Genomic DNA, 243793 nt, shown 5'->3' on the forward strand with positions numbered 1-243793 from the left:
TGGCACTAGCCGATTCTGATATATTAACCGAATGCACAAAGAAAAAATATGCATGGATTTGTGAAGTCTTAGCAGTGGCATTAACGTGTTTACCGACTCAAATTGGACCACATATGTAAATAGAAGTCCAGGTTGTTGGTTATTCATAACTGTACTCGTGGGCGGAGTTTGGGGAGGGGCGGGGGAGGCAATGCCCCCAAAAACTGGACACCTTTATTAAATTATTTTCAGTATCTTTCGATTTAAAGCTTTCGTGACTGCAGGGATTCATCTTCTTAGTTCTTTCGGTAAAGTCACGTAGAAGGGAAGTAATAAAATAATAAAAATAAAACATAATAAAATAAAATAATTCTCACGACGTTTTGGCTACAACGCAAGCAGCCGTCTTCAGGTGAAGAATGAGACAATGCCAAGCTAGGAACTTATATATAAGCTGCGTTGGAGGTGGAGGAAAGAGCGCCTTAACAAAAGAATGTGCATATGAAGAGGAATTTAGCATATTCATGGAAAATGCGTAGGAGGTGGGCGGGGGGGTTTCAAAGTCATATTATGCCCATGCATTATGCAGGATCAACAGCACCAAGGGGGGGTGCAGGGATTAGCAGTAACAAAGGAAAGGAATGTTAATGATATGTAGCTGCAGTTACTCAACCACCACGTAGAAAACTAAAGTATAAACTACATAAAAAAACTAAAGTATAAATAGCATAGCACCATCAGTATACTTACTATACTCTACACTAAGCTGAGTTACTAACAGCAAGTAATACATTACAATTCTACGTCGTAAAAATTATATAATATGCTTCCATCTAAACTTTATTCTATTGCATCACACGAGCATATACCGTACTATATACTGCCAACATTAAATTATATACTGTATTGCTGTAAACCAACCTATATCTTATACATTTAATATAACACTATGTATTATTCTACCCACCCTAATGTGTGTCGAAATGGTTTATTACGTCCTTCCAATGATTGCTAAGCCAGAATCCATCTTCTCGGTTAAAATTGTCTCTGTGTTTGTATATGTGGATCGCCTCATGAACGAATCTCTCATGATAGCCAGATGGCTTGCAGAGAACCTCTGTCTTGGAGAAGTCAATATCATGTGAGCCCACTGAGTTGTAACAGTGATCTGCCACGGCTGAGGTGTTTGTCCTACCGTGTTTCAGGTCAGCTTTATGTTCACGGATGCGGTCCGAGACATGTCGTTTGGTTTCCCCAATGTAACTGCTACCACAGAGGCAACTTAGTTTGTAGACGCCAGGGTACTGTATGTCTGGAACCACATCTTTTACAGACGGTACCAGATCACGGATTTTATGTACTGTGTTGAATCGGACCTGGATCTTGTGTTTAATCAGGATTTTGGAGATCTTTTTTGTGACCCCAGCAATGTAGGGTAAGGTGATGGTCTTGAAAGGCTCCTCAACAGGATCCTTCTTGATGGTTGGAGTGATGGTTTTGCGGATTGTGTAGTCGGAGTAACCATTAACCTTAAGAGCTTGGCGTACGTGTTTGAGTTCACTGGCAATGTGTTCATGGTCGGAGATGCATTGGGCTCTATGATATAGAGTCTTGATGAGGGAATTCTTCTGGGATGGATGGTGGTGGGAATCCGGTTTTAGATAAGCATCCGTATGGGTGGCTTTCCTGTAGACAGAGTGGCTCATTGAACCATCAGGTCTCCTTTTGATTAGGACATCCAAAAAGGGTAGCTTGCCATCTTTTTCGACTTCCATGGTGAATCTGATGGCTGGGTGTATGGAGTTGATGTGGTCGAGAAATTGGTCTAGAGCAGCACGGCCATGTGGCCAGATGACAAAAGTGTCGTCTACGTACCTCTTCCATAAGGTCGGGCGTAGAGTGGCAGTCTGGATGGCGTCCGTCTCAAATTTCTCCATGAAGATGTTGGCTACAACCGGAGATAGGGGGGAGCCCATTGGGGTGCCCTCAGTTTGCTTGTAGAAAGTTTCATTCCAGGTGAAGTATGTATTGGTTAAGCAGTGTCTCACCAGGGGGGGTACCCCAGCATTCAGTCCATGATGAACCAAGTCTTCAATGATTGCGATGGTATCAGGTACAGGAACCTTGGTGAATAAGGAAACCACATCAAAACTGACAAGCAGGTCGTCTGGGGACAGGGCAATCCCCTTGATTGTCGATACCAGGTCAGTAGAGTTTAGTACCGCAGAGGTGGTTTTTCCAGTGAAAGGCCGTAGGATTTCAGACAAAAAACGAGCCAATTTATAGGTGGGGGAGTTGATAGTAGAGACAATGGGACGAAGAGGTGTATCTTCTTTATGTATCTTTGGCAAGCCGTATAATCTTGGTGGCCTGGCTGCAGAAGGTTTCAACGATAACTGTTTGGTCTGATCAAATAATGCGGTTGAATCAGAAATGATTTTGTTGGTTTTAGTGACGAGGCTGTTGGTGGGGTCTCTTTTTATTTTTGTATAGCTGCCATCGTTGAGTAGTTCTTGAATTTTGTTGTTGTATTCTATTTTGTCCATGATGACAGTGGCATTGCCTTTGTCGGCTGAGAGGATGACAATGTCTTCCCTCTTTTTTAATTGAGCTAATTCAAAACGCTCATCTTTGCTGATGTTGCTAGCTGGCATCTTAGCGTTTTTGAGGGTTGCAGAGATTTCAGATCTTGCTACGTCTGCAGCGATGTGACTCAAGCCCTTGAGAGCTACATCTACTCGAGCAATTATATCATTAACTGGTATGTGTCTAGGTGTGACTGCAAAGTTTAGTCCTTTAGCTAAAACGGATTTCAGACCTTCAGAAATAGTACTGTTACTGCGATTAATTACGACTTTGTTAACATCTAGCTTTTCAATGTGTGGGTCCGGTTTCTTGTTTGAGAGGCGGTTGAATTTGGAAATCAAGTTGTCCTTACATTTAGTCGACATAGCGGCAGCTGAAGAGGCAGTCATTTTTTCTACATGTTCCCAATCAGATGTGGACATTGTTGCACTCAAAGATAAGTGTGATTTGTAGAGTGTCTTGTCTAACTGATCTAGTTCGGTGCGCGTAAGTCTGATTTTCTCTGAGATGAGAGCTAAGCTCGTTCTAGACAGAATTCGTTTCGCATTAGAAGAAGTTACAGCAGCAGATGTTAGTGTAAATGCGTTTGGTATCACCTTAGAGTCGCGGCATCTCTTCAGAAAGGTGAGAGACTCAATTAGCTGAGCCTTCTTATCACGGAGCTTGTTGAAGGATCTCAAAGTTATGTGGAAACCCTCCCCGTAGAGGCGGTTAAATTTCGATTTAAAGCTTTCGTGACTGCAGGGATTCATCTTCTTAGTTCTTTCGGTAAAGTCACGTAGAAGGGAAGTAATAAAATAATAAAAATAAAACATAATAAAATAAAATAATTCTCACGACGTTTCGGCTACAACGCAAGCAGCCGTCTTCAGGTGAAGAATGAGACAATGCCAAGCTAGGAGCTTATATATAAGCTGCGTTGGAGGTGGAGGAAAGAGCGCCTTAACAAAAGAATGTGCATATGAAGAGGAATTTAGCATATTCATGGAAAATGCGTAGGAGGTGGGCGGGGGGGTTTCAAAGTCATATTATGCCCATGCATTATGCAGGATCAACAGCACCAAGGGGGGGTGCAGGGATTAGCAGTAACAAAGGAAAGGAATGTTAATGATATGTAGCTGCAGTTACTCAACCACCACGTAGAAAACTAAAGTATAAACTACATAAAAAAAAAACTAAAGTATAAATAGCATAGCACCATCAGTATACTTACTATACTCTACACTAAGCTGAGTTACTAAGAGCAAGTAATACATTACAATTCTACGTCGTAAAAATTATATAATATGCTTCCATCTAAACTTTATTCTATTGCATCACACGAGCATATACCGTACTATATACTGCCAACATTAAATTATATACTGTATTGCTGTAAACCAACCTATATCTTATACATTTAATATAACACTATGTATTATTCTACCCACCCTAATGTGTGTCGAAATGGTTTATTACGTCCTTCCAATGATTGCTAAGCCAGAATCCATCTTCTCGGTTAAAATTGTCTCTGTGTTTGTATATGTGGATCGCCTCATGAACGAATCTCTCATGATAGCCAGATGGCTTGCAGAGAACCTCTGTCTTGGAGAAGTCAATATCATGTGAGCCCACTGAGTTGTAACAGTGATCTGCCACGGCTGAGGTGTTTGTCCTACCGTGTTTCAGGTCAGCTTTATGTTCACGGATGCGGTCCGAGACATGTCGTTTGGTTTCCCCAATGTAACTGCTACCACAGAGGCAACTTAGTTTGTAGACGCCAGGGTACTGTATGTCTGGAACCACATCTTTTACAGACGGTACCAGATCACGGATTTTATGTACTGTGTTGAATCGGACCTGGATCTTGTGTTTAATCAGGATTTTGGAGATCTTTTTTGTGACCCCAGCAATGTAGGGTAAGGTGATGGTCTTGAAAGGCTCCTCAACAGGATCCTTCTTGATGGTTGGAGTGATGGCTTTGCGGATTGTGTAGTCGGAGTAACCATTAACCTTAAGAGCTTGGCGTACGTGTTTGAGTTCACTGGCAATGTGTTCATGGTCGGAGATGCATTGGGCTCTATGATATAGAGTCTTGATGAGGGAATTCTTCTGGGATGGATGGTGGTGGGAATCCGGTTTTAGATAAGCATCCGTATGGGTGGCTTTCCTGTAGACAGAGTGGCTCATTGAACCATCAGGTCTCCTTTTGATTAGGACATCCAAAAAGGGTAGCTTGCCATCTTTTTTCGACTTCCATGGTGAATCTGATGGCTGGGTGTATGGAGTTGATGTGGTCGAGAAATTGGTCTAGAGCAGCACGGCCATGTGGCCAGATGACAAAAGTGTCGTCTACGTACCTCTTCCATAAGGTCGGGCGTAGAGTTCCCTCATCAAGACTCTATATCATAGAGCCCAATGCATCTCCGACCATGAACACATTGCCAGTGAACTCAAACACGTACGCCAAGCTCTTAAGGTTAATGGTTACTCCGACTACACAATCCGCAAAGCCATCACTCCAACCATCAAGAAGGATCCTGTTGAGGAGCCTTTCAAGACCATCACCTTACCCTACATTGCTGGGGTCACAAAAAAGATCTCCAAAATCCTGATTAAACACAAGATCCAGGTCCGATTCAACACAGTACATAAAATCCGTGATCTGGTACCGTCTGTAAAAGATGTGGTTCCAGACATACAGTACCCTGGCGTCTACAAACTAAGTTGCCTCTGTGGTAGCAGTTACATTGGGGAAACCAAACGACATGTCTCGGACCGCATCCGTGAACATAAAGCTGACCTGAAACACGGTAGGACAAACACCTCAGCCGTGGCAGATCACTGTTACAACTCAGTGGGCTCACATGATATTGACTTCTCCAAGACAGAGGTTCTCTGCAAGCCATCTGGCTATCATGAGAGATTCGTTCATGAGGCGATCCACATATACAAACACAGAGACAATTTTAACCGAGAAGATGGATTCTGGCTTAGCAATCATTGGAAGGACGTAATAAACCATTTCGACACACATTAGGGTGGGTAGAATAATACATAGTGTTATATTAAATGTATAAGATATAGGTTGGTTTACAGCAATACAGTATATAATTTAATGTTGGCAGTATATAGTACGGTATATGCTCGTGTGATGCAATAGAATAAAGTTTAGATGGAAGCATATTATATAATTTTTACGACGTAGAATTGTAATGTATTACTTGCTGTTAGTAACTCAGCTTAGTGTAGAGTATAGTAAGTATACTGATGGTGCTATGCTATTTATACTTTAGTTTTTTTTATGTAGTTTATACTTTAGTTTTCTACGTGGTGGTTGAGTAACTGCAGCTACATATCATTAACATTCCTTTCCTTTGTTACTGCTAATCCCTGCACCCCCCCTTGGTGCTGTTGATCCTGCATAATGCATGGGCATAATATGACTTTGAAACCCCCCCGCCCACCTCCTACGCATTTTCCATGAATATGCTAAATTCCTCTTCATATGCACATTCTTTTGTTAAGGCGCTCTTTCCTCCACCTCCAACGCAGCTTATATATAAGCTCCTAGCTTGGCATTGTCTCATTCTTCACCTGAAGACGGCTGCTTGCGTTGTAGCCGAAACGTCGTGAGAATTATTTTATTTTATTATGTTTTATTTTTATTATTTTATTACTTCCCTTCTACGTGACTTTACCGAAAGAACTAAGAAGATTATTTTCAGTAGTTTACAATTAAGATTACAATAAATTATAGCCACCCGAGATTCCTAATGTGAGAGGCAAAGCGAACCCTTGCCTCCCCCAACCCCCAAACATAGAAGTCAAACTCCGCTGATGGCTCGCAGTCAGAAGGTCGTGAGTTACATCGTGGTCGGTGGTTGACTCGGCCGTCCTTCATCCCCTCCAGGGTCCATAAAATAAACACCGCTTTGCAGGGATAGTCAACATTGGTTTTCCTAAGGGGAGGCTTTCCCTCTCGAAGGAATGTGGAGTTTCCCCCCACTGATTCAGGGTGACCACCACCTCAATGTTCATGTGAGCAGGAACTCAATTTGCCGATATTTTGCCGTGCAAAGCAACGCATTGTATGGGTCACATTGGAAGGATGTTGAAGCCATGGCTCGGCATATGTGATGCAGTATTATACACTCTCTGACATTTATATTACCTGTGTAACCTTTCCGTTTTTGTCTAAAATGCCCCTTGGTGACCTTATTAATTTAGCATTCGTATTACCTTTCCCGACTGCGCTATTGGACAGGAACTACGTACTCTTATGCCTGGTGGTTAATTGAAGAGTCATTTAATGCAGATTGCATTGTCTTTTTTTCCTCTTAATTGCACGTCAGGAATATGATCACAAACATATTCACTTCTGGCACGAAGATTTTAGGACTCGTTGAATAAAATAAATCGACGTATATAATGTGCATAACTTGTTCCACATTGATAATTGTTTCTTTACCCTTCTATCTGGCAACAAAACTGACACCTTTTTACAAGGAGTCATGTTTGCATAGACCGCAATACCTGCAGTCATAATACAAACAAAAGACATAACTTTGATAATGTGCACCGTTCTTGAAGTTGATTGGTCCACACCCCAAACAGCTTTCCTTAGAGCCTAGTCTCACATGGGTTGGACCAGATGACGCCAAAAGGCGCACAACTCAAAGACAATGCACCATCAGAGTATGAGAGCTCGGGGCAAGCATCTACACTATGGGAACCTCATTTGCCAGTAAAAATATGCTAATTGTTTTTTTACCCTTCTATCTGGCAACAAAACTGACACCTTTTTACAAGGAGTCATGTTTGCATAGACCGCAATACATGCAGTCATAATACAAACAAAAGACATAACTCTGATAATGTGCACTGTCCTTGAAGTTGATTGGTCCACACCCCAAACAGCTTTCCTTAGAGCCTAGTCTCACATGGGTTGGACCAGATGACGCCAAAAGGCGCACAACTCAAAGACAATGCACCATCAGAGTATGAGAGCTCGGGGCAAGCATCAGTTTTGTTGCCAGATAGAAGGGTAAAAAACCAATTATCATATTTTTACTGGCAAATGAGGTTCCCATATTGTTCCACATTATTATGCGGAGCACAATTATGAAACCAGGGTAGCTCCGTCATCGTGTGCCCACCAGGCCGATAGCGTTCTGAAAAATGGTCTGCTAAAGCTTTCTCCGGTTTCACCCCGCGATGATCTTGTATACACAAGTGAACAAAGCTAATAGATCGCACCGGCTGGACAACGTCAAACACCAGCAGCGACCGGCAACTCTACGTAGGCAAGAGAGAACGTGAGCTGATCAATTCAGTTGCTGAAGAAGCGCCCAGCGTGAAGTGCTTAACGTCGGATACGTGCCGAACAACACGCGGCACAATCCAAAAGCACATTCGAAAGCTGTACAGCACAGCGGCGACAACCTCACACAGTGGCGTTATGATGATATGTTTATAATCGCCATGCTGCGAATGTTTTGGCGCTGGCGGATGTGTGTGATGCGAATGGCGTGGGTGGCCGCTGCCTTGTGGCCTCCCTCATCAGCTGAGTGCCCGGAGTAATAGCCTGTTGGATTGCATGTCCTACATCGCCGGGGGTCACTCATCTCAAACCACGGAGCGAGGCGGCCCACGCCGAGTGATGGGGACATCGGCAGAATGTTTGCGCATGCTCCAGAGTAACGCGACGGCCCCTTTTATCTCGGTGATAATAGCAGCCGCGTTCGTTCGTGCAGCTTAACAATTCCTATAGCTGCTACGGATGAACGGGACCAGATGGTTCCTGAAGGAGCGTGGTGGCCAAGTCCGTTTAGCTTGATCCCATTAATATGCTTTTGATGTGCACGTGTGAAAATGCCCCGAAATATTTCTCGTTTTCATAAAAAACAAGTGCGTTGATTTTCTCAAGAAACTGTTAGCACGTTCGCACTGATTGAAGCGAAAGAAGTTCCGTTGCTGATGTGTGAGTCGTCCCCGATAAATATTTTCACAGAGCAGATGTCCCATCTGCATGCTAAAGGGACTTATATCAAAATTGACAAACCAACACACACACAGGCGCAAGCTGCCATTTTTTTGCTGAGTTTCCAATTAAATGCCTTAAAGTCTCAAATCTGGACTGTTGCAAAACATGCATATCCTCATGAACAGTCGTACTGAGCAGTGGGATGTGTTAACACGTTACATATTTCGCTCTTGTCGCAGTCCACGTTGCTCGTAAGACACCCGGTAAACATTTTTATTTAGTAAGCAACGCAACCCAATACTCTATCCCCGTGTCTTATTAATGGCGCCACTCCTGGAAACGAGTCTGCATTTCTGGGAAACCGAACACTAATTTCCACGACACATTATGCTATGAGCAGAGGGACTTCAGATGCTTGGTGTCAAATGATTTGATAAAGGTGACTGCACCACTGCCAGTGTTCCCTTTCATTAGCACCGCGGAATGGAGCAGAGCCTGGCTGGCTTTGACAGCGGGTCACCAGTGGAACTGCAGCGCTGGAAAAAGACAGGCTTCGTGGCTCGGCAATTTGTGTCATACTTTTAATAGCAAGCTGAATGCATGTAAAAAAAACGCTGGTGCGTGTGATGGTGAAAAATGAGTTGGATTTGCGCCGCTAGATTGAGTTCTACAGACACTTAGCTAATGTCATGTTATAAAGCCAAGGTCAGTGTGGACTGAAGATGTGTCGATCTTTCAAGAAGATAGATGGACATTTCATATGAACCTTGTGTATGCACCACAATCATATGGGATGCAAAATAATAAACTTGCATTGATATTTTTCAGCCATTATTCCGCGAGTGATGGTATATTGTGATACTTTCGTTTAAAATGCATGTGAACAAAAAAAAACTCCCATTATTTATTTTAGTGCCACTTTTTATTCATTTGCGTATTTGTAAAATAATTAAGGCGGGGGATTGTCTACCGAGCTCATATCTTCCTTGTTTGAATGTTGACTCTGAGCTATGTTTGCGCACGCACGCACATGCCCAGCTACTTGTTAATCCACTGCTGGATGAAGGCCTGAATGCACCATGCAGGTCATGGGGATGATTTGACCACGCCGCTCAGTGTGAACCAGTGAAGGCAGGGTGCAAAGATGTTGGAGCAGAGCAGTACCGTACAACAATGTATTTTGCCGTGCAGTACAGCAATGGATGTTGCCTCACAGCCCTCTTCCGCACACTACGGAACCCTGCAGCTGCTGTCTGTAACCCTCTTATATGCGTGGTGGTCACCTGTTATATGCGTGGTGGTCACGTGTTGTGCGCGTGGTGGCAGAGGCGTAGCTAGGGGGGTGCAGGGGGGTACATGTGTCCCCGGGCGCCAAGGTAAAGGGGCGCCAAAATGAGGCTTACAACGTTACGTTATAACTTATTGCGGCGGGCGCGGCAGCCTGAAACTACTGCACAAATCTACACCTCAACCTAAAAGTTTATATATCCCGCCACACACAGCCTACATGTCATGTAATTACATTTTGGTACGCGCGCCTATTAAGAACTTACATGGAAGAACGTCCCAAACAACAGACAGGCGCAGTCTTTCAGCCTTAGTCACTGGCCTGTTTTTTGGTGGCGGAAACTACAATGGCCTGAAACACGCTGGAGTGCACGATCAGAAGCTGTTAAAGCTATCTATGAAGGACTGAATGAACTAGTAGGGCTGCTAGACAAATTATCGGAGGACGTAACTATGACGCCTGAAATCAGAAGTGATGCAGAACAGTTACAGGCATGCGTATAAAATTTTTACTTCATAGTTTTATTACATTTCTGGAATGTAATTCTTGGAAAAATTTATCGTGTTCAGAAGCGCTTACAGGATCCTACTATGAATTTCAAGGAAGCAGCAACTGATCTTGAATCTTTGGAGCGTGAATTTGCCAAGCTTCGTGATGATTTGAGCCAAGTTGCTGTCGAAAACGCCAAAACAAGATGCACAGCCTGGGGGATCGATGTGGACAGAAGAATTAGGCGACGTCGGAAGATGCCAGGAGAACTGGCAAGAGATGCAGGACTTTCAGCAGAAGAAGAAATTGTGTGCGTTATGAAGAGCATATTTTATCGACTTCAACAGGAGATGTCAACATGGTTTTTACGACTAAAAGACCTGAACACAAAATTTGGATTTCTGCTGGACGTCAAAACTCTTCTATCCGACACAATGTCGATGCAATTCGTCGAATTTGCACAGATTTTGGACATTTCTATGACACCGACATCAATGGCGACGAACTTTTCACAGAAATTGGAGATTGCAAAATGCTGCTCAGTAACCGGAATGAAGTTCTACCATAAACTCTTTTGGATCTTCTTGGTTTTATTGTGTTTTATGGAGACGACATATTTCCGAATTTGCGAATTTCACTGCAAATTTGATTAACAATAGCAGTTTCAATTGCAAGCTGTGAGCGGTCGTTCAGCAAATTGAAACTTATTTTGTCGTATTTGCGTGCTTCAATGGGACAAGATCGTCTCAGCGATCTTGCTCTTCTTAGCATTGAAAGAGAAACATTGGAAAAAACTGATGTTGATTAAGTGATTGACCAGTTTGCGACAGTGAAATCAAGAAAAATTTATATTTTGTAGACTATGTCAACCAGTCTACGACAGTGACTGAGTGAGCCATGTAATATGATTCCAAGAACACAGGATGAGATGTTACTATCCTTTGTGCAAGCACTTCCAAGAGTTCATGAACAGTTAGCCTGGTGAAATTTGGGGAGCGCATCGTCAGTAGTGTACCTTTGGTTCCTAGGGTGTTTCGGCCTTTCACACTATACACCCTCCCCAAAGGCGGCCAGCGACAGGGTGATCAATCCTACGCTTGCATCCCATTCCCAATTAGTCATAGGAGTTGCCTTGTTGTTGATAGCCAACATCCCATGGGACTATGCATGGCAGGGGCGTCCTCCTCCCTGAGTCAAGCATTGTTGACCGCATACCTCCTGGCCCTTTCACTTTGGGGCCCAGCTGGGGTCTTTCCTCTTCATCCAGAGCCACTGACTGCTGCCTTCTGCCGCCTCCGATACAGCTCTGATTGCCGAACGCTGGCTCTGGCCCTTAATTCCCAGGTCTCTAAGCAGTCTGGTTGTAGATGTTGCCACAACACCTCTGCAGCCCACCTCCACTGGTCGGACTTCTGTGTTCCAGCCATGATGCCGTGCTTCGGCAGCTAGATCGGCATAGCGCAGATGTTTTCGCTCATAAGCCTCATCTACTGAGTCCTCCCAGGGTACTGTGAGCTCAATGATGAAGACCTTCTTGAGCGAACGGGACCAGAGCACCATGTCAGGTCTTAGGGTGGTGGTTGCGATCTCCGGAGGAAACACAAGTTGCCGGCCAATGTCAGCTAGCATTTTCCAATCGCGGGCCAAGAGCAGCTGGTCTCGCTCTAATGGTGTAGAGCCGCTCTTCGGTGGTCGGTGGTTTAGCTCCTTCGTGGACAGAGGTCGTCCGTAAGTGGTGTGATGCTGCTTCTTTAAATACAATGTTTCATTAAAATTTAAATTGTTATTGCTTATTCGATGTAATAGGAAAATGTGATTAAACGGGGGGGGGGGGGGGCGCCAATTTTATAGTTCGTTCCCGGGTGCAAAATATCCTAGCTACGCCTCTGCGTGGTGGTCAAGTGTTATGCGCGGTGGTCACGTGTTATGCACGTGGTGGTCACGTGTTATGTTTGGTGATCACGTGTTATGAGTGGTGGTCACGTGTTATGCGCGTTGTGGTCACGTGTTATGCGCGTGGTGGTCACGTGTTATGCGCGTGGTGGTCACGTGTTATACGCGTGGTGGTCACGTGTTATGCGTGGTTGTTAACATAGGCGGAGTTTGACTTCTATATTTGGGCAGGGGGTGAGTTCGCTTTGTCCCTCACATGAGGAATCGCGTGTGCATATAATAAATGTATGACCTTAATTGTAAACTACTGAAAATAAATTTTAAAAGGTGTCCAGTTTGAGGGGGGCGTTGACACCCCCTGCCCCCCTTAAACTCCGCCCATGGTAGTCACCCATCCATGCACTGTCCAGGCTCGACCCTGGACCTCCTCCTTTGAGACAATTCCTTCTATGACGTACGTGCGTCTGTCTGTCTGTTGAACTTCTTTCGCACCGTACGTAGCCAACTGTGCCAGAACCCTTGCGGCAATATTGTTCGCGCACATGGACACATTTCATATTTGTGTTAACGTGGGAATTACCGCACGGGGGGCTTACAAATCCTGTGGTGATCGTGCACGGTGGAAACGTGGTATTTCCAATACATTCCCTGCAGCAAAAGCGTCAACGCTGTCGTCAACGTAATTATTAACTGTCAGGGCGAACACAAAACATTCGTTGGTGTTGTTGAGAATTTTTTGGGTTCCAAATTTTTCAACGAACTGAATTAAGAGGCGAAGAGCAAGTGGGTGATGAGAGAGCGGAGATGTCGGGGGGTGAGACACTCATGGCTGCACCAATCGTTAGAGAGAAAATGGGCAGTGGGCAGCAGCCGCAGTGTGGAAATTTTAAAAACTCCCGCTTTAGATCCACATTCCCTTGGTACAGCCTTTTGGCTGTTTGTGCGCGCGAGTGTGTGTGTGCAGGTTGTCACGAGCTGCTAACGTATTCAAAAATGTGGTTGAAAAAAAAATGCAATCTTAAGAGTGCACACAGCGGCAGGGCGCTTATGTGCTAGTTTTGACACGTCTGTCAAAAGTTTGTAACCCCTAATTTGCAAGTCTGCTCTTAGGAGATTCGACCTCATGCCCATGCACTGTGTTCCAAAGTCAAAACTGGAGCACTGCCATGGCTATTGATCGCCGTGGTGGTCGCTGGGAAGAGGAAGAAGGGGAAAAGAGGCGTGCCCTCGGGGGAAGAGGGGAGATGGGCGAGTGTGTGGCTGGAGTTGATTACATATTCTCCACTCATCCCCCATTCACCGCACGCCTCCCACACCAACATATTCACTCCATATTGTCGGAGAAATCGCACTTTTTTTTTGCTCCTATTGCGTGCACAGGATAAACGCCTGGAAACCATGTTTGTGTCCGTGTGACTTTACCGAAAGACCCAAAGAGTAGTAACGATATTGTTTGATAGCTTCCAGGACCATCAGTTGGTTTGCCTCGTTTGAGTATAACCTGCCTGTTATGCAACTACTGTGTTATGAATACAGTAGTTGAATAACGTTTCCAAATGAGAATCTGTCACAGAAAGTAAGAAATTCAAGTGTTATAATATGTTTGCGTGGCGAATGTAATTTATATTATTTCGTGCAGGAGAGAACTCATTTACACGTGGGAGTGTGTCAATAAATGAAGTACCACTTTTTGGGGAAGTTAACATTGGTTGTCCTTTGGATAGACTCGCTCCCACCATAGGAATGTGGAATTTTCATCACTGGCTCAGGACTGTAACAGGAGATGAACACTGCCCCAATTTTCATTTGCAAAATAAATCACTTAGAATTTATTTTACTTTGCACTGAAATAGTGCCTTATTAATTGACTTCCTATGAAACGATGTTAATAATTTTGATCTTCACACTAAGAAAAAGTGCAGTTGACTTCTAACTTTGCTCTTGTGAGGAATCTTACAACAACGTAATCTTCCTCACAAAGGAAATTGATGTCATGGGGCCAGTTATTGTAGCTATGTTACTGGGCATTCCACGACTGGCAAAAAAAACACCCCACAAGTACTGCACCGTATTATAATTGACAAACTATTCGTGCTGTATCTGCATTTACCTGCCGGTTTTTGTTCATTTAAATAATTCTCCATTTTCATTACAGAAACTAATTGTTTGTGTAACGCATCATCATCAGCATCATTACCATTGACAGTAAATGCGCGTACGCAACTACTGGCTTATTTCATGCAAATAGATACACACCAGACCAAATAAACCTAAAAGCCTTTGCAGAGAATAGAATCGAATGCAAATATGTCCGTAATGAGCAGATTGATGTAAATTGGCATTTTAAACTGGTTCATTTAATCCTGTAATGTGGGAATTGACAATTATGTGAGGCAAGGTTAAAGAAATGTCACGCTATTTCATTTGATCAAAGTAATGTATTTCTGGCCCAGATGTTGATATCAAATATTTTTACGAATTATCTAAAGGTTATTAGTGTAACTGTTGAATGTTGATACAATCGGCATATTCTTCAGCAGGTAACACTCATTTTTAAGCTGTTGTTTATTTTACCTTATTGCCCCAGAGGCATTTAGATGAATAACGCACGGTGCTTGAATTTCGAATTGTACATCTACTTGAATATTCTACATGTGCTGCTCGTTTATCCGGATAATAGCGCTAACGGTCATATCATCCCTAGCGGTAATATCATCGCTAGCGGTAATATCGTCGCTAGCGGTAATATCGTCGCTAATGGTCATATCATCCCTAGCGGTAATATCGTCGCTAGCGGTAATATCGTCGCTAGCGGTAATATCGTCGCTAGCGGTAATATCGTCGCTAGCGGTAGTATCGTCGCTAACGATAATATCGTCGCTAGTGGTAATATCATCGCAAGCAGTAATATCATCGCTAGCAGTAATATCTTCTTGGTTCTTTCGGTAAAGTCACGTAGAAGGGAAATAATAAAATAATAAAAATACAACGTAATAAAATGCAAAATTCTCACGACGTTTCGGCCACAGCACAAGCAGCCGTCCTCAGGTGAAGAAACAGAACTGTCGGAAAGACAGCATCCCAATGAACACCGCCAAACTTGGCAGCGTATATTTAAGCTGTGTGGGAGGAGGAGAGCACCTTGACAAAGGAGTTTACATATCAACAGCGGAATTAAGCATATTGATGGTAAATGCAGAAATGGGATTAGTCACTCCTTGGGGAATGTGTAAGTGGTAGGGGGGTCTCAAAGTCATGTTATGCTAGTGTATTATGTAGGATTAGCAGTGATAAAGGGAGGAAGTAGGATTAGTAGTAATAAAGGGAGGGAAATTTCAATCATAAGGAGCTGCAGCAGCCAAACCACCGCGTATCAACCTCGTGCATTATGTGGCATAATATAGCATAATATGACTTTGAGACCCCCCCCCACCTACACATCCCACAAGGAGTGACTAATCCCATATCTGCATTTTCCATCAATATGCTTAATTCCGCTGTTGATATGTAAACTCCTTTGTCAAGGTGCTCTCCTCCTCCGACACAGCTTACATATACGCTGCCAAGCTTGGCGATGTTCACTGGGACGCTGTCTTTCCGACAGCTCTGTTTCTTCACCTGAGGACGGCTGCTTGTGTTGTGGCTGAAACGTCGTGAGAATTTTTTATTTGATTATGTTTTATTTTTATTATTTTATTATTTCCCTTTTACGTGACTTTACCGAAAGAACCAAGAAGATGAATCCCTGCAGTCACGAAAGAAGCTTTAAATCTAAAGCAGTAATATCATCGATAGCGGTTGGATTTGCTGTCAAATCCAACCGCTATCGATGGTATTATTGCTTTAGATTTAAAGCTTTTGACAGCAAATTCAACCTCAATTTAATTAACATATCCGCTCTCTCTCTCGTAGAATTTGAACAAGTGGTTATATCATATTTCTGTAACAAGCGGAGGGGATGTCGTAGTTATAAGTTATTAGTAAAAATTAATGTTGGTTTCAGAACTATGCGTGTGGTTCAGGTACCACAAGGGGATTCGTCGTGTGCCTCCCGTGCAACATTTCTTGTGAAAACAAAATCATTCCACGTGTATATAAGTTAATTTGTTAGTCACCAGATACTTGTGAATGCTCACCGCATGTGAAGGTGAACATCATTTATCGGGGTGAATGTGTATTAATGAATTAATTTATGGATGAGTCAAATCAGCGCATTATAAGGGAGAGGGCATATTTGCTCAACGACTAAAAGTAATTATTGGTGGGACAATCGTGAAAACCACAGCAGAATACTTATGCTCAGGGCAATTATTAAATGCAGATTCCGAAAAAATGAATGGAATAAATATGACAATGAGAGCATGAAAGATTTTAAAGGAAAATACGTATTTACGGTATTTAGTTAATCCACTGTTGGGTGAAGGCTGCTCTACCACGGTGTTGGTCATGTGGGTAAATAGAGCATTCTCCAGCAAGCTGGTTGGTGCAGGTTTGTGAACCGCGGCTCGGATTTGAACTCGGTGCGCGCTCGGTCTGCAGAAACATGGACGCTGAGAAACAAAATAGCACAAAAGCTGAAAATATCTGCAAAGAAGCATGAAGATTTGCATTCTTGCAATTACAGAAAGAGAGACACACATCGTATTGACTGTTGGGAAAAGTCTATGAACGTAGGCAGGATACATCGACAATGCTCGAAAATGCTGACGACATGGCAGCCCAAGAGATAAACGCGCCCAAAGGGGACCGTGGTGACCACGGAGATGGAGCCACGGCCTCTGAGTTCGAGCGCACGAGTTGATATGAGGGATCGGGGTGCAGCCTGTGGAGATACTCGCCCAGCAGTGGACTAAACATGGCTAGTGAACATCATGATGAAAAGAGGGGGAATTAAGCTATTTGTTTTTACTTTGTAAATTACAAATTATGTCGCATGAATAACGCACGTATTCAGATAAGGATTTTAAATACAGCATACAACAAAGACTTAACAGACTGCTGGGGCAAGTGCAGTTAGCGAGCACCTATAAAGGCCGGAACGATACACGAGGGGGTGGGGTGGCGAGCACCACTCCCGACCGCCTTTGTCTACTCAGTTGCTATGTTTACACACTGATTTGCGGCTGAGTCGACCTAAGGGAGGCCCAGGACCGGTTCAGATAATCATCACTGGTGGTGGCCGTGAGCAGGAATCGAACCCGGGTGGCCGAGTTCATAGCTCAGCGCATTAACCGCTACAAAGACAAAGATCCCCCGTATAGCCTTAACAGACTGTAGGGGCAAGTGTTGTTAGCGAGCACCTATAAAAGGCTGGCACGGCACACGAGGGGGTGGGTGGCCAAGACCACGCCCGGCCGCCTTTGTCTCCCTAGTGGCGATGTTTACACATCGCACCAGGTATTCGTTTGAGGCTGAGTCGACCTAGGGGAGGCCCAGAACCGGTTCAGATAATCGTCACTGATGTTGGCCGTGAGCAGGAATCGAACCCGGGTCGCCAGGTTTGTAGCGCAGCGGACTAACCGCGACCCCACCGCTCCCACGTACAACACGCACCTGCACACACACAGACACACACGCATAGGACAGTGTTTTAAAGAAGTGCAGTGTGGTCACATTTGTAATTTAATACAGTTTTACATTTGCGAGTCATATTTATCATTTTGGTGCGTATTATTAATTATTCCTGCAAGGATTATTGATATAATATACTGCCGAGAGCAATATAAGGTCTACTAATGAGCTTTTGTGTAATACTGTACTCTTTTTTAATATCCAACAGTCTTACTATATGAGCAAAAAAGAAAAATTTAAGATCGTCACGCGATTTATTTCAGCAAGTAGATAAAAAATAGGATGAGAGGTTCTAAGATTTGTATGGTGGGTGAATAGCCGAGTGAGTAATTTCGGGAGTGAGCAGCAGCTATGATACCAATTGTTTTCTTTTCTTTGCGCAGGCTTGAAGACACTGATTACAATTGACGAAATGCTTCCCAGGGGAACACTTGTCCTCCTGAAGTACCACGTTGTTTTAGTTTCCGTCTGCGTGATTAATTCATGAATTTTCGTGAAAATAGTTTGCCCTACGTCACGGGTCAAAAGAACAAACGCGTTCACGGCAACACGTGACGTCGGGACAACATTCGTCCGTTGAAAGGCTTAAATCAGTTCGTTTGGAGAGGTTGATAATTCGCCAATTTAAATCCCACGGTAACGACATACGACTTGCATTTGTTTTAATTCCATAAAGTACGGTAATTACGTTGGGCGGCGTTGTGGAAAAGTTGCAATAATTACCCGTCCCTGACAACGGAGCGAATACACTCCGTTGTTCTGTTGTTGAGAAGTAAAAAACAACGCCGATGTGCCAGTCCTTTGAGTGGTTGCACCCTGCGACAAATTGTTATTACCGACACCTTAGGGCCAAATTCAAGTACGAGTTTGTTTTAATGCTTTAGTGAAAATTCCAACGCGAGCTAAACATTTTGCAAAAGCGATTCTACCGTGAAATTCATTACGGTCGTATTTGGCCCGATCTGTCACGTGGAATGGTGGAAGCTGCTTTCGACACAAAACCCCAAGATGCAGAGGGGAGCCGAGTGGAATCAGAGCCATGCATGCTGATGTCAGCAAGCTCCTTTCCTCCGACAGGACTCATCAGTATCATCGTTATATAATCATCACAAAATTCATCACAACCATCATCGTCAACGACATTGTTATCATCATGGACATCATCTCTGTATGCTGTCTTCATCGTCACCGTCAACTTGTCCATGTGTGTGCTGAAAAGTGTATAGCGTTTCTTGCTACTTTCTTGCTTCAAATATGTTTTTTTTTAGTTTTTCCCCACGTAAACATCTCCAGAATGAAATCGACCTGCGGAGGAAAGTTTTCGCATATTTGCGTGCTTGCCTTTCCATCAGTTTTTAGAAAACAAATAGCTCCACGAATCGGGGGCTCTATCATCAATAATCTCTAGGTTTCCTATTGCCCCTTTTTCCCAGCCATTTGAGGGTTTCCCACCTTCACCAGGCTTTCCCATCTTACGCTCTCCTCCCGAATGGGAGCGTGTCAACGGGATTTAAGCAATGCCCCCACTGTATTTCTCAGTTCATCACCGTAAATCCAATGTGTGGGATATCACATGCAAGATGGAAAGGCGCGTTAAAATGCTAGAATAACCTGAAATGTAAGCTGCTATCAAGTCGGCCACTTTATATCCGTTGCCGCTGTTTAAATAATATTTTCAATTCTGAAGCATTTTCTGGGAAGAGCATTTTTGAATGGTATGCAAGCTGTAAATCTGAATTAATTTGCACAATGATACCTTTTTTAAAATATATGTAACTTGAAAGTGCGGTAAGTTGAAGCAGAACTGTCTCTAGAAAAATGAAATGTGATAGTACTTGCGTTTCATCTGCCAGTCATCCACTGCATGTATGAATATCATTAGCATTTCCGCTGCGTCAGTCCTATTCATGGTGCCAATCACTGTCCGCATTTGCACCAAAAAATAGAGCCACGCTAGTTTAATGGATAAACTAAGAGCTACCGAATGCAAGATATGCCATAGTTATAATGAGGAATGTGGTAGATTAGTGTTTTTGGAAAGCTCATAAATAAAATATGTTTTCAGATTATCATAAAAAACATTGAAACCGCATGTAATTTTCTATTAACTTTTAGCGCAACCTGCATGATGACCACGTTGCATAGTGGTGTTCAAAAGGCAGGCACAGTTCGTACTGGGAAGCCGACTAGTCAGCCACAGTGAACGTGAAACAAATTCATTTAAGAACAACTGCTCCTGCCACGTGCGCTTTTGATGTGCAAACAAAGGACGCTCTTTCCTTTTGATTGCAGCACACCGACTGGGGTTCGTTACGCGCACCCAATCCCACCTACAGGGCAGAGGGAGCCCTGTGACTGGCGAAAGGCAAACCCCAATGAGTAACGCGGTTTTCCAGGGAATGTACACCACGTTCATCCGCTACTGCCACGTGGGTTTACACGGCTGTGCTGCGCAGCTCGCCGAACCTGTATATGTTAATATGTCGCCTGCTCAATGTATGGCGGTCATTGACACGCTCCGCATCTGTGCCTTGCCCGGAGCGCTTCATGGACCACTTCAGAAAAAAAAAAGATTTAACTTAAGTACCCAAAATGTATCATTCACTTGTCTCTCCGTATTTTATTGTTATGATGTGCAATGCACACACCGTAGGCATAGCGACAAGCATCGCTGGGGGTTACCGATTGCGGAGCCGAGCATGCCTGCAGAGCCTACCCATCACACTGCGCCATGTGGAATCGAGGGAGTAAGGAAACACCGCAGCAGAACCCCCTGGTGTTTGCAAACAATTATATATATATTCTTTAAAGCCGACAAGCGTGATCAATTAACGGTGGGATGAAAATGAGACACGGGTATTTTCACAAATTGACGAAGTTAATAAGTTCACGATGGAGAATCACATTTAATCATAATTAAAGCAGCATTAACAGAGCCTATTTTAAAACATCATTGTTATCCACCTGCAATGTGAAATTCACTGAAACCTTTACCTTGCCTTTCCAAAGGAGCTATTTAATTTTGGCACTTGTCAATTTTACTGCATCTGCCATTTTACTTTAGTGCGAGTATAATAACCATCCAGCTTAGTAATGCCAAATTGATTGCTCAGAGCACAGCTGTAATCCAGTACCATGCTATCCATTGCGATACATACGTTATTATCACTTCTATTAGTGCGTTATTGTAGTTTTATGTAGCTTGCCACGGGGAAAGAAATGCAAGCGTGTGAGCTATTTATTTAAATTTCATAGAATGAACAGGTTATGAAAATAATGTTCTTTAAAGACTGAGAATAATCAGTCTTCCATATGTCACAAAAATGATGTGAATAACATTAGTTCTTCACACATAGGATATCTGTAAACATTTGAGGGGAGAGGGGGGGGCGAATCCATCAAAATAATTATTTAACCATATATTTTTTACCAAAATGAAATAAAGGTGGGCACTGTAATTTAGTGGACATTTCAAATATAATTTGCGACTAATAATCGCTGTGCCCTACGCTGGCAAATACCGGACACCTCCAGATGAAAGAAGGTGGGCAATTATCTGGGTTTTAAAAATATGTTTTAAGCTCAGCTGCTTTTTCCAATGGCCCTAGCGAATGCAGCGTGCCTCATTTTAATACCCTCTCCATGAGTTACATTTTTTCCCCCCAGAAATATATCCACGCTGTAGATTTCCATGCTATAAAATCCTTGCAGTACTTTATTTAATTCATTTACTAAGCTGCTCATAAAATAAAAGGCTGGAGACACATGGGGGGGATTAACACAATGCATTCCACATGAAGCAATTTAAAAAAAAATTAAATGGCAAATGTTTTATGGTAAACAGACTGCTTCACATGCACTGCACCTGATGTAAATAATCAATACGATCTGCAAGCTACGCGTGGCCTTACTTCTTACTTCAACATTTACAAATGTATGTAAATGTGTGGCTCTCCTTCACTTTACGGTTTGAATGTTATGTTCGCCTTAATCTTCCATCTTGCCTACAAATTAGATTTTTTACATTATCCATCATGTACTCACCCTCTTGTTTTAACCGTCTTGGGAGCAAAATGGTAGCTCATATCAAAAAGGCTCACTAATTGAAAGTGCAGCCATTTACTTATCAACTTTAAATTGCAACTGACTAAACATAAATTCTGTGCTCCACAGCGCTAGGTGAATTAAGATTCTGCGCACAGTAAATGTACATTTGCATAACGTCATTCTTCGGAAGTCCTGGCAAAAACGTAAATGTCTTCATTTGCCCAGAGGTCCCATAACAATGGACCGAAGCGCTTTACAGTAATACGATTCAAATCATCAGGACACCCAAACAGAGCCAGAATACGGTGGATTTAAAGCTGTGCAGCAATTACGAAATGACTGTGCCGAGTGAAAGGTGATCAAAACATTTTGGTTTGACCCTGCTTTAAGGTAAAATGAAAAAGGCAAGGCTACTGCTGAGTCCGTTATCAGTGTGGGCCAGGAGAGGAGTGCATTAACTGCATCCAGCGGCCTCACGAGCAAGCGGGACGTGGCTGTGTCTTATTGGAAATCAGTAAGGAAATTGAATTTTAATATTCGTGTTGCGGCTCCCCAGGGGGAAAGTAAGCAGAGCGCTATGGCGTAGGCAGGAAAAAAAATGTGTAATGCATTATTCATGGGAAGTGTCTGCATCACTACACGGGACTGATTGAGGGCAAATCCACACCCCGCCAACGCTCAGCTGTCTGAAATATACATCGCCCAAAGTCCGTTACAGTTGTGAATGAGCTTTAGTTCCTTTCCTAGGAATACTGTGATCAGTGCCTGGCTCAGATAAGCTCTGGCTGCCACCTTACGAGGACTTCAAAAGTAATCTTATCTGCATGAATGCATGTTCTTTGGACAAATCTGTAAAATACTAAATAGCTATTTGATGCCCTGCGCCTCCAAAGGATGGTATCAATTTAGCACCAAAACATGCACTGGAGCTGTGACAATAGTGATGAATGAGCGTGTGGCTTCAAATGTGTGTTTGTGTTTACGTCCACAGTAGCCGCTGCTGCTGCCTAATTAGAATTTTGGTGGCATTTATGCAATGTAAATGTCTCAGGCTAACCCTGTATTATTAAATACTATCCAGTATCCACATATACACAACAGTATGATGCACATAATTGCGAATGTAGAATCATTGATTAATTAATCTTTGTTTGGTAAGGCTTCTCTCCATGTAGAGCAGATATTGTGTACATTTGGAATTTATCGTTTATGAACTGTTTGAGTATATATCCATTTGTAATTGTTTTAATTCATATAAATATATGCCATCAATTTGAAAGATTAAATAAATAAATATTCGTTTTCTCCCCTTTTAGAAGCCAGCGAAGAATACAATACACAACCAATGTGAAATGTTTTTTTTTTAGCAGTACATTTCTGATTTTCATTTTCTAAAGCATTCACTGCTAAATAGATATATTTTCTGAGCCTGTATTGTTGGACTATATGCTTCATATGTACTACAGTGATTAATGTTTCTTATATGAGGATGCCTCTCTTTGGCTGCCCAATGTGGGTGGAAGTTTTCAGAACCAGTATCGTTATTAACCAACTCGCCAACAATTACCCAAGCTCTGCAGGCCTCTATGTACAAAAGTCTTTTCAACACAATTAATGAATGCTTGTTATCTGCAAGGAAACCGGAGCACCCAGAGAGAGCCAGCGCATTCCATCTCATACAGATGGAACAGATGAAATTAGTCTGCACTTTGCCGTACCGCCTTCTGCTGGCAAGGCAGGGTATGGCGCCTCAATGCCCACGAACGGGAGATTTTCAACATTCACGGGATCCACCACCCCTCGCTGCCTCCCCAGTGCTGGGCTACAGGCACACGCCACCGCTCTCTGGGACAGTTGCCTTTTGTCAATGTTTTTTTTCCGTAAATTACTCTTCGTCACAGTTTCGCGACGAACCGCAGGAGGAACACATTTGCAAAACACAGCGGAATGTCAATACCTAGGACAGTTAATGAAGGCAGAATTAGATCAAATGTATTAAATAGCGACTAATTAAAACAGGTAGGAGCGATTTTTTTTCATGAAAAGCAACGTACAAATGTGCCTTAGGAATAACGTTTCGAATTAGTAAGTATGACCTGATGTGACATATGGATCAGGAACATGGACACTGACTGACAAAAAAATTGGAACAAACTAATACGTGGAACAACCAGATACGGAGAGGTGCACGCTTGGAATTACGCTGAGCGAGAGGCATGAAGAAAAACGCGGGTATTGGGTAAGAGCGCATGGGCTCGAGGCATCATTTGACTGATAAGTGAAATGAAAAGGCTTGGATAGGACGCCGTCTGCCAGCGGTCAAGAAAGACAGCCAAGTGGCAGCCAAGAGAAGAAAGGCACAGTAAAGTGTGGCTACCCCGGAGATGGAAGCAGTGAAATCGGCCTGCATGCACAGGCTAAATCGCAGGATCGCTGAAAGATGGCAACGGCCAGGAGAGGTCCCGAATCAACGGTGAATTGATTACGGCTGATTGAAACGATGAAAATGTTTATGGTGAGACCTTATTCCCACAATGGAGAGGCATGCGGACTGAAAGTCAAAAAATCAATGACTTTTATAGTAAACTCCATCGTGAAACATGCTCACAATTGGTCCTTCAACATAGACTTGAAGCACTCATCATTGTCAAAAATTCCACACTCATGAAAGACTCCAGTTTGATCATGCGGCTCACACCAGCACAACTCGAGGTTTAGAGTTGTGCTCGAAACCTCCGAGCTGTCATTAATCCCGAACTCTCGTTCTCTTCCCACGCATCTCAACTCTGCAAGACCCCACGCCTCAATCTGCCCAACGTATCCTACATCCATCGTCTCCTCACCCCAGCTGCCGCTGAGACCCTCAGCCGTGCCTTCACCTCATCCTGACTCGACTACTGCACCTCCCTCCTTTGTACCCCCCGCCCCCAACACCCAAATCCCCCATCTCCAGATGATCCACAAAGCCACTGCCAGACTCCTCAACTGCACCTGCAATTGAGACCACCTCGCCCAGACATCCCAACCCCTCCACTGGCTCCAACATGCGATCCCACACCAATTTCAAGATCGCACTCAACATTATTCAAGGTCCACTTGCCCCTGCCTACCTCTCCCCCATCGTCTCACTCTACCCCCCTCCGTGCACTCTCCAACCTCACCCCCTCTCATTTCACTCTAATCCCCTCCACACAGAAAACAAGGCTTTCTGTTGGAACCCTCGATCACCCTTCACTTCATGGGAGGTCACTCATTCTCCTCTGCTGCCACCACAGTCTTGACCTGCCTACCCTCAGCCATCCAGGCTGTCTACTCTGTGCCACTGTTCAAATTCAGGCTCAAGACTCTCCTTGGTTTTCCTCTGCCTCTGAGTGACTGCCTCTTTCTCCCTCTAAAATTAATACGCACACTGTTTCCGCTCGGCGTCTTGAGGTGAATTTCGACGCCATACAAAGCCACATTGTTCTGCATTGTGGCAGTGTTGCACACTGGGAACCAGGGGCGGTTTCTTCATTAGGGCGATTGGGCGACGCACCACCAATGTCATTCAACCACAGAGTCACACTAGCCGTCACTGTGCCTCTGGATATAGTCCAATCAGCGTCATGTCACGTTCTGTGGAGTACCGCCTCTTTTTGGGCGATTTCATTCCGGCTGAGAATCGCCCCGAGTGGCCCCATAGACTTACATTCAAAGATGTTTTTTTTCGAACGGGGGCGCTGCAATGCATTCTCTATGGCTTCCGGGAGGGCTCGCTCTAACGTGCTTACGTCATCATACGTGCTTACGTCATCATACGTAAGCACGTTTCATCTAACAATATAATTTGTCGCCACCTAGTGGAATCTTTAATAAAATAAACTTGAGTGGTTTGTTTTAATAGTGAGTATAGAAACAAACAAGATGTATTGTAAGAGTCACTTTATTTTTCATTAATATTAAATAAGTGAAGTTGCCTTTACATGCTTAAGCTGTTAATTTATCCATTGCATGGGTGGACCTTATCCTTATCAATCATCCAGACATTTGCCCCCCCTGAGAGATTTTGCAGGAGCCGCCACTGCTGGGAACTAAATATTTGAGTAGACCTACGCTCACCATATTGGCTCCCTGCAATGCCCGGGTGACTCTAGTCTCCCTTGCTAACACAAACATATAAAACAACAGCCTTTTGCCCGTCAAGGACGGGTGTATTGCAGTAAATGCTGAAACTTGCGAGCGAAAGGCAGACCGCGACGTGATATTCATTGCATCCATTCGTGTGCAATTTGGAAGGCCGTGGTGACACAGACTTATTTCATTTAAAGGTTATAATCCCTTGTTCATCATCACGTTCCTTTTTACTTTTATGTCTCAACAGCGTTACGGAGATCGCATGACGTGAGGGTTCTGCCTTTGTAGTGAGGGCTGTGAGTTGATGCTGAGGAGGGGGGAGGAGGCGCCTCGCCCCCCCATGTGGAGTGACGTCACCCGCTAATTAGTATTAATTGGGGGGGGGGTCCATTTGGAGGACGTCACCTGTTCATGAATATTAATGAGGGGGGCTGTTCGATAGGGAGTGACGGTCGCCTGCTCATGATTTTTTAATGAGGGGCGGGTCCAAGTGGAGGACGTAACCTGTTCATGATTATTAATGAGGGGGGGGCTCGTCGACGTAGAGTGACGTCATGTGCGTTACACACTGACATTCTTGGGTAAATATAGTAGTAAATATATTTAAAGCATTGTGTTGGCACAGCGTCATCATAACAATCCATTGTAAAGGATTGAGCATGCGAGCAAAATTAGTTGCCCCAAAAACTTAGCTGTGTGCACCAGCAACACAGCAGCCAGACTTATCATTATTATTATTACTACTGTACACTGTCGAGTAGGAAGCGGGGTTTTGGTTGCTAAATGAACACTGACAAAGCACAATGAGGCGTAAAATCGCAGCCTTGTCACGCACAACTCTCACACCTCTGCACGGGCGTTTAATGTTCTTGTCATTAGTGTTGCGCATTTTTACCCAGGAAAGCCTCACGAATTCTCAGGACTCTTTTTAAGGAGGCTCCTGCCAAGTTTTCGCAGCGGTGGGGGGAGACGGGTGGCGATGTTCCTGTTACTGCTGCTGCCGTGTGTGATCCCAATTGAGTCATTTGCAGATAAAAACAACAAAATCGGGCCTTGACCCCAGCACTCAATGGTCTACTCGTTTGAACGTCACTGTCGGGGGATGTTCAAGTGTTCAACATCTACTGTGAAGCGGACGGCACGTAGTATTTTACAGCGCGTCCACCCGCAGCAACATCACGATCACAATAACCAGAGTGGCCGTCAGGCTTCGAACCGTGGAACCTCTGTAACAAGCGGCGAAGGCACTGCCAATGGACCGCATCACCTCCACGACCACATTAACTGGGGTTACAATATGTTCTCATGCCATGTATAAAATCCCGTTTTTAATTGGAGGTTTTCTTGTCAACAGAATATATGTGTGCGTAGCCACATTGGTAATTAGCAGGAAGGAGGACGGGAAAGACATCATTTACATGGAGGCATATCTTACAGGTGTTTCAGGGCATGCCATTTTTCATCTAACCAGCTGCCCATTACACTATAAAGGCCTGCCTGCTGTGTGCCTTGGTAATGCTGGAATGAACATTGCACACCTCACACCTGGAACATCAAGACAGCTGTTGCCGTTAATGTTGTCATTCTATGCTGACACGTTATGGAAAAATATATCCGCAGTGGATGCTAAAAAATCACATGTTCACAGAGAGAAATGAAATATTCATAATGCAATTCTTTATAATGGCCATCAGCAACATCTGGAAGGCTGATGTTGTGCCAAGTAGGTACAGTTCATTTTTGCATTAGTTTGTTTTTAATGGCACAGAACCGAACTGCAAGTACGTTTGAGAATAATTCATTACATGAGATCTTTTCTCATTATATAAAAGTCAGTCTTGGTCAATAAATAATTACCACTACATTTAAGTGTGAAACTTGCACATACTGCATTACATATGTTTTCTTAAACCCAGGTATTACCTCGCAAATATACATTGCTGAAAAAATAAAATGTGTGTGTTCGGGTGTACATAGAAACCTGCAATTGCTTGCTAATGCTTCTGCTGGCAGAAAGGCCTTCACCAGGAAGAATGGTAGAGCCCTGCTCAAGGGGTATTTTGGTCCATTCTTCCACGCTGGCCAGACATCTTGGAAGAGGAGGAAATACCGACACTTCACCCCCACCACACATGGCCTGTCTATCGGCTGTGGCTCCCCCGTTTATACTGCTCGGTCTACTGAGGTTGAATGGTGGGGTGAGTTTAAAAAACGTGCTCCTTGTTGCAACTGTCGCTGTGGGGGATCCAACTGGCGACCTCTAGTTTGCAAGTCCCCTTGTACGCGGGTATTATATTTAGAATAAGCGCGTGGAGAAACATCCCACATTGATATTTGTGGTAGACAAAAACTGGCATTGTCCACAAAACACTGCTTAGAGTGGCTGGAGACGAAAATTTAATTTCTCACGTGGGTTGTTACTAAATGCCCTTCACTGCAAGTTCCCTTTTCCCTGGCATGCCGTCTAAGTCAATCTGACACTGGTGGCCGAAAGCAATATATAAAATCTACAAACTCAGGTCGCATGTTAATTTATCACCATCGCCATGATGCTGGCTTCGAGGTGAACAAAATATGAAGTGAGCTCTTGACTCACCCGATGAAATAATTTTGCATTCATATGAATAGACATATCTGGATAGTTCATTACAAAATATGTGGAATGTGCCCAGTGGAATGCTACGTAAATTATTTGATGAGAGTTACAGTAAGTCCGATTAAAATGCTGGGGGTGTTCCTTTTTAAAGGTGTGGGGTAAATAGATGGAGCAATATAAACAACGTTGAGACAAGTCTGCTGGCTTCAAATATGAGGGGCGTCTTTCATCAAATCGTAATTCAAGTCGGAGAGAAACTAAATCTTGAGTAATCGGTGACCTCTGTTGGACAATGCCTACGCTGGCGTTGGGAGAATCATCTGAAACAAACACCGCTGTCTGTCTTGCCCCAACTTTTTGACAGTTTGAATACTACGACGTGAATAGGAAGAAGTAAATATTGGGTCGGTGAGTAAAAACAAAATACTGTATAACCATTCAGGACCTGTTCCACCTGAGGGCATTGTTTCGGTTTTTTTGAACGGTGAGAATTTGATGGGAAAACAAAATCCTCTGAGGCCGCGCTGAGTGATGGCGTATGGAGCCCGTTGGATGTTGCTCTCTATTCGCGAGTAATTCAGTGAGAGGATACGGAGGAGGCGCAGGCTCCTCGACAAACACAGCGCACGCCGTGGTAACACTCCCACGTATTCAGTTTGCTTCATCATGGATAACAAACAGAATTTATATTCGCAGTCAGAAATTCGCCCGCGTGTGCTGTAGAAGGCTGTTTGCATTTATATTACCGTACGGTGTGATTTGACAGAGTGCCAGGCAAAACTCACCACTCAGTAATTTTTTTTTCAGAATCTCTTTGCGAGCGCATGCATTTTTCTCTCAGTTCCCCTTTTTCAGGGACTGTTAATTAATTCATTAAGTAATGGAATTACGTGCTTGTAATTGAAAATTGACTTCGTAATAAATACGCTGGAATGCATTCCCTTCCTAATTTTGTTGGCTGATGACACTATAAATACTAATTTCAGCGTATAATAGTCGAATAGGTTTCAAGGTTTTATTTGAAATGTAATATCACCCCCACTCAAGGGGAGTATCGAAATATTGTCCAATCGAATTCAATGATAAAATCGGGTAAAACACACGGAACGATACAAGACACTAAAGGGAAAGCAATGAATGCACTCGCTTATTCCAGTGCTGAAAATGTAAAACGTGCGTGTGTTCGTCGTGACGGCATGGAGCGCTGGCACAGTGGTTAGCGTGCCGTCCTATGCGCGTGGCGCCCTGGGTTAAACTCCTGGCCACGGCTAACAGCATTGGCGAGTGACATCTGAACCAGTTCTAGGGCTCTCCGTGGTGAGGTATGGCCAAATCACCCCCAAACCGACACAGCGTGGGGAGGCCCTCATCCAGCAAAGGGCTGTACATTTCCTTTTTAAATGCTTTTAAAGTAATATTTTGCAGGGAATATCAAATGTGTGCCCTAGTTTGGATCAAGGGGTCTATAGAAGTGACTTGTGAGATAATTATGTAATGCCATTTGGGGTTTTTGACACAGAGTGATGCACTGCTTATCCTGCTAAATGTGGACTGGATGAGAATTTATTTGTTTCCTGGCATGATGCTGACACAAGATTTGAGAAATAATTGGGAAAAGCCAACATCATACTTCATCATCAGCAGCAGCAGCCTTGGTCATTCCACTGCTGGATTGTAGAACCTATGCAGGTTATTGGCAAATGTCAAACTGTTTGGAAAAGAAAGTGGGCAAGGGCAGGACACGTGATGGCTACAAGGGATGGGTTCATCTGCGAAGACGCCTCCAAGGGGACATAGCAACAAAATCAGCTTTGGTGCAAGTATTAGAAACCCACACGAGCGAGAGAGGTGATGGAGGCTTGGGGAGACTTTTGTAAAAGTCATCGTCCATACTTCTCGTTTCGTCCCATATCTGAACTGGACGTACTGCAAACGCTAGTACCAATGAAGACATCGTCATCCAGGTGAGGGGACAAGTTACCTGCTTTTGCACCTTTGGCTGTGGCAGATGTCATCTATAAACCCCTGGCACACATTTTTCAACCTCTCGCTCACCAAAGGTACATTTCCACTGGAGTGGAAATTCGTTATCATCCATCCGGTATATATAATGACTCCAAAGAAGATCCTAATAATTAGAGACGATTCTCTTTTCCTTGACCAGTTACGAAAATATTTGTTTAAAAAAAACGTAAATCACAAATAAACTGCGACATAAAAAGTCACAATCTCCTCCACAGTAAACAGTCTTGTTTTCGAGAGGATTACTCCACCACAGCAGCAATGATGAATGTATTACATTTTCTCTTCAGTAACCTGGATGAAGGCCACTACTGCTGTGTTCTATTCCTTGACTTGTCAAAAGCCTTTGATACTGTTGACCATGACATTGTGCTCACAAGACTTTGTCTACTAACATTTTCAGACAGTGCAATAAAATGGTTTACGAGTTACCTCTCAGACCGTTCTCAAAAGGTACATAGTGAGAACATCTCGTCCACAAATATTAAAATAGCAAGGGGTGTTCCACAAGGTGTGGTCCGGGGTCAATTTATGTTCCCCTTATATTTAAATAATCTTGGACTAAACTTAAATCACTCAGAATTAAATATCTTTGCTGATGACACTGTAATGCTAGTATCGGCAAAATCTCCAAACGAAGTCAAACCGAATCTCCTACACCAGTTTGGCTTGATTCTAAATCAATTGTCAACACTACAATTGCTCCTAAATCTATAAAAAATTAACCCGTAAAAACAAAGTTTTTCACTATAAATCCTTTATATGCGTGGCGGCTAGAGTCCTCTCGTCCTCTGGCTTGAGATGGCTGCCACCTATGGGTCAGATGATTGCCTGCCACCATTAAGCAATTGGTAATTAAGTATAATTTATTTTTTCCTAAAAAGTGTAAAATTTTGGAATTCTTTTTTCCACGAAAATAAATCGTCACGCGCAACGAGTCTGTGTGCAAAATGTCAGCTCGATTGGATCACGGGAAGTGGGTTAAGAAACGACCAAAAGATTTGCACGGTCGTAAGCGCGCAAGCAAGTGAACTTAATATAAAGGATTTAAAAAATAACGAATATCGTGCTCTTTTTTTCAAATAAAAATCCTATTCCATTCCCTTCACCGATTACGGATATCATAAACAACACCATTACATACATATTTAAAAACCATTTCTTTGGAACACTTTTTTGTGTTTAGTTTGTTGTCCTTCCCCCATACCTCCGATGAGCACGCTTGGCTACGTACAGTGCGAAAGAAGTTCCACATACATGCAAACAAATGACGTGCTGAACATACTTGGATGTACTGATTTATTCAAACTTACATTCCAATCCCATATTGATCACATCTCAGAGAAAATACAATCATAAATAGTGCTTTTATAGAGAAAAAAGCATTGTTTTCCCATTCAATTGTACCTGCAAATTGTTGAAGCCATCATTTTACCACTTTTTGACTACTGTGGCACTTCTTATAGATCAGCTACTAATGAAACACTAAACAGACTAAACCCGATTTATCATTATGCTCTTAGATTTGCACTGTATATACCATACAGGACCCACTATTGTGACCTCTACTTAAAATCTAATCTCACATCACTTGATGGAAGAAGGAATCAACATTGAGTCCTATTCATCCATAAAATCCTTATTGGCAAATCTGCACTAAACTGAGCTAATCCATTAACCCCATTATGAAACCCAAGAAACATTAGACTAATTGCCTTTTAACTATCCCTTGAACAAGAATTGTAATCGGTGACAAAGCCTTTCCAACGTTTTGTAACAGCCTTGTTTCCTCTTCTTGGTTCTTTTGGTAAAGTCACGTAGAATGGAAATAATAAAATAATAAAATAAAACATCATAAAATAATTCTCACGACGTTTCGGCCACAACACAAGTAGCCGTCATTCAGACGCTGTCTCCCCGACAGACCTGGTCTTCACCTGAAGACGGCTACTTGCGTTGTGGCCGAAACGTCGTGAGAATTATTTTATTATGTTTTATTTTATTATTTTATTATTTCCATTCTACGTTACTTTACCGAAAGAACCAAGAAGATGAATCCCTGCAGTCACGAAAGCTTTAAATCGAAATTTAGCTTTGTTTCCTCTCTTAACGTCGTAAATTTTCCTTCAAAAAAGATCGTGAAGCAGAAGATTAGTGCCAGATACAACCACATTTGCCAATGTGATTTGTAACTTTAAACATTACCCGTGTGTGTTGTCTTGGTGTGCTCTGGGACTGTTTTTGTTGTTTTGCCACCTTGGCCAACAGACCGGCAGGAATTGATGTACTCACGCAGTTTGAACTTCCATACTTCATATATTTTTTCACGCATTCATTCTTATTCACTTGCTTTACCTTTCGTGTACTCTGCACTCATATCATGTTGTTGTGCTGTTTGTTGCTCTAACTTTCTGACCCCGCGCCCCTACTGGACATAAGTGAACAAGAGCTTCATAGCTCATCGGATTTCTCCAGGATAAATAAAGATTCTGATTTAATCCAGAAGTGTATTGACCAAGGTTGATGGTGATGATGATGGACTGTGTCAGAAAAATGTTAACTTAATCGCCTGGTATGCAGGAGTTCGTGGATTCGATTCCCTGATCCCTCTCTATTTGGAGTTTGCATGTTCTCCCTTTGGTTGTGTGGATTTTACTCTGAGTCCTCCGGTTTTTCCCTCCACATTTATAATCATGCGATTAGATAATTTGGTTGCTATACATTTCCACATGTTGAGCCACTTCATTGAGATATCATTTGTGGCCAGGTCGCTTCTGAAAAAGTGCTTTACTGAGTACAATATTTTGCCAGTAAGCATAACTTGGCTTGGCTCTCCAACACACCGGTGTGCTGTGCTTTTCTGTTTACGTGACAAGCCCCTTACTAATTGGCTGTGTCGGGTGGTGGCGGGTTTAACGACACATTTATATATCTACGTGATCTAACCCAAAAAAAACCTGTATTATGGATTATATTGGTCGCGAAAGCCTTCAGTGAGGGAAAAAGTATTTGATCTCCTGCTAATTTTGTACGTTTGCCCACTGACAAAGAAATTATCAGTCTATAATTTTCATGGTAGGTTTATTTGAACAGTGAGAGACAGAATAACAACAACAAAATCCAGAAAAACGCATGTAAAAAATGTTATAAATTGATTTGCATTTTAATGAGGGAAATAAGTGTTTGACCCCCTCTCAATCAGAAAGATTTCTGGCTCCCAGGTGTCTTTTATACAGGTAACGAGCTGAGATTAGGAGCACACTCTTAAAGGGAGTGCTCCTAATCTCAGCTTGTTACCTGTATAAAAGACACCTGTTCACAGAAGAAATCAATCAATCAGATTCCAAACTCTCCACCATGGCCAAGACCAAAGAGCTCTCCAAGAATATCAGGGACAAGATTGTAGACCTACACAAGGCTGGAATGGGTTACAAGACCATCGCCAAGCAGCTTGGTGAGAAGGTGACCACAGTTGGTGCGATTATTCGCAAATGTGAAGTACCGGTGAGGACGCTTGACACCGAGGTTGAGGCACACGTGTATTTATTTTACAAGTTGTCACGACAGGACAGCACTAGAGGGGGTATCGGCCCCCTCACCCGTATAACTGGGGATACACCACTAGCTATCCCTAACCTACCCCGAGTCCTCCACTAACGGGCTAGGGGAGGCTGTCTGGCCCGACACTGGTGAGTCGGGCTACGGTACCCGGAATCCCAGAGTGCTGACTCTGGTTCGCGGGACCACGCCGCCTGCGCGGCCCTGACAAGGGCGGCGTCTCAGGGGAGTCCAGGGCTCTAGCTACCCGGGTCTTCAGTCTTCCCTTCTTCGTTCTAATACTGAGCCCCGAGCTCTCTCTGTCATCCCCTTTTATATCCCCCCCAGGATCACAACCCCGGGCAGCCCTACCCCAGGCTGCCCGATGCGGACGTCGTTGCGGCACCCCCCCCCCCCCCCGTGTACTCCCGGAGCTCCGCCCACTGTGTTTGTTCGCCGTTTGATCCTATGTACAAACAGCCCCTCGATAACAGCCCTACATCACTCCCCCCTGCACAGCTCGCAGCCGTCCCGGCTGCAACAATTCCAATAAAGGTACCTTTACCCCTTGACCCTCGTGTGTGCCTCATTTTTTTTTTCAACAGAACGCAAATTGAACAACAACAATAACCATACCCCCGAAGGGAGAATAAACTGACGCTCCCCCCCCCCCCGAAAAAATACGAAATCCGTAAAAGCAAAGTATATACATTCGCCAGGAACCCCCAGCGCACACACAACACACACACAACACACACACAACACACACACAACACACACACAACACACACAGCCACAACAACAACGTGCCAGGAGCACCCCACCAACGCAGCGCCCAGTAACCATAACACGAGAAAATTTTTCAAAAAAACTAAACAAAATTTTTTTTTCGTCTTCCTGTGCATTACAAGAGTCTGCGCATTTTTGCGCGCGTCCTTGCCGCAGGCCCGTCACATGGGCCAACCCCAGATGGCGGACCATCCGATGGCAGCTGTCCCTTTCGAGGTGAGTCCGCGATTGAAGTGGCGAGACCCTCGGCATCCCCCGTGTGGGTTGATGGGCGCGAGCCCGTCATTCCTGATGTACCTGGGGGCGGAACAGCCGGCAAGACGTCAGGCGAGAGCAACAGAGACGGACCCTCCGAGTCGGTCGACCCCCCACATGTTTGGCCCTGCGTGTGTGGAGTGGGGCCTCGCATTGCAACGAAGGGTTTCAGTCTAGAGGGGTGAACGAACCACCGGCGCTCCCCCCACTTGATACGCACGCATTGAGGTCGCAAAACCTCGACCACCTCGACGGGGCCCCGCCACGGCCGCACCAGCTTCGAGGAGGTCGCGAGTGGTACCTGGGGACAGTGCAGCCATGCCCTGTCCCCTGGCTTCCACTGCAGCACGTGCGTGTGTGCCAGTCTGAGGCGCTCATTCGCCTTTTGACGCCTGTCGGAATTTAGCATGGCAGCATCCCGTGCCTCAGTCAGTTTTTCAAGGTTAAATTTAACGTGTTCGTCCAATTTAGTCTTACCCATCGGCGCGGGGATCTGCAGCTGTGCCCGAACAGGTGGGTCATGTTCGCGGCCATACATGAGAAAGAAGGGTGAAAATCCCGTCGCAGCATGGGGGGCCAATCTGTATGCTGCCAGGACCCCTTGAATTTGCAAGTCCCAATTGGTCTGTGACTCCGAAACCTGGTGCGACAACATAGACGTTATGGTGCGATGCAGACGCTCTACCATCCCGTCAGTTTGCGGGTGATAGGGAGAGGTACGAATTTTCTTCGTTCCCAGGAGATCACAGACCTGTTTGAGGAGTTTCCCAGAAAATGTTTTACCCTGGTCGGTCAGCAGCCGCTCCGGAGCACCTTTGTCCATGACGTAGCCTTGGACAAAGGCGTCCACGATGGCTGCTGCCGACTGATTGGCCAGGGGCCAGGCCATAGGCCAGCGCGTAAAGTACTCAACCCCTGTTAATAAATATCTATTGCCCCTAGGGGTGGCGGGAAATGGGCCCAGGATATCCAGCGCTACAAGTTCGTTCACCCTGGAGACTGTGATGGACTGCAACGGCGGGTTCGACTCCCGTGCTGGTGGTTTGCGCTGCGCACACCGAGGGCATGCTGCCAACAGATCCGTGACATCCCGCATCATGCCCGGCCAAAAAAAGTCAAGCTGGAGCAAGGCGAGGGTCTTTTGGGTACCCAGGTGGAGGAGGCGCTCATGAGCAGCCCACACCACCTTACCCCGTAACCCAGAAGGGACCACCGGTGACGGTGGGATTTCCCGTCCCAACGCATAAGCAACCCCGCGTGCATTTCCCATGCGTCGGCATCACCTGTCCCACGCCCCCTCTCCCCGGCGCGACGACGCAACGCGAGGAGGGAGGTATCCTCCATCTGGAGGCGCCCCCATTCGTTAACGGGCAACCCAAGCAGGGAATCTCTTCCCTGTTCCGCGATATCATCGGGGAGCAATGTTTCATCATCGGCGGCGGCCGCCAGGACTGGAACCGGCATGTCCTCTGGTGGCCTGCAACGCCCCGACCCCAGGAGGCATGCACATTCGGAGGCGGTTGGCATGCGCGACAGAGCGTCCGCGTTGGTGTGGCGAACGCCCTTACGGTAGGTGGTTTCGAAATCGAAATCCTGGAGGACCTCCAACCATCGGGACAATTGTCCCGATGGCTGTTGAACCTTCAGGGCGTACTGCAGTGCCGCATGATCTGTACGGACGGTGAAATGCTGACCGTACAGATATGGGCGATACTGTTGGATGAAATAGACAATTGCCAACAGTTCCCTACGGGTGACACAATATCTTTGCTCCACTGGAGACAACACCCGACTGCCATATGCAACCACCCGTTCCACGCCGTCAACCACCTGGGAAAGCACACCTCCAATACCCGTGTTGCTCGCGTCGGTGTCGAGCAAAAACGGCGTCGAAAAATCTGGGTAAATCAAGGGAGGAGCTTTCACCAGGGCGTCCCGAAGGGAGCAGAAAGCAGCTTCCTCATCCCGACCCCAGTGGAACCGAACCCCTTTAGATGTTAAAGCGTGTAGGGGTTTGGCAATCGTCGCAAAATTAGCGACGAAGCGTCGGTAATACGACGCGAAGCCAATAAAACTCCTCACCTCTCCCACCGAGGTGGGAGTCGGCCAGGAGCTGACACACTGCGTTTTGGCGGGATCGGTAGCAATACCTGAGCGCCCCACGATGTGCCCCAAATAACGCACCGACTCGCGTAACAAATGGCATTTTTGTGGCTTAAATTTCAAATTAGCAGCCCGCATCTTTTGGAAAACCGCCCGCAACCTCTGGAGATGTTCGTAAAAAGTTTTTCCAAAGACAATAACGTCATCCAAATAAATCAGGCACGACTCCCATTGTAATCCAGCCAAAACCAATTCCATCAACCGCTGGAAAGTTGCCGGCGCTGAGTGTAAGCCCATCGGCAACCGGTTGAATTGGAACAGGCCGTGCGGTGTACGGAAAGCAGTTTTAGGCTTTGAATCATCGTCCAGAGGAAGCTGCCAGAATCCCGAAAGTAAATCTAGTGTGGAGAAGAATCGCGCTCCCGCCAAGGCGTCCAGCGATTCGTCCATCCGTGGGAGCGGGTATGCGTCGGCAACCGAAATTTTATTAAGGCGCCGAAAATCCACGCAAAACCGCAACGAGCCATCCTGCTTTTTAACCAGGACAATCGGCGCTCCCCAAGGGCTGGTGGAGGGAGAAATGATGTCGGCGGCTAACATGTCATCGACAGCCGATTTGACATGGTCCTTTTCGGCGGGACTCAACCGAAACGGATTTTGGCGAATTGGCGCGCTGTCACCCGTGTCAATATGGTGACGCAGCAGGTGAGTACAACTCAAATCGTATTTATTCCGACTGAAAACGTCGGAAAATTCCCTCAGTAGCGATCTAAGCTGTTGGCGCTCTGAATTGGACAGGTCCGTCGATCCCGCACAAAGCGCGTCGAGCCACCCTTCATCGCCGTCCGAATGCGGGTGCGTCCGGGAAGCAGTGTCAACGTGGTTCGCGACAGGTTCCTCGCAGGGCACCGGCGTCGCGTGAGCGAGCACCGTCCCTTGAGGAACCACTACTGTCTGCGACCCCACATTGAGGACCGCGATGAAAGGGTCCCCGTCCCCTCTTACGACGGTCTGGGCCGGAATTAAATGAGGCCCATTAACCCCGGCCCTAGACGGTCCCAGCACAACACCCTGATCCCCAACGCCCTTAGCGAAAGGCCTACGAAGTTTCAGAGGCACTAACATTTGAGCTCCCGGCGGCACACGCACTGTTTTAACGACGAACGCCGGTACTGTTGCGAACGCCGTCCGAGCCGCAGCAGGGGAAGGCAGGAACGCCATGCGTCGCCCCGACGGAAGCTCAATGCATCCTTGGTCGATCAAAATTCGAATCGGCATTCTGCCTAAGAAGTCCGTCCCCAGCAGGCACGGAACCGCCAGCGAGGAGGAAACAAAAATCGGCCCCGACAAGGGCGGCGTCTCAGGGGAGTCCAGGGCTCTAGCTACCCAGGTCTTCAGTCTTCCCTTCTTCGTTCTAATACTGAGCCCCGAGCTCTCTCTGTCATCCCCTTTTATATCCCCCCCAGGATCACAACCCCGGGCAGCCCTACCCCCAGGCTGCCCGATGCGGACGTCGTTGCGGCACCCCCCCCCCCCCGTGTACTCCCGGAGCTCCGCCCACTGTGTTTGTTCGCCGTTTGATCCTATGTACAAACAGCCCCTCGATAACAGCCCTACAAATGGAAGAAACACAAAAGAACTGTCAATCTCCCTCGGCCTGGGGTTCCATGCAAGATCTCACCTCGTGGAGTTGCAATGATCATGAGAACGGTGAGGAATCAGCCCAGAACTACACGGGAGGATCTTGTCAATGTTCTCAAGGCAGCTGGGACCATAGTCACCAAGAAAACAGTTGGTAACACACTACGTCGTGAAGGACTGAAATCCTGCAGCGCCCGCAAGGTCCCCCTGCTCAAGAAATCACATATACATGCCCGTCTGAAGTTTGCCAATGAACATCTGAATGATTCAGAGGACAATTGGGTGAAAATGTTGTGGTCAGATGAGACCAACATGGAGCTCTTCGGCATCAATTCAACTCGCCGTGTTTGGAGGAGAAGGAATGCTGCCTATGACCCAAAGAACACCATCCCCACCGTCAAACATGGAGGTGGAAACATTAGGCTTTGGGGGTGTGTTTCTGCTAAGGGGACAGGACAACTTCACCGCATCAAAGGGACGATGGACGGGGCCATGTACCGTCAAATCTTGGGTGGAACCTCCATCCCTCAGCCAGGGCATTGAAAATTGGTCGTGGATGGGTATTCCAGCATGACAATGACCCAAAACACACGGTCAACCCAACAAAGGAGTGGCTCAAGAAGAAGCACATTAAGGTCCCTGGAGTGGCCTAGCCAGTCTTCAGACCTTAATCCCATAGAAAATCTGTGGAGGGAGCTGAAGGTTCGAGTTGCCAAACGTCAGCCTCGAAACCTTAATGACTTGGAGAGGATCTGCAAAGAGGAGTGGGACAAAATCCCTCCTGAGATGTGTGCAAACTTGGTGGCCAACTACAAGAAACGTTTGACCTCTGTGATTGCCAACAATGTTTTTTGCCACCAAGTACTAAGTCATGTTTTGCAGAGGGGTCAAATACGTATTTCCTTCATTAAAATGCAAATCAATTAATACAAATTTTGACATGCATTTTTCTGGATTTTTTTGTCGTAATTCTGTCTCTCACTGTTCAAATAAACCTACAATTAAAATTATAGACTGATAATTTCTTTGTCAGTGGGCAAACGTACAAAATCAGCAGGGGATCAAATGCGTTTTTCCCTCACTGTACGTGTTAAACTGTATAGCTCAGTGGGCCTTACTTGCTAAATTAAAAATAGTTTAATAGCATATAAATGATGATGATACTGGTCTTGTCCGAATGGTTACAGGACTGCACAGGGTTTCTGCAAGACAGACGAGTTTAGATACCACGTAGAAATGAATATGTGCCTGTAGAGCTCTTTGAATACCTATGTGTAATCACATGTTTTAAATTAATAATCCTAAGATGATAAACTTGATGAATGTGCGGTTGAGCGCTGTATTTACAGGATAGCTGCAAGGCAGTGGAAATTTAACCTCTTCTTAATTATGTTTGCAAAGAATGGCCATATCTGTGGTGTGACGTGATAAAACTCGAATCTGTTATGCTCCTTTGATCCCACGTTGCCGTGAAATCAGATTTTCTGCGGCTGTTTTCTTAATTAACCTCGGCAAATGACTGAAGTGACGAAATGATGTTTCAGCTTGACACTGTGGAAGCCCAAACGCCTGAGATTAATTAAGGTCACTTTCACAGTGCACGCGCAGATTACAATTGTAAAGGAATAAATAGTTAATGAAAATGCACCAATATGTGAATTCTATATTTTTTGACTGCACTAATAGCATGTCAAAAAATATTGCAGCGTAAGACTATGCTTAGGCAAATGCTATAAATTATAGAATTTTTTATGCAAAGTGCTGATGAATATACATTCCAATATTGGATTTAATTTAATATCAGATTAAGAGAATGTCATTCCTTATATGTTTCTTTTGTATACAATATATTCTTAGCTTTTTAGCAAACATTCTTCACCGCATGAACATAGCCTCTTGGTACATTGTGGTCTTTATATTAATATGAATTGCTCAGGGGGAAATGTTATCTAACATTTCTGAAATTCATTTATTAAATCAGGTGTATAGCATCCCAAAATGTGTTCTGTAATCATGTTATTGCTGGTAAAATAGAGAATTATTTTGCTGTACATTCACACCCTACCATGTGAGTGATTATTTCATTTGCAATTTACATGGATAGTCAAGATGAAGTGGTCGTTAAAAATATATAAACACTGCAATGTAATTGAACTTTTGTTAATAATACCCATTTGTGGAATGGGTAACTGACATTTCTATTGGCACGCTAAGGATTGCTGCGTGAAGAGTACGCAATTGTGGTCGTGACACGGGCATTTAATGAACTCATCTCGGAGGAAAGTCTTGAAATGTATATCTCTTCCTAAATACGGTGCATGTCTTTTACCCTTTTATTAAATCCAGCGAGCTGGGAGAAAAAGTCTGAGCATGCCCAGCTGGGCCAATTTCTGCGTCCAACAAATAAACCAATTTTTTGAATTTCTGAGATATAAAAGGATAGAGAGAGACAGAAAATAATCCCAGTGGTCTTTATAAAGTAACCACCCATCGTGAACTGGAGAACAAACCAGCTTTTGGTCTATTTTTCATCGTTAAAAGTAACGTGCTGTTTTTACTCATTTATGTTTTGACCTGGCCTTGAAAACAGGGGCCTGGTCCTGCCCCCTGCTGTGCACACACGGTATTAATATAAATCCCCCCGTCGGAATTGACGCGGTCCAAAGAATCGTTATTTGTTAATTTCTTCGGTTACTGGAAATCACCCACAAGCGACGCTTGAATGCAAATACGAAATTATGATGACGATGATTACTGTCCCAACACCGTAGCATGTGGCACGCACGTGTCCTGACCACAACAGGCAACGGCATTCTGCTACCATTCATTAAAAAAAATTGGCGTTTCCTCTTTGGAGGTTTTTCGCGGTTGTGCCGTATAACTCTCCAACGTGATTTCGGGTTTTACCGAGCTTCAGAAGCTCCCATGACACGTGGAGCGAAACCTCGGACAACAACGTGCGGTACAACCTCCTGGAAACACATCGGAGAGTGAAGACAATCTTTTTACGCACAATGGCAGAGTAGCGATGAGAAATGTAATTTTTTAATTGTAAAAATAACACAAAAACGGATGTCAATTATACAATGTTGTTAGGATTACCACAAATTTTAAAAAATATAGCAAATTATTGCATTTGTATTTCTCACTTTCAGCTCAAACATAATTGTGGAATTTTAAATGATATATTTTCCTTTTACATACAAATATTTTACTCTAAAAACCCTTAAATTAGATTTTAACTCCGAATATGTAGTTGTTTATTTAACGACCATAATAATCGGCGAGATGTTAACAACCTCGCCTGGTATGGAGGAGGTCGAGGGTTCGATCACGACCCTGACGCCTGCTGCTGCTGTATATTTGGAGTCTGCGTGGCTCTCTCCCCGTGGTCACGTGCATTTTTTTCCGGGTCCTCCACAAACATGGGTGTTAGAGTATTTTGGCCGCTATAAATTTGCACGTGATGAGCCAATTCGTTGAGCTATCATTTGTGGTCAGGTCGCTGCTTCTGAAAGAGTGCTCAGTAGGCCTTACCTGGTAAAATAAAAATATATAGTTTCGTTTAGTTTTAATGTACCTCCAATGAAGAGCATATCACTGTTAACATCACTTCGACCACCCATATCGCAATGCAGGTTGTTGCCTGTGAAGGATACACGACTGTTGCCTGTGAAGGATGCACGACTGTTGTCTGTGAAGGATGCACGACTGTTGCCTGTGAAGGATGCACGACTGTTGCCTGTGAAGGATGCACGACTATTGCCTGTGAAGGATGCACGGCTGTTGCCTGTGAAGGATGCAAGGCTGTTGCCTGTGAAGGATGCACGACAGTTGCCTGTGAAGGATGCACGACTGTTGTCTGTGAAGAATGCACGACTGTTGCCTGTGAAGGATGCACGACTGTTGTCTGTGAAGGATGCACGACTGTTGCCTGTGAAGGATGCAAGGCTGTTGCCTGTCAAGGATGCACGACTGTTGCCTGTGAAGGATGCACGACTGTTGCCTGTGAAGGATGCACGGCTGTTGTCTGTGAAGGATGCACGACTATTGCCTGTGAAGAAAGCACGGCTGTTGCCTGTGAAGGATGCACGACTGTTGCCTGTGAAGGATGCACGACTATTGCCTGTGAAGGATGCACGGCTGTTGCCTGTGAAGGATGCAAGGCTGTTGCCTGTGAAGGATGGACGGCTGTTGCCTGTGAAGGATGCACGACTGTTGTCTGTGAAGGATGCACGACTGTTGCCTGTGAAGGATGCACGACTATTGCCTGTGAAGGAAGCACGGCTGTTGCCTGTGAAGGATGCACGGCTGTTGCCTGTGAAGGATGCACGACTGTTGCCTGTGAAGGATGGACGGCTGTTGTCTGTGAAGGATGCACGACTATTGCCTGTGAAGGATGGACGGCTGTTGCCTGTGAAGGATGCACGGCTGTTGTCTGTGAAGGATGCACGACTGTTGCCTGTGAAGGATGGACGGCTGTTGTCTGTGAAGGATGCACGACTATTGCCTGTGAAGGATGGACGGCTGTTGCCTGTGAAGGATGCACGGCTGTTGTCTGTGAAGGATGCACGACTGTTGTCTGTGAAGGATGCACGACTGTTGTCTGTGAAGGATGCACGGCTGTTGCCTGTGAAGGATGCACGACTATTGCCTGTGAGGGATGCACGACTGTTGTCTGTGAAGGATGCACGACTGTTGCCTGTGAAGGATGCACGGCTGTTGTCTGTGAAGGATGCACGACTGTTGTCTGTGAAGGATGCACGACTGTTGTCTGTGAAGGATGCACGACTGTTGTCTGTGAAGGATGCACGGCTGTTGTCTGTGAAGGATGCACGACTGTTGTCTGTGAAGGATGCACGACTGTTGTCTGTGAAGGATGCACGGCTGTTGTCTGTGAAGGATGCATGGCTGTTGTCTGTGAAGGATGCACGACTGTTGTCTGTGAAGGATGCACGGCTGTTGCCTGTGAAGGATGCACGGCTGTTGTCTGTGAAGGATGCACGACTGTTGTCTGTGAAGGATGCACGGCTGTTGCCTGTGAAGGATGCACGGCTGTTGCCTGTGAATGATGCACGGCTGTTGCCTGTGAATGATGCACGACTGTTGCCTGTGAAGGATGCACGGCTGTTGCCTGTGAAGGATGCACGGCTGTTGTCTGTGAAGGATGCACGACTGTTGTCTGTGAAGGATGCACGGCTGTTGCCTGTGAAGGATGCACGGCTGTTGCCTGTGAAGGATGCACGACTATTGTCTGTGAAGGATGTACGGCTGTTGTCTGTGAAGGATGGACGGCTGTTGCCTGTGAAGGATGCACGACTGTTGTCTGTGAAGGATGCACGACTGTTGCCTGTGAAGGATGCATGGCTGTTGTATGTTGAAGGATACATGACTGTTGTCTGTGAAGGATGCACGGCTGTTGTCTGTGAAGGATGCACGACTGTTGCCTGTGAAGGATGCACGGTTGTTGCCTGTGAAGGATGCACGACTGTTGTCTGTGAAGGATGCACGGCTGTTGTCTGTGAAGGATGCACGGCTGTTGTGTGTGAAGGATGCACGGTTGTTGCCTGTGAAGGATGCACGACTGTTGTCTGTGAAGGATGCACGACTGTTGCCTGTGAAGGATGCACGACTGTTGTCTGTGAAGGATGCACGACTGTTGTCTGTGAAGGATGCACGACTGTTGTCTGTGAAGGATGCACGACTGTTGCCTGTGAAGGATGCATGACTGTTGTCTGTGAAGGATGCAATGCTGTTGTCTGTGAAGGATGCGCGGCTGTTGTATGTGAAGGATGCACGGCTGTTGCCTGTGAAGGATGCACGACTGTTGCCTGTGAAGGATGCACGACTGTTGTCTGTGAAGGATGCACGGCTGTTGTCTGTGAAGGATGCACGACTGTTGTCTGTGAAGGATGCACGACTGTTGTCTGTGAAGGATGCATGGCTGTTGTCTGTGAAGGATGCACGGCTGTTGTCTGTGAAGGATGCACGACTGTTGTCTGTGAAGGATGCACGGCTGTTGCCTGTGAAGGATGCACGGCTGTTGTCTGTGAAGGATGCACGACTGTTGTCTGTGAAGGATGCACGGCTGTTGCCTGTGAAGGATGCACGGCTGTTGTCTGTGAAGGATGCACGACTGTTGTCTGTGAAGAATGCACGGCTGTTGCCTGTGAAGGATGCACGGCTGTTGTCTGTGAAGGATGCACGACTGTTGTCTGTGAAGGATGCACGGCTGTTGCCTGTGAAGGATGCACGGCTGTTGCCTGTGAAGGATGTACGACTGTTGTCTGTGAAGGATGCACGACTGTTGTCTGTGAAGGATGCACGGCTGTTGCCTGTGAAGGATGCACGGCTGTTGCCTGTGAAGGATGCACGACTATTGTCTGTGAAGGATGCACGGCTGTTGTCTGTGAAGGATGGACGGCTGTTGCCTGTGAAGGATGCACGACTGTTGTCTGTGAAGGATGCACGACTGTTGTCTGTGAAGGATGCACGGCTGTTGCCTGTGAAGGATGCACGGCTGTTGTCTGTGAAGGATGCACGACTGTTGTCTGTGAAGGATGCACGGCTGTTGCCTGTGAAGGATGCACGGCTGTTGCCTGTGAAGGATGCACGACTGTTGCCTGTGAAGGATGCACGGCTGTTGCCTGTGAAGGATGCACGACTGTTGTCTGTGAAGGATGCACGACTGTTGTCTGTGAAGGATGCACGGCTGTTGCCTGTGAAGGATGCACGGCTGTTGCCTGTGAAGGATGCACGACTATTGTCTGTGAAGGATGCACGGCTGTTGTCTGTGAAGGATGGACGGCTGTTGCCTGTGAAGGATGCACGACTGTTGTCTGTGAAGGATGCACGACTGTTGTCTGTGAAGGATGCATGGCTGTTGCCTGTGAAGGATGCACGGCTGTTGCCTGTGAAGGATGCACGACTGTTGCCTGTGAAGGATGCACGGCTGTTGTCTGTTGAAGGATGCACGACTGTTGTCTGTGAAGGATGCACGGCTGTTGTCTGTGAAGGATGCACGACTGTTGCCTGTGAAGGATGCACGGTTGTTGCTTGTGAAGGATGCACGACTGTTGTCTGTGAAGGATGCACGGCTGTTGCCTGTGAAGGATGCACGGCTGTTGTCTGTGAAGGATGCACGGCTGTTGCCTGTGAAGGATGCACGGCTGTTGCCTGTGAAGGATGCACGGTTGTTGCCTGTGAAGGATGCACGGCTGTTGTCTGTGAAGGATGCACGGCTGTTGCCTGTGAAGGATGCACGGCTGTTGCCTGTGAAGGATGCACGGCTGTTGCCTGTGAAGGATGCACGACTATTGTCTGTGAAGGATGCACGGCTGTTGTCTGTGAAGGATGGACGGCTGTTGCCTGTGAAGGATGCACGACTGTTGCCTGTGAAGGATGCACGACTGTTGTCTGTGAAGGATGCACGACTTTGTCTGTGAAGATGCACGGCTGTTGCCTGTGAAGGATGCACGGCTGTTGCCTGTGAAGGATGCACGACTATTGTCTGTGAAGGATGCACGGCTGTTGTCTGTGAAGGATGGACGGCTGTTGCCTGTGAAGGATGCACGACTGTGTCTGTGAAGGATGCACGACTGTTGTCTGTGAAGGATGCACGGCTGTTGCCTGTGAAGGATGCACGGCTGTTGTCTGTGAAGGATGCACGACTGTTGTCTGTGAAGGATGCAACGGCTGTTGCCTGTGAATGGATGCACGGCTGTTTGTCCTGTGAAGGGATGCACGGACTGTTGCCTGTGAAGGATGCACGGGCTGTTGCCTGCTAGATGCACGACTAGTGTCGTGAAGGTGACACTGCATGTTGTCTGTGAAAGGATTGCACGGGCTGTTGCCTGTTGTCTGTGAAGGATGCACGACTGTTTCCTGTGAAGGATGCACGGCTGTTGCTGTGAAGGATGCACGGACTGTTGTCCTGTGAAGGATGCACGACTGTTGCTGTGAAGGATGCCCGGCTGTTGCTGTGAAGGATGCACGGCTGTTGCCGTGAAGGATGCACGACTGTTTGCCTGTGAAGGATGCACGACTGTTGTCCTGTGAAGGATGCACGGCTGTTGTCCTGTGAAGGATGCACGACTGTTGTCCTGTGAAGGATGCACGGCTGTTGCCTGTGAAGGATGCACGGCTGTTGTCTGTGAAGGATGCACGACTGTTGTCTGTGAAGGATGCACGGCTGTTGTCTGTGAAGGATGGCACGGCTGTTGCCTGTGAAGGATGCACGGACTGTTGTCTGTGAGGATGCCACGACTGTTGCCTGTGAAGGATGCACGGCTGTTGCCTGTGAAGGATGACACGTGCCCTGTTGTCTGTGAAGGATGCACGGCTGTTGCCTGTGAAGGATGCACGGCTGTTGCCTGTGAAGGATGCACGGCTTGTTGCCTGTGAAGGATGCACGGCTGTTGTCTGTGAAGGATGCACGGACTGTTGTCTGTGAAGGATGCACGACTGTTGTCTGTGAAGGATGCACGACTGTTGTCTGTGAAGGATGCACGACTGTTGCCTGTGAAGGATGCATGACTGTTGTCTGTGAAGGATGCAATGCTGTTGTCTGTGAAGGATGCGCGGCTGTTGTCTGTGAAGGATGCACGGCTGTTGCCTGTGAAGGATGCACGACTGTTGCCTGTGAAGGATGCACGACTGTTGTCTGTGAAGGATGCACGGCTGTTGTCTGTGAAGGATGCACGACTGTTGTCTGTGAAGGATGCACGACTGTTGTCTGTGAAGGATGCATGGCTGTTGTCTGTGAAGGATGCACGGCTGTTGTCTGTGAAGGATGCACGACTGTTGTCTGTGAAGGATGCACGGCTGTTGCCTGTGAAGGATGCACGGCTGTTGTCTGTGAAGGATGCACGACTGTTGTCTGTGAAGGATGCACGGCTGTTGCCTGTGAAGGATGCACGGCTGTTGCCTGTGAAGGATGCACGGCTGTTGCCTGTGAAGGATGCACGACTGTTGCCTGTGAAGGATGCACGACTGTTGTCTGTGAAGGATGCACGGCTGTTGTCTGTGAAGGATGCACGACTGTTGTCTGTGAAGGATGCACGGCTGTTGTCTGTGAAGGATGCACGGCTGTTGTCTGTGAAGGATGCACGACTGTTGTCTGTGAAGAATGCACGGCTGTTGCCTGTGAAGGATGCACGGCTGTTGTCTGTGAAGGATGCACGACTGTTGTCTGTGAAGGATGCACGGCTGTTGCCTGTGAAGGATGCACGGCTGTTGCCTGTGAAGGATGTACGACTGTTGTCTGTGAAGGATGCACGACTGTTGTCTGTGAAGGATGCACGGCTGTTGCCTGTGAAGGATGCACGGCTGTTGCCTGTGAAGGATGCACGACTATTGTCTGTGAAGGATGCACGGCTGTTGTCTGTGAAGGATGGACGGCTGTTGCCTGTGAAGGATGCACGACTGTTGTCTGTGAAGGATGCACGACTGTTGTCTGTGAAGGATGCACGGCTGTTGCCTGTGAAGGATGCACGGCTGTTGTCTGTGAAGGATGCACGACTGTTGTCTGTGAAGGATGCACGGCTGTTGCCTGTGAAGATGCACGGCTGTTGCCTGTGAAGGATGCACGACTGTTGCCTGTGAAGGATGCACGGCTGTTGCCTGTGAAGGATGCACGACTGTTGTCTGTGAAGGATGCACGACTGTTGTCTGTGAAGGATGCACGGCTGTTGCCTGTGAAGGATGCACGGCTGTTGCCTGTGAAGGATGCACGACTATTGTCTGTGAAGGATGCACGGCTGTTGTCTGTGAAGGATGGACGGCTGTTGCCTGTGAAGGATGCACGACTGTTGTCTGTGAAGGATGCACGACTGTTGTCTGTGAAGGATGCATGGCTGTTGCCTGTGAAGGATGCACGGCTGTTGCCTGTGAAGGATGCACGACTGTTGCCTGTGAAGGATGCACGGCTGTTGTCTGTTGAAGGATGCACGACTGTTGTCTGTGAAGGATGCACGGCTGTTGTCTGTGAAGGATGCACGACTGTTGCCTGTGAAGGATGCACGGTTGTTGCCTGTGAAGGATGCACGACTGTTGTCTGTGAAGGATGCACGGCTGTTGCCTGTGAAGGATGCACGGCTGTTGTCTGTGAAGGATGCACGGCTGTTGCCTGTGAAGGATGCACGGCTGTTGCCTGTGAAGGATGCACGGTTGTTGCCTGTGAAGGATGCACGGCTGTTGTCTGTGAAGGATGCACGGCTGTTGCCTGTGAAGGATGCACGGCTGTTGCCTGTGAAGGATGCACGGCTGTTGCCTGTGAAGGATGCACGACTATTGTCTGTGAAGGATGCACGGCTGTTGTCTGTGAAGGATGGACGGCTGTTGCCTGTGAAGGATGCACGACTGTTGCCTGTGAAGGATGCACGACTGTTGTCTGTGAAGGATGCACGACTGTTGTCTGTGAAGGATGCACGGCTGTTGCCTGTGAAGGATGCACGGCTGTTGCCTGTGAAGGATGCACGACTATTGTCTGTGAAGGATGCACGGCTGTTGTCTGTGAAGGATGGACGGCTGTTGCCTGTGAAGGATGCACGACTGTTGTCTGTGAAGGATGCACGACTGTTGTCTGTGAAGGATGCACGGCTGTTGCCTGTGAAGGATGCACGGCTGTTGTCTGTGAAGGATGCACGACTGTTGTCTGTGAAGGATGCACGGCTGTTGCCTGTGAAGGATGCACGGCTGTTGCCTGTGAAGGATGCACGACTGTTGCCTGTGAAGGATGCACGGCTGTTGCCTGTGAAGGATGCACGACTGTTGTCTGTGAAGGATGCACGACTGTTGTCTGTGAAGGATGCACGGCTGTTGCCTGTGAAGGATGCACGGCTGTTGCCTGTGAAGGATGCACGACTATTGTCTGTGAAGGATGCACGGCTGTTGTCTGTGAAGGATGGACGGCTGTTGCCTGTGAAGGATGCACGACTGTTGTCTGTGAAGGATGCACGACTGTTGTCTGTGAAGGATGCACGGCTGTTGCCTGTGAAGGATGCACGGCTGTTGCCTGTGAAGGATGCACGACTGTTGCCTGTGAAGGATGCACGGCTGTTGTCTGTTGAAGGATGCACGACTGTTGTCTGTGAAGGATGCACGGCTGTTGTCTGTGAAGGATGCACGACTGTTGCCTGTGAAGGATGCACGGTTGTTGCCTGTGAAGGATGCACGACTGTTGTCTGTGAAGGATGCACGGCTGTTGCCTGTGAAGGATGCACGGCTGTTGTCTGTGAAGGATGCACGGCTGTTGCCTGTGAAGGATGCACGGCTGTTGCCTGTGAAGGATGCACGGTTGTTGCCTGTGAAGGATGCACGGCTGTTGTCTGTGAAGGATGCACGGCTGTTGCCTGTGAAGGATGCACGGCTGTTGCCTGTGAAGGATGCACGGCTGTTGCCTGTGAAGGATGCACGACTGTTGTCTGTGAAGGATGCACGGCTGTTGTCTGTGAAGGATGCACGGCTGTTGTCTGTGAAGGATGCACGGCTGTTGCCTGTGAAGGATGCACGACTGTTGTCTGTGAAGGATGCACGGCTGTTGTCTGTGAAGGATGCACGGCTGTTGTCTGTGAAAGATGCACGGCTGTTGTCTGTGAAGGATGCACGGCTGTTGCCTGTGAAGGATGCACGGTTGTTGCCTGTGAAGGATGCATGACTGTTGTCTGTGAAGGATGCACGGCTGTTGTCTGTGAAGGATGCACGGCTGTTGCCTGTGAAGGATGCACGGCTGTTGCCTGTGAAGGATGCACGACTGTTGTCTGTGAAGGATGCACAACTGTTGCCTGTGAAGGATGCACGGCTGTTGCCTGTGAAGGATACACGACTGTTGCCTGTGAAGGATGCACGACTGTTGTCTGTGAAGGATGCACGGCTGTTGTCTGTGAAGGATGCACGGCTGTTGTCTGTGAAGGATGCACGGCTGTTGTCTGTGAAGAATGCACGACTGTTGTCTGTGAAGGATGCACGGCTGTTGCCTGTGAAGGATGCACGGTTGTTGTCTGTGAAGGATGCACGGCTATTGTCTGTGAAGGATGCACGCCTGTTGTCTGTGAAGGATGCACGGCTGTTGTCTGTGAAGGATGCACGGCTGTTGTCTGTGAAGGATGCACGACTGTTGTCTGTGAAGGATGCACGGCTGTTGCCTGTGAAGGATGCACGACTGTTGTCTGTGAAGGATGCACAGCTGTTGCCTGTGAAGGATGCACGGCTGTTGTCTGTGATGGATGCACGACTGTTGCCTGTGAAGGATGCACGGCTGTTGTCTGTGAAGGATGCACGACTGTTGTCTGTGAAGAATGCACGACTGTTGTCTGTGAAGGATGCACGGCTGTTGTCTGTGAAGGATGCACGGCTGTTGTCTGTGAAGGATGCACGGCTGTTGCCTGTGAAGGATGCACGACTGTTGCCTGTGAAGGATGCACGACTGTTGTCTGTGAAGGATGCACGGCTGTTGTCTGTGAAGGATGCACGACTGTTGTCTGTGAAGGATGCACGACTGTTGTCTGTGAAGGATGCACGGCTGTTGTCTGTGAACGATGCACGGCTGTTGTCTGTGAAGGATGCACGACTGTTGTCTGTGAAGGATGCACGACTGTTGTCTGTGAAGGATGCACGACTGTTGTCTGTGAAGAATGCACGACTGTTGTCTGTGAAGTATGCACGGCTGTTGTCTGTGAAGGATGCACGACTGTTGTCTGTGAAGGATGCACGGCTGTTGTCTGTGAAGGATGCACGGCTGTTGTCTGTGAAGGATGCACGACTGTTGTCTGTGAAGGATGCACGACTGTTGTCTGTGAAAGATACACGACTGTTGTCTGTGAAGGATGCACGGCTGTTGTCTGTGAAGGATGCACGACAGTTGTCTGTGAAGGATGCACGGCTGTTGTCTGTGAAGGATGCACGACTGTTGTCTGTGAAGGATGCACGACTGTTGTCTGTGAAGGATGCACGACTGTTGTCTGTGAAGGATGCACGACTGTTGTCTGTGAAGGATGCACGGCTGTTGTCTGTGAAGGATGCACGGCTGTTGTCTGTGAAGGATGCACGGCTGTTGCCTGTGAAGGATGCACGACTGTTGCCTGTGAAGGATGCACGGCTGTTGTCTGTGAAGGATGCACGGCTGTTGTCTGTGAAGGATGCACGGCTGTTGTCTGTGAAGTATGCACGGCTGTTGTCTGTGATGGTTGCACGACTGTTGTCTGTGAAGGATGCACGACTGTTGTTTGCGAAGGATGCACGACTGTTGCCTGTGAAGGATGTACGACTGTTGCCTGCGAAGGATGCACGACTGTTGTCTGTGAAGGATGCACGACTTTTGCCTGTGAAGGATGCACGACTGTTGTCTGTGAAGGATGCACGACTGTTGCCTGTGAAGGATGCACGACTGTTGTCTGTGAAGGATGCACGACTGTTGTCTGTGAAGGATGCACGACTGTTGTCTGTGAAGGATGCACGACTGTTGCCTGTGAAGGATGCATGACTGTTGTCTGTGAAGGATGCAATGCTGTTGCCTGTGAAGGATGCACGACTGTTGTCTGTGAAGGATGCACGACTGTTGCCTGTGAAGGATGCACGACTGTTGTCTGTGAAGGATGCACGACTGTTGTCTGTGAAGGATGCACGACTGTTGTCTGTGAAGGATGCACGACTGTTGTCTGTGAAGGATGCATGACTGATGTCTGTGAAGGATGCACGGCTGTTGTCTGTGAAGGATGCACGACTGTTGCCTGTGAAGGATGCACGGCTGTTGTCTGTGAAGGATGCACGACTGTTGCCTGTGAAGGATGCACGACTGTTGTCTGTGAAGGATGCATGGCTGTTGCCTGTGAAGGATGCACGGCTGTTGCCTGTGAAGGATACACGACTGTTGTCTGTGAAGGATGCACGACTGTTGCCTGTGAAGGATACACGACTGTTGTCTGTGAAGGATGCACGACTGTTGCCTGTGAAGGATGCACGGCTGTTGCCTGTGAAGGATGCACGACTGTTGTCTGTGAAGGATGCACGACTGTTGCCTGTGAAGGATACACGACTGTTGTCTGTGAAGGATGCACGGCTGTTGCCTGTGAAGGATGCACGACTGTTGTCTGTGAAGGATGCACGACTGTTGTCTGTGAAGAATGCACGACTGTTGTCTGTGAAGTATGCACGGCTGTTGTCTGTGAAGGATGCACGACTGTTGTCTGTGAAGGATGCACGGCTGTTGTCTGTGAAGGATGCACGGCTGTTGTCTGTGAAGGATGCACGACTGTTGTCTGTGAAGGATGCACGACTGTTGTCTGTGAAAGATACACGACTGTTGTCTGTGAAGGATGCACGGCTGTTGTCTGTGAAGGATGCACGACAGTTGTCTGTGAAGGATGCACGGCTGTTGTCTGTGAAGGATGCACGACTGTTGTCTGTGAAGGATGCACGGCTGTTGTCTGTGAAGGATGCACGGCTGTTACCTGTGAAGGATGCACGACTGTTGCCTGTGAAGGATGCACGGCTGTTGTCTGTGAAGGATGCACGGCTGTTGTCTGTGAAGGATGCACGGCTGTTGTCTGTGAAGGATGCACGGCTGTTGTCTGTGAAGTATGCACGGCTGTTGTCTGTGATGGTTGCACGACTGTTGTCTGTGAAGGATGCATGACTGTTGTTTGCGAAGGATGCACGACTGTTGCCTGTGAAGGATGTACGACTGTTGCCTGCGACGGATGCACGACTGTTGTCTGTGAAGGATGCACGACTTTTGCCTGTGAAGGATGCACGACTGTTGTCTGTGAAGGATGCACGACTGTTGCCTGTGAAGGATGCACGACTGTTGTCTGTGAAGGATGCACGACTGTTGTCTGTGAAGGATGCACGACTGTTGTCTGTGAAGGATGCACGACTGTTGCCTGTGAAGGATGCATGACTGTTGTCTGTGAAGGATGCAATGCTGTTGTCTGTGAAGGATGCGCGGCTGTTGTCTGTGAAGGATGCACGGCTGTTGCCTGTGAAGGATGCACGACTGTTGCCTGTGAAGGATGCACGACTGTTGTCTGTGAAGGATGCATGGCTGTTGTCTGTGAAGGATGCACGACTGTTGTCTGTGAAGGATGCAGGACTGTTGTCTGTGAAGGATGCACGGCTGTTGTCTGTGAAGGATGCACGACTGTTGTCTGTGAAGGATGCACGGCTGTTTTCTGTGAAGGATGCACGACTGTTGTCTGTGAAGGATGCACGGCTGTTGTCTGTGAAGGATGCACGGATGTTGTCTGTGAAGGATGCACGACTGTTGTCTGTGAAGGATGCACGACTGTTGTCTGTGAAGGATACATGACTGTTGTCTGTGAAGGATGCACGGCTGTTGTCTGTGAAGGATGCACGACAGTTGTCTGTGAAGGATGCACGGCTGTTGTCTGTGAAGGATGCACGACTGTTGTCTGTGAAGGATGCACGACTGTTGTCTGTGAAGGATGCACGACTGTTGTCTGTGAAGGATGCACGACTGTTGTCTGTGAAGGATGCATGGCTGTTGTCTGTGAAGGATGCACGACTGTTGCCTGTGAAGGATGCACGACTGTTGTCTGTGAAGGATGCACGACTGTTGTCTGTGAAGGATGCACGACTGTTGTCTGTGAAGGATGCACAACTGTTGTCTGTGAAGGATGCATGACTGATGTCTGTGAAGGATGCACGGCTGTTGTCTGTGAAGGATGCACGACTGTTGCCTGTGAAGGATGCACGGCTGTTGTCTGTGAAGGATGCACGACTGTTGCCTGTGAAGGATGCACGACTGTTGTCTGTGAAGGATGCACGGCTGTTGCCTGTGAAGGATGCACGGCTGTTGCCTGTGAAGGATACACGACTGTTGTCTGTGAAGGATGCACGACTGTTGCCTGTGAAGGATACACGACTGTTGTCTGTGAAGGATGCACGACTGTTGCCTGTGAAGGATGCACGGCTGTTGCCTGTGAAGGATGCACGACTGTTGTCTGTGAAGGATGCACGACTGTTGTCTGTGAAGGATGCACGGCTGTTGCCTGTGAAGGATGCACGACTGTTGTCTGTGAAGGATGCACGACTGTTGCCTGTGAAGGATACACGACTGTTGTCTGTGAAGGATGCACGACTGTTGTCTGTGAAGGATGCACGGCTGTTGTCTGTGAAGGATGCACGACTGTTGTCTGTGACGGATGCACGACTGTTGTCTGTGAAGGATGCACGACTGTTGCCTGTGAAGGATGCACGGCTGTTGTCTGTGAAGGATGCACGACTGTTGCCTGTGAAGGATGCACGACTGTTGTCTGTGAAGGATGCACGGCTGTTGCCTGTGAAGGATGCACGACTGTTGTCTGTGAAGGATGCACGACTGTTGCCTGTGAAGGATACACGACTGTTGTCTGTGAAGGATGCACGACTGTTGTCTGTGAAGGATGCACGACTGTTGTCTGTGAAGGATGCACGGCTGTTGTCTGTGAAGGATGCACGACTGTTGTCTGTGACGGATGCACGACTGTTGTCTGTGAAGGATGCACGACTGTTGCCTGTGAAGGATGCACGGCTGTTGTCTGTGAAGGATGCACGACTGTTGCCTGTGAAGGATGCACGACTGTTGTCTGTGAAGGATGTACGGCTGTTGCCTGTGAAGGATGCACGGCTGTTGTCTGTGAAGGATGCACGGCTGTTGTCTGTGAAGGATGCACGACTGTTGTCTGTGAAGGGTGCACGGCTGTTGCCTGTGAAGGATGCACGACTGTTGTCTCTGAAGGATGCACGACTGTTGTCTGTGAAGGATGCACGACTGTTGTCTGTGAAGGATGCACGGCTGTTGCCTGTGAAGGATGCACGACTGTTGCCTGTGAAGGATGCACGACTGTTGTCTGTGAAGGATGCACGATTGTTGTCTGTGAAGGATGCACGACTGTTGCATGTGAAGGATGCACGGCTGTTGTCTGTGAAGGATGCACGGCTGTTGCCTGTGAAGGATGCACGACTGTTGTCTGTGAAGGATGCACGGATGTTGTCTGTGAAGGATGCACGGCTGTTGCCTGTGAAGGATGCACGACTGTTGTCTGTGAAGGATGCACGACTGTTGTCTGTGAAGGATGCACGACTGTTGCCTGTGAAAGATGCTCGGCTGTTGTCTGTGAAGGATGCACGACTGTTGCCTGTGAAGGATGCACGGCTGTTGTCTGTGAAGGATGCACGGCTGTTGCCTGTGAAGGATGCACGACTGTTGTCTGTGAAGGATGCACGACTGTTGCCTGTGAAGGATGCACGGCTGTTGTCTGTGAAGGATGCACGGCTGTTGCCTGTGAAGGATGCATGACTGTTGTCTGTGAAGGATGCACGGATGTTGTCTGTGAAGGATGCACGGCTGTTGCCTGTGAAGGATGCACGACTGTTGTCTGTGAAGGATGCACGACTGTTGTCTGTGACGGATGCACGACTGTTGCCTGTGAAGGATGCACGGCTGTTGTCTGTGAAGGATGCACGACTGTTGCCTGTGAAGGATGCACGGCTGTTGTCTGTGAAGGATGCACGGCTGTTGCCTGTGAAGGATGCACAACTGTTGCCTGTGAAGGATGCACGGCTGTTGCCTGTGAAGGATGCACGACTGTTGTCTGTGAAGGATGCACGACTGTTGCCTGTGAAGGATGCACGACTGTTGTCTGTGAAGGATGCACGACTGTTGCCTGTGAAGGATGCACGACTGTTGTCTGTGAAGGATGCACAGCTGTTGCCTGTGAAGGATGCACGGCTGTTGTCTGTGAAGGATGCACGGCTGTTGCCTGTGAAGGATGCACGGCTGTTGCCTGTGAAGGATGCACGACTGTTGCCTGTGAAGGATGCACGACTGTTGTCTGTGAAGGATGCACGGCTGTTGCCTGTGAAGGATGCACGGCTGTTGTCTGTGAAGGATGCACGACTGTTGTCTGTGAAGGATGCACGGCTGTTGCCTGTGAAGGATGCACGACTGTTGTCTGTGAAGGATGCACGACTGTTGTCTGTGAAGGATGCACGACTGTTGTCTGTGAAGGATGCACGGCTGTTTCCTGTGAAGGATGCACGACTGTTGCCTGTGAAGGATGAACGACTGTTGCCTGTGAAGGATGCACCACTGTTGTCTGTAAAGGATGCACGACTGTTGTCTGTGAAGGATGCACGACTGTTGCCTGTGAAGGATGCACGGCTGTTGTCTGTGAAGGATGCACGGCTGTTGCCTGTGAAGGATGCACGACTGTTGTCTGTGAAGGATGCACGGATGTTGTCTGTGAAGGATGCACGGCTGTTGCCTGTGAAGGATGCACGACTGTTGTCTGTGAAGGATGCACGACTGTTGTCTGTCAAGGATGCACGACTGTTGCCTGTGAAGGATGCACGGCTGTTGTCTGTGAAGGATGCACGACTGTTGCCTGTGAAGGATGCACGGCTGTTGTCTGTGAAGGATGCACGGCTGTTGCCTGTGAAGGATGCACGACTGTTGTCTGTGAAGGATGCACAACTGTTGCCTGTGAAGGATGCACGGCTGTTGTCTGTGAAGGATGCACGTCTGTTGCCTGTGAAGGATGCACGACTGTTGTCTGTGAAGGATGCACGGATGTTGTCTGTGAAGGATGCACGGCTGTTGCCTGTGAAGGATGCACGACTGTTGTCTGTGAAGGATGCACGACTGTTGTCTGTGAAGGATGCACGACTGTTGCCTGTGAAGGATGCACGGCTGTTGTCTGTGAAGGATGCACGACTGTTGCCTGTGAAGGATGCACAGCTGTTGTCTGTGAAGGATGCACGGCTGTTGCCTGTGAAGGATGCACGACTGTTGCCTGTGAAGGATGCACGGTTGTTGCCTGGGAAGGATGCACGGCTGTTGCCTGTGAAGGATGCACGGCTGTTGCCTGTGAAGGATGCACGGTTGTTGCCTGGGAAGGATGCATGGCTGTTGTCTGTGAAGGATGCACGGCTGTTGCCTGTGAAGGATGCACGGCTGTTGCCTGTGAAGGATGCACGGTTGTTGCCTGGGAAGGATGCACGGCTGTTGCCTGTGAAGGATGCACGACTGTTGTCTGTGAAGGATGCACGACTGTTGTCTGTGAAGGATGCACGACTGTTGCCTGTGAAAGATGCTCGGCTGTTGTCTGTGAAGGATGCACGACTGTTGCCTGTGAACGATGCACGGCTGTTGTCTGTGAAGGATGCACGGCTGTTGCCTGTGAAGGATGCATGACTGTTGTCTGTGAAGGATGCACGACTGTTGCCTGTGAAGGATGCACGGCTGTTGTCTGTGAAGGATGCACGGCTGTTGCCTGTGAAGGATGCACGACTGTTGTCTGTGAAGGATGCACGGATGTTGTCTGTGAAGGATGCACGGCTGTTGCCTGTGAAGGATGCACGACTGTTGTCTGTGAAGGATGCACGACTGTTGTCTGTGACGGATGCACGACTGTTGCCTGTGAAGGATGCACGGCTGTTGTCTGTGAAGGATGCACGACTGTTGCCTGTGAAGGATGCACGGCTGTTGTCTGTGAAGGATGCACGGCTGTTGCCTGTGAAGGATGCACGACTGTTGCCTGTGAAGGATGCACGGCTGTTGCCTGTGAAGGATGCACGACTGTTGTCTGTGAAGGATGCACGACTGTTGCCTGTGAAGGATGCACGACTGTTGTCTGTGAAGGATGCACGACTGTTGCCTGCGAAGGATGCACGACTGTTGTCTGTGAAGGATGCACAGCTGTTGCCTGTGAAGGATGCACGGCTGTTGTCTGTGAAGGATGCACGGCTGTTGCCTGTGAAGGATGCACGGCTGTTGCCTGTGAAGGATGCACGACTGTTGCCTGTGAAGGATGCACGACTGTTGTCTGTGAAGGATGCACGGCTGTTGCCTGTGAAGGATGCACGGCTGTTGTCTGTGAAGGATGCACGACTGTTGTCTGTGAAGGATGCACGGCTGTTGCCTGTGAAGGATGCTCGGCTGTTGTCTGTGAAGGATGCACGACTGTTGTCTGTGAAGGATGCACGACTGTTGTCTGTGAAGGATGCACGGCTGTTGCCTGTGAAGGATGCACGACTGTTGCCTGTGAAGGATGCACGACTGTTGCCTGTGAAGGATGCACGACTGTTGTCTGTGAAGGATGCACGACTGTTGTCTGTGAAGGATGCACGACTGTTGCCTGTGAAGGATGCACGGCTGTTGTCTATGAAGGATGCACGGCTGTTGCCTGTGAAGGATGCACGACTGTTGTCTGTGAAGGATGCACGGATGTTGTCTGTGAAGGATGCACGGCTGTTGCCTGTGAAGGATGCACGACTGTTGTCTGTGAAGGATGCACGACTGTTGTCTGTCAAGGATGCACGACTGTTGCCTGTGAAGGATGCACGGCTGTTGTCTGTGAAGGATGCACGACTGTTGCCTGTGAAGGATGCACGGCTGTTGTCTGTAAAGGATGCACGGCTGTTGCCTGTGAAGGATGCACGACTGTTGTCTGTGAAGGATGCACAACTGTTGCCTGTGAAGGATGCACGGCTGTTGTCTGTGAAGGATGCACGGCTGTTGCCTGTGAAGGATGCACGACTGTTGTCTGTGAAGGATGCATGGATGTTGTCTGTGAAGGATGCACGGCTGTTGCCTGTGAAGGATGCACGACTGTTGTCTGTGAAGGATGCACGACTGTTGTCTGTGAAGGATGCACGACTGTTGCCTGTGAAGGATGCACGGCTGTTGTCTGTGAAGGATGCACGACTGTTGCCTGTGAAGGATGCACGGCTGTTGTCTGTGAAGGATGCACGGCTGTTGCCTTTGAAGGATGCACGACTGTTGCCTGTGAAGGATGCACGACTGTTGCCTGTGAAGGATGCACGACTGTTGTCTGTGAAGGATGCACGGCTGTTGCCTGTGAAGGATGCACGGCTGTTGTCTGTGAAGGATGCACGGCTGTTGCCTGTGAAGGATGCACGACTGTTGTCTGTGAAGGATGCACGGATGTTGCCTGTGAAGGATGCACGACTGTTGTCTGTGAAGGATGCACGACTGTTGCCTGTGAAGGATGCACGACTGTTGCCTGTGAAGGATGCACGACTGTTGTCTGTGAAGGATGCACGGCTGTTGCCTGTGAAGGATGCACGGCTGTTGTCTGTGAAGGATGCACGGCTGTTGCCTGTGAAGGATGCACGACTGTTGTCTGTGAAGGATGCACGGATGTTGTCTGTGAAGGATGCACGGCTGTTGCCTTTGAAGGATGCACGACTGTTGCCTGTGAAGGATGCACGACTGTTGCCTGTGAAGGATGCACGGATGTTGTCTGTGAAGGATGCACGGATGTTGTCTGTGAAGGATGCACGGCTGTTGCCTGTGAAGGATGCACGACTGTTGCCTGTGAAGGATGCACGGATGTTGTCTGTGAAGGATGCACGACTGTTGTCTGTGAAGGATGCACGGATGTTGTCTGTGAAGGATGCACGGCTGTTGCCTGTGAAGGATGCACGACTGTTGCCTGTGAAGGATGCACGACTGTTGTCTGTGAAGGATGCACGGCTGTTGCCTGTGAAGGATGCACGGCTGTTGTCTGTGAAGGATGCACGGCTGTTGCCTGTGAAGGATGCACGGCTGTTGCCTGTGAAGGATGCACGGTTGTTGCCTGGGAAGGATGCACGGCTGTTGCCTGTGAAGGATGCACGGCTGTTGCCTGTGAAGGATGCACGGTTGTTGCCTGGGAAGGATGCACGGCTGTTGTCTGTGAAGGATGCACGGCTGTTGCCTGTGAAGGATGCACGGCTGTTGCCTGTGAAGGATGCACGGTTGTTGCCTGGGAAGGATGCACGGCTGTTGTCTGTGAAGGATGCACGGCTGTTGCCTGTGAAGGATGCACGGCTGTTGCCTGTGAAGGATGCACGGTTGTTGCCTGGGAAGGATGCACGGCTGTTGCCTGTGAAGGATGCACGGCTGTTGCCTGTGAAGGATGCACGGTTGTTGCCTGGGAAGGATGCACGGCTGTTGTCTGTGAAGGATGCACGGCTGTTGCCTGTGAAGGATGCACGGCTGTTGCCTGTGAAGGATGCACGGTTGTTGCCTGGGAAGGATGCACGGCTGTTGCCTGTGAAGGATGCACGGCTGTTGCCTGTGAAGGATGCACGGTTGTTGCCTGGGAAGGATGCACGGCTGTTGTCTGTGAAGGATGCACGGCTGTTGCCTGTGAAGGATGCACGGCTGTTGCCTGTGAAGGATGTGCTCTCAGTGATTCCCAAATCCAGAACAATGGTGGTGACCTCATCAGTTAACATTGTTCTGGAGTGCAAAGATGCCCCTCATGGTATCATCATCAGCAGCAGCTGTAGACGTGAGCAATCTTCTGCTGGATGAAGTCCTGCCCGTATCTTCTCTATCTCTCACCGTCCCGCTATTCAACAATGTGCTCAGCAGCTGCAAACGATCCAATCTCAATGCAGTGCACACACTCCAATACCGAAGAGAAACCATGCATGTCCATGCCGTTTCTATATGTGTATGCATGCTATTGTGGCGTAATGGCTCGCACACTGGAGATAGCATCTCGAGTTCGCCGGTTTAATCTCCTGGCAGCTGAAACAATTAATGGATTTCTGAAATCCCGCTGCGTCTGTCCAGCCAGCAGTGTAAGTGGGTGCGCCACAATCTGTCAGCAGGTCGTGGGTGGCGAGGTGCAATCGTGGGCAGTCCCACGTCTCCAACGATGCCTGGCTAGCGGAGAAGAGTAGGCCAACATACCCTTCAGAGGGACACTCAAAGAGCTCCCTCAAGTGAAGGCCGTTCTGTCAACATCTTTAACATTTTTCATATATATGTATGAAATGTCCTTGCGACATACACACAGACACACCGCCACCTGTTCACATCTCATGGCTTTGCTGCAAAAGCACCATAATGTCAAGCTGTTGCCCCTGGTAACGGAGGCCGCAGCCGTGGCAACAGTAGTCAAATTAGCAGCAGTTGAACGTCTCGGGATGACGGTGGGGTAACGCTTGCACGACCTATGAAAGTGTGGCAGAACAGCATGGTAGTTGCGTAATATTCTCAATATGTTATTCACAACTGAACGCTGTTCAGATAATCGGATACCCTTGGCCTCACAAGATGTCTCACATAGCCATGGCAACCAGATGTGAGCAAGGGAATCAATGGAAGTATTCCATTGGTGAACGGATCTTCAAACACATTCAGTGTACTTAAACATATACATGATTGTTATTTAGCAGAAACTAAAGTAGTTCATGTAAAAAACAGCATAGTTGTACGTGTTAATGTTGTTAATCAATTAAAATTCAAATGTATAGATAAATACATTTTAAATGATAACGCTACAGTGTACAACTAATTCATTGCAAACAAAGTTTTTAAATCCTTTATATTAAGTTTGCTTGCTTGCTTGCGTGCTTGCGTGCTTGCTTGTTTGCGCGCTTACGACCGTGCACATCTTTCGGTCGTTTTTTTACCCACTTCTCGTGATCCAATCGAGCTGACATTTTCCACACAGACTCGTTGTGCGTGACAATTAATTTTCGTGAAATTTTTTTCCCAAAATTTTACACTTTTTAGGAACAAAAAATTATATGTAATTACCAATTGCTTAATGGTGCCAAGCAATCATCTGATCCATAGGTGGCAGCCATCTCAAGCCAGAGGACGAGAGGACTCTAGCCACCACGCATATAAAGGATTTATAATGAAAAAACTTTGTTTTTACGGGTTATTTTTTTAAAAATCCTTTATATTAAGTTCACTTGCTTGCTTGCTTGCGCGCTTACGACCATGCAAATATTTCGGTCGTTTTTTAACCCACTTCCCGTGATCCAATGGAGCTGACATTTTGCACACAGACTCGTAGTGCGTGACAATGTATTTTCGTGAAATTTTTTTTCAAAAATTTTACACTTTTTAGGCAAAAATAAATTATATTTAATTACCAATTGCTTAATGGTGGCAGGCAATCATCTGACCCATAGATGGCAGCCATCTCAAGCCAGAGGACGAGATGACTTTAGCCGCCACGCATATAAAGGATTTATAGTGAAAAACTTTGTTTTTAAATCCTTTATATTAAGTTCACTTGCTTGCTTGCTTGCGCGCTTACGACCGTGCAAATCTTTCGGTCGTTTTTTAACCCACTTCCCGTGATCCAATCGAGGTGACATTTTGCACACAGACTCGTTGTGCGTGACAATTTATTTTCGTGAAATTTTTTTTCCATAACTTTATACTTTTTAGGAAAAAAAACTTCTATTTAATTACCAATTGCTTAATGGTGGCAGGCAATCATCTGACCCATAGGTGGCAGCCATCTCAAGCCAGATGACGAGAGGACTCTAGCCGCCTACGCATATAAAGGATTTATAGTGAAAAACTTTGTTTTTACGGGTTAATTTTTTACAGTATACATACAAGTATTTATGTGCGTATGTGTATGGAGGGAGCTGTAGCGTCGTGGTATGAAAGAATAGGGTGACCTGAATTAAATTCCCGCTCACGGCCAATATTTGTGGCAAATATCTGAACTGGTCCCGGGCCTTCCCTAGGTTGACTCAGCCTTAAATGAGTACCTGGTGGAGTGTTCAAACATCAGCACTGGTGAGACAAAGTCAACCGGGTCTGCTTCTTGGCCAAGCCACCCCACGTGTGCTGTGGTGCCCTTTATAGGTGCTCACTAAATAGCACTTACCAGAATAAACTTTGAAAAGGTTATACGGAGCATCTTTGTCTTTGTTGTGTAAACATTGCTTTTTTTATGAAAGGATTGAGACAATTTCAGTTTACAATACTTCTAAAGAAACGATGACGTGAGCTTCAAATGTCCCCTCGCTGACATCGTTTCAGGGTTCATTGGTGAGAGAGACAAAAATCGTGGCAGGTGGGTCTAATTTAATGCTACACGTTTGATGCTGTTTTTTGTATCCAAAATGTCAGTCTATAAACAAAAGGAAGCGTGCAGTTGATTGGCCCCTATTCTCCACGTGTCTTCACGTGACCCTTACCCTCTCCCACGTACATATTTTGATCTTTTAAAATGCCACTGCTTTAAAGATGCCACTCACTCTCATGGATGGGGACAGGGAGTGCGTACGCCCTAATCAGAACCAATTTGGGGTGAGCTTTTTAGCGGACATGCAGCAAGCACCAGAGGAAAAGGGCAAACCTCGCCCTGATGTCGAAAGCTAGGAGTGGGCCCTCTCCTGCCTGTGCACTGCATTCATGATGAATAATCTGAACATTTCCAAATTGAGTTTGACACACATTAGAAGCAGTGGGAAGGTGCCATGACAGATATTTTTATGTAATCGGACATCTTTACTTGCACAGTTTTGCAGGGGAAATCATGCAAAACTTTCACTAAATATAATTTTGTTCATCGGCAGACGTATTACACGTTTTAAATATGAATGTACTTCCCTTTGTGAATCCACTGCTGAATGAAGGCCTCTGCCATGATGGTTTTGCATGCAGAACTGGTTCAGATATCTTTTGTCGCTGATGTTAGCCGTGTTTGGGAAGAAAACTCAGGTGAAACAGATTTGCATTGCAGTGTGAAACCACTGCACTGCTGTGGCACACATGACAATCCCCATGCGTGAATATTAATTTAAAATTTTAAGGCGATTTAAGGTATGAAATACTCGACCTCATAAGTTAACAGTATTTTTTTCCTGAAATAATCGTAGTCAATGTTTGCACTTTGCAGTTTGAATTCCTGGCAAGAAGTAAAACATATGTGTGTGTAGTGCTATGCCAGTTAATAGCTTGTGTTCTTAGGACATGACCAACCTGTTCGGGAGTACACTAAGTGATCTCAACACATTCGGCAATTTGGTAACTTTTTATACCACCAATTATTTCAAAAGATCGAAAAAATTGCGCAGCATAAAGATTCCAAGTACTGTGGGAAAGTGCATACACACGACTACATGACATATACAATTTGAAAGAAGCGTGTGTCGCACGCGCTTACACATGTTACTTATATAACATTCAAAGTGGTGTTGATGGCATCGTTATTTTTAATCCATCTGCACCTCATGCCCCGGCGTAATGCAATGAAATGTCCGGGACTGGTAGCGTCGCTGTGCGTTAGCTCGTCAATGACTGTACCTTATATAGATATATCCAATATGTGCACTCTCAACCGCAATAACCTGGCAGGAACCAACACAATCGCATACAAAAAATGAGTTTTGATAACTAGATTGGGTGTCTTAAAAGGAAATGGACATTTTATGGCAATTATTTCAAAAGTAGACATTTTCTATTAGGAGTTTCTCGACAAGTGATTTGCCGTGGCACGGCATGCACCACTCACGCCCCCCCACCCCCACCTACTTCACAGCGAGCCTCATGGCACACAGCAAATTGCGATTTTCCTGCCAATGTTGATGACATTTGCTCAGAATATAGACGCAGATAAATGTTTTTGGTTTAATATTGAGGCCACGGGTAGTCCGAAATACCGTATAAATTTGTGCTTTTTTAGCATACATATCAACGCGAAATATTGTAACGATAAATTTCGATTTCACATTTGGGACACATTTCGCTGACGTTAACGCGCGTCGCGTGCCCTCCGAGAGAACTGCTGAGAGATATTAATTTGATATATAAAGATGTTGAGCTTTGTAAATGTTATTCCTATGATTGAAAAATACTCACCGTGCAATGCATTGTTACACTTTTTAGTGAACAATACGTGCATGGTGATAAGTGCAAAGCGAGTTTTGCACGTTCAGATGTAGTCGTTGATTAACAAGATATTTTATTGCAATTGCTCTTTGGTGCATAGGCTTTTGAATGTATTTCCAGTGTGCAATATACAGCAGATTAATCCAAAGTTCGCTGGAGCACAGTGATATGTCCACACACTAGGGCATTTATGTATGGCTGCCAGGTGCCATTTGTTTGAGAACTGGTTGCTACAGCATCCCACACAATTTCAGTTGATATTGTCTTTGTCCAAATATTGCAAACATCTCCGATGTGCCTCCAGGTTGCACTAGGGGGTTTGTTCGGTGTGATGTCCGACGGTTTGCTGGGATGCTTCTTCAGCACATGGATCGATATACAATCCAGAAACACGGCAGAGAGCTATACGGCACGACTTACACACACCAGTGATGTGAATGTATAAAAAAACAGTGAACCGCACTGATTAGCAACAATGTTTGCATGTGTATCAAATATAAAATTTTAATATGCTATGCAATGAGCTTGTTGAGAATACACAACAGTATATGAGACTCGTCAAACAGAGAGCATATGGTGCACGGTTTAAAACTTTATGCCATTGATAATTGAAATGGAAAGTTTGTGGTCTGTTGACTAATCCAGGATGCTTGATTATCTTTTGATGTTTGCCTCTTGGTGGAGAACGCATTTGGACGTTAACTTGTGCTTATTTACTTCTCGACAGTCGCGTGGTTTAATCACTTGTGTGCTCTCGTGCATCTGTCTCTCATCCCATCTGAATAGGAAAGCCCCACATCCCCACGCAGTCTCAATGCTGTCTCAAACACAACATCGACATCTTGGGTTTCCATTATTTATGGCTTGCCGTGATCATTTCCCCCCCTCCCCACCGCCGCCACAATATGTGTCCATTTTATGTCCAGCACCCAGCCAGATGCATCCTGGAAGTAACTTCAGCCATTTCCTGCCAAAAATCACGTGAGCCGAAGTGGATTGGTCTCATACTGCATGCAGCACACACACGCGTGCGCGTTCTCTGTTGCTTGCTTACCAACTGACGCACCACCCTCTCTCTCTCTCTTTTTTCTCTCTCTCTCTTGCCTGTCTTCTGCTCTCCAATCATTCCCTCTCTCCCTCTCTCGCACCCACACTCTTTCTTCTCTATGGATTGCTTGCTGTGTTTGCCTTTCAGTGCAATCGCCCTGCCATTGCTGACAAGTTTTTGAGTGCTCATTGTGAAATTATCACCGGACGGGTAAGCTATGTTTGCTTGTGGGGCTCCCTCTGTGCATCGAAGCATTCCCGTGTTGATGTAGGTAGGCCTCACAGTGTTGACTTTGCAGAAGATTATGTTTTGAATGGGTACCCAAAAAACTGCATATGACAGTTGTATGGAAATCGTTGACATCCATTTGTGTAACTCGTGTGGATAGAGAGTGGCATGTCTTTGACGGGGTTATGGGTTTTACATCAAAGCGTGGATGCCTTGGGTACACGGAGCCACGATTCCATCTTCTCACCTGCTCTCCACGAGATAAAATAACACAATTACAAAACATTACAGTTATTTTAAGAGCGTGGAAGTGTAACAAAAAAATATGTTTGCACATGTCTCCTGATTGCTCATTCCATTTCAATCCGTTATGATCAGCTCTGATACAGCAGTGACGGAGACTCGAGAAAGTGTGGTTTATACTAAAACACCATAGAGTAAACTGTTGTAGTATGTGCACCTTCAATTGAGGAATATCAATACCACATGACCTCTCCTGAAGCCCTCTCGTGGCTAGCAGACCTCGACATTGGCATTTAGCTCTCGGACATATTGCCATACACACGAATAGCATAGTAAAAGAAAATCATGAAACTTTCCAGACTAAGTGCTCCGTATCCAATGCTGCTAACCGGATAACCATGAACATGTTATATTCTCGTGTAGCCATTTGTATATATTTACTTGTGTGGATGATTTTGAAAGCGTTTATTTACTGTGAAGAAAAGCAACCCTCCATATCAAACACTCACCGTCGTAATGACACCCCCAGTGCTTCTCTTATATCCCACAATGCTGGGTTTTCCCTATGCTGTTGTCGTGTTCATCACCACGCCGTAGCCGATTGTTCTTCACTGTCTTTTAGAGGGGGCCCCTTTCGCCGATAAGACATCATCAGGGCCGCCACACCGCCTTCACGGGGTGTTTTCACTCTTTGTGTATTGTCGGGGGCCGCACTAAAGGCTACCAGGGGCCGCCAGTGGCCCGCGGGCCTTGCAACGAAGAACAGCGCCATAGCCAGTCACATGATTATCACTGCGCTCACGTGTTTTTTTTTACTTATTAATCCAGGACAGCCAAACATAATCATTGAACTCTTTTTCAGGGGGGCATACTGTATTGGGTTTTTAAGATGTTTTCTGCCAATTCATGATGGGTGTTTATACAAGTGGGAGGAAACCGGAGCATCTGGACACCAAGTGTGTGAGGGGGCAACACTCAATCCACATACAGATGGAAACAGATGGAGATAAGTCCACTTGCTCTCCTGCCTTCTCCTGGCCAGTCAGAGTATGGCACCTCGACGTCCACAGGAAGGGTGTTTCACAACATTTGTGCGGTCATCCACCTACCCTCGCTGTCTCCACAGTGCTGGATTAAATGCCACATGCATAGCCACCTCCATTAATATGGTTGAAATGGTCTTATACATCTGTATTTGAGTACTGTGTTACAAAATATAACCTTGCTTTCAACCAAATAGCTTTTACATGTTTAGGCATTGAACCTTTCCCTAGTGTGATCATTTTACACGTTGATTTTATCGATTATTTCCTTTCTTTAAATCCTCTAATGCACTGCTCCCATCCACGTATTAATTATACATTACGGCAGAAACTGCTGGAGGTGAAAATCGCAAGTAGAACAGTCAAATAGATTTCCTGCTCCATTGAGCACTGCGCCAGTGCGTATTTTTCATTACAGCCCTGAGCCAGTAGTGGACATTCCACATTCCTATGTGGGGGGGGTAAATCTGTACATCGTAAAACTCAGTATTTCTTTCCCTGCAAAGTATTATTTTGTTGATCCCGACGGAGTGATGGGCTGAAAAGTAGAATGCCAGTGATATGATGTGAAAGATTATGCGAAATTTGTATTGTGTCTGTACTTATTGCAATAAACATTGCCAATTACCGTACGAACATAAAGGTTATTGAGGTAGCTGGCTAGAGTGCGCAAGAATTAGAGTGAATCAGAAAAGGCATTATCGACTGAAGGCACAACATTAAGGAAATGAAATCGCGGGGCTGTTAAGTGCGCTGCGTGGCTCAGTAGATTGCGGTAATTTGTGTAGTGTTGAGTGAAGCGGCTGGAGATGGATGCAGCTGCTGCTGTGGCTATGAGGCCACTCCGACTTGCAGACGGGTTCAGGAAAGGGCAAGGCTGCACGGCAAAGCTCGGAAAGTGTCAACAGCGCAGACACCGCCCACCCATATTTGTCGGTCCTCGGTTCATGAAGTGCAACCTCAGTGAAGAAGAAGAAATTAAAAAAAACATTTTCTGAAGTTAGTTTGTCACAGTGTTATCTTTGAGCAAGACTCCGGTGTTTCCTTCGATTAGGAGATGTAATTTCACTTTTTCTTCTCTATTGTGAGTCAAGTCAAAGTCAAAGTGAATTCCGAATCAAATTAGCATTGAGTGACTATTCCCGTTTACAGCCCATAGCCAGAGGTGGGAATTCCGCATTTCTATGGTGAGGGTGAGCCTCTCTACAGGACAACCACTGTTGACTTTCCCATAACGCTGTAACAATTGTATTGACCCCGGACTGATGATGGGGTGAGTAATCCACCAACCAGGGTTTGAACTTGAGATATTCTGATTGCAAGTCGCCCACTCTACCGCTGAGCCTCCCGGCCGGATGAATGTAATATTGACACACGACTACGGCGACCTACGTTTGAGTAAAGGTTCTGGTGTCTGCTTGAAAGGAAGAGATACTATTTTACGAATTCCCACGCGTCCTTTGCCCTCATTATTTGCGAGCAAGACGAAGAAGAACATCCAAACTGACGCGCGTGTCAGATTCGAGATTGTGATGCCTGCACCGGGAGATGCTACGAGGCAAACCGTCGCAAAGACGGACGGGCAGCCTCGTCGGCCCTGCGGTGGAGGGCCCAGCCCCCCCCACCCCACACGCCACTTGAGCACCGCGTTCGTCCACTGCGATTTCTCGCCAGTGGCTGGGCTGCCCTCGCTGTGCTCCTTACCGCGGGGCCTTGCGGCTGACGTAAACTGAACTTTAAACCAAACCCATTTTTTTATTTTACCAGGTTTAAGGCTCACTGAGCTTTATCGCTCTTTTTCAGAAGTGACCTGGATGTCACAAATGATAGCTCAACGAAGTGGATTATTGCGTGGAAATTTATAGAAGCCAAAAACTCGAAACCCATGTCGGTTCTAAATGTGGAGGGAAAAACCGGATGACCCGGAGAAAAAATCCATGCGACCACGGGGAGAGAGAGACACGCAAACTCCAAATATACATGCGTCAGAGTCGGGATCGAACCCACGATCCTCTGTGTAGCAGGCGAAGTAGTTAACATTTCCTAGCCACCGCAACGTTGCCGGGATTGCCAAGCAGCCGGCACATCTTCCACAGAGCTTCCTCCCCACCACGAGCAACATGTCCAGTCATGCAGGATTAGCATCCATGCAGACAGAAACATGAACTTCATCCATGACAGATCACCTACTCCTCCCAGTCTTTTTTTCTCCTCTTATAAGTGACTGTGTGCACAGCCACCCTGTGTTTGCAGGCGAGGAAGACAGAGATAATTTTGTTGAGCGTGAAGGTCAAATCACATTTTAGCAAACGTGGCAACATTTCCACCCGGTGCAGTTCTGGGAATTGGGCAAGCATAGGAATGGCCTTGTGGAATGTTAACAACATTATAGGCCTTGTATAATAAAAAAACATAGATATTTTACAGATCGTTGTCAATATATTGCTGTGTGAGGGCCTCGCTGTGCTGTGTTGGGCATGGGGGGAGGGTTGTTTGTCCATACTTCACCAACCTGGTCAATGCAAAACTGACCATGCAAGACCGTTCAGATCCCTCCCCACTGATAATAGCGGTGACCGACATTTGAACTCGGGCCACTGGGTTCATAGTACAGAGCGCGAACCACTGAACCACTCTTCCACCCCAATAAAGGCTTTAAGGATCATTAAAGTGAATTAATCAATGACCAATGCACTGGCTCATGACTACAGGAAGAGTCGTGGTGGCCATATTTCAGCAAATAATGCTCGGCACGCGTCCGAGTTGTGTTACGCGAACCCAGTTTTACAGAACAGAACACAATAAAACGCAAATAGAAATTCAAAACACGCTGACAGTGTTGAGGGTTGCATCAGTTCGGTTTGGAAATCAGCCCTGATAAATATAAATAAGTGTTGTCTATACAAATGAGTTTCACGAGGTTTCGTAGAAAAAACCCAAATCGAACTCTCAATGTCCTCCATTAAAATGCAAATCAGAACCTCGGAGTGATGCATATTGTGACCGGGACAGTAAATTGTAGTGTACACATAACTGAACCGTGAACGTTTTTTTTGTTATCAAGAATTTGAGTTTCATCTCGAGATTTATAACGCTGCCATTCCTTTGGCACGGCGCTAAATAACAGCGTGCAGTCGAAGGTGTGCTCCATCGGAGGAGACGTCATGGCTTTGTGATGCACATGTAAGATTGCAACATCGTAAAGGTCAACAAAGAAGGGAATTTAATCCGATTTAGTGTTCATCAGTGATTCCCCACACGGGATCCGTCATGGATATAGCGTGGTTGAATGCAGCACTGGTGGGGTCCTAAGTTCAAAAAAGTGTTTTTTGGGAACTCTGCTTCCAGACAAGATCGCTCTGCACTTATAACAAATTCAGGTCAGATTTACAGGAACACATTGCATCTTTCCTTCACTGAGGATGTGTTGCTATTCAGTATGAGCCACATGTTATGCATTTAGAGTAAGTTAACGGTACTTTCAACGTTACATTAGAATAGTAGGAATTATTGTAACGATTTGATACAGCTAATGGGTAATATTCTATAGTGCCAAAGTTGCATCATTTTAACGGTAACGCGCTTTGGATGTCTTTCTAAATCTCTTATGCAAACAGAAGCAGCGTAATTAATAAATTAATACTTTCCAAAAAGCGTAGCGTTAGCAAATGCCAATAGCCTTTTCCTGCAGAGGAAATGAATCTATTTCCTCCCATAGTTACAATGTAATCACCTGCCTCCACACGGTGGCTGGGGGAGCACCACATGGAATGCTTTCATTAGCTGACCTTAGCACACATTTTTTTTTGGATGAGCAATATTTTCCATTGCTGCCTGTTTAGAGTTAAACTCTTTGATAATCCGGAATCAAATACTGTACACACGAGACAAAACGTTCGATCGTAAATAAAAGTACAAGGTCTCCTCGAAGTATTGGGCTGGGGTGCCACGGTGGCGAGGTGTTACCTACTTCGCCTGGTATGCAGGATGGTCGTGGGATCGATCCTAGACCCTGACGCCTGCTGTGTATTTGGAGCCGGCGTGTTCTCCCCGTGGTCACGTGGATTTTTCTCTGGGTCCTCCAGTTTTTCACTCCACGTTTATAAATACGCGTTCAAGGGTATCTAGCTGCTATAATTTTACACGTGGTAATCCACTTCGTTGAGGTACGTTTTGTGGCCAGGTCTTTCTGAAAAATCGCGCTATAGCTCAGTGGGCCTTACCTGGTCAACTAAATAAATAGTCATTTGTAGCTGAGAGTGCCCTCGTCTTATTGAAACTCCGTCATTTTCACGAAGACAAAATTACACCGATGTTACAGCTTGTGATTTAACATTTTAATGTTCCGCTGTTCATATTATATTAAAACAAATGCAGTCGTAGGGTACGTTATGCAGTATCATTTGCGATAACTTACACGATAAGAGTTGTGCATTTATATACACTTACTGAAAAATTGATACAATCCTATAAAAGAGAGGGAGGATCCGAACAAAAAAACACCCCAGGGCAAGGGGGTGTCCACGCACGTGATCTCAAGGACACGCTGAACACTGCATCAGACCCACGAGCGCACACGTTGACACCACATCTGGCCACGACCGAGTGCGGAGTTGTCATGCAACACAATTCGATTTCCGCTGGGTGCCATCTCAAATTCTGCTAAAGATATTACAGGATTATAACACATGTGCAGATACAACCGCTGCGTGCAACAAGGGTGTATTTGCACGCGTTATTATAGTCAATTGTGCTTTTCGACCATGACAAACATACGAGATGTTCGTGGTACGTTATTTAGCAAAACAGTTATTTATGTAACAGGAGGAAACGTGGCGTAGTGGTTAGCACACTTGCACCCAGAACAAGGCGACCTGCGTTTGTATGCTTTGGGTCTTTCGGTAAAGTCACGTAGATAGGTTCAAAGAAAAAAAAACCCGATGTAAGCGAACTGGGAGCTGATGCTTTTTTGGGCGGAATTTAAAAGTGTGCGGCCAATGAAGAGGCTCGGTCGCGTGAAAAGAGCACACACACCCACGTGTCGTCCTTCCACTGACTCATCAGAAGATGTATTATTACTGGAGGAATCCGATGAGCGGTAAGGATATTTTTTCGCAGTTGTCTAGTAGGGGCGGGTAAGAACGTTACAACAACAAACGGTACAAAAACATGATCGGAGTGCGAAGTACAATAAAGGTAAACAAATCACCCAAACACATACAAATATCACGAAACCATCCCCATCCTACCAGGCAAAGCCCACTCAGGTATGAACTTATTTTGTAGAAGCGACCTGGCCACAAATGATAGCTCAACAAAATGGCCCATCATTTGGACATTTATGGCACCAAAATTATCTAAATAGTCTAATCGAATGTTTCTAAATGTGGAGGGGGAAAACCGGAGGACCCGGAGAAAAAAAAATCCATGCGACCACGGAGAGAACATGCACACTCAAAATATTCGGGATCGAACCCCCGACCTCCTGAATATCAGGCGAGGACGATAACCCTACCACCACCGCGACGCCCCTTAAACAAATAAAGTGTACAAGTTTAAATTGGCAGCGCCAATTGCTCGATGCACTCCGGTTGAAGGAGCGATATGCAAGTCGGGAATCCTTGCCTCGCCGCGTTCACAGTTAATTGTAAACTCGACATTGAGTCGTTGGAGTAACTCGCTGGCAAGTAAGCGCGCCGTGTGAGCAAACACTTTCTCGTACCGGGTGGCGATGTATGTGCGTATGTATGTGGAACTTCTATCGCACCGTACGTCGCCAGCTGTTCTAATCGGAGGTGCGGGGGGGTGCAGGGGGGTGCGGGGGGGGACAACAAACTAAACACAACAACAATCAATTGTCAATAAATGAGTTTTCAATTTCATATAGTGGTGGAGTGTATTGTGTAGTGCAGAGTGGTGTAGTTTAGTGTATAGTGGTGTAGTGTGTATAGTGGTGTAGTGTATAGTGTAGTTTAGATGGTAATGTATAGTGGTTTAGTATAGCGGTGTAGTGATTAGTGGTGTAGTGTATAGTGTAGTTTAGAGTGTAGTGTATAGTGGTTTAGTATAGTGGTGTAGTGTATAGTTTAGTGTATAGTGGTTTCGTATAGTGGTGTAGTGTATAGTGTAGTGTATAGTGGTGTAGTGATTAATGGTGTAGTGTATAGTGTAGTTTAGAGTGTAGTGTATAGTAGTTTAGTATAGTGGTGTAGTGTATATACCCAACCGGGCTTACTTGATGCGTCGTGCAAACGCCATGACATCATTGGAGCTTAACAAATAGTCGAAAGGCTCGCTCCGGATTCGAGGAGGCGTACACCCATGGCAACTGTGCCGATAATCAAGGATGTAAACCCCACTTCATTGAGACCCCCTCCTCGCCATGCCGAGGCACGGCGCGGTTTCTGTCCCACAGATGCGAGGCTGTTTGTGCAGTTATCTTGCCGCGGTAATGGGTAATGGGTAACAATGGGTTTCTATTTCGAGCAAAAGGTTTTCCACAAGTAAGGCTACAACATTAAATATTTACGTTGCGTTCCGCGGGTAGCACCAATTTTGGTCGGACAGCTTGCGCGAGGGCAAACCCTGGCCGTGATGAATTTGGACAGGGAGGCAAATAGCGAATGCGTTCAAATATGGAGAAATATGGCACTTTTTATTTACGTAGCATCACAAGATATTGACAGTCTTTCGCGTACGCGAGACGATGGCGGCTGAAAATAAACGGTGTCAACAAAGCAAAATGTGAGGACTAAGACTTGCGGGCTGTGACTGAGCACTCGGGCTTAGTGCTCGGCGAGCAGTCGCCGTGGAGTTTTGGCTGCGTGCGTCGTTACTTGAGAGAGAAATGTGTCAGATATCCAGAAGATGACTTTTGTTCTTTTATTATTCTTGAGAGTTATGTCGGTCAAGGCAGTGGCGGCTCCTGCAAAATCTCTCAGGGGGGGCAAATGTCTGGATGATTGATAAGGATAAGGTCCACCCATGCAATGGATAAATTAACAGCTTAAGCATGTAAAGGCAACTTCACTTCTTTAATATTAATGAAAAATAAAGTGACTCTTACAATACATCTTGTTTGTTTCTATACTCACTATTAAAACAAACCACTCAAGTTTATTTTATTAAAGATTCCACTAGATTTTGATTTAAAACTTTCGTGACTGCAGGGATTCATCTTCTTGGTTCTTTCGGTAAAGTCACGTAGAAGGGAAGTAATAAAATAATAAAAATAAAACATAATAAAATTATTCTCACGACGTTTCGGCCACAACGCAAGCAGCCGTCCTCAGGTGAAAACCAGGTCCGTCGAGGCGACAGAGTCTGAGTGAAACAGCACACGAGCTTGGAGCATATATATAAGCTGGGCGCCTTGACAAAGGAAGTTGCATATCAAGAGGAATTTAGCATATTTATGGGAAATGCAGGAATGTGATTAGTACTGCATATGCATGTGCATTATGCAGGATTAACAGCATCAAAGGGAGCTGCAGTTGCTGCTGCTGCTGCAGTTGCTGCTGCTGCTGCAGTTGCTACTGCTGCTGCAGCTGCTGCCTTATCCATTTTAATATAACACTATGTATTATTCTACCCACCCTAATGTGTATCACACTGCTATATATTTACTATACAATTACGACACCATACATTACTCTGCACACTGCACCATGCCAGTGAGTGGAACGTTGTGGCCGAAACGTCGTGAGAATAACTTGCGTTGTGGCCGAAACGTCGTGAGAATAATTTTATTATGTTTTATTTTTATTATTTTATTACTTCCCTTCTACGTGACTTTACCGAAAGAACCAAGAAGAAGATTCCACTATGTGGCGATAAATTATATTGTTGGATGAAACGTGCTTACGTATGATGACGTAAGCACGTATGATGACGTAAGCACGTTAGGGCTTGCCCTCCCGGAAGCCATAGAGAATGCATTGGAGCGCCCCCGTTCGAAAAAAAACATCTTTCAATGTAAGTCTATGGGGCCACTCGGGGCGATTCTCAGCCGTAGTGAAATCGCCCAAAAAGAGGCGGTACTCCACAGAACGTAACATGACGCTGATTGGACTATATCCAGAGGCTGACAGTGACGGCTAGCGTGACTCTGTGGTTCAATGACATTGGTGGTGCGTTGCCCAATCGCCCTATTGAAGAAACCGCCCCTGGGTCAAGGACTACAGTAGCTGGCGGTGCCCTACGCGAATCGAGAGACATCCTCTCGCGAGCAGAGCACCGGGTCCATCCTCAGTGGCTCTCGGTCCAGACCTGCTTCTCGCCAGCCTTGCTACAGAGCAGCACCACAGCCACTTGTCAGTGGCGGCTGAAATGCAGGGTGCTTCAAAAAAATGTTAACACTTCGTTTTGTAATGGAAATAAATAAGGGATAATACGCTGTAACGTGAAAACAAATGTGACGTTAACAGCTTCAAAAAGTCAAAGAGTCTCCCACTTGTTCGGCATCATTGTCAACGCGTGCCTGGAATCTTCTCCAGGTTGTGTCCAGAGCCCGGAGGCACATTTATTGTGGTGTTGTTGCACATTTTCAGAAGTGTGAACATTTTTTGAAGCACCCTGTATATTATATATGTCGTCGTCGTCACCAGCCCTTCTAATTCCACTGCTGAATGGCTCCCCCAAACCATTGCCGTCTCTCATGGTCCTTCAGTGCTCCTGCACACGAGCGGAATTCATCGCTCCATATACACGGTGAACGTCCCCCCAGACGTGTTCCCTCCTCCTTTGGCTGCCACTCCGTGCCTCAGTGTCGCCAATCGGGCGTCGTCTTTTCGAGTGACGCGCCCTGCATGTTTTCTCATCCAGCGTGTGAGAGGCACGATCCGAAATGCGCCACATTTTCGCAAATGCATCGTGGCACTTGAAGTTCTAATTAGGCAGCAGTGTGAAGCAGACTGGGAATTTTCTTCTCCCAAAAGGTGTCATCGAAGTACTTTATATTTTTAGGAAAGCAGATTGCGTACCCATTCAACCCTCCCAATAATGCCACGGTGCACATTATCTGAGTTCTTTGGGGAGTCCCAGATGGTGGCTACGATTGATGAACTTTGCACTTACTGGCAATCAGGTAATGCCTCTAGACAAACCAGCCACCTTAAAAAACATGCTAAAACCAATATTGAATTAGTGTATTCACTATTGATTAGCTTACCTTTGTAACACAAGCTCGAACGAGCAATGTAAATCATCTATGAGAATGTGTGTGTTTTGGCACAACTCTCTAACCATTGGTGATTTGTTAAATGTTTCCACACATCTGCAACTTAAATTTTGATTCTGATCTACTTCCCCTGAGTTGTCGGCATTAGTCACAATGTGATTGTATTGCTGCTCTCGCGTTTGGTGCATGCGGTGAATTATGCACGAGCGCAGAATCCTCCGTGGATTCCGTTAAGCTGCCGTAACTCTCATTGTCAGTTCCACATTTTGAACCTGTCACAAAGAGGGCACGTTTTTTTTGCCGTTGCCCACAGCCGAAATCGGTGGCAAGTGCCACAAAAAGGATAACATCAGCCTAGGATGCGACAATGGGAAGACCAACTGATTGCTGGGCTAATGGTTTCAAGATGAGATCGCATGTTACTGCGTTTGACGGCGGTGCACAGACATGAATAACAACATCTCCACACGTTCATCAATAGCGCCACGCGAGAGAGGATTGTGATATAATCGGAAATGTTTTGAGCAATTGCTCTTCTTTCCTTCTGAAGCAACACCAATTATATAAGTCGTCCTCCTTAGGGCAGCGTCATTGACAAAATGCGTTGAGTTCAAGACGAGATGTGGTAAACCTGCAGAAAAATCCGTGCCGCCTGCCACGAATGTTTTGTTGTTCACAAATGCTCATTAAATAGGCCATATATGAGCTGATGGGCGGCTCATTATCAGTACCCCTGTGCAAATCTCCTTACTGCAGCACACGACGTCGCACACCGCGGTGCCGCATTCGTGATGTTTGTCGCTCTCACCGCCGTCTGCGGGTTTCTATGGCAGCACGACTGTGGTGGGACGCAAGCGGCATACGTGGAACGATGCACCACGCGGAGGCATCTGAAATGCCACGTTCTCTCTCGTAAGAGAGAAACAATGAAACGAATCGTCGCAATGTGCCGTGCAAAGAAAAATTTGTGAAAACTAAAAGAGAAGTAACCTTGCCCACAATTAGGTTTTAGTTGAAAAACGTTTTAATAATCGCAACAATGACCGCACGGTCTGAAGTGGTAATGTTTCTTTCATAATCAACAAGTTCGCAGTGCAACCCGATTCTTGAAACCCTGGCCTTCATATTCAATTGTTCTGTATACATACCTGATAAAAAAAAAATATACATACGTTTGATCTGTTTAATATTTTGCGTTTTATAGAGCATCTAATTTATTTTTAAACCCAAATAATCAAATAATGAACGGCTCTGGCACAGGTGCGTTGTCTGATGTGGCTGCTGACGTGCAATATCCCATTTTGTGAACGTGGCTTGTTGGCTGTCAAAATCTGGCAAGACACTTTAGCTCCGTCACTTTGATGAGCTTTTTTGCGGCGTGATAATGATACTGCGAACTGAAATGTGGGAAGAGCATAGTATGTCTCTCACTGAGTGCAGGGTCTTTTTTTTTTATGCACAGTTGCAAGTTTCACCTACTGCTGTTCTATGTAGATCCATCATTCCTTGTTATTCCCATTTGGATGGAAATGATATTTCTTTCTGAAGACAGTGCGGTGATTTTGGCTGCCAAATATGCGCGACATTTACCCAAAAACGCACTTCGTCAAGAACAAAATCATAAATAACAGCCCTTACATCCACTGCTGTATGATGACATCCCCATGACCATACTTTACTATGGTCGTCAGTTAGGCTTTGTGAAATAGGGAAGTTCAGGACCGATTCAGATATCACTTTAGAATCACAATCTTTATTAATCCTGGAGAAATCTGATGAGCAATGAAGTCCTTTTTAAAAGATGTCCAGCAGGGGTGGGTAATCTATCACAGCCATGCCTAGATATTTAACCCGGGTTGCTAGGTTCACTACGCAGTGCGTTACTCTTGGCCCCATATGCAGTATGTTTAAGGATGCTGGTTTAGGTGTTAAGCGGTCAGAGAAGATCGCTCCATCACGGTCTCTCATGGGAGAGGAGCAAGCACACACTGTAGAGTAATAGACTTCAGTGCCATCAGCTTCATTCTTCCTCAGGCCGCCCACAAAGGCTTTGTAATATTGCCGATGCCACAGAGGGTCATCCAAAACACTGCTTCTCGAGTGTGTCTCCACCGACTAACATTGTCTCAAGGAAATAAGTAGAAAAATACCCCCTCCATCAAAGATGTGTCTTTCCGCATTTCAAATTTAAACTCACACTTGCCATCAGCTGCATAGTGCATAATTCCAGCAAAAATTGGTTTAATTCGTCTACTTTGGACCGGTTTTGAAATTCAGTGTCTCATCAGCAGAGTCAGGTGTGCTTAGACCAGCACTGGTGGATTGCCCAATGCTTATAAACAAGGACCCTCTCTGTTAGGTATGGGTCCTAGTTCGAAGCAAAACTGTACAATACAAAACACAACATAAATCCTACATGTGTCGGTCAGATCATGCCAGTTACATTTTTTTTGCAGCAGTATGTGTCATTTAAACTATGTTTAGCTCAGATGTAGTAGTGGGCATTGTTTGGGTGAGGTAGGCAGAAGGTTCTTTGTGACGAGGGGGATATGAGTGATGGAGAAAAAGATTTTCTTCATCAGGGGAGTGCACTGCTCTCTCGAAGGGATGGGATGGATGTGTAAATTCTTGGATCCCCCGTGGCTATCATGGGCCTGACTAAATCGTGTTGTCTGTTTAACTGAGGAGCATTTTCTGTAATTGTTATTAATATACTGTAGTTGTATTAGTGGAAATGGCTTAGTTTGAGCTTGCCACCTTTTAAAAATAGAAATAACCAGCTTAGGTAATTGCTGATTGAATCTGTGTGGAAATTATGACAATCAAACTAGGCATTCATTATGATGAAACTCTTGCACATTTTTTGTAGATTGTACATTTTACTTGTGTGAGGTTTGCAGTTACATTTAATTCTCAGGAATTAATCTTTAAAAAATAAAATGGCTTTGCAGCCTTCTTTGTCAACAATTGACTGGAACCAATTGCATATTTGAAGATGCTCTGCAAGACAGCTGGTATAAAAAAATAATTGGTCTCGGTGGTGTGAAGCTTTGTATTTCACTCTGTCTATTTTGCCAGCATACAAAAAATACTGCCATGCAAAGAATGCTTTTCGGATGAAGCATATGCTGCACACTGCTGTATTGTCTGGATGAAATTGCCTTCGATTGTAGCGAGTGTGTTTGTTCCACATTCACTTCAATGCAAATGAGATTTATAAAGTGGTATCCTGGAGTGAAAAGCACAGGTCTATTCATTTACAAGTTTATTCTTTTGGAGATGAATGATGAAAAGTGTTGCGCTGTAATGCAGTATTCTAGGTTATAAATAAATAATGTTCCAAGGTCGATTTATTTATCCTGTAGTGTGCTCATGCCTACAATTAGACTTCACAACCCTGATTTTCAAAAGAAAGCCATTTAAAAACATAATATTCACTCAAATTAATGTTTGATGTTCTTGGTTCTCTCGGTAAAGTGATGTTTTTTTATTTGTTCCCTTCGACGTAACTTCACCGAAGGAACCAAGAATATGAATCCCTGCAGTCACGAAAGCTTTAAATCTAAATTTAATGTTTGATGCTTATTATTATCGGCAGCCATAATCAATCCACTGCTGGATGCAGGCCTGCCAAAGCCACTACCGTCTCTTACGATCCCCTGAGTTGTCCTCTCGGACACGTTCCATTCCTTGGCTGCCACTCCAATATTATTCTTGACCAGCGGCCACCGTCCCATCGAGCCGTGACGCGCGCTGCCCAAGCACCACTTTTCTTCACAGCTTTGAATTATGTCATAAAACTGCGTACGCTCTCCAATGATATATTCCACGTGTTCCTTTACAACGCGGGGACCAATTTCACAAAGGACACATCCGTCCCCATTCAACCGTGCTTAATGAGTCGAGGGGTGGAGCAGTGACATGGTGGTCGTAATGCACGTCACTGTGAAGTCAAGCAACACGAGTTAGATTCCCTTCCGATGGCTAATGTCAGTAGTGAGCAATATCCGAACCAGATCCCGTACCACCGTTACCAAATCTGTGCTGACCAGTGTGGTGCAGTATGACCAAACAAACCGTATCTCTGACCAACACGTTGAGAGGAGGCTTTCGTCCATCAGTGGATGGACAAAAACTGTTAAGGGATGAATGATGGATAAACTGAGACCACGAAACATGCCATGTTTAAGAGCTCTCTGGAATTCAACCGATGTGATGAAGTCAAGTCATGTAAACTTTATTTTTTGCTTCAATACATCGTGAGTTTCTGGAACACATTTTCCACCTTTCTGGCACGAAACGCATGGCATAAACATAGACGATACTATACAGCGAGAGAGAAAAAAAAGTATGATCTTTATAGTTGTTTAGAATATTTTAGAATTTTTTTAAAATCAAGTTGAGGCTGTGAGTTCATTGTTGAATGCAATATATCTTCCTTACTTTGGGATAAAAAAAGATGTTGCATAAAAATACATGTAGAGAGAAGAGTTTATATATATAGAACTCACGAATCATATTAACAGGGCCAGTTCGACTGGAAAAATAATAGGAACACAAAATGGCTCAATAACGGTTGTGTACACTGGCAGTAAAACCTTGATGACATCACATGTTCAACATACGAACTCGTGCATACAACCTTAAATTGGAAACCACTCGGTAAATAACACTGGTCAACAAAAAAAATCTGGCCTGGACTTTTACAGCTGTTTTAGACTAATTTCAGGGTGCTGATTTCAAATCTGATCTCAGATTTTCTCTATCACATCTCATTTTTATGCTATCAGCATACCCCATTTTCATTGATTTTACCCGAAATTAACTATGTCACTTATGATTGCAAGTTGTTGCGAGTCAGTGACTGCTGTAGTGTTAAAATATGGTGCTGTATTTTTAGGATAGTGTGTTTATAATAGCATTTTATGTAGATATCCACATTTATTTAATATTTTTCTTCTGCAGGGCGTGATCTAACAATGGCTATGTGGGGGTCGCTAGTCCCCGAGATCCCTCCCTCGATAATGCTAACGGCCGGGCTAACGTCATCACTCGCCCCCCCGCGGCTAAGCGAACCGCTGCTGGGTTCCTCACCCATGGTGTGGGAGCCGTCGCTCGAGGATTCCCCTCCACCGCGGGTCCGCGTCGTAGGCATGGTTAGATACCGAGTAGTATTATGCCCCCTTTACACTACCACGATACCTCCCTTGCCTAATCGCGCACCTGCAACCCGCACGGAGCGAACGCACACGCACACACGCAGCTCCACACGCGACACCCACTCTCGCGCCGCTCTGCGCAGCGCTCCCACGAGGCGAGCAGCCGCAGTACACGCACCCCTGACTACTCGCGTTATGATCGCGCACCTGTATCGCACACGGGGTGGACGCACGCACACACACGCCGCTCCCCACGCGACACACTGCTCAACAAGATCACGCGAGACCACGCTTCGCTATTAATGATTTATTATCTGCTACCTGGTAATTAATGTTTAAATCAGTGAGTCGACGAGGCAGGCCTATCCTACTTCCCCTGGACCTATTCCCTATTTATCGGCTTACGATACCCTACTTCACCTCCTTACTCCCTGTTAGATGCCCACGGCGGTTCGTTGATCCCGTACTCGCAGCGTGCCTCGATGCGTCTCACGGACGTTCGGGTCGCTAGACTGGAGAGCGTCCTGTCGCCTGGCGCTGGAGAGAAGAGAGCGATTTCCCCTTTGCGCCCCCTATTTATCCTCCCTACCTCAAAGGGATGCGGCTCTGAACAATGGGCTAGCGACCCTCTGGCACACGCACGGCGGTTCCGGGCGCTTTTGATATGCTAATCAGTGTGCGGCATGCGCGGCGTAAATCCTAATTAATCCCTTACCCTCCCTAACAATGGGGCCTGCGCGCTCAAGCGCAACCATCCCAACCTTCCGTGACTATGCGCAAGAGCCCCTGCGGTCCTGCTACTCATGCTGTCCCGTCCTTCCCCTGCTTGCCTCGTCGACGCATGGGGGGGGAGGGGGTGTGGGGGATGCGCCTCAACCGCGGTGGCCGAATGCCCCACGCCGCGACCATACCATATTAAGGCTGGTCGCAGCGCCGCGGCGCAACGTAGCACGGGGGAGGTCGTCCAATTCCCTGATCGCCGGAAACCGTGAGAGTTAATCCCGATAAGGGTTTCTCGGATAAAAACCGGCCGATCAGGTGATCTCCCCTTCCAGCTCTATGGGTGGGGGAAAATGCGTGCGGGTGTCTTCATGTGAGGTGAGGTGAGGGGGACGCGGGGTTGGCTCCGTTGCTTGGTGGTGGCGAGGTCGGGGATTTGGGCGTCTGCCAAACGGCTTCGTGGCGGCGGCATCACATAGCCCCCCGAGGTGCCAGTCCCCGTCCCGGGTTGACTGGAGCACCTCGCTTGGGCCGCGCCCACGAGGAAACGTTGCGGGGTCCAGGGGATCCGTCCGGACCTGGTGGCTGGCCTCGGGGCGGGTGGTTCCGTCCTCTGTAGCTCCTGCGGCGGCCTCCTCCTCCACTCCAGCGGCTCTCCCCGTCCCCCGGCACCTGTGGGCTGGGGCACAAACTCAGCGAGGCCCCCCAACACGAGGGGTGCGGGTACTCCGGGATTTCGGGGCCTTCGGGTGACGGGGTTCTCTCTCGCCGGGGCCGCTTTCCATGGTTTTAGGCGGCGGACGTTGACCACCGTCTCTCGACCCCTCTCCCCGCCATAAATTAGTACCGTCCAGGGGGAGATCTGCCGCACCACGGTCCAGGGTCCCCGCCAGTAGGTCGTCAGTTTCCCCACCTGCCCGGCCCCGATGCGAGGGGTGTGTAGCCACACCTTAGCGCCTGTCAGGAATAAGGGGGGTTCCATGCGGGGTCGGGTGCCCTGTTCCTGCCGCCGATGCGCGGCTTCCCCTTGCGGGTATGCTCGGCCTCGGGCTTCTCGCAGGGTCTCCAACAGGTGTTCCACGGGGTGGCTTCCCTCCTCCGGCTGGGGGGAAGGGACGCCAAATAGCAGATCTGCGGGTAAACGAGACTCACGGCCGAACATCATTAAAAACGGGGTTTGTCCCGTCGACGTGTGTACGGTGGTGGCGTAGGCGAAAATGGCGTAGGGGAGGTGTTCGTCCCAATCCCGTTGATTTGCGGCCGCCATACGTTTGAGTTTTCCCGCTAGGGTCTGATTCATGCGATCTACCATACCGTTCGCTTGGGGGTGGTACGCTGTGGTTCGGTCCGAATTCTCGGCACAGTGCCTGGAAAAGCTCGGCCTCGAACTCGCTACCCTGGTCAGTGAAGACTCGTTCTGGGATCCCGTGCTTAAGTACGTAATGTTCCACGAATGCCCGGGCCACCACCAAGGCCGTTTTATCAGGGATGGCCACTGCTACGGGGTAGCGGGTGAAATACTCTACTGCGACTAGGATATACCGGTTGCCTCGATGGGATCGCGGGAATGGCCCCTGTAGATCGATCCCGACCAGCTGATTCGTGCGGCTGACGCGGAACGGCCTTAGGGGTACCTGGTATTGTGCCGGTTTCGGCCCGCACTGCTGACAGGCGCGGCAGCCCTGTACCCAGGCCGCCACGTCTTGTGCCAATTTGGGCCAGAGATACTGGCGACGCAGGGTCTCTCGAGTGCGTTGTTCCCCATCGTGGCCCCCGAGTGGGTGGTCATGCACCAGCCGTAGCAGCTGGGGTCGCACCTGGGCAGGAACACAGATGCACCCCGGCTGGCCGGCCTCGGTTAACTCCCGTACCACTCCGTTCTGCACACACAACCGGGCATACAAACCGCTCCAGGGTCCTGGTAGGGCGCTCTTTTCCTCCCGCAGTGCCGCCTCCACTGCCGCCAGATCGGGATCCCGCTGCTGGGTCTGTCTCAGCTGCTCGTCGTTCAGGCCCGGGAAGGTGCAGCCGACGTCCTCCTGGATCCGTCCGATCGGGTCCCGAGCCGCGGGTCCTGCACTTGCCGGGCGGTCGACGGGATCCTCGGTGCCACCTGTGAGGGTCTCTGTGGCAGCACACTGCACTCTCTCTCGCTGGGGGGGGGGTCAGTGGCCGCGGCCTCTCGGGGGTCCGTTGCCTGCCGGCAGCGTCCCCCCGTGAAACACGGGCAGGCCTCCTCCGCCCTTGTCTCGGCGTACACCGTGGGCCGCCTCGACAAGGCGTCCGCGTTTGCATGCGTCCGGCCAACCCGATACTCGATTTGCAGGTTGTACTCCTGCAACTGTGCCAACCACCGGGCCATCTGCCCCCGCGGCTCCTTGAATGTAAGAAGGAACTGCAGAGCATAATGGTCAGTGCGTACGCGACATTTCCTGCCGTACAAATACGGCCGGAACTGCTTACATGCGAAAATCACGGCGTACAACTCTTGGCGGGTCACGCAATAGTTCAGCTCAGCCCCACTCAAGGTCCGGCTGGCGTACGCGATGACTCGTTCCGTCCCATCCTGTACCTGTGACAACACCGCGCCCAGCCCGCTGCTGCAGGCGTCGGTGTCCAAAATAAAATCGGTGGTAAAATCGGGGAAAGTGAGGGTGGGGGCGTGGGTGAGGTGATCTTTGAGAGTGGTGAAGGCCGTCTGGCAGGCCCCCGTCCACTGATAGGGGTGCTTAGGGGAGGTGAGTTGGGTGAGAGGGCATGCAATCTCGCTGAATCCCTTTACAAATCGACGATAATAGGTGGCGAGCCCCAAAAATGATCTGATCTCCGTCAGATTCCTTGGCCGTGGCCACTCCACTACGGCGCGTACCTTCTCCGGATCGGTGCGCACGCCTGCCTCGCTGACGCGATGCCCGAGGTACCCCACCTCGCGTTGTGCGATGTAACACTTACGTGGCTTGAGCTTGAGATGAGCCGCTCGCAGTCGCTGGAACACCTCTCGAAGCCTGGACCAGTGCTCAGACAAAGATCTACTGAACACGATCACGTCATCCAAGTAAATCAGGCACTGTTCCCATTGCAAACCCCGCATCACCAACTCCATCAGCCGCTGGAACGTCGCGGGCGCGTTGGTGAGTCCCAACGGGAGTACTCGAAACTCGAATAGTCCCATCGGGGTGGTGAATGCGGTTTTCGGCCGATCCTCCTCCGCCATCTCCACCTGCCAGTACCCGGATGCGAGATCGAGGGTGGAAAAATATCGCGCTCCGGCGAGGCTGTCAAAAGTGTCGTCGATACGGGGTATGGGGAAGGCGTCGCCGAGTGTGACTGCGTTCAATTTACGGTAATCGACGCAGAACCGGGTTGATCCATCCTTTTTCGTTACTAGTACCACCGCGGCTGACCAGGGGCTCGCCGAGGGCTGAATTATGTTATCGCGAAGCATGTCCCTGACCGCCTCTTTGATCTGGGTGCGTTCGGGTGCGCCCACTCGGTACGCAGGGAGTTTGATGGGTCGGGCTGCACCGGTGTCAATTTGGTGCTTAACAAAGTCGGTCCGACCCACGTCCGAGTCGTGTTCACTGAACACGTCGGCATACTCCCGCAGTAACTCGCGCAGCTGATCGGCCTCTCCCTTAGGTAAATCCGCCCATGGCACATGTAACGCAGTCGAGCAGGGGGACGACCTCGGCTCGGGGAGTCGGGCCGACTCGTTAGGCCAGGTCCTGGTCACCCTCCGAACGACCGGGGTCCTCAGCCCAGAGTGCGAACACCGATTCGTCAGAGTGGCGTGTGTGCAGGGGGTGTACAGTGGCGATCGGGGTGCGCCGTCGCAGTATCGCTGGGGTATTGTGCGGGTTAACCATCCGCATAAACAATCGGTCCCCATCTGTGTTTACCAACGTGGCGGATCCCACGACCCCATACCGTTTTGCCAACTCACCTCCCCTGATGGTCGGAGCGCGGGGTCGGTGGGGGATGTTGCCACCGGCACCAGCATCTCGGTGAGCGGCCCGATGGTGACTGCCGTCGCCAGGATAGCGGCCACAGGTGCGAAGCGGGGGCGCGTTGGTTCTCGTCCCAGGAATGGAATCCGCTCGCCGCTGCTCTCCATGGTGGCGCATCGCTGGCGGGGTTGCACGTTGAGTCCCAGCTTTTCTAAGAGGTCGGTACCTGCAATACACTCGTGACACAACGCACTCGACACGTAGAACTCCTGGGTGCACACCTGGCTGCCTATGCGGACCTCTAGGGTGGTTCTCCCCAGCAGCCCCATTCCGGCTCCGCTCGCCGTGTGCAGCGCGCGGTCCGGGGCCTGCAGGTGACGCACGTCGACCCCGATCGTGCTGCAGTGCGCTGCGCTCACGAGCGAGGCCACCGCCCCCGTGTCCAGCAGGATTCGGGTGCGCACTCTGTTTACCTCCCCTTCCACCAGCGACGTGGCCCCCGTGATCCCCGCCACCAGCTCCCGAAGCCAGTCGCCAGGAGTCCCCCTTTCCAGTGGGCGTTGTTGCTGGAACCTGTGTGGAGATCACTCGCTCGCCATTATTCTCATCATCGTCTATTTGTATCGGGACCGCGTCGATTGCATCCCTAGTTGGTCCACTCTCTAGGGGGCGCTGGAGTTTAACCCCCGCGTCTGCCTAGCTCGGGTGATTTCAGGACAGTCCCTCACTAGATGCCCTCGGCGATCGCACATATAACATGCCCGGGGAGGGGGGGCAGTTCCGTAGCGGGTCCGCTGTCCGCTCCCTCTCCCTCCCCCAGTACGCAGTTGCCCCATATCGGACTCTAATTGGGACACCCTCCCGGCTAGCCCCCCTACTGTCGAGCATAGTTCTCCCATCTCAGACTGGAGGGCCTTCATATTTTTATTTGCTTCCTCGCGTGCTTGGGTTATCTTACCGTCCATTTGGTGTACCTGGCCAGCAATATCTCCCACGCCGGCCTGTAACCCGGCTACCCACCCCGGGGTGGTCTCGCTGGGTCTCTGGGGCTCCCTTGCCCGTCCCCTTACTGCGATGGACGAGCTCTTCCTCCTCGTCGGAGAGTAGGCTCGCTACGGCTCACTCTCGTCCCCTCCCTCGAGGCTGCGCGCGCTCACCCGAGAGTTTCTCGCATTTGCGCGCGCGCGCTTGACGAGGGTGTCAAAGGAGAGGCGTGCACCGTCGACATTTGGCTGCCACCATGGGGTGTGTGCCAAATATCGCTGGACCTTCCCGGCGGCGAGGCCCTCAATTATTTTTGCCTCGTACTCCGGGTACGCGAGCTGGGTCAACATGCGTACGTCCTCGGCGTAATCTCGTAAATCCTCGCCGGGTTGGCGGCGGCGTGCCTCTAATGCCGCCTGCGCCTCCTCCTCATCATACTTGCCGAAGCGCTCTTCGAGTTGGCACATTAGTTCCTCTCAATGAGTTTGAGCGCTTGCGGGCAAAGCTTCCACAAAGTCAGCTGCCCGTCCATCTAAATATAGTTCTAACTGCTGCAACGCCTCCTCATCTGACCACCCATTAACTTTTTTAGCCCCCCTGATGCTGCGGGCAAACGATTTCCATGATGGAATTCCTTTGCCCGTAAATGTGCATTTGATTTTAATCTGGGTTGGGGGGCCTCTTTCCCTTGGGGATGCGGGGGATCATCCCACTTCTGACACCAATATGTGGGGGTCGCTAGTCCCCGAGATCCCTCCCTCGATAATGCTTACGGCCGGGCTAACATCATCACTCGCCCCCCCGCTGCTAAGCGAACCGCTGCTGGGTTCCTCACCCATGGTGTGGGAGCCGTCGCTCGAGGATTCCCCTCCACCGCGGGTCCGCGTCGTAGGCATGGTTAGATACCGAGTAGTATTATGCCCCCTTTACATTACCACGATACCTCCCTTGCCTAATCGCGCACCTGCAACCCGCACGGAGCGAACGCACACGCACACACGCAGCTCCACACGCGACACCCACTCTCGCGCCGCTCTGCGCAGCGCTCCCACGAGGCGAGCAGCCGATGATGACTGAAAACTTTCGTGACTGCAGGAATTTATATTCTTTGGTTCTTTCGGTAAAGTCACGTAGATAGAAAAATAAAAGTACATTAAATAAAAACTACGACGTTTCAATCACAACACAAGCGATCGTCTTCAGGAGGAAAGAGGGGGGAGGTCACCGAAGGCAACCGTTTATAAAGGTTTCAAAAATTGCGGTCCTGTGGCAGGACGAGGTGGGCGGGGCATATGTTCCCTGGGGTCAGAGAGCACCAAGGTGATGCACGGAACATGCAGTGCCACAAAACGTCCTGGTGTCAGAACGAAGTGGGCGGGGCATATGTGCCCTGGGGTCAGGTAACAAGAAAACACAAATCAAGTCATGACCCAAAGTGGTTGATGACATATTTTCAATGATTGCTCAGTTTGTACCCATCCTCCCGGTTGAAATTGTGTGTATATATGGATGGCTTCATGAACGAATAATTGTTGATAGCTAGTGCACTTGCAAAGTACCATCGTCTTAGAGAAATCAATTTCGTGTGAGCCAGCCGCATTAAAATAATGATCAGCCACGGCAGAAGTATTGGTCCCACCGTGTTTCAAATCTGCCTTATGCTCACGAACACGGTCCGAGACATGTCGCTTAGTTTCCCCAATGTAACTGCTGCCGCAGATACAGCTAGCTTAGTTTGTAGACGCCGGGATATTGCATGTCATGGATCTTGTCCTTCACAGATGGGATCACATCACGATTTTTATCTGCTGTGTTAAATCGGACCTGAATCATGTGTTTGAATACTCAACAAACTTCCAGCAAGTGAACTCAGTTACTCAAGACATTCCTAGCATATGGATTCAGTTACCGAAACAAGCTTGTGTTGCGATCGAAACGTTGTGATATTGTTATTATTTTGATTCTTTTTTCTATCTATGTGGATTTACTGAAAGACACAAATAATTTGAACAAGCTCCCATTATATGAATTCAGTTACTTGAAGAAGCTTCCAGAATGTGCATTCAGTTACTGAAGAAACTCCCAGCACAGCACGTGAAGTGAAGGGTCGGACATCTTACCAAACACGCACCACAACCTTAAAACACATGGAAGAGTTGTACATTTTAAATTCATCTCGGGGGCCTTCGTAGTGCCAATATCATGATATTCAAGTGAGATTGAGATGGAAACTGGCTTTAATAATACCACGTTTGACAGCCACAATAAATAAGGGTTGTTTATTGCACCAAAAAAGGCAAAGCTCCCATGTATAGCCGAAACAGACTGTTGGGGCAAGTGCTTTTAGCGACCACCTATGAAGGCCGGCGCAGCACTCGAGGGGGTGGGTGTCCAGCACAACGCCCGGCCGCCTTTGTCTCCCCAGTGCTGATATTTTACACACCGCATTAGGTACTCGTTTGAGGCTGAGTTGACCTAGTAGAGGCCCAGGGACCGGTGTTCGGCCCCCACCACTCACACACAGACACCTTGGGACTTTGGCTGTAATAGTTTCGTTTCGCATCTACATGGATGAGAATTGTCGCAGCAACGCGTGCATGTTGGTGGGGCTGTGGTCAGCGCTGGGTGGAGTTAGGGTGGGATGGGGATGCATGCGAGGGGAGGTGGCGGCGGAGGAGGAGGGGGGTGTTGCCGCGGGTTCTCTCTCTGTTCCCACGTCCCATTGAAGACAACGCCGCTCCCCGTGCTGACACATGGACGACGCAGATGGGGAAGCGTTGCTTGGCCGTGCCAGCAGCGTGCTTTGTGAGACCATGGAGCGATGAGCGGCGCAGCCATCGATTTGCTTGCGAATAAAACGGCACGCGTGAGTAGTGAACAAACCTCGGGCTGCCCGGTAAATGTGGCGCTTCTAACGATGATGCTGATGCTGCTCCTCGATGTTAATGGTGGCGTGCGTGTGCGTGTGTGTACTGGGTGTTGGTACGGGAGCCGAAGGAAGTTGCGTAGGGGAATGGATGTTGGAGTGAGGAGGAGGAAGGAAGGAGGCCCAAAAGCGTCTTGATTATTTGCGCGATACAACGTTCAGCCTGTAACCCGCTGCCATCCCCGGTCTCCGCTGCCTCCTGTTTGCGTTGTTCTCATCCGAGCCGTGAATGTGGCGACAGGAGCAGGCGGGTGTGCCCGTACGTACCTGCTTTGCTAACCGCGCTGGGACACATCGTGGAATGTGTGCGCGTGTGTGTGTGCGTGCGTGTCGGCTCGTGTTAAAGCGCAGCTGCGGTAAAGTCATGCGCAGAGCGCATTCGAAGGGGCGACGCATTGCTCTCGTGTTCACGCGTGGCCTCGACCCCACACGCGTCCATCCATCCATCGGGGTGTCTTGCGGCTTTCTCATCTTCCACCGCATCCCGCACCCTGCCCGATGAGCACTGTTGGCTACTACGTACGGTGGGAAAGAAGTTGAACACGCTGGGGTACATGCATCAACGTCGCGACGTGCGCGTCGGCTCTCAACGAATACGTGAACAATCTCTCGGCTCGGTTTTATTATTCTATCGGGCAGGGAGGGAGGGGGAGGTGTAATGCATTGCCGCGGTGTTAATACTGTGTATGTGTGTGTTGAACTTCTTTCACACCGTACCACTGGGACCGGCGCGCTCGCTGCCAGCACAGCAGCAGTGCGAAACAACGTGCGCGCCACAAGCGCATGGGCAAGGTCCCCGTGTGGTGGGTTAAAGTGTGGGGAACCCACCAAGTCATCTTCTGTCTGGCCGGTGTGGAAGAGTAGGCCAAATACACGCTGAGAGAGGCACGAGCAAAACATTGTAGGGCTTCGCTTTTACTATTTATTGTATTTACGATTCCGTACTTGCATGAGGGCCAGGGAATTGCCATCGTTAATACAGAAGTGTATACTGTATTAGGCCTGTTCATCATCATATACGAACCATATTATAATACTCTTGTATAACAGATACGGGGAATGAATCGCACGATTAGCACTTCATGCCGTACATTTAAACGTTGCGGACAGGTGATGTACCTGTGCTGTGTTGCATGCAAAGCAATCCACTGCTGGATGAGGGCCTCCCCACGCAGTGCGGGTCGTGTGAGTTCTATTATTATCGGAACATACTTCACCACTTCATAACACATTCTCAGGGATTCGGCCATGACATTATCTGACCGCGTTCGTGTCGTTAAGACCCTCCACCACCACCACACCACGCGACACATGCAAAGGTGGCAATTTGCATGGCCCCATCAGGCAGCGGTGAATGATTCCCAAAACGAAATGTGGTCAGGTCGTTAAAGTGGCCTCGCCAAGTGAACCTCATGGCGGTGCCCCGGGGTCACCATAGTGCCCCGGCTCTCGCACAATGTCCGTAATGCAGTCATTCTTAGTCTGTTGATGGTCGTACGATGCGGCAATCGACTCATGTCGACGAGCTGTACACGATGCACTATTCAAAGTTAAATTTTTCGATAACGGATTTTGTTATGCTGATGTTTTTGCGTTTCGACAGTGCGGAGTGTGGCACCGATTTCGGATTGATTGGTACCCCAGTCGCGGAGTTTAAGTAACACCCCTGGAAAAAATTGTGTCCCAGAAATGAAATATTTAATTGCCTGGCCCATTTTGTTTTATTTGGTACCCCGAGGCGACCGCCATAAGGATCATATATCGATTGTGAATCCACGTTGACGGAGAAAAAGCAACGTTGTTGAGTTATATTTCGCAACGCCGTCCGCTGCCGACGGATTTGTCCCGCAGTAGCCTGCAACACGAGTTGTTATACTGATCGTCGCCCATCCAAGGACAGGTGATATACGAAGGTGAATGCAGATATATAGTTCATATAGCGTCGTATTCAATGTAGAAGCGCGCGTAATGTTTTGGCAGTGCACAGATAACGTAACGTGGCCCTATGGGATTTGTTTTAGGTGTGGAAATCGAGATGATGATGATGCCTGACTTGACGACAATAATAATTACGCCACCTAATAATGTTTCAGTTTTAATTCACAATAGTCCGTATGTTAATTCTGGATATTTATTTAATGAATGCAGCGTTCGCATTGAGGTCAAAAGTCAAACTGGAATTTAAGGCCTGGTGTCATCCTATGCACCATGCTGTCTGAGGGTATACAGTATCTTTATTTAGTTTTTGTTATTGTCCCTTTTATGGTACCGTGGTTAATGTCTTCGTGCTTTAAATTATATATTATCCACAACATGCAAAGCTTGTCACTTTGCTTTTACTGCGTGACGTGTTTGTGCTGCAGTGCAACAGCTGCGTGTATCAAGTAGGCAAGTTGTACCCAGCACAGCGTGGACTTCACGTTCATTATTTTTAAACACAGTTGTTGCTGTATATTCAAGTTCAATGAGTGTCTTTAATGTCCTCGATTATTAAATTTCTGCACGCTGATGCAAACCATTTATTTTTTAGCTGTTCTGAAATGGAATTTATACATTTTTATACATTTCACTATCATGAATATCCTGCCCCTTGGGAAAGCCTGTACTACACATTCAAGTGGGATATTACTGTAAGTATATGTTGTCAAAAAGGGGTTCTTAATGAAGCATCCAGAAGGGATGAGTTGATAGAGGGTGGCGTAGACAAAAGGAATGGATGAATCTTGAAAATGGGCAACTGATGACCCACCCAGTCTGTATTGAAAAACACTGTCGTTGTTCCACTCTGCCCTTACGAAGAAAATTATACCTTTCTACCTAAGGTAAGTTAGGCAAATAACTAGAATTATCTGGAGCCAACAATGACAGTCCTGGCTCTCAACCTGAAACTATGAGCAGCGGTGCAGATTATACACAGGTATGTTCAGCGACTGAAGTGACGGTGATACATTCATCACATTGGTTTTAAGACGGTGTGTCATCTGACACCTGGTAGAGCTATGCGGGATTTGGATGTCATTCTGTCCTTCATCTGAAGAGATTGGAAAGTCGAATGCATCTGTGCGACCTTGTGAGTATGGTGGGAAACATTCCCATTGTCGATTGGGAATGTCCATTGTTTAATATATTTACCAACATAACTTGCTTGGGTAATCCTTTTCATTCAGTGTGTGTGGAATCACCGAGCCACGCGGTAGCATCCTCGGTGGCCATGTGTAGTTATCGTAGACTTCCGCTGGACAGTCATCAACAATGTGCTACAGAATTGTTTGTGTAGACCCACAGCTGCAAGTGTGGGTTGTAATGAAGACCCCCACGGGGAGGTTGGCTGCACAGAGACCTTGCCCTGCCTGGATCCTGTTCAGCAAAGCCCACTCCCAGTGGTGTAATAGGATGACGCCAGGTGGAGAGACTAGGATCTGCGATAACGAACTGGGTTGGTGCTGATTTTACCCTCCATTCCATCCATCTGCAGGTGTCTGCCAATGTATGTACGTATGTTGAATTTTGCACCGTACGTAGCCAACCTTGCTAATTGGAGGTGCAGGGGGAAGGACAACGGACTAAATGCAAAAAGCAGTTTTAAAGAAATTACCTTTCAATTGAGATTTTACAGTCTATAGCTCCAGTGGCTTCCTGAAAAGCAGTCCTGGTGCGGCTATTTGGACCGCAGTGGGTGTTGTGATGATGAAAGATGTGCGCCAGGTGGATGTTGGAGATCTTGGTGGAGCGGCAAGCTTGATGTTGATCTCCGGTAGCTTGGTAGTTGTTGCAACGTCTCGTCGGATGTTAGGGGTAGCAATGTTGCTCAGGGCTGGAAGCTATGATAGAGGGGGGGTGGGGGTCGGTCAAAGAGTTCCCGAGATGATGCGCATCGACGAGCTCGGTGTGTGACGGCTGACTCCAGACTGGTGCGCAGAACTCTGTGGCTGAGTACGATATAGCGATAGGTGACGTCCGTAAAGCTGAGGCACCTGCACCCCGTCATTGAACCGACCAGCTTGTGAAGGAGGTTGTCACGTGTCTTGACCTATGCTGCTGTTTTCTTCCGATTTTCCCAAAAGCTCCGTGTCCAGTTGAGCATCACGCGCAAGTAGACGGTTTGTGCTTTGTGATAATTCAGAAAATTAGTCTGCTGTAGATGTCAGAATATAAGCCTGAGTCGACAACACAGTGTTTTGGTAAGGCTCTGATGTAATACAATTGATCTAACGCAATTGTATAGGTGTAACATATCTGGGTAGGTTCTGTGAAATTCCAGCTTTCACCATTTAAGATCTAATTAATAATTCACAGTCGTTTGCAAATCCACTGCCGGATGAAGGTGTTCTTCTTAGTGAAGGTCTCCCCATGCCATGTCGGTCATGGGGGTTGTTTGACCATACTTCACCACGTTGGTCAGTGCTGGTTAATGAGAAGGGGTTGGGGGCGAGAGCAGGACTGGTTTAGACCTCACTCCCCACTGATGTTAGCTGTGGCTAGGGAATCTAACTCGGGTCACCAGGTTCATCGCGCAGTGTGCTAACCACTGCACCGCTGCTTCTCATAAATTGTTAATAATGCAAATGTAACGTTTGCCACATTAAAAAAATATTGCAAATTATTTTGCATGCGTCTTACGAGGAGTATTTTAGCTACGTTTTAATGTGCCAAATACGTTACATACACGCAAAACAAATCTTAACAATGTGGACTTAAAAATAATAGCGCTGCTCCTTGCACGACATCCTTTGCTGGTGGTATTTTAAAATCTCAACCAACATGCAATCTCTAGCAGGGCATGTTTATGAATAGCAGATTTTATATGGCATTAAATCAATACACTTTTCGATGCCCGCAAGAACATGTTCACGTTCGCGGAGCATTGTTACGGTGGTCTTAAAAATCCAATCGATTCGCACGTACAGTACGCCCACACTGCATGCACGTACGCAGCTAATATGTATTCTATCATAGTAAGCTCGCGGTAATTGCAGTGTTGGTACTGAAATTATAGAATGAGAATAAAAGCTAGCATACAATTTGTAAACAAAAAGTAATTAATATGCCTCTTTAAAATAAGAATAATTTATCACGCCCGCTTGTGCCACACCATGACTGTTTTATATTATTTTCAATTGCATGAAAGTCTTCTTTTAAAATTAAGGTTTTACGAAAATATTTTACTCGAATGTTTAATGGGCGGTGGTGCGGACCAGTGTGGTTGCATCTACATTTCAATTCGACCTGCGGAATTGACACTTCCCCACGAAGGGCAAAACTCCAAAGCTCGTTTACCGACGAAATACAGCTTACAAATTAAACCAACAGAAATGCACCACCTCACTGATGCAGTAAAACTGTCCACACGTCTTCCTCGAGGCCATGTTTATCTTCGTTGACTAATGGAAACACACTAATGGAGACACAGATGGCCAAGGAGGTGGGATGGGTGGGACGGCAGGCGGGGGGGTGTGCGTTTGGGGTGCTGGGGGAGTCGTTGCTGAGGCGGGAGAGTGCGGTCCGCATGTTGTGCAGCTTTGTGCATAGAGGGCCCAATTGTTGTGGTGCGAGAACTGCAGAAAATGAGCTTTCCACATGGACATTCTGCCTTCCTGCACACTGTACAGCGCAAGCCTGCTCCTTGAAGTTCACGTGGCCCTGCATACTTGCACACCACAGCTCGAACCCCCAGCGCGCTTTCTGTCATTTCAACGTTTGGTCCGATTAAACAAAATACGCAAAATAATCTACAATGCCTGCCCTATCTAAGTGGTTGGAGTGGTGTCGCAGTGGTTCACACACTGCACCATGAGCCCGACAGGCCCAAGTTTGATGCCTGACCACGGCTAACATCAGTGGTGAAGCGATATTTGAACCGGTCCTGGGTCCCCACACCTTTCAACAACCCCCACACACAGACCAAAGTGGTGATAAAGTAGCACAGTGAAACAAACAACCATGACCTACATTGTATGGGGCAGCCCTCATCCAGCAATGGATGGACAAAGAGTTGGAAATTACGAGTATGTGCTTTACACGAAGTGCGTAGAACTGGTTCATTTCTTCGTGGTTGCTAAACGCCGCACGGGGGGGAGATTTTACTGGCCCATTTGTCTCGATGTGCTTTCCGCAGACGCTGGAAGGGCAGGTTCAGGGAGCCATGGGCACAACGGTAAGCCACGGTGGGGGCGCACCCACCTTCGGCAGCCTGCACACTGCCAACGCGAACGGGTCGGCCAACAGCACGCCCAGCCTGCACTCCATACCCACGTTGTACCACCACACCAGCCGCGCCAAGTCCGTCATCACCGAACAAGGTGGCGCCTGTCTTCATCACGTGAGTCCATTGGCGGCCCATAAGACGCGAAGCGTTGTGGTGGGGTTAGCATACGTTGTTTAGGGAAGGGGTGTCCTAAAATATGAACGCTGTACCCTTTGGGAGCCACTGCACATATGTGTGAGTGTGTATGTTGAACTTATTTTGCAGGCGTATGTAGCCAACCGTGCTAATCAGAGGTGTGGGGGAAGGACAACAAGCTAAACACAAAAAAACTATTCGAAAGAAATGCACGTTTTCACAATGGGAGGGGAGTGCACACACAATCTAGGAAACTGTGAGTTCGTTAGCGGAGCCGAATGAATTCACGATACGTATACTTATGAACACACTAAAGTAATTTGTTTCGTCTTAGAAGTGTTTATTAATCGTAACGTACATTTGGATCAAATAGAGAATGCAAGTGCTACTTAAATAATTACACGGGGAAAAAAAATAACACGTCCGCTGAGCTCTTGGTCCCATGAGGTAGTTGCGCGGTAAGGTTTTGTATTGTCAACCCTTGCAAAAAAATTCACAGCTCTATTCTGGGCACATTCCAATTTCACACCGTATCGACCGTGCGAGAGGGCACACACGACTATAACGTCACAACGACACAAACGCATGACATAAACGTAATAATTGGAACTTAGAAGGAGACTTTCCAAAAAAGCATGATGGTTCTTTACAAAATACATCACCAGTAATGAAAAAAAATGAATATATAGTTCAACTTTGACCATGCAATAGCTATAGAAACCCCCAAGGGTGAATATAGAAACAACAAACCAAACGAAAGAGATAACTCTGCAGAATCCAATATAACAATGGCCCAACTCCTAACAGAATCACCCAAAGGCTTCCATAGAAAGATGTGCATTGAGATTTGCGTGAATGTCACAAGGCAATAAAGCAAATACTAATCAGTGGGGAATGCCACAGTCAGAGCAGTGAATTAAAAAAATACCCTCTGGAGAGCGTCTTTAAATTTGGTCCAGAGAAGAAAGGCAGCCTTGTGAAGATTGCACGATGGTTGATACGGCTGTGGAGAACATAAATTCCCAAGAGCATCTTTTTTCCATATGCGTGTAATTTACTCAATGGAATATTATTAGACCGAACACGCGCGTTACATTATTTGGTACAGATGTAAATGCTCGATAGAGAAATCACCCGTTGTAAAGAGCAATCCCGCTTCTGAATGTTTAAATATTTGTATTAAATTACAACAGTGGAACACTATGTTCATTGAATTGTCAACATTTTGCAACATATATTATGTGATACTTATCACAATATTGCAATATTTACTATTATTATGTTGTAATGCGATGATCAGGTGTGGTATGTTTGTGCATGCTGGTGGGTGTTGTTTTATGCATTGCATCATTATGTCTATGGGCCACAGTCATTGGCCGTTTCCAAACAATATTCCCAATTTGTGGGCTTGGTTTTTTTGACATGTAATTTTATAACCCCTGGTCAGCCTACTGCTGGATGAAGGCATCCACACACTAGGGCTAAACAATTAATCGATTTCAAATCGAAATCGTAATTTGAAACACTGCGTTTAGCAAATTGCAAAGGCTGCGATTTTTTGCGATTTGAAAAGTCCTACTACTTTCTTATTGAATTTTTATTATTATTATAACGTGATTTATTGAACTTAATTGTTCGATGTTTGATTGTTCTATTTCAATTAAAGCGTTTTAATAAATGCATGCTGGAAGCAATTCATATCTTTGAAGTTCTCATCCTTGCATTAGAACATATAGAGCAGTTCATATTTTATGGTATCATGTGGTGATGCTTCATCACGTGTTTTAAATATATTACACAGTGAATATTGAACTGAAGCTTGACTTAAAAAAATTTAATCGGAAATCAAATCTCAATATCAGAAAAATCGCAGTTAGATATTTTCCCCAAATTGTTCAGCCCTACCACACACTGTTGGTCCTTGCGGTTGTTTGACTATACTTCACCGAGCTGGTCAGTGCAGATTGGCGAAGGGCCCAAGAATGGTTCAGATATCACTCATCATGTATCACTCATCATGTATTCACCTTGGCCTGGAATCGAACTCAAGTGGCGGCTTCATAGTGCAGTGCGCGAACCACTTTGCCCTGCTCAATTCCATATGAGGTTGTGTTATCCTTAATGTATTCAAGTTTACAGTACATTAATGGATTATTATGAAAACAATTAATATGTAATTTAAATTAATTATAGCCATCGATTATGGTGTTTGTTACTTTTTATTTCATGCATAATTATAACCCGAGTGTGTTTCCTCATAATCCCTCCATTTGGAGAAGTTTTTTTTTTATCATTTGCCAGCTTTTACTAATTTTTTCATACAGTTGCTGTGTTTTTTACGAATAATATGAACACTGGTCAAAGTGTTTTGAGAATAACGTTCATGATGGCAACCCAATGCTGGACTTTTGTTTTGAAAACCAGATCACAAGGTAATAATGATCATGTAAGAATTTCCGCAGATTTTCTGAATTAATCTACAAAGAAGAGAAATCAGGACAATGGTGTCACAAGACATTGTGTCCATGCAATATCTTTTCCTCAAAAGCCTTTCACTGCCCATGGTACATACCGCAGCACATTACGTGTCTTCGTATGGCTCTGAGCCGCATTATTACCACTATGAATACGCTCATTTTCGTTTTCATTAGATTCAACTGTCGAGAGGAATATCAGATACACGAGGACGTGATGAAGCCCGAGTACAGGATGGGGAGAATCAATGATTTGCTTCCTGAGCATTTCCTCATCCAGGTGACGTGCGTCTTTAGTTTCATGTGAATTATGTCTTGGTATCGTCTGCGCCCAGGACATGTGGCTGTGTGTCCGATTAATGTGCCTGTCACCTTCACACATGAAACGGTCTGCATTACATACGTACATATATTGAACCTTCTTTTGCACCATACTTAGCCAGCCGTGCTAATTGGAGGTGCAATGTACATCAATTGCACTGCGGTAGATTCTTGAGACCTGAGACGCGCACACACACGGCGCCCATGTTGGATGATTGTATACCCGAAATTAATTAATTCGACTGACATTTCTTTCAAGTCTTTCATATCACCATCCTGTTTTGAACTTCAGAGGTGTGGGTATCTTTCTCAGATCAACAAGCTCATAAAAAAATATTTTTAAAAACACAATTATTCTGTTTAAATTGTGCTTAAAGTCAGTTTGGAAAGCAAAATTATTATAATTTATTTATCCTCATTAATGCTGATTGTATGCAAGAGTTGTACCTGATAATTATATTATTTTTCTCACGTCGCATCAAATCATTAAAATCATTATTGATGCTCATGATGATATACGGATCGAATAGTGCGAGTGAAACTGAATGATTTCCGATTACATGCAAAAGATTTTCTAGGGCTAAGGTGTAAGGCTAATGGAGTTTATACAATTATGCAAATGTGACAATTTAGAAACAATACGAATTAAACGGTAAACATTTGACAGAAAATTAAATATTCTTGATTAAAAATTGTGAAAATGTCTAAAATTGCCATTGACATCAATCATAACACTTCTGCTAAATATAGTCTTCAAAACACAGGAAGAAAAGCTATGCATTATTAAGACATGTGACATTGACGTGTGCAACTATCCATCATGGGTGTTGTTCGTACATTTCCTGTTATGAGTGATGATGATTGTACAGCCCTTTATCAATCCACGGCTGGATTAAGGCCTATCTACACAGAATCGGTTAGTTGTTTTGACCATACTTCACCACGCTGGTCAGTGCGGGTTGGTAAAGAGGGTTAGAGGCCGAGAATCGCACTCAGCTTGCCAAATTCATAGCGCGGTGTCCTCACCACTACACCACTGCTCCATCCCTAATTGCATATGTATATGTAAGTGATACTAACATACATTCCCTAATTATGCAGATCACTTGTAAAATATAATTGTCTTGCTATATGTGTTACAATTCTGACGAGTTGGCAACTAACATTATATTTGAGCTATTTGTTCCTTTGAGCATTCAGAATCAGAATCAGAAACGGTTTTAATCGCCATGTAAGTTTGCACAAACAAGGAATTCACTATGGCGGGACGGTGCATACATTGAACAAGTAGGAATCTTAACTTATATAAAAGGTATACACTCTAACTATACTAACGTTACAAAGTATAAGTAATACCAAAGGGCTAAAATCTTTAAAATTATGAATAAGTAGACCTTATAAAATGCGAATGTAAAATGTTAATAAGCCGTATGAAACAATCTTAAAATACAAAAATACAAATAAGATTACACGTTGTAAGTATGGAAAGGTGTAATTATGTAGATAAAATGTTATAGTAAGTGTAACAGTCATTTTAAGTGTAAAAGTCATTTTAAGCCATTGGCCTTGTTGAGGAGGCCAACAGCAGATGGGAAAAAAACTGTTTTTATGACGTGAGGTTTTGGTCTTGATGGACCGCAGCCTTCTGCCGGAGGGGAGTAGCTGGAACAGAGAGTATCCAGGGTGCGAGGAATCGTCCGCAATCTTCCTCGCTCGCTTCAGGGTCCTCGAAGTGTGCAGGTCCTCAAGGGTTGGTAGATTACAGCCAATCACCTTCTCAGCAGTGCGGATGATACGCTGCAGTCTGCTCTTGTCCTTGGCAGTGGCAGCAGCGTACCAGACGGTGATGGAGGAGGTGAGGATGGACTGAATGATAGCTGTATAGAAGCACACCATCATTGTCTTTGGCAGATTAAATTTCTTCAGCTGCCGTAGGAAGTACATTCTCTGTTGAGCTCTCTTGATAAGGGAGCTGATGTTCAGTTCCCACTTGAGGTCCTGGGAAAGAATAGTGCCCAGGAAGCAGAAGGACTCAACATTGGTGACTGGGGAGTCGCACAGGGTGATGGGAGTGAGTGGGGCTGTATTCTTCCTGAAGTCCACAACCATCTCCACGGTCTTAAGAGCATTAAGCTCCAGGTTGTTCTGGCTACACCAGGTCACCAGGTTGTCAGCTTCCCTCCTATAGTCAGACTCATCCCCATCAGAGATTAGCCCAATGAGGGTGGTGTCGTCCGCAAACTTCAAGAGTTTGACGGACTGGTGACTGGAGGTGCAGCTGTTGGTGTACAGGGTGAATAGCAGAGGGGAAAGGACACAGCCCTGAGGAGATACGGTGCTGATTGACCTGGCGGCAGAAACTTGTGATCCCAGTTTGACACACTGCTTCCTGTCAGACAGGAAGTCTGTGATCCATCTGCAGGTGGAGTCTGGCACGTTCAGCAGGGAGAGCTTGTCCTGAAGCAGGCTAGGAATGATGGTGTTAAAAGCCGAGCTAAAGTCCGCAAACAGGATCCTGGCGTAGGATGCTGTGGAGTCCAGATGCTGTAGGGTGAAGTGGAGGGCCATGTTAACTGCGTCATCCACAGACCTGTTGGCTCTGTAGGCAAACTGAAGGGGGTCCAGTAGAGGGTCTGTGATGGCTTTGAGGTGTGCCAGGACCAGGCGCTCAAAAGACTTCATTACCACGGAGGTAAGGGCGATGGGTCTGTAATCATTTAATCCTGTTGGCCTTGGCTTTTTGGGCACTGGAATGATGATGGAGGACTTGAGACAGGCTGGTACATGACATGTCTCCATGGAGGTGGTAAAGATGTTGGTGAACACTGGAGACAGCTGGTCCGCGCAGTGCCTGAGGGTGGCTGGAGAGACAGAGTCCGGCCCAGCTGCTTTGTGTGGGTTCTGCCTCTTGAAAAGTTTTTTAACTTCTCCCTCCTGAATGGAGATAGTTGTCTCTGTAGATTGGACAACATCTGTAAAACGTTCATGAGCTGCACGTTTTGTCCACTCGTTACTAAGACAGTAACCACTTGCAACAACCTCCACTCTCATCCGGCACTTAACCATTTCAACGCCACTACAAGTCATGTTCTTATTACTGACGTACATCAATTCAATCAATTTGCTTATGCTGCAGTAGATCAATTGTTAACGTCGGTGCTTGTGTTTGTGTACACACACGTTGACGCTCGCGCTCTGCATCAAAACAATGCAGGGCAAGTTCTTCCTTGTGTGCGACCTGTACCGTGGAGCGGACGTGCTTAGCACCACGGGTCCTGTCGGTGCACCAAACTTCCGACAGACATCCGGAGACTTGCCCGTGTACGGCATGGGCCAGCCCAGCTTGGCCGGCTTCCAGCAAGTGCTGCGCACCCTGCAGGACAGGGGTCACCAGGTGTGGTGGGGGGGGGACAGGGCACCTGGGCGTGTGCATCGCTTGTTCGCTCTCTTGCCCTACCTTCACGGTGGCGAGATGTTAACTACCTCGCCTGGTATTCAGGAGGTCGTTGGTTCGATCCCGACCGTGACACCTGGTCGTGTGGATTTTTCTCCGGGGTCCTCTGGTTTTTCCCCTCCACATTTAGAATCAATGTGCATTTAAGACTATTTGGCTGCTATAAATTGCCACGTGATGATAAGCCGCTTCGTTGAACTATCATTTGTGATAGCCAGGTCACTTCTGAAATCGAGCTTTATAGCTCAGTGGACCTTACCTTGTAAAATTTTAATAGTTTATAGTTGTATGCATTTTGCTTTTGTTTTAATTAAAAAATTCCAGCTGGAAAATCCCTCATTTTCAAGGGTGTCCAGGGTGTCCAGTAACACATGCACAGCGAATGCGTAACTGACATGCAAACGTTTTACATTCTAAAATGTATGCAGTCTCCGTTTATATACCACATCAAATACATTTATTCAATGCCAAGGACAGGAACTAGATGGTCAGGACAGTGCGCATGAACATCGCACGGCCGGTTAACAAAGAACATCCTCTCGCTGTAACAGTTGCACACAGTCAGTGTAACACGTAGGCTTAGTATGAGTTGCACACAGTGTGCGAGTGAGTTTTACTCAAGAATTGAAATTAGTTGAGATTGATGGTACATTTCATTGTGTCTGGGAAATTGTTCTACGTAGAAACAGCGTTCATTGGCGTTACGCTGCGCCCGCTGTTGAATAACTGCGAGCCCTACAGCAGCTTACTTCTACCACTCCTGAGGTTGTGCTGTAAAGTTGCACTGTACGGCTTTCTGATGAATTTCCAGGTTGTGCCACATGTTGTTCTGCACGATGTCCGACGTTTCGCTCCGTGTGCTGGTACCACCCAAGGACACACAGAGAGAGCCCTATGCCAGCTCGTATAAAAAAAATCAATGCTGCGATATTATTTCAGGAAATGTCACGGAAATGTTGATAATTGTAAGTGTTTAGTTGAACATTTGTATACAATAAAACCATTAACCAAGCATCACAACTGTGTTCTCCTATAACGTGGTAGTTATGTTCCTGAAGAACACCGCGTTATGGAGAAATTGTGTTATAATAATAAACAATATATAATACAGGGTAAAACACAGTGCATTATAACACGTGAGATGCATACGCAGGCTGAACAAGGACTGAGGCGCGTGGGTAGTATCCAGCAGCATCCCAATGCCTTGTGTGATGCCATGCCAAGGCAGTCGTACAACCGCTTATTCTTACTCGCGCTGCGACGTAGTTCCGTTTACTCAATCGTGTTATATCCAATTCGCGTTATGAAAACACGTTATAGGAGAACAGACTGTAATAATGTTTTCCTTGTTCCCTTGCAGGAGGTCGTGTGCTTTAACCTTCGGGAGGAGCCAGTGGTGTTCCTAAGACAAGGAGAAGATTTTGTGCCGTACACTCCGCGCGATCCCGAAAATCTTCACGAAAACCTGCACGGGTTGGGAGTGGAGCATATGCAGGGTTCAGGACGCTTCTCGGAATCTCTGGAGGTGATCATACGGAGAGAGGTGAGGGCATCGCTATCTGGCTTCATCGGTTCCAGGTTTATGCTCACCGTAAGTGCCACATGTTGATTTTGATGAATAACGGCAAAAAGTGGGGCACTTTTATCAGCTGCTTAAGAACTCTTCGGTAAATGGTCCATTTAATTTCCACTTAACGCCACGCTTTATGGACTCTTCCCCTTGGCAGCTGGTAGATTTTGCACGCTTGAAGGATGGGACCTACTTCGTCTACGAGGATATCGAGCGTTTCGCGGACGAACCGCACGCGCAGTCGGTGCACAGCGAGGAGGAGGTGTGCGTCTCGGAGGAGGTGTACCGCCGGCCGGCGTTCTCCCCCTCCTACCCCCCATACAGGTGCCGCCACAAGCACACACGCCACCCTCCCACGTATCCACAGTGACGCCAATGTTGCCTTTGCTTCTTAACTCTTTCCGATGACGTACGGGTACATCATCAGTTTTTGTTCCGATGGAATCATTGGGACGGAACCGGAAGAAAAACGCAAATAAAACAATTTTATCAATATATTCTTTGGGTCTTTCGGTAAAGTCACGTAGATAGGTTCAAATTAATAAAAAGAAAATAAATAATTTGAACCTATCTACGTGCCTTTACCGAAAGACCCAAAGAATATGAATTCCTGCAGTCACGAAAGCTTTAAGTCAAGATTTATGTTATCACTACCGAGGCTCCCACAAGGGCATGCAGGAGGGCGTGTGGCAAAGTTTAGCGCTAGCTATCATAGAGTGTGGTCGTGTCGCTACGATTCTCTCCGGTGAGTAGAATGTTATGTCTCTCTAAATAAAATTACCGCGAACCACTTGCGCATTCCAAGATTCAGCGGTTAATGGGACCCACCCTGCCACTTGCAGGCGTCTCGGAATGGGACATGATGTAAAAGAATGGTGTCCCTGCCAATCAAAAATAACTATTATAAAAAAAATGAAATTCCATAACAGTCAATTGTCATTTCAATTGCTCTCATAAAAGAGACACGCGGATATATTTTGTATGGTTCGGGACTGTTGGTTTGTTTGCTTGTAATGTGTATAACATTATAACCATATTTATAATCAAATAAATATATAAGCAGTATGTTCATATACAGTGTCCTCCATTTATATATAACTGCACTGATTTCTAATGACTCTTACTCTCTTCTCAATATGTGAGCAGTGATGCCTATGTGGGACTGAGTTTATCAGGACAGTGATCAAATATATATAATCAGTATATTGAGATTAGCTGGAGACATAGAGAAGCTTTAAAATTAAATGTCGTTTTCTCTGTAATATATTCCTATTATGTAATTTGGTATATCTCCATGTATCACCTTGCATAATGCTTGACATGAGTTGATTTGAAGATTTTTAATTAATTTTGGGTTGGACCTAGGCCTGAACATGAAATGGCCCCAGGCTTGGACTGTGTGTGCAAGTGTGGTCTGTTGCTAGGTTTCCACTAAAGGTTTATTAAATCAAGGCTGCAGCCAGACTATTACTTTGAGGAGTGTTATGCTATTTCCAAAGTGTTCTTGTACATTTTCCGGAATGTTCATTTTAAGTTGCCCATGCCAATCATAGGCTAACACAATTGGACACGTGCACGCTTATCGCATGAATACCATCTGTATTGTCCGGTTCCAGATAACAGTTGAGAGCACTTTAACAAAATAAACATAATTCCCTGTCTCGTTGAATTTATCTGTCAAAGATTTCACTGCGATTAACTGTCGATCATAAAAAAAAATATTTCTTGATAAATCAATTGATCTTGCCTAATGCCACTGCAATGCATATAAACACTTTCACGATCAGTTTCCTTGCATATGTGTGGCTAAACCCTTTCACAGTTCAGTTTCGTGTTAAACTTGAAACATTTAAATTTACATCCTCAGGACTTTTATATTTTGGACCATTCTCCACTTTGCTTTTGCCTGCGGCTGAAGCGATGTCCCCTCGCGGCACTGGGAGCACTGCCAGTTGTCGGTCCTGCATGGCGCGTGCCGATGGCCCCGCTGTTCTTGCTCCAGACGACTCATGCTTGTCTGCTCTGCAATCTTAGGTACAAGAGGCTGCCACTACCGGCCGATGGGGCGCCAGACGAAACCCAGTTCGACGCGTTTGTCGCTGTGCTTCGGGTAAGTTTATCATACATCCCAACCTTTAAAGGACAATGTCCGTTATTAGAATATGTTTTTTTTATTTGCACGTCGTCGTGAGTTGTTCCTTGCCGTGTGTCCCTGTAATGTGCATTTGCCAAGTTTGCTGTCAAAATGCAATAATGTGTTTTTAGTGGGTTTTTTTCCATCAAAGTGACTCCCTCTTCAAATTAGCATTGATGCATTGCTCCTCTGCTGTTTACAGCTCTGAGAGAGTGGTGACGTTCCACATTCTCATGGTGGGGATGAATCTATTCATATGACAATCACTGTTGGCCTTTTTATAAAGTGGTACTCGTTTTATCAAACACGGAGGGATGATGGGCGGAACGAACCCGCCCACCACCAGTGGCGTTTTCACCAGACCAGAGTAGAGCTGAGGGATCTTGGGTATATTTGAAATGCAATTGAAATATTCTGAATTGTAACATGTAATGGGTAATTATGTTTATTTATCATGTTCATGACAAACAGTAATAGAAAAGTGTCGTTTATTGTACAGGAACGTGAAGCTATGTAGACAAGCCATTTTAATGTGAAGAGCAATTAAAATTGACTTTAGCCCATTAGCTGCGTGCATTGCCAAGCGTGTTATCATGTGCGTGCAGCGTGTGTATAATTTCGGCATGCAATTAAAACACAGGAGTGTGGCATCGAGTGGACTGGCCAGGATTTGCTAGAGTGCCCACAACAGGTGTCCTTTTTACAGTTAATTGAATGATCGATTTTTTTTTCTCTCTATTCTCTTTTTCTCCCCACCCACGCGTCCTTTCAAACCCGACGTGCAACACACGATGAGGGGCGGCGGAGAATGAGAATATAAAAAAAATATAGCTGGCCGATAATCCCACGTGCCGTCGAAGTGCTAATTAAACGTTTGGGGTTTGCCAGGAATGCACGCAGGATGGAAACGAAGGGCGACGCATTAGAGTCGGGTTGGCGGTGATTTTGCTTGACGACAACCTGAGCGTGCGATGTGTGTTCTCTGCGCGGTGCAGGAGAGCACAGCACTGATGGACCACGCCAGGCCGCTCCCAGCGCTGCTGTGTAACTGCCAAGTTGGGGTTGGGCGAACCAACCTGGCCATGATAATTGGCTCCCTGCTGCTCGCTCGATGCAGGCACCAGCCTCCCGTCGAGAAGCAAGTGCCTCGCTGCTGCTGCCGCCATCGCTGCCACCACACGAATGCGTGATATATAGGCATTTCGTTACAGCCACCTCCGGCCCGACGCGGCGAACATGGCCACGTTCCGTGCGATTTCTTGCCGCTGTGGTTTTTTCCAGTGCTGTAAACAAATATGTTTGACGTCGTTTGAGGTTCTGGAATGCCATCTGGCCTTCCCTTCTTTGTAAAACAAAGCATATATTGCGATGCTGCATTGGCAGCAGTGCACGAGCAGAAATAATAACTCCACCAAAGGAGGAAAGCTGACAAAATAGGTGGCATTTTGGCCAATGGCCATTATGTGTAGCATATAGATATTATTAAGTTCTATTTACGGAAGTGTTATTGAAGAAATCGTTATTGTTTTCCTTATTCTGTTTACTTTATTTAGCCTATAAACCACTAGCATGGTTGCCCGTCCAAGGATGGGTGTATATTGCAGTAAATCTGAAATATTCAATAGAAAAATTGTTCAGCTCGTGATTATTAATGAGGGGGGGGGGGTTGCCCCATGTGGAGTGACGTCACCCACTAATGGTTATTGGGGAGGGGTGTAGCATGTGGAGTGACGTCACCCCCTCATGGTTTTTGGGGAGGGGTGTGGCATGTGGAGTGACGTCACCTGCTCATGATTAGTAATAAGTGGGGTTCATGTGGAGTGACGTCATGCACGGGACACACACACAGCATTGTTTGGCTCATTAAATTAGTTTCTGCTTTGATTTCTTAATGAGCTTTACTTTCCATGAATAAAGGTCAAAATTAAAGCTAATTTGCATCAACAAATTTTCGTTTCCGCTCTACCTTCTTCATGCGGAGTGACGTCACCCGTTCATGATTATTAATGACGGGGAGTGGGGTCTATGAGGAGGACGTCACCTGTTCATGATTATTAATGAGGGGGGCTGGTCGACGTGGAGTGATGTCACTAGCGTTACACACAAACATTCTTGGCTCATTATATTAGTGATCTGTTTATATTTCAGCGCCCCCTTGTACGGCGCTTTCGAAATTGTTGCTATTATTCATATTTTAGTGTCCATATAATATTAAAAATAAAACAAATTTGTTTGATGCTTTTCCGTTGCCTGTCAGCTCAGGGAAGAGGCCGCAGAGTGTTGGAGGTGTTGGAACATTCAAAATAATACAAAACTTCATCAACATGATGCCAAACGGGCAGAAAATAGTAGAAGAGGTATGATAATTACACTCACGCCTCTAAGGTGCTGTGGCCAGACATCGATGCAATTGTATTTCTAATTTTCTATGAATCGTCAAAGGCACATGTTTCAACACCTGTGAATTCAGCTCGGGATGTTTTGGTTTTGCTGCCGTTGCATAGAAATGATCGGTTGAGTCGTGTAAATTGTTTTCAAAAACCTGCTGCGTCAATTTGTGTGCAGTGGGAAACATCGTTAAGTAACTCTTCAAAGCGCGAGGAGGATTTTTTTTGGTTAAAATTGCATTAATTTTTAAAAGTTTTGTTTATGTAATTGTTTTCTATTGTTCATTCATAATCACCACAGTCTTCCTGAGATAAATACTTGCTGCCAAACAGTTTATGCCCACGTGAGATGCGTTTTTTATTTGATCACTCAAACATTTTTAGTGCTCGTGGTGCCACTAATAGCTGTACTTTGAAGAAGAGCCCCTAATGAGGATAATAAATCAAATTAAATGTCACAGTTTTTGTTCCGTGTTTTGCGTTGTCCCATTTTCCCATAAGGTGGATGAAGCGATTCTGTGTTGCTCCGAGATGCACAACATCAAAGACTCGATCCAGCTGTACAAGGGCAAGCTGGAGGCCGTTCGTGAGGACTACCAGATACAGGTGCAAAGGGGCGTCGTTACTTACAATTATTTTTGTATTGTTCAAGAACTTAAAAACACAAAGCAGATATCTGAGCGGGAAAACACGGGTCACGATCGCGTAACGGTCCGGAGCGATATGCCCTCAAGTAGGGGACTGACTGGAAGCACTTGGGGGGGGGGGGGGGGGGGCTCACTGCCCTCCTCCTACCACCGTAGAGGCAACGATCGGGAGCAGCAGATTTGCAGGGGAGAGGGAAAACAGGGAAGTTGGGGGGGTGGTGGTGCGTTAGGTCCACGTTACTCGGCTGGAAATACCTCCGGAGCAATTATCCATGGAAACACGAATCGCCCATTGAACGTGCTGACAGCAGAGCGGACCGTCGCAATGAGGGTGGAATTAATGTGAAGAGTGTCATCCCATGCTCAGCTTGTCATCTCCCCCCCCTCCCCAACCATCCTTTCCGATTAATGGGACCGTGCAATCCTACGTGAGAGGAGACCCGTGTCGTGCTCGCTCAGGCCCTAACACCTGCAGTCAGCCCTTGACTCTGAACATGAAGCGAGCATTGATCTTTCAGGGTTAATTGGACACGCCTCAGAGGCTCTCCAGCCGCATTTCACACAAAGTGGCGGCACGTCCGGAGAGATGCGCTCTCGTGTTGCCTTCTGCTAAGTGTGGCCGCTAAAGGTGATTGAGGAGCGTTTGTTCAACTCTGACCACGGCTTGTGGTGTGAATCTGTGGACACGTGGTGGTCGGTGACCCCGCGTCTCAATTTTGTTCCTCCCAGGCAGCTGCGTGCTGTCTGTCTGTACATTTCCCTTGACGCGCGCGAGCGTGCGTGTGTTTATCGTGAAGCTTCCTCCAAGTATGCTGTTCAGATGGCGATAAATGCAATGCAGGTTCAAAAGGAGCTTAAAATAACTTGTTTACATGTTGCTGTTTCGTGACATTAACCAGAGGGTTAAATAATCTGAAGCGATGTCGGTCCCATTAAATCAGTCTATTTTCATTCACTCGCCCAGCGCAAACACTTTGCACAGTGCCCGTTTTCTGAGAAACGTATAGGGGGCATGTACGGGGCCATGCATAGACTGATACATAAAATGTTTATATTCATTTATTATTAATTAATTCATCAGGATGCATGACACAAAAAACTGTATGCATGAAATGCACACGAGGTTAAATGCGTGCCGCTATCTCTGATCAAGCAGCGGCCGGGGAGCCCATGGCTCCTGAAAACAGCAGCTGTGTTCACAGTGGGCATCACTGTTGAGCAGCGGGACTCGCTGGTCACCGGTTACTCGGTGGGAACTGTGAGGTGCTGCCGTATAGATTTTCACGTTTGGTGCTGCTACTCGACTCTCTCCGATGTGCGTGCGCATTTCGAGTTGCGCCGCGGATATGTTCGGCGTCGACATCCCGACGTTTCGCTGCGTGTGTCGAAATTCACTTGGGCTCCTGAAGAATTCTCCCCGGTCGCGTGGCAGCGAAACATCCGGGTTTCGTGCCAACGGCACACGCCGAAATCTGTCCTCGCAAGTGGGGAGCTATGCCGCGAGGGGGGCGTATTTATCCGCTGACGGGACGCGTGTCCCCCGGTTCCTCCCCTGCAGGGCAGCAGTGCCCGAGAGTACTTCCTGAAACGTGCCGTGCAGAGCCTGGAGTGCTACTTCTACCTCCTGGCGTTCAACGCCTACCTCCACCAGCAGGTTCCCACACGGCTGCCTGCTCATACGATAACGTGACATTGCGCGCGGCTTGTGTGGATAAGCGAAGATCGTTTTGCGAGTAGGATTTTGTAAAGTACGTGTCGTGACTTTTTGTAATTTATTTTCGGCGTATAATTGTCGTCATCGTAGGCCATGATCGATCCCTCGTAATCCCGTGATACGACAATCCTACTCGCCCCTGGACACAGAGGTGATCTCATTGTTCTCCCACTCTGGTGGCGTCCCTCAGCGTAGAGCTACCCTCATCCACAAGTGGATTGACTAAGGATGGTACACACACGCTATTCGTAATCTTCTCTGTTCATGAGTAACGATTGGGGCGCCACGGTGATGAGATATTAACTTATTTCGCCTGGTATACAGGAGGTCGTTGGTTTGATCCCGATCCTGACACCTGCTGTATATTTGGAGTTTGCACCGTCTCTCCGTGTCATCGCATGGATTTTTCCCTGGGTCCTCCTGTTTTTTCCATTCACATTTAAAAACACGCGTTTAGAGTATTTGGCCTCTATACATTTCCACATTGGACTATCATTTGTGGCCAGGTCTCTTCTCGAAAATAGCTATATAGCTCAATGGGCCTTACCCGGTAAAATAAAAAAAATACATTACATTTTTTTAATGATACTTCAAATAAGCTGGCCATTTGAGTCAATGCTACCCTTTTAGGCTCTCATTCTCAAAATAGTTTGATACCCGTCAATATATTTACGTAAACTAAATATGGTCCTTGTAAATATTTATATTGTCTAGTAAATGTTTTTATTAAGCACCGTATTTTAAGAAAACTGTGTACAGCAATAAAAACGAACAGCTGACAAGTTTATTCCACCAACTGATGTTTATCCAGACAGACAAGAGTCATACTTTGATGAAGCTACTTTTTCCCTCACATGGTCTCTCAATGTGGCTTTGAAACTCACTGACCTGATGGATTTGAAATTCATACATCATTATTTTAGGTACATTTCAATAAGGTAAGAGTATACATTCTAAATTTAAATGTTATTAAAGTTTATACTCTAAAAGTGTGCACAGCTTATGAATATTCTTTTCCTAGTTTTTCTTCCGTGCAATCATCACCAGCCATGATCTATCCACTGCTTTATCGGAAATAACTGAACAAAGCCAAAATGTTCAGTTTCTGTATCCAAGAATTTGACTGTGGTTTTGGGTGGCAGGATGGCAGCGCAATGGCAATGCTCGAGCCTCATAGAAAGGAGTCCCTGGGTTCTATTCCCGACTTGGGCACCTTTGTCTGGGGAGTTTAAATTTGCTCTCACCTTAAGAGGTTTTTTGAGTTAGATTGCGTGAATATAAATGCTTCGTTAAACCCGCCACCACCCGACACAGCCAATTAGTAAGGTTTGTCGCAAAAACAAAATATCCCAATTCGTTACTAGTTAAGCAAGCCGGTGTGTTGGAGAGTAAACCCACAACATTTACAATCCAAGTACGATGTTTCATCGGTAATTACAACCAGCCTCATCACGCAACAGCCAAAGTTGTGGATAAATCCTCCTGTTTCAGTCATAAAAAAAAACTTATGAATACTATTGGTCGTGAAAGCCTACATGTCATACTTCTCTCCCCCTGTTCTGCATGGGTTTCCTCGGGATTCCTCCAGTTTTCTCCTACAGCTAAACAATACATATGAAGAGGAGTCGGAGACTGGTTAAGCACTCCTTTATTCTTTAACCCACAGCCACACTCATTCCAAAACCAACCTCGAACACGCCTCTCACAGCCCCCTTTAAACCCTCATCTCTGCCCTCGTTCCCAATACACATCCTCGTCTCGCACGCCTGGTCCGGGTGACGTCAGTGCCCTTTAACCCTTGACCCCCGTCTAGTGTATTCCCGTGCGTGTGATTGGTGCGTGTTATACCGAGTGCAGAGATTTCATGTCTGCGTGTTGAGAGTGCGTGAGGGTGGCTCGCAGATCCCTTACACACACACTGTCACTGGCATTATTCAAACATTGCAGTGCTAGGAAATGTACCTGCAAATCTCTAAATTGGGATTAAGCACAGCAGCAACATCGCTTCCTCCAGCAAAACTTGGCAGGACCCTCCTGAAAATGATTTGAGACTTGGGGGAGGCTCTCCTGGGTAAACAACATAATAATAGCAATACATAACAACTGCGTAACGTAAGTATCTTTTTATTCCCACTATAATTATCTTAAATTAAGCGTGAGTAAAACCTTCTAAACATGTACAGTCACAGGATTCGTAATTTGATAACAGTTTATTTTTTTTTAATGTTGGCATTAGCAAAATAAAATTAAGGGTGCTGACCTTTATAATTTTTATTATAAGATTTCATGCTGAATTTTATGATGATCTTCCATAATTATTATAGGTTTGAATTTCCAGAAATCACCAGCTGGTAACTGGCAATGTATAATTTTGTGCACTCATATTTTACCATTCTTTTGGAACGGTTCCCTGCCTCTTCCAACCATGAGTTAATTGTGCCTCATGCTGGCATTTATAGGCATACTTAAACTGTTTGGATGTCTGGCTCTTGTTAAATGTTGTGCTGTCCACCTAAAAATTACATTGCTTGCAGGTTTCACGATATACGGCATTATGTAACCCGAAATGCACGAGTGTTATGTAATCGGCAAATGTATCTACAATGTTACCAGTGTATGAACTGTATCTAATAATACAGACTCAGCTCGTTAATATAAATGATTATCCTATCTGATCAAATGTCTTGTCAGAGTTTAACCATTGTTATTTCTGGTCTTCTTATATTTGTCCTTGGCCTATTTTGGCCTTGTCGGACATGACCACACTCCCTGCACCGACATCTCCACGCAGTGTCTCTCCACTTCCACCTGTCCGTCGCTCCGCCGTCCAACTGAGACGGCTTCCATCCCGTCTTTTGATGTTTGACATCCGGGTCGGGCCGATTCCTTGCTCTTCCCCTCGCACGTGCCCAGTCTTCTTTCCAACACTGTCCAAAGCAGCCGTCGCCAGTCTTCCTGGCCGCGGGTCACAAACTATTGCATCATCCTGTACTTGACCTTACTCGGCACACGACCTGGTCACGCGACACATTTAACCAGGTGATAACCATCGTCTTGTCACGTGTCTTCGTCCCCCCCTCTCCCCGCCGCCTACGTCTGCAGGTGTCCTCGATGTTCTCGGTTCCGTTCAGCGCGTGGATGCGCAAGAACCCTGGCCTCTACCGGCTCCTGGCCCAGACCAACGTGTCCGAATTGAGCGCCCCGCCAGATCTCGTCACCAAGGGCTCCCGCGTGCTGGTGTGCACTCACACTGCTTGGGAACATCAGATTGTTGTGCAGGGACAGCACTGGCTCTTTTCTTTGTGAAACTTGGGTGTCATCTCCCCGCCCCTACCCTCGTATACATAGGTTTTTCTTTGGGTGCTCCGGTTTACTCAAAAGTGGAATTGACTCAACATCCCAATGTCTTGAGAGTCTTAAGACTCAGTGGGTCTGTCGTAGATAAATAGGGAGCATTATCATTATTATGATTATTGATGGTTGGCAGACATAATAACTGAGAGCTCGATTAAAACCACTACTCATACAACAGATATTGAATTGTAATCACCATAAGTCCATTTAGGCATGGTTTCAATAGTGCTGTTTATTGCTGGTCCATTTGGGAGTTTTGGGCCTGCAAACGTGATATAAAAACAATGATAAAAAAGTACTTGAAACATTTTGTTTTTGCTCATGTTTACTTAAAAAACGCGTTGCAGAAATTGTTCTTCTCGCGCTCTCCGCCACCCATAACGGCGGCCGTACCAGTGCTTGAGGCCTCGGCTTGAGCAAGCGCCTCTTAAGTGTTCGCCCCTTGTGCGCGCGGCAGGTGTCGGACGAGCACGTTTCTCTGGACGTGATGAGCACCTCGCGCGACATGCGAGTGGCGAATTTCCGCCGAGTGCCCAAGCAGCCCATCTTCGGCATGGCGCAGCCCAACTCGGAGGTAGAGGCTCAACGTATATAAACCTCGCAACAAAACCCCTGAGTTTCGATTTAAAGCTTTCGTGACTGCAGGGATTCATCTTCTTGGTTCTTTCGGTAAAGTCACGTAGAAGAGAAGTAATAAAATAATAAAAATAAAACATAATAAAATCAAATAATTCTCACGACGTTTCGGCTACAACGCAAGCAGCCGTCTTCAGGTGAAGAATGAGACACTGCCAAGCTACGAGCTTTTTCCCATGAATATGCTAAATTCCTCTTGATATACACATTCTTTTGTTAAGGCTCTCTTCTTTTTCCACCTCCAACTCAGCTTATATATAAGCTCCTAGCTTGGCAGTGTCTCATTCTTCACCTGAAGACGGCTGCTTGCGTTGTAGCCGAAACGTCGTGAGAATTATTTGATTTTATTATGTTTTATTTTTATTATTTTATTACTTTCCTTCTACGTGACTTTACCGAAAGAACCAAGAAGAAAAAAACCCTGAGGGCAAGAGGGAGGAAGCCCGGTGCTCCTTCGGGGGGGGGGGGGGGGGGGCGGGGGTCTCACGGACCACTGGGTATTCAAGGGATAGCGTGCTCCTCCTCTGAGTTTCCGTTGCACGTGGCGTGTTGATTGCATTGCGGTTTGCTTTGATGAGCTGTACCCAGTCATTTGGGAATTAAATTTCAGGATTGTTGTCGGGCTATGAATGAAGTATATCTGAAAGATTTCCACACATTGGAGGCACGTGTACAATTGTGTTGTCATAGTGTATGTTCTGCATTTGTATATACCAAGTAATTAAATCGATCAGATTTGTAGGATAATCAAAAAGTAAACGGAAATGGGTGAAAACATGACCTAGACAAGGCCTTTGGCCTAAGAAGTGTTTCTTTGGCTGACTTATTCAATGGACCCTATGCTGTAGGGTTGTTACCTCTTGAGGTACAAAACATCAGAACGTATCACGGGAATAAGAATATCTCACAACACAACTATGTAAATGCATTGTTTCGTGGTGTATTATTATTACGCAACTGACAAAAGCTGGGACTTTTACGACGAAGAGCTTCGCTGATGGGTGCGATGCGATCGCGTTTCTCTGCACCCAGGGTCTGTCCCACATGCTGTCGCACCTGATGGACACGAAGAGGAACTTCGGGCTGGTGCTGTGGGTGAGCCTGCGCGACGAGGTGGTGCTGGAGGTAAACGGGGCCATGTGCACGCCCCGCGAGAGCGCCACGCCCGACCAGCGCATCGGCGTTCCCGCCACCTCACCTCAGCAGCTGGAGGTGAATGCCGCATCGACGCATCACGAATCGGACGGAGAACACGGGCGTGTGCGCATATGCGGTAGTGTAGTGGTTAGCACATTGCACTGCGAACCCAGGGACACGAGTTCGATTCCCGCTTATGGCCAACACCAGTGACAATTATCTGAACCGGTCCTGGGCCTCTCCTAGCTCGACTCAGGTGTGTGTGATGGCCCCCCTCGTGTGCCATGCCAGCCTTCATAGGTGATCGCTATCAACACTTGCCCCAACAGTCTGTTAAGGCTATATGAGGGATCTTGGTATTTGCGTGTATGCACATATACACATGTATTTGTGTCATAAAACACGCCACCCCCTCAACTCCCATGAGTGACGGGCAGTTGTGGAGAGAGTGGGGGAGTTCCCATGCCTGTTTTTTGTGCTTATGACTCGTACCAGTTAGGCAGCAGAGGTGTCGCTTGGAATCAGTCATGCAGCATTACCTTATCAGCTACGTAATGCTGTGTGGAAGCTATCTGGCCTGTCGCTCCATACAAAGCTCCGGGTCTTCTCGGCCACATTTATACCCTCGCCTCTCTATGTTTGCGAAACCTGGATCCCTCTGAAGGAACATCTGTGCCGGTTTTGAAAAATTCAGGCTGGCCTGCCCATGATCCATCGTGGGTTTAACGAGACTGGATTGTGTGAGGAGCTCAGTTTCTTTAAATAGCGGTGAAGCTGCCATTGGCTGAGCCATATAGCCTGCATGTCCAGCCACCGCATGCAAAAGCAGATTGTCTTTGGTCAGATAGGTTGCTCTAAACGGCTATGGCATAGGAAAGAGAAATAATGGAGTTCTGTGGTACAGGAGGATATGGAGCCGAGTGGATTTATCAATGACGGGTACTCAGCAGTGTCAAGATCGGCCTCTATGGAGGAGGCTCATGAAGGATGCTTCTGGGCAGTTCGAGGCAACAACAACGAAGGGCAGAGGTGTGACGCTCACAACAAGCGGAGCGCCGGGTGGCTAAATTGCAGCAAGTCGGCACAGTAGGGGGCACAGATGGTGCATCTGCCAGTCATCTCTGTCAACCGTTGACACCTGGGTCTGTCCCGTGACCTCCTGTCAGTGAGTCTTCGACACTTGACGTGGTCTCAAATTGCACCGAATCTGGCACAAGCGATGTGGCGACGTCACCGCCACTTGGTTACAAATGACAGCTGTTGCTGTTGTGTATGCACGTGTGTACGCACGTGCATCATAATCGCTGCATAAGTATCCTCTAACGCTCAGATAACCAGACCCAGAATAGAGGTCAGTGGTGTCATGGCCCAGTTCTGATTGGCTGCTATTGAACAATAGAGCTGCGCATTGTGCAGCTCATCAAAGGCAAAATCACTGAGCGGCACGCAATCACGTGGGGTGCAAGCCTGTTTTCCCAATCACCCGTGTCGGCACGCACCTGTTTATGAGCACAAAACACCACAAGTTATGGTGTCCTCTTCTGCCCATCGAACACGGGGGCAACAAAAAACAAACACAGGCCCGAGATGCGGGTAAATGGACGCTCGATGCCCTTCTTTGGCCCATTGTGTGCTGCAAGTGTCAGATTAGCCCACCTGCTGCTCTTAAGAGCTCACGACGTTTTCAGCCTTGTACCGCCCCTCTCCTGCCTTGGGGGGCCCCACCCCCGTGCCTTTTAATAAGCGCTCAAACTGTCGCTCGCTGGGTTTCCCCACCTGTCGCGTGCGCAGATGCTGGAGGCTGCGATGAGCACCGAGCTGCTCGGCTGTCAGAAGTGGCTGGAGCTGCGGCAGGACGGGGAGAGGCAGCTGAAGCCGGTGAAGACTTGTCTGGGGCAGGCAGAGGTGGCACGCCAGCAGGCGGCGCTCTTCCCGCTGCTGCGCTACGCCCGCGTGCCGCTGGCCAGCTCCGCCTGCCTCACCGAGCAGGTCAGGGTCGCCGAGGCCCGTCCGGGCGCGCTCGCGTACCCGCGCTTACGCAAACCGGACTCGGCGCAGTGGAGCCAACCGCTGCGCGTGGGTTGTAATTCTTCACCGTTCGTGCGGCGCGTCGCAGGGAGAAGCCGCAGTTGACCGCACGCCCCGTAGTTTGTTCTACTCCCGCAGTCCTCGGTTTGTGGGGAAGAGAGAAGGGAGTGGGTTGTGCTGGCCTAGCACTCGAGCACAATTAGTGCGTGCGTAGCAACGCAAGCATGGCGGTGGTGGCGGTGGCAGCGAAGTTTTTCTGTCCAGCTTGGTTAGAAACGCTCGCTATGCCGGCCAAAATTCCCCTTCATACCACATCTTGGGGAAGTGGGAATTGTGTGCAGTGAGCGGTTTTTATGGATCCTTTTCCCATGCGTGCATGCATGTGTGTGGCCAGGACCTGGATCGGCTAATGGGTGCGGTGCGCGGGTGCCTGGCGGAGAGCTCGAGCCCGGCGATCGTGTTCAGCTGCCACGACGGGAAGGGCCGGACGACCACGGCCATGGTGGTGGCCCTCCTCCTGCTGTGGCACATCAACGTGCGTAGCCCACGTCCCGCCCCGACGGCCCCGCTCCGTTTCACGCGACGTCATCGAATCTGTTGCCGCTCGCCTTCGGAACGTGCACCCGAAATGCGCCCAGTCCACATCAATCCTCCGAAGCGAAGGAGTGTTGAGCGTGCAAAGTGTTTGGATGGGAAACTGCCCGCACGTGAGGTGTTACTGGCTGTGGGCGCCACATTGTGGGCAGCAGAGGGCAGCGCAAGTAAAATCCACTGTAGCGTACTTCTACAGTCCCCGCATCTCCACTCCTGCCTTCACCAACGCACACTGACCAACGTGGTGAAGTATAGGCCAATAACCCCCATTACCCACACAGCGTGGGGGATGCCCCCAGTCAGCAGTGGATTGGCAAAGGCTCTTAAGCTGCCGTGCTGCATTGTGTGTGTAGCAAAGAGGCAGTGGTGCTGTACTGTGTGGCCGCCTTATGTTGAGTTCACAACCGGAAGGTATGTATGTATGTTGAACTTCTTTTGCACTATACGTAGCCAACCGTGCTAATTGGAGGTGCGAAAATGTGTGCGGCTCAGCGACTTGTTTACCCATCAGCTGGGTGCTGCTCCTTTAGAGTGGAGTCTCTGTGAGTGTGCCGAGCCAGGAGCCCCTAAACGCACACAAATCCAGCCGCGCACCCTCTACGCGACATACTAAGCAGCTGCCTCATCATTTATTTTTTCAGTTTAGTGGCATTTTAAATTTCACGTCTACCCAGATGCTCATGCCAGTCGGGGAAGAATGTCTATTTCGCCCCTTCTGTCATTGCGGTAATTTTCCATTCTCTGTGGTAATTACAGATTTTTCCTCTTTCGTGCGTTAAATATTTGGTGGGTTTTATTTTATTCGGTTGTGTGTGTGTGTGTTCCTTCCAATATTGTCTGCTTCATATATTGTCAAAATCACAGTTCTTTGTTTCACCGTCTTGGTAAATGAACATGAAGGAATGATGTACAACAATGCAACTATGTTTCTGCATTAAGATGCAGTTTTGTGTAATACACTATTCCCTTGTTATTCACGAAGGACACGTTCCAGAGATGCCCTTGAATAGCAGATTTTGCGGATAGTGATATTGGCCTTTTTAATGAAATACCTTAAACAAATACATAAACAAGCTATTAAATACATGGACATCATCATAATAACACATTTATTTATTTCATCACTTTATCTCCAATCAGTTTGTCTCAGCACTCTATTTCCCTCCAGATGCGATTCGCGGATAGCCAAAATCGCGGATAGCAAGTTCCGTGAATAACGAGGGAATATTGTTGTTCATGTGTTTTTCATTGTGAGCATAGTTATTTATTTAAATATTTTAAATGTCAATGTGGAAAATACCCTGCAGCCCAAATGCTAATGCCTCGGTCTTTTTTTTTAATTCTCTCTCTCGAACTTTTACGAATTTAAAAACCCGAACGCTTATTAGAAGGAAACGCATTCGATAACAAAAACATCTATTAATCATGCCGCCAACTCGTTTGTGATTATTTTTTCTGGTCGAAGGCTGCTGCTGGAGCGTTCTGATTCATTCCGGCACTGCTGATGGGTTTCATTTGCACAGGGCTTTCCCGCGGAGAACGAGGACGAGATGGTCAGCGTGCCCAACGCCAAGTACACTAAGGGAGAATTCGAGGTGAGATGCGAGCGGTGATGACGCTCGTCGTGTTCGTGTGCTCCGCAAGCCGGTGTGTTTGTCGTTGCATTTCAAAGAATCCCGAAAAAAGTAAACAACAGACGCTGTTCGCTGGTTTGAAGATAGGCACTGGAAATGACGCGGTCTCTCACTCCACCATCGCCTCGCTACGTGCGCACATACGCACACGTTAACATGCATGCACTTGCGCGTTCTTGCTGCTGCATATGAACGGCATCTTCAATGGTGAAGGAAAGTATTGTGAATACATTCGAAGCTCTAAATGGTTCCCATACTTATACCTCGCAAGCACACTGGTTCACTTGCATAGTGACATTTCCTCAATTTAAATTAGTCTCCTCGTCCATTATCACTATTTCAATCACAGTCCCAAGTGCTCACATGTAATATAGCAATAGCTCGAGGTCGATTGCCATCGCCTTGAACCGACATTTCACTCTTAAAATCAGCTGTCTTCTGCCCTAGATGCACTTTTTCCGATTTGTATTTTTTAGATACATGTTTGTTTTATTTTTGTTTCATGTATTAATTACTTGTGATGCTGCCCTGGACTTGCAATCCAGAGGTCACCGGTTCCACGCATTATCCCAGTGCAGCTGTTGAAACGATGGTGCACGTTCCTAGAAAATATCCACATCCTCTGTGCACCCAGGACGTCTGGCACCTTGGTGGCAAGATGTCAACTACCTCACCTGGTATACAGGAGGTTGTGGGTTCGATCCTGACCCTGACGCCTGCTGTATATTTGGAGTTTGCATGATCTCTCCATGGTCACGTGGATTTTTCTCCGGGTCCTCCGGTTTTTCCTTCCACATTGAAAAAAAATGCGCTTAGAGTATTTGGCTGCTATAAAGTTCTACACGATGATAAGCCACTTCGTTGAGCAATCATATGTGGCCAGGTCGCTTCTGAATAATAGCTATACAGCTCAGTGTGCCTTACCTGGTAAGATAAACATAGTGTCATTGAAAAATAGTTTAGTTAAATAGTGTAATAGAGTAGGCTAAAATACCCACTGCAGGATCTCCCTCCAGTGGAGGCCATTCCACCAGCAGTGGCGTGAGTGAGCTAATTCGCAGGGCTGCACCTTTACCTTTTTCGCATTAAAAATAATCATCTATCATCATGTTGTATTTTCCCGATGCCCTCCCTCTTTGAAAAGTGTCAAAGTTTGTCACGTTGTTTCGACATAGTTAAATTACAAGGAGTGTGGCGATGGACTCGCGTGCGTACACAGGTGGTGCAGGCTGTGGTGCGGCTGCTGCCCCAGGGGCAGTCGCGCAAGCGCCAAGTGGACCTGGCGCTGGACGCTGTGAGCGAGACCATGACCCCCATGCACTACCACCTGCGCGAAGCCATCATCTGCACGCACCGCCAGGTATGGGCATCCCCGTGACGGCCTAAGCCGCATGCCCCGTAGAACGCGGTGAGATGCAGGGTCTCTCTATTTTTCTCGCTAAATTATTTATTTAGTGCGTGCGTTTTTTGCGCTGAGCCAGGCAGAGGCTTCATTAGGTCCGCGGACAGTCTTCAACAATGCGCGTTTTTATCCAACTTGCACTACAGCTACAGTCCGGGTTGTTGCATAAGGGCCCAACTGCGCACACACGGGGCCTTGACCACTTCAGAACCTGTTTGAGTAGGGCCCGGTCACAAGCCAAAGATCACACCCAAGTGGATGGCTCGTAGGCTCGTCCACAAGGAATCGGTTCCTTGTTGACGCTGAGAGCGTCTCCTCCCATCGCTACGATGACTCTGCTGACACGTCCTAGTGTGGCGCGTTGGTCCACAATGGGTGCCGTGATGACAGACGAGCAGAAGGTGTCCTAAAGAGATTGGCGTGCAACAGCAGACTTGGCTTGGTGTGTATCTTGTCCAGTAGCTTGCCGGTCGCAGTCAGGAGATTGTGACGGGCACACAAACCAGGGAGTTGGTCAAAGAGCTCCTGAGATGATGCGCATTTGCCAAATGTAGCTGCGCGTCGTCAACAAGTCCGGTGTTCGACAACTGACCCCAGGCAGGTGTGCGGTATCCTGCCGGCGAGTACGAGATCGCGAGTACTGATGTCCCGAGAGTTGGGGCACCAGCGCCCCATGATGAGCCGGTGAACTTGCCAGGCAAGTCACTGAGTCTTGGCTATCGCGACCGTATTCCTGAGGTGAGCGTGGTAAGTCAGCATCCAGTCCCTGGTCACTTCGAGTGAGATAAACTGGATGCAGGTTATGTCTGCGCCTCGGCCCATTGAGGCAAATGTTCAGTCCTTGGGCAGCATGGGCGTTGTGAAGGTGAAGCACGCTCGACACCGTCTTGGTGACACTCAACTGAAGTTGCCGCATCTGGCAGTCGTCCTCCAGCCTGTTGAAATCATCGTTGAGCGTTTTCTTCAGATTTGGACACATCCAGGCCTGAGTTCCACAGCATATATCATCTGCATACATGCATTTTCGTGACTGGGTGGGTGGGACGTCATTGGTGTAGAGGCTAAACTTGGTTGGCGTTAGCACAGAGCCCTTGGGCAGGCCATTAATTTGCCTCCTCCAAGCAATTGTACCATCTTTGAACCTCATGACATCTTAACTAGAAGACTGCTGTATCAGACTGTCATCGGCTGCTGTCAGGTCCAGGAACACTGCCCCCTGTCTTCACGTTTCTTTGAAAAACCATTCTCAATGGACGCACTCAGGATGTTTCCCTCTTGTGTCGACATATGTTGGAGGATCAGATGTTCCAATTCTTTGAAGCGCATGGAGAGCAGCAATGTCGGCCAGTAGCTTTCAGCCTCGTGTTTTGGAAGGGCGATGACTTTCAACGCTTGCCAGAACTTTGGCAGCTTCCCTTCCCTGGTGACCCTTGTATTGAACCAACCACAAGCGGGCACACGTGGGCCAAGATAATTCAAGAATTCTGGCAAGATGTTGTCAAAACCCGCGACGGTACTGAAGTTATTCTGCTGAGTACTTTGTCGACTTTGGCTCATTTGCTCATAATAATGCCCAAATATCTGTAAAATGACTCTTCCGCTGTACTTTCCTGCTAGTTTATACCTGAGTTGCGCATGATTTGCAGAGTTGAAAATTGACTGCGTAGGTTTTTGCAATTGTGCTGTGCAGCTCTGTTGTGTTTTCGGATTGGAACTGTGTGTAGTTCATATTGATGTCCGTCGTTATGCTAAATATTTGCTGGGAGCTTCTTCAGGAACATTCAGGATCTGGGAGCTTCATCAATTCCTGAAGAAGCTCCTGGCACGTGGAGCTGCGTGTTGGACATGCCGAACAGCACGCGGCACAACCCGATGACACATCGGAGAGCCGATTGAAAGTTGAGCTGTAACACCGTCACACGGTGTCCACTCTGTGAATAACATACCAACAGATTTTCCAGCCTGTTTGTCCATGTACTTTGGAAATGCACAGTTCCATTACTGCATAGGGTTAGGAATCCAGACGTAAACTGAATACAGTCTGGTTCTGACCAATGGACTGCTCAGCCAGTCATCATCAGCCATGATTTATCCACTGCTGGATGATCACCATCTCTCACAGTCTTGCAAAGCAGCGATCCAACTATCTCCTGCACAGGAGCTGACCTCGTCATTCCATCTCTGCAGTGGTGGTCGCATTGTGCGTGTTCTCTCCTTTGGCTGTCACCCCATCGTTGGTCTCAACCACCCGGTCATCGGTCCCTTCTCATTACGTGTCCTGCCCAAGCCCGCTTACTTTTCTTTGTAGTCAATATGGCGTCAGTCACTTTTGCATATGTTTTCTAATACATGTGTTCCTCGTATGTATTCTCACTCATAAACCCTCCTGCTGCCTACTTAACCTTTTCCCATTCCGATGACGTACATTTCAATGAGGTATGTCATCAGAATGGAATCGATTCCGAACGGAATAGGAAGCAAAAGGCCATGCGGGGGGGCGTGTCACACAGTTTGGCGCCAGCTATCATAGAGTACAGTAGAATGTCTTTAGAAACAGCACCGCTACACCTCTCTAAAGAAAGTTAACACTAATCACTTGCACATTCTGAGATTCAGTGGTGAACGGGAACCCACCCTGCAGCTTGTAGATATTTCAGAACGGGAAATGGTTAATTGTCCATTATGATAATTAATTTGAAATGATTGGCACCATTAGTACCACTGCACTGTTATGAGCAGTGGTAGCACTGTAGTTGTAATGATCAGTAGAACTAAAATAGCTTTAGTCCACTCACAGTATAATCGGTTTATTTATTCCATATTTTATTCCTCCAGTCACTCGACAGCAGCCAATTGCCTCCTCATCACCCTAATACTACTGAAGTACCCGTCGAGGACGCTTGACAACGGAGTTGAGGCACACGTATATTTATTTAACAAGTTGCCAGTACAGGACAGCCCTAGAGGGGGTAGCGGCCCCCTCACCCGTATAACTCAGGGAATACCCCTAGCTATCCATAGCCTATCCCCTGAGTCCTCCACTAAGAGCTAGGGGAGGCTGTCTGGCCCGACACTGGTAATCGGGCTCGGTACCCGGAGTCCCAGAGCACTGGCTCTGGTTCACGGGACCACGCCACTGGCTCGAGCCTGATCCCGTGGGGCCCTGATAAGGGCGGCGATCAGGGGGAGTCCAGGGCTCTAGCTACGACGTCTTCCGACTTCTTAGCTTAACTATAACATAACTCTAAGCCCATATAACGACCCCTTTTTATACCCAACCCTCCTTGAGGGGTGGGGCCCCGGGGGATCGTAACGCCGAACCAGCCCCCCCCCAGGGTGTCTGGCTCGGACGTCGCAGAGGGCATCTCCCTGTGCACACACGTAGCCCCGCCCACTGTGTTTCTTTCCCATAGGCTGCCATGCATAACGGCCCTCTCTCCAACATCCCTACATCACTCCCCCCTGCATAGCTCGCAGCCGTCCCGGCTGCAACAATTTCAACAAATGAATCTTTACCCCTTGACTCCCCCCGTGTGTGCCCCATTTAACGCACTGACTCGCGAAACAAATAGCATTTTTGGGGCTTAAATTTCAAATTAGCAGCCCGCATCCTTTGGAAAACCGCCCGCAGCCTCTGGAGATGTTCGTCAAAAGTTCTTCCAAAAACAATTACGTCATCCAAATAAATCAGGCACGATTCCCATTGCAATCCAGCCAAAACCAATTCCATCAACCGCTGGAAGGTTGCCGGCGCTGAGTGTAAGCCCATCGGTAACCGGTTGAATTGGAACAGGCCGTGCGGTGTACGGAAAGCGGTTTTAGGCTTCGAATCATCGTCCAGAGGAAGCTGCCAGAATCCCGAAAGTAAATCTAGTGTGGAGAAGAATCGCGCTCCCGCCAAGGCGTCCAGCGATTCGTCCATCCGTGGGAGCGGGTATGCGTCGGCAACCGAAACCTTATTAAGGCGACGGAAATCTACGCAAAACCGCAACGAGCCATCCTGTTTCTTAACCAGGACAATCGGTGCTCCCCAAGGGCTGGTAGAGGGCGAGATAATGTCGGCGGCTAACATGTCATCGACAGCCGATTTGACATGGTCCTTTTCGGCGGGACTCAACCGAAAAGGATTTTGGCGAATAGGCGCGCTGTCACCCGTGTCAATATGGTGACGCAGCAGGTGAGTACAACCCAAATCGTATTTATTCCGACTGAAAACGTCGGAAAATTCCTTTAGCAGTGATCTAAGCCGTTGGCGCTCTAAATTGGACAGGTTCGTCGATCCCGCACAAAGCGCGTCGAGCCACCCTTCATCGCCGTCCGAATGCGGGTGCGTCCGAGCAGCAGTGTCAATGTGGTTCACGGCAGGTTCCTCGCAGGGCACCGGCGTCGCGTGAGCGAGCACAGTCCCTTGGGGAACCACTACTGTCTGCGACCCGACATTGAGGACCGCGATGAAGGGGTCCTCGTCCCCCCTTACGATGGTCTGGGCCGGAATTAAATGAGGCCCATTAACCCCGGCCCTAGACGGCCCCAGCACAACACCCCGATCCCCAACACCCTTAGCGAAGGGCCTACGAAGTTTAAGAGGTACCAGCATTTGTGCCCCCGGCGGCACACGCACTGTTTTTACGACGAACGCCGGTACCGTCGCGAACGCCGTCCGAGTCGCTACAGGGGAAGGCAGGAACGCCATACGTCGCCCCGACGGAAGCTCAATGCATCCTTGGTCGATCAAAATACGAATTGGCATCCTGCCCAAGAAGTCCGTCCCCAGCAGGCACGGAACTGCCAGTGAGGAGGAGACAAAAATCGGCCCCGACAATTTGATGTCCCCGATAGAAATTTGCGCTCGAATCTGTCCCACGATGCCGAGAGAGCCCCCGTTCGCGGCATAGAAAGGGACATTAACCGGTAGCAAAGGACGGCTCTGCACCGGTAGAATATTGTAAATTAGTTCCGAAATAATTGTCGCCGATGCCCCTGTATCGACTATGATGCGTACCTCCACCCCATCAATGTAACCGACCACGGCCGACGATCCCGACGCCGCGGCCACCACGCGATGGGCCAACACGGACCACCGCTCGGGCTCGATTTGAGTCCCCGCAGTGATCCGCGCCGGTCCATCGCAGCGCCCCACCGGCCCCCCGTTCGTTACGGTGCGAGAGTGTGCGACAGGTGGGTGCGTTGGCCAAACATGTGAGGTGCCGCGACTCGCCGGATCATGGTGCTGGAGCTTGGGAGGAGGAAGAGGAGGGCCGGCGTCCTGTCGAGGCGTCGTCCCCCGCTGTCGAGGAGAACGGCACCCCGAGGCGACATGGCCCCGGATGCCGCAGTTGAAGCACCGCGGGAGCGCCGATGGAGACGATGGACGGTCGAAACGCCTCGGGCCGTCCCGACCCGGCCGCGCCCCCGTCGTCTGTTGCCGTCGATGGTCGACGGCATAAAGTTCTTCTGACGGAAGGGTGGCTGCAGCCACCGCACGCCCAGCCGATGCCCTGTTTGCCTTTCGCCGCTGCTGCAGAAGGTTGGCGTGGAGGAGTCGCGCAGCCTGGAGCGAGGTCATTTCTGCATCCCCTTGTGCGATGACGACGATGTCGAGGTCGTCCGCCAAGAGGAGGATCTTCTCCGCGACCATTGCGTCCACGCCGTCGTCGTCCATGCGGGGAAAGGCTGTTTTTGCCAGCGCCAGAAGACTTGTCCGGAAAGCCAGAGGCGACTCTTTTTCACCCCGCCTGCGATCGTAGAACTGCTGACGGCATTCGGCTGAAGGTCCATAGACCCCGGCCAGCAGCTGTAGCGCCATTGGTAGTGTAGCCCGCTTCTCTTTTGGCGCCGACGTGAGTGCGGCGAGCGCGTCCCCATCGAGGAGCGCCGGCAGCGCGCAAAGGGCCTCCTCGTCGGACCACCGCGCCATCTCCTGATGGGCGAGGAAGCGTCGCCGGAAGCCGCCCCAGTCACCCTCCGCACCGATGAATTCCTTCAGCGGGGGCAGTCTTTGGTGAAGCGCAGCGGTCGATGTGGACTCCCGCAGGTTGCTTTCACCTCCCTTTGGCGGTGCCTCGGCGCGACTGGCCGATGGCATCGCCTGTCGCGGCAGCGATGACGCATCCTTCGGCTGCGATGACGCTGCAGCCCCGGCGACGGCGATGTCGGAGCCGATGTCTAAGCTGGCCACGCCCCGAACAGCCGCGGCGTCCATGGCGGGAAATTCAAATTTTGAAGTCGCTGAAATGGCGGGAAAGTGCTCCGGCCGCCGGTTCTCCTCGCCCTGCGGTGGACCACCAACCCCCAACCGCGTAATGCCTTCCAGTGTGGCGGCAGCGGCATAAAGTAGCTCCGCCAGCCGTTCGTGAGCCAGTCGTAGTGCATCTGGCTGCGGCCCCTCTCCATGCTGACGTCCCGGTGAGAAGGCGCCAGGCTCCGGCTGCACCCCATCTTGTTGCTCTGTCTCGGGCTCGGCGATCTCCGCGGCGTCCTCCTCTTGTGGTACCCTGGTCCGAGCTGTATGGCGCGTTTCCATTTTTACCACTTCTGACGCCAGATGAAGTACCCGTCGAGGACGCTTGACAACGGAGTTGAGGCACACGTATATTTATTTAACAAGTTGCCAGTACAGGACAGCCCTAGAGGGGGTAGCGGCCCCCTCACCCGTATAACTCAGGGAATACCCCTAGCTATCCATAGCCTATCCCCTGAGTCCTCCACTAAGAGCTAGGGGAGGCTGTCTGGCCCGACACTGGTAATCGGGCTCGGTACCCGGAGTCCCAGAGCACTGGCTCTGGTTCACGGGACCACGCCACTGGCTCGAGCCTGATCCCGTGGGGCCCTGATAAGGGCGGCGATCAGGGGGAGTCCAGGGCTCTAGCTACGACGTCTTCCGACTTCTTAGCTTAACTATAACATAACTCTAAGCCCATATAACGACCCCTTTTTATACCCAACCCTCCTTGAGGGGTGGGGCCCCGGGGGATCGTAACGCCGAACCAGCCCCCCCCCAGGGTGTCTGGCTCGGACGTCGCAGAGGGCATCTCCCTGTGCACACACGTAGCCCCGCCCACTGTGTTTCTTTCCCATAGGCTGCCATGCATAACGGCCCTCTCTCCAACATCCCTACACTACTATTAACATGGGTACTATTCCCATGAACTTCGTTCATTGAATTCTCCACCCTATATTGTTGATTCCGTCTATCAGGTTTACTCTTTAGTCTCATAGAAAATCTGCATTTAACCACCACGCTGCTGGTCTTATACACGCTTCACTTTCTGCTTCTTTCTCTGCACTGCTCGACTTTGTAATGCCTTCCCATCATCTCTGTTCCCAAGTTCTCATATCCTCACTCAGTGCAAGAAATGTACCAATTAATAATCTAAAGGAACTTTGCCAGTGCCATCTGTGGCTGGCCGCTTGACATTTTGGGCCTTTGGGCCTGTGCTCATCAACTGTGTGTAAAGTTCAAAAAATATGATGAAGCCTCAGCTTTCCCGTCCACGTGAGTGTGCAGATGAAGGTGGGTAAGTGTGCTGACGAGAACAACGTGTTACGCCTGCGCAGCCTGCAGTACCTGGAGAGGTACATCTTCCTCATCCTCTTCAACGCCTACCTACACCTGGAGAAGCCCCAGTCCTGGGAGAGGCCCTTCAGCCAGTGGATGGTGGAGGTAACCACTGCACTCGTGTGCCCCTTGTTTTTTTCTTGTGCATCACAAATGTGGGTTTTCTGCATCGCACTGATCAGGGGATGAGCTAAGCATTCGTAGTGCGTGAGCAGAAATTAGAGGCATCGGTTGTGTTGTGCTGACCCTTTTCCTGTGGGTTGGCTGTGCGTAGAACCTCCCTCTACATCTCGTTGTCCTCCGTTAGTCTTACCGCGTCGTGAATCTGCATCTCCGTCCGTTCGCTTGCTTCATCTGTCCGTCACCTTCTTGCTCTACCTCAGGATTTCTGAGCAGGTGCACATCCTTGTAGTTATGGCCTTCTTTAGGCAACCTGTAGGTTTGCGATTGAGGTGTCTATAAAATCACAGTGTAGATTTTTTTCCTGTGATATTACATTTTTTTATATTGCGGTTTTAATTTCAGTTCTTTGTGGTTTTAATGTCGTAAAAAATCAAGTCAAAGTGTCCGAATGCTTAGTTGAGTTGTAAGTGATATGCTTATAGCAGGGCCAGTGGCAGAATGCAGTGTTAGTTATTAGCACGGTTGGCTACGTACAGTGCGAAAGAAGTTGAACATACACTCCCCACTGATAACTCACCCACCTCTAAATTCTGTCTTGTATAATTAAACCATGGGTATCGACGTTTTTCATCAAAAACATGGGGTTAGACAAAATGAGATTGTTAAGGGGCGGCACTGGGCTTCGCGATGTGTCAATGACGCCCCTAATACTAAGTAGTATAATAGTAGGTTTTTACCCTTTTAACTGGTACAAAACTGACACCTTTATTCAAGGCATCATGTTTGCAATGACCACAACACAAGTAGTCAAAAAAGCAAACAAAAAGAAGCAACTCTGATAAGGATGATAATATGCACTGTCCTTGAATATTATATTTTGCCACTGGTAAAAGAGATCTCATAGAGTACTAAGTAGTATATCAACGTACATAAGACAGCCCATATTTTTGTTCCACTGCGGGTTAGACTGCTCTGACTTTGACCCATAGTCGGCTTGCACAGGCTCATTGGAACTGCCACATGTTTCGAACAATCTGTCCTTACAGCCTCATTTGTGTTGGTCTTTGGGAAGCTAATTTGTACGTTTAGTTTCCATGTGGTTGGCGACTGGCCCTCTCTCCAAAAGCAATTATAAATCCTACAAATTCTCACTTCAAATCCATGAGAGGCACCACACCTGTGAACGTGTGCTGTTTTCGTCATTACGTTCGCTTGTATTACATGACACACTTTCCTAAGAAATGGCCAGATGGCAAAGTAATTATATTATGAAAAGAGCCCCAATGTGTTTCATTATTTTACCCTCCTCAATGGGCACGATTGAAATTGGCTTTTTTCTTGTTGTTGATACGTTCATTTTACGTGGTATGTTAAACGTTTTGGATCATGTTAATTGTTTTGGATATGTAATTTTTTTTATTTTCAGTCAGGCTTGTTTTGCAATTTGTTAAGTTTTGGTGATAAAAAATTATGCTGCAGATGCATTAACACGTATTTCAATATTCTGGTGATGCAATGCCTTGCTTCTGCTACCTTGGCAAGAGCGAGGGAATATAATCAATAGGACAACAATTTACAGTTTCTAATTTTCACCAAATAAACTTGGTGGCCACGTGGAATTGTTAAAAGTACTGAAACCGTAAATGTTGTCCCTCAACGACGTTTCGCATGAGATGGTCAACCAATAAGAACAGCACATTGATACATTCAAACAGCATGTTATTTTATTTATTATTGTCAAGGGGGATTGGGACATTGTGCAAACACATGTGTGGTAGGAAATATTTGTGCATGAATTACTTAATTTGTTTTCGGAAGAAAAAAAAGTTACGCAAAAAAATCTTAACTTTGTTACTATTTTTAACAGACATCCTACAATGTGTAGCATAATTGCATTCAAACTATTTATAAACGCTCCAGTTGCCTTCTGTGTGAACTATGATTATTACTTTTTTCGTTATGTAATGGGTAGGATTTATTTATGCCAAGCATTTTGAAACTCACTTATCAATGGAACGGCGCTCACGGTTTCAACTGATTCTCTGCTGACATTGGTACGAGCTCTTAGGGGGCTTTATGCAGCATTGCCACATTAGGTGAAAAAAGCCCAATAACACTTGATTTATTTTAAGGAAAATCCTCTTAAGCAGCTGACTTGTTTTGGAAGGAGTTCCTTTGCTGTGCTTTAAGGTTAAGGAAACACGCTTGGCTGTAACGTGAGTCTCCGAGCATTTACCAGCATTCACACATTCGCCATGGCCGCTTTGGATGCTCGACATGTGCTCCGCTATTGTAACAAAATGCTCCTCCCGTTGGTGGGAAACGCTGGGGTCACTGCTCAGTGACAATGCGTCGGCGCATTTGTGGGGCCGCTCCTTTTAACGTGGAATTTCTTTTGTCGTGGTTGGGAATGTCTGCCAAGAGGCACCAAAACGCTCCTCTCTCCGGCACATGTGGCGACCGATCGCCAGGAGGCGGAGCCTGAGAAGGGTGGAATGTTCCAGTGGGATGTGCCAAAGCGGGGAGAGGAGGCTCCAAAAACATGCCAGTTCTACCACTTGGCATGGGTTTTTTCCCGTGCTTTTTTTCTCCTAAAGGGAAGCAAGGCCTGGCTTTTTCTTCTTTTTTTCCCTTTTGAATGAACCCATGCAATAGTGCACCTAGTGTGTCGGCTGCATAAAACACATTTGTCTATTAACACTCCGGATTTAAACATTTATTTGAGTTATATAAATTAGCGTAAATGGAATTTTACAAATCTAAATTTGCGCGATTAATTTCAATGCTTGCCTCCCACAAGAGCCTAATTCGCTCCACTGATAGAAAACGCTTTCCAACAACGGTTGAAAGTGCTTGTGCACTCGCTGCGTCCATCTGGTCGGCCGTCCATCACTGGGTGGGGGGGGGGACACACGATAACTCTCGTAAACACGATCCAATATGAGCCCTTCTGAAGCATAAAGTTACATTACTATTAGGGCCTTATCTTATTGAAAACCAACCAACGTTAATTTAAGGCTTATCGCCCAAAACTTGGAGACACAATCCGAAGCAAAATTCACTATTTGCAAATATGAAATCTTTTTAGGCCTGACAGCTACCCATCAGCTGCCATACTGATAAATGTGTCGCTCCCTAGACAAACACACGTTGGAACTCTTTCATAATCAATGCAGAGCGCATAGTTTTTCCTAATTTGTTGAGCTCATCTCTCCCTTAACCGCAACGGTCATGCGGGCGCCACTGATGTCTCGTCTGTCAACTCTCAACTCTTGCCAACAGCTGACAGAGCCTCTGCCAGCTGTTGTGCCGGCCTCTCAGTCTGTGTTGTCACATCTGCCATTCAGTTGATCTCGCATCATCCTCCTCTCCGTTTTCTAACAGCGCCTTGTAAGATGATGTTGTGGGATAGAGAGGGAGAGAGTCCCCCTTCTCGTGACATGGTGTCCGAACCCATCGCTGTTCCCTCTTCACCGCAGCGAACATCGGTTTGTGTTGTCCCACCTCGGCGCGATTGCAGCCCGGACGGATTCGATTGTGATGCGCGCACGCGTGCAGAACTCGCCATCGTCTTCTCAGTTGTCTTATCTCGAACGCCGACATTATTTTGCCACAACTCGTCGGTTTTACGTCCGTGCGTGACCTTAATTAATTCTGCAACCGCTCCCGGTAACGACGTGACGAACCCCTCCCACCACCCCCCCGTCCTCCCATGTAACGCAGGTGGCGGGCCGTGCGGGCGTGTACGATGTGCTCGACCGCCTGGGCTTCCCGGAGTTCGAGGACCCCGAGCTGACGCCCCTGTGCCGACTGCGCCACCGCTGGCTGCAGCCGCCGCCCTCGTCGCTGCCGTTCCGCGGGGAGCTGCTCTGACGGCGCCGAGCTCCGGGCGTCGTTGAGCGCCACCGACCGTGACGCCAGAATCCCCGCAGAGCCGCTACGTCCGGCCTCCTGCTCGCTCGGCACGCGCATGCGTGGCGGTCGTGCGGACGCCCGCCCCCTCGTTCTCCATTCACTGTCGTACACGCCACTTCACGTGGATCGGTAACGCCGCGTTGTATTTTTTTCTTGTTATGTAACGGCAGCACGAGCCGACCCCATGCAATAATGGGATTTCTGGCTTCGAGGAACAAGGTGTAGTAATCGTGGCGTTAGAGCCAATTCAACGTTTATGGATTGGAGAGTAAGACCGATGACCGGATCACCCAGAATACACCGCATCCCAACTGATCTCGGAAGCCAAGTAGCAATTCGAGCCTGGATCGTGCTTGCACCGCCGATTAGCGTGGTTGGCTACTTGCGGTGCAAAAGAAGTTAATCGCACGTACGTACGCACGGATGGGCAACCGCCGAGCGTGAACAGTATCTCGCAGGGCTCCGGGCTACATCTTGGCCAGCAGAGGGCAGTGCAGTGGAATCCACTGTTGCATTTCTATGCTCCCCCGGCCTCCCCAACCAACGCCAGGCAGCGTGGTGAAGTTTGGCCAAATAACCTCCACGACCCGCATGGCCGTGGGGAGTCCCTCATCCAGCAGTGGATGGACAAACCCGCTGTACGTGTGTGCATTGGCTTGAGATTTTTTGCAACGCAAGCAAGGGTAGTTACTTTTACTTATTTTTGTGAACGTGAAGTGTATAGTGACAGTGAACGGAGGTCGCACTGAGTGAAATGTGGGTCTGTGTTTAATGGGTTCGCATTGTTTCATCTTGTAGGGCCACGCTGCCACGGGGCTGTTCTTCTCTCTTAATCAGTGACAATCTTCCAAAAATGCACAAATTGGGAGAGAGGAAAGATGTACGGCGCTCATTCCACTTTTTCTTTCCCCACCACTCGCGTTCTCCCGCGTACCGTGCTGTTACTCCATAATGTATTGCGTGCTGTTAAGTGCGTGGCTGCGTGCTGTTAAAGTCTCCGGTAACTGCGCACCGTTTATCCCTCGGTGATTTGTGCAGCATTTAAGCGAATCCCCGCTGCCCTGCTTTTGAGATCATCCGTCGTATGATACGTAGCGAGGTGAGTGCTATTCACAGCGGATTGCAGACTCTGTTTTCGACACGCACGTGCCATCATAGAGAACGGTTGGGTTGGGTTCACCATGTTGACAGCCTATCGCTCGAAGGTCGGCATGCTTGGTGGGAGAAACAAAAGTTCCCCGTCCATTAAGGACGAGGCAGACCTTTGCTGCGACACACACTTCCATGTGAAATGCTATCCTACCACACGACACTAATATTATCATTGGTTTGTAACACACGCACCTAGTTTACTCTGAGCACATGCCCAGGAGTGAGGAGCGGTGGGGGGGGGGGGGGGTATAGGTAAAGCACACCGTGGCACTAGTGTGTGACCAGACTCGATATGGTCTCGGGACGTGGCGCATTTGCTTCGGGAAGTGTCTTGTTGGACTCCCATGCAGCAGTGACACAAAAGCAGGGAGATGTCGATTGCGTGACTGGTGGACTGCGAGGAATATGATGGGACCTTGAGTCGGCTTCTAATTCTCACTCTTGAAGCCAGGATTTCATTTCTCCGTGGTTTATTGGGAACACCCCTTGCATTAGCTACAGGACAGACAGCAGCATGCACGCTTTGCGAGTGTATGCAGGATGTTAACATAGGCCTTGTAACAAATATGGAGTAGTCGTGTTTTGTTATGTGAGAATTTTCAGCTCAGACCTGCAAAGTAGATTGTTGTATTCGCCTAATCGTAGATGTCGGCATATTAAGAGCGGCCGTTGTATTAAATATCCTCAAGTTGAAATTCGGGAGGAATGTGTCTTTAAGTGTAGCGTCTTGTCCCAGGCAGTCGTCTCTGGCAGAGCACAGCCATGTGATGACGCATCACTCTCGATGACCGCTTCAAACATTGTGACGGAATCGCTGCACCTCGCCTGGAAAAATGCCACAACGTTGGCCATTCATGGGGAAAATTAACCCCGTGGCATTATGGGTAGCTTCACAAACTAACGCTGCCTGTGTCACAGACTACTGATATTTTGGGTTTAGGTCCTGTGCACTCGCTCGAGATAAAACTAGTTTAGAGAAAGTTCAATGCTCTGAAATGAAATCGCCAGTGGACTGCATGCAAAATATGGGAAAAGCATAAGCGTTTGTATTTTGCACTTGCATTGGTCCAGATCAGCGTTTAGAATTCATCATATGTCCCAGGTATAGAGAACACAGTTCTCGTGATTGTATCACATGTAACACTGAAGCCTGATAAATCAGGATTTTCCCTGCGACGTCACGCAAGGGTTGTTCTGTTGGGGCGTTCCAAACAGGGATTCAATTCTCTCAATATTTCCAAGCTCTCAAGCCACTCCACCCCACCCTTTCCCCAACCCCACCCACAGCCCCCCCATCCCTCCATCCCGCAGACCCTGGAAATATTTTCTGGAGCTCTGCCCCGGTTGAAATTAAGCCCCGATTCCAAAAGTAAAAAAAAACTAATTTCCATGTGCTTAGATGCCTACAGCACACGCTTAATATAATTGGGCAAAAATGTAAATATACAAATGAAATGTGCAGCCTTTGGGGAGCCGAGGAGGAGATCCTGGGGTGCCCTTGCCAAGCCCTTGATGTGCGGTTCCTCTCTTATCGGAACGATCAACGTAGAGTCTGGGATTGGCTGGGAGGATGTCGGAGGCGCTCGCTAATTCCCCGAGTGGCGAGGGTTAATTACCGCGGCCTCGGTTTGTCTCCCGGAAGTCCCAGCAAGGCGGAGTGCATCCACTTGAAAATAAATCACAAAATGGTCAGATCGTTGGGTATAATTCTGTAAAAAAAAAATGTGATTCTGGAGGTAGGGCTGGACTTAATAGGTCATGGGTGGCATTTCGTCTGCTTCTGTACGAGCCCTGTTGCTTTGTACGCCCTGACCTCTGGCTCCACTTGGCCACCTTTTCCCTTTGCTCTGAAAATGACCTCGTTTTTTGTTTCTACAAGTATAATGCACACCGTGAAAATGTAAAATGTTTACAAATTTTTGTGGGTGACAAAGATGTTTTTTTTTCTGCTGTTAACTCAACTTTTGAGCTCATCTTTTGTGACTTGCATCTTTCTAGAATGTTGTGAACACCAATGGTATATAAACAGTTCCCTATTCCTTATGAGACTTGCAAATGTTTCACGTTGTTTACGTGTGTTGAGACAGGAATTGTAATTTGCATGTCGACTTGAATTTTCTTTCCCCACGAGGCATTTTTTTAAAGTCCTTTACTGTCCCTAAAGTAGAAAATAAACAGTTTTTGTATTTTATGTTAATGGCAGCATCCATTTAAGCATATTAAACTGTGACCACAATTACTATTTCTGACCAAATGTATATATTTGTACGCATTACATTTTAACCTTAACTATTTAGTTGCGATGCAAGCCTTAACCAAGATCGCTGTTCAATTACCCGCCCACCTTCACATTTTTCTAATTTTCTCATTCGCTTTTGCGAAACAAGAATCGCACGTCGTAAGATTCCTCCCCATAGAGATGAGCAATACTATTGCTGCGTAAACATTAACCAAGCTGCAGCGTGCACACAATTAGTTGGCACCGTGTCATGACGGGTACTGCAAGGTTTCCGACCGTGTTCCCGTGCAGGGGCTGGGTGGGGAGGGTGGGGGGTGGGAGGGGTGGGGCTGGGTGGGGGGGGCTGGTCACCCCGTAGTGCCCTTATAAAACTCAACGTTTAACCTACTCACGCCAGCTTGTGCCCGCCCTCACAGTCGGGCATATTTGCGAAATACACCACGCCGCCGTTGACCCTGGCCATTGACCGAGCAACCCAACGTTCCTACCAGCTCCCTCCGCAGGAATGTGTTAAGGTCGCACTCATTACACACAAAGTGCTTGCCACGAATGAACCACAACACCTTGCCGATCTCGTCGAGGAGCGTTACCGGTCATCCTCGCACCGACTTTTGGCTCCCCATCGAACAAAGACCGGTGGTCACCGCATCGCAAACTTTTTAGATGCGTTTCTGCGGCCGTCTGGAACGCTCTTCCTTCTGACATTAGGAAGCCACTGGAGCTATGATGCACTTTTAAATCATCTAGATTGAAAACTCATTTCTTTAGAACTGCTTATCGTGTTCAGTTTCTTGTCCTCCCCCGCACCTCCGATTAATACAGTTGGCTACGTAAGGTGCGAAAGAAGTTCAACATACCCATATACATATCGTACGTTTACTCCCTGTAGAGATAAATGAGCAATATGCCTTCATAGGTTTCCATGATTGTGCTCCACACATTTGTTCAGCACGATTATCCAACGGCAGCTCCTTCAGGATCTCACAGCACGTGAAGGGCGATACATCACACACATTGGAGATCTAGAAACCTTCAAATTTGTCTACCTCGTACATGAAATTTCCAATTTCCTGATCGTAGCCGGGTTCCTGAATGGCCACGCATTCTTCAATTGCTCATAACGCTGGAGTCATTTCAACAGCCTTGGGGTAAACAAACGTGAGAAACACTTGGCTCCAGGATTAGCCGTGTTAGGCAAAGGAAAATGTGAAGCGGCGGTTGTCCTGCTTTGACGAGCAGTCGAGTGCTGTGGCGCCGCCCCTGCGCCGAATCGTCGTCAGCGCGGCGTTTGGGGGCGAAGGGGCAACAGCTGGGCTTGGCGGACGGACGGACGGACAGGGAGAGAGAGGGCGAGGGAGTCGCAGCCCGCGACGTGACGTCGGTCATCACCCCTGGGGAGACTCGGACGTGACGCAAACTCCACGCTCCGGTCTCACCCGGGAGGGGGGGGGGGGCATCCAGGCGGTCTCCTTCCACTGCGGCCAAACCGTTTCTCGAACAAACAAAAAAAAGCTGCGGCGACTATTTTTAATATCCGCAGTAGGCTTTGGGTGTGTTTGGGTTTTTATAGTTGTTATCGTAACCCAGTTTGCTGTTTTTTGGTTTGGAGTGAGTGATAATTGACTTTTTCCATAAGTTTGTAAAATAAATTAAATGTAACTCGCACTTCCCGTTGAATTGAGAAAGCCAGAGCGTATTTTCCACAGCCCTAAAAGGGAAAACATAAACTGGCGACATGTTGGGCAATGTCCCTCCTTCAACGCACGGTGATCCTGCTCTGATTTCTGCAGTGAATCAGAATATTTATACTGAAGGTCCATTGCCCGAAACGTCATCTAGCATGTTTATTTTTTTTAATTTTCGGGCAGTGTATTGCATGTACAAAAGCGTTCAACCTTGTCCAGCTTCTGTACACACAATGTACGTCTCTGTGGTGTTCTATTTATTTGTTTTAAGGCCTGCAGTAGTTTCTCTGTTGTGATGGGGTTTCCTGACATTTTACAGATTTGAAATTATTGACGAATGTGTTGAACGTGTAATGATTACTTCTGCACCACTTCCAGCAGAGTATCACAGAACAGCGTCATTTAGTATTTCTCACGATCATCTTTACGTGCATTTATTTCCCCTTATTTAAAGTAATGTTTATTATTAATAAGCGTTTACTAACTCGGCTTCCCCCACACTGCTATATATCTTGCTTACAACTAATTGGCTTTGCCCGTGTTTATTGCAGGTTGTTCAATTGGACGTGGCACTGCAGAGAGAGAGAGAGAGCCCTCTCTTGGGATGAGCAACACTCTGCCGGCTTCTCTCTTTCTTTCCAAAGGACCGGGCACTCTTTGATTCTGCAACTAAAATAGCGTCAGGGTGGGGTGGCTGGCTCATGCACAGCCTTCATCCGTGCGACCTCTGACCCACAGTAATGCGAAAAGCCACGGCGAAAGTGGCACTATGTCCCGAAAATATTTTCGTCTTTCCATGGAGACCCCTTGACAGTGGCACTTGGAAATAGCGCGCGTCGGTTTAACAAGTGGGAACGTCGCGGAACGTGCGAGCGTGCGCGCGCGCTTATTTTCGGAGTTGGGGATTCGTCGCGTGAGCTGGCCGCGGTCTCTTGTGGCCCGCGTCCGTGGGGTTATTTATGGATTGTGCATTACAATTCCGCGTCTTCTCCCGGACGGTGCGGCGTGAGAAGGGACCCTTGACAAATGGAACTGGTACCCAGGAGAAAAAAAAAAACGATACGCCGTTTATGAGTGTCTCGTGGCGATCTTTCAATTGCAACTTAACCAAAAAAAAAGTTAATTTAACAGAATAAAGTGGAAACCACATGTTAACCCGACGCTAAAACTGTCCCCTGCTGCAACATCGCAGATTAAATATATGGCTCCATAAAAAAAAAAACGTTTATAAACTTTCGACACGTGGCTTGAGCAGAAGGGTCTGTATGCGGGGTTAACGTGAACCCACGCTTGGCACGCACGCTCTGAGGCCCGCTCCCCGACACACGCAGACACACAAATCGCCTTGTAGGTGGCAGCCAAACCGTGTTCCTAGACCGAAATGCCAAACGCTGCCAATTAATCATCTAGTGAACGCGTTACATTTTAAGCAACATCGCCGCGTGTTTTTTTTCATTGCTAAAATAACAATACAGCAAAAATTAACGCTACCAAAAGAAATCGCCAGTCGTAAATGGCACGGTCGGCTTTGTTTGCACGCCGTCTCGGGCGCTTCCATGCATTGGTTGCCCGATTGTTGTTCTGTCACGAGGGCACACGAGAGAACAACCAAACAGAGTCGGTCTTAAAACGGTCTAAAGAGCAAACTGTGTTAAAAACTACGCTCATTGCCAATATAGATGACAGTTTCCCAAAATCAAGATATGTTTTCTATTGCATGTTTCTTTTTTTTACATTTGTAGCTATCTGTTCCTTGGCGACGCAGCCCACGTCGGGGTTGAGTTAAACTCCTCTCTGCCCCCCCCCCCCGCTCACTCCACTCCGCTCTACCACGGCACGGCACGGCCACCACCACCACGACACGAAGCATTTGTTTGTAACATGAATATATTATTTAAAATGCTCCTGTCTCAATCTTAATTCAGTTCCTTCTGGATGAATCTTCGGTTCCTGTTTCATTCAGCATTTTTTATTAAAAAAATCCCAAAATCTGAATAATTTGCTGCTGCTAAAATACAGTACTTACAAAAATATGTAATTCTTTTTTTACATAATGCATTAACTTCCACACGGTTGGTCCTTGCATCCTACTACCACAGTCCAGCTTTTCCTGATGTGACTGATTAACAGTCATAGGAAATGTACATTAACTTTGGTCTCACTGGCAAACGTGACAAGTCAAGAGGTTGCTCTTATTAGTTTGCACATGCCCTATGGTTGCCACCACTGGTTCTGGTCTTCCTTGTAAAGAGATGCTTATCTCTTTGCGGCTTTGCCGGCTGCAAATATAATGATTCCATGATATTGAAAATCTCATTACATTTCCAGGACTGGGGAGAATGGCAATGCTGAAATGTTAAGCATAAATTATCTTGTTCACCATTGCATGCCCTACTAATTGTGATGTGACTGTTAATGCAAATCAATTATACAATTATAATGTACAGCTCTTTGTCAATCTACCGCTGGATTAAGGCTTCCCCACGCCATGCCAGTCGAAGGTAACATTGACGTCTGCATATTGACAATACGGATTTGGCGGTCTCGTGGTGAATACATGAGAACACACGGGGATCAACACACGGACACCAGCACTGCAACATCTCTCCGTGCTCACCCATGCGTGGGTTGGTGACAAGGCCCCGGTCGCTTGCCTCCCCCCCCCCCCCCCCAGCTGCGCCCTTGCACCCAGCGTGCTTACACACTGCTCCTTTCATCCCTAGTGCCCTCCTCTCCCCGTAAGCACGACCCTCCAGCCACCACCACCACCCGCCTTCATTCACAAAAGTGCATACTCCGTGGCGACGCTCCCGTGCCTATGAATAGGCGAATTTTGTTCTCTCCACTTCGCAAAAAAATGTATGTTTTCGTCGAGGTCTCCACCCCAAGTGGAGTTGTCATATGAGACGTGGGGCCACTCTGTCAGCCGCTGGTGCATACGCACGTACGGGGTGCTTGTTTTTATTTGTTTTTAAATAACTTGTGGGTTTTATTTGGTTCTGTGAGACGCTTTAAAGGGTTGAGGCGGCACCTCCTTCAAAACAAGCCCATGGGTGTTCGATAAATGCGGCCCAGCCGGCCCCGGTGTCGAGCGGCAAATGGTTTATGCGCGATACCGTGGGGCAGCCGAGCCGTTCGCCACTCGGTGTTGAGCAGCGATAAGCAACTGGGCTGTGAGGCAGCAAATAGATTGCTACACTTGCGTGCAGTCTGGCCGCACTCAAACTCTGGGTTGGAGGGTTTCGTACCAAGTCAGCCATTTGCTCACTGGATGTGACCGAGTTTAACAACGGAAACGCAAATCTCCGTTCTGTGTCCACATCGAAGTACAAATATGTTTTTTGCCCATCCCACCAGTTTTCTTAGCAGGAAAAACCCTTCTGGATCTATCATAATTCAGTCCTGTTGAACAAATTCTGCTTATTAGACATTGACATGAACACTGCATCTAAACCAGTGGTTGTTAATCTGGGGTGCACGTGTGCGAAATGCCCGTTCTGGGTGTGCAAGACATGGCCAGATGTTTTGAGAAGGTAAATAATCAAAACACAAATTAAGCACGGGCACGTAAGTACAGCTGTTTTGGTTAATCAAACCCTCTGTAGTTATTAACATAATATTTTTTTGAATGACTGAGAACCAAAGGGGTGCAAGGCTGCAGTAAAGGTAAAGAACCACTACTCTAAACTGTTAAGTTCCGTGCAAGCTCTGGGACCCCCCCCCCTCCCAACGCAGCTTCGCCTCCTTCACCGGGTAGCGCCACGATCATTTTCGGCCGCGAATAGGCGAGGTCATCGGCTGATATTTAAAGTATGAGAGCCACGGGAGCTATGCAGATCAATCACCCCCGCGCACGTGACTTAGTTTGCATTTATAATGTGGAATGTGTGCGCGCAGCGAATGCTGCTGTGCTCGGAGGTCGTTCCCCGACAACATTTGCGTTGGTGCACTCGGACGTGACGTGGGACAAGGCCACAATCCAAAGCCCCCCCAACCCCCCAGGACTCTATCGGACACCGTGCGACTTTCTTGACGCCTCTCCCAACGAGTGGCCATGCGTTCCGCTCGTGAGTCGAGGCAGGTGCTGATTGTCGGGGTGGAAGGGACGGGCGCAGCCCTGAAAAAAACGCTTGCCCGAATCCAATGTGGCCAGAAGGCCCTCCCACAATGGGGAGGGAGGCTTGATATAACCTAAGGGTATTTGGCCTACTCTTCCACATTGAATGGACGATTTGAAAGATGTAGGAGTACCCACACTTAAAGTTGAGTGTGTAAATTAGACGTAAATACATCAATTCCGACCATTATCATTCCACCAATGGATGAAGAGCTCCACACGCCGTGCAGCGAGGGGTGGGGGGTATCATCCATACTTCACCAATATAGTCCAGTGAGGGTGTTGGTGAAGTGGATGGTTGTAATTTAACTCGCCACCGATGTTTTCCGTGGCCGGTTGGAACTCGGGTCGTGGTCGTCGTCGTGGGATCACAGTGCAGCGCGCTAAACACAGCACCACCGCTCCCTCCCCACACACACCTTGTGATGCACGTTTAATGGAGCCCTCGACACGAGACGTTCCGTGATTCTGCGCTCACAGTGATGATAATGCACCACCGCACAAGCAGTCCGCCCTGTCGGTTTACTTTTCCAACACAACTCAACACTTTTTACACACACACACACAACTCAACACTTTCGACATGATCACTGCCCTTAAGAGGAAAACATGCGTGTATTACAATGATTGGGGCAATAGACCTTCATCGCATGGCTTTAAAGAAGGACCAATCGCGACTATTCTATCTGCGTATATATTTATTCCGTTGGAGGGCGGTGTTATTGTCCGCAATTGGTGAATTGGGCGCCTCGGCGTTCTCAAGTTCCACGTGGGAGCGATAAAACGGAATCGCTCAGGCAGCAGTCTCCGGCATTATTCACGGCTCATCGAGTCCACGACTCGTGAATCGCACACAGCGAGAAAGAGAACAGAGAGAGAACAGAGAGGTTCCACTCGAGCGCTGACGTCAGCACGCCCGCACCTTTGACGTGGATGCGCGCACTCTGGTTGCACGGATGGATGATGGGTGGTGATGGGTGAGTGGGGTGAGTTAGTAGAGTGGGGGGGGGTGGAGGGGATGAGGGTGGTGGTGGACTGGGGTGGTGGTGGTGGACTGGGGGGGTAGGGGAGGACTCGAGGCGTGCCTGCTCCGCCTTCACACACCCCTTCCCCTGCCGCTGGCCCGTCCCCTCCACGAGCACTCGGCCAGAAACGCGCGTTCCCCGTCACCCGGCTCACTCACTCACACTTAGTGCAGCCCTGCAGCAGCAGCAGCTCGCAGCAGCAGCAGGGACCCCGTAGCGCCGCAGAGCCCTCTCACCGCGGCGAGACCCCTAACCACCGACAAAAGCACGACAAGAAAGTCAACACGAACTGCTTGCAAACTCCTAACAACTAACCCTCGACGCGGACCGTGTCGCTATTCGCGTAACGGTCCTAAACTTATTTTTGTTTCGTACAAAGTTCCGGAAGTTTTTTCTCCCTTTTTTGTTATTTTTTTCTTAGAATCATTATTATCATCGCCGGTAGTGTCCTTTCAAGTGCAGCTTGTTGCTATTGTTAATTTATTCACCAGTGCCGGACTCCGATCGCGCTGGCTTAAAGTGGAGGCAGAAGACTCGACTCGAGTAGCGATGAGTAGAGCTACCTGTGCGCTCTGGGCGGCACTGCTGAGCGGCACCCTTCTCTGCAGCACGGTGCAGGTGAGCGGCAACCCCCCACGCGCAACCACGATGCACCACGTGCAGAGCAACAGCATCCTCATCATCATACCACGTGCGCAGTGCCGGGGCTGTCGACGTACCACAGGAGTCGAGATGATAATTCTGTGCAATCGTCGTCGGCGTGTTTATTTGGCTCGTGTCGGGCGGGACAGCTGAGAGAGCGCAGACGGCGCCTTCCGGCAAGCCACCGACGTTTTTGTTTCGCTTTACAACTCAATAGGAATTGCAAGGAAACAATGAATTAACGCGGTGACGGTGGGCCCACTGTTGACCTCATTCACCTATTGTTGTTGTTATTTACCGTGGGGGGTTTTCTTTTTTGTGTCGTCCAGGTCGTGAGAGCGGAGACGAGTGCAGGTAAGCTCGGCCACACACGCACGCACGCACACGCACGCGCGAGTGCTTAAGCATCGTCAGCACATTTTTAGGATTCCTGCCGCTTTGCCACGCGGTACCCCTTGCAGTGTAACCGCGTGCGCAGTGCCTCGCCAGCCGCGATTAAAGGGGCGCGTCGAGTGCCAGCGACGCCTGTACGCATTGGCTGGCGCGCGTGCGATCGCTTAAAACAACAACACATGCGTCGTGCACGTGTCCCGTGGTCGTGCCAGCGTGTGGCAGTCACTCGTACACCTAAGATGCGCGCTGGGGTGATGTTCTCACCGTTGGTCAATGGGTATTCGCCTACCTGTATTCGACAGGTGGTATTCGGTGACCTCGTGCGTAAAACGCGTCACGTGAGTCATCCCCGTCAGGCAACCGTGGTGTAGGCTAACATATACAAGCAATGATTAACCTTTGGGTGAAATACAACTTTGTGCCTTCTTGTTGTGGTGGTACTTGCATCAATCATAGGGTCAATGCCTGAATGTATTATTTATACCACGCCTCCCGGGCAGTAAGTACATCTTGAGGTGCCAACGAGTACACATGCCGAGTTATATTTATGGTTGTTAAATCCCTCGCTTGCTGCAAGTGCGTAAAGTTTAAAAAACAAAACCCAACTTGTCCAAACAGAACCGCTGGCCGCTTTGGACGCGAGGCTGCACAGGTACGAGGTGGTCACGCCCGTGGCCACGGACTCGAGTGGAAGGTTCGTGTCCCGGGTCGTGTCCTCCCGGCACGGGCAGGGCCCTGACTCCGATGGCAGCGCGCACCGCCGCGCGGCACGGAGCCTCCCCGGGGACGGAGACAACGCCCCGCCCCCCCGCGAGGCCCCCCGCGAGGACCCCGACGCGCGCCGCTACTTCAACGTGACCGTGTCAGGTCGCGTGTTGCAGCTGAGCGTGCGCCCCGTGGGCTGGCGGCTGCTGTCTCCGGGCGCCACCCTGCAGTGGCAGGAGGACTTCGCCGAAAGCCGGAGAGAGGCTCTGGCCGGACGGGATTGCGTGCACCGCGGCACCGTGAACGGGGTCCCCGGCGCCACGGTCGCGCTCAGCAACTGCGATGGCCTGGTGAGTGAGGGTGAGGGTTAAGAGAGCGGGCAGGGACATCTGCACTGACCACAATGCTCCACGCTTATTGCAGTGGTGGCTCCAATGGTGTAGAGTGTGCTATCATTGGCCCTGGTGCAAGGAATAAAATGGGACTTCCTGGCCAAATTCACCTCCTTCATACACTCTGGCCTGTAGGCACCAGTGCAGCTACACTGCCTGCCTGCTCGACAGTTGCAGTTCAATCGAACAGGAATTGGTTTTCCAATGTCAGGTGGTGCGTTTGGGCGATCAGTCGATGGATGCAATGTGACAACGGTCTTCCGTACACCGTTTGTGTCGGCTTAAGCTACATCCACACACCAAGAGCGACCTCCAGGTACCTCTTGGAGTAGGAGACTGTTTAATTCCACAATTTGTGTCGACAGAACAATCGCGCGTGGTAGTGAAGTCGAAGTTACTCGTGTCAACAAACTTTTGTCGACAAAATCCTGCCCGTGCTAAAAGACCCAGCATTACCCCACAAACCAGCACTGCGCTCCTGTCAGACTGGTTCTGTTGGGTAGCCGTGTGCACTTTGTTGGCGAGCCTGGTGGTGGAGGCTCTGATTAAATCACTTCCATTATTCAATTAAATCACTTGCACCTGCTGGTGCTGAACCCTTGCCACTTCATTTATATACAGAACCGTATTCATTATTTTATTTGATGTGAGATTCTATTTAGCTTATATTTACCCTACATTCTATTCAATATATATATTTGTTAAATCATTTTGTGGGTTTGTATATCTAAATTAGAACCTCGCTGCATTCAACTTGCAGTGGAGTCATCGGGAACCGCAGTCCAGACATTGCAGGCACCATTCCAGCACCCGTCTCCTGTGTGTGTGATACTTCGTCATCAGCAGCAGCAGCAGCACCGCTCTCGAATGCTAACTTGTGCTTTAAATAAATAAAAACCCAAATCCACTCACAACTTCATTGTGTGGGTGTGTGCGGTTTCTTGAGTGAAAATCGGTCGTATAAAGCAAAGCACTGTCTGAAAAAAAAACACCTATGCACGTAACTTGATTTTGACAACTTGCTATGAATTACAGATGACACGCACGCTAAATGGGAACAGTGGTTTCCAATAAAATGTACCCGAGTAAAACGTCCCGTACCCATTGAACAACACTTACATTGTTTACAGGGGGGGAAATCCGCAAACATGTTCAGTCACGTAATTACCAAGGCTTAATTCCTCATGACATTTTCCAAGTTGCTAGTAGACTGGAGTGAGTGGCGCGACACTGAAGTCAATCGCCAGACGTATCCTAGACGTGGTGCGCCAGATGTAGGAAATATTCTTTTTTACCAGAAAATACCTGGCTGAAATTAATCCCTGGCTATGACAACAGCAAGCACAGTAAAGAATCGTTTCGTGAAAATTTGCAATAACTACCGGATAAATAGAAGTGACGATCACAGTTGTTGTGCTGCTGCTGCTCATAAGCAGCAGGAAGGGACGATTCCCATCACGCCTTGCATAGTGGTCATGTGACCACCACATTACACGACAATGCTCTCAACCTTGCCTAGACCACCAGCTGAAAAGGCATCTGAGCACGTGGCCGTGTTATTATTTAGACCACAAACTCCACAAGTGTTACAGATATTGTTTGCACGATGAGTACTTTGGCAAGGAAAAAATCTGTCGAGTTGCTGATGTGGCTTGTAGGGGCATTACCTACACTTGTAGGGGCATTACCCACACTCGAAGGGCATTAGCCCACGCTCGTAGGCAGGTGACCCACACTTACAGGGGGCATTACCTACACGCACAGTGGGCGTGCCAAGGCCGGGTGCTTGGGCTGCCGATGACCCGCCCCTCGCGCCCGAGTGACCCTGAGAACCCGCCGGGCGCTTGAGCCACCGCCGCCGCCCTGATGTAGATCACGCACACGAGGGGCGGCATCGCGGGCTCCCAGGAGCGCGGAGCAAGGCATTCGGGGAATCCTCTGTTGCGTGGGGTCACTCGCACGTAGGCCGTGTTTGCAGCGTGGATTGCAGCACTCACCCTTCCTTGCCCTGCGAATAACCTCTGTCATGGCGTGAGGGATTTTTCTTTCCTCGGTCATCCCAAACTTGTGTTTTTTTTCGTTTGTTCCCAAGGTGGCGTGAAAAAATGTGGCTTTTGTTTTCTGTTAAACGTTTTCGTTGTTTAAAACAAGCCTGGCACATTCTCTTTGCCTAACGGTATTTATTTCCAGATTCTGTTTTTACCTTGCTCGTAATTGTACAATTAGCGGCACCACAATTAAAGGCAAGATAATTAAAGTGGTTCGTGTAAGGAGACAAAACCTGTTATTTTAACGCAGCATATAACCAGTTTGCCTTCACTGACAAGTGACGAGCTCAATTGTGCAGCGGTGCTTACCAGCTCAAGTAGATAATTAAGAATCTTTGGCAGTTTTTTTAGGTCCTGTGAGAATGTTCCAAGATCAGTGTGCCCAGCCATGCCAGTGACGAGGGTTGTGGAGACAGACACAAGCCGCCTTTGATCACGGCCCTGGCCCTAATGAGCGGCACGGAGGGGGCTGACCATTATGGCCGATGAATATGATGATGATGTCACCACGGTCAACTCGAGTAACCCCCAACCCCGGCAGCCGTGAAGCATCCAACTCTTTTCGCTCCGACCGGCAAGACAGCCTTTCTCACCACAGCCTAGCCAGTGGGCATGCTCGCTTCTCGCGCCTGCACTGGCCCGAGAGCTAGGCTAATGAGACCCAGCTGAGTGGACGCCCCGCAAGAGGGAGACAATTTTCGGGGGCTTAGGGTCGCAAGCGGGACACTGTACGCGGGCGGTCAGTGGAAAATGAGAGCCACTTAAGCGGGGGCCTCCGTGGCGACTTGCGCCCTCCGCCCATGAGTTATCGTGGACGTTGTGATCACAGCTGCTCGATATTTAACAACAAAACGAATCCACTCTCCAAAATAACCTGATCCATTAAAATGTCCGTGTCTAATGTGAGCATTATGTTTTTAGCATGTTGATTAACTCGTCATGGTGTACAAAAAAAAGGAATGGAATAAGGCTCCGTAGAGACTTGCAGGGTGTTTTGGGGTTGTTATTTTTTTGGTGGGGGGGGGGGGGGGCTCGGTAATATGCACATGCGTTAGGTTAGTTACTTTGGTCAATTGTGCGAATTAAACTAAAAGTACTGCCACGAGATCAGCCAGAGCCCGATTTCTAAGCAGGAACTACAGCGTACAGTTTTGTATAATGTTTTTGAAAATGTTCCCAGAAGCTCCAATTTAGTGGCAGGGTACAGCCCCAGCGGGGATTGCTGCCTACAAACCAAACAGGGCTGTCGGTGCTCGCGTGTGTCTGCAGAGAGAAAGGGCGGTGCAGTAGTTTGGCGAATGCACTCCGAACCCAGTGACCCATGTTCATCTCCTGGCCAAGGCTGACATCGGTGAACTGCTTTTTGTGTTTAGTTTCTTGTCCTTCCCCTACACCTCCGATTTGTATGGTTTGCTCCGTACGGTGCGAAGAAAGTTCAACATACATACATTCTGATGATGTCTGAAAACACACACACATGCATCCGTGCACATGTGTGTATGTTTGCTGACGGGGAGCGGTGGCCCAGTGGTTAGGTGTGAACCCGGCGAATCGAGTTCGAATTCCTGTTCATGGCCACCAACACCAGTACTGGTCCTGGGCCTCCCCGAGATTGACTCAGCCTCAAATATGTACCTGGTGCAGCGTGTAAACATCGCCACTGGGGAGACAAAGGTGGTCGGGCGTGGTGCTGTCTATAAGGGAGCTCTTTGTGTAGTTCATAGCGTACTGCACTACAAACTTGGCGACCTAGGTTTAATTCCCGGTCACGGCTAACATCAGTGGCAAGTGATATCTGACCCTTTCCTAGGCCTCAAATTGGCACGGAATTGATTGAGCACCTGACGCCGTGTGTGAGCATCTGCACTGGCGAGCGTGCTGCTGGCCACACCACCTCCTCCACGTGCAGAGCCGGCCTTAACAGGTGCTCGCTAACAGCACTTGTCCCATCGGTGTTTTAAGGATATATCAGGGTGCATTAGTCTCTGTACATACCACGTGTTATCTACAACATGGTGTTCACTCCAGTGGCCTTTTGGGCACATGCAACACCAGGGGCTGTTTGTTATCTGAATATCGACTTGACTCCTCCTTGGGGGACTCGACCTAATGTGCTCACGATTGTGCTCTTTCAGTGTCCGGAAGGGGTGGACCGGTGAGGTTGAGGGCAGGCCCTGCCGCCTACTCGTGTACCTCTTTGACATTAATAGAAGCTTGCTGACATCATTTAGGGCACCGTAGTGGTGAGATGTTAACTATCTCGCCTGGTGTCAAGGAGTGTTGTGGGTTCTATCACGACCCTGACTCCTATATATTTGGAGTTAGCATGTTCTCCCCGTGGTTGTGTGTATGTCTCCTGGTCATCCGTTCTTTTCCCCCACATTTAGAAACATAACATGCGTTTAGAGTATTTGGCTGCCATAAATGTCCACGTGATAAGCCCGTTCGTTGTGCTATCGTTTGTGGCCAGGTCACTTCTGAAAAATAGCTCTATATAGCTCAGCTAGCCTCGGCTGGTCATTTTTAGGGTAATTGCCAATAGTTTCAGAAAATATACTTTACTCATGAAACGAATCGATGGTTGACAGATGTACGAGACTAAATTAACCATCGCCATTGTATGGAGTCGATGAGAAAGTCAGCTGGTCTGATTACGCCCGACACCGCGGTATTGCGTGAGCATTTCTCCCTCGTCAAAAGGTTTCCAAGGTGTAAAGGTTTTATTTAAAAAGTAATAGGACCCCCACTCAAGTGTGCATAAAAAATATTGTACAAACGAATTCAAAGATCAAATCGGGTAAAAGGTGGACAATTTTTCACTGTCAGAATTAAGGCCCTGATTAGTTGACATACTATGCCCAAGTAAAAAAGCCACTTCAGCATTGTACTAGCGATTACCCACATCTTGACAGTGTCTGAAATCGTGGACACTGCCCCATATCTTGCCGATTCACTGCTGTCGAATGCTTGCAGACGCAACGATGCACGCAGGGCACACTGCGGAGCTCAGAAAGCCTCCCTCCCATGTCCGCGTCACCTGTGCCGCTGTAGCTTCGCTGCACCCTCCAGCCACGTTCCCGGAGTGATTCTCGAACTCGTGCTGTGTTCATATTTTGTTTGTTGCGGTTGCACCCGGCTTAAGAGCCGCATGGCTCACAGGGCTATACCTAATAAATGAAACTTGAAACCTCGTTGCCGTCTACAGGCAGGGCTCATCCGCCTCCCCGACGAAGAGTACTTCATCGAGCCTCTGGAGGTCGGGGGTCACGCTGACGAGCACTCGCAAGAAGGCCGAAGCCACGTTGTCTACCGCAGGTCGGCCGTCAAGCGCTCCGACTCAATGACGCCCGAATCGGGCACACACAGCGGTAAGAGCTCGTCACACGCGCACACATTCTACCATGAGAGTATGCCCTCGCTGTTTGCGAGGGATACGTTCCGGAGATGCTCGTGAGTAGAAAATTTCACGGATAGTGATATTGGCCTTCGCAAAACATATATTTTAAATGAATTACCTTCAATAAATACATAAATAAGCAATTAAATACTTGAAAATTATCTGATCACTTTGTCGCAACACATTCTCTCTCATCACTTTGTCTAATCACTTTCTTTCTCTCTTTCGATGCAGTTGTGTTGAGTTCTAGAGACAATTCACGAATAGACCAAAATCGCGGGTAGCAAGTTCGTGAATAACAAGGGACGACTTCACAACGTAATGCGCGTTTACACAGCACCTCAATTGGATTGCATCTCAAGACGCTGAACAGAAACCAGGGGCGTATTTATTTGAGATATAGAGAGAGATAGAGGCGGTCAGTCACAGGCAGAGGAGAAAAGGAAGGTCTTGAGCCTGGACCTGAACGTGGTCAGGAAGTTGACAGCACAGGTGGCTGGGGGAAGGGGATTCTAGACTAAGAGCAGTGGCAGAGAATGTGCGACTTCCCACTGAGTGAAGGTTAATTGGGAGCTTCAACAGAAAACCTTAGTATCCGGAGCGCATGTTGTGTTGTGAATGGGCGTACAGCAACATGAGTGGGGAGGGGTAGACAGGGGTGATATTCAACATAGCAATGAGAAATAGTTTATCCATTGTTTAATATGTATTGGCTCACAAAGAAGCAGAGGTTGCAAGATTGAATCCAGGTCTGGAGCCAACAGGCAATTATCTTTGTGGGGGTTGATAAACTATGTACTACTTCCTGTGAAGTGAACAGTGGTCGTTCTACAGCGAGATTTCCACCTGCCACTGGAATGTGATGTCTCCACCACTGCCCCAGGGCGATTCGTGCTGCTCCACACTCGCCTCAGCAAGAAACCCTCACTTTTAGATATGAACCTCATGAGCCAAGGAAACATTAAAGAACTTAACTGTGAAGTACATTCTGACCACAGATTCATTGGCAATGCTCCACAACAACGCATTGGGATCTCTGGATTAAATTCGCTTAACGTTATTAATTATTACAACGATGCATGCGTTGGCTTGAAATATTGCCTTTTTTTGCATTGAACAGGGCCCCATCGAGTGAGATGGCGTGCTCTTACCAATGACACTTGGCAACGTGACGGCATTTGTTTGACAAGTTTGACTCTGCTGATGAGTTCCAGGAGATCAAATCTGGACCAGAGGTATTTTTGTTGCTGAAACTTAAGCTGCTGGATAATATTGGTCTGGGAAACCAGTAAGCCAATTAACTTTAAAAAAAGCTTGTTTAAAATATATATATGGAGACACAGAACAATATTTGTATAATTCTAGGTACATATATAAAGGGATCACATCAAAAGTATCTCTACAGCTGTGCTCATGAGCCACTGCGCAAAGGTCACGTGGCTGGGGCAGCACTATCCGTCGGAGAAACGCTGATGTGGGTTCCGTGGCTAATTTGGATTCCGTCAGTGAGTTCACGCGCTGGGCAGAGGCGGCCACTCTCCTCTCTTCTCCTGGCCCTCGGATCTCACGGTGGCCGAACGTGCCATGGCAACGGCACGCGCGTCCCCGCGTCCCGCGCGGCGTGCGTGTCCCGTGCTGCGTGAGGGGTGGCGGCTGCCTTTCAGAGCCGGAGGGGGGGGGTCTTTTGTGACGAGCGGGAGGGCGAGAGAGCGAGCCAGAGAGAGAGACCGGCTCCTTTCTGTGAGATGGAGCTGGTTCAGCGTGGGTGCCACTTGTTCACAAATGCTGGAAATGTCAAATTTGCAAGCGTAAAGGGTATGCGGGGGGGGGGGGGGGGGGGGGTTGCGTGACCTGCTGGAAAATTAGCTTCATTTTGTTATAAGTTTGGAGAAAGTAGGAGTAATGGTCGTGTAGGAGTAAAAATGGAGCTGGGTCAGGGGGGGTTGTGAGAGTGAAATAATGGTTGGTAAGGCAGATGAGTTGTCGATAGTTTGTGTGTATGTGTATACAGTGATATCGCGAGCGTTTGCCAATGTGCCGCAGCAGCAAGAGCTCTTGGTGCAAATAAATAAAGAAATCTCAAGGGGTACAATTAGGCCACCTCAACCTAGTTTTAGCTGGGCTTTTTTTGCTTTCAAAGGCTGTTTCCTCTCTAAGTGCGGCGTTGCTTTGTGGCTTTTTCTTTTTGTCCGAAAATCGTTCAAAATGTTCACCTCCCTGTACTTGGCATGCGAGCCGAAGCCGGAACGCGGCGGCATGGCCTAGAGCGGCCCTCGTGGTCACGCCTTGATTCACAGTGGTCGTGACTCTCCTTGTAATTTTCGCAAGCCCGCAATGTTGGGTAATTTAGCGATCACTACTGACCTGGCGCTCCTTCCCATTCCATTCGCCAGCCCCTGTGTGTCAGCACCCAGAATGTTGAATTCCAAAATACAACAACAGCAAGCTGCGATTCTTGAGTGACCCTTCCAGGGTATATATGTGTTGCATTGCTGTAAGGCGTGAATGAAAGCATAATCTGACAGTTTTATATCAAGTGTAAACTACATGTTCGCTAAACACCTTCGGCGCAATGAAGTAGCAGTTTTGATAAATACGGAGCACACTATTTTTGAATGTATCTGAATGAGTGAAGCGTACCAACTGAAGTTCGTTAGTGACCCTAAGTGTTGAAATATAGGTCCGTTGCCAATGGAAGAAAAACAAATCTGTCTTGTCCACTGAAGAATAGCTGCAACGGCCCTGTTCAGGCTGGGAAGTTGGTACTCCAAATATTTGACAAAATGCACATACATATATATAGAAAAACTTCGGTTGTTATTGCACGTGGTTTTGTTTCTGAGTTACTCGTTGCTTATTAAGAAGCATCCCTGTTGTGCACATTTAAAAACCCCGTGGCACTGTACGGCCTGATGTTTCCAATCGTTCTATTAATGCCACGTGCATCGGCCATGTTTTATTTTGTGGCGGCGGCAGCGTTCTGTCAAGAGGAGAAATTAACAACACGTTACAACTGAAAGTTGAGGCAGAAATAAATTTTGATGAGGGGTGTTAATACGGTGCGTTAGCTGAGAAATCGGGTTTAACGTTGCACCCTTGGGGACCTCGTTGCTTGTTTTGGACGAGGTTCTCTTTCCCAAGAGCCTAAAATTACCACGATGTGTGATATTTTATGGGTCTTCTTTTTTATTTATATGGGTGCAAGAATATCAGGACTAATAAAGCGGATGCCGTAATGGCCTGCAGTGATGAATGTGATCTTGATTCCTCGCCACTGTTAACGACCGTTGCAGTTCCGCAGCTTCCCCCTCGCTCTCTGCGTCTGTGGCTTTTGTCGATATCCCGCTGTACGTGCGGCGAACCGATTTCTACACAATTCGCTATACGCGGTTTGAATTCACTCTGCATGCGGTTATGCGGTCGGACGTTGGACAACGTTGTGTGTGTACTATGTGTGTACCGTGTGTGTACTCTGTACTGTGTGTGTACGTTGTGTAGTGTGTGTGTACTTTGTGTGTACTTTGTGTACTGTGTGTAGTCTGTGTGAACTGTGTGTATGCTCTGTGTGTACTGTGTGTATACTCTATGCACTGTGTGTATACTCTGTGTACTGTGTGTGTACTCTGTGTACTGTGTGTATACTCTGTGTACTGTGTGTGTACTCTGTGTACTGTGTGTATACTCTGTGTACTGTGTGTATACTCTGTGTACTGTGTGTATACTCTGCGTACTTTGTGTGTACTCTGCGTGCTCTGTACTGTGTGTATACTCTGTGTACTGTGTATGATATGTGTGTACTGTGTGTGTACTGTGTACTTTGCATACTGTGTGTGTATTCTGTGTATACTGTGTGTGTATACTCTGTGTACTGTGTGTACTCTGTGTGTATACTCTGTGTACTGTGTGTACTCTGTGTGTATACTCTATGTACTGTGTGTGTACTCTGTGTACTGTGTGTGTACTCTGTGTACTGTGTGTGTATTCTGTATGGACTGTGTGTATACTCTGTACTGCGTGTGCACTTTGTGTACTGTGTGTGTATTCTCTGTGTACTGTGTGTGTACTCTGTGTACTCTGTGTATACTCTGTGTACTCTGTGTGTACTCTGTGTACTGTGTGTGTACTCTGTGTGTACTGTGTGTACTCTTCGCGCTACTCGGGAGGTAGCTGTTTCCTTGTGCGGTTTCGCTTTGTGCACCTTTTTTTGGACCGCATCTACTCCTATCGCATAGAGCGTGGGAAACCTACACAAGGGGAAAATATAAATATTTATGTATATAAATAATTGCGAATGAGAGTTACAAAATAGTTTATTCAGTGAACGTATGCATAAAATGACAGGCTAATAAAAAATATTGACATTTTTTTTACATCACTTAGAGGAACAGGTTTAACTGTTGTGTTCACCTGGCCTCAGTGTTCAATTCACATGAGCACACTGTCTGTACCGTAATATGATAATTATTATTGCAGTTCTTACCTCATATTGTATTCATAACTAAGCAAGCTCGGACTGAGACGCACTCTGTGTGTCACAAGGCAGACCTGCAACCCGCATTGGGATTTGCAGAGGCGCTCCTCTGCCTGTGAAGTCACTTCTCCGACGAGCTACCCCGCTTTCATTTATTGACGTGTGTACCGCTTTCATTCCTTCATTCATACTTTGTGCGTCGTGTGTGTGTGTTCACCAGCGAGAGCAAAACGTTTCCACGCTTTGCTTTTTAGGAATGAGTGCCAGGGCTGGCGGCCGAGCGTGGCGGGGCGGGTGCGTCGGTGCGAGTGGCGTGTCGTGCGTGCGTCCGTCGGTCACCCGCATGAGAACGGGCTCGCGTGTCACTAACCGGGACACATTTTTTCCACGGACACGCGGCCTTCCCTGGCAACGGGCACCTGATTGAGGTGGGAAGGGGGCCGGGTGAGCTTAGCAAGTGTGGAGGGAGAGGTTAGATGGGTTGGCCCCATTGTGGTTCTCCAAATGAGATCACTGCGGGCCACTGTTCCGCCGTGAATGGGCCCCTGTCAGCTCCGAGCGGACTAATGGGCAATGGGGCATGTACTGACGTCAGCCCGGCTGCTCTGCACAATGCCATGATGTCATATTCTGGCACCGCCTACGGAGTGAATCCGCTTTTAAAATAAAAGGCCACTCGTCTCTTACTAACGGGTCATTTAATTACAACTGAATAATAATCAACCTAATAATGCTCCCTCCGCATTGAATACCTTTATTGATTTTGCATGATTTCTGCGGATTATTCAAAGGAGAATAAGGGGGGGGGAGAAACTTCATTATGTATGTCAGCCCAAAATTACGACCGTTTTGAGATAATGTTAATTGGTTTGTTGACAACCGCCGATGGATGAGCTGAATTTGAATCATGCACAAGCATTGGCTTGCATTAAATACAATTATTTAAAGGAGATTGTAACAAAAGCAAGAGAATAAATCGGGCAAAGAGTCGAACCAAAAATATTGAGTCTCGCTTTTGGACAGAGGCTTAAATTATCTCTAAATGGCTCAATTTGGAAACAATAAGCGGATTCCTTAGTGACACCAAATGCATTGTGGCGCAGGAGCTATAGATGCAAAGAGGAGGAGCGGGAAGAACAAAGGTTTACTTGAGGCGCTCTGTCCGGTGCTCGAATTCACAGCCGTCCACGCCGGGTGCAGCCGGCACAATTTACATTCCTGCACTAAAATTTACACGAACCTTAACCTCACGGCTCCTTTGTTTGGTTTCCCAGTTGTTATTTTGTTTGGGCCTGAATGCCCTTTTCATAGGAGGCACACAACAGTAAACTAAAAATTTTGACTTTAGTGGCATTGTTGCGAAACCCGGCCCCTGTGATGTTTGCCATGCACTTCATATAATTACTTGCACGTTTCTCCACGCGTGGTGAAGCTGGATTATTTTTCGCTGCAGCTCACTCGCGGTTAACTTGGGAAAACAGAATGTGGGTTTCTCGAGCCGGCTGCCGTACGTCTGCATACCCCTCGATGGGCCCAAAGGGATGTGGGCGCGAGCACGTGTTTGGCTTTTACAGCCCTTGATGCCCGTTCGAAAGCTTATTACCCCCTTTTCCATTTGAGGTCCTTCACACTTGACCTTACAAATGAATCAGGCCCCGCCAGGCTGTGACTCACGGACTCTCCGCCAACAACGGCGTTAATTGTGAAAGCGGCGCTGTACAAATACATCAATACCTCGCCCCCATATTCGTGACAGATTTGAAAATTTTCAGGAACAAAATATGTTTTTGAATTACACCGAATATCTGTGTATCTGTCAAGTCAACCATATATGTTGTTGGATGTATGCTGAACTTCTTTCGCACCGTACGTAGGCAACCGTACATAGCCAACCGTGCTAATCACAGGTGCAAATATTATAACTACCAAATGATTTACAGACCCTTTATCAATCAACTGCTGGATTAATACCTCCCCATGTCAGTCATGGAGATAGTTTGACCATACTACACCACACTGGTCATTGAGGGTTGGTCAAGCACTGATGTTCGCTATTGCCGGGAATCACACTCAGGTCGATGGGGTCATCGTGCAGTGCACTAACCAATCTTACATCTCACCAGTCAATTGTAGTTATTCATAAATGCCTTCTATGAAATGGTACGTTATTAAAACAGAAGATCCGTACCGCATGTATCCATTCAGCATACTGTGTCTCATATCGAAGTGTGCTGAAGCGAGAATATGTAAATGTGTCGAGTTGGGTTTCATGTTTACGTTTTGTTTTAATTTGAGGCTTGCTGAGCCCAGACGCCAGAGATCTTGCATGTACCGCTCAGGGAAATGAAACTTCTTTCGTGCTCACAGCGGCCGCGCTGAGATTGGATCTGCCTCGCGATGAGAGTCAGGCGAGCTGCCTCTAAGCAGGATGCGCGAGGTCACGTGATCGTCGCAGGGCCTGCGGGACACTCTTCGCAAAACTCCGAAGTCTTTCTATTCGGGCCAGAATACAGGCCTTACCTCCTCCAACTGTTCACGGTGGCTTTCACCACCATTCCCAATTATAACATGAGAATCACACTAATCTATTTAAAGCTGACGTGCAAAGCCGCACATTTGTGGAGCCAGGGGGCCTGTAGTGTGAAAAGCACTGCCATAATTCACCGAGTCGTGTGTACTTGATATACTACCCAGTCAGAAAGTAACTAAAGTTTTGGTAATGTATTGCTTACAGGAAATGCTTGCCTGCTTTGTGATGTATAGTGTATAGGGTTTACTAGGACCAGAAATTAACGAGTAAACATTAATTTATTCTTATGTTTTGAGACAAAGCAGTTAAACCTGAAACCTGTATTTTATACAGAGAGGGTATAATTACGAAGCATACAGAATTGCACTGCAAAGTAGGAAATTTGCAGATGTTTAATAGGCGGTGTTACACAGAGTATGTGTTTTACTGCATGTGCAGTGTTAAAAGAGAGATATGTTTATTAAATTATTTATGTACTATCACAGCGGACCCTTAAAATGTGGCAAATATGGTGCAGCTGGGGTTCCAGTGAGATTATGTAAGAAAGTGCAGAGTAGGCAATTGATATTTCTTAAAACATATGTATCTATACTCTTTGTTTCTTTCGGTAAAGTCACGTAGGTAAAAAAAAGAAATATTTCTATTTTTTTTTACCTACGTGACTTTACCGAAAGAACCAAAGAGTATAGATCCTTGCAGTCACGAAAACTTCAAATCTGGAATATATGTATCTACACATGGTAAATTCATTCAGCTGAAATACACTTATTTATAATGTATGCCATGCAGCTCCTCCATTCACAAAGCTCACAAACGCATTACGTTTCACCTCCGCCTAGTCTCGTTCACAGAGAACACGGATCGTGTGCAAGCGTGAGCATGTCTTGTTTATGTAATGCAGAGTGTGCATGAACTATTCTACTTTATCCTGCTGCTTGTCAGAGTGTGAGCCCTCTTTTCCAGTCGAGCCGCCAACAGATTGGTCACTACCACCACTTGAGAACATTCGAATTTATCCTGGGTGGAGCAGAGCTAGGGAGGAAGCGCGGCCCAAGATAAGGAGGCGATACATAAACCATTGGCGCATCACGTCCAAACTCACATGTCACAGACACCAATGCCTAATCCTGCAATAAACCTTAAATTCCTGAAAATGCTATAACCCGTCCCATTATATATTTGAAAAAGGGTGACCACCTGTGTCACCATATTATTCAAGGGCTGCACACTGAATCCAAATTGTTTTGATTGAGGTCACATATTTTTATAAACTGCTTGATGAAGGGCAGCGAGGTTGCTGCCAAAAGGTCAGGGTGCTAAGCAAATAGAAACGGGAAGATTAATGTTCCACCTATGGAAGTGAAAAACCTACGTCATTCTAAATTCACTCCAACTGCAGTAATGCCAGCACTTTTTAATAAAGCACCTGTTCAGGTGCAAGTGGCGATGGATTGTTTTTTTTAGGAAAACGCAATGTGCGCGTTAGTACGCGTTTGCTTGCGTGCGTGTGTGTGTGTACGTGCGTGTGTGTGGTTTGGTGTTTTTTTTTATATGACCACACAGAGCCTACACAGAGCACCTCTTTATTCAAGCTCAACGGGCCACACGTTTTACAAGCAAACAACCCTTAATTTGCCTACAAGGCATGAAGTAGTGGATGTAACTATAAGACAAATTTATTTTTGTTATGAAATATGTATTATATTTGTGAACTTTGCTTCACTATAATGGATTGCTAGCCACACCAAATGCACAGTTGCCTCCACAGTTACAATAACGAATGTCGCGACCCTTTGCAAATGAGTTGCCAGTAAAAGAGGCAGAAAAAATGAATACAGGCCACCCATTCCAATCACCCTGCCCACATTTCTCAGTCTTGGCTTAGATGAAACTGTGAGGGGTTGCCTGCTCTCAGACGCAAGCTGGATGCTGGATGTCCCAAGCTGCTTACGGAGATTTTACTGGTCTTACTGTTGGGTTCGCAGGGTTTTAAATGCCACGCTTGCTCTCTCTGTACGGAATATGGTAATGCACCACTTTGGTCCTTACCGACTCAAAAATAAAATGCGGATATAATTTTGCTATACTGTGCGCAAATGCCAAATATTTACAGGCCGAGTTTCTATTTGGTGCACGATCACAGCGGCCCTTTATATGTCTCTCCAATACTGGTTACGCGGTTATGAACCATGTCCCCTTTGGTCACTGAAGTGCAAATTTGTATATTTAAAATGTATACAGCTGCACGTAACATAGCGATCTTTAATCACTCAAAGGTTTATTTAAAAGTCGTATTGCTTGTAGTGCAATAGCAGGGTTTGAGCCCTTCTTGAAAATGCTGGCCTCTTATTAATTATACTCTGATTAATTGGCTGGGTCATGCAATTGGAAGGGCTCCCTTGCATCACACTGCACACTGCAAGGTCCTAATTCATTTAACAGTGCATCTCTTTCATTTAATCCTTTACCTTTCCGAATACTTTTTCTCTTGTCTGAAAGTCGTCCATTAATTTAAATAATTATCAAATTACATTTTACGATCAAATCAAATCCGGGTATAAAGTTCAATTTTCCAAGCACGTGGTTTTTCGCACTATCACATTGCAAATGAGTGTGAGTGTCGTTTACCAGAATTACGCATTCTCTTGCAAGTGCTGAGCATGCACCTCTCATGTGATGCACCTTTACACGCAAATATATCCTGCCAAATTGATATTGTACATAAAACACGCTTTACTATCACGTACGTTTGCATAGCCTAACCTCAGTTGTTGTGTTGGTGTTCTGGGTAGAATTAGGAAGCCATTGGAGCTAAGCACTTTTAAATCTAGATTGAAAACGAATTTCTTGAGAACTGCTTTTTCTATTTAGTTCGTTGGTCCTATCCCGCACCTCCGAATAGCACTTTTGGCTACGTACGGTGCGAAAGAAGTTCAACACACATACGGAATAGTGACTATGTACAATATTTACGAAATCCAATGCACCCTGTAACACGATGGGGGGATATTGCATTGGCCCGTTTGCCTTTTAAAACTGCCTTCCTCTCTCGTTATTTACACGACCCTGACGTTGTGTTTCACTGCCAGCGACTTCATGAGGTCTCTTGTGTTTCAGTGGCATTAGACAAAAAGTCCATTTCCTTCCTCGTGTTTAGGGCAAGTATCAAATTGCAACGCGTGCCCATTGTGACGCAAATATGATGGCGTTCCTGAGCGTTTCACATTCATTTGTTTAATCAATATTGGTTTTGAATACCGCGCGATTTCTCGCACGCTGTTTTGAGGCTCCCTGTTTAGTTTTGTCAGAACTTTTTTCTTCCCAAAAGCACCATAATTTAGTAATTATTTACGATTCCCTGCGAGCAGTGTATCTCCTCGGTGGGAATTTCCACTATGAGCTATATCAGCACTGCTTGATTTACTTGTGTTTTTTTTGCAATGCACTCGGGATAATTGACTAAACAATATTGCATTTCACGTAAAAAAGTTACACGGGGATGGGGGTTATGGGGGGGGGGAGCCATTAATTTTTGTAATTGCAGCTGTCAAGAGTAAAGGAAAGTGCGACGCACGTGGCCACCTGCTTTGAGCAAACCGGACTTGTCCATCGCAAAATAACAGCCAGGCGAACGTGCTCCAGCTGCGCCACGCGCTGTTAGCTCACATCGCTGGGCCCCCACTGCTCAGCTCTCAGTCCTCACCTTCACTCCCCATCAACTTTACTTCCCTTAGCTTTCTCCCCCTCAGCTTTACTACCCCTCAGCTTTACTACCCCTCAGCTTTACTACCCCTCAGCTTTCTCCCCCTCAGCTTTACTACCCCTCAGCTTTACTACCCCTCAGCTTTACTACCCCTCAGCTTTACTACCCCTCAGCTTTCTCCCCCTCAGCTTTACTACCCCTCAGCTTTACTACCCCTCAGCTTTACTACCCCTCAGCTTTACTACCACTCAGCTTTCTCCCCCTCAGCTTTACTACCCCTCAGCTTTACTACCCCTCAGCTTTACTACCCCTCAGCTTTACTACCCCTCAGCTTTACTACCCCTCAGCTTTACTACCCCTCAGCTTTACTACCACTCAGCTTTCTCCCCCTCAGCTTTACTACCCCTCAGCTTTACTACCCCTCAGCTTTACTACCCCTCAGCTTTCTCCCCCTCAGTTTTACTACCCCTCAGCTTTACTACCCCTCAGCTTTCTCCCCCTCAGCTTTACTACCCCTCAGCTTTACTACCACTCAGCTTTCTCCCCCTCAGCTTTACTACCCCTCAGCTTTACTACCCCTCAGCTTTACTACCCCTCAGCTTTCTCCCCCTCAGCTTTACTACCCCTCAGCTTTACTACCCCTCAGCTTTACTACCCCTCAGCTTTACTACCCCTCAGCTTTACTACCCCTCAGCTTTACTACCCCTCAGCTTTCTCCCCCTCAGCTTTCTCCCCCTCAGCTTTACTACCCCTCAGCTTTACTACCCCTCAACTTTACTTCCCTTAGCTTTCTCCCCCTCAGCTTTACTACCCCTCAGCTTTACTACCCCTCAGCTTTACTACCCCTCAGCTTTCTCCCCATCCAATTTACTTCACTCAGCTCTCTCCCCATCAACTTTATTTCCCCTCAACCTCACTTCCCCTCAGCTTTCTCTCCCTCAGCTTTCTTTCCCTTAGCTTCTCCCCCTAAGCTTTCTCCCCATCAGCTTTACTGCCGATCAGCTTCCCCTCCCATCAGCCCATCGGCTTGTTTTCCCTCGGCGTTCCCTCACTTTATTCCTTCAGTCTTCCCTCGCTGTCCTCCCCTCAGCTGTCGCCCCTGTGCCCTCCTCAGCACCGCAGCTGAAATGGTCATGAGTGGGGCACGTGCATGAGGAATGGGTGGGTCACCGTGGAAGCCTTGCTGGATAATAACCCGCCATGGCAACTGGGGCCGTAACAGATCTGCGCGGCCGACACCTCTCACCGATCGCTCTTGCCCACCCCATCCTAATTATTTGCCAAATGCGGTGATGTCATGGGCACGGATTTAGCCAGCGGTTCCACGAAGCCAAGTAACATGAGCCCGGCAGTTATCATGCTGAATCCTCCCAAGATAGATTGCATTCCGCGGGGGTTTGTAAGGATTTTGATGTAAGAAGCTAAATTTGATGTTTTGAAAAAAACGAGGTCTGCTGCGGTGCACGCTAAAACGATACGCAATCGAGCCAACGTGGCGACGTAAACAAGTGCGCGCACGTGTGATTCATTATTCCTGGAACGAGCATGCACAGTGCAGTGACCTGCTGTTTGGGGATTCTTAAAATGACAAGCATTCATGGTGGGGATTTAAAAAAGTTATCTTTTTCGAGTGTTTCTATATCCTGCAGCTCGCCTCAGCATTATGGATATTTGCGCCCGAGCCATTGCTATTCACGTGACACACGCAGCGGTGTGGTGACTGAGTCTTCTGCAGGGTATTTAGCATTTAATCCGCTGGGCGTATCGTCTGTCTGTTCCATTGCCAAAGGTTGCATCACTCAGCACGTGGAGCGTGGCCTAAATGCAGACGGTGTCTGTGGGGCAGCCGAGGGGACACTGCCAATTGCTGTGCTCGGTCTGCGAGCACAACAGCTCACTGGGGCCAAGCACATGGTGCTGTTAGACCCACCGCTTCCTTTACAAATGAAGGGGGCTGGCTGGCACAGTGGTAACACTCGTGCCTTGTGGCAAGAAGGCACTGGATTCGATTCCCGACTCGGGTGCCTTTCTGTGTTGCATCTGCATATCCTCCACCGGTTCTGCGTGGGTTTTCTTCCGTGTTCTCCAGTTTCTTCTCAAAGCTGAAACAAAACGTGCAATGTGATTGGAAATTGGCCAAAATATTCAAATGCTGAAATATTACCTTGCAAATGACTCAATTGGGATTACACACAGCAGCAACATCACCCTCAGCTCTTGTTCAGGAGGCAGGACCCTCCTGAACAAGAGCTGAGAATATTTGTTTAGGTTTTTCTGGGCGAACAAGCGCAACACTAATAGTAATAATGTGCAGAAGTTCTGTCCTCGCTTCTCAGTTGTGGATACTCCATCTGGCAGAATGATGCTGATGTGACCATGTTTATTCAGAATGCATAAAATGTGCCAAATAAACACGATGCATTTAGTGCTCGGATGCACATACACGTCTTGCCGTTTAAAGCAATGCCTAAAATAGTTCCCTACATTTTTTTCTATTTTCTCTCATGCTGCCATTATTTGTTTGTACGTTAAGCGAAAGTAATTGACAAATAGAGTTGATTTTTTTTATCATAACATGGTGCAGGCTTGAACATGTTCTAGCTTTGTGTTACTAGCACAATGCCTTAAATATGTTATTCGTGTTAATTGATAATATTATTATTAAATGTATTCGTAATAGAAGCTAACTAAGCAGTAAGTATTACCATCTACTTCACGAACCCGCATTAATCAGCATGGTGAAGTATGATAATCGTATATTAAGATTAGTTTATATTGATGTCAATAACAGTTTGCAGTTGTGTCTCATGGATATTGTGCGTCTCGCTGGGTTGTGTGGCTACGTGTGTGCCAATGTAACAAGAGAGTGGCAGTCTCTCTGTTCTTGTGAGCCTCTGGGATGCAGAGTAGTCTGTGTCGGAGAGTCCTGATACCTGGAGAGAGAGTTGCAGTGTTTCTAATCCTGTGAGCCCTTTGGTTGTAGAGTGGTTCGTGTCGGAGAGTCCTGATACCTGTGTGTGTTCCATACGAGCACAGAGGTCACTCTTGTTACTTGTGTAGCACTATAAACATGAGTTGCATTTCACTTATGCTTCTACATATTACACTGCATATAGGCATGTTAATCCTACTAATGCTCACAATTTTTACAAAAATGTAATGCACGTTTTTCAGCCATTAGTAGGCATTATGCATTACATTACAACGCTAATAATCTATTTAGTATTGGGGATATCCGTTCTAACAGCTCCCGTTTTGCACCGATGTCCCGAGGCTGTTTGATTTTGAAATTCAAGGGAAGTTGCTGCTAATGCTAGAGCGGTTCCCCTCGTCTTCTCGGGTTTTTGTTACACTATCAAAAAAGTGAAACTTGCGCCGGTCCATTGCGAGGGATTTGAAGAGAGCCTTGGCGCGGATCCAGCACAGCTGGGGACCCCAGCCGTGCGCATACCTCGCAGCGCCGCGTCCCAGCTGAGAGGCCGGGCGAAGCGCCAGCCCCCCGCGGTCCCTCGACAAGCCGACACGCCGTGGGGCCCGCACGTTCACCCGCGCGCAAGCAACAATGTGCCGCAGTGTGCCCGAGTTACGTCACATCCATTTGTGTAAACAATTTTTTTTTCCGCGCGTTTTTATGACCGCACATTAATTACATTTCTGTAATTATTGCATTATGTGGGAGGCCGATGTAATTTACTCCGAAATATGTAAAACAAACATAATTAATGTTGTATGCTGCCATTACAAGTACCGATGGGATTAGGCGTTATGTGACGGCCGCATCGAGACGGAGGGGCACGCGTGCGGCGATTTAACATTGATGTTGGGCTTTTCTATTGATAACTGATTGTGATTGATGATGCATCCGTGCCCGCAGGAAGAAGGGACGCATCCTTGGCAGTGCGATGCCGTCCGGCATGCCCGGTGTGCGCACTGACGAACAAAACCCAAACCGCTGATGGGATCTCTTCCTGGAAGCAGTGAGGCAGCCCGAGCAATTTGTGTCATTAGCAGAGTAATTGCTTGGGTTGCATCAGTCTGTTCATTACGTTCAAAGCAATTATTGTCATTAAGGATGTAAGCCTCAAAGTCTCAACAAAGGCTGACCGGAGTGACTCGAGGCGTATAATGTTCGTCGTTGAAGCTCGGGTTGGTGGCTCAGAAAGGGACGGGTGCTTCCTTATATTCTTCATGCACTATGATTAAAATAACAATAATAGTTTACAACCCTTTGCCAGTCCTTGGCTGGATGAATGCTTCCCACATCATGTCAGTCATGGGGGTTATTTAGCGAGGTTCACCGCTTATACTCCACCCAGAAAGAGTTTTCATTACAGATTGCTTTTAGAATGTTCTTAGTGTATTGTAGGGGTACAACAGTCAGGAATATAACGTAAAAATCTGAGTTAATAAACAGTATTAAGCAATGGCGGAGCCAGGATTTTCAGGTAGGGGGGGCAACCCCTCCAGCAATGAAAAATGATAGAGGAGTTGTTAGTGAGTAAGGACTTGTTACCTGCTTTTTATTCGACGCGTCTGCGGTGATGGCGCAGCCATCGATTGAGGTTTGAATTCGAACCTTGTTGTGTGATCGGCATCGCGCTCGCTGAAGGTGAATGCCTTCACGGAAGTCGTGTACTGTATACGCAACTGCGCACAATTCTGTTACTTATTGCCAATTATGCACTCAGACTATTGTCTTATCATCTCATAGAGTCCCTGGTACGTAATAATATGCTACACAGTTTGCAGTGGGGGTCGCAAAATGTCGATTTATTACTAATAAACTCCAATAATCTGATCGAAATTAAGAATTTCGATCGGATCATTGGGGGGGCACGTGGCACCCCCCCCCCCCCCACTGGCTCCGTCAGTGGTATTAAGTTTAGATAATACACTTAATACTGTTTATTAACTGTCTAATTGTGACACAATGCAAGATGAGTTGGGACTTTTCACAATCGTTTATCATCATAAATTATGTCACAGGCATGCTTTGCAATTCTGTGGGTTAAGAACATTCCAAAGCCATAAAATGTACAAATACACCATAATAAATTGTTCAATATGTGATTTAGCAGCACCACAACCATTATGATGGGTTTCAATTGCACAACGGTCCATTTTTTCTTGAAAATAATAAAAGAGTAAAATCCTGATCGCAGGTGCATTATGCATTGATAAATCGGCTGTAGCGAATACTTATTCATTGGGATTATATAAGAGGTGTTGCCTACTATAAATCACCGTATACTAATAATGTGTCTTCAATTTGAGGGGCTGGCAGCGACTCTCACACTGGGCAAAAAACCTCAAGTTCTTATTGTACAAGAACACTGGGCACAATGGCCCTCAGCGCACTGTGCCAGCCAGTGGGTTTTATCGCATGGATGGCCGAACCAGCAAAACGTCCATTCAGTTTGGATTTAGTGTTCCCTGCAGTAAAAATGACACGTCTGCCCGAGCGCAGAGCAGTTATTTAATCAAGGGGGTCAGGTTTTAGGGCGAGGGAACGGCAGGGTCGGTGGGTTACGGCCAAGGCCGCTCAACCTTGAAGTGGCTTGGAGATACTCTGCGCTCGTAGACGAGGGTGTTCACACATGCACGTTGCCCGGCTGCACCCCCCCCTGGGTTCCCACGGGAGAGCAGATTTGCCCGGGCACTCACAAGATCACCGCGTCTGCCAATACTCGGGAGAGGAAATTGCAAAAGAAATCTGGTGATATGAATTGTTGCCCTCATATTTTTTCTGAGGAACTGCCAATACTCAGCACCATCTTTCTGTGCGTTTCTGCGCTGTTGAATAACAAAAACAAGCATCTTGGGCTTGACAAAGCTTTGTAGCTCTCCATTGATAAATGAAGTATTTTACATGCATTCGTCTTTTGTGTGGCTGATGTAGATGCAGAGCATCAACTACAATTTCACATTCAGGTGGTCAAGCCAGACAACTGCGTCAGGAGCAACGGTGGATCACTCTGATTTCTCCTTTTGTGCATTGAATGCATTAAAATATTTAAACTAGGATTTGTTTTTACAAAACAAGGATTTGGCTATGAAGTAAAATTCCAATCAACATCGGCTTCAAATATTCCTGCTTATGTTCTCGGTAAAATTTGTTAAAAAAAAAATAGACATCGCGCCCTCTGCATAGAAAAGTCATTGTAAGAAAATTCAGTAAATGGTCAGTATTATTTTTTTACTAAACCTTGCGCTTTTTACCCTCGTACCTGATGTGCTACAAGCTTGGGTAATGCGCTCCAGCCGCTGCACCACGTGTGAGTTGGGCAGAGAGTGGAACGCACTGTTCACCTGACACGGCTCTGGGGCGCGCGAGCTGCAATCGCAGCCTCGCCGCTCTTCACGTAACACGGGGCCTGACATTGTGGATGAAGCACTCAAGATATTCAATATATTAAAACAAAATCTCTTGGCAAGGCACGAATCATGCATGCCTGGGTCGAGTTTTTGCCCAAGTTGTTTTTTTTCCACGTCTATTGCCACCGCAGCAGATTGAATGCCAAGCAAACCAGCCAGGTGGCTCAGCATTAGAGTGAGCGGTTCGCAATTGGAAAGTTGCGAGTTCAAATTCTGGTTGGGAGTTCACTCAGCCCATCATCCCACGTTCGCTGGATATACTTGCCTCCTCCCCCCCACGCCACCATTGGTATATGGAATTACCACCACTGGCTAAGGGCTGGAAACAGGAGATGATTACTGCCCCGAATGCTCACTTCCACCGGATATCGCTCTGGCTTTGGCTTGACACGTGTATATGCCAGAGATGTGAAGCATTTCTATTTCTGTTTGTCTAGCTCGCTGGTGCTCCTCATATCACGATCAACCTGGGTTCAGGTCCAATGGTTACACTTCATCCGTGGTTGTCTGCTAATGAGCCGGAGCCTGACACCATGAGCCTGGGCCCTCCTTGCCTAGGCACGGAGGCGGGTGGACGATGGGTGACTGACTGTGTGGGAGGTTAATCAAGAGGACGATACTGATGGCCGTTGGTATTTCTCAATTAACTTTAAGTAATAATAATTAAATATGTATTATTTAAACTTGTAATGCACCACACAACATTCGCACGCCCTCAAAGAGAGGGAAAGAGAACGACTAAGAGGCACGAGGAACCGCAGACAAGCATGTAAATAAATAAAGTATTTTATTATTCTATACTACATCTCTTGCATGTCTCTGTTTGGTAGCAATTACATATCCTGTGGTCCATCATTCTCCCTCAGGTGGGCACAATGACTTAATTCTTAACCAATTCATTCAAACCTAATCCTCATAATATTTGTGAAACGTTACACACCAATTCCCTCTTTTATTCATGATGAATTATTTTTTGCATATCTATAAAATATATTTCTACTGAGATATCCCTTTCCAAAGAGCTCATTGATATCGGCGTGCTTTCACATTGAGTTCAATTAGTTAACCAGCTTATGGGGTGGAGCTGTGGTGCAGTGGTTAGCACACTGTGCAATGAACCTGGCTACCTGCGTTCGATTCCCAGCTCCAGCCATCATCAGTGGCGAGTGGTGTCTGAACGTGACCTGGGTTCTCTTTTACCAACCCACGGTGACCACAGTGTCACAAAGAATTTAGAAATGCAAAGCATTGGAAGGCCTTCATCCAGCAGTGGATTGACAAAGGGCTGTGAGTACGTAGTATTGGTAAGCAACTTAATTTAAATGAAAAACAGTTTTGCTTGTAGCATTGACTCGCAAGTATTTAATCTACCTATAGCGTAATCCTCAACTAATTATTGATGTCCATAACAGCTGCTTTCCATTTTTTACGATCTTCAGCGCCTCTCATGGACAGTCCCGTATAACATCTCACATTGTCCCACCAACTGCTCCGTTTTCCTTCCATATTTCCGTGAAAAATCATCTCTGTCGCGTTTTCAGCCATGAGCGTCGACTTAGCTTAAATCCTGCCATATGCCACCTGAATTTTCATCGCATTTCTTGGTAATGTTTGCTGCTATAAATTTACACATTATAAGCCACTATGTTGCGCTATCATTTGTGGCCAGGTCACTTCAGAAAAAGATATATAGAGCTCAGTGGGCCTTACCTGGTAAAATAAAACGTTGAGTTTAGCTTAATTCCTGCCCCGTGGCCGTTCTCTCTCGCTCTCCACTCTTTTCCTGACGCTGCAGACTTTGGGCCGGTGGAGTTGGCGGTGACGGCGAACGCCGTGGAGGAGCAACTGAAGGAGAGCGTGCAGCAGCAGCAGCAGCGCCGCCGTAGCAGACGTGGATCCAAGAAGGACGAGTACAACATGGAGGTGATGCTGGCCGTGGATGACTCGGTGGTGCGTTTCCACGGCAAGGAGCACGTGCAAAACTACCTGCTCACCCTCATGAACATCGTGAGTAGCACCACACCTATGCTTCCCACCACTATTATCATCATCATCACCACATTCGGTGAGCACTGTGCACTTCCGATTAGCGCAGTTGACGATGTACGGTGCGAAATAATTTCAACATACAAACATTATATAGGCGCCACAGTGACGAGATGTTAACTGCCTGGCTTGATATACCTCGATGCCTGTATATTTGGAGTTTGCATGTACTCTCTCCCTGTGGTCAGGTGGGTTTTTCTCCGAGTCCTCCAGTTTTTACCTCCGTTTAGAATCAACGTGCGTTTTGAGTATTTAGCTGGTAAATGTCCACGTGCATAGCCCCTTCGCTATCATTTGAACCTCATGGCGGTACCCCGGGATACCATGGTACCATAGTGCCCCGGCTCTCGCACAATGTCCGTGATGCAGTCATTTTTAATCTGTTGATGGTCGGCGATGCGGCAATCGATTCATCTCGACAAGCTTTACACGATGCACTATTCAAAGTTGTAATTTTCGATAACGGATTTTTTATGCTGATGTTTGTCGTTTTGACATCGCGGAGTAGCACTGATTTCGGATTGATTGGTACCCCAGTCGCGGAGTTAAGGACACCCCTGTCGCAGAAATAAAATATTTAATTGCCTCGGCCACTTTGTATTATTCGGTACCCCGAGGTACCGCCATAACGATAATTTGTGGCCAGGTCATTTCTGGAAAAAGAGAGCTATATAACTCAGTGGGCCTTACGTGGTAAAATAAAACTTTTTTTACAGCAGCCATGATCTATCCACTGCTAAATGAAGGTCTCTCCCCAAGCCGTCAGCATGAGTTTATCTAATCACTCCATCTGCGCTGTGGGCGTGTTCTTAAACTTAATTAAACGATTTTAATTTTACTAGGTAAGGCCCACTGAGCTAAATAGCAGTTTTTTCAGAAGCGACCCTGCCAGAAATGAAAGCAATCATCACGTGGAAATTCATAGCAGACAAATATTCTAAAACTCATGTTTCTAAATCTGGAGGGGAAAACAGGAGTTACCTGGAGAAAAAATTCACCTGACCACGGGGAGAACATGCAAACTCCAAATATAGAGCAGGTGTCAGGGTCAGGATTGAACCCATGACCTCCTGCATAGCAAGTGATGTAGTTTACACCGCAGCAACCCTGCTCTTGGACGTGCTCCTTTCCTGTCAGTCTTACTCACTGGCCATCGTCCCTTCTAGCGATGACAGGTCCTGCCCAAGCCCCACACTTCTGTCGGTCAATATTTATGATCTCTCTAACTTACATATATTGGCATCCATGTGTCTCTGGAAATAAGCATCTGACTGTTAGCAATCACATGCCAATGTGAGACTAATGCCAGTCTTTAAGCGACCGACAGAAGCAGTAAAAAATCAGCTACAAAAAGACACACACACAATGTAACTGTGTTACAAACATTCCAATGCTGAAAAATTACCCGCAAATGCCTCGAGTGAAATTACTCACAGCAGCAGTAGCAACCCCGACTGCGAAAACTTGACAGGACCCTCCTGAACGGGAGTCTTGAGACTCGGTGAGGCCTTCCTGGGTAAACAAGCCTTGTCATAATAATAATATGACTACCAGATTCAAAATACATCAATTGTGCCCCCAAAAGCTACTCCTTCACATGTGTAGTGTCAACGATTCAGAGACAGAGTTTCTTGGAGGCACTTTCATTTATTAACAACTTTCACGGTGTCATCCGCACACTCTCCACAGTAGCTCAGCCTAGCCTGTACACAACACTAGCCATCTAACACTGACGGCGCTTACTGAGATAGCCAACTACTATCCTTTGTCGCGCAATATCTAGCAGAGACGTTTAGCGACGACGGCGACGAGATGACAGCAACGACGAGATGAGTCCATTCCCAGAACCGGCAGCCTCGAGCCCCCCATTCTCGGCTCCTTTTATGCTCCCCGGCGCGGCCTGGCTCCGCCCTGACCGCGCCTCCCTTCTCGAACCCGCCAGCAAGTTCCAGGGGCCTCCAGACGGGGTCCTCCGTGACCCTTGCCCCAGTTTCTTCCCTCTGCCAACACACCGTGCACACCGTCACCGGCGTGTGTACTGTCTGTCCACCACAGTTGCCGCTGCTGTCCACCAGCCGGCGCTATTACACTACACATGTAATTTACAAACTTTTATTGATTATCCATACAATTAGCTATTTCATTCTTATATGTTATGTTTATTTATTTATTTTCACAATATATTAATTCATATAGATCAATTGCCGCCAAATTGTCGGCCACCCCTTAGATTTGCTATACAAAGCTCAAGGTGAGTCAAAACAGTTACTGGGAGGAACCACGTGGTTCCACCAGCCCACAGCGGATTATTGTGTCCGTCCGTCCGTCGTGCATCCAAAAATGGGAGGGGTGGAGGTGGGTGGAGAGGGGAGGGTGGGAGGGGCTGGGTCGGGAGGGTGGGGAGGGGCTGGGTGGGGAGGGTGGGGCTGGGTGGGGGGTGGGAGGGATGGGGCTGGGTGGGGAGGGGCTGGTCACCCCGTGGTGCCCTTATAAAACTCAACGTTTAACCTACTCACGCCGGCTTGTGCCCGCCCTCACAGTCGGCCATATTTGCGGAATACACCACGCCGCCGTTGACCCTGGCCATTAACCGAGCAACCCAACGTTCCTACCAGCTCCCTCCGCAAAAATGTGTTAACCATGTATAATACAACCTGATGGTGACGATCCTGCGATTGCACCAAAACAGCAATTACTCAACGCATTGGACTTCATTAATCCCCCTCTCCCAAGAAGGTTGTGCTCACAACAGAGGCTTCCACTACACCAGGCAGTTCATCTCACTCCGTGTTTCCTTTGGTCAGATGATCATTGTTGAGAGGTCACAGGGTTTTATCAGATTACACGTCTCACTGGATGATTAGAACGCAAAAAAAAGTTTATTTTTTGTTTGCATACACTGAAGCTTTTGTTAAAGTTCTACGGAAGTGTTGCATCGTGCACCAGACTCGAACGTGAATGAGGAATGACACAACGTGTAAACGATTGCATCAATCATTTCGAGAGTGAGCTGAATTGCTAATTAGCAGTAATCACGCTAACCGTACTCCATAATACATGTTGCAATTATTACATTGCACTGTGTAATTTAGTTCACCGATCGGCGTACGGGTCTTCAGGCATATGTAGTCTCACGCTCAGTTTAGAATCTTACAGAACATGGCTTTAAAAAAATATAAATCTTTTCAAATAAAGGTTTGCTCAAGCTGCAGTTCATTGCAGTAATCCCAAAACGGGTGCTTTCTGCGTCACATTTGATTTGCAATGGAGGCCAATTCTCTATCTTTTCATATAATTCTTTCCACACCCATTACCAACAGCTTATAAATATTTGAAGCCTTCCCAATATGGCTTCATGAATTCATAACTACCAATCTTTAAAATGCCATTCAGAATGAGGTTTTAAAGTGAGATTGAACCGGACTTTAAAATTTAAAGATATTTTAAACATGAGGGGAAGTTGTCAAAATATGTTTTTGTCAACCTCATGTCTGGTGGAGTGGCACACTTCTGAGCGAGTTTGCTGAGAGGGAAGAGCACAGATTGAGTACCTCTGAGATCCTGGATGCGAACCCAGGCAGCCGCCATCAGTACTGGGTTGGTGTTTTCAGCTCGGTTCCCACCGACGACTGCACAAAAACCCCATCAAAACTAAGTTTGGTTTTCCACTTCATTTGGCTAAATTCCAGTTGTAGGAATTAAAATATAGATTTTACTGTCATGCGACTAATTACAAGCAAACATATACAATTTATAATAATAGACTCCCATATATAATGATTTTATGCTTGTATTGTGAGTGTACGAATGCATTTTAACCTATGGATCGTTACACACCCCGTCATACAAAGCCCCATTACCACACAAGCAAATAAAATAACAACATTTCATTCTCAATTGGTGCATGTTTGCTGTCGTTCTGAATAGCGCTTCATTGTCTCTTCCCAAATGTGTTGACTCAGCTTAAAGTACTTGCAAGTTTGTAACAAAACATAAGCAGAGGTCAGAAGATGAATCTCAACCGATTCTTCTACCCACGCTCTACATTTGTCTCACCCTGTCTTATGTACACGACGTATGTTGAACCTTTTTTGCACCGTACATAGCCAATCGTGCTTATCGGAGGTGGGACAATATGAATGCCAATTGCTGAAAGCATTTCCTCAATGATGTTCCGATTTTTTTTTCGTGCATAGGTATGTGATATGAGTCTGCTTGTTTACCCAGGAAAGCCTCACCAAGGTCACAATACATAATGATGTTGCTATGTGTAATATAAATTTAGTAATTTGTAGGTATTTTCATTTGCATTTTTGTCCAATGAAAGTTACATTGTATGATATTTTTTGCTCTGGGATGAAACCGGACATCCTGGAGGAAACTCATGTAGAATAGGGGGAGAACATACAGAATCGACACACTCACGCTCTGCAAAACACGGGGAGAATATACAAACTTCACGCAGAAAGGTGCCCGAGTCGGGAATCGAACCGAGGGACGAATGTTACCACTTCCCTGCCCTGCCGATCGCGGCTGTTAGCTTCAGCGTGTTGTGTGCCATGTGTCTGCCAGAGGCTCCTGGAGTGGGCCCAAGCATTAGACAAACACTATGACATGAAAGCGATTTTATGACGGTGAATTCCTGGCTTGCAGCGAGAATATTAATGCTGCGAGCTGCAGCGAGGCGAGAACCCGCTTTCTGCCCTTCCCGGCTGAGACACGCGGACGATCCTATCAGGATAATTTTCGATGGAATTGCGCCAAAAAACAAGAGTTATCTGATTCAAAATAAGAACAACCGCTCCGTGTATATGATATATAAAACTTTCATCTGGCATTTTAATTTGTGAGTTTATTTATGTTTGATTTAGCTAAATAATATCTTAAATATTTGCACGACTTTAAAATGTAAATGAATAGCTCGCAGTGTGGTTTCCTCTTATATTCTTTGGTTCTTTCGGTAAAGTCACGTAGATAGAAAAATTAAAAAAAGTGAATAAAAAACACTAATGTAGACTGTAGCCTGGTGCTTAATCGGAGTGAGTGTACTGGTAGTCTATAATGTAGACTGTGGTTTCGTCTGTTTAGATTAGGATGGCGTTGGCATTAAAGTGAGAATAGTCTCACCTTCAGTTTATAAAATGGGTCAGCGTGTTTAAACTCACAGTTGAGACTGTATTACGTTTCAGTGCAATGATTATTTAATGCGCCAAATCTAAGCTTGAAATTGTCTTGACACTGCATTAACACTGCAGATGATGTCATTGGAGACAGCATTTAGGCAAATTGGTTTTCAGGCACATTTATTTTTTGATAAAGAAGGCTCAATAGGGTTCTCGTGTGAGCGAGCAGTTGATATCGATAGGAAAAGTCTCAGACAGCAATGAAGGCTCCAACTGTTGTTTGTCTTCATTGCGAAATTTGAAAATAATCTCATGCAAATTGCATGCCAGATCAAAAGCTTGTCAAATTAAAGCCGATGCTTTTAATGACATGGATAGCAAGCGTGCAACGATAATGATGATAATGATGATGTGAAACACTTGGCCGCATTTTATGCGACGCAACACAATTGTGCAAAAGCGTGCTTTTTCATTCCAAAAATATCGTCGCCAAACGATATTATATCAAAGGTTAGACTGATGTTGCATGAATAAATATATATATATATTTGTTGCCAGCTTAGCTGGTTGCCCAGATTACACCGTAATAAAACACACATGTACGTAATTTATTTCATGCACCTGGTTACCATTATGCTGGCATCGGTCACTCACGGATTTTGACTGCAAATATTGGACGAGGTTACAAACGCCACGAGAGCTGGCACCAAGAGCACTGAGTGTTCTCGTTAGGGTACATGGCTGGCACTATGAGAGTTTGACAACCAATATCACCCAATACACATTATGAAGATTGGTTTACTTTCCCATGTTGACATTAAAATATTGTGATGCAGAGCAAACAGTGGTCATTTGTGCATTGATACAAGGTAGAATTTTATCCTGTAAACCTGTAGCTCGCGGGGTGGGGGGGGGGTAATTATTTTCACATACAAATACGCATCGGGCTGCCAGGTTTTTCAATCTGCATAAACTGTTGGGAAACCCGAGGTGCAGATGGTGCTTGTAAAGAGTCTCCCCCAGGGCTTCCTAGTGCCCGAATGATGCCCGGTGCCAGGCATCGCTCTCTTGTGAGCGAGCGCTCGGCTGTGTTGATCGGCGTTTCTACCAACAAAGAACGCTCTTGCACCCTGTACCCCCTCCCACCTCTCGTGCCTCTCCCCGCTCCCTTATGCCAGCCTCTCTCACAGCGCCCCTACCCCTCCCTCTGCTCACCCCTACCTCCCCCGAACCATCCAGCACCATAACGACCTGTTGCCCCACTGATAAGGAATGCCAGCGTCCATTGGGTTCGCGCTAGCCATTGCATGGGTTGGAGAGTGGTCGCATGCCTGCCCCGCGCCCTTTGAAGTATTATCTGCCTCTGAAGAGGAAGCCGCGTGAGCCGGTATTGAGAGCGACGACGATCGGAGGAGGGTGATTTCCAGACATTGTGCGTTTTCCAGCGCATTTCTTTGCCGCGCTGTCAGGAAACGGATGGCTTTTGCTGCCGTTTCAGGAGTCTGTAAATTAAAGCAGTTACTGCACTGACCGCACCGCCTTTTTTGGTGACCGCACAAGTGATGTCAGCGTTTTGTGGGCCACCACACCACGCCGTTTGTAGTATGTCAATCGTCACGGCTCCTGTGCCGCCACCCTCCCCCTGCGGATGGTCTGATCCCTTGCCTTCCATCGTCTGCCCTCCTTGCTCCCCCCGCCCCCCGCCGCCCCACCCCCCTATTCTTGATGTTTGGTGAGCATCGCGAGAGCCCGGGGATCAAAGCTCTCGTTTTTGACCGTAGGCTTGTTGCGCCGCTGGAAGGCGGTCCCATCTTGGAAATGTCATCCGAATCCCTCTGATGTGTTTTTGGGGCCATGCCGCACGTTGTTTTGGCGCGACGTCCGACGTTCCACTCCGCACACGCTAGGGGCGTGGGGGGGCGTGGGGGGGGGGGGGGCTTCTGTGGGAACTGAAAGGAGCGGGAGTGAGGAATCCCTCATCTGCGTTACGCACACTTGCTTTGCAGCGCGGGCGCGAAAACCGGCGTGGTTGTGTGACCCGCTTGACTGAGCTGCCCATCGCCGGGTCTCGTGGCCCGCAGCCAGCTCGACGACCGCAGCGTTCACGGTCGTATTTAGCGCGTTCGTGGTGGCATTATTTTAGTTTCTTAACCTTTGTCAGCACTAAAGAGCTGTCGGACATTTATAGGGAATGCATTAATGGCCAGCGTTCGCGCGATTATCCTCCAGGGCGCTCGGCGATACAGAGGCCCTTTATTGTTATACAGCTGCGGGCTACACAACAGCTGCAGGAAGAACAACCACAAAAGCTTGCTTGTAAATAGGTTTCAATGCGCGTATTTATTCCAGTAATTGTGAGTGCAAACTGCAAAGGGATCCCAGGTTAATGATTTGTGGAGCCCCCCCCCGCCCGCTCGCACTTTATACGCTTTACAAAACGAAACGCGTGTAAGCATGATCAACTCTGCTGTGTGCTGTTATAGTGACCGTGTCACTTGCGCAAGGCTTTGCGGAGTAATGCATTAAACAAAGGGCCGTTATTCACTAGTCCCTGCAGAGCTGTTCCGTCAAATGCCGCAAGGCTGCTGCTATAGAGAAATTAACTTGCAAAATTCGTCGTTAAATGTCACATCCGTAGACCGTAGCAGAAAAGCAGTCACATTTTGATGCACGTCCATAATAAGCAATTTGCTTAGTGTTAATTTTTTTAAATGCATTTGATTGGCAGTCTATCTATTGTGTGTACAATAATAAAGGTCAGCCGTGTAAATGGTACTTGTGCAGCAAAGGTCCCTCCTATATCAAGGGAAATATATGTATACTGTGAGCCTATGACCAAATAACCTACAATGCAACAGATGCCATAAAAGCTCAGCAGGTATTTGAGCCTGGACAGTGGTTTAATGGGTGACCACAATGCACAGCGGAGCTGTGGGGTTAGGTGGTGGGCAGCAGAGGGCAGTGCAATAAAATGTATTATTGTACTGTACTTCTATGTTCCCAAATCTATGCTCCCCGCCTTCACCAACACGCACTGACCGGTGTGGTCAGGTATGGTCATGAGGGCCTGTACGGAGTGTGGATGCCCTCATCCAGCAGTGAATTGACATAAATGGCTGTGCGTGTTTGTATAGCGCGTGTGTGTGTGTATGCACCTGTAATTCAAAGACTTGGGGAAAGGGTTCGTGGACAATGCAAAGATGCATACATCACAATCTTGCGATATCTACTGTCTGGGAAAACTGGTGCCTGGCAGAGGTAATGCAGCAAGTCGGTGTTTTCAATTATGCTTGTGGAGGTTGTGTGTTTCTCCCCGATATGCAGTGGTTATCTCTGGGCATACCATTGTAATTCCATAGATGGAACAATTTTTCAAATAAATAAATGTATATCACATAAATAAGGTGACTTATCAAGAAATATTTGACACTAGGTGGGGTTTTTTTCTGGCTTCAATTTTATTTAAAGTGAGAACTAAAAAAGACCAGGGTGAGTCTCATTCGCAAGAGTGACTCGCAGGGTTGCGATTTCCGCATGGAAAATGCGGAAGGAGGGTTCAAATTTTCCCGCATTTTTGCTAAAGTCAACCGCAAACGGTGGAAAGACTACTCCTATGACCGCGCGCTTTTAACAACACGTTAATGCGTTCTATTGGAAAGGATACATCATGTACATGTGCTCGTAATCACGGCTCCGCATTTGAATAAAGTATGTGGTTCTTGTGCGGAAATGCGGAAATCATATATTCATTCCAATCAGTAACTCAAAGCCCTACGTGATGCTGGGCCTTGCATGTATCCTTTCCAATAGAACGCATTAACGTGTTGTTAAAAGCGCGCGGTCATAGGAGTAGTCTTTCCACCGTTTGCGGTTGACTTTAGCAAAAATGCGGGAAAATTTGAACCCTCCTTCCGCATTTTCCATGCGGAAATCGCAACCCTGGTGACTCGGGGGCATTGTCAAGCCTTCCAATAGGGGACAACGGTTGCTCCAGTGTGTATGTGCCCAATTGAATAATTTTCTCATTTGCCAAATTGTGGACCCTGACGCCGATACGCGATGGCCTCCTCTTGCGAATGACCCCACGCGATTCTCTGACATCCATTGTAAAGTAGGTGGCGTGGATGATTTTTATACGTAGAAAGTTTTTTTTACAAAACACGTGCAGCAATAAGCAGGGCGGATGCCAAATTCGAAACGTGAACCCCCGCAACGTGCCACCGCTAGGCCGCGTCACCGCCACTCATATATGCACCGTGTTTAATACGGAGAAAGTTACGTCGACATTATTAATAGTAACCAACTGAGTTATGTCATTACTATTACACGTGTGCATGCTGCTGGAAGGTACGCCGCAGGATGATCAGCGGACTAACAATATCCCTACCGCTGCAAAGCACGGTGATTTACTCGGGGGAAACGGTCCCGGTTTGAGATTTCATTTCGGCTTGATTAGCGGTGTCTACAGCACAATAATTCGTCTAAATATATAAATCACGGGGGCTCTGAGGGTTACTAAATAAGGCCATCGAGCCAGGAACTGGGGGCCCGAGTTTTAAATGGCAACAGCTAACACCGGTCCGTCCGTGTTTAGAACGCAGTCGCAGCCAACCGTCCGGCTCGGTCTGTTCAACCGAGTTTTGTTCCGTGTCATCGGGCTGCTCATAAAGTATCACCTCGCTTCCATAAAACTGTAATACAAAGTAGCTTCTGAGGAGTTACAGGGTGAAGGGAGTGTGTAAAAGGTTTGTTTTTGTAATTGACCTTGTAAATACCATCCTCTGACCTAGTTCAGAAGTCAGCCGCCTTGAGAAAACACAAGTATGTGACCCTGATGCTCAGACCCAGGGGGATGAAGTGATTGAGTGTCGGCACATGGGACGGGCTGGCGGCACGTCTACAAAGCTCACGCTTCTGCGACCGATAAAAACCACGCGATGCCCTTTAGAGAGAACCGCAGACGCGCGGCAGCCTCTCGAAGCCGGTTGCCCGCGTCCGCCGACGGTAGTTGCACGCGATTGCAATCGACGGCGGCGTGGGCCATGCACACGCGCAACGGTTTGCGAGTGTCTATTGCTGCCGGGCCGGCCTCCGATGCAGCGGTGGGTCCCAGCACCGCGTGGAGGCTTTGTAATTGTAATTGATGGCACTGTCAGCGAGGTCTGGTGGTCTGGGTGCTAACGGGCGCTCGGATTAGCCGCGGGCATTCTTTGCATGCATGGTCAAGCGTCTGAATTGTGGAAGCTTGAGCCAAGACTGCAGCAAAGCAGGGTTTAGTCATTATTACCATATTAATGATTCGGATCTTTGTGCAAACTGTGAAGATGGTCATTAGTATAATACGGTACTTTTCGCAAATTCAGTTTAATATGCTAGATTCCTAGACATTTCAAATCCAGCCAAAGGGAGACTGGATGCGAGTTCTAATGCAGTAGAGTAGAGGACATTTTGACACTCCGGTATGAAGAGAAAACTATCTGGGTGTCCTGATGCTTCTGCTGCTGCATTGGCAGCGGTGCACTAAGCACAAACATCAGCAACAAAAATGCAACACGTTCCTCAACAACACTTTGGCCTTTAAAGGGAAAAACAAATGACGGGGCGACGTTTCGGGCGTTGCGCTTCGAAGAAGGGCCGTTGCCCGAAACGTCACCTGGTATATATTGTATTTATTTATTTTCCTTCTCAGGCCCCGCAATGTTATTGACGCACGCATGGAGCCCTGCAGGGTGACGGGGAGGGCAGGGGGGTGGTTGATGCGCCTACTTGCGGGTATTAAGGGGCGGGGGAAGCGCAGCGATGCGTGAGGCCACCGCTTGTCGATGCCGTGCACGACCCGCGGCGCCTTGGGCGGCCGTTGCGTCACGGGGAGGGGATCGCGGCCGTCCGCGCGAGCGCCATTCTGCGGCTGCTCGCTTGCGCATTATTTTTTTGGGGGGGTGGCGGGGGGGGCATCTCCTAGCCGTCAAATCGCAAAGCGGAGCCGGGTGTGCGATCCGGTGCCTGGAAAGCAATCGAGGTTAAATCAAAATAGACCACGCTTGTACTTGGAACAATTTAGTGTTTTTGTGATGCTGCACAAATATCAAACACTCAACATCTCTGCTATAATGATGATGATTGGCCATGCCCTAAGACGTCACCTGTTATTGTTTATTTAGTTTTGGGCAGTGTTATTGATGAATGCGTTGAGTTTTTGTTACTTGTACTTTGTGGTTTTTTCGCCGGATGTTATGTTGTTGAATGTCATTGTTTTCAACGTTTCCCATGACAACAGCGTCCTGTGCGGCTTTGCTTTTTCTACAATTTGTGCCAATGTTTTACATTACAGCAGCACCGTGTTACGAACCAAATTGGCATTAATAGTTGTCCACTGTATCAATTGCAAGGACATGTTCTTTGCAAGCATCGCATTTTATTTTGCAAGAGGATATGCGGCTTGAGGCGTGGAGATAAGAAGAAGTCTCTAATCTCAGTCTCCGTTATCTGAACATCAATGCAGGGAAGAAAGCACGCTGGATCGTGATGGCCATTCCTTTCATGGCAATTCTTTTTAAGCTTTATCACGTAAACAGAACGTGCCAATTCGTTGCTAGTACAGCACACCGGTGTGTTTGAGATTAAATCCACAACATTTACAATCTGAATACTCAGATTGTAAATGCCGTGGATTTACTCTCCAACTAATTGGCTGTGTCGGGTGGTGGCGGCTTTAATGACACTTATATTTTTACGTGATCTAATCCAAAAAAACTATATTATGGATGATAATGGTCGCGAAAGCCTATGTGTTAAACTATACTCTTTGCTTCTTTCAGTAAAGTCAGGTAGGTAGAAAAAATAATAGACCACGACGTTTCGATCGCAACACAAGCAATCGTCTTCAGGTAAAAAACATGGGTAAAATCTGCTGAGGCAGGCTGTTTATGAAGGTTTAGAAATGGGCGGGGCAGCTAATGTTAAATGCAAGCTCGGCCCTTGCCGATTGCTTGTGTTGCGATCAAAACGTCGTGAGCTGTTATTTTTTTCTACCTACGTGACTTTACAGAAAGAACCAAAGAGTATGGATTCCTGCAGTCACGGAAACTTCCAATCAAGATGATGTGTTAAACTGTTTGAAGCTTGATTCATGATTTACAACTAAACGTATTATTTGACATGTTACATACTATATCGGTGTTTAATTTTGTAGTAAGTATGCTGGTTTACCACGCATCCTTTGTGCATAAGTGTATCGTTTTTTTTCATGGAGGCATTGAGTGGAGGCATTGAGTGCTTGGAGTGGAGCGGTGGCGCAGTGGTTATCACACTACGCTATAAACCTGGTCTCCCTGAGTTTGATTCCTAGCCATGGCTGACAACCAGTAAGCAAGCAGTGTTGGACAGCCCCTACACCAAGCTTTACTCACCAGCCTGGTGAAGTATGGTCAATCAACCTCCATGACTGACATTGTTGTGGAGATACATTCATCCAGCAGTGGAGTGATACAGTTCCGTGCATTAATGAGTCTTGTTCTTGGCTTCGGAAGAGAGGAAGATGGGAGCGTGAGGGGACAATCTCGTATGCACGTACTTACTGATGTTGAAATGTGTCCCTGTTGGGGGGCAGTGGTTAACACACTGCGCTATGAACCCAGCGACCTGAGCTCGAATCCCGCTTAGGGACCAATAACGGTGGTGATTATTTGAACCGGTTCTCAGCCTCCCCTACGTCGACTCAGCCTTTAACGAGTACTTGGCGCAGCGGGGAAAATATCAGCACTGGAGAGACAATGGTGGCTGGGCGTGGTGTTGGCCATCGACCCCCTCGTGTGCCACGCCAGGCCCTCATAGATACTCACTGACAGTACTTGCCCTTAGAGTCCGTGAAAGGCTATACGGGGGAATCATTATCTTTGTCCTGTCCCTGCAGGTGGATGAGATTTACCACGACGAGTCCCTTGGCGTTCAGATCAACGTGGTCCTCGTGAGGCTCATCCTGCTCGGATACAGACAGGTTCGTGAGGGACTCTCCCATCGCTGGGACACGCTGGGACGGGGTGCAACACGAGGGGAGTACGGGCAGGATTGTGAAATCATCAAACCACAACCACCACCACCATCATCACCACCACCACCAACCTGATGGCTTTGGGGCCAAGTCGCTTGTAAAAGCAGTGGCCAATTACTGCAAGGCAAATCCGTTCTTTTTTGTGTAGGTCACCAAGTCTTCTGCCTCCAGTGTAAATACCCCATGCGCATTTTACCGTGCCAACTGGCCTGTTAAGCAAACATAATTTTTAAGTTAACAGTGGCCGGGAGAGTGAAGCCAAATATAACTGCCGGTGCAACGTTTACACAATTTGGATTCCATGTGAGTAGCATTACAAAGATGTTTCCGCACTCAAGGCAGTTTGAATCTGAGGGCAACACACCACCCTGCGCGCTGATTGGAGTGTTGTAGCACTCGCAAATTCGCCATGACCCGCGTGGCCCATTACGGCATGTCAGTCCAAATAAAATGCCATACTCCGCTCTCCTCTTACTTATCATGGCCACACAGGCTGCGGACAATTTTCGAATCCCACAGCAGCTGCACTGTGTTTCCTCCCCCCTCCAATGCACTGGTGCGATTCAAATTGCCCCAACTATATTTGAATATTAATGATAATGCCTTGGGGTTTTTTTTTCTTCATTATCCACAGAAGCCTCACTGATTCCCAAGAATCTCTTTCAGGAGGGTCTTGTGTTGGTATGATTCGCTAGTTCCACGCGTAAGTGTTTTGCATGTGGAAGCAAAATGGAAAACCTGGAGAACCCCCCTCCCCCTCCTTCTCCACCCTTATGAGGAGGATATCGCTCGTAGCTCTGCACAGATGTATTTAATAATCTATTGACTGTATGGCCATCCCCCTGGCCACGATCCAGCTCAGTAGTTTTATCGTGTGTGTGCGAGCCACCAATTCTGGCTTCCAAAAGTGCTGAATAACAGGAGAGCTCCACCGCGCTCACACGAACCGTGGTAGATGTCACACACGCACGTCATCTCACACTCGCCGAGGCCACTTAAGGTGATGGTATCATCTTTGAAGGTGTTATCTTTTATTATTTACATTTACGCTTATTTGACCCAGTAAATCCTTACTGAGTCAGGACTCTTATTCAGGAGGGTCCTGCCAAGTTGTCGCGGGAAGGAGGCGATGTTGCTTTGTTTGATCCTAATCGAGTGCCGAGTCGTTCTATGTGTCAATAATAAAGCACCCAGACTTCTCATTCTTTGCCATGGCTAAAAGCACATATAAGCAGTTATGAGCTTTCACGTGTAAATAAAACAACATATCTTATGTCGCTTCATGCATTGAATAGACTCGCATAGATTGCATGGAGTGCTCGTGCCAATAACATGGCAATCCAGCAGCATCTTATTTAACAATCTGAGGAGACCCAGAAGGTGGATACCAGGCCAGAGTTTGCTTGCTTAGACAAATGCTGCGTCCGTGTGCGAAGCCGGTTAGCAGTTGTATTCCCGCTCACGGCCAGAGGCTATATGGGGGGTGTTTGTCTCGTGCGTGTTTGGTGCGTGCAGTATGGGGAGCGGCAGTGCACAATGCACTCAGAACCCGGCCGCCCGAGTTTGATTCCCACTCACGGCCAACACCAGTTCAGTATATGTGAATCGATCCTGGGCCTCCCCTAGGTCGTCTCGGCCTCCAGTGAGTAACTGGTGCGATGTCTAAGCATCAGCACTGGATGATACAAAGGCGGCCGGGCATAGTACTGGCCACCCACCCCCTCGTGTGCCGTGCCGGCCTTCATAGGCACCGCCCGCGAACAGCACTCGCCCCAACAGTCTTGTCATGACGATATGGGGGGGGGGCGTGGGTGGGGAATCTTTGTTTTCGTCTTTGATGCGTGCAGTCCATCGGTCTGATCGAGCGGGGGAACCCGTCGCGCAGCCTCGAGCAGGTGTGCCGCTGGGCCCACACGCAGCAGCGCACCGACCCCGCCCACCCGGAGCACCACGACCACGTCGTCTTCCTCACGCGCCAGGACTTTGGGCCGGCCGGCATGCAAGGTGCGCCGGCGGGCGACGCGGCACATCGGGCATGGAGGGGCAGGGGGGGTGTGACCCGTCGGGCGCACGCACTTTCCCTGTGCATAACAAGCGTGTAGCCTACGCAGTCCCTGAGGGGCAAGGACAGTTAGAGGGCAAGCATAAAGGATGGGCCGGCATGGCGCGCGAGAGGGTGGTGTGGCCAGTGCCACGCCAAAGCCGCCTTTGTCTCCCCAATGGTGATGTTTACACACCGCACCAGGCACTCATTTGAGTAGGCTGAGCGACCTAGTAGAGACCCAGGACCGGTTCAGATAATCGTCGCCGATGTTACCCGTGAGCGGGAATCGAACTCGGGTCGCTGAGTTTTGTAGCGCAGCGCAATAACCGCTACACTACCACTCCCCACATTCACACGCATACACACATGTACACACGCATGTACATGCGCATGCTTGTATAAGAGCATGCACATTAGCAATTTGCCCCACATTAGAAGGAAAATGAATCCATTGCAGAAAATACTATCCTGGAGCACTTCATGGCATTTATGGAATTAGGCCGGACATTTTTGGACCCTCACTAGGAAGACCACCCAGGCGATTGCTTATTTATTTACAAAACGGTCTCATTTGTAGAGAGCCCATTAGTTGGTGGTTCAGGCAAAAGTGATTTCAGCGGCATACTTGCAGCACGCACTCACGCATGCACGCATGCACTCACTCACGCACACATGCATTCACACACTCACGCACGCACTCACTAAAAACGAAACTTTTTTTTACCAGGTAAGGGCCACTGAGTTATATAGCTCTTTTTCAGAAGCGACCTGGCCACAAATGATAGCTCAACAAAGTGGCTTAATGTGGAAATTTATAACAGCCAAATACTCTAAATGCACATTCATTCTAAATGTGGAGGGAAAACCCGGAGGACCCAGAGAAAAACCCATGCAACCACGGGGAGAGAGACAAGCAAACTCCAAACGTACAGCGGGCGTCAGGGTCGCGATCAAACCCACGACCTGCTGCAGTTAACATCTCGCCACCGCGTTCCCACCGATCCCGGCTCATGTCACGGTCACCGGGTGGTCGCTGTGCTCCGTGCAGGCTACGCGCCCGTGACGGGCATGTGTCACCCGCTTCGGAGCTGCACCCTGAACCACGAGGACGGCTTCTCGTCCGCCTTCGTGCTGGCCCACGAGACTGGCCACGTGTGAGTATCCGCCCCATGACGAGCGCCCTCCCTTGGCGCCTACCGGCCACAGCGCCTCTCACTTCGATCATTTTTTGTTTTCACCCGTTATCGCCCCGGCTTTGGACAACGTCAACGTGGCATACACGAGTTGCAAAATAACAATCGACGATTGTAATTGAGTATTTGGCATTGTTGCGCAGTTTAGCGTGGAGCTATCACGAAAGCGCTCTGATTCACAGATGGACATCGTCAACCAGTAGGGGGCGATGTTGCTATGCGTAGTCCCAGTTGACCAATTTAAGGGTCATTTTTCAAATTTGGACCGTGATGCCAGCATATAATGGCCTACTCGTTTTTAATGACATCAGGGGATTCCTTAGCATTCACTGCGAAGCGGACGGAGGGTAAAAATGTGGTTAATACAGCCACAGTACTAACCAGGGTGGCCCACCGTGTTTGAACGACGAACCTCTGCAGAAAGCGGTGAACGCAAAATCAATGGGCCGCCTGACCATGCCGAAAACACTTTGCGCTGTTTTTATGAGTCGGTTGTACTTGCAGATTTTGTTCAGTTGGTTTAAGGTGCTGTCAAATAACGTGCCAATCGAGCTGCGGCGTGCTCAACCACCTCTCAAAGAGAGTGAATGATGCAATAAGTGCCATGTTGAGCCAAGCTGTGATGCAGTCCCAGCACACGGTGGCGGTTTAGCTGTGGCAAGCCACTGGCGTGAGACATGCCGGGACATAAAGGTGAAGAATGCCACAGCCCATTGACGCTCTCTGTACCACATCTCAGCATATATTTCCACAGAAGAATTAGATTTTGGAATAGCTTTAAATCTTGAATGTCTTGAAGTGCCATGCTTTAGATGAGAGTTCAGCCCCCGGTGAAATCTCCACGATGAGCACGAGTGTTCGTCTGTACCTGAAGCATTACTTGCCATCAGGTGCTAGTGGCTTTTTGTTATGTAGTGGCATTAACAGAGCTTTGAAGATCTCCTCCAGGTTAGGTTTAAAGCATTAATTGTGCAGCGTGGCCAGATTATGTGATAAATGCGATTTGTATAAAGGGCTTTTCAGTCTAAAATATTGATAGCCGTTCATGGACCTTGGATCAAGGGTTAAACCACCAGCTCTAATCACATATCCTCTTCCCCCAACCACCACCAACCACCGCCATCACTGCCACCACCAACAACCCAACACAACCACGACTACTATTGACTCGCCACCACAACTGCCAACGTTCCAATGCAACCACCACCACCCAACACCACCACTATCACCCCAACACTACCCCAACCATCACCACATCCACCACGCCAATCACCACCAACATATCAACCACCACGATGACCGACAACACCGCCACTGCTGCCACCACTACCCTAACCACCACCACTACCACCACCAATCCAACATCACCGACACCACCACCACCACCGGCACAGCCTGGGCATGGAGCACGACGGGCAGGGCAACCGCTGTGGGGACGAGACGAGCATGGGCAGCATCATGGCGCCCCTGGTGCGTGCCGCGTTCCACCGCTACCACTGGTCCCGGTGCAGCCGCCAAGAGCTCGCCAGATACATTCAGTAAGTCTCACCGCGCAACCTCGAGTGATGCCACAGGAATGCACGCCGGGGCTCGTAAAGTGGTGGTTTTGCGATGAGCTGAGTATTTCTGCTCGAGGAGTAAATAGGTCGTGTAGACCGGAACGCCATGTGCAGTAGGCAGGTGTACGCGAGTGTGTGTGCGTGTACGGACGTAACGCTGGCAAGCACGCGGTGTCGATGTCGTTATTGTGGCGGTGTGACGCAGCCCACGCTGACCAGCATGGTGAGGTACGGTCACATATTGCACGTGGATTAGAGGACATACGCACGTTGGAGACACCATCATTTTGAGTGGAAGCGAGATTGGCGAGAACACGTCATGACGAGGAGTGATGATGGCCAGTGGACACTGACAACTGAATGGTGGCAGCTCAAGGAGGGAAGGCGCCCGAGACCCCATTCACCACGGCAATGGAGCAATGAAATGAGCTCACGTGCAGGAGCTAGATGGTTGTATCACGAGACGGTTAGAGATGGGCAATGGCTTGGGGTGGCCTTCATCCAGCAGTGGATAGATCTTGGTATGGCATGTGATTAGTGGATGATCCCGCACCTCCAGTTAGCATGGTTGGCGACATACATACAAACATACACATACGACTTATGTTTGAGAATCAATTATTGCGCGCAGACTGAAACGCAGTATGCAATACCTTTTTGGAGTACAGGTGTGTATGTGTGCAAGTATGTATGTGTGTATGTGAGTCTGTCTAAATTACTTTCCCGAGCATATATACTGTGGTCACGTCAAACCGGGCTATACACTGGAAATGCAGCATTACCCTTCGAGTGTGTGCACAATGGCGGTGTTGTGAAACGCAAATGCGATGGCAATACCAATCGCTCGTTATTTTGCACACTGGCTTAATTGTGCCATTAGGGACTGTGGATTTCAGTGGCAGGGCTTCAAAGAGCTGGCAGGGCACAGAGGCACGAATTCTGGGACAACACGAGAGAAAATTTAATTGTGCGCCGGGCAGGCATGCAAAGCACATTTAGAAACGATTTCTGTAAATGTGCAAGTTATTATTGAACCACCAATACAAAACAAAAACGTTCCATGTGCAAATGGTTTGTGCATTAAAAACGAGGAAGAAAAAAAGTTGACCGCATTTTTTTTTTATTCCGCTTATACAGTAGTAGCTGCTGAGCATATTTTTCCCTTTAAATAATAGTACTGTATATGGCCAAGGTTTATAAAGCTAATGTTACCTGCGCAATCCTGCACACATTTATTCCTCCTGCCACATCTGTTAAGATTCGGCGTGCAGACCGCCTTGCGTCCTATATGCAAGTCAACGATTTATTTATCGCGTGAATCTTTGCTTTTTTAAATACCAAAACAACCGCTGTTAAAGAAAAGATCAACGGGCACGCTTTGCGATCGAAGACGACGACGACGGCTCACGTTGTTGTTCTCCCCGTCGTGTTCCCACACGCACCCACGCACGCAGCTCGTACGACTGTCTGCTGGACGATCCGTTCGACCACGGCTGGCCCAAGCTGCCCGAGCTGCCCGGCATCAACTACTCCATGGACGAGCAGTGCCGCTTTGACTTCGGCGTCGGATACAAGACGTGCAATGCCGTACGTGATCGTTGCCCCCCGCTGGCCCGCCGCTGCTCACGAACACCGCGGTTCGGTCTATCGGCCACTTCCAGCCGGTGACCCCAGGGGTGACGCTCTCCGTCAGAAACGCCGATAAAGGCCTCTAATCAATGCCCACGCAATTCGGAAATTATCCTGCAGGTTTTAATGCAGTATTAAATTTTCACCGTCTTCGAATTAATTACATTAAATAAATAAAAATCCCCCAGTTTTATTTCCACCGTAAATAAATATTTCACAATAATAATGCTATTTAGTTATGCAGGAAAACTTCACTGGGTGAATTGGAATGTTTGTGCCATTGCCATTAATGAGTGTCTGAGCGTGGGAGAGGCAACGGGAAGAGTGCCTTAAGAAAGGCGCACACATACAAGGGGATGGCACTCCAAGCTCCACAGAGATGAGATTATTCCAATAATTCACTGTTATTACTGCCACCTGGCCATATCGTAGCCCAATGGGTTTGGGACTTTCACAAATCCTCGTGGGCGAAAGGTGATGGTGAAAATCGCTCGCTCACGCAACCACCGGCGGAAGGGCTTCCTACTTGAGGGAGCTAGAGATAGGCCGTTTAGAAAGTATTTTGACCTCCATCTTCCACATTGGCCAGACGTCTGCGAAGACCCGGGGAGAGCTCCAATGCTCATCGCGGCAGCGTTGCGATCGTCTGCATTGAAATCACAAAATGATGACCATCATCATTACCGATCTCCGTGCCCTTGTTTTGTACCCGTGGCAGTTCCGCACGTTCGACCCGTGCAAGCAGCTGTGGTGCAGCCACCCCGACAACCCCTACTTCTGCAAGACGAAAAAGGGCCCTCCGCTGGACGGGACTGAGTGCGGGACCAGCAAGGTGCCCACTCGCGTGCCCCTCCTTCTCTCCCCGCACTCTCGTTTTTATTTTAAAGCGTGCGACGAAGGTTTTTCGTGGACACGCCGTGTGTAAGCTCTCCCCCGGTGTAGTTTCGGGTCGTGCCGCGTGCTGTTTCGGCACATTGTCAGCGATGACCAAGGACAAATCTGCTTTCAGTGGGTGATGATAGAACATCAGTAGTCAGGCACCCCGTTTGTCGAATGTCTTGCCCCCAGTTCGTTGAGCATGCTCGGTCAGTCGAGGTTTTTAAGGCTGGCCTGAAAATATGTATTTTCTCTTAGCTTTATCCGTCTATGTAGGATTGTTTTACTCTTAGTTTTAATGTGAAGGGTGTTTACTGGGATTGTGTTGTCAAGTGCCGTGAGGCCTTGCGTGAATTGCGCTATACATAAAACCACTTATTTAACCAACCAACTGAGGGAGAAAGTGAGCTTCTCAATTCCGTTTCTAGCACTTGTTGTGAAACGCCGAACCTCGTGCCACGGTAAAACCCGAAAACACATCACAGCGCGAGAGCTCAACTGCGGCAGCTTGCCTCTTTTGCGAGGGGTCTGAGTCACAGGGGACTGTTCAATACACGGGAGTACACGCATTTTGACAAACATTAATTGCGTTCATTAATATTATGATAGGCGTGTGAATGAATGAATGAATACATCAAATAAACGCATTGGCGGAACATCGGTGGTAAGCGGTATAGACAATTATTTTTTGCAGTATTTTTATTATTCCAGCAAACGCCGGTCAGAAAATCTTGCGTGGTCTGTCAAAATCAGTTCTGGTGATGTCGAAGCAATCAGAAGATGAACGTTACGAGCAGCTCAACAAGAAACTTCACAGTCTGTTGCTGTATAGCAGCACCCGCCATGATGATGATTGGCTGCTCCGTGTTCCAAAGGCAGATTTGGCTCCTCTTTCCAAAGACTTGATCGGATGATTCCTCGATTCAATGGACCCAAATCAAAGGCCAATGTTGACCTATTTTTTTTTTAAGTTTCAGGAGACTGAATAAACCTTCGAATCACGTCAAACTTCGCCACAGGGTCAATTAATGACTGATAAAATCTAAATGTCAGACTGTGATTCAAATTTAGATTTTAGACTGTTTCATGAGGACCGGTGTGTTATGCTGCATCGGTGTACCGCCAATACGTCCAAATGTGCATTTTTGAGCCAGTGAGAGCCTCGTTGGGGCGGAAAGTCTCTCTTGCTTTTTGTCAAACTTGTAAGAGACATCGAGCTCAAAATGGATCTGTCCAACCGATGTGGCGTCTTCTTGTGCACGGCTAAAATTAAGCGGGCAAGAGGCGCTGACTGCCACAGAAAGTAAAAAAGCTGCTAATATGGAAACGTGTGGAATTCTCAGGCAATGTCATCCGAAAACTCTCAAGTGTCATTCGAGAACGATGAACGGTGTAACAGCGTTCGCAGTGTGTTTAAAAATTACACGATCTAACACGTCCGTTGCTCCATTGTGGCACGTGAATGCTGGAACGGTCTTCGAGCTCATTATTTCATCAAACTGCTCATGTTTTTACAGTACACTCTGTGTTTATGTAACCTTTACTCATTTGTGTGCGTGCTTGCTTCTGCATTTATTTGTATGCATATTTTCAAATTTGTGTGTGCGTCTGTACAAGTGTTTGTGTGTCCTTCGTAATGAGGCTTGCATCTGTGCATGCAGTATTTGTTTGCTTGTGTGCGTTTGCTTGAAATGGTGGTGCAGAGATTAGCGTGCATGTGCGACAAACCCGTAGACCTGGGTTTGATTCACAGTCATGGCTGACATCGGCAGCGAGTGATATCTGAACCAGTCGTGGGCATTGCCTGAGTACCTGAATATCAGCGCCGGGGAGAAAAAGCACCCGGGCATGGTGCTGACCAAACTCCCCACTCGTACTCACTAAAAGTGCTTGCCCCAATAGCCTATGTAAGCTACACGGGGATCCTTTGTCTGCGAGTATTTGCTGACGCGTCTCTGCTGGGTGCCTTGTGTGTGTGTGCGCACGCGCGCCGTGAGCAGTGGTGCTTCAAGGGCCACTGCATGTGGAAGAGCAGCGAGCAGCTGGCAGGGGAGGACGGGAACTGGGGTCCGTGGAGCAAGTTCGGCGCGTGCTCGCGCACGTGCGGGACGGGCGTGCGCTACCGCACACGCTCGTGCCACAGCCCCGCGTGAGCACCCACAGTCTTCAACAGCAGCAGGACCATTACCATTGCTACTGCAATAATCATCAGCATCATCGTTACGAATGCGACGGTCACGATCGTCACCAGCACCAAATCGTGATCGTCGTCATTACCCTCACCAAAATAGTTACCACCAACAACACATCATCACCACGATCAAATTATCATAATTATCGCCACCAAATCATTGCCAAATCATCGCCATGATTATAATCGTAATATCACCATTGCAATCATCATTATTCTCTACAGTAATCAACATCATTTCTACTGCAATAATCATCATCTTTGCCACCATGAAAGCGTTATCACCATCATTGTCGTAAGTTGCATTTCCATTGCACCTTTCAAAGTTGATGCGTCTCGCACAGCTCACGTCAGCCAAATGTCTGGCGCATGATTGCTAAAGTGGCTTACCGGACGGAATGGGACTCTCAATAGATGCACGTGCTTACGCGCGTGTTTGTGTAGAGTGGCAACCTAGTGTTTAGCACAGGCCAGTTGAACTGGGTTCAACTCCAAGCCATAAAAAAACATCAATGTCAGTTCTGGGCCTCCCTTACGTCGACTCAGCCTTAAACGAGTACCTGATGTGTTGTGTAAACATCAGCACTGAGGAGAAAAAAAGCAGCTGAGCAGGGTTCTGGCCACACCCCTCCCCTCGTGCACCAAGTGCACCATAATCAGCCCTCTCGGGCAGCACTTGCCCTCAGTCGGTGAACATCAATACGGGGGATCTTTGTCTTTGTGCAGTGGTTAAGATCCAGGTAGCGGAATGTGGCGATGAGACTCGCCCCCCCCCCCCGGGCCCTTCATGAACATGTCTCTCTGCTGAGGGCCTACACGATTTGAAAGCCTAATTTGGGTGACAGTTTCCTGAGGGTGTGAATTGGCACGTGTGTGTGTTTGTGTCTACGTGCATGGGGAGCTGTGGTGTAGCGGTTAGCGCTTTGCGCCACAAACCCGGCGACCCGAGTTCGATTTCCCCTCATGGCCAACACCAGTGACAATTATTTGAAGCAGTCTTAAGCCTCCACTAGATCGACTCGGTCTTAAATGAGCACCTTGTGCAGTGTGTAAAATTCATAGCCACTTGGGAGACAAATGCAGCCGGGCGTGGTGCTGGCCACCCACCCCCTCGTTTGCCGTGCCTGCCTTTCATAGGGTGCTCGCTAACAGCACTTGCCCCAACAATCTGTTAAGGCTATATGGGGGCATCTTTGTCTTTTGCCTGCGTGTAGTCCGGCGTACGGAGGCCGCGGGTGCATGGGCCCGGCTTTCGAGTACCAGCTGTGCAACACGGACGAGTGCGTCCCTCACGAGGATTTCCGAGCGCAGCAGTGTGCCACTCGCAACTCCCACCACACCCACCGCAGCACCAAGCACCACTGGCTGCCCTACGAGCACCCTGAACGTACGATCGACACCGCCGCCGCTACCACCCACCATCGCCGTTCGGCTGCTCTTGTATGCTTTTCAGTGGCATAACAGGAGCAACAAAATGCAGAAACATGGAAGTTTGTGCGCAGGTACAACACAGCTGCTGTATTGCAATTAGAGAGAGAGTAACGCAGGGGATGGGGGAGAAGAGGGGAGAAGAAAAGAGGTGGTAGAGAGACAAGCAAAAGGGGAAGGAGGTGGGTGTCTGGCAAGTTGCGGCAGGACGGAGGAAAGAATCAAGCCAAGGGCAAATTTTGCGCTTTGCTTCTAAATGTTATTTACGTCCAAGGGCGTTAAGAACAAAAATACACAATGGACAAATTGTCCAAAAACCCAGTTCACGGGGAAGCCGCTCGTGGCATCAATTGCGTGTGTAGATGCACCGTGGAAAATAACAGTGCCGAAATGAGGCCAATCAGAGAAGCCTGGGCAACGAGGCATGGAAAACAGAGCGGAAATGCAGCAGAAAATCGAAGGAAATAAAAGAGGGGTAAAAATGTAGAAGGGTACAAAACAACGAGATCACTATGTTGACGAATTAGGGTCGGTGTGGGGTAGAGTTGATTTGCGAATAAATCTCGCCATATTCCTGAAGCTGGGCAGAATTAGCTTGGACGTTCTAAAACTGCCAAATGAAACAAAATTGTTCGCCCAACCAAACCGACGGTGGCACCTCATGATCCTTCCATATTCCCGTGTTTCCATGAAAATTACAAAAACCCCAATAAAGCCCACTGCTAGCTGACTCATTAAACCAAACAAAGCCAAACCTGTGCAGCTGTTTTTGTAAGATTGGAAACGATGCACTTAAACAAAATTAATGTATAAAATATATATATGTAACCTGCCGAGTAGCGGCACGATTAGATTATGCGCTCTAGATCGCAGCGAGCGAGTGAATAATTTTTGCTCCTCACAAACGCGTCCACTTTGTGCACGCACCTGTGCACGATTTCTTTGTGGGATCGAATCCCTCGCTTAAAGGAGTGGCTTGTCAGTTTGTTTCACCCAGGCCCCCGGCTCCAGCTGCTCTCAGACGGAGAGGCAAATAGAGCTATAAAGTGAGGGGCACCATAACAGTGATATGCCGCTAAGCAGAGTGAACTTGAGTGTGCTAAAGGGACATTTGGTGTTGCAGGCCCCCTCCACGCCAGCAGCCTCCTAGCGCTGACCCCGATTTCACCGTACGTGGAGGCGGCGATACAAAATTATTGTGACGATGAATGCGGAGGCGATGCGGGATATCGATGCGCCCTGTACCGTTGTTGTTGTGTGGCATGTGCTGTGCAGTGGCCAAAAAATGTGAGCTGATGTGCCAGTCGAAAGATTCGGGGGATGTGGTGCACATGAACCAGGCGCTGCACGACGGGACGCTGTGCTCCTACACCGACCCATACTCCGTCTGCGTTCGGGGAGAGTGTGTGGTGAGTCTTGCCAAGAAAAGTGAGAGTGCGAGTAATTCCTCGGCGTAAGAGCGCAGTTGTTGAACGCTGTGTGTGTGTGTGTGTGCGATGCCGTGGCTGCGTGACTCATTCGGTCGAGACCCCCATCTCATTCCATGGCTGATGGGAAAATTATTCCACAAATGCGCCTCGCACATTTCGAGAACTGAACGGAGATAAGAGAATTAAAAATAAATAAATAAATATTCCCCCCTACTGAAATACAATCCGTTTAAATCTCCGGGCAGAGTAATGGCAGTTGCCCGAGCGCCAACTCTGGACGCCGCCGCTCACCACGCCGTGGTTGCCACGCGTCCCTGTGGGGGGGGATGGTGTTGTGGCTGTGCGAGTGCAGAAGGTGGGCTGTGACAAGGAGGTGGGCTCGAGCAAGCTGGAGGACAAGTGCGGGGTGTGCGTTGGCGACAACTCTCACTGCCGCACCGTCAAGGGCACCATCACCAAGACTCCCAAGAAACTCGGTACGCCTGCTGCTGCGCAAGGATTGCGCCGTTGCAAATCCCGCTACACCACCTCTCCCCACACTCGCACACGGTGCACAAAGACATACAGACAGAGAGAGAGCCACATGGAGATTCTTGTCCTTTCTCCGCACCTTCGATTAGCACAGTTGGCTACGTACGGTGCGAAAGAAGTTCAACATACATTCATTGCGCTCTGTACTTATTCAGGTCGCACTCATTACACACAAAGTGCTTGTCGCAAATGAACCACAATACCTTGCTGATCTCGTCAAGGAGCATGAACCATCACGTGAAATCCGGTCATTGTCGCAGGCAGCAGCTTTTGGCTAGTCATCGAACAAAGATGGTCACCGCATCGCGCGTTTTTAGATGCGCTTCTGTGGCCGTCTGGACCACTTCCGATATTAGGAAGCCACTGGATTTATGCACTTTTTAATCTAAATTAAAAACTCATTTCTTCAGAATAGTTTTTTTGTGTTTAGCTTGTTCTCCTTACCCCGACACCTCCAATTGGCACAGTTGGCTACGTTCGGTGCCAAAGAAGTTCACCATACATACATACAAGTCTCCAGCGAGTTGCCGGATCTCCAATGTGTTGTTGTGTCATCCGGCACGATGTCTGACATTTTATCTCCCCGTGATGGACGTCAGTTTCTGAAGGACTGACCTTGCACCAGTTTCACTGCACATGCTAAGGAGCTTCTTCCAGAACCCAGTTCCCAGCTGCCAGCAGGTTTAGCGCAACGTTGGATATCATGCCGAATTATACGCGCTACAAGCCCGCCGCGCGCATCGTGGAGCAAAGCTCGATGCACGCCTCGCCGCCGTGATTACTTCGCTACGCGACACATTTCCATGCGGCGCTAGGTGAGGGAGCTGCCCCGACAGCGTGTCGCCGTGATTCGTCGTGAAGTTGCATGGCGGAGCGTGCCTCCGTGCTCTTTTAGATGTCCCACAGACGTCTCCACGAGGGCAGCACACGTACTCAGCAGACTCACGCACGCGCGCGTCGTCACGAGTGCACGTTCGTCGAGAGAGTGGGAGAGGAGAGCCAAAACATTTTTTTTTTGATGAGACAGGAAACCACTAAAACACCAAAGCCGTCGTGCGTATTTCACGTTCGGCTTGTTTTGTCCTTTTGGTCTGTGCATGATATCACCGTGGAAATTTCACCGTTGGCTCGGGGCCGCCAACAGCTCTGCCTCATTGCTCTTTTGAGCAGGGGAATACTTTGACTTTGTGCCTTTTGTTGCTATTAATATCTGCTTCCCAAAACATTTCCACAGCGCCATAGATGTTGGTATGCGTCTGGGTGCATGCGTGTGGAAGCGTGGGTACATATATTGTTTTTAATATTCCAAAGAAATGTACACACTCGGAGTAAATTTTCACTTGCTCTCCTACTTCTAGGAGATAAGCCGTGTTCCGTAGGATATGCTCTGAGGCGAATTATTCATAGAAAATTTCACTTGTATTTGCGTGTGTGTGTTTGCAGTGTAGGTGGCGGTAGTGTAGCGGTTAGCGCTACGCTGCGCTGCAAACCCGGCAACCCGAGTTCGATTCCTGCTCACGGCCAACATCGGTGACGAATATCTGAACCATTTCTGGGCCTCTCCTAGGTCGACTCAGCCTCAAATTATTATCTAGGGAGACAAAGGCAGCCAGCCGTGGTGCTGGCCACCTATCCCCTTGTGTGCTGTGTTGACCTTCAAAGGTGCTGGTGAACAGCCCTTGCCCCAACAGTTTGTTGAGGCTATACAGGGAGTCTTTGTCTTTGCAAAGACTCCCTGTATAGTTTTATTCTCGCTCATGGTCAACACCAGTAATCATCTGAACCATCCCTGGGCTTTCCCTGGGTCGACTCAGTCTCAAATGAGTACCCTTTTCCAGATGTAAACGTCAGCACTAGGTAGACAAAGGCGGCCAGGCGTGGTGTTGACGACCCACCTTCTCGTGTGCCATGCCAGTGCTCGCTGACAGTACCTGCCCCAACGGTCTGTTAAAGCTAAATGGGGGATCTTTGTATTTGTCTTTTTTGCAGGGTTCATGAAGATGTTCGACATCCCGGCTGGCGCACGGCATTTGCACGTTTACGAAGATGAGCCCACCATGCACAACATGGGTACGATTTAAACCGCCCACAGACAACCACCAACATCGTATTCATTGTGCCGGTTGGTGTTCACGGTTGTTTTTATCAGTGGTCACGTCAGAGGTGCCACACATGACGTGAATGAGCCACCACCGTAACTTAATAGCGTAGAAAGTAAACGCCCAGATAGGCCCTTCCCGCTCATTTTACTTGAAGTGATGGCCATGCTCTCAACTCTTTCAGGCTGGTTCCTATCAACAATAATAAGGCGACAATTTCAGCTCTGTTTTGACAGTTGGTGGTTTAGACAAGGCTGATAGCGTTACACATGCAATGTAGTGGTCACGTGACATTTATGGATGGGAGTCGTGCCTCCATCCTGCTGTTCATGAGCAGCAGCAGACCGTTGCATGTTGGTAGGGGGTGCCCGGGTGGCGAGATGTTAACTACCTCGCTTGATGTGCAGGAGGTCGTGAGTTTGATCCTAAGCCTGACGTTTATATATTTGTAGTTTGCATGTTCTCCCCTTGGTCGCATTAATTTATCTCCGGGTCCTCCGGCTTATCCTTCCACATTTATAAACATGCGTTTAGAGTATTTGGCTGCTATACATTTTCACGTGATAAGCCACTTCGTTGAGCTATCATTTGTGGCCAGTGCTCTTCTGTAAAAGATCTATATAGCTCAGTGGGCCTTACCTGGTAAAGTCATCGTGAGGTTGTCTCTTCATTTACAGGAAGTGTTGGAGTTGAATCCTTATCCTTTAATTACTTTGTTAGGTAGAGTAAACAAGCCGTCTCAGACCAGCCAGATTATTCACTGGCACAAGACGATACGATCATGGACTCTGGAAGCTCATGCGTGTGAAGCCCTTCATTGGCTTCCGGTTCCACGGCATGTAAAGTACTTGTGGGAGTTACGCACGCCTGTCGCCAACGATCGAACGCGACAACACCTCAGGTCTGCAGCTGCTCGTTGTGATCTTGTTGTCGTCGTTGTTACACGAACGCCGATCTAGAGACGCACGGTCACCGCGCTTTCCAGAAGGCTCGGCCCCTCTCGCGTAAAATTCTCTACGTGACAAACTCAAGAACAAAAACCTCGAGTTCAACAGCCACTTCGAAAGAGAACTTAAATTTAAGTGAATGAACACAGCATGACCAGACGGCAGTGCGCATTTGAGATTCTATTCGCGTTATCTTGCGTTCCATTACATATAAGGCCTCGCCGCATATCCGGCCACTATTTTCGTGGTGTTTGGCTGCGCGTGGGACCGTTTTCATCACTTCCCTCTCCAAATTTACATTTCACTCACAGCTGCTGGCAGTCCGGAATGGGAGTGTTTCCCCTCCCACCCCCACCACCACCGAGCCTCCTTCTGAATGCCACGCATCTCTCCCGGAACGAGTGGACAACCGCGCTCGCTAAGATCCCCACGGAGGGCGCCGCTTGCGTCAAGCGAAATGGCGCCACCAGTGGCCGTGGTCTGCACGCCCCCGCCTCCCTTGTTGAGAGGAACTCAGAATGCACGCTCACGGAAGCTGTGCGAGAGAGGCAGCAAGCTTTAGCAGTAGTGGAGACAAATGAGCTGGCCACAAAACCCGCTCATGCGCCATGCCACTCCTAACAGGCGCTCGCAAAAGAGCACCTGCCTCAGCAGTCTGGTGAAAAGCTGCACGGGAAATCTTTGTGTTTGCGCAGTGGTCAAGAACCAGGTGACGGGACTGTTTGTCCTGTCGGGAAGAGGGGACGAGACTCGGCTGCCCAGACCCTTCGTGGACATGTCTCTGCTCTGGGACTACAGCCGCTCAGAGGAGGATGGGCGCGAGAGCCTGCAGACCCAGGGACCCCTTCCCGATGCCATCACCGTTCTGGTATGACGACGCACAGCGCAGGGCTTTTCCATTAGACCCTCCGCTGTACGTCTGCTCCCTATTATTGTCCCGTGTCATCTGGCGAGCAGACAGAGAGTGGCTGGGGTTTTCCAGTGAAGTAGTTTGGACTTCTTCGGGAATGAAATCGGTATTGTTTAGCATTAATTTGATTTGGATTATCGGTGTCGTATCTCATCTGATTTCATCGTTTGGTGGAAACCGTTCATCCGATTTGATACACGCAAGAGTGTGCGGGGGCGGTGACGGCGGGGATGGCGAGCGTGAACTTTGTGTTATGAACGTAGCCACAGTTCCAGACGTTTTTTTTTTTCATTAAAAACCAAAGACTAAAAAAAACGATGGGGAGAGCGGGGGTGGAAGGGTGGCCTAAACCAATTTTCAGATGTTTCAAATAGGTTTCATTTTGCTAAACGCATTTTGAGTTTCAGCGCCGTTAATAACGACACGCCAGCTGCCGTGGTGATCGCATTCCGGCTTTCAACAAAAGCACATGTGGCGTGGCGTAATGCACGGGAGGCGGGGGGGCCCGCCTGCACTAGCTGATGCAACGGGGGTCTCGTCCACGACATTCCGCCGCTCGGCCGTTCACTCGACCCCACCCCCGCGGTCTCCCCCCCCTCCCCCCCGCAGATCAACCCCTACGACTACGACACCAAGGTGAGCGTCACGTATCGGTACATCATCCACGAGGACCTGCTGCCGATCGTGGGCAGCACCGGAAACAACGTCCTCCTGGAGGAGATGGACAACTACGAGTGGGCGCTCAAGAGCTGGTCGCAGTGCTCGCAGCGCTGCGGTGGAGGTGCGTACCCAACTGTCCCCGCCACCCTGGCCCCCGTCGCCACCACCGCTGCCGCCGCTCTCCGTGGTGGCACCGCACAGCTCTCTCTCTCTCTGTCTCTCTGACGCATCTGACGGGTTGTGCCGCGCGTCCGTTCGGCACGATAGTCTGACGTTTCGCTCCGGGATGTGAACCGAAGGAGCTCCCGGGACTCGCAACGGAACGTCACTGTGGATAGGAGACGTTAACTACCTCGCCTGGTATACAGGAGGTCATGGGTTCGATCCCAACCCTGACGCCTGCTGTATATTTGGAGTTTGCATGTCTCTCTCTCTCCCGTGACCTCGTGGATTTTTCCCCGGGTCCTCCAGTGTGTTCCTCCACATTTAGAATCAACATGCATTTAGAGTATTTGGCTGCTATAAACGTCCACGTGAAAAGCCACTTCGTTGAGCTATAATTTGTGATTGCCAGGTCGCTTCTAAAAAAGAACTATGTAGCTAAAAGGGCATTACCTGGTAAAAGACAATAAAATAAATACTCTTATTAGTTTTAGTTTTATTTAGCGATGAACAACGCGGTACAACCATGAAAAACAATTCCGAGAGCTCAATCGCTTGCCTTCACAGGCAGCCCATCGCACATTCATCAATGTGGCCATGCTGCCCAGCAAGGAAACATATGGCCATGTGGGGAAAGTAAGGGGGGGGGCGCAGCACATGGCTGTCGAGGACCCTTGAGTGAGCTGCCAGCATAATTTAACTAATAGGAAATTCATTTACAGTTGTTTAATTAACAAGTCTCTGAAGAAGCAACACATTACACGTTAATATGTGGAGTGGCTAGGGGCTATACAAATCCTTAGTGTGCTTTTGCCTGGACTAAGATTGGAGCTAGGCTCGTGTGAAGAGTTGCACACTTTAAACTAAACTAATTACCGTTACTTTAACAGGTAAGACCAACTGAGCTATATGGCTCTTTTTCAGAAGTGACTTTTCGTGTGAACAATTATAGCAGCCAAATACTCTAAATGCGTGACGTTGATTCTAAATGTGGAGGGAAAAACCGGAGGACCCAGAGAAATATCCACGTGACCACGGGGAGAGAAACACGCAAACTCCAAATATACAACAAGCGTTAGGGTCGGGATCAAACCCCACGACTTCCTGTATACCAGGCGAGGTAGTTAACATCTCGCCACCGCTACAAGCAAAGCGATTTTGCTTCGCTCGTAGCGCTTGGCAGGCCGCCAGCAGCTATTGGATGTGACAGGCGAGGTAAGGGGATTCTGCCTCAGACATTCTGTAGGGGACAGAAGAGCACGTGGTGCTGGAACCTGGAGAGGGTGCCCTCTGTATCATAGAGATGGAAACACTGTCGTCTCCTCGTTGTACGGAAAACTCAACGTGCAGAATTTCGCTACAACGCAACAAAGATAATTAGGGGGGATCAATTCGACACGCATTGCGTTAACTTACACGTTCACGGAGTTTTGAATCCACAAATTACAAACTTTTCAGGGGAAATATCAAAAAAAGTGCACTCTGTCGTTTATCCTCACGTGCTTTCCAATTAGATAACGGAAGTCAATGGGAAAATTAGGCTCGATCGCATCTGTTCCGTACATCGAGGGATGCCTGTAGTCGTCCTGAGTCATATCTGAAGTTGTGCTCTACCTTGTGTTTCTCTGTCCAGCTGTCGTATCTCAACTAAAACTATAAACTATTTAACTATTTTGATTTTACCAGGCAAGGCCCACTCAGATATATTTTTGTATTTCAGAAGCAGCTTGGCCACAAATGGTAGCCCAATTAAGTGGTTTATCACATGGAAATTCATAGCAGCCAAATACTCTAAATGTACATTGATTCTAAATGTGGAGGCAAAAACCGGAGGACCCGGAGAAAAATCCACACAACCACCGAGAGAACATACAAACTCCATATATACAGCAGCAGGCGTCAGGGTGAGGATCGAACCCACGACCTCCTGTGTACCAGGCGAGGTAGTTAACATCTCGCAACCGAATCTGTTAGGTGGCAGACTGAACATTATCCTGGGTAACAACTTCCCGAGCCATCCCTTATAAAATGGGTACGCACTCAAAAAATAAGTTGGCAATTGCTTTATCGAAAGCGTGAGAGAAATTGTTCTCTTCAGAAGAAAAGTCCTTGGTGAAAGTAGCCCGGTATGAGTACCCACAGCCATGCGAAATAATGGTCCACTTCCAATCCAATAATCTGTTTGGGACAATTTGAGTAATGAAGTCATTATGATGGGTAAAACGGAATGCACGCAAATCACACTAAACACGACATTATTCATGTTACAATTCACATCGAAATTCCTCAATGCCGCTCAGATCTTGAGACTTGAGAAATGTTTGGCTTAAGAACCAGCTTAAGAGTCAATGTTAATTCAATTCAAGCGTGTTTATTGTTCTCTACTCAATGTTGTAAAAACGCGGGCATTATCAAGGTTTCCAGCTGCACTGCCGATATGCAGCCACAGATTCAGGAGAGAGCAAGTTTCACGAAAACAGAGCACCTTTTACACAACGACACGTGGCACGCGTCCGAGAGAGCACACATGTTAACTCATTTAACTCGAGCGTATATGGACCGAGTTGCATGGAAAACGTCGGTCGCTATAATTTATAATGAACACAGTCGGTCCTACTGTTCATCGCGGGGTGACAGAATGGCCAAGAGAGTGCGAGCCGGTCACCGTGCCCAGAGCTCATTGGTTTGAAATCAGAACTGGGCAGCCCGTATATTTCCTGAAATGTGCACAATTGTTTTTTTCCAGTTCCACAGCCAAAATATCTGCCGCGATTTCAAGTCACACTCTCTCCGGGGGGATAGTCAGGCTTTCTCGTGAACAAAAAAAGCACTGTACCTGGCCCCTTGGAACTGCCGATAGTAAATATGGGCACATAAAGAGTATGCGTGAGGATGGTTGGGTGACTGTAGTCTCTCGAGAATAAAACATCGAGTGATCGAGGTTATTTTTACCAAAGCATCTCTGAAATGAACAATATTGGCATTGTTACATCATTATTACATCTTTGAAATGTGCGTCTAAAGTATTTGGCTGCTGTAAATTTCCACGTGATACGCCACTTGGTTGAGCTATCATATCTGTGGCCAGGTCGCGTCTGAAAAAGAGCTACACAGCTCAGTGGGCCTTACCTGGTAAAATAGAGATAGTTTAGGTTTGTGAGTAGTTTCATATGAAACATGCCATCAACATCATCAGCCATATCTATCGCCACCATCCCTCATGGTCCTACCCATTCCCACGATCCTCACTCTTGCACATGAAGGGATCTCACCCTTCTCCATCTCCACGGCAGTCATCCTCTCAGACAGAACTCTCCTTTGCGTTGCCATTTCATCACCAGTCAGCCATCATCCTGACACAATGCATTGCGTGTGTCCCCTGATCCATTTGTCGTTCCTTCTCGGTGGAATTCCGAGCAAATCTGCTATTACAGCTCCAGTATTCAAATTAGAAAAACCTGTCCGTATGTTCATTTGCCTGTTCTGACCAAAAGTCCTAAGTTCAACCACCGCGCAATAGATGGCAGTGGTGGCATCTACATCTTTGAAACATGAAGAACCAGTGGCATCTACATCTATAGAAGATTATACAACTTTTAAAGCCATTCCCCATGTTTAGTGTACATGCCATACAACATGTTTGGAATCGACAGGAGTAAAGTTGGACGAACAAATCGACTTACGAACAGACCTGTGAAACCTAACTCTTTCGCAAGTAGAGGAGTCCCTGTAAACAATTGCTTATTTACAACCAACACTAAGAGCTACCCTTGAGGAAATTATTGACGCTACAATGGCATGTTTTTGGGGGAAAATTATACCAAAAACTGTGTGTGCCATATAGAGCATCTCGGTGTTGCTCGGTGTGTGCGACCCCTCGGTGTTGAGGTGCCATGCTCTCCGTGTGCCAGGCCTGCAGTTCACCAAGTACGGCTGCCGGAGGAAGAGCGACCAGAGGATGGTGCATCGAAGCTTCTGCAGCGTCGACAAAAAACCCAAGCCCATCCGCCGGCGCTGCAACCAGCACGAGTGCATCAAACCGAGGTGGGCACAGTCACGCCGCGGCGGGGTGCAGTCATTGTAGGACGACAGCTGACGCGACAACGCACGTGAAGAGCTGCCATAGAAGCATGTTCTGTATAGAGGAGCTGATGCTCGGGGCTGTGGACATTAAGGCAGCTTAGCTTTACAAGAACATGGCTTTGAATCCTTGCCTCTGATTCCATGCCACCTTTTATACCCACCCAATTGATTACAGCTACTCACCACTCTGAGTGTAGCTGTTTTAGTCTAAGCACTCATGTCTCAGTACTGTGGAGGTTATTCTTACACCAATGCGTAAATACCGGGCGTGTACGTTTGTTATCATTTGCAATCGGATCGGTCCATTTTCTTTGCATCGATAATTGAAATGGGTTCTGCAAATATGAGGCGATCGAAGTTGGATCAGAAGGTGACCTGATTAATATTGGGTCACATTATGCAACGCATTTAAATCTGATCTCAATTTATAGGGACTGGAACAAAATGACTGATCTAGATAAGATCCACATCCTAAATCAGATTTCATTTATTGAAAATGGGATTATTCCCCTCACCTGAACCATATAATTGGGAAAAAGTCAACCAAAAACGCTCACCTCTCGTCAATAAAAATATCAACTCCTTACTAGTGCAATGAAACCGATAAGATCTGACCTCCCTCTCCACACGCAATTTTTGGGTAGCCATCTAAACTCTATTGTTTTTTTCTGCTAAGGGAAAGCTAAACTATTAACAATGTTTTTATTTTACCAGGTAAGGCCCTCTGAGCTATATAGATAGCTCTTTTTCAGAAGCGACCTGGCACACACATGATAGCTCAGCGAAGTTGCTTATCACGTGGACATTCATCGCAGCCAAATACTCTTTAAGTGAGTGTAGGCAATATCTCCCCCCTCCCCCACTTACCTCCCTTGTGGGCCGAGACTCCTTTGAGTAAGACCACCCCCAACAAAGCCGGTGGCTGAAACGGGCCGTGGCGAAGTGACCTTTCACCTGCTCCAGGCAGCCAGGGGTGCGGCTCTGAGCTCCTCCGCGCGACCGCTGTGACGGCGGTGGAAGTTGGCAGCGGGTGCAGTGAGAGGCGGCCCCAAGGTCGGGTGGTAGAAGGGGGGTGGGTTGTTTATTGCACGGGCTGGCTCAATATGAAAAGTGTATTCCATTTTTTTTTTCAAATATAACGTTTCAACGAGTGACCCAACAACTTTGGTTTTTGACCTGTCGGATATTAAATAGTTGATCTAAATTCTGAATGTTTCACGCGCGTCAGAGCTTTGTGTTTTTAAGTGTTTTTTTACATGGTGCTTGCGTAACCTAATAAAAGTGCAGGCACGCAGACAATCTCCGTTAAGTCGCAGCTGTCATGTTTCCAATAAAGGCATGAATGATTAATGTCAGAGGACACGAATGTTATTATTCATCGGAGGGGCATATGTCTTTTAAACAACATGACTATCGAAAGCATGCCTGTGAAAACTCAAGCAGTGAAATTCATGACATGAATTAAGAGCTCTCAGTGCACAGCACGATAACTGCTTTATGCACCGACACTGCCCTCTAGTGGTGGCGTTTTTTTTTCTGCGTATGCATTTGAAAACCACAAGATACTGTACCATATAACAGTAAAGCCTCCAACACACGTCCTGGTTTGGCCAGGATTTGGGAAAATCAGGATTTCACCACAGTTGGAAAAGTTATGGCCTGGGGTTCAACTAACGATTTGGGAATAGGGCAAGGTTAGTGTGCAGAACCGACATCAGAAAGCATGAGGAGCAGGGCCACTCCCTGACTTGGCGGGGCTAGTGGCTAACTGGGCGGGGCTAGTGGCTGAGCGTGACTAATGGCTGAGTGGGCGGGGCTAGTGGCTAACTGGGCGGGGCTAGTGGCTGAGTGGGTGGGGCAAGTGGCTAACTGGGCGGGGCTAGTGGCTGAGCGTGACTAATGGCTGAGTGGGCGGGGCTAGTGGCTGAGTGGAGGGGGCTAGTGGCTGAGTGGGTGGGGCAAGTGGCTAACTGGGCAGGGCTAGTGGCTGAGCATGACTAATGGCTGAGTGGGCGGGGCTAGTGGCTGAGTGAACGGGGCTAGTGGCTGAGTGGGTGGGGCTAGTGGCTGAGTGGGTGGTGCTAGTGGCTGAGTGGAGGGGGCTAGTGGCTGAGTGGGTGGTGCTAGTGGCTGAGTGGGTGGTGCTAGTGGCTGAGTGGGTGGTGCTAGTGGCTGAGTGGGTGGTGCTAGTGGCCGAGTGGGCGGTGCTAGTGGCCGAGTGGGTGGGGTTATGTAAAAGTAGGCGTGGCTAATGGAGGAAGTGGCTTCCAGCTCGCCATGAGTCCCATTTGAGCCTCCCAGAAATGACCTTTTGGTAGCTTTAATTGTTCTATGCCAGTGTATATGAATGTATGGAGCAGTGTTTTTCGATCATTTTTAGAGGGGCGGCACTTTCGCCGATAAGACATCAGTGTGAGGGCCACCACACCGCCTATAGGGGTGTTTTCACTGTCAGGGGCCGCACTGAAGGCTACCAGGGGATGCCAGTGGCCCACGGGCCTTGCAATGAAGAAGACTGCTCGATAGTATATTATTCCACCACCACCATTGCCATGATCACCTACCTGCACTGTACTCTCCAGACACGCGAGATAATGAATAGTTGTATGTGATGCTAATTCGGGCTGTGTGTGAGCATGCAGCTGGGTGGTGGAGCAATGGGAGGCCTGCACCAAGCCCTGCGGTGCCCAGGGCTTCCAGAGCCGTACAGTGCGCTGCCTCCAGGCCCTCAGCGACAACACGAACCGCTCGATCCACCACAAGTACTGCCCCGGGGCCAAGCCGGACTTGCGACGTCCGTGCAACCGCATACCTTGCCCTGGGAGCTGGAGAACGGGAGCCTGGTCTGAGGTCCGCCACTCATACTGCACCAAGGACCCATCCCGTCTGCCACAGCGATAGTGCGGTGCAGTCGTGTAAACCGCTTGTGCCTCACAGCAAGAATGGTCTGGGTTCAGTTCCTGACTCGGAGGCGCCATTTTGTATGGACTCCTCCTGATCTGCGTTGCTCTCACCATACATTTTCACTGGTATTGCACAAACATCTCAAAGCTAAGAAGTTACCTGCACAATTACTCAATTGAGATTCCACAAAGCAACATCGCCCCCTACTGTAAAAAAAATACCTTCACAGGACCCTCCTGAAAAAGAGTGGAGCCTTAGTGAGATGTATGAAGGCTTTTGTGGGTAAACAAGCGTAGTAATAATAATACGAGCCAAGGATCAATGTCTCGAGTTAAAAGCAGAATATGAACAGTAAAACATGAGGCACAATATTATATATAAATATAAATCAGTAATTATATGATCATTGCTCTCTATGAATACTATCTGGGTCACCAGTCGACCGGTGGAGGTGGCACTTTGACTAGATGCAGCCACAGCAGGAGATGTATACTGTGGCTGTGGTGTAGCTGAATTCATCTCTGATCACAGCTATCGCAGTGGCACACGACAGACCTGACTCGACAGGGCACATTCGCACCTCGTGGGTGGATCTCTGCAGGCGAGACGCCTCAATGTAGATTGCTTCGCTGGAGACAAGCTTCTTCGCCCAGCTTTGCATCTGTCCACAAAGCAGAAACATGTGGTGCACTGCCTGAAGTTTATTGGATAATATCAAGTCATATCCGTTGTTATTTTTTTCAAAAAAAATGTTTACCATCATTAAAGGACCCAGAAAACAGTGGGAATTTCAAATGTAGTGGAAAAGAAACCAAAAACGTACAACAAGGTCGACGTAATGCCCACTTAGCATTAGGGAACGAACGAGGGCGTCCGGGTTCACCGCCCTACCATGGTAGGGGTAACGAGTGTCTACAAAGCAGAGGTGAGGATATCAAGTCACATCTTAACTGTGAGTAAATTAGTCAAAATCGCCAGTGTTCAGGCCTACTCTGCTCACCATTAAATCTACAAACGATCGTAAAGTAAAACACGAGAACGCGTAAGAGTATTCGGACAAGTGCGCGCGAACGTCTGCCGATGCCAAATCGCCTGACGCGCACGGGGCCATGCGTCCTGGAGCACGACGAGTGAGAGACGAAGCCGCGTCTCCCCCCTCCACCCCCTTCTGCCCCGCAGTGCTCGGCCACGTGTGGGGAGGGCGTGCAGCAGCGACAGGTGCTGTGCCGCGCGCTCGAGGAGGACGGCGACGTCGCGTGCGACGGCGAGCAGCCCGACGCCGCGCAGAAGTGCACCATGGCGCCCTGCGTCGGTAAGAGCCACGCGCCGCCAAGGCGGGTTAGGACACACGGGGTCATCGGGGGGGGGGAGAGGTTCATGATGGCCGTGTACGAGCATTGAGTTTCCGCAGCTGAAAATGGTGGTGAGATGTTGACTACCTCGCCTGGGATGCTGGAGGTCGTGAGTCGGATCCCGACGTCTGTATATTTGGAGTTTGCGGTGTCTCTCTCCCTGTGGTCGCTTGGATTTTTCTCCAGGTCCTCTGGTTTTTCCCTCTACATTTACAAATAATGTGTTTAGAGTCTATCACTGCTATGAATTTCCACATGATAAGCCACTTCATTGTGCTATCATTCGTAGTCAGGTCGCTTCTGATTAAAACTATATAGCTCAGTGGGCCTTACCTGGTAAAATAAAACATTGTTTAGTTGAATAGATTAAAACCCACGTGCGAATCCATATCTCAGTCACCCCGTGATTTAAACTCAAACCCCAACATGTTCGTCAATAACACTGCACGTTGCCTTCAAAGGAAATGTATATAATGGGCGGCGTTTCGGGAAATGGCCCTTCTCCGTGACTAACCTGGGATCTCAGGTTTACCGAGTTAATGGCCTCAACTCGTTCACCAATGACTGCACACAAAATAACTTTATTGTTTTTCTATCATTTGGTTTGCTCCAGCATTGAGAATTGAAAATGTTTGGTTTGTTTCAACTGTGACAAACTTTGTCTTCAGGAAATGTATGAGGTGTAAACCCCTACCATGTAAAAACAGGTCAATAGGAGTGACTTCCGAGTCAGTCTTAAAGTCAACTTCCAGAGTCGTTCTCTGCAAACATTGTTGTGTACTTCTCACTCTGAGAGCTCCGAAAGGAAATATCGCCCATCGCAAGACGCGACAATGATTATACAATCATTCCTGCATCCGCACACCTGCGGTGAAGACTCCGGTGGTGACTGCGATGTTGGTGCTAGATCGCAGAATACGTGCTGATGACATTCCGTTGTGACGATGATGGCAGCTGTGATAGTGGTAAGTCATAGGAGTGATAGAGTAAATGGCAAGAATGATAGGTTGTGTGATAGAGTCAATCGGAGATCCGTGTCTGTTATTCACACCCGCAGATCCAAGTGATCATGTTCACCTTCGAGTAAACTGGCTCGCCCGGCCCGACCTGGAGCCTGCCATGACAAAACGCTCCTCAAGTATGACCCAGAGCATAGGCCTGCACGTGACATCGAAGCAAATTAATGACTCCGTTCCGCTTTCTGAATTTTACAAATGATTTGGAGACGCTGTGTTCGCAGCATTGCACCGGCGCAATTCATGAGAAAAAAAAATCAACAAATTTATCGATAACGCTGCCTTAAATAGAAAAATATATAAGAGGCGACGTTTCAGGCAATAGCTCTCCTTCATAGCACGGAGAGATCGAGTGAATAATAATTTGAGACTGTGCTATATATCATGCAGCCCTGATAATAATCACATTGTAAACGATGTTTTCTCATGAAGAGTTTTAAATTGGCATATTAAGTTACCTATTTATGCATAAACTATTTAGTATTAAAATTATGAAATGTTGGCACATTGCATTATAGGTTACGATGCTGAAGTGTGGTGTCTTATTGAAGAGCTCTTTTCTACTCAGTATCAAAAAGGCTTTCAAGAACGGTTATAAAAATCTGAACCTTGCAAGCACAATATTTAAAATATTTCTTGAGTATGGATATTATATAATTGGAATGATAAGGCAGGCCCAGGAATGAGTCGCTAAGTAGACAATTTGAGCCTGTCTTCATTAAGATACCACACTGAAACATGGTTACCCATAATGCAAAGTGCCAGCAATATTTTCTAACGCTTCTTTCATTACAAATGAGTTGATGCATTCACACATTTTTTTTTATTGTTGAAGGGTGTGTCTGCCAATTTTCAAACTCTGAATTGAGAAACATGTTTTATTTATTGATTTCTTATCATTTCCCCGTGGTGTATGGCGAAGCCGTCAACTCTTATTCACTCTATCTCTCTGACCTCTCCATGTGCTATAAGGAAGGGCCATTGGTCAAAACGTCACCTATTATACATTTTCCCTTTTAAGCCCCCAGTGTTATTGGTGGACGCGTTGTGTTTTTGTTCTTCAGAAATCTTAGCATGTGGCTGTAAATCAGTTTTTTTTCCAGCTTTGGCTTTTGGCAAACAAATTTAAGCACCCGAGTGAGAAATCTTTGTGCTTGAATTGAACTTTACTTGTGGCTTTCAAGCGGCTTTGGCAAGAGACGAGGTTTGGCCAAGATTCGTTCACGTGCCATGTTGCGTTGTGTGCCCTGCAGTATGGCGCACTGATGAATGAGGTTCTGGCAGTCATTCATCATACATACCCGGCAATACAAATATTAGCTAATCGAATGTTTTTAAGTTTGTTCTGGCTTTGGGCTTCCGCTGTTTTGCCAACTTTCACACCGCTTAGTTATGCATGTTTACATTTATTATCGTTTTACTTTGCTGTCACTTAATTCTCAACAAAAAAGCAAAGAATTACGCGCGGCCGTGACCAACAACAAAAACTACGATGCCCGAAACTTTGCATTGGTCTGGTGCACAGAGGAGCCTTGCTTAGGCGACAAGTCCATCTTCTGTCAGATGGAGGTGCTGGTGCGTTACTGCCCCATCCCCGGCTACAACAAGCTCTGCTGCGAGTCGTGCAACAGGCGGGCGGCGGGAACGCTCGTACCGCCTTCCTCCGACACTTACGCCCTCGCGGAACCCGGCCTGGGCGGCGTCGCCGAGGATGCCCACGCCACCGCCGCCGCCGTCGCCGTGTCGGCGGCGGCGATGCCCACGGAGTGGCCGGCGCGGCCTGACGTCGCGCCCACTGCCCGCCTGGAGCCGCCCCACTTTGAGATCGTCGGTTCGGCGGCCGCAAGGAGGGCAGTGGCTTTTTCTGTGGTTGGCGACGACGACGACGACGGCGACGACGACGACGAAGGAAGGGAAAGGGAAGTCGGCGACGGGCGGCCCTGGGGGCGCCGGGCCTCGGCGGAGAGCGGCGAGGCTCGCGGGGGGAGGCGCGAGGAGCCCCCCGTTGGGGTGCGTGGGGAGGACCGGCAGCCACAAGCTGGCGAGGCCGCACGGGACCCGCTCGCATTTCACAAGGTCGCCAGGAGGGCTGGCGAGGGGGCCTCCTCGGATGTTGTGAAATCCAACGCGTTTGACGACTTGTCTTCAGAGGATGACGAGGTACACGAGGAGGAATCTGGAATACTGCTGATGAGATGATCAGAAGATTGTTTTATTGGTAAAACCTTCTGCAGAAACTTTGCACACTCCAGAAACCCACTGTAATGGCAATTATTTTAACAGGCAACTGTAACGTTTAACACGGTAACAAACATCGTTGGACGATGAGCGGATAATATTCTCTCGCCTAGTGATTGCCTCAGTCCTTGTGAGTGTGGTGTGGTTACCTAAAGTTATCCAGGTGTGAAGCGTAGAGCTGACAACGTGTTTGATTTCACACAGCACTTAACTGCTTGACTGATTTAGACTTAACACAGCGGAGAAAACTTTTGAAACTACAAAGTTGGATGTATTAACATTTTTATTTTAAGAGTTTGATTAACATCAGAAATGAAGGGTTGACAGACGGTCAGTTATCTGACTGGACACTGCAGATCTTAGATACTTATTAGGACTTAAGAAAATGGTGCTGTGGCCACCTTTCTCTACGGTGCTAGGCAAGATGCGAAGTCTTGCTTCTCTCGGAGAACGTCACATATCATCTCAGCTGGGCGAGTAGCATCGCGCGGGGCCATGCAGCGTTCGGGGGGGAGTGCCAGTGATTGTTGAGACGACAACAACGCCGCTGAGCCGTTCTGGTACTCGGGGTTGCCTGCCACCTGAGTTGTGTGGAACGGCTGGCCGAGAACATTCGCAACAAAAAGTGTTTTACTTAAATATGTGCGTGGTTGAGAAGACCGAAGCACGCTATTAAACGATATTATTATTATTAGGACTAGCTTATTAACAAACAACATGGGTTGTACTCCAGGCCAGTACTTGTGCTTACAATTCTAATTCGCCGTTTCACTCCAAAGACTTTGTTGCCTCCTTAGTGGCGAGGCTAGTTTGATCCATGTCAGAGAAAGCAGATGTGTTTTTGTTTTTCTAGATTTGTTTTGTAATATAAAAACATATTAAAGGAAATAACGTCCAACTTAGATAGTGTACTATTATGTTGGTTTACGTTCCAGAATTTACTATGGTATCTGGTAGAAAAAAAAATGCATAACAATTACAAACACCGACAACCTCATGTTTTATGAGCGGCTATTGAGTTTGTCTTTTTAACTTTTTGCGTTTTTACGCACGTCTAGTTGTGTTTAAATGATTAACCTGACAACTGGAGTCAAGGGAATTGACTCGACAGGAAGAAAATCGTACTTTTTCACGAGAGATTTTATAAACCGTGCATAGCTTTCCGTTAGTTATTTCACTCCTACTGAAACGCCGTTGACAAACGTCAACTAATGTTGCCAAGGTGCCATCGTTATTATTCGTGCTTGCATTACGGCTAAAATACTGACACGGTAAATTATTCAGTCACGTATATTTCTGCTCAGGATAAATTTTGAATTCCACAGGATATCAATCACCAACCACTAGCCTCTACGCTACCCAGATGCATCCGATTCAGACCGGCAGCTCTTTCATAAACGGTGCAAGTAGGGCATGCCATACGAACGGCTGCTTAATGTAAATATCAACATGGGAGTCCCAGCATTACTACTTTAAATCTTAACTCAAAGGTTTTCAAATTTCACCTGACCTCCAAATACTGGCCTGCGTTAGCGTGCACAGTAATAGATGAACGAGGCATGCGCCCACACGAAACCACGAGTTTGTGTTGTTGCAAAAACCCTGATTTGTGTGGCTGTTTAAGGGTGACCGACTACGGTTTGGTTTGATAGGGGTCACTGCTCGCGTTGACCCCGAGGGTTAACGCATGGGTGCAGTCGGTCGACTGCACGACATTAAACCCACCCGTTAGTCGTGATGTCCCAGAGCCATGAAGTTCTCTGCGTGCACAGTGTTACGTCAAATTTATTTTCAAAAGAGGTGATTGAAAGAATATATCTTAAAAAGAATCAAGGAAAATGAAAACAAAGGTCAATTTGAATGAATATCTTCCAAGCGTAAAAACAAAACAGCGTCTATTGTAAATATTGTAAATGTTAAGTATTTGCTATAAAACACAGTGTTTAAAGAGAACTATGATAACTCTCAAAAGGGCTTGACTTTAGATAGGTATGATGTCTATATTGCGAGTGCCCGACGGGCTGCAGGTGTGAAGGGAAGTCGACTGAATGAGCGCACCCACATGCAATAACACGCACACGCGCACACACTTGTGTGACTGCAGCGGTATTTATTTAAGCAACTTAAAACAAAACAGTGTATCACGTACGATAGAGGTCAATGGTGCAGGTCAAAGCACTTGGATGGTTTTCATAATTTGCTGTTTATGTTTATTATTAACTTTATAAACTTGTATTTAGAGATAATGCAATATACCTCAAACAGTAAGACCCAGGTCACTGCAGATTAACCAAGGTCATGTGCTTGATTGACCCTGTGCCACTCATCGACAGGGCTCTCTAGTCATGACTGTAATATTCATTGTGTTTGAACTTCAGATTAACATGGGAGAAATGTCTGTTCGTTTATAAAAACAGCCATTATATTTGAATCTAGAGAATTAAGTCGTTTGTTGGTGTTTGGTAATAATTTCAAGTAGCAATATAATACTTTTAACATGTTCACTGGCAGGGGCACGCCAAGTTTGGTTACAGGATTTAAGACTTGCGTGGAATGCTAGATTCAAATATGAACTTCAACACGCTTTTTATGTTAGTACTAAATCGTATAACGTATGTATCCCCTATACACCATGCTTAGTTTGTCCATTGTTGGATCGTATTAACGCTTTATAAATCCAGGGTGGGGCACCCGGTTCGCTCCCGTCTCTCCGGCTAGTACTGAGACGATGAAAAGTGCCGTCTCTGCTCGCGGGGGGTGCCCATTCCATCCAATAACGGCGGCGGGGGGGGAGCATAAAATAACCTTTTTAGCGTTAGCTCGGAAAAATCCTGAAGCGGACAAGACGAGTGGCTTGCTCTCGGAGCCCCTCACCGCGTTCGCCAGTGGGGTTGGTCTCGTCACGAGCCAAGATGTGGTAACGGTGGCATTAAACTAACACAAATCTGTGAATAGCATCGTATGCTAGGAGGTACTGTCCCACTGTTCACAAACGACCAGCTTTCAGAAGCATGAAACGAGTAATAAAATTGTATGTTGCCCGAGCGTGCGTTCCTTATCCTCCACGTGTGTTCGTGATCGCTGGGAAAACGTGACGGCGAGCATGCACGGTTGTTCACGCAACTCAAAGAACATTTGTCAAGGAGATGTTTGCGTGTGAGAATCTTTCATCGTGTGTTTATTTCAAATAAACATTTTACAAATGACACACTTGATGACAAATCGAGGACAAACAACAGTAAATGCTAGGTGCACAGACACAAATATCCTATAAAATGTAATAGAACTCTATTAACAGAACCAAGGTAGAATTTCCATCGGAAATAGTTATATTCACATACAAACGTACCAGATGTATTGCAGCATTTCAAACATGAAAAAATACGCGTTTAAAAAAAAAGTTATACTCGTAAAATCACATTTAAACATACATACGGTATATAAAAATTTCTCTACACAAAGAATAAACATTTGTGATGGATCATCACATGGTGGTGCTCTAGTTTGTGTGAGAAGCCACGTGCAGACAATTGCCACTGCTCCACCGCGATTATCAATTCATATATTACGGAACTCCTTTTATCCGAGACTCCTATTACCCACGGCCCTATTCTTCCTAATATCCGTGACTTCCCATGTGTCTGCAAAATGGCATCCCATTATCCGCCATATTTTCACAGGTCATGCATTGTATAATCCATGATTTTGTATTATTTTTAGTTATTTTTACTTGCTGCGATCAAAGTGCACAGGCAGCCCACTTGCTTTGAACACGCTGCATGAGACAACACACAGACACGAATACACTCACAGATACATGGAGATACACGGATGGAGACAGAGAGAGACACAGAGGCAAAGAAAGACATGGAGATACAAACACACAAAACAATGAGATACGAAGAGACACGGAGACAGAGAGACAAGGAGACACACAGACGAGGAAACACAAGACACAAAGATGCGCACTAAAACAGACCCATAGAGACATTGAGAAACAAAGACACGGATACCGAGAGAGGTGACACAGACACTGAAAGACACAGAGACGTAGACATGAAGACAGAGAAACGGAGGCATAGAGAGACAAAGAGATACACATGAAGACAGAGGAACTGTAACACACATGATGATAGGGACAGGGAAAGGTGCTGTACAAAGACGGAGGCAGTGACATACGCACAGGCACACGAGACATCTTTGAAGACACGTACAGATCAACCCCTCCACAGCCACTGAAGCACGACCGGCGTTATCACGGATAAGAGGAGTCGATGCTGCAATTTGATCCGCGGGTTAGACACGTTCTTACTCTACAGACAAGAGGAGTAAACTGCGAATAATCCGCCAGTCCCACTCTCCAGGCCCCACACATTACCATGGATAACAGGAGTTGTATGTCGGCCTTGAATTAAATCATTCGGATTAATAGCGCGTGCACAATTCGCGTAGTGAGTTGCTCACACAGGACATCTGTGCAAGACATCGTATGTCGAACAACAGTTTTAAATCCACTGCAACTTGACATACAGGTGGAGGGCCCACGTGCGGATCATTTTAAATGTAACGCTTGCACTACATAAATGCATTTATTTGACAAGTTATAAAGTACACTATATAAAATATACATTTCTATTCGGTTTGTGAGTATGATAAGTTTTTTTGTAAAGACGTAATATATACACAAATATATTTTTCATCCAATAAAATCCCCAAATGACTGTTAATTGAATTGCACGATATGTACAGCAAACGCTCCCCCCCCTCTCTCACAGGTTGAGCTATCGTGGTTTTGCGCCAAATTCATTGAAGGTGGCAGTTCGCCGATCGCCTCCCCCCCCCCCCCCCCCCGTGGCTCGGCCATTCGCGGTTGACCGCGAGATTCCTGCAACGCATCGTCACTGCGATGCTCGCGGCGATGCTGCCGCGTCTGAACAAACGCGGCGCCCCTCTTGTCCCAGGCCATGCGGTGTTCCCAGCCTCCAGTGAGGAGGCCCCGCGAGGTTCAGCCATACTATTTGTCTTCCTGTAGTGTGCACAATACTGGTCACGGATATGTGCGCAGCGTTGTATACACTACATCAATTGTTCTCATTATATACATTTACCGTAAAAAGTTATATCGAACTGGAGAAAAATTCAATTCGATTTTACGTTCAAACTACTTCCTATTGAGTGTTTGGGTTGATGTAGGGCAAGGGGTCGGCTCCGGAGCCGCATGCGGCTCTTTGAGGACTGCTTCGTGATGTTATTTATTAAGGGCCACCGTCTCGTATTCACCACGTGCGTTGCGACTCTTCGAAAAAAAATACTCTTGTTATTTTGGTTGCCGGCTCCTGATGTTGGTTAACATAAAACAAGAGGAGTCGTACTATGAACGCTGAACCAAATCCTCGTTTTCAGATTTGCCTTTGAGTTTGCAGATAGCGGATTTGCCGAATGCAGCTATTTTCAACAACCCCCCCGCCCGCGACGGGCAAGGGTTTGCTGTACTCGAATACAAACAAAATGGACAGATGAAAACCCCGGGCGAAGTGACCGCGAGGACAGCGTGGCCGAGCGAACAGAAACGCGAGCTGGGAGCGCAACGCAAACGTGAGCAACCCCATGCTCCCGACTCTTCCACTCAAAATGCGCCCCACCGACCGTGACAACATCCGTGGGACAAAGGTTCCCAAGCACGCGCACGCACACGCACGCGCTTGCGCGCGCGCGCGCGCTCACACTGACGCATCCTCCGCCGTCAGTGGCACCCGCACTCCTCCACCACCATGTCGCGGTGGTGCATGACCCGCACAGTGTTCTCCTCGTGGTAGAGAATGCTCAGCGAGCTCAGGCGTGTGGGAATGCAGCACGGCGGTGGCACCTTGTCGGGCTTGAAGAACCTCAGCAAGCTCTACAACACAAGAGCAACGTTGCGGACGCTTAGGGAGGGGGAGACTCGCAGTAACGGTCCGTCGCCGTGGCGGCCACCCCAAAGGTGGCACAGCTGTCGGCCGGACGCGACGTATTCCAGCGAGCAATTTGTGATGATTATTATCGTTGAATCTGACTATTAAAGCACATTGAGTAACTAACGCCGAGCAGGTGGCTCCATGCAATAATAAAAAAAACTCAACATATTCGTCAATAACACTGCCTTAAACGTAAATATATATAATAGGTGACGTACAGGGAAATGGCCCTTCTTCATAGCACATACATTCATAGCGCAACTGCCAACACAGCATCACCAAAAAATTAGTTACATTTCCATGCAAGAATGGGACTTTAGTCTTCGAAGATGAATATCTACAAAAAGCAACAAAGTGTGCCTACTTCATGTGCTAATGACAAGTGAAATATTTTATCTGGGCTCGTGAATTAGTCAACTGTACACGAGATCCATTGCACACATGTAAATCGTTCCGCTCACAAGTACTGCGTTGCATTATTTCTGTTTGCCAAGCCGACGTTTACCAGTGGCGCAGTGAGAAAAGCATTGCAACATCAGCCAAACGACTTGGGTTCAGCAATGGTGTTATGTGCAACCAGAAGTTAGTGCTGTCAGTGACGAGGGAACTAAATCCAGGTTGCCAGGTTTGTAGTGAAGTGAAACTATGGTTCTCCCCAAGGCCAAAACATTCTAAAATAGGAACCTGGTGTGGTATGTAAGCCTCTGCACCGGGAAAGACAGAGGCATCCAGGCGCTGTGTTAGTCGCACTAAATAGATGCTTGTTAAAAGCACTTTCCCCAACATTTTGCACCGCTGTATTTGGGGATTTATGTACTGAAAATGTCTATAAGGTGTGTTTCTAATTATCAACAACAAATGGGCAAATTTTGTACACATGTTGGATGTGTCTTTGCAGTCCACCGTGAATTCTCATGATAAATAACAACTCTCCATGTAGGAGGTTGTATAGAGGGAGTACGGAATGACTACATACTCTTGCCTTGCTCTTCTAACCCAGGGGGAGAAGCTTAAAGTCGACAACTATACATATAATATAAATACAGCTGGTATAGATATTCAAAATACATAACAACAACCGTCATTCATCACAGAGTGGAGGTGACGTCACCACCCTGCTTGTGCACCTTGGGGTCACGTGCAGTGTTCATAATCGGAAGGCTCACCGGCAGGAGATTACGGGACAGACCCAGATGCCATGGGTTCACAGGACTGAGATAACTGACACCTGTGCTGGAGAGTGCTTAATGCGCTGTTGTGTAAAGTCCACGGGAGTACGTGTTCGTACGGCTCGTGTGGACCTGCCAAGCGCTGGTGGCTGCATGCAATCTCGCGGTGAGTTTGGCTGGAGCCCGAAGAAGACCCTACTCTGCACGTGCTTCGGGCTCTGTGCACCCAGAAGGCCGACACATGGACTCCTTGGAATGCAACCAACGGCACGGCGCTGGCACCACTTGTGTGTGCAAGCAGGCTAACTCCAGCCTCCTCCGCTCGACGATCCCACCTCCAGGGGGCAGCCTTGATTCAAAGGTCTTGCTTGGTTCAAAGGCATTTGATCAAAGTTTTTGATCAAATGCATTAATCAAAGGTCTCGATCAAAGTATTCCAATCATACACAACAGCAACAACAACACCAACATCAGCAGCAACAGCAGCAGCAATAGCAATAGCAGAAGAAGAAACAACAGCAGCAACTGCAACAACAGCAGCAACTGCAACAGCAACAACACCTTGTGCTGGCAACACTGTGACTTGTGCTTTCCGCTGCTGCTGCCCGGCTGCATGCGACCGGGCCCGGTCTCACGTGACTTCGGCTGAGCGAGCCGAGTCGTCTGGTCAAGCAAAGCTTCCCCTCTTCCCTGGACAATGTGGGGCCATACCAGGATCTTCTCTTGGCTTGGATCGACTAAACCAATTATATTTTACCCAAACGTCGCCGATACCACAGTGAGAACTCCCCAGTAGACTCGTCCGAGTATCCAACGTGCAGAAGGGAGTGCTCACTCGCCGACTTTCCGGTTCAAACTGCTCGAATTCCACACCACGCTGTGCTACGATCTGCTGTGGAAATTCTGACCCCCTACCCGACCTCGTTCATCGCTTGTTGCAGTGCCTTGCGCATGGTTGTGTTACAGATCTGGTCAGTTCTTCTTCCGCCCCGCATCCCACATGATCGTGGAAGAGTGCCTTCATCACCACACTGCTGCTGATGTCAGGTATCGGAGCCAAATCCCAGACGAGGGTTCTTCAACTTTGGATTTGTCAGCGCACGCTCCATAGTCACGAGACGGCGCTGATCCACGATTTGATCGATGATTGTGGACTTGACATATTGGCCTTTTCCGAAACCTGGGTATATGACGACTAGTCGGATGTAATTAAGCGTAAGGCTGCACCTAACAGCAGAGGTGGGACAAAGTCATTGTTATGCAAGTCCAAGTCGAGTCTGAAGTCATCAAATTCATGACTCGAGTCTGACTCGAGTCCAAGTCACATGACTCGAGTCCACACCTCAGAGGTGGGACAAAGTCATTGTTATGCAAGTCCAAGTCGAGTCTGAAGTCATCAAATTCATGACTCGAGTCTGACTCGAGTCCAAGTCACATGACTCGAGTCCACACCTCTGCCTAACAGACATCAGCACTGTCGCAGAAAGCCTGGCACAGGCAGCCCGCACGACGGTGGGGTCGCATTGATTCACCACAAAGTCATTAGTGACTCATTAACAATCACATTTTTCAAGCTGCTGCTTCAGAAAATAACGAACAGCATGCGGGGGCTTGTGATTGCTGTCATCTATCGACGGCTGTCTTCACCACTGTCGGAATTATCTTCCGAGTTTTCTGGTCTTCTAAACTGTGGGTCACTTGGCTCTAGCTACATCATCTGTGGTAACCTGAACTGTCTCGAAACCGACCAGTTCTTGTGGTAAAATCAACAGCAATCTCGCCGAAATTATCGACAGTCACAGTTTAACCTGGCACGTCAGCGGTGCAACATGTCGCTCGGGAAATATACCGGATCACATTTTCACATCTGCCGGTGCCGTAACTGTGACCAACGTTTTTGAATACGTGGGTATTTCAAATCACAGTCTCGTGATGTGCAAAGTGGCATGACCGATTATTCACCTACTCGTCACAATGACATCATACAGTACCGAGGCTGGAAACGACTGAACTACGATGCTTTCCGTCAGAAGATCTGGTCATTATCGGTGCGTCTAAATCCTGCATCGACGGTTGATTAATTTGCAGCTCAATTTGAAAATTACATCACTGCTGTTCTTGATGAACCAGGTTTCTGCACTGTACTTGTGAGATTCTTCGCCAATAAAATTGTGACTATCAAGACGGCAGTTTCTAACTTGAAGGCAACACATGCTCCCGGTTTGTCATCTGAGTTTGATCAACCTGGAACTTATGTTCCAGGTTTATCACCAACGTCGGTGGCAGATGTGACGATGATTGCACGTCGCTCGCACTGTTGATTGTCCACCTGGCGAATGTTTTGTTCAGCGAGGGGCTGTTTCCCAGACCAGTTCAAAATGGCACAGGTAACACCGCTCCTGAAAAAAGTTGGCTTAATCAATAGTGACCTCGCAAACTATCGCCCAATCTCAAATCTGAGTACGATTTAAAAGGTTATAGAGCGCCTTTGTCTGAAGCAGTTACTTCCACATGTCACTGCGATGGGCAGATTCAACCCATTGCGGTCGGCATACCGGAAATTTACGAAAGAGGAAGGATGTCTAAGTACCAGAAGCAGCGGAACTCACCTGTGGCGTCTTCTGACGACGATGAAGATGAGACTCAGGACCTCCTAACAGCCCCGGGAACCACGATCCCGGTTATTGAAGCCGCAGTGGGAGAGTTGGCTGCGCCAGAGATGGTGGGACCAGGAGCAACCTCTCTGAAGCAGCAGCCCAAAAAGGGCTGGCACATGGTGGCAGAGAAACTTGAGCTGCTGCGGGCAATGGTCTCGCAGTTGGCGGCGCTCATTACGGCAACTACGATGGCGGGGCGGACTGCACAGACCTCGCCGGAGAGGAGCGACCAGGCGCCGGGGTTCGGTGTTCTGGCAGGAATGTCCGCTGGCGCGACGGCCGCCATTACATGTGGTGCGCAGAACACGAGGCCAGAGGCCGCCATTACGCGTGGCGCAGGAAAGGTGCGGCCGATAGCCGCCATTTTACGAGCCGGGCATGATTCGCCGAAAGCGATGCCCGCCGCTGGAAACGGGGAAAGAAGAACCGAAAGAACTCGCCGATACCTCCTCTTAGAGAATTTGTCGCAACAGGGGGCGATTGGAGTGCCTTCACCTGGCGGTTTGAAGCAGCCTTCCGGTCGGTGAATTGGACTGAGGAGGAGGCGCTGAAAGCTATGCTGACGGCTTTGGACGATTACACTCTTGCTGTCTTCAGGGCCATACCGGCTGCAAAGAAGACTACACTTCAGGGTGCTTATGCTGAAATGGCGGAGGTGTACGAGCCGCCTTCTGACTCACGCAAGAAGTTTCTGCAGCGTAGGCGAGCAGAGGCCAAGACACCTCCCACCTACCACAGCGCGTTGTTAGCGCTGGGAGAAGCGGCGTACCCCGCGATGGACCCGAAAGCCCTCGACTCACTTGTCATATAAATAATGTTGGGGCTCGCATGAGAAATGAGAGTTGTCTTGCCAGTGATTGACGAAGACGAACAGACATCCCGATGGGCCGCCAGATGCTTGTCTCAAATGGCGGCGCGGACGGGAGACCCCAACCAGGATGGTGTGCCGGATGGGTGGTCACTACGGAACGCTGTGATGCAGCCGGCCGTGGACCTGCCGTCGGATGAGGATGTCGCAGCTGCGGTCCCGGTGTGGAGTCGGAGTCGTGGAGATGCCACGCGGCATCAGAGGAGCTGGAGACCGCGTGAGGAAGAGGATCGGATGCTGCGGAGGCCCTTGCTTACCTGCTTTCGCTGCGGCCAGCCGGGGCATTTTTCGCGTGGGTGTCAGAATCTTTCTCGAGCCCCGACAACGACTCTGGTGCCCCCGGCTCCAGCGATGGCTGCATCTCAACCCCAAAAGGCGAGTCGCGACACATCAGACACCCGGCCCATATTGCAATCACAGACATCTAGGGGTTCGAGGGTCATCTCCACCTAGCATCGCACACACATTGACGCCGGGCGGCAGAATTTTGTTACACAGGGTTGGCCTAGCTCAAGCACACAGTGGAGGAAATTGGCGTGGCAAGTGATTGCGGCTGCTGCGGGTTCCTTGGCGGTGTTGGGTTCTACTCAGGGAATTTAGGTTCAAATTGGCGAGATCGCTGTTGCTTGGCCTGTGCTGATCTCGAGGACGCTGGCGGTGCCCTGCCTTTTGGGCACTGACTTTTTAAGTAAGATGCCCGTTAAGATCCTGGTCGATCAGGGCTGTGTGGAGAAGCATTGTCCCGCTTGCCTCAAGGGGCGAGCTGTGCATGTTTGTCCGGTGCGGGCCATTGTAAACCTCCGGCGGCGGGATCTACTGCCGTCATGACAGCGCTTGCGGGGGGAGAGCTTGCCGAGGTGGTCGCGCCGGGTGACAGTGTTTTGCACCTTTCGCGCTGAGTGGAGGCGGTTGCAAATGGAAGATGTGTCCCTCATGGCCTTACGGCATCGAGCTGAGTTGAGCCACAAGGTGTCTGCTCTCACCGATGGGTCACGACCGGTCCTTCAGGAGGGCCTGTTGATGTTAAGGGAGGATGTGTTGCACTGTTGTCGTGTGGTAGTCCCCACCGCACTTTGAGGGAAATTGACTCGGGTGGTGCACAAAGACAAATTGTTGCATCTCGGGGTATGGAAGACGTTGCTAACGTTGCAACGTGATTATTATTGGCAGGGGAGGTCGAGCGACGTGTACCACTTGGTTCAAGGTTGCATGGAGTGCGCACATAGGAAACCACCACTGAGGAAGTCCCAGCCTCCGCTGCAATCCATTTCAGTTTCGCGGATTAACGAGTTGGTCGCGCTCGATATGCTTGGGCCCTTTCCGGCCACACAGAGGGGGAATAAGTTTATCTTAGTGGGTGTTGAATATTTTTCATGATGGCCTATGGCTTGGCCGCTGCCCGACCAGTCGGCAGCTTCGATTGCTGAGGCATTTTTGCACGGATATGTTATGGACAAAGGGGCCCCTGAGCAGCTGCTCACTGATCAAGGGCGAAATTTCTCTTCGAAGCTGCTGCGTGAAGTTTGTGATGCGCTGGGCACTAGGACGATTAGAATGTACCCAGATGGATGGGATGGTGGAACGGCTGCATAGAACCCTGACATCCATGCTCTGTCAGGCGTTTAGCGCGGCTCAGACTGATTGGGATTTGCATGTTCCGGGCGTGTTGGCCGCGTATAGGATGGCCCCCCACACTTCGACGGGCTTTTCACCGTTCTTTCTCATGTATGGAAGGGAGAATGAACCTTCTATGGAGGTTCAATTGGGGTTGTCAAAAGAAAAAGGGAACTCAAAATTGCCTACACCCTTGCAAATTACTGCTTGAATGCGTTTCGGCAGCCTGGGAAGCAGCCAAAGTAAACACCGCCAAAGCACAGGCGGCTAATGAACAGAATGCGAGGAAGCGTGACCACGTACTGCATTGGTCCATAGGTGACAAGACGTGGTTGCATTTCCTGCAAGTGCCAGTGTGTACGTCCCCTAAGTTACATTGGCCATGGCATTGCCCCACTGACGTGGTCGAGGTCAGGCGGCCGCAGTGCATACGTGTACAGGTAGCCCGTCACTCTTGGTTTGTTCATCCATCGCGATTGAAGCCATTTGTTCCTCCTTGAGCTGACGCCTCATCTCCAAACTGTGTATGGCCGGTGTCTGTTGTGTCCTACGAGCAGGGGGAAAAGCTTACGGAGGGCGTGCATCAGAAGGATTGTATTATGCAGCTCACAGCTTCCGAGCCCTTGAAGGTTGATGGATCTCGAAGTCTCGCCGAACGCAACGAGTCGCCTGCTGCAGCAGGGGCCACAGCACCTGTGAAGCCAGATATGGAACTGACTTCTCCGGGTCTCCCGGTGGAGCCCACATCCCCTGCGCAGAAGGTGAAGATTGTTCCTGCGGACGGGCCAGCATCGAGAACTTGGTCTAAATGTTATAGATTCCGATAATAGGAATGTCCCTGTGTGTGTGTGTAAGAGGGGGTTGGGATCGCTTTCGCGTGTCTTGTGGATAATTTTTTCTCTCTCCTCTCTTGCCTTCCCGCTCGCCCTCCTTCGCTTCTTCCCTTACCTTCTTGGCTTGCTGGTCAGAGTTTTTTTTTATTGGGGTTTGTTCTGCCTTATATAAAACTAAGACAAGATCGCTGTTGTTAATTCGTTTTATTAATATTAGCTGGGACGGCTATCTTTTATACGAGGGGGGGGGGGGTGATGTAATGACAGGGTGACACCTGCTGGCCTGGAAGAGTAATCATGGGTATGGGCAGAAGAGAAAACAAGTGTTTTTAGTCTGCTCTTGAAAGCACCGACTGTCACGGCTGACCAGACTTTAGTCGGCAGACTGTTCCAGATGACAAAACAGCAGCTTTGACAGTATTTTGGACAGATCCTTCGCCTCTCCATTATTTCTTGGGGGGTCGTTCGTCCACTACAACAGACGACTGGGTGCAAAAAGAGTTGTGGAATCTGGCTGTCGCCTGTCATTCAGACCTCAGCCACCTCTTTCAGCAGTTTCCGCCCGTCTCCTCCAGCAAATACCAGGGTGGAGCACTCGCCCACAACAAGACAAGCGGGTCCTACAATACCAGGGTTCAGATTCATTCGAGGTGAACGATGGGCGTGCATCCAATGAACCTAAAGGACGCCTTCCTACAGGCACGGTCACATACTCGTATCTGCTCATTCCTGCGTCGTTCAAGATGGGACGATGGGAGAGCAAGCACCATTTTGGCCATGCTCGGCAATCTCGATGGGAGGAAGAAACCCCACCAGGGGCATGCTCCAGACCACGCAGCGCCTGCTGCACGTGGGCATGGACATCTAGACAGACAGCTTGCTGTGCTTAGCCCAGGGTCGGAAAATCTGCGGCTTTAAGCGACTGTTTTGTGACGTGTATTTATTAAGGACCACCATCTCGTATTCACCACATGCATGTCGGCTCTTGAAATATCGAGGTTTTTTTTTACCGAATTCGAAAAAAATGTCTCTTCTTGTTATTGCACTTGCCAAGCCCCTGACTTAGCAAAACATTAACGGCCCTGCGACTGAAAGGCAAAATGCTCGCAAGAATACTTTATGTGCCGTGGGAACAGCAGAGGTCAGGGACATCCTCGTCCTTCTGAACCATATGGCTTGCACTATACATAGAGCTGCAATATATAGAGAGAGCTTATATAGATTTGCAATATACGTAGAGCTGGTAGAGTTATGGAATATATATAGAGCTGGCATAGTCGAAAATGGGCAGTACTGCATTTATGTATTTTCTAAATTTGAACTATTATGTACGTGAAATCGATGTTTCCTCAGCCACACACTGTATATACCTCCTAAAATACACTTACTGGTACACAAACTTTCAACAAAGCATTTCCATACCACAATTATTGGTGCACAAACACAAAAAATTAGGTCATTCATTATTACCAACTGCCTTATCACCTAATACATACAACACAGAGACAGTTTGTGACATCTTTCCTCAAAGCAGATCACCTTTTCATAGCAGTGCTTAGTATTGAATTTGGTGATGCTTTTTCTATTTCATTCAAAAATATATATCTGAAATTAACCATTGTCTTACTTGGTACAGGATAACTATTCTTATCCGTTAACCTATTACCCACAACTCTCCTTACCCGAGGGAGCTTTAGCATCCATGGATATTCTATTATCTGCGACCCTATGATTTCAATTGTCTATGATTATCCACGATTTTACCCTAAATGTTTACATTTGTCGTTTATCCACAAATGTTTCAATATTGGGTGCTGCAAGTTTCTTTGTTGAGGGAATTTAATAGACATTTATTATAGCGTCCAATCGAGGCAGATTCAATCTCCTCAGACACACGTGAAGACACACGGGAGACATGCGAAGAGACTCGATGACATAGAAACGCAAGAGATGAAGACAGAGACAGGGAAACACGAATTCTCGTTCATACGTGGGCCTGGTCAAGACAAGCCACTTCAAGGGGTGATGGACGGTGGTCAATAAAAAAAATGGCGTGGCAGCCAAAGATCGCAATGCATCAGGGAGGATGTCCACCAAGGGAATGGATCGATGAAATCGGTGGATGGGTTGCTGCATCACAGGTTCGAGAGAGATGGCAGCAACTTGGAGAGCCCTCCATCCAGCAGTGGATCTACCATGGGGTTTCGCTCACCGCACTATAAACTCACTCACGTGCAGCACCAGCGGTGGTGATTATCTGAACCGGTTCTGGGCCTCACCTAGGTTGACTTTACCTAGGTTAGCCTTAAATGAGTACCTGGTAGGGAGTGCAAACATCAACAATGGGGAGACAAGGACACCGGTCATGGTGGTGGGCCTTTGTAGGTAAATAAACAAATATACTCCTCCTTCACATGTCTGTCCCTCCATATACAAAGTAAAGTTCTTACATTCCATTAGTGGCGCTGGCTTGGAGCACTTGGTCCAACAGTCTGTTTAAGGCTATCTTTGTCTTTGTGAGTGCGTTAATGATTGTATATGTTGCATTAATTAGCGCGTGAATGAGTGTATCTGCATTAGTCCACTTGTCTGTTTTCAAGTGATTGCGCCCCCCCCCCCCGCACTCATTCACGCACACTCACAAACAAAATAAAAGGTCCCCCTATAGCCGTAACAGACTGTTGGGGCAAGTGCTGTTAGCGAGCACCTATGAAGGCCAGCAAGGCACATGAGGGGGTAGGTGGCCAACACCACGCCTGGCCGCTTTTGTCTCCCTAGTGGCGATGTTTACACACCGCACCAGGTAATCATTTGAGGCTGAGTCGACCTAGGGGAGGCCCAGGACCAGTTCAGATAATCGTAACAGGTGTTGGCCGTGAGCGGGAATCGAAATCGGGTCACCGGGTTCGTAGCGCAGCGTGCTAACTGCTACACCACCGCTCCCCACACACGTACGCACTCACACTCTCATACAAAGATAAAGCTCCCTGGCATAGGATTTTAAATACTTTTGGGCACAAGTGCTGTTAGCAAGCACATATGAAGGCCTGCACGGTACATGAGGGGTTGGTGGTCAACACCAAACCCGGCCACCTTTGTCTCCCCAGTGTTGTCTTACAGACTGCACCAAAGACTGATCTTGACGTGAACTTGGGTCAATGGGTTCGGAGTTCAGTGCGCCAAGCACTGCATTACGACTCCCCACACACACAAAGACCAAGATCCCACATGCAGCCTTTAACAGACTGTTGGGGCAAATGCTGTCAGCCAGCCCCACTGATGGGATGAGTAAAAAAAAGTTGTTTTATTTATTTTTACGTTGAGGGACAGATATGTGAAGGCGGTGTATTTGTTTATCACCTATGAAGTCCGCAGCAGCGCACGATGGGGCTGGTGGGTCCAGCACCATGACGGGCATCCTGGTGTCTCCAGTGCTGATGTTTACACACTGCACCATGTACACCATTTAGGCTGAGCCGACCTAGGGGAGGGGTAGGACCAGTTCAGATAATAAATATGGTGTTATCCACGATTGGGAATCGAACTCGGGACCCCAGGTTGATGGAGCAGTGCTTAACGCCGTGGTCAAGCCACGGATTAATGGAGTCCCCCGCGTGCCAACGCCACCACCTCTGACAATCTTGGATGCGACAATCCGACCAGCGCCTGCACATGAAAACCAAGGCCATAGCCATTTGTCAACATTGGGGGGGGGGGGGGACCAAATCTTCCAGGGGGTCTGGGGGTCCCAACCCAGAAAAATATCTAAATTTGAAAACTCATTTCCTGCCTAAAAATCTAAAAAAAATTCACTAACACATGGGATGGACTTTTTATTTTATTTTTTACAATAATGTTGATTGCTCTATTTTTACTTTTTTTTACCATTTCTTGTTTCATTGTATGTAATGTTTGAGATTAGGGATTAATAAAGTACAACCATAATCATGTAAAGATACATCTATGGATTGATTTATATGAAGACAAGTCTAGATATTGTGGCTAAGGTTTAGCAAATTGTTGTTTTTATTTACACAGCATAGCAATTATTATTACGTTTCTTTATATACTTATAGCAATATATTGGGGGGGACATTTTGAGCATATTTGAATATTGGGGGGGATGTGGGGATGTGTTCCCCCCCAATATATATTATAATTACAGCCTTAATGAAAAAATCTCAGGACTTCATCTCCTCGCCGGATATTCCCTTGGGTGCGTTCCATTCTGTAGCAGCCACTCAATTATTTGTATCGCCCATCCCAACTCGCCATGATGCGTCCTGCCCAAGCCCACTGATACCAAAAGTATGTCTCTGTGTCGTGGGTCTTTGTGCCTCTGTGTGTCTTTCAATCTCCATTTCTGCGTCTCTCCTCGCATCTTTCAGATCGACTGAAAGGCACAGGGGCCTCAACCTCTGATTTCAATAGGCTCAAATAGGCTTTCAAGAAATGTTTAGGATCAGAGACTTTCAAATCATAAGAGGGGACGTTTCTGGCAATGCCACTCCTTTGTTTGCACGTGATGAAGAAGGGCCATTCCCAAAAAAACACCAACTATCACACATTTCCTTTGAAGGCCACAGTGTTATTGATGAATGTGGTGAGTGGTTGTGTTACGTGTCCAAAAGGAAGTTGAGCGATTTACAATCGTTGTCCTCTCTGCTTCGGAATCATGGCTGCATGTCCTTTGTCTGCATGCAGAATAACCACACTATTTTCCTGCCTCAACCCTTTCATTGCCACTGCCCGATATTCTAAATGCGAGTCAGAATCAGAATATCCATTCATACGGAAGGAATCAGAGGCTCTATAAAGCTCTTTTTCCGCCCCAGTTGGGGCGGATCAGCACTTTACAACAACAAACCATACAAACACAATAGGAGTGCAAAGTATAGGAAAGGTAAGAAAATCACTCAAAAAAGATTAAAATTAAACGATTGTATTTTACCAGGTAAATCCCACTGAGCTATTTACTTCTTTTTCAGAAGCGACCTGGCCACAAATGATAGCACAACAAATTTCCTTATCATGTGGACATTTATAGCATAAACAATATTGTAAATAATATAGACGCATGTTTCTAAATGTGGAGGAACTAGCTCACCTGCTGAACAAACATCACATACAGGCAGCACACCACCAGCCGGTCAAGAGCCCTAGGTCAGACCTAATGAGGGTAAAACCTAAAGTCCATCGAGATGAGCAGAGCAGGGTGGTTGATGGCGTACATCGCACAAATTGCAAGTCGCTACATTGGAGAAACAGGGAGACGACTGGAGGACAAAATCGATGTATAGAGAGGGGACTTTGAAAAGTCAGCAGTTTATCACCGTGTGTTCAATCAAGAACACAACTCTCGCAAAAAAGGTATCTGTGTAAATGATGGAAACCCCCACGCACAGGCAAGAGGAGGCTTCTAGAGGCGTGCTGGCCTACAAGTCAGCTTCGTGTAGACCAAGCGAAGCATGTGACTCGCATCCCACCCCAAGGAAGGTGCCGTAGCCCAGTGTGCTATGACTCCACTCGAAGATTGATAGAGCTTGTCATGGACAGAAGCATAATCTTCAAGCCCCACATAAAACAGATCTATGAACGATCTTGGGCAACTCAGCTGATGTGCTGCGAACTGCCGCCCTTTCGATGATCTGCTCAGTGGCAGAATCACTACGCCCCAGCCTGGTCCAGGAACTCGTACACAAAAAACTGCCAGATTAACAACTAAATAACGTGATGCGCATCGCAACCGGAATACTGAAACCAACACCGATCACCTGCCTCGCTGTTCTGACGACTATGCTGCAACCAAATGTCTGCAGAAACATGCAAACTGCAATGAAGTTTACACTTTTTCTTGCCAACGACATCCACCTACCCATCAAACAAGACCTGAACAGTGTAACTCACTGCCCACTCAGGTCCCGATCCCCCCTCCGGGATCGTTATGTCGCCATCCTAGAATCTCACCCAGATCCGGAAGAACGCTGGCAAACAGAGTGGAACAACGAGGAGGTTCAGAATAAACACCTCATTGGAGACCCAAACATCATGCCTCCTGGCACTGATATTCCTCAAAGACACGGGTGGCGTAAGCATCAACTGCATCATTACATCAACAGGCTGATGTGCACATCTCCTTCCTAAATGTAAAATGAATGTCAAGCCACGCAACCCAAACGATGGACCGTTTAGTCAGCCACTGTAGACTGCACTCCTTAAACATTGGAATAGCAAAACTGCACGAATCCCCTCCTGATGCCCTCCCGTGGCTATTAGACCTCAACATTGCCATTTAGCCACTGCACATATTGCCATAACTAAGAATATTAATAGCACATTACACCCACATAAGTCAAGACATTATGTAAGCTTCTCGGGCTGGAGTACCGAATGGCTCACATAACTGTATAAATTGTGTAGGCCAACATTTGTCCCATTTCTGATTCCCTAAAGTATTTATGAAAGGGGATTGCATAAATGTTTCTCAGAAAGTAAAAGCAGTCAGGGCCATGCTTAATTCCGCCATTACTCATGCCTATACACACATGCTCTCATAAACACAAACAACAAACAACAGCCACCATTCACCACTAAGTGGTGTTGACATTACCATGGTGCATGTGCCAGGCTAGGTGCATTTTGAGGTCACATGTAGTGTTGAAGGCTCACTGACAGCAGGTCACGGGACAGACTCCAGTGTTATGTGTTAACTGACTGAGATGATTGGCAGATACACCACCTGTGCCCACTTGTTGCGTTTTATCCACCTGGTGCTCAGTTCATTGTTGTGAGCATCACTCCTCTGCCCTCCGTTGTCGTTGGAGGGCGACTGGCTGCAACTGCCCAGTAGCGTCCTTCACGAGGCTCCTCCACAGAGGCCGATCTAGACACCGCTGATACCAGTCTTTGACAAATCCACTCAGCTCAACATCCTCTTGTGACACATTCGCCCACATCCTCTTGTGACACATTCGCCCATATCCTCTCTAACCCGTGTTGCACCCGTTTAGTCACCTCTATTTAGCCAAACAAAATCTGCCTGGGTACGCGGTGGCTGGACATGCGGGCTACATACCTATGCCAATGTAGACTCGCTTACCGGAGGAGCTCGCTGATATGTCTAGGTCTTTCAAGGTTCTGTGAAACTCTCCCAAAATTTAGCCTGGTTGAACCCAGGATGAAACAAGGGAGGCTAGCCTGCATGTTTTGAATCTGTGCAGATGTTCCTTTGATCGCATCCAAGTTATTCAAGCATAGAAAAAGGAGGGCATATTTGTGGCCAAGAAGACCAGAATCTTCGTATGGAGAATCAGGCTGAGCAGCTTCAACTGATTCGAAGTGAGACATATGCTCCTCCACTCTCTCCCCAATTGACCCATCATCAATGGGAAGTGGAGGGGGTGGAGTGTTTGTTGACACAAAATACCTATCCAGGTGCCACCTCTTAGTGACATTCTCAAGGTTCAACAGCTGAGACTCCAACTCCTTCTTAAGAGTGGGCAGCAATTACCAGATCATTAGCAAACATAACACCCATGTATTCGTACCAGATGGAAATTCATCTGGTACAGCCATGGGAAGCTTCTTAAACTACATAGTCAAAAAATATGTTAAATAATACAGGAGCCAGAGGACATCCTTGTTACAAAAAGTGAACAGGGAATGACTTCAACTCCCGGCCACGCAAATTTACACCGGCCTGCCCACCGTCGTGAAAGTCTTTAATGATCATAAGCATGCAGGTCATATTCTTGGTATCATAAGCCTTGACCAGGTCCATAAAGCAGATACGTAAGTGCTGAGATGTAATTCCTGTTGAAACTCCTTCCAAAATATGTCGTCGGTGCAGGACCGCCCCATTCTGAAATCACATTGGGGCTCTGCAAGCCTTTCCAGAGCATGCCTGGTAAATATTGAATACTCAATCCATAGTTATCTGCCATTGTTGTACCCACAGATAGGAGTACAATCACAGACAACCCCTGGGGACTATAGCATCTGCGATATGGTCCTCTAAATTACTGCGGATGAGAGGAGTTCTCCTGTCTGTTACAAAATAATCACACAATGTGCCTCCTTCATATCTGTCCCTCCACATAAAAGTATTCGCATAAAATATATTATGGTGATGAGCACTATTGATTACTCGACATGTAACCCAATGTCTGCTTCACCCCTGCAATTCATGACAATGGTGGCTGTGATCGGGCCCGAGTGAGGCTCACCGCGCGAGTCTCGATGGTACGTGTATGCATATTGAACTTCTTTAGCACCGGACATAGCCAACCGTGGAGGAGCGGAATGGTGATTGTGATGGGCTCACCTGCATGTACGCATGGTTGGTGGGCTGGAAGCGCTCACCCACAGGGGATGGACACGGGCCCTCGCAGCGGTACGCGTTGAACCTCTTCGGCTGAATCACCCAGGCATCCCAGCCGATCTGCTCAAAGCTCATGTAGAAGTCCTACCCGGTGGCACCACGGCTCGCCTGATACCGCTGCGGTGGAGAAAGGGAATGCGTCAACACTGCTACATTCCTCACTGTGTCATGGCCCTGTGAATGATTTCAGGTCCAGCTGAAATCAAGCATTGGGTTCACGGAAGAGTTGACAGAAATGTTTCTGAAATACAATTTTTTTAATCTACATACTGTAAAGAAATGCTTTCCAGAGCCACACTGACCAATGACGAAAAGGGCAGCAGTATACTGAAGCGTGATTTATTTCAACATCCGTCGTAAAAGGGAAATAAACAAAACATACTCTGAAGGGCCATGGCCCAACACATCAGCCTCGACTATTACATGTTTTTGTTACCATCATCCTCCACGGTCCATCCACCGCTGGATGAAGGTTTCCCTGCACAGACTGGAGTAGGTGGCACGTAACCATTAGCCGCAGCGAAAGGTTTGGTGGATGTGGTGTGCCGGGTAGAGTAACATTTGTCCCTGTCTCCCCTTGAAGCCCATGTATACGACGACCTCCGTCGGTAGGCCGCACACGGATGCGTGCCACCGCCCAAGACACGTACCTCTGCCCTGCTGGCCCCCGTGCCCTCCCCGCAGTCCGTCCTTGCGCCCGTGCACCGCCGCATTTGCCCCTCCTCCGTGGCCGTTGCGCTTGTGCCGCCGGCTGCTCGATGGCGCCTCGTCGGCGAGGGGACTCCCGCCCCGAGCCGGCGAGCGCCACTCGTCCGAGAAGAGCGGCGCGTGCGGCTTGTGCCCCACGGTGTGGTGCAGCAGCGAGACGCTGCCGCGGCCGCCCTCCGCCTCGTCGAGCCGGGAGAACACCACCATGGTAGCTGGCTCCTCTGCTTGCCTCGACATCCACCTCCTGTGCGGGCGCGCCCCGGCATCCGTGAAGTTGTCGCGTGCTCTAGCCGGCTGTGGCGGGCTCCGACCGGCATCGACTCCACCACCGGCGGCTTCGAGTCCCCTGTGGCCATCGGTGGTGAGAGAAATTCGCTCGGTATCTCCCGGCTCCTCGCCGTTCCTCGCGTGTCCCCCCGCCCAATCGCGGCTGGCCGGGACGGCGAGCAGCAGGTACCTTCTGAGGATGGCCGTCAGGTGCCGGTGATGAAGCCACTTCCTCAGGTCCTCCGTGAAATCGACGATCCTCCACGCGGATGCGGCGGCCACACCGCCACCGCCGCCACCGCCGCCACCGCCGCCACCACCGCAGTGGAACTTGGGGGTGGTGAAGGAGCCGACGAGCTGATCTGCAGGCTCCTCGCCGAACACGGGCGGCGAGGTGTGGTAGATCTCCACCGAGCAGGTGGGCCCGCGCCTGGTCGACTCGTCCTGCGCCCGCGGGGGCGGCCGAAAGCGGATCTCGGCGAACTGGAGTGTCTCGTCACCCGGCACGGAGGAGAGGTCAAAGTTGAGACGCCACCCGCGCGATGTCTCCTGTCGTCCTGGCCAGGGTGGAGACACGCAGGACCGGGGACGGGCCAAGTGGACAGGAGACGTACGCACATGCATCGACAATTTCCCCGAGTAACGAGCAAGCAGCCCATGGGGCTGGTGAGAAAGCGATGACATCGCCATAATATCAACGACGCAACTCAGCACAGCACCGTGAATACATTGCTAAAAATTCCTTGATTTAGCAAAGCAATCATCAGCGTCGTTGTGGAGAATATTACTCCCAACGTAAATTAGGGGGCAATGTCTCTTTAATATATTTCTCCGCATAAAGAATACGTGTTTGTTTAACAACCCTTTAATAAATCACATTGTATCATTATACTCCCAACACAATAATGCATCCATAGATCCTATACTGTATTAAATAAATACCTTGAATCACAGACGCATTAGCATTCTATCGCAATGCACGTGCATAAATTGTTCACAAAGTTCATGAACAAGACAAGAGGACAGCGCACGGCTTCTCTAGCGACGCTCCCAAGGGCCTCGCCCGTTGCGGAGATGGAGCAGTGACGTCAGCTCATACGTTAGCCTTCATCCAGCAGCGGATAGATCAAGTCTGACGACGACGATTGTATGCAAATGTCTATTCAAGGAAGCGCGCTGCACGCCTGGGGGGGCACCCCCTCGGGGAGTGCGCGTCGTGGATCCGTCACGTCGCTGCTTCTTCCCAGGCACGCACGACACGGGGCGTGTGTGAGGTTACGGGGTGGCGGCGGTGGAAGGAAGGAAGGGGGAGGGGGGGTGGTGGCGAGTCGCGTCCAGGTGACAGCTCGTAGGTGTGCAGGGGCGTGAGGCATGCCGCCGCAGCAGCACAAAGGGGCCTTCGCGAGAGGAGCCACTCACACACACACGCGCGCACACACAAAATAATGAGGAGGAGAAAGGAGCCGCTGCCCAGGAAGGAGATCTCGCCGTCACGTCGTCACTGGACGGCGCATTTTCGCGACCCCCCTCGCCGACCGAGACAATGGCGAGGAAAAAAATGTCTCGGAACATCCCCACACGCGCGCGCGGCGCGCACCAATACACATCACCGCGACGCCTACAGACCCGGGCGGAGGTGGTTCCCCGCGCAACGGAGCCAGACGCAGGCGTTGGAAGCCGCCCTAATCTCTAGCCACCCCCCACCACCAGCAGCCACGATTCCCCTACTAGTGGGAGGTGGATGGGTAATAGGGGTGGATGGGTAGTAGGGGTGGGTGTGTAGTGGAGGTGGGTAGTGGAGGTGGAGGTGGGTAGTGGGGGTGGAGGTGGGTAGTGGGTGGGTGGGTGTGTAGTGTGGGTGGGTGGGTGGAGGTGGGTAGTGGGGGTGGAGGTGGGTAGTGGGTGGGTGGGTGGGTGTGTAGTGTGGGTGGGTGGGTGGAGGTGGTTAGTGGGGGTGGAGGTGGGTAGTGGGGGTGGGTAGTGGGTGGGTGGGTGCTGGGGGCACTTTCGGCATCACGGCGTCCAAGCACAGGGGCGCTCCCTGCGAGTGGGCGCAGTGGACCAGCGCCTCCGTCTTTAGAAAAACTCCAACTGCTGGCTGGCTACTTGCTCAAACCCTTCGTCAGTCACGCTTGTGGGCCTCGAAAGAAAATCTGTAATAGGCGACGTTTCGGGAAAGTGGCCCCTGCAATATGCACGTGTTTTTTACGGCAATGGCACACGTGCTTTGTGTGATGCATGCGGTGAACTTCTTTTGCGCCGTACGTAGCCAGCCGTGCTGAATCTGAGGTGCGAAATGCTCGCCATGAAGACGCGTTTGGAAGGATGGGCCATTGGTATCAAGCATGTGCTATGATGAAGGGTCATTGCCCGATACGTCGCTTATTATAAATATGTGTTCTGATTTAAGGCAATTGAGGTTAACGAACGCTTTGCTGCTTGCACATTGGCCGCGTTGACTCTGATGACGCGCATTTCACAACTCTGTTTGAGGCCCGATGGTTCCTGTGCACCGCTGTGGCCTTGCTCGCTGTCGCCTTTAAACTCAGAGTGATGTGATCGTCACTCTCTCTCTCTCTCACACACATCTCGCCGAACACTCACATCTTAGATGGCGAGGGTTCGGCGGATGGAATGCCAGGGGTCGAGCGGCGGCACGCTGTTTCGCGCACCGCGACACTCGATTTCGCGGTGCCCGGCCACAGCTCACATCAAATGCGCCCAGAGCGAGTTCAAAGGCGCCCAGAGCGAGGTCAGCTGACGCGGCTGAAGTGTGGCACAACAGCGGCCCACAAACTGACGACCCGTGCGAGGCCTGCATCCAGCAGTGGATTAGCCAGAAGGTGGTGGAGAAACACCTGTGCTCGACCACCGTGTAGGCGAGGCTTGGTGAATCACGCAAACGTGAAACTCATCTGCCGTGTGCGTCGCGGAAGGAGCCATACCCTTGACTCGCCACGGGAAGCCAGTACAACCAACAACTAGACTAACACAGTACGCATGTTGAACTGTTTCCCTTACATTCCGTATTGGATGGTCTTGCTCACTCGCGCGTCGTGGGCTTTCCTCCGGGTGCTCGGCTCTCCTCCCACCGCCCAATTGTCTGAACGCGTCTCCGAGCATGGCTCATTGCGTGACTCACCGCCGCCTGGCTCCTCCAGAGTCTCTCTCTCTCGTCGGGAACGAGCGAATATTGTGTGGGCCGGCGCTTTTCAAATTGAAATGTGTGTACATTGAACATGTTTCGGAGGCGCGCGGGCAGAACAACAAACTAAACACAAGAAAGCAGTTCTCAAGAAGTTCGTTTTCGTTCTAGATTATTTAACAGTGCATCATAGCTCCAGTGGCTTCCTAACATCGGAGGCAAGAGCATTCCAGACGGCCGCAGGATCGCGTCGTCTGAGAGCGCCGCGCGATGCGGTCACCGCCTTTGTTCGATGGCTGAGCCAAAAGCCGCTGTCGTGAGCATGAGCGCAGTTCGCGTGGTGATGGTTTATGATACTTGACGAGATCAGCGAGGTTTTGTGGTTTATTTCTGCAATGATTATATCGACACGAAGCGCTGTAATTTACGAGTATAACATGTTCAGAAGTGTATTATTATTCGAGTAAAAAAACATTGAGCTCAGGAGCTCTTTTAGAACGGTGACTGCCAGAAGACAGACACGGCAGCGACAGTTACTGTGCGTTGAACCTCTTTCGTACCGTACGTTGCCAACCATGCTAATCGGAGGTGCGGGAGGAGGACAACACCGATTGATGATGGAAGGATAATCAGGATGGGACGGCACCGATGGTTAGAGAGTGATGTGTTGATTGCTGCTGCTGTGGTCGAGGTGGTGTTGGTGAACAAATTAATTAATTATAATAATAATTAAATATAGTAATTAAAACAATATGATATTTTTCAAAAAGTACCTACATTCACAATTGCATTGTGTAACTCGTGTGTCGGATTAATAATAAGCGATAGCTTATATACAAACCAATTTTGATGAACTATTAAAAGTTATCAACCGTTTTACTCGTTCTATTCAAATTTCACAAGTTACATACAAAAAGAAGTTTCACAATCGTGAACACAACAACACCATCGTACTGAGGAGAGGGTGTTTTGGGGTGGAGGAGTTGACGGGTGAGGAGATGAGGGAAGGCCACGTCCCGAACCGACGGACAAGACAGCACTGTGATACAATGCACGTGTTGGTAGCACGGAGTGAAACGCGCACACGCTGATACACCGACTACGTGTTCACGTATACACAAGGGTTTTGTTACAGAGGTTGTCATTAGTTTAATCGAACTTACTAGCCGGCTATCCGAGCTACTGTAGTGCTGATAAATACGCGTAGCTCAAACACATTCGCTTTGGTTATTTAAAATGAGATTTTTTTTAAATCTCAAACTATTTTATATTTTAAGTTAAATGTTTATGTTTGACCGCAAAGGGCCCACGATTGAGTGTCCACTACCCCCGTTCAAAACGTCTTTCGCACCGTACGGGGCCGACCGCGCTCATTGGAGTGTGCGACAGACGGACACCAAACCGAAGGCAAGAATCAACCCCATACATTCCTTGCGCTGCTCCCTTGCCCGTGTTGGCTACAGCATGGCAAGAAAGAACGTCAGCATACGACACGACGATATTCATCCATCGCTGCCATCAGCCACAGGCGTCGGTGCGAGAAGCAGCGAGCGCGCTGTGTTGCGTCATTCACTTATTGCACAATAAGTCGCGTGCTAACGTACGGTGTGCACCAAAGACAAAGATCCCCCGTATAGCCTTAACAGACTGTAGGGGCAAGTGCTGTTGGCGAGCACCTATAAAGGCCGGAACGGTACACGAGGGGGTGGGTGGCCAGCACCACAACCGACCGCCTTTGTCTCCCTAGTAGCGATGTTTACACACCGCACCAGGTACTCATTTCAGGCTGAGTCGACCTAGGGGAGGCCCAGGACCGGTTCAGATAATTGTCACTGGTGTTGGCCGTGAGCGGGAATCGAACCCGGGTCGCCAGGGTCATAGCGCAGCGCTCTAACCGCTACACTAGCGCTCCCCACGTACGTTGACACCGTACCGCGTGTTAACGTACGGTGTGCACCACACACACAACACACATGTCCGATAGTCATATGCAGCCGTCGGTAAGTAAGAGATCCCTACTGCTCTACACACATCCGCGCTATGTTCAAAGGGTGTCGCTATGAACGCATCATGCTGCAATAAACACGCACGTCCAAGTTTTTAGCCTTTGCTGAGAGTGTTGGTGAGGAGATGGGGGGGAGGGGTGAGTAGGTGGGGGGGGGGTCGAGTCCACAACCTGGGACTGAGGTCGCACCGAGGTGCCGTGCTCGCCAGTGCAGGGGAGGGAGCGGATGACACCTGCGGGCTCCCGTGCCGAACGTTCCGGTTCGGACATCAAAAGCACGCAGCGCGCCCCCGAGTACGTGCCGTGGCGCTCCGTGTGGGGTGCCACGCGCGTGCTATAGGGAAGCGACCCGTCGCGTTCAGGTCCGTGAGAGTGTTCAGATGAGCGAGAGTGTTCAGGTTGGTGAGAGTGTTCAGGGAGAATGCGGATGCCCCCAATATCCTACTCGACGCCAGTAGCGCGCGTAAACAACATGCCATGTTAGGATTTTGCACCTTTTTTTAAAGGTGCAGCGGCTGAAATGACTTCCTAATATAATATAAATCGATAACGCCGCTGCTGGCGGAAGGGCCCATACGAACGAACGAGGGAGTACTGACAGTCGTTGTTTCCTTCACGCAGTGTGAGGTTTTGCCACCCGGGTGGCAGAGGTGGCAAGCACCTATAATTTACCCCACCACGCAACACTCCGACCAAAATATTGCCCAATGACTAACCTAAATCATCTCCATGCTCAATAAATCACCGTATGTATGTGTGGTCACCCCCACTCTGAATGCCCCTCCCCCCCCCCCCCATCTTATCCCCTTGTGAAAACAGACGCTGCTTCGTTTAGCAGCGTCGGTGGCCTCTTGTAGCCTCTCCCTACCCTCATCGCCCCATGCCCGTTTCTCCTTCCATCTCTTTACCTCCTTTTCCCTTTCCCGTAACATTCTGTACCCCTCGGCTCTACACTCCCCTTTCCGCGGCCTGCCACGGATAACAACGTTGCTGCCAGTCACGCCAACATTAAGTAGTTAAAGAGCATTTAAGGTAAATCGATGGCGCAAGTGGGTTTGCTCTTGGCGATACAAGACAAAAATCACGTTCATGAATCCCGCTAGGCATTTGAGTACGGACATCAAACGCAGTTCATGAAGGAAAACCCCCGAGATGAAGGCGATGAAAGACGCAACTTGCAGTGCTCTTTGAAAAGTAAACTTCAAACGAATGAAAATCCAGTACTTTCCGAAATTTCGATTCAGAAAACAAATATTTATTATCAACTGCAAGAAACATTTAGAAATAAATCACCCGGCAAAATGAGCTCATACGCAATTGCATTCCCTCCTAGGCCCTGGATATGGCATTATCAATTACATAATAACCTCCAGCTTTAAATGTACCCTGCAAAACCCGGAAGGTATTGAACACCGTCACCCACACCAATGCGACTGAGATCGCCAGTCTCAAACCCTGGACCACAACGCGACTTCACCCGCCGTTCTACCAATTGGTGTCTCGATCTATGAGTGCCTATGCGAGGAGCGGTGGTGCCGTGCCAACGCAGTTTCACAAAACGTGTTTGCACCGACTGCCGAGCTTCGGTTGTGGAAATGCGCCGTTGTTTTCTGGTGGATGTGCGCCCTCGAATCGCCCGTGCAGCCACTTACCCTTCGCTGGAATGCTGCGGATTGTGTCCGAATTCCTGGGCAGCGCAGTCTCGGCAGGTGTCACCCCGAGACGCTTGTCCGACCTCAGCTTTCGGTAGAGCTCTAGCATGTATCCTGGGGGGCGCAGAGGGCTGTGGGGGTGCGCATGTCTCGGCGCCGTGCCCCCCACGTTCTCCATTGCCTTCAGCCTCACGCTCGGGTTAGCAAGCAGCCCCATTTGGACCCCCGACATTAACCCCTCGAATTCACCGGCATCCGATCGGCCGGCGATGCAGCACCACAGCAATGTGGCGAGCGATATGATATGTATGGATTGATCATGAGGAAGCATTCTGTGGTGGGGGGGGAGGGTTTCTCGTATGCCTAGCGTGTTGTTACCTAATAGCGCTCCAGCTGGCGAGCCCTAATATATAGTGAGTACCACGCCATCTCATGCATAAACATGAGCCATCCCTTTAATCTTCTCGCCGCCCGCAATCCTGTCTGTGTATTCGGGTCAGCGAGACGGGGGCATTCATTGTCCACGGGTTGTGAACGCTGGTTCCGTTACAGAGGATGCGAAATTTTTTTTTACAGCGGGAGGCGATGAGCAGGAGGTCGCCATTGTATCGTTGCAGACCCGAATATGTAGCTGGACGTGAGGAGATGTAGGGTCAGAAGGGCTCGTACGTGCGTGGCGAGAAAGAGCGTTTTAAAGGTGGGGGTTAGATCCACGCGATGCCTGGTTTGTTTATCGAACCGTTTTGCTCCGTTGAGTCGTGA

The 243793-nt window shown here is 47.9% G+C and overlaps 4 protein-coding genes across 5 annotated transcripts; 2 read left to right on the forward strand and 2 right to left on the reverse strand.

The window, feature by feature from the left end:
- Positions 1 to 91062: 91062 nt before the first annotated feature.
- LOC133350735 (paladin-like) lies at positions 91063 to 137777 on the forward strand. Its single transcript, XM_061565417.1, is given in 21 exon segments — positions 91063 to 91271; positions 97128 to 97304; positions 97306 to 97331; positions 100004 to 100106; positions 103362 to 103541; positions 104962 to 105144; positions 105329 to 105495; positions 107206 to 107281; positions 108301 to 108443; positions 109563 to 109662; positions 110194 to 110298; positions 111898 to 111993; positions 115156 to 115290; positions 115865 to 115981; positions 117076 to 117255; positions 118972 to 119169; positions 119603 to 119743; positions 121326 to 121397; positions 122656 to 122796; positions 130346 to 130501; positions 134243 to 137777. Coding segments are annotated over 21 exon segments (2676 nt in total). The 5' UTR covers positions 91063 to 91241; the 3' UTR covers positions 134393 to 137777.
- A 7000-nt stretch (positions 137778 to 144777) lies between these two features.
- On the forward strand, positions 144778 to 218375 carry LOC133350736 (A disintegrin and metalloproteinase with thrombospondin motifs 3-like). Of its 2 annotated transcripts, XM_061565418.1 has the most exons (23): positions 144778 to 145270; positions 145624 to 145648; positions 146306 to 146742; positions 152038 to 152200; positions 171104 to 171315; positions 184390 to 184473; positions 186375 to 186531; positions 187620 to 187725; positions 189159 to 189302; positions 190778 to 190910; positions 191671 to 191784; positions 193829 to 193977; positions 195234 to 195406; positions 196723 to 196856; positions 197230 to 197353; positions 199398 to 199478; positions 201150 to 201322; positions 201974 to 202145; positions 206098 to 206230; positions 208912 to 209119; positions 210353 to 210485; positions 211583 to 211663; positions 213067 to 218375. In XM_061565418.1, the coding sequence occupies exons 1-23, from the start codon at positions 145202 to 145204 to the stop codon at positions 213738 to 213740; spliced, it is 3879 nt and encodes a 1292-aa protein (XP_061421402.1). In that variant the 5' UTR covers positions 144778 to 145201; the 3' UTR covers positions 213741 to 218375. The 2 variants fall into 2 exon arrangements, with proteins under 2 accessions (XP_061421402.1, XP_061421403.1); XM_061565419.1 differs by lacking the exon at positions 211583 to 211663.
- A 312-nt stretch (positions 218376 to 218687) lies between these two features.
- Positions 218688 to 236067, reverse strand: LOC133350490 (nodal homolog). Its single transcript, XM_061564830.1, has 3 exons — positions 235905 to 236067; positions 235198 to 235371; positions 218688 to 219675 (listed from the first exon to the last, which is right to left on the reverse strand). Exons 2-3 carry the CDS (start codon positions 235327 to 235329, stop codon positions 219523 to 219525), a joined length of 285 nt encoding a protein of 94 aa, XP_061420814.1. The 5' UTR covers positions 235330 to 235371; positions 235905 to 236067; the 3' UTR covers positions 218688 to 219522.
- Positions 235413 to 243266, reverse strand: LOC133350497 (uncharacterized). Its single transcript, XM_061564837.1, has 4 exons — positions 243032 to 243266; positions 236420 to 236786; positions 235905 to 236308; positions 235413 to 235450 (listed from the first exon to the last, which is right to left on the reverse strand). Exons 1-4 carry the CDS (start codon positions 243261 to 243263, stop codon positions 235413 to 235415), a joined length of 1041 nt encoding a protein of 346 aa, XP_061420821.1. The 5' UTR covers positions 243264 to 243266.
- Between the last annotated feature and the right edge of the window lie 527 nt (positions 243267 to 243793).

The sequence above is a fragment of the Lethenteron reissneri genome, chromosome 34 (assembly GCF_015708825.2).
Source record: "Lethenteron reissneri isolate LAM-NWPU_2019-01 chromosome 34, ASM1570882v1, whole genome shotgun sequence".
Classification (NCBI taxonomy): domain Eukaryota; kingdom Metazoa; phylum Chordata; class Hyperoartia; order Petromyzontiformes; family Petromyzontidae; genus Lethenteron; species Lethenteron reissneri.

Excerpts from the sequence above, each read along its gene's own strand:
- LOC133350490 (XM_061564830.1), bottom strand. The coding sequence starts at position 235,329 with ATGAGCTTTGAGCAGATCGGCTGGGATGCCTGGGTGATTCAGCCGAAG. Across the intron at positions 219,676-235,197 it reads CCAACCATGCGTACATGCAG|AGCTTGCTGAGGTTCTTCAA; the intron begins GTGAGCCCATCA and ends CTTGTGTTGTAG.
- LOC133350736 (XM_061565418.1), top strand. The coding sequence starts at position 145,202 with ATGAGTAGAGCTACCTGTGCGCTCTGGGCGGCACTGCTGAGCGGCACC. Across the intron at positions 186,532-187,619 it reads TGGGCCGGCCGGCATGCAAG|GCTACGCGCCCGTGACGGGC; the intron begins GTGCGCCGGCGG and ends TGCTCCGTGCAG. Across the intron at positions 196,857-197,229 it reads GCGTTCGGGGAGAGTGTGTG|AAGGTGGGCTGTGACAAGGA; the intron begins GTGAGTCTTGCC and ends GTGCGAGTGCAG.
- LOC133350497 (XM_061564837.1), bottom strand. The coding sequence starts at position 243,263 with ATGTCGGGGGTCCAAATGGGGCTGCTTGCTAACCCGAGCGTGAGGCTG. Across the intron at positions 236,787-243,031 it reads CCGCAGCATTCCAGCGAAGG|GACGACAGGAGACATCGCGC; the intron begins GTAAGTGGCTGC and ends CACCCTGGCCAG. Across the intron at positions 235,451-235,904 it reads CGGGGGCCAGCAGGGCAGAG|CTGGACCTGAAATCATTCAC; the intron begins GTACGTGTCTTG and ends GCTTGATTTCAG.